Here is a 263,196-nt window from a genome sequence, read left to right on the forward strand (position 1 = left end):
CAACTTGGTCCCATGCCACAGACAGTAAACAGGATAGAAACTCATTTTCCTTACTATAGCACAGTGCTCAGCCATACAATATGCACAAGATCTGAATTGGGTTACATGATAACCTGTGTCCATTTTCAATGGAGAGCAGAACGTCATATCCCTTAATGCTGTGTAGTTATTAACTGAATTTATACAAATGCGAAATATTTTGAAAAGTAGAATAGCAAATGATTTTTATAGCTCATCTTCCAGAAAATATATATATAAACATGTGTATATATATATATTGTTTAGGACAACTGAAATATTTGAGAATTTAGTCAATTTGAGCAGTTTGTCAAAAAGTGAGAAAATTGCTGGGATTGTCAAAAGTTTCCAGTTTTTAGTTTTTAAGCAGTATTTTCCTTTCAAATAAACTAACTGAAGAGGGTCAAATGCCAGAGAATCCTAGAACGGTGGGCATGGAAGACTCCTTATGACTGAATTATGTGAGCTTGATCTGAACAAAATCGACTATGAGACACTTAGGGTAGCTTGCAGTGTGCCCGGTATGATGGACTTGTAGGTTCTGACTCACATACTGTTGTACTGCTCTGTGCTGCACGCTGAGGATGGGTGCCCTCTTTTCCCAGAGGCCACAGCTGCCCCAGCTCCCTGCAAACATGCTGGTGGCACAGAGCAGATGTAACACTTGCCTTGAAGAACAGCTCCAGAGTGAGCCAGAAGAGCCCATCTCAAAGGCTGGAGGTTTCTGCTGTGGGAAGAAATGTATGTTTTTCTTGGCCAGACTGCCCCCTCCAGCCCCCTGAAATGGTTTGAGACCTTTCTATCTGTTGTTAAAGCCACAGGACACAGCAGCAGGTCAGAGAAGGAAACCTGAAAACCTGTCAGCCTCCTCAGTGCAATCACTCCTCTGGCCCTCCAGGCCTTGTTCACAAACCCATTTGAGCAAGGAAGGCCCCTGTGGGCTCCGGGGGGCTCTGGGCCTGGCTGAGGCCAGATGCAGCAACTCAGCTTTCTGTCCAGGCACTGGAGCAGCAAGAGAGAAAAATGAGTGGGAAACTGAATTTCCTCTGCTGAAAGATTAAAAAAAAATAAATCCTCTAAATCAGGACAGAAACTGTTAGAAAATTACTTCCTCCTCCTTCCCCCCCCCCCCCCCCCCCCCCCCCCCACACACACTGCCTCTTCATAGGAGGCGAAACATGGAGGGAGCAGTAAAAAATGTTTAATTTTAAGTGATCCCAAATGAATTTTTTGGCTTGTCATGCAGGCTGCGAGCCAGTCCAGGATGAATGACAGTGACCCAGGCCAAGGTGAACAGACTGCCAGGGGCCACAGACAGAGGCAGGGAAAAAGCCACTTGCAAACATCGCTCCCCAGCACACTGTCAGGAACAGCTCCGTCTACAAGCACAGCTAACTCGTCTCAAGAACTGGCAGAACTGAAGAAGTCCCACAAAGTATTTTGGATCTGTCAAATCAGCCATTACCAAAGAAAAAATATGATGTGCTGGGTAATTTTTCCCCAACTCTAGCTGCATGATATAGTTAATCAGACAGAGGGGCGGTCATTATTACCATGGGAAATTATTTTTGCCATATTACACATGAAACACAGTACGGACTAGTAGGATGAGCTCTGGAGACTTTGTCCCGCACACTGCTATACACCTGGAGCGCTAAAACATGAATACTTGAGCAGTGGGATAGCACTAATTCCTGTAGAGAGAATGTGGGCACAGATCCCACAAGTTATGCCTGAAAAAGAGCTGATTAAGGATGCCAAGTTTTGTCCGTGTGTAAATTTACAGTTGGTGGCATTTCCACTGTAAGTGCCATTGTCAAGATTTTAGGATTGGATTGCAAAAAAAAAAAATGCATTTGACTGAAACTTGCCATTCAACTTCTCATCATTGCAGTAAAATACCATACTGTACCAAGAATGAAAAGAGAGAGAGAGAGAGAGAAAACAACAACATTTAGCAGGTTTTAAAATTATGCAGATATTTTTAATGGCTTGGAGTATTCAGACACTCACTCATATGTCAGAAAACAGATTTGATTTATAGGAATGACATTTGGCAGAGCAATTAATCCATACTATGTTCTAATCATGTTTGGTACTAGGAGAGGAAAAAAAAAGTCAAACTTAGGTTTAAAGCTGACTGTGCCAGGAATTATTTTCAAGAAGGCTCAGAAGGGTTTTTAGTAAGCTCAAGGACAAAATCTGGTCTTTTATTCCTTCCCTACTCCACCACCCACCATGAGAATGAAGATTGCATCCCATTTCCTAGTTGAAACTCAACAATTCAATCTTCTTGTCTCCACTGGGATTGAAATGGGAGTCTGGACCTCTTTGGTTGCTAAGCAGAAAAAGGCTCTTTCCCACGTTATTCCTCAACCTCAATGAGACTGCCTAAATGAAATCTAAGGAGGGAAAATATGGATAGTTCCTCAAAAAAATGCTGGGTTTCATCAGGCAGAGCAGGGATTTGCCTTTGTGTGACTGCCCTTTGGCCTGATTTGGGGCAGAGCTCTTGTTTTTACTAGAATAAAACTTCCACTTGTCTCCGTTTTGTCCCCAAGTTTTCCATCTCAGAAATGTTTCCTGAGATGCCACTGTACAGCTTCTCATCCAGCACTGCTTAGATCTTCACTGCCGGAGCATTTACAGTTGCCTGGGGCTTCTCATGCCCAGAGAGCATTGCCACTGCTCCAGTACCTGTGGCAGCTTGCATTAAGGCAGAGGCCCAGGACCAAAGCCGCAGCTTCCCTCCCGTGGACTGAGCGGGATCTTCTTGTTTCAGGCTCTGGGACCCTGTGTCCCTGAGAGGGGTGTTCTGCTGGGACCCGACATGCTTCCTCACTGCTCACTTCACCAGCAGATCTTCTGAGTGCCTGTGCTCTCCTCTCGGTATGCCCATGGCTACCGACACCTTCCTTTTGCTGGGATGGTTTTGTACGAGTATCGCCTCTGTTGCCTTTATTCCCATCCCTGACATTGATTTCTGCAGGGAGGAGACAAAACCTTGTGTTTATCATCCAGCTTGACAGACATGACCCTTAAGAAAAGCTTCTCTGACAAATCCATTAGAGATTACAAGAGCAAGCACTGCATGGTAGCTTTTATACTTACAGACTTTGCAGAAAATGCAAGTTAGCTCACGCAGTGACTGCACCATGTCTAACACAACGCTAGTGCCAGTTTTGCCAGAAGAAATCTTTCCTAGAGCCTATTTTGTCTCAAATCTCTCAGAATTAAAGCTGACAGCTGTTCCACAAAACACCAACGCTAGACACATAGCTGAGTTTGTACCATGGACTGCTCACCACTAGTGGCTCACCAACAAATGAAAAAAAAAAAATCTACACTTCATGTGATTATTCTGTTCTTCTTGGTTGGTTGGTGTTTTGAATTATTATTTTAAAAACCATACCTCTTCTTTCCACTAACTCTATTACCTTTTCTTCATACCCCAACTCCTGCTTAATTCATTCACAGATGAAAACATATTCCTCTACACTCCTTCCAGAATAGCTTTAAAAAGCCAAAGTTACACTTTTAAGGCAAATAAATAATTATTTCAGCAGACTGGTTTTAACACCTGCTACGAAGATTGCAAAACCACTCACATTCTACCTATAACTCAATTTTCTCACACTCATAACTCAGAAAATATTTGCCTCTGGGTTTAATAGCTTCCATATTCTTTTCTGTCTGAAGATGTATCGTTAAATATTATTACTACTGGAGGTATGTTTGGGCAACGTCTTTCAGCCGTACTTGAATTAAAGGGAGAGAGAAGAAAAATTCTGACCAGATGCACTATTTTTGGAAGATGGCTACAAAAAAACAGCTGATGACCTAAGCTAGCTTCTGCTGAAAATTATACCTCTAGGAAAGAGGAAGGTAGGAGAGAAAAGTTCAGAGACACTGAGGAGTGACTTTGGGGTCTGCTGTAGGAGCCATGGACTCCTGCAGCAGCCAAGCAAGGCCTCAGCCCCCCATAAGTTTGCTCTGCCCCGAGCCAGCCATCCCAGCCCACCAGGGAGTGCATGGGAAGCCTGTGCAGGGGGAATGTAGTGCCCTCAGGGAAAGGGGGTGTACACCAGCACCCATCAAACAATCAAAATACAGTACAGTCAAACATCAGCGTTAGGAACTGGAGCGAAAAAAAACCAGAGGCAAAGCCATTGATCTTGTGACTTTTTCTGCCCATAAATATGCCAGTGGAGTGTCCCTCAAAACCCATGCATGAAATCCCTCACTGCCATAGCTGAGAGACTCCTACATTTTGCCATGATGCATTCACCCTGCACTGCCTCACCCCTGCTGGGCAGCAGGGAGGCAGTGACAGGACAGGCAGCAAAGCTCGTTCACTCCCAGGGCTGCCCAAGCTCTACCCCACACCAGGAGCATCCATACAAACACCCCGGACCTACACCCCTTGGGTCACAAGCTGGCTGGGCTGGCCTGGGGCAGGGGAGCAGGGCCACAGTCTCCCTGGTGCGAAGATTGATGGTTTGTGTCCAGTCTTTCTGCTGGAAAAACTCCTGCCCATCCAGCTGTTGCTCCCTGAGTTCTGGGGCAGCCCCGCGCTCGCTTTGCCCCTTCCCCACAGCCAGCCCTCATTTGAGCACCGACTGATCTCCGTACGGTGCTGCGAACTGCTCCACTTCTGCTTTGCAAAGCCAGCGGGCGGATGGGTTACCCAAGGCATGAATTCACAGATTACTTACAGTGCAAACATTCTGACAAAAAAAAAAAAAAGCCATAAAACAAAAATAGGGAATAATATCCAAATGTGGCATTTCAGGCGGAGTATCTCAGGCTATTGCCCTCCCACACAAGTTCTTAGCTGAAACTGGAGCAAATAAAGACCCCAAACCTCACATCCTTCCACATGCAAGTATCTTGAGGTCTGATCCAGTGCTCAGCTGAGTCAAGAGAAAGACTTCTGTTTGCTTCGTTAGGCCACAGTAAGTATGCTCTGCCTGAACTTGGAGTCTGATTCATGCATTTTCACATCTAACGTGATATTTTGCTATGCAAACTTTCAATTATACCTGCCTGAAATCTCCTAGATTTGATAGTAATTGGTGCTTTTTCCTTGTACTGACAGAGACAGACAGCATCTGAGTAGTCATTATCTCCCGCAGAAGTACACAAACTGGTAAGTGTTTCAGGTTTGATGTTACAACTGCTCACTGTCACCTTGGTATCTGCTGCTGCCAGTTATTCCCTCTGCAAACTCTTTGTCAGAGCACTTACGTTTTTGCTGGAGAGCTTTCAAGTTCTCTTTGCGAGTTGAAATCCACATCACACACACGCACACAGGCATGCACACAGTCTGCTTTAAATATCATAAACAAATGATACCACGAGCCTTTGCAAAGCATCTTAAAGAGCTGTTTTCTTCCACAGGATAACGTATGTGGATTTTTCTGAGGAAGCCTTACATTTTGATTTTTTATTTTTTTTTTTAATAATAGGAAATAGGTGTTTCCTCAGTGCCTGAATTTTGAAGTCTGGAGTGCGGATTCTTCAATAGATGTGGCAGCATGTGGGTATTCTCTCCCGTTTTAGAACTCAAGTTGCTATAACAACCCACAGCATCTGCTCAATACGGTACCTAAGTGTCTTTTTTTTTTTTCCCCTTCCTTTCCTTTCGGGTCTCCTATTCTTCTGAAGTAGTCAAGTGCTTTGCTTTGGTTTTTATTTAAGGAGCTAGCTTATGCTCTGATGTCTATATGCAGAATGACCTGAAAGAAAACAAAACCTGTGCTGAAAAGATCACAAGTTTTAGAGAGTATCTGGCCAAGTGGGATGAGTTCTGTGCTCAGCCCAGTTCCTGACAAAGTCAAGATTCACCAGTTCTGTGACATGAAATTGAAATTAAGTGCTACAGCATGTGGCAGTGTGGGTTTCTCTGATGAATGATGGACAAATAATGGACACTATCAGGGAGCCACTGACAGAACAAGAACCAAGAGATGGACAATCTGGTCTTGCCTCTAACTGGCTTTGTATAATTATTTTGTTTCCTACTTAACAACCACTTTCCTCTCCACTTTTTAATCTCTTTGATTTTTAATGAAATGGATTGATTTTTTTTTTTCCAGAGGGGAAAAAAAAGAGAACATTCTTCATTCGTACCAGAACAGCAATACCACACAGGCATTGTAGTTTGGATATCCCACCCTCCTATGTGGGTTAGCTGCCCAGGTTTCTTGCTTCATCATTCAGCACTCCTTGTGAAAGAGGAGCTGTCACTGCTGGAGACCCCGGCTGCAGTGGCAGTGCATCATGGAAAGAGCAGAGCAGCTGCTATGTCCTACATACAGAAGAGAATGGAAATGCAGCTGTGGATCCCGGGAAGTGGACAGGATGCTGGCCTTAATGGAAATATTTCTGGTTTAGGATAAAACATTTTTATCTGAGTTTTAAAAAATGCTTAGTATTTTCTATCCATGTAAGTCTCTTTCATTAGAATTTGCTTTGCACTTAAAATGCTTTCCAAAAAAGCATTTGGATTTTCTGATCAGCTCAGCTCTGAAATGCTGCTACAACCAGCAGTGCTGGGCATAGGCAGGTTTGTCCAGGCCCCGTCACAATGGCTTGTCAGAAACCAGGAAGGGAGATGACATTTCTTGGAGGCTTCAGGCCACGCACACTTAATCCCTCAGGAGGGATGGAGCAATGTTCATGATAATGCGCAGCACAACCAACTCTGCCATTTGCAGCTATGCACACAGATAACTTGTAAATAACTGAGGATCCAGCTGCCCTGTCCTGACACCTGTACCTTTGTGTTTCCCTGCACCTAGATACAGAGCAATATCTGGACCTACTGAGGAGAGCCAGACATTGGCTAGGCATCCTTCACCTCATATATGGACTTTCAGGGCCAACTTTAAGTCATCCAGTGCCATGAAAGCTCCCATGAGGGGCAAGCAACCTGGTTTCCCATTTGTCTCAGGAAGCACAAGATAATTTTCTCAGAAATCACACCTTTATCCTTCAAAGCTTCTGTGTATATTTGGTAACTTTTACATATGTCATTTCTGTACGACAGCCACAGCTCCCACCTGGAGTTTTGCAACATTGTCCACATGTTACCTTTCCTGAAGGATATAAATGTGTTACTGATACTATTTTCGTACTACAGAGAGAAAGTGAGAGGAAAAGAAAGCAGAAGGAATGAAGTTGCGTGCCAACTGTGGCTCACCTTGTGCTGCAGAAACGGAAGGCAGAAGATCCTCCTTTCCCTCTTACCTTGCAAACACACAGAGATGGGGTCTCTCTCCCCGGGCACGGGGACAAACACCACCCCGAGCCAGTGACCTTGCTGCTGTCTGCCTGCCGAGATGTGTGTGCTGTCCCTCCTTGCCCGCAGCTGGTCGCAGCAGCCTCAGACTAGGCAGCCCTGGGGTGGTGACACTCCAGTGACAGAGGACTAGTCTTGTTCTGCCTCTTCAGCGTAGAGGTAGGCACGCTGCCCTTCCTGCACAGATAGGGACAAACGCTGCCCCTCAGCATGGTCTCCATCCCTGTGGAAGTACAGAAGCACAAAAGCAATTATAGCTATTGCAGAGATCGTGCAAACTGAAGTAAACGTGGGCAGGGGGGCCCCAGGGAAGATTTCAGTGTTCAGATAAGGGTCACATTTAAGAGCCTGTACAGTGTGAGGCCCAGAATAACAGAACTGGGCTACGAAGCAAAACCATCTCCAACATGCATACACACGGCTCTGTTACAGGACAACGACACCCTGCTAATCTCCTTCAGCTTTCCCTGCGTTGCTGTAAGTCAGCACAGGTTAGCCTTGCTGTGCTGATTTACACCAGCTGAGGACCTGGTGTTCAGTATAAAGAACATGCGATTAAACCATTACACCACTAACCTAATTAAAGAACCTTAACACGCCATTAACCCATGAAGACATTCCCAAAGACTGGTTATTGGAATCTCAAGATTCCCATTCAGTGGAAGACAGGTTCCTACCTAGTGGGAAACGCAGCCACACACTGGTTGCTAGTGTGATGAAAAGATCTTATCTGAATATTTTAAGTAGACAAATCTATTTATCTTTGCTTTACTAAGAGCTTTTCTTACTGATTTGGGCAGGAAAGAAGCTGTGTAAGCACCTGCTCATTCAGCACTTTTTCTAAAACCCAGGATTAACTGGATGCTACTCCAAAATCTGAGCAGGAGAAAATACAGCTACAGTCAGATTTTATTATTACTAATGCTCTGAATAAAGTAACAGGGCTTCAATTCCCAGGTAGAGGTCATAAACAAAATAAATATTAAGATATCTTTCATTGTAGATGTGGTAGTTTTGATCACAAATGGTTAAAACTCCTTATGAGAAGTCCAGTAAATTTTGTCTTGAAATCTACCTTTTAAAGTTTTATTTTAAACTCCACTACTAGATATTCATTCTTGTTTTGCCACGGTTTGAGTCCTGACAAGTCCGTCAATTTCCTGGTCGCATCTCTGCATTGATATTTAGAAACCAAACCTCCAAAATGACAGTTGCCTTCTTTGTATCGCGGTGACCTAAAATCCTGGTAACAAATGTCCCGATCAGTACAGCTGCTCTCTAAATTAGGATCCAGAATGGGGGATCTGTCCCACTGGAGATTTCGGGAGGTCACACTGGGTGCAGGGAAAAGCATTCTGTCTGATGATTAGGCAAAATTACAAATACACTTACACACCAGGTACCATTTTTAGCTCTTTGCAGTAGGGTTCAGTGGCATTACAGCCTGGACTCCTCCATATGTGTAATCAGGACAGACAGCTTGTTAAGTAATTCTTCTGCAATCCAGCAAGGAGAACAGAAGAGATTGCCTGTGCTCCTTGGGTAGGTTGGGACCAAATGCAGACCAAGAGATGTTTAAAAGTATTTTCATTAGGCAGCATTTCCAGCTGTACCAATAACACTGTTCAAAATGGAAAGCAATTCTCTCCCTGGCACCATTTCAGAAGATTTATAATGCATTATTCTAATTACTGCCTGATGAATAATCCTGGAATGCTAGCTGGGAAGTTTGCAGTGCATATTACCACCACGCTGGTATACTGTACTTGTTGTGATGTCTAGTATCTCTAGGTTAGAAATGAGTGAAAGCATCCTTTGCCACTGATGGAGACACAGCCCTCTAGCACACAAGCTGAAGGTCCACACATCAGTGTGCCACAGCTACAGGCCCAAGGTCATTTTTGTGCTCAATCAGTCTAGACCAGTTGCCAAATATGTCTTCTGATTACTCCGGATCATTTTGGATGATGATTTCATTGAGTCTTTCCAGAAATTCATAGAACTCCTCCAGATTACATTAACTCCTTGCAGTGCTGTGTTACAACGATTGCCTGATCACACAAAAGTCAGAGTCTCCTTTATCAAGGCCACAAGTAGATCCGTATCTGCTTCTAGCAATTCAAACTCCTTCAGAGGTCTGATTAATTCCTTCTTTTCGCTTTCCCAAGCTCCTGGCAGTGCCTGGGATCTCCCTGTTCCCAAACACCACCAAGAACTTCATCCTCATCACATCACAGCCCTGCTTTGGCAGTCCAGGGGGTGCAGGTATGAATGCTTTGGCTGGTATTCATGGTATTCAATAAACTTAACCCCCCCCTTCTCTCTCTCTCTCTCTCTCTCTCTCTCTTTTTTTTTCTCTTTTAAGAAATAGCTATTTGACATAAACATCTTTGTTTGGCATATCACTAGGAGATCTGCTGCTAATTATAATGCTGAACCCAGATGCTGGTGGAGGAAATTAATCTACGTCCTGCGTAGCTTGTTGGGCTTGTTTTAGTAGGTTTGCCAAATATTTAGTGAAACCCTCATATGACTTTTATTATCTGGAGATAGATATTAAAGGGCCAAATACTGTTCTCATTCTCACTGGTGTAAATCTAGACAGCTCCATGGAGGGAAATAAATATAGTTACATTACTATGGATTTACATGACGTTAGTCAAGATTTACAGTACTGTAAATCCTCAAGAGGGGAACTAGGAAGCTAAACCACAAATACTTTATCATCTAAACCTGGTCTCTTGTCTCAACAGCTGAAAAAGTTTCAGTCCTGAGCAAAATGCCAGTATTCAGCATTTAGTTTACTACACTGAAATATAGAAATAACTATTTTTTTTTTTCTTTTCAAGTTGGCCTACACTTGTGGAATAAGTGACGTCGAAACAACTCTGTTCAGAAAGACAAAAGCGTTTAATGACAAAACACTTCAAGCTCCAAGCTGTTCCTGGGGCCAAAGAGCCTGGTTTTCCTCTCTGATGTACCTGCTGCTCCCACAGCACCCCATAACACCCCATAACACATCAGCAGCAGGGGAAGGCCATCGGCAGGGAAGCTGTCTGCACAGAAAGGGTGAGCCCAGGGTGAATGCTGGTCTCCCAGACCTGAAGTCCCAGGAGTAACAGGTGAGCTCGCCTGGGCCCAAGGGATGCTCCCGCTCCCCCAAAGCAAAGCATTGCAGTAGGAAAAATGTTCCAACCAACTAAAGAAGAAAATACATGTTCTGGCTGCAGAAAAATCCACTTTTTCTGTGCAGAAAGCATTAGCTTTTGTTACTGTCCCCTTTCCCCACCCATGTGTACTACATCGTAGTTTCCTGTTGCACAACTGGGAGGGAGGGAACCACCAAAATAACTGGTATTTCCCACGTAGAAATGGAAGCTTTTGACAAATGGAAGCTTTTGACTCTAAGCTTCAAACTAACTTAAGGAAGAAAAAAGAAAAAGAGAAAAGAGAAAAAGAAGAAAACAGAAAAGAAATAAATAGAAGAGCGAACCTTTAAACCAAATATCCCTGACGTCAGTGTTCCCCAAACTGAAGCAAATCTATGTTGTGAAAAGTGTATTTTCCGTGAGAAATAAAACTGACAGAAAATTTCCCACCCTGCTCTCAGACAAAGCTTAGTAAGCCAGAAGAGCATCCCTGTATGCCAGCTGACATTTAAGGCAGCAGTATCATTTGAGCAATACAGACCTAAAGGCAGGAAATTTCCTAAGGAAAAAAAAAAATCCTGCTGAGAGATGATAACATCTGGTACAATGACAGGTTATTAACCCCAGCTGGTCATCAGTGGTAGGAAATGCCATAGCCCTCACCTGGAGTGGTGACTATAGGAAGAAAATAGGCATTTATATTATATTTATTTTTGGATGTGGTCTACCTTGACTTCAGTAAGGCTTTAGACAACGTTCCCCACAGCATTCTCCTCAAGAAACTGGCTGTTCTTGGCTTGGACTGGTGCACGCTTCGTTGGGTTAGAAACTGGCTGGATAGCTGGGCCTGAAGAGTTGTGGTGAATGGAGTCAAATCCAGCTGGAGGCTGGTCACTAGTGGCGTTCCCCAGGGCTCAGTACTGGGGCCAGTCCTCTTTAATAGCTTCATCGATGATCTGGATGAGGGGATTGAGTGCACCCTCAGTAAGTTTGCAGACAACACCACTTTAGGTGCGTGTGTCGATCTGCTCGAGGGCAGGAAGGCTCTGCAGGAGGATCTGGATAGGCTGCACCGATGGGCTGAGGCCAACTGCATGAAGTTCAACAAGGCCAAGTGCCGGGTCCTGCACCTGGGGCGCAATAACCCCAAGCAGAGCTACAGGCTGGGAGATGAGTGGTTAGAAAGCTGCCAGGCAGAGAAGGACCTGGGAGTGATGGTTGATAGTTGGCTGAATATGAGCCAGCAGTGTGCTCAGGTGGCCAAGAAGGCCAACAGCATCCTGGCTTGCATAAGAAGCAGTGTGGCCAGCAGGGCGAGGGAAGTGATTGTCCCCCTGTACTCGGCTCTGGTGAGGCCGCACCTCGAGTACTGTGCTCAGTTTTGGACCTCTCGCTACAAGAAGGACATCGAGGTGCTTGAGCGGGTCCAGAGAAGGGTGACGAAGCTGGTGAGGGGCCTGGAGAACAAGTCCTACGAGGAGCGGCTGAGGGAGCTGGGCTTGTTCAGCCTGGAGAAAGAGGCTCATGGACGACCTTATTGCTCTCTACAGATACCTTAAAGGAGGCTGTAGTGAGGTGGGGGTTGGCCTGTTCTCCAACATGCCTGGTGACAGGACGAGGGGGAATGGGCTAAAGTTGTGCCAGGGGAGGTTTAGGTTGGATCTTAGGAAGAACTTCTTTACCGAAAGGGTTGTGAGGCATTGGAACGGGCTGCCCAGGGAAGTGGTGGAGTCACCATCCCTGGAGGTCTTTAAGAGACGTTTAGGTGTAGAGCTTAGGGATATGGTTTAGTGAAGGACTTGTTAGTATTAGGTCAGAGGTTGGAGTCGATGATCTTGAGGTCTCTTCCGACCTAGAAATTCTGTGATTCTGTGATAAAGTAATGATATACATTTGTAATTTAAATAGATACTCTCTGCTACTCTCTGTGGAGCTGTTTGCCACCCGCATTTGCTCTGCATTTTGCCCACACTACACAGGTTTAATTTTCAAGTGTCTTTTCCAAGCCAGGAGGGGCAAAAGTAATTTAATACTGTAGCAGGCAGGTTAAGTATCCTTCCATGCGGCAGCAAACACTTATCCTTTTTGACAGACGTGTCTGAACAGCAGAGGGTATGTTCACCTTTGATGTGGGTTTGGAAAGCTCCAGTGCTTTGTGTACTCTTTTGGGCTAAAGCAAATACAGCATAATTTGCCTTTCTGCAGCATGGGTCCAACTCAAGCTAGAATTTGGCAAACCAAAACAATGCTAATAAAGCCTGAGTGAAGGAAAACCGAATATTCATGATTTGCATGGCAGGATCTCCTACACTCCTTTGGACGTTACAGTGAAAACAGGACCTTAGACTTGCAGCACCCTGCTAAAAGCCCTGCTACACACCGCAGGTCCCCAGGATCAGGCAGGAGTACGTAGTTACCTGCATCGACCTGTCCATCTGGAGCTGCCCTGTGGGCTTCAGAGTGCTAGCGAAGCAGGCTGGTGGGGCCTTCCTCAGAGGAAGAGGAAGAGCAGGCCAAGCCAGCCTGGGAAGAGCAGCCTCTTCCCGCTTCAGCTGCCTGGGGATGGAGGAACGACGGGGAAACCCTGCTCAGCTTCCCCCCAGATGAGAAAGGATGTCAGGCACTTCACTGCCATGCTGCCACACTGGGTGATAGACCACGTAAATACACCTGATACTTAAAATATACGGAGGGAGCAGTCAGGAGAACTGGAAAACCACCAGAGACACTGCTACCTTACTGCTTGCTCTCTTGGGTACTGGGACGGTGTCGGACATGCTCGTGGAACCAGGAAAACTGAAAAGAATCAGAGACAAATACCAACACATTTCATCTCAACTGAAGGGCCCCAGAGCTCTGCTTCACCTGACAGGGGCTGGGCTGGGGGCAGAGGCTGGGGTCTCCAGCCCCGTCGGCCCACCCAGGGCCTACAGGGCTGCCCACGGGGTGTGACATGCAGCCCAGCCAGAACCCCCCATAACATAAACAGAGCAGGGTACAGAGCATCTTACCCAAAACAACTCCATCTGATCAGTCAGCTAGATTTAGGGTGAATCAAGCAAAAAATAACAGCTTCTGTTTGCTTGAACAAACCAAGTCAGAAATTATGGCCATAGTGATCTGAAACATTTAGATATTTCTCATGATAAACTTACAAAATTCAGGCAAAGTCAACATTTCTTCCTTTTGGCAGAAATTACATTTACCATCATAAAAGTCTTACGAGTGGAAGATTTCCAGTAGGCATTTTCTACCAAACAGACGCACTTACCAAAGACTATTTTAACTTAATTGTCCGATTTTCCAAGCTGTGGCAGAGACCTTTTTAAATTTTTGCCCATCTGACTAACAACTGCCTTTACAAACCAGGCAAAAATATTTCCTAGATACTGTACATACCACATCTGACAAATGGCACAACTTATGGAAAGGGAAAGAAAACTGCATCCCGCTGAAATTCTTGCAAAATTGTGATAAAACATCAACATTGGGCCCTGGTTGTGGAAAATACCCCCATTTAAGAGACCCTGAAGCACATGCACATCTGACTGTAAAGCAATGGGAAAGAAGCGCACGTTCAAAGTACTAGATTGAAAGCTGATCTGAAGAACTTCATTAAAAAAAAAAAAAAAAAAAAAAGAAAGAAACAGTTCGCTCACCAGTTCTGTCTGAGTAAGGTTTGCTCTATCTGTGAGAGCTCAAGCAGCTTCCTGGGTGCATTAGTGCATCAAAGGGTGCAGAAAACCATCGTGGTGCTTTGCCTGTGCCCCAGCCTGGGGCAGAGAAGCCCCGGGCTATTCTGAACATTCACAAATGGAGTTAGGGTATAGAGGCTACACTTTACAAACCAGTCCAGCTCCCAGCCTGGAGAGAGAGGCAGAGCTGGAGACTGTACAATTTCTTTCTAAATTGCGACAGGATTTCCAGAATCCCAGAAATCACAGCAGAAATTTGGTTGCCCTACATTTGAGGAACCTAACTTCAGGTGGGCAACCTGCTCTGACAGATTTTGCATTACCATGCCAAACTGTACTTGCTAACGCTTCACATCAAAGCGCAGGTGCACGCATACATGTGCGAGTGGCAAACCAGGACTCTGAGCCCTGATCCAGTTGGAGCTGGATCCAAGGAAGCATGGGACACTGCCAGGGTTCGAACATGAGGCTTGGCTCCGGAAAGGATGGGAACCACTAGACGACACACTTCTTTGGCACAGGTGGAGCCCAACCCCAGAGATCTGGAAGACGACCAAGTACCGACAAGCCACTGCAGCCGGCGTTCAACAGAGCTTCACACAAGCGTCCTCCCGTAACCTTCTTGCTTTACAACCATTTGCACAGCGAAACAGCGGTAGCAAACTGCAATCTGAAGAAGAGTGAAATTTTCAGACATCAGTGGGACATGCGGCCCTGCAGAATAATTCTACCTAAATGTAAATTTTGTCCGATTATCTTCTGGCATACTTCTGACTGTCATCCAGCCCGCAATGACTGCTATCAGTGTAGTAAGCTAATAGAGCTGAAATGTTAACTAAGATTATTGATAGTGCCCTGTATCTAGTCCATTATAATCTCTGCCTAGAGATTGTGGAGTTCATAATAGCTAGCAATAAAATATTTTTGTCCATAAAGGAGGAAGATAATCACTACACGTCAACTTTGCTCAAAAACACTCAACAGCTTAAAAATTCTAAATATACTAACCTTGTTCCGACTAATACAGCATTATTGCTTCACAAAGAGTTCCTTGCACTGTCCTTTTAGTTACAAATTATGTTTTTTCAAGGACAACTTAATACAGAGTCGTTTAAATTGCTGGCATTTATATCTCTAATAAACTGCAGCCCGATAATCACAGACTATAAAGGATTATTTTTTCTCTTACATTATCACAGAGCAGCTGTAAAAGTACAAAATCCACAGAACTGTGTGTACCCAGTCCTAATGACAAACACAGAGCCTCATCCTTCTGGCCTGAGCAAAACCTGGTAGGCTGTCCTCCTGGAAAAAAAAAAAAAAAAAAAGACTAAGATGGTTGTTCCCCTCAAATATTTACTCATACATCTTCACTTCTCAAATCAGATGCCAGGCTCCTGCTGCTTCTTCATTTTCAGGAGTACATTTTTTTTTTCAGGAGTACATTTTTCTTTTTTTTTTTTTTTCGCTTTAACTCTTCTGGCGCCCTGCACGAACAGGAACACCTGGTGCAGCCACCAGGTTTACACCAGGAAGGGGCTGGCAGAAGAGCTGCCACTTCTGTTTTACAAGAGTGATTCGGGCGTTGGCACTTTAATACATGGAGGGCCTCTTTTACTTCCTCCCCAGGACATGTTTTACTGACCTATTTATTATGCCTTCATTTCACTTAGGGTGAACAGAAACACCCTGTTTGTATTCGCTTTTATACACAGATCCACCAAAAGCACGGGAACTAAAGTTACCTGATCCTGCGGGGACACAAGGGCGGACCTCACTGAGTTTACCCTGTGCCCAGCTATGCCAGGGATCCTCCTCCAAACATCAGTGTAAATGCCATAAACTCTGCGCTGGGCAGTTGGATGAAAACCTACCAGTGCAATGTGCTTTCTCCACCCTGTTTCCATTTACCTTGAGAGCCAGCCATTAAATCCATCTTCCCCATACCTCTGTAAGGTTCTCCTTTGTCCTCCCTTTCTTGGGTGCCCTTTTCCCCTTTCTCTTTCTGTTGGCTAAATTCAAGCCAAGAGATGAGTTTTGAAGAGGAAAAAATCAGAAGAAAAATATGTCCTGGGCCAAAACAGAGCCAGGACAGGTCTGTCAGCAAGCAGGGCACACGCTCCTGCTGACACAGAGAGAATGGGATCGCTGGCAGGGCACCAAGGGGAGCAGGGGCTGCCCAGAGCGCTGCGTCCCACAGGTTGAGATGGCCTCTCTCTGCTAACAGACTTTCCTGGCCTTTCCCTTTTCAAAGGGCAGGGAAAAGAGAGGCCCATGTACAAGCAGTATAAATAAATAAATACAAACAGAGGCATAATTAGACTGTCTTTGCAGCAACACAAAGGACAGCGCAAACACAAGTCTTCAGTAATAAATGACATTTTGGGTCTTGAACAGATTATAAGTGGTATGGAACTGGAAGTCAACATTTTCCTTTCATCCACTAGTTCGTATTTCCCTTACCAAGGAGCCCCTTCCCGCAACTGATCCCAGTCACCTACCCAATAGTGGGGACAAACAAACTGGCCTCCAGGTCTTCAGCTCTGCGAGGGGGCAGCTGAATGCAAGGTCTCAGGGACAGGTTGGACCCAGCCAAGGCACTTCAGGGACACTGAGGACACTTGCAATCCTGGGTGCCTTCGCCACAAAACTTTCTGCAGGATCGAGAGCTCTGGGATGGATCCTCAGCCGTCTTGAAAGCCAATAGCTATGGGCTCTTTCATTGCATTCCTGTTACCAGTGGTTTTACCTTCCTCCACAGCAAAGCCAGAGGCTGTTAGTTTTGTTTTCTCTTTGTATCAGTTGATGCCACTATAGCTTTACTCAGTCCCAATTTCCTCTGCCCCCCAAGAAAACTATGCCAAGCACAGCTCCACAGGCTACTCGTGGTCTTTATAGCAGCCCAAAGCAGGTGGAAATCACTTGAGGACCAGGATAGGGTTTGCTACCTGCGTGCTGCACTGTCCTTCCGCCAGAGGCAGTGCAACACCTGCTCTGTCCCACTCCCCTGCCAATAGGGATGTCTGTAAAATTGTCAGCAAGGCGCATTTATTGCAACTCTGAGGGAACCAAGGATTCATTACATGCCTTATCAGATGTCAAAGACATTTTGCATGGTCCTGCAAAGGAAATTTCTGCAATAAGGTTAAAAAAAAAAAAAAAAAAAGTCCCTGCCAAATATTTCAGAGGAATTACGTTTATAGATTGAGACTGATTCCCTGCTCTTCTTGGAGCTACAGCTATAGTCAGCGTAAGCCAAAGCAGAACCAGGTTCTTGTTTATTTTAAAGTCCTGCACTGCTAAACCACTAAATAGGTGAGACAAATGGGTGGAAAAGCTACTAGGAGCAAACAAATAATTCTGGCTACCTGGTAGTGAGGAAAGACAGAGGGGAAAAGGAAAAAAAAAAAAAAAAGACATCAACTGATCACGTTAAATGGATTAGTTTAAGAATGCAAAAGCTTGTCATACATTTTTAATTATAAGGTAAGTTTAAGAATAAAAGACACAATTATAGGTGAAAAAACACCTTGCCTGAAGACTAAATGTGTAGTTCTACATCCTTCATCCTTCCAAGAGAAACATTTCTAAGGTGGAATATATACATAAAATACCATCAGAAACTCAATTACCACTTGGAAAAAAAAATTACATTAAAAAATAAATAAATAAACTTCTGACCCACAGAGCATTCCCTTCCTAAAAATGTGCTCTAGGTGTGAAAAGTCACTTGGCAAACCAATTCCAGTTGGACAAAGACTGTGCTGGAGCAGAAACATTCTCCAGACAAACAAAAACAAAAACAAAAACAAAAAACCCAGACCAATCTGCAGAGCTCCGCAGGTAGAGCAATCCTGCCCACTTGCAGCATCTCTCTGTGGGCCTTCACAGATGGAGCAAGCAACACATCACAACATGCTCCCTCTGCCAGTAATGTCAGGCCTGTTAGTTAGCCTTCACCTTGCCAAGTTCCAGATCTCATTTCTGCTTTGCTTACACTGGTGTCAACGGACACAAGTGAAGAGCTCCCTTCTCCCCAGTGTGACTCCCTGGCTTCCTGGGCTACCCAGGCAAACAGGACGGAAAGGTTACCTGGTTTCCACAGCAGTCAAAAGCTCTTCCACCAGTGCCTACAGCTCTGGGCTGTTGGTGCTATTTTCAACAGTTTCTTTTGATCCTCAGAATTTTGTAATTTTAAAGTCTGGCCTCAAGGGGGAGATGCCAGAGTTAAGGATCTTCACTGTTACGATGCGCACAGGCTGATCAGTCTTAAAATTCTGGTCGTCCCCAGTTGCATTGCCAAGAAAATCCTTCTACTGTTTCCCTGTGCCTTTGAGCTGTGCTTTCAGCAGCAGCTCACAGCAAGTGACCTTCTGCCAGCTGGAACCTGACCACTGCTCCTGAAATACACATCCATGTCACTGAGCTCGTCCCAGTCAATTCCACAAACCAAATCCCAAACCCATCATTGTCAATGGGAGCACGGAGCTGATCCTGTTGCCTGGATCGCCTGGATCAGATCTTTGCATCAAGCACAACCTCATTAGGGGAATGCAAAATGCTTTCCAAGACGGCATACTTGGTTTCCATTAATTTACAGAGCATTTTTATGGACATAGACCATGAAGTAATCTTCAGCTTGATTTTCCAGTTTGGGTAGAAGTAAATGGGGAGATACTCTTTGGTATCTCCCCAGCACAGGCATCAACCCAAACTCTTCTGAGCTAAATTCCCTGAACATTGCTTCTTCTGGCAGCAGGCTCCCCATCACACTTGGCTTTCCCATTGGGATAAGCTTGGTTACATGCACTTCAAGCCATCTACCCTACATGGCAATATATTTATCATGTTTACAAAACAGAAAATATCTGTAGCATTCACTCGTGGATGTTTCCGTACTCCACATTTCCAGCCAAAGATCATGCACCGTAAGAATGATTTGAGGAGCCTGAGATAATATGGAACAGCCCTAGCTCAAGCTGAAGTCAAAACCCTACAAACAGTTTTCAGATACATTTACCAAAGCAGGACACATTAGGTCAGCAATGCACTGAGAATACTACTGCATGCAGTTTTGGTGTTGAAGGTGAGAAGAAGACAAGACTTGCAGTTTCTGGACATGCAGGAAGGTAGGTCTGCAGATGATGAACCATGGTCAAGCAGCTGAAAACAAAGCCTTGCACATATCCAGGAGCTTTGGTCCCAGCACAACAACCCTGCATCAGAAGAATACATTCACGACACAGGATGGGACGCCAGCAAGTCAGCAGCCCATCTCAGACCTCCCAGTTGGGTGGGGCTCAGTGACTGAGTCCGGTTCATGCTTGATTTCATCTTTTATCAGAAGCTGGCTCCTATTATTAATATCCTGTCCCTATTTACCACAGCAAATATATACTCCTTCTCTTCAAACTATGGCCACATGGAAAGATCTGTGGTCAAATGTTCTTTCCAAAGAAAAAGAGGGTTCTTCTCAAGTGTCTTACAGTTACAAACAAATGTATCATCTCCTGCACTTCTGTATAAAGTCCCTTTCCTTTAACGGTACGTCTGTGCTCTAACCATGTCTTGTATTCTTACGCTTCTTTTCTCACATCTCCCTAAGCAAATACCTGAAGGGTTTGTATATTTGTGCTTTAAACACAGTCTGGCTTCCCTGCATTCCGTATCACAAAAAATCCAAGTATCATATCTAGCTCTGGCATAACACACGAGTTTGGTGGGGAGGAGATTGGCAGGTAAATCAAGGGTTTAACACTCTGAAGCTTTTCCAGCACCATAGTTTTCTCAAAACCACCCCAAAAGGGAAGCAGCTGGGGCTGCCGGCAGCACCAAACTTTGCTAGAGGAGCCACGCTGCAGCAGGGTAAGGCCAGCAGGAGCAGGGAGGTGGCCACTGCCCAGCCAGCCCCAGCACCGTGCTGCTCCCCAGCCCGGGCATGCTCCTGCACATACTGCATCTCCTCACACCCAACACAGTGACAGGCAAAGCCATGCAATGGGAAGTCTCATCTCAGTGCCATTTGTCCACTAGAGCTCTACGTATTTATTAACGGGACACCTGGAATAAACAATTGAACGCTGTGATCCAGTTTCTACTGGCTCAAACAGGAGCTTGAGGATAATGAGATACAGGCAGCAAACTCTCCAGCTGTAAGGGAGATTTATAAAGCAAAAGACAATTTGGTTGAACGAGGCTGAGTTGTCAGACATTTGCAAAATGCTAAGCTCACCTAAAGGCAGAAAGAACTCCAGAAAGTATCAAAAAAGTTACACAGGAAAAGAGAGAGAATAAAATAAATTCCCCTAATGTACCACAAATATCAACCACCACACACTACCTACAAACCATATGTTTTTCCCATCTGTTCTGTTATCTTCAACTAAATTTATAGTATTTGGGCTATCGGAAGAATTGTCAAGCCTGAGCTGGGCAGGATTATAAAACCTAGGTGTTATTACACTTTAAAAGACGTTTTCCCCTCCCCCTACCACACCAGGCACAAGATTATCCATTTCTCTTGCTGTCTCTTGGCTCTGGTACTACAGAGGATGCTACACTTAGTCCGACCTACAGTAAGTGACAGGACATCCCCAGATCCCCCCAAACAGCACACTTCTTCTAACTTTCTATTTTTTTCCTCTCTCTTCCCTGTCCTTCTTGGTAGGTAGGTCACAGGAGGAGTCATGGCAGCTGGGACTGCAGGGCTGCTTCCTGCTCTGCCAGGAATCAGCAAAGCCCAGGTAAGCTAGCAGGGAGCCCCTAGCGCTCTCCCAGTGAGGACCAGCTCTCCTGGGGCAGGGGGCAGGACTTCCACTCAAATTCTCCAGCTGCTGGGACTGAGCAGGCTGTAGATCTGTGCTGTGTTAATGCAATGGCAGTGCAGGTAAAGTACCAGAGCAGGAGAGCAATGGGGCTTCAAAACATAGGGAAAGTGGGGGTCTCCTTGGAAGGAAACAATGAGCGTCCATAAGGGATTGGCAGCAGCATGAGATGAAAAAGGCACCTCCCCTCCCTGCTGCCCACATGCATCGTAAGCCAGGGAGCACACTGGGCTGCTTTTTCTCCAGCACAGAGCCTCTTTCCACAGCCTGCATGCTACTGCCACCAAGGAATCCGAGAGCTTTCAGGTGGTCTAAGGAAAGCACATTTAAACACAGCCTGACTGGCTCACAGCCTACCCCTTCACTGCTAATCCTACAGCCAGCCTGGTGGGAAGAGCTCAGCACACTGGATACTTAAGCTGCTTAAAAATAAAAGCCTAGTTTTGGGGGCCAAATTTCTAAGAGGTGCTCTCCATTCTGTGCTTCTGTCCCTGGCACATTAGCTCTCTCCTGCATGTGCAGTGACAGTGCTTTTAAGTGTGCACAGATAGTGGGAGAGCGCTTGGAAAAGCCCAGCCCTGACTGTCAAGTCAAATAACAGCCCTTCACAATGAACCCTACCCCCTCTGTGCACAAGGCTCTCCGGTTTGGGCACCGCTTGCAGTAGCTGTCTGCCTCTCAGCACCTCCATCCTGCAAGCAATGTGACTTTCACAGCTCCAAAGGTCTCCTAGGAAGCCCACAAATCAGTCCAGCAGGGAAGATCCCGGTTTGCTTTTTCACTTGCGAAGAACGAGGGTAAACGTAACAATTTTCCGCCCAGAAGGCCTTTAAGGAGCGTGCAGAGCTCCGGTAGGTGTCTCATTACCGCCGAGCCGCGGAGCACATGCTGCTGCTCCCCTGCTGCACGGCCCACCTGCCCCTGCCATGCAGCCCTCAGCTGCGTTGCCCCAACCTGCCGACGGCCGGGTGATGGTTCCCCGCTGTACGCCCGGTGCTGCCTCCGGGATGCTTGCTCGTTTGCTTAAAGATCTGGGCTTTGAAACGTGCTAAAGCTCAGCACTGAGCCTTGGGAGAGCCCAGCTCCCCTCTGCCTTTCAGCAGTAGGCACGGAGGGCGTGCTGGCACGGCACCATCTCCCTCCTGGCTTGCAGGGCGGATGGCAGATTGCAAAGCAATTTTCCTCCAGTCCCTCTGTATTCACGGCTTTCACCTGTCGCAACCAGCAGCCATTCCAAGCCTGCCAGTGTCACAGAAGAGGCAGACGAGTTCAGAAAGGAATGAGAAGTGCTGCTTCACTCGTACAAACACTGCAGTGCACAACAGGACCACAGCTACCAATTCAACCTATGCCAAGAAACGTTTAAGATTTTTTCAGTAAAGGGAAGGGCTTGCATCAGGGACTCCCATGTACAGAAAAGAGGGAGCAGGCTACAAAGGCAGTCCCCTCACTTGAATATTATGAGAAGGGAAGGGAGCCTAGGCCAGGTGCAGAGCCAAACACCCCGGAGTGCCCTGGAGTGCAGTAATCTGGGCTTTCCCCTGGCAAGCCAGCAACATGGGTACAAAGCCTTCTGCTAGCCACTATTTCCCTGGCTTTTATTACAACTAGAGCTGTGGAAACAATGAAGTTTTGGGTTCAGTGGCCAAGTAGAAATATTAACAAATTAAATGTTGTAATAAATGGGAGCAGACCTGAGAGTCCTCTTGATACAAAAAATGTTTATGGTTATTTAACCCTTTCACCAATATCACCTAAGCTTATTAAAAAATAAATAAGGACATAACTCTTCCAAAATATTGTCTTCCCTTTTCTTCAGACAGAACTGAAAAGTATTAAGTCATAAATTTGAGATTTTAAGTTTGAACTATCCCTGCAGAAGAAGTGCCCAGGTCTACATTACAAATGCCCCAATTTGAAATGCTTTGGGAAGTGCAAAGTGCTTCATTTAAATACAGGTATAGCTATATGGATGTGATGTGACATACCTCAACTCTTATAGCCAAAACTTTTCATCATATGTTATTCAAATTAACAGTTGACTTTGATTGCTCCAAAATTACATTCTGGGGCAAATGAAACCTTTAGGCAAGTTGTCTGTCTTTCCATGGTTGTATAGTGAATATTGTATTCAATACTGTCTAATGAACATAAGTTCACAAAAACAGTTCTACTCTTCAAACTTTCCTAAGATCTAACTGGCAGGTTTGGTTCTTTTCTTCCTATTTGTATCCCCTGTAACAGCCCTAAACACCAGACCAGACTCCATCCTTTGTAATTCCTGTGTAAGGCTGAAGAAGGGCAGTCATGCAAACAACAGATCAGATTCCTAAGAGAGGAAGAATTCTGGCCATCTTGACCCAAGTAAGAGCACAGGGGGTCAACAAATATATTTTTGCTTTTGTAGAACAAACAAATCAGATCTGGAACTGACACATGTGCATCCAGGAGCCCCACAGTGCCATTTGGAGACAGTGGCTTTTGGAGAAGAGCAGGCCATTGAAGCTGCCCATGTTCAGAGGACACCAAAATTTTATTTCAAAGTTAATCAATGGATTAACTTTGAAGCATTGAAGAAGCAGGTCCCCTGGCACATTCATTCACCGCTGCGTTGAGGAGCATGCGCACACACGTGTGCTGCACACACGTCCGTGCACTCCTCTCTTCCCTTGAAGCCTGCTGCATCCCACAGTGACTGCGGGTATGGTGTGCTCTGGTGTTGCAAGGCAGGACAGTTGGGCTGTGATCAACCAGCCAGCCAGAAAGAACACCACCTCTGGGGATGCACAGTTTTGTCTTTTCCCACATTGAATGGGGCATTAACTTCAAAGTCTATGATCCTTTAAATCTTTAACAATAATTAATAGGAGAAAGATGACTAATATTTGTGTTTGCCCTTAAACTTGCTCTTAGGGGAGAGAATAAAAGCTGAAAGAAAGTGACGTTTTGTGCAAACAAAGTCAACAATATTAGTTATTCCTGAATTTGTCTTAACTCCAGCGTTAATGCTTTACTTGGCCTTGTGCTCCCAAATGGCATTTAGCACTTCAGCTCCTAGAGCACAAAGCGTTTCACTGCATGGCTTTCAACCCCTGTGCTAACTGGAACAGCCTGAGGGCTGCAGCAGTGCCTGCCAGCTGCCATGGGCTCCCACAGCCCCAGGGGCCTCTCACAGGCCAAGGGAAGCTCCCACTGCCCAGCCCCTGATCCCAGGCCTTGGGCTCTTGGCCTCCAGGTTGCCCCGGAGCTGGGCTACGGGACCCTGCAGGGAAAAAACACACCACGTGGGCTGACGCTTCCCAAGCCCAAGGAAGACTCGTGTTGTTATCTCTAGGGGTTAACTTCAGCATGGGCCTCAGTGGGTCAATCTTCTACCTCAGAAGGTACGTTTTTGTCAGACATTGAAGCGTGAAGGTGTTTTTTTCAGCCAAGATCAATGTATTCGTCTATTCTGACAAGTGAATATGCTGTATCGTTTTAAGGGGACTCCATGTTCACATCATCTCCAAGATGCCACCTCAGGAAGAACTGTTTAACATTAGGAAGCTGCTCTGTCACACCACCCAGAGATCTGGCAGGCAGAGCCAGGGGTCTCCCATCTTGCGTGGAAGGGCCACGCCACGAGAGGTGCACAAGCAGGGTTCCCAGAGACTGAACCCCCAGAGGAGATGCACCAGCTCTGCAGCTTCTCTGTCAGCTCTACCACTTTTCTTTCCGTGGGCTGTTTAGAGCTGACAGTTTCTCCTAAGCTCTACGACTTTCATTGCAAACAGACACAAGGCCCTTTTGAGACAATTCCACACTCACCAGGTCCTGGCATCGCTTTATGCTCACCAGCTGGCTAAGCCAGGGCAGCGCACCCCAAGCACATTCAGTCCTGAGCCAGATACGGCAGGCAGGGAGAATTTGCTCCTCTGCAGAGATCATGGGGAAGACAGGCAACACAGGAATGTCCACAACTACTCAGTGCCTCTCAGGAATGCCCTGTGGTAAGGAGATTTTCCCATATCGAGCTCTGCTGAGCACTATGCACCAACAGCACAACCTGAAGTCACCCCAAAATAAGGGAAGCCTGGCCAGAAGGCACAGATCAAGCAATTGCATTCCCTGTTTACCCTGGTCCCCACCCAAACTTGCTAGTGTATTCAGGAACAGAATGAGGCTCAGAACCTAGAAAATGGCTGGATAAGTGCTGGAGTCCAGCCCAAATTTTCAGGACCTCAATTTTCTATGGCATTTTGAAGCCCACAAATTCCTTGTTAATCTTGCCTTGTTTCAAACATCACTTTACGTCAGGTTGTCATTTAAAAGCTATTGAAATGAATGTAGGGAAAGAAAAATCCCAGCAGATTTTGTCTGACCACTTCAGATTGCTACTGGTCAAAAATAGGGCAAAACTGAGCTGGGAAATGGATGTCCCTTACTTAGGAGAGTTCACTGCGAGGGCCTGATCCAAACGCCACTAAGTTAAACGGGGGTCCTTGTGTTGGGTTCTTAACAAGTTTCAGATGCTCAGCCATTTCCATCAGTCGTTTGCAGAGATGGGAATGAACTTCAAAGGGTTTGGTGCAGAACTGAACTTCCAAGACTTAGGATCTGAACAACCTGGGACTTGCAGGTATGTTTCCAATCATCTGCAGATGCAGCCTGCAATGAAAGGAAACAGATCCCGAAAGGTTCTGCATTTCGCAGAGAGAAAGGTCAGAAAAAAACGTTTTGTTTGCAGGAGATGGTCAGTTCATTCTTCCACTGATTCTTATCGAACCCTCACACAAGCCAGCTGTGAACCACAAAGACGGGAGCCAAACTACTGGAATTTAATGGCTCATTCTCCAAAATGTATTGGCTCATAAACATACACTGTGTTCTCATTCACTGCTAATTTGCTTTAACAATAAACTTATTGTGACTTGTATTCCCACTTCAAAGAGAGTTTTTATGTGGCAAATGGGAGGGGCATAAGTGGGAGTTTTCCTCTGGTGAATAAAGCAAAGATACAGTAAGGTGAGGAAAAGAAAAAAAAAGAAAAAAAAAAAAAGCTTAGTAATTATCCTCCACAGGGTGTAAGGCTATAAAATGGCAGTACCTCAAATTATTTGCAGATATCTCCACATTTGCAAGGAATAAAATCTTTCAGAGGATAACACACCTGTGCCATGGGTAATTGCCCTTGCTTGCAAATTAGAGCTGGCCCAACAGATGTTTATTCCACCACACACAGACAGGCGAAGCAGTAGGAAAGGCTTTGCCTCTTCACAGAAGTGGAAAATGATTAAACCCACCACCAAGCAGCAGGAACCAGCTTTGCTTGTACCTTTTCCTGCAGCGGCTGCTTCACAGCAGAGAGCTGGCCCTCCCTTGGCAGGATCTAAAATGTTGGGTAGACCCATGTGGCGCCAGGAGTTGGACTTGATGATCCTTTCAGGTCCCTTCCAACTCGGGATGTTCTATGATTCTAGGATACATGCAGATGCGAGCCAGCCCAGAGGCTGCCTGGGAAGTGGGCAAGACCTTGGAGAGAACAAAGAAGTAAAGCTGTGTCAGCCGGATGGTGCCAACAGCCAGGGACACCTCCTGCAAACAGTTTAGGGATTGCTGGAAGGAACGAGGTCAGCCTGGTTGCCACCCCATGTGTCACCTGCCTGGAAAAATGCTAAAATATTTTTTCGTGAAAAAGATCAGTATCGTTTTGTTCAAAGCAAAATGTTTGGGGAAACACATCAATTATGATAAAACTAATGGGGAGAATAGTGAGAACATTTCTTTGCCATCACCCCATAACTCTTAATGCGACAGTAAATATTTACATTGACTCTTCATAGCCACACATTTCGTATTTAATACGACTATTCAATTAACATCAAATCCAACAAAACCATGTCTAGGGAGATAATCAACATTCTCCTGAATTTACTTCACCTAAGATGTTAAGAATTTATTTTTTCAGTCTAATTACGAATCGATTTTAGTTTTTAAACACTTAGATTTCTTACTAGCCAGGAACTTTGTCTCCTCACCACCAACAGCCCATGCTCAGAGTCGTTCCCTGCAGTCACTGGTACACCTCCACCTTCCTGCTCCTCTGCTACAGTAAGAAGTAGAAGCCACCAAACAAGAGTGTGGTGGCAGCTAGAAGTACACGGCCTCCAAGTTGTGTTAGACCCCCCATTTCTGATGCACCTCTTATCTGCACTTCACTCATTGTGCTTGCTCTGCAGCTGAAGCGCCTACTTGCAAATTTGACTTCTTGAAGTTGGGAGCTTCTTGCTGTGTCCCGCAGCTGTACAGATGTGTCATTAGAGAAGTCTGCCTGAAGAAAATGTTCCAAAATTTTTGCAGATCTGCCATCTTCTACCTTTCCCAAGCATGACATTCATTTATATTTATATACACACACACACCTCATATATCCATGTCATTTAGCCCAGCAAAATACTTCTGGGATTTTGTATCTGTTTCCAGCCTTAATGGTGGACACACAGAAAGGTGTTTGATCAAGGGCACTACAAATATACTCAGAGTAAATACTTGACAATTGGTCAGTAAAGGCAGCCACATTCTCTTTCCTACAAACCCATCACACTTTGCTCCTCTTCCTTGCCTTTGAATTGAGTCAAAGCAACTAAACTTCTGAAAAGCCAAGTGCATTTTCCTTCATCACTCAAACCACATGGTTTCTCACGTGCACAAGACTCACTTTCCAATCCAAAATGCTCTACCTGACCCTGCTCTGCAAATGGAGGTTGGACTAGATGGTCTCCAGATGTCCCTTCCAGCCTGAACTGCTCCCCACCACAATAACCAGTTTAGGCAAAAAAGCTGAACAACAAAAATAACATACAAAGGAACAAACTCTGTTCTTCTTACTTCGTTCATGCCCTGCTAATGCACCTTTTTTCAGAGTACCCTCTAGTACTTTATATCATCCAAGCCTGATGCATATCTATCAGCTGGAAGCAACTGGGAGCATTGCCAAAATATTTAGCCAGAGTCTTGCAGTATTTGTCAAGCATCTTGCAGAACCAGCTGTAAGTCAGGTGAAAGTGGGAGAATTTTAACTTGCATTTGATTAAAGTACAGACTTGTACATTGTCCCAGTTACAGGGGGGAAAGAGTGCTTAACACAGAAGCCCACTGCATCCTGAACAAACAGAAGTCAGGAGGGTGTTTCTGAGGCTTGTATGCTAAGGTCTCAACATTTTTAAGACTCAGTTCTGGTGCACCTGAGTTGTAGTTTTCTAGTAGCCAGGCTTGAGCATATTGATATTATTAACTGAGAATAGTTTTGAACATTATGATATAATATTAGTAACCTTACAGCTGTAATTTTTGTACATTGCATACAGTACAAGTAACAAAAGATTTCAACTGGATAAGGAAATCTAGGAGTTAAAGTAGGCTGAAGAGGATGTAGCTAACTGTCTGGTGGTTGCGGGGTAATCTGAGCAGTTTTTCTGCTCTCACTTCATCGAAGGACTGTGACTATGCTGGAAGCCCACAACACTGTTGTCCTTAGAGGGGAATTCTGACCAAATTGCACGTACACAATGGTTTTGTATCTGCTCTGGCCATACTGACTCAAATCTGACAACTGCCTTCCAAATTTTTCCAAAGCTTAACTTCTTTGCCTCTAATGACATTCTATACAGGGGAGGAATAAAAAGCAGGTCTTTTGTTTTACCTGTTTTAGAGCACAGGTACTTCTATGCTACCTTAGAGGCTTCTGAGACTGACAAGAAGAAGTCACCTGCAAGCAGTAGGGCTGCCAGGGAATTTTAAGCAGTCAGGATGTCAATTTATCTTGTGAATTTGTCTGCAATGGTCCACACAGATTATGAAACGGTACAGTGTGATTGTTTTCCTTATCTGCACTTCTTACTAATTATGACAAGCCACAAGGAAACAAGGCTTGATGCATCTGATGTTATTGTCACAATTTTTATGTTTTCTTAAGAAGATAGAGATAATCAAATTGAAAGCTAAAAAAAAAATAAAAATAAAAATAAAAAAAATACAGCTATTTGAACTAATTCCCCAACCAAAAAATGGGTGTGCCTTATTTTCACAGTTAGCAATGACAGGAGAACTGCTTTAACTTGGAATCGCCATTCTAATCAATGGTTTCCCTAGAAGTATATTTTGCTTCTGAGAACACAGAGTGCCTGTTTGTGGCATAAGTGCGTTAACAGTGCTACCCAACTGACCTGTGGTCCATACTGCAGAATTGCAGAATTTCTCTGCTTTCTGTTTCCCTCACCAGTCTCAAAAGCCTGGACACCAGCGCTACAAGTGCTGCAATGAGCATCTTCTCCTCTCCCCAACTCCTGCACACAGTTAGCAAAATAAGACACTACTGCACATTTAATGTGGTGGAATTATATAGCCCATGGATTAACTGCTAGCATCATGCCTCTAGCACATCACAGGAACTGGTACTATTAGCAGCAGGGGCGGAGCAGCTACTAACTGGGGAGGAAATAAATAAATAAATAAATAAATAAAGGTGCTCAGCCAGGGAATGGATCTAGCTGGTTCTCTCCTCTGAAGCACTGCAGTCCTCAGTGACAGACAGACAGATGTGGTACCTAGTTCTGATCTTTGTCAGCTTTTTCCCCTTCCACCGCATCCCTTTTCTTCCTCCACTCACCATGCCTAAATTGCAGGAGTTGACATCACATCACACTACAGCAACGCTTCTTCCAAAACCGCTGCAAGGGTTTGAGAAGATTTTTTGAGCAAGTGAGCGAAAGAAAGAAGTCAGAGAAAGGGTTGCACTTCTTTGTTCTCATACAGGGAGGCACTCACTGGTCCCCTTTTCCCCTGGGTTAGGGTTTGTGCATGCAGGACGATAAGGACCCTGCTGTCTCCTTGGTCTGTTCCCTTTTTCTTACTGGTGTTTCTCTGCTTTGGTGCAAGAGAGACAAGCATTCCTCTTGGATAACCCCCTGCTTAAGCTGTTCTGTAATAACCATAATCAAACAGGCTTTAGCACAGCAAAGCTCCCCTGACTCGAGGCACTGGCTGTGCTGTTACACCTGCACTTCCCACCAGGTGCTGGCCAGTCAGCTCTGGCCACCAGCACACAGCCACTCACCCCCTGCTAGCACCCACTTTCAACTCACAGTCGCTCTTCCCTACACCATATTCACAAGTGAAAGATGCTGAGGTGCTAGGCAGTGGGGGGGTGTAGGAGCACAACTGTAACACACTCAACAGCTGAGCCAAAACTCCAGGGTAAAGGTATGAACCAAAAGCAGTCATCGCCACTGACTGACATAATTAGCTTCCAGGTTCAGATCTAATGATTAAGACTACAAAGAAAGGTGTTTTAATGGTGGAGCAACTCCACTTTTTCTAACACGTTTCCTGATAGCACAGTAAGCTTTACGTAGCAGTAACGTTACCAATATGGGAAATAGGTGCCTGTGCTAGGAAAGATCCAGCAGCAAAGACAAATGTTGTCTGCCATTTAACAAGACAAGCTGTCTACAAGAGGAGAGCTGTTTGATGTACTATTAGGAACATTCATTTGCTGCATCTTTAAACTGTGGCACACCACATCAGAAGACACCTCAGCCTACCTGGGCCTTTCGTGTCAAGTCCTCAGCCTCCTAGTTAATGAATTACTTAATAGCTCATAAAGTGTCCCTAGGCTCCCTGGAACTGTAACCATGCCCATGCAGCAAACCACGCGTTGTTGGCAGCTACAAGTATTTTTCCTATCAAAAGAGAAGAGAAATTGTGCTAAAGATCCCATAAATAAATAAATAAATAAAGTCTTTATTCTTTTTTTTTTTTTTTTCCTCCATAAAACAAAAAGAGGGGCATCCTGCCTGCACGTTAGGCCCTTCTTGACTGCTCTTTCATTTGGTCATTAAAATGTGGAAGGAAAATAAAACTCTGTCAGCATCCTAGAACACTTTAACTCAAGCTTTACATAGGGATCCTTCTACCGAGCAGAACCAAGACAGTCTCTGCTTCCCCAGGTACTAGACACAGCCATTGGCAGCTCACACAGACCACAGCAGGAGGCAAAAGCTAAGCTTGGATTCCTCCGGATCAAAGGGCACAATCCATTGGCACCATAACCCCAGCTAAAGTGTCTGGATGGACTTTGAAATATGCCAGAAAACATGAAAGTTTGCAAATTAACTTTTATGTTACATCCTACTTAGGTTGCGCAGAGTGCATTAAATGCTAACACAATGTGGCAGAGCGCACCCCATGAAGGACATGCAGCGTTAACATCTGTACTTACAGGGTCACTGGCAGTAACAAGTGGTTATCCAAGTGACTGATGACCCAAGCCTCTAGCACAAAGGTTGCTACTTCTTTTGTATTTTTGGCTATGTCCAATTGCAAATATGTGTGTTTCTTTCCTCACATACAAACCGTCATTTAGAAATCTATTAATATAGAGTATATGATCAATAGTAGAATACACAGCAGTAAGGAACTATAAAAAAATGAATGAAAAAGAAGCTCAAACTATCTAGCACGTTCTCTCATGGGATTATTGTTCTAACGTGGAAAGTTTTTATTCCAAGAGAGAGATTTGGTCTAAATGAATATTTTGTAAGTATTGACTTACAGATATGCAATGCATGCCCAAGCTAATACATCAAGTGCTGAATGAAATCTCAGCAGTGAACGCAGTGCACTTACAGGAAGGCTTTCCAGACAACTGTGATTTCAACAATTACATTTAGATCTATAAAACACTTCAGGAGTTAACATCCCTTTGCACTGCATCCTTCCTCTATTCCATAGGTTCAGCTCTTCATGCAAAGCACACACTACAAACAACACGTGCTCATGAGCAAGTAGCTGACACATGAGCATACATTCTTTGAACACGCATACTATAGCTGTGCGTGCCAGTACGTAACTTGTACTTTAGTGTTCTTTAACTTTCTGGGCAGTTCCAACAAGAAAGCTAAACACCTTTTTCACTAAAGATCTCTCCCTCTCCCCAGCTTCCTGGAAGATTAGGGGAGGTGGGTGGTGGTGGTGTATTTTTGCTGCCAAACCGTAGCATGTTCACAGCTGTGGGGGTATTAACGTGGCTTTTCCGTTCTTCATTTGTTTCCATAAAAGCAAGCGATGTTGACCCAAGATTAATGAAAAGCAGCGTCACCTCACCCACGTTAGTATGCATGGCAGTGCTGCTCAAGCTGCAGAGGCCTCCAGGGCTAGGCACTGCAGCATGATGCCAGCAATGACATCATCCCAGGCGATCCTTTGCAACAGCCTCGGGTTTGCACTGGGCTGAGCAGATCTGGACGAGTGCCAGCATATGATCGGGCAGAGCTGTCCAGGAGCAAGGCAGAGCGGTGTCCCACTGCAGGCTCACGGGAGCACAGCATCTCTCGTCTCTGCAAACAGCCCCGGACACCGAGCACGGCCGCTTGGAGAAGCACAAGCCTCTGGTACAGCTCCTGGGAGTCACTGTCTGCTGTTTCTGGCGTCTGTGCAGGACTCACACTGCTCAGTTCCTTTTACCCCATGGAGACTAGGACTGTCTAGAGAGAACTGGTTGCTCACTGACCTCCAGTTCTGCACCTACGACTTCATACTCCTGTGAACCCAGGCCAAGCTGTGGCTGTGCAGACCTCACTCTTCATCCTGCATGTCTGCAGAGTATTAGGGACAACTGAGCAGGAGGAGGTCTGCGAAGTCTCTCCAGCTAGGGTGGCATTTGCCATGGGAAGCAGCAGGTTGACTTTAAAACCACCAGGATACATTTAACCAACTTGACAGAACAGGAAGAAAGAACAAGAAAATAAACTCAAGGCAAATTGCATTTGATCTGGAAATTATTAATATCTGAAACAATAAAGACAGACCCCCTGAATACCATTTGCATAGAATCCCTTCTCAGAGCCAAACCACACTTTAAAGGACTTCATCTCGAAAGAGCACTGCCGAATTGAAACAGAACTACTACCATGAGTAGAGGGTTGTGGAGCCAAAAGATGTCAGATTGAACACGAAACAGAATTTGCATTCTTTTGTGTGCTCCATAAATATTAACAACTTGACACCCCATAATGAAAGCAAAACGCACTTAAGCACGGGCAGAAAAACCAAACTAGCCAACCATTCTTCTCTCAGGATTACAATTGGAAATTAGTTGCCGAGGTCAGAGTTTTCCAGCACCACTGTAGGTTGGGATTAACTCCATGGACATTGTGAGGGAACAACAACATGAGAATCTGGCCTTGCTTGGAGCAAGAGGACTGCAGTCCCCATGAAGTAGCCGACCCATCCTTCCAGCCCTTCTCTGGATGGAATCAGCTGGCAAATCCTTAAATCAGCCAGCTAGCTAAGGGGCCACATGCAGCCCGGGGTTACAGCATCCGGCAGGCCCACTGAGCGCCCTCCTGAAGCAACCCAACACCTGCTGTGGCCCAAAGGCACAGCACCACTGCCTCACACCTAGCAGGTGTGCTGACAGAGTTTGTGGGCCACACAAAGTGATGTGGAGGGCACAACAGCCAAGGCTTGTTGCAATGCACCGCTCCAAGTTCAGAATTTGCCTGCCAGCTCTCACTCTGCTCATTTATCCGACAGAAGGAGCCATGTGTCTCTTGTGTCTTTAGGAAAAAAGAAGCAATGGCACCCAAACTCTTCATTTAAATCCCAGAAGAAGGTTTGTGATTTCTTTCCCTTGCACATCAAACAAAATAGGGCATTATCTTCTCGGCAAAGCCTTTAACTTTCCGGGACACACACCAAAAAAGAATGACTATCTGTAAGGGGGGGAAGCATGAAGGTAGACTGCAGCTGCTTTGTTTGGGTTTAACTTGGAACATGCACAAAGCATGGGATGTTCTGAATTCTGTGTTTTGTTCCAAGCATCTCTCAGCAAAACTTTTCTATATATCCCTTGGAGAGAGCTGAGGAGGGTGAGGAATTGCCTCTGTGTGTGGAAAGCAGTGGGGAATAAAAATAGGGTAATATTTGGTTTTGATTATTTCCCCCCTCCCCAAAACCGATGAAGGCTTTTGCACACACTATCAGGAAAGAAACATTTATAAATATTATCTTATTGCCTAACGGAGTGTAAATCAGTTCTTGCACTGAGCAGAAGGGCACAAGTCACTAAATTATAGCTCCACAGTGCCTTGCTGTTCCTCTTAAAATAAATAAAGAAGAAGAACAGTACTACAGTTGCATTTACCAAGGCCTTCGCATATTTTCTTTCACCAATTCCAGAGCCAGCTTCAGGAACTGAAAGAATCCAAGGGGCAATGGTGCATCAGGCAATAAAAGTATTCCCCAACGAATCACAAATATTTCAACTTTAGACTCCTTCATACTTCGCAAGTCCCCAAGGAGCCTTTTGAATGCTTGCCCTTTCCTTACCACAGTGTTTCACTTGCTGTGTCCAAGGCAGGAGGTGAACTAACCTCTCTGAAGGACCTGGACAGCATGATGAATAATAGCTTGGCTCCAGCTTTATCGAAAGCTCCTTTCCGATGGCGAGGGTATGCACGAGTGCTTTGCCTGCAAGCTCCAGCTGCAGGGATCAGGGCCTGCCTGAGCTGGTACACTTCCACATCTTCCTCCAGTGCAGGGGGAAGGCTCTGTGCAGCCTCTTACTGAAACAGCTTCCTCGCGATTTATCATTGTATGGGAATGGGGAAGTCTTAGGTACACTGCTGAACCTCCCTACTATTCATTATAGAAACACCACAGGAGAGACAGTCCCAACCTCAAAGACACACAGAAGACAAAAAATCCTGTTGTTTCTAGTACTGAGTGAAGTCTATTTAAAGTCAGGGGAACCTGGCAAGCAGTTCTGTGCATAGACATTTCAGCAATGAGTCCCAAAAAGTTATGTGGGGAGCCAGCCACTGCCATCGCCCTGGCTCTTTCCTCAGCTCATCCTACCCCACAGGTGTGCCCTCTGTGCAAGGCCCAGACCCTCGGAAGAGAAGCCAGCAAAGTCCTACCATCTCCGACTGAGACAAATTGTATTTTAGTGCTCTGGTAAATACAAACTGTGGCTGTACCTTCCTCAAGGAAGAGTTGAGCTCTCCAGTGCTCCTAATCTCTAAATTGTTTGGGTAATTTCATTTGACTTTACTGATAAATCAGGAATGCATTTTGTTGAATCATTTACTGATTGCCCATTTCATTCCTTTTGAAGTATTCCCAGAAAGGTGAGGGAAGGACAGGGACGTTTTCTTCTATATTGTCTTTCCCCCACCTGCAACGATTAAGATTATTTGATTTTAGGTCTTGTTCAAGTTCCCTCTCCCAGTGAGGGAGGGTAATTGCTCACTCTCAGTCTCCTGCTGCCCACCACCTCCTTTTCTACTCCCCCCAGCAGCTGCTTAAGGAGGGCATGCCGGAGCAGCTGCCGTAAGAGCATTTGGGGGAGCAGTGACCCTGGCAGGTAACTCACACCAGAGGCACACAAAATACCTCTCACACCATCACCCTTTCGAAACTCCCACCACAACACAGCTCTGAGCTTCTCTGGTCACCTGCACAAATTACTTCCCGAGTTTTTACCAGTGCTGGGAGGTGCCTCACCAGGCCCACCTACATTTAAAACAAAAGAAAACAAACAAACAAACAAAAGCTATACAGGATCCTGCCAAGGTCTCAGATGTACATTACTGCCCAGCCAGCAACACGTTCAGGTGGGGAGCTCCTGGCGTAACCCTAGCCAGTGGGATCCAACAGCATGTCCTGCCTGCCCATCAGGTGCCAGAGCCCACCTAGCAGAAGAGAACCAGGAGCACATAGCTGAGCACAACGTGGGCACGCAGGGAGAGCAGAGCCCTGGGCACGGCTCAAGCAGCTGGCAGCACCTGAAACCAGGTGAAGCAGGTGGGGGTGGGATCCTGCAATCCCAGCACCAAGCTGCACTCAGCCCTTCTGCACGCTGCAGGGCCTGGACAAGTCTGGCAGTCCACTGGAAGCACCTGGCAGCCCATGGGCAAGCGGCCTGGCTGGAGAAGTGCAAGGATTTACAGCAGCCCTGGGGCTGGCCAGGCCCCACACTCATCAGAGAGCACCAGCTGGCGGAGAGAGACCGCAGCACTGCCTGAGCTTAAATCAAACATCCCACTTGAGCCCAGCTCAGGTTTTTACTTCTTCCCAGGCTCTCGGCGTGCCCAGTCTGGCTGCAGCACTGGGGCAGGAACAGGGGAACCCCAACACACGTGCAGCCTGGTCCTGTGGTGAGCATCACAGGGCCCGGCTCGGGAGGATATCCCCAGCTCCTGTGCATGTGCTTAAAATTGCCAAGTACCAATGGACTGTATTAGTACTGCCCCCAAAGGATGTGTTAAACATGCATCCCTGAACTGGCCCTAGACAATCTCAGCTTTGTAGCAAAGGAAGTTTGAGTAAATCAAATTTTTAAAAATTACAAAATCTTTTAAATAGACATGAAATGAAATTCTGCTGTTGAACCTTTTGATACATACTAAAAGCAACACTTTTTTTTTTTTTTTTAAGACAATTTTGCTAGTTTAATTTAAACCAGCCAGGAAAACAAAGGATTTAGCTGGAGTACAGTTAATGATTCCAATAAAAAGAACTAGCTGTTTACATGATTGACACTCAGACTTTTCCTGGCCCCTTTCAGCTGTCCCTACAACACATTGTTAAGTTAACACTTAATAACACCAGATTAATATATAACAGAGAGATGTGTACAGCAGCCTCATTTGCTCTATTTAGCAAGTTTATTAAATTCTGTTTTTCTCCCTTAGAGAACTGTAAATAAGCCAATGTTCACCTTTGAGAATGAAAGTCTAAAGTGCAACTTAATATGAGCAAATCACCTGGCAAGTCATTTGTGACCCACAATTTTAAGTCACATTAAAAGTACCTGTTCTGCTAAACGGGGGGTCTGAGGCCCAGCGCAGCATGAAGCTGAGGGGCATGGTTGTTGCCCACTCCCCCCACCTCTCCGGGTCTGTGAACCTGACCAGGAGCAGGGCTGGTCCCTCACAAAGTGTCCATGAACTGAAGAAAACAGTACCTGCAAGCCTTGGCTTCCCAATGAATTTGGCTGTGTGAGCTGGCACTTGGAGCAACCTCTCTCCAGGCAGCTTGTGGTGATGTCTGGTGGACACAATGTGCCACGGAGCACTTGGATGTAGTGAAATGGCTATGACTTGCTAAGTGCTACAGCACAGGCATCCCAATGGATGCATGCATCCCCATGGACAATGGGCAACTCTAAAACTATGATAATGCTAATTAGACTAATAATAAGACTAATAAAATAACAACCTTCTCTTTCTCTGCAGAGGATGTGGGTAGCAGAAAATTCTAAAAGAGTTTGAAGCAGGGATTTTGTAAAAGATTCCTAAAGGAGACCACAGCTCAGTCTTCACAGAATTGAAGGGGTTGGAAGGGACCTCAGATATCATCAGGTCCAACCCCCTACCAAAGCAGGTTCCTTAGAGCAGGCTGCCCAGGTAGGCGTCCAGACGGGCCTTGAATATCTCCAGAGAAGGAGACCCCACAACCTCCCTGGGCAGCCTCTCCCAGTGCTCCGTCACCCTCGCCATGAAGAAATTCTTTCCCATGTTAGTGCGGAACTGCCAGGACTCTATCTTGGGGCCATTGCCCCTTGTCCTGTCTCTGCAAACCACTGAAAAGAGGTTGGCCAAATCCCTCTGTCTCCCACACCTCAGGTATTTATACACATTGATGAGATCCCCGCTCAGTCTTCTTTTCTCCAGCCCGAACAGGTCCAGGTCTCTCAGCCTTTCCTCACAGGGAAGATGCTCCAGGCCCCGGATCATCTTTGTGGTCCTCCACTGGACTCTTTCCAGGAGATCCCTGTCTTTTTTGTACCGGGGAGCCCAGAACTGGACACGGGACTCCAGGTGAGGCCTGAGCAGGGCAGAGCAGAGGGGGAGAATCACCTCCCTTGACCTGGCCATGCTCCTTTTAATGCATGCCAGGATCCCACTTGCCCTCTTGGCCACCAGGGCACAGTGCTGGCTCATGGCCAACCTGTTGTCCACCAGGACCCCCAGGTCCTTCTCCTCAGAGCTCCTCTCCAGCAGGTCATCCCCCAGCCTGTAAAGATACGTGCAGTTGTTCCTTTCCAGGTGCAGGACTCTACACTTGCTCTTATTAAACCTCACTTGGTTTCTTCCTGCCCATCTCTCCAGCCTGTCCAGGTCTCACTGAATGGCAGCACAGCCTTCTGGCATGTCAGCCACTCCTCCCAGCTCTGTGTCATCAGCGTACTTGCTGAAGGCAGACACTATTCCCTCATCAAGGTCACCAATGAAGATGTTGAACAAGACCGAACCCAGCACCGACCCCTGGGGAACACCGCTAGTCACAGGCCTCCAGCCAGACTCTGCTCTGCCGATCACCACCCTCTGAGCTCGGCCAGTCAGCCAGTTCTCAACCCACCTTACTGTCCACTCCTCTATCCCACATTTCCTCAGCTTTGCTAGCAGGATGTCATGGGAGACAACATCAAAAGCCTTGCTAGAGTCAAGGTAGATGACATCCACTGCTCTCCCCCCATCTACCCAGCTGGTGATGCACTAGGACCCTTGACACAGGAGGGAGGACTTGCCTTCATAACTGGAACATCTTAGCTCACCAGCAGGGCCCACATAGGCAGCCAGGCACCCAGCAGGAGGATTCACAGCACAACCCTGGAGTCCTTGTGCTGGAGGGAGCACTGGGGTAGATCTGTCATCCACACACAGGGCTAGACTGTATCAGCATGCCAGACAGAGTTGTAGATGAGACCTCACCAAACGCCCTTCTGTTTGTTACTAGACTTTCATCCATCTCCTCAGGCTGTGCTGACTTCCCACATGCTCTCCCCAAAGCAGGCAGGCTGCAGGAGTTGGGTGCTGCTGCACCTGAGCTGCAGATGTGGCCCCCAGCCAACGTGCCTGCCTGTTAAACATGCTGCAGCCGATGGGGAGCACCCTGCTCTGAGCAAGGGCAGCTGCTTCCCTTGCTCAGTGGAAGCTTTTGTTAAACTAACTAGGGAACAGCTATGACTTTAGATTCACAGCTTAATATGGGTCTTCAGGGGTAAAAGTAAGATTACAGTTTAGTACAATCTGCACATTATTTTTTCTCCTGGTAAGTTTCCCATGTGCTCTGTCCCTAAGATTTAAGCCTATGTTAAAAGAACAGGAAAAAATCAAATCCCCAAACAAGCATAGAAGGAGGGAATTCATTCTGGCTAGTACTTCAGCAGAGATACAGTTCTTTTATTAACAGCAGGTGAAATACCTTTGAATGTATGAAAGAACTATGAACAAAGCTACAAAAAGTCTAGGTGTGAGTAGCAGTGAGAAAGCAGAACTCCTGCCAGCACACTTCTGACAGTGTTGACTTACAAGTGCTGGGGTGAATGTCTCAGCTCCTCTGCTTGGGTCCAAATTCTTTGAAAGGAGCTTTTGATTCCAAAGCATTTAAATGCCAAAAGCAGAGCTTAGATTTGTACCTTGACTCCTACAGAACACAGGCACCTTCAGACATGAAGTTTAGTCCAGGTCCAGCTGTACTAAGCACGCACTTAACCAGTTGTTCAAAGTATAATGTAACAAATTACAGCAATTCAACAGCAATTGAGCATGTATTTTTTACACAATTTTCTAATAAACACAAATGAAGATATAATTTCTAGACACATCTTTTCTTTCTACATCAGTAACATATTTGCACTACATTCTAAATTAGGTGAATTGATACAGCTGCAACATTACTGGAGCTCTCCTGTCTTGTCCTGAGGTTTGGCCAGAAGAACCTGAAACTTTCCTGTGGAAGGAAGGGCACAGAAAGCTGCCGTGCATTTTACTTACAGGTGACTGTCTTACAAACGGCAAGTGCAGCTGAGCACCCCCTGACATGCAACTACCCACATCACAGGAATACAGAACACTTCTAGGCCTGATTCTCCACCGCCAAGTTGCAGTTGGCAAAGACAGGGAATGTCTACAACAGGCAATTCAGCTTAGGGCGGATACCCAGGGTCACTGGGGATCTGAAGCAGCACTGCCACACCAGCAGGGCTCTCTGCCCAGGCTAATTAGTTGGTCTACACAGAACTAAGACAGCTCAGCTGTTCCCAGGGCTAGTGCCTGCTTGCAGCTAGCTCCAGCTAGCTGCCCTGGACGTCTGTTCAAATGCCAGGCTCCCAGCTTGGCCACAGGTCACCTGTACTGCACCTAGCATGCAGGAAGAAAAAGCATAGAGAAGCCAAGCTTTTCACAACCGTGTACTCTCCCATCAGAGAGCTCCACCAGCACAACAGGTCAGCAAACAGGCTGCTGTGCCAAAGCTGAGCGCTGGTACCAACAGAAAGCACCAGTCACTCCAGGAAACTCACCTCTGCTGTCTCCATCTTCCCAGGGGATGCCAGTGCCAGCTTGCAGGAGCAGGGGGCTCTGCAGCCCCCCAACCCCCAGATGCCAAGGGGGGCCCAGGTGGTCCCACTCTGCCAAGCCCCAGCAGCTTGGCTGCCAGCAGGGCATGCAAGAGTGGCAGTGGAGGGCACAGCAGTGACCCCAGGGCTGATGGTATGGTGAGGGGCTGTGCCAGAGGGACAGGGAGGCAGCCACAGCAAAGCTCATCTGTGAAAAGGAGGAGCTGCCTCTGCAGGCTTACAGCATGCACCTCAGTGGGGAGCTCAGAGAGGAAGATGAGTCTGAATGGCATTAAAAGAGCATTGTTAAAGATAAACAGGTAATCACAGTGCTGTTTCCAAAGCAGGCCTTTTTAAACTTATTATTAATTCCCTTGAAAGACATTGGTATGTAGCTACGGCATCTATGGATAAATCTGACAGAGCCTCATCACCTATTCAAGAATTCGTGCATGTAAACTAAACAATCTCAATTAGACTGTGGAAATCATTGCCACAGGATATTGCAAAACCAAAGAGTCTTTAAAAGTACTGAAGCAAACTTATGAATATTAGTTCCCTTCGTAGGCACTAGACATAACACCCTTCATACAAACTTCGGTTCACGTCCTTCAAGGTCTGGACACACCAGGGAAAGGACTGCAGCAGCAACAGACTAGTTAGATTTACAGCTTATGTACCCTGTACTCCTCTATGCCAAATTTTGTCTCAGTGTCATCACTGACACAGTCTCATTGTGGTCATGGTTTCTCCTCTTAGGAATTTTTAATAGGATTTTGTTTTTCCAATTTCTTCAATATGACTTTTTTTTTTTTTTTGCCAATTACAAAAGTGAAATTTTTAAGGTTTGTTGGGAAAAAAACAAACGCACACACACACATAAAAAAAAAAAAAAAAAACAACACCAAGGGGAGAGGAAGTTTAACAGTTTTGAAAGTTTTTAAAATGACTATTTTGGAAGACATAAAGCACCAACTTCTATAATAAAGGAAAAATCCCAACCATACATTTCTTTTTTTTTTTTTTTTATTATTACCAAAGAATTTTAATTTTATATCTCAAATAATCTTTAATAGAATAAGATGTACATATACTTCGAATACCAAACAATTATGCCACCTGTAACACTTACAAAAGCCTGCCTGGCACGTGGGCTTTGCAGCACATGAGGGGCAGCACCTGGCTCTGGGTGCACACTTGCCTCATCTAGCACAGCCCCCATCTTACAGCCCCCACAATGTCCCTGCCTACTCACCCCTCCTCAGTATAGGCCTGCTGTAGCTGAGCTGTCCCAGGTGGAGCATCTCAAGGGGCCTGGCAGCCCCCAGAAGCATCCCCACAGGGGGTTCGGTTTAGCCATTCCTTCCCTTTGCTGGGGCTAACACTGAAAGTTACCTCCGCTTCTCTACACACAGCACTTACATTGCGATTCAGCTCTCTAGAAACCATTACACACAGCACGTAATTTAACAGGGATGCTGTAGATTTAATAAGACACTGATTATATACAATTTCAAAAGACATCCAACTACAACACTGATATGGGGTGGATCACAGGGCTGCAAAGTTGCAGAGACATTCATTCCCTAATCAATTGGCATTTAGCATTACAGCTCTCTGGCCTACAGGATCTCCGTCAAGTGCATAATTGGTAGCTTTAATTAAAGGGCTACCCACAGCTTCATAAAGAGCTAGAGACCAAGGGCCTGCAGCAACTGAGAAGAGATGAGGTTGGTCACGTTCTTATTACCCTGCGATCTACCACCAGCGGCGGTCACGTGCTAATTACAGAGCTCTTGCAACAGCACGCCGGGCAGTTTTCCAGACTGATATCTCCACTGCAATCAGCGCCAAACTGCAGTTTATCAGGCTCTGACTATTAACTTTGTCCTTGCTGGAGAGGTTTCTACACCTCACCCCCAGCTCTCAGAAATGGTATTTTATTGTATTTCAGGGACTTAATACGTCTAATATTGATGAAGTTGTTGCTCCTCCTAGATCCCCACGTTAAGGAACAACATCCAGGGCAATTATCATCATGTCCAGGCAAGATGAGCGAGGACACCCATCCTGGCAGTATTAGCACACCGCAGATAGTCATGATGTCCACAGCACCTGAATTCAGGGTGTTGGAGCTGAGACCAAAAAAAAAATAGTGAAAATTATATATAACAGCTGCTGATACACAAATATAGCTGAATATCTAGGTCTGAAGTTTCTCCCCATTCTTGGTTTTCAGCTCTGATCCACACAACTGTAGGTACTTTTGAGCTGCTTCTAAAAGGAACCACTAAGGATCCTCTCAGGAAAGCAAAACATGCCAAATTTCAGTTGGGAGCCACAGCTCTGCAGAAAGAGGATAAAAGCCACTACTCTGTATTAATAATGAAGGGAGCTGAGTCTGGATAATCAGGGGTCACATCGAACATTACTATTTCTAAAACTAGTGTTTTTATGGCAGATGTACTAAGAGCCTGTAGTTCTGAGCACTGTACATTTGGAGACATATGGGTTTAGATTTTAAGCAGTTGTTGAACAAAGTTAATCTCATTCTGGACCTAAGAAATGAATATAAGCAAGACTCTTTCATATCAGAAATCCTTCACATGTTTGTTATTACACGAGTCCTCCAAAATATTTTCTAGCAGAAATACTTGGCACAGCAAGAAAAGTTCTAATGCAGTTGTTCAGTTAAAAAAAAAAAATAGAGTTAAGGCCAAAGGGCTAGTGATGCAGTCATATCCCAGAATATAACCCGAGACTCAGACAAACAAGTAGTGGGAGGACCATTTATACTTAGCGACTAGGTTGTCAGCGTGAAAACCTCAAGTGGGTTGTAAGTGTAGGGTTGTCTGTCTTTGTTTTTTTATATTTGCTGATTCAGCTATGACAATCAAGGGATGGTGTTGTTCAATTTAACTAAGCAGACTAAATCGTATTTATTCTTCAGTTGTTTTGCTTTATCTCAATCTGATAACTAGGCCTCATAAGAAGCACTGGCGTTTTCTTTAACAATCATTGTCTCCGAATATGATCTTGTTCATCTTCAACACCCTTGAAACCAGAAGTGCCTAACCAAAAGAGAATCCAACTATGACCATTAAAGCTACAAACCCACTGCATGCCATGCAAAGCCAGCACTAGAGGCATTTGCTCTGCAGGACGGGCTGGAATGCTAGTGTCAGTTGGCAAATGCATTTCCAAACAGTTCAGTAATTATTTTCTCTTCCTTTATTTATTTTAAAGTGTCCATTAAAGGACAAAACACTTCGCACCATGTTTTCCTTCCAACCCTGCTGCAGGTTACATGTTGACCTTGCCCACAGTTATTGGTCACTCCTTATCAGAAGCAGCTCCTCTTCCTTCTTCCCCTTCCTTCAGAAAACCTCGCCCTCAAGTGGTTTTGGTGCCATTTTCAGAGGGCTAGTTCAAGAAAGTAAGGGGTAGATTCATTTATTTAAAAAGAGGTCTAACGCTATTTTGAAGGTTCAAAGAATATCCCAAGTTGGAAGGGACCCACAAGGATCCCTGAGTCCAACTCCCAGGTCCCCAAAGTTCATACGGAGTCAGAAGCAACATCGCTTTTCTAACATATGCTCCTAACCATTAGTGGTGGGAATTTCAAAGCACACTTAGCCTTGGATTTTCTTCTTTTCCCACTGATTCAGCAGTGAGAATTCCCTTGACTTTAATGGGAATTGAGTTTGGTAAGTCCCGTGAAAGCCTCACTCAAAGTAGAGCAATTAAGGAGTTAAAGGGAACCCAAGTAGTCTCCTGGATCTCAAGATTAAAAGCAGTATGTGTCTCTTCATCTTGCTCTACCCCCTGTTTGCCAGTTTATCACAAGCACTGCCTGGGCATCTCAGACAGAGCTGGCCTCTCCACAGCACACAGACACAGTTAGGGCCGACAGAAGTTGGTTTCTCTGCCTCAGCCCTCCTGCTCTCCAAAAGGCTCTCTCACCTTCCTACACAGTATGAAAAAATAATAATAACAAGGCTCTGTTTTGATAGAGACAAAATGGTTGTTCAAATAGTTCTGCTCATTTCACAAAGATGCGTGATAATGTTTCACATATGGCTCCGTGCCTTTTAATAACAGAAATTGAACACACATTTCGAGACACAAGTTTTGTTGATAGGCTGCTGATAGTCCAGAGTAACTGTTTGCCTTTTGGTTTTAATTATTCTAAAGACAGCCCAGGGATTATTTACCCAGAGCTAATGGGTTTATGGGCTCTTTAAGGAGCAAGATAAGCCTACAGATGTGACAGTGAATGACATGGGGGTCAGAGCTACCACAGGGGCCTGTGCTCTGGAGGATGAGAAGGTGGTAGGGAAGGGCTTGTGCTGCAGCCTCAGGCCTCTGAACAATTAGCACATGGCCGTTAAGATAGTCTTGCTCTGTGTAAACATCCCTGTTTTCCCCGGAGGGGACTCTGATCTCCAGAGCACAGTCCACAGCCCCACAGCTTGGTCCAGGCTTCCCAGAAACATACACGAGGATGGGGCTGGACCACTCGCACTAGAAAGCTCACCTGAGGATCCAACTAACTGCTTCTGCATGGAAGGGCATCCCTCAGGGCCTGGTGTTTGTTCACCACCCACCTGTGCTGGCCAGGTCTGCCACACAGCCATCAGCAGCCCACAGCTGTCCTGCTGTCCCCATTGCAGCACTGGCCCTTCCTCAGGCCAGCCCCGGGCCTGGTTGGGCAGGGATGGATGCAGAGCAGCCAGAACAGGACAGGCTGTGACTGCTTGCACCAGCCATAATGACAACACTTGGGCTGTGAAGCAAGGTTTGGGTTGTCCAGACCAAGATGGTGCCAATGCTGTGGCACCAACTGCAGTAGGAGCCATAGGGAGGAGGGCCTGTAGTACAGGGGAACATGGCTGGGCCTCCCCACAGCATGGGGACCATCCATCCCTTGGGATGGCTGGGACCATCCCAATCTTCCCAGTCGTAGCGTTCTTGCTCTTTTACCTGGATAACAAATTTTGAGTACTTTAAGCTATTTTAGGATGTTTCAGGTCCAACTCTTACTGCACACTGGTGTAGCACAAAGTCACTGAAGTTATTCCTGGATAACACCACTAAAAGGTGGGTAGGAATCTGGCCCCTTTAATACAGGCTGTGTTATACAGTGTCAAGTATTATCTGTTTTAGAACACTGCCTGCTACTTATTCTAGCCAATGACTCATATTTTAGGGATTAAACATAACCAAGTTACTGTATAAACTCTGGAAACATCTTGAAGGCAAAGATGACTTTATCCAGAACATCAAAAGTACAGGGGAAAAAAACAAAAAAACAAAAACAAACAAAAAAAAAAAACAACACTGGAAGCTCTGAGAGGTAGAAGCCAAGATTATCTTAGATTTCAAAATTAATTGCAGATTTGAAGTGCCTAAAAATGCAACAGGTTGATCCTTCCTGCACTTGGAGAAAGCAGGAGACCAGTAGCTTCATAGACCAACACAAGCACCCCTCCCATCAGGGGCAGAAGGAGCTGCAAAGAAATCCTTTCAGCTCATATGGACCTTGAGGAAGAATGAGTCAGGCCTGCCACATCAGAAGTTTCTCCTTCCTTCAAGAGACTCTATCAATTTTGCAGAGGTTTTCAGCCCATTATCACATTACAGGTAGACAGTTGTCATAAAGCATTAGATCTAAGCGAGGCTGACAGCATAACTGCAGGCTAGCTCCAGGCTTGGCAGTCTGCACAGCACCTGCAGGCGCAGAACCAGAGTGTGCTCCATCAAGAGACAGGCTGGTGTAATCTGCTGTGAATCACTTTGAATTGCTGCCCTTAATTGACAGTGCACTCAAGACCCGGTCTGTTATACAGACAAAAACCTCCAAGTACATGCATGTACACACACACTCTTGCCAGGAACCTGCTTGCCCTCAGATGAGCAATTGTTTGAGACCTAGTGGCTTTTTTAATTATTATTATTTTATTTTTTAAAAAGTTACACATTTTGCTCTGCTCCTTCATTACTGCAGACTCGCCATCCTCACAGGAATAAGCAAGAGCAATGTTTCTCCTGAGAACTGTTCAGGTTTCAGGGCTGGGAGCAACCAATGTTCTGCTACCCTGGGGAAAGGAAGGGGCCACACACACTTCAGATAGGATTTTTGTTTTGACAGAAGACAAAACCGTGGAGAATTGCTATGGGACAGCAACCAACTCCCATGGGACCTACAGGGCAAAGTGGTGGACCCTTTCCCTCACCAGGTATACCAGCATCCTGATATGTCATGCAGGTTTCAGAGCACCTCTTCTTAAACAGTACCTGAGAGAAAACACATCTAGATGACACAGAAGTCATGACTGACAACTTCACGCTCTACCATGAGCCTAATCCCGCTCCCTCCAAGCCAGTTAGCATTTACTAGGGATGCAAATAGGCAGGTGTCCAAACCTCCTTTGTCAGGTGATGAGGATCCCTCCTTTACTAGTGCTGCCTCAGATCACCTCCTAAGCAAGCTCCCACCTCTCTATACCCCAAACTAAGCTTCAAGCTTTTCTTTGGCTTCAAGGTTTGTTTTTCTGTTCTTTAAAATTTGGTCATCAATCATTTAGGCCTGAGTTCTTATTTATGTTGTGCAGAAAAGAAGCATTGAGAAACTGAAACTGAAAGTGCTTAAATGCCCAGCCCCTGTGCTGACAGCAGAGGCTGTAGAGAAGCCAGAAAACAAAGGAAATTCAGAAAACAAAGGAAATGGCCCTCCAGCATTCTCAGGTTTTTAATTCAAGTTTCAAAAAAAGTTTGCTGACAAGACTAAGGGTCAACATTGAGAGCATGCTTGGGGAGTATTCTGGCTGTTGAGACAAGTCCCTTCCCTGCCACAGATGCAGTTGTTTGCTTCCTGGTGAGAGGAAAAGCCATAAAGAGATCACGGGGCCGAAGAAGTGGTTTCCATGACCAGACAAACCCTTCTCTTTATTCTATTAAAGTCTGCAGGGCCCAGACTACAGTACCTGACCAGACTGACAGCAGCCAGCTCAGAGCCACGGGATCCACCCAGGGCTGGACGCTGCACTCCAATGGGCTCTGCCTTTCTCAGCAGCCCCTGGGACCAGCCCAACCTCTTCGGCATTTGTCTAGCCCCACAGGATCATTTCAAGGGCTGATTTGTAAGGGGGACCACCAGCAACAAACGTCAGATCTGGTTTAGGACTTGGTTTAAAAGCATTTAGATAGAAGAATAATTGCACAGGGATGTGGTTTACTCTGGAGAAATAAAGGCTATGTTTAAATGTTTGAAATTCCTGGTGACTAATAATTGCAACCTCTGCCTCAATAAAATGCACAAATAATGTTATTGAAACATTTCCAATCAAAAGGTATTATTTTTGGTTTAAAACAGATGCAGTAGTCAGTATTTAAAAGGAAGACGTCTGGGCAGGCTTACCTCTATTTCAAGGGAAGAGAAAACTACTGGAACATTGGTTTAGTCCCTTTTTCTCTGTTTTTACAGCCTTTGTACTACAACATTACAACCTTCATGCAGTTCCTCTGTTGCTTTTTGTAACCAAGTGGAGAGTAGCTCTGTGATCATGCACTGAAGAAGTTTCATTGCATGAAAGTGTGTTTAAAAGCCTGGCCCGGTAAGCCATCACATCCCTGGAGAAGCACTACTGCTGCAGGAGCTGAGCCTCCTCAGTACCACACTGAGTCATCCCAACTGGCACCAGCATTGCTCCAAGCATGGTTACTGCACCAGTCTAGCAGGCACCAAATAGATTTACGAACCTAAGAGTCCCCTGCCAATTTTGACTTAGAGGTTCGCAGGGCTATGTGAAACGGACCACAGGCTTATAGCTTAGCTGCTGTATTTTCAGTGGCATCTTGATACTTAAAGATGCATTCAGGCACCTACTAGTAACTGTGGAAAGATATGAAGCTCCAGGTGGGCACTTTACTAGCTTAAGTGCTTAAATACCAAGTGCTTAGTACTATCACTTCTGAAAACAGAACTCAGGATCCCCAGCACTATCTGAATTTTGCCTTTTGCTCTCTGCTGACGTGCATTGCTCACATGAGTAAAGTCAGATGTACCTCACAGAAGCTGGCAGAAATTGGGCCAGTGATTCATGATTCATGTACCTATAGGATTAGTTATAATTTGTGTCTTCAAGTAAGACAATAACTTTATCATGCTATCACACTCCATGGATGCAATATCAGCACATAAGGAAAACATTTATTACTATAAATATTCGGGCACTTGATAGTTATCCAAAAATATAAAATCAGGTTAATCATTCTATCCTACAATCCCTGGCAAGAGATTTGAACTCAGGTTTTTCTGGCTCAGCTTAAGGTTTTACATATATGATCATTTCCGCCAGCTGGCAGCACTAAAATCTTAGGCTGAAGTAGTTTTCCAGCAGCCAAATCTATCTGCACAGTAACATTACAGAGCTTAGCTTTTTGCAAGCCATATATTACCTAAAGATATCCTCCTATTGCACAGGGCTATGAAAGTTTACGTAGTACAGGTAGAAGAATTACTTTTCTTTTCAGAGTTAATCATTAACATCTCTCAGAGAAATAAACAACTGAAGCTATTGTGTTATTTCCAAAGGTTGCCCAGGGCAAATGAAATACTAATTTCATTAGCTGTCATACATAATTCAAGGGCGGCTATACTGTCCCTGCATGCATGTAAAATGGTTTCCAAAACTAAGCTGAAAGAGGAAATCTCTAAAGAATGCATAGCTACCCATCACAGTGAAGGCATGGGAGAACAAGCTAATAAACTTTTCTTTTTTTAAAAAAAAAACACTCAGGAACATCAGCACTAGTGCTTGCTCAACTTCCAGTAACGTGGGACTCCAGCCTGGGACTCATCAGCTCTCCTATAATTCAATGGGACACTAGTGTCTGGCCACGTAGCTATCTCCTGCTAGGTGTCACAGAAGTGAAGAGGTTTAAACCTCCAGTTTTGTCTCTTTTTACCAGGAGGTCTGTATATTCCTCGCTTCCTTCAAGAGAAGCTGCTGGGCTTTTTGCAGACACAGGACCCTGACTGGTGAAGTTACAGCAAACACAGGCCTGCCCTGCCCTCCTGTCAGCCCACCCACATCACCATCCACGTGCATAGGATGAGGACACTGCTGCCAAACGCCCAGAGGCTGGCCAGACCAGCCAGGCTGGGGCTCCAAAGCCTTGTCCCAGCTCTATGTAATGCTCAGGTCTGGGGACAGGACAGATACTTGCCAAGAAACAGAGTCAGAGCCAAAAAAGCCCTGATGGACCAGCACCAGTGCAGAAGCAGCTCAGGCACCCCTGCAGCGAGCTTCTGGAATTGGGAGGCTGATGTGGGTCAGTCCATGGCTGCTGCCCTGCGTGCAGCTAAAACCTCCAGCGGGAGGCTCTCTGCAGAGGTTCTGCAACACATCTGCGCCCCAGCCTTCAGCACATCCCACAGTGGATGTACTTCCCAGGGTACTGCATCACCCATTAGCTTATGGCCAACTGCCTGGAAACAAAAGCTAGGGGGATCTTGTTATAAAAGGGGATTACAAAGAAGGGCAGCAACTGTAAGTGAACACTCACTGCAGGTGTTCCCCTGGGATGGGAATCACCCCAATCACATAGAACTGCTCAAGTGTTTGGCGCTAAAACAAAGTGAAATTATTTTTTTTGGAGTGTTGTTGACCCAACATCCCTGGATGCCCCATCTCTGAGTCACGTGCAAGGCTCAAGTAGGTGGAGCACATGCAAGGTTTCCACAACATCTGAAGTAGGGCCTTATGTTATCACCTTTACTGGGAAGCCTCAGTAACTCAGATAACCTGTGCAAGGAGGTTCAGGTTCCCCCCTCCCAGCCTTCACCTCCTTCACAGCTTACATGCTCATCATCATCATCATCATCATCATTATTATTATTATTACCACCACCACCACCACCTCCCACACTTGACCAGGAAGCACCCAGGCTCCTCCTCCTGCATCTGGATGTTTTCAGGATGAACCCACTGACCTGCTCCTCTCCTGTAGCTGTTATCCTCCACCAGGCCATCAGAAGGCTTTGCACAGCCCATCTCCTTGGCAGGCTTCACTAGGCCAGCATGGGTCCAAAAGCTGTGCAACTCCTGGCCTGGGAGGCCACTGGAACACAGCTCTTTCTCTTGTCTTGCAGAGCGCATACTCCTTGTCTCCAAAGTGCTTCATTACCTGTTAATTAACAGAGAGCCTTCTTAATCCCTGGCAGCACAGCAGTGTGACAGCCTCAGATGGGCTGGGTGGTCCCGACCCATCACATCACCCCCTCCCCAAGACACCTTGGGACGTTTAAGCAAGTGATCCCATCCTGCATACCCACCTGGGTCAGGCTGCACAGCTGAGTGAACCCCTCTCAGGGCTGCTGGCAGCTGCCCCAGCCCTCCTGCTAGGTGCTGCTTCCACAAAACACTTCCACCCCATGGTTCAAGCAACTTGCCTTTCCCTGGGCATCTTATGGCCGTGCTTTGAGCAACAGGGACAAAATCACCATCGCGGTGTATTGTGAGTTCCTTGGCTCAGGTGGGAAGGCTGGAGCACCAACAAGATGTTGCAGTAGTTGATACATTCATTTACATGGCCACATGCAGCATATACTGCATTTCACTCCGTGCATCTATTTGCAAGACAATATGCTCTACTTATCCACAGAACCTTAACAAACATTGCATCGGGGGGAAAAAAGAAAAAAGGAAAAAAAAAAAAACAATTTGCAGAGGGTGAGTGCCTGTTAATCATAAGCTAAAGGGGAAAGGAAAAATTTTAAGTGAGATATAAAGGGAGGAAGTGACTCAGTGGGTGGGAGGGAGGGGACAAGCGTTCCAGACAGATGGGACATGAATAACTTTTCCATCTCCCCCTCTCTTCTCTCCCAAGTCTTGAAGAAACTGCTGTGTTGAAATAGTCAGTCATTAACTATTTGATGAGGTTTTAAAATCTGAACTGAATTCTCTGGATGTAACCAACTATTATTACAGGGTCTGCATCACAGCAATGCAAGTGTTGGAGCCCTTTGGCAAGCCATAGCGGTGAAGGCAGGACCGAGCATTTGGCAGGAAAAGCCACTAAATGGCGTCAGCTGCTCCACTCCACTCAGCCCTGGTAATGCTGAAGGCATCAGAGCCATAGCACCGGGAGAGCCTGCAGGCTGCCCACGACCAGCACCAGGCGTCCATCAGTGCTGCCAGAACAGCCAGGGAGCTCAGCCCATCGTGTGCTCAGCCCGCGGAGACACAGGCCTCCAGTGAAGATCACTCAGGAGGAAACGTCTGTGGTCCTCCAAAACCCCTCTCATTCTGGCTGTCTTCCTGTGGTCCAGGTCCTGGGGCAGATTCTTCCCCCGAACAGCATCCACCTCTTCAGAGGGCAGGGGCACGGGCAAAAATGCCCTCTGGTGCCAGGGCAAGGGCAGGGGTAGGACGAGAGCTCTCCTCAGTTCCTGCACTGCCAAGCCCACCTTATGCTACAGAAACAGGCTCTGAGAAAACCTGAATGAAGCATTTCCTTTCCTGAATGCCAAAGGCTAATTGACCAGCATGAGACCTGCTGAACTTGGTGGAACCAGGGCAGATATAATCACTCAGGAGAGCCAAAAACCAATTAACTGAATGGCTTCAGCTGCTTTGATATCTGCTTCTTTATTCAAAAGCAAAAATAAGATCAATTTCTTAATATGCTCTGTAATATCTGCTATTCCTTCCCTCTCATTATTATTATTAGCATTGCATCAGTGTTTTGTGCATGTAATGAAAGAGTACAACAAGGGCTGGCGTGGCCTGTCTGGTAGAGATAGAGTGGGCAAAGTCTCAAGCCAAACAGTGAGCTATATGTATAGGTATATAAAACAGGAAGGCTGGACAAACCCTCCTTAGCACAGACCTGAGGGGATTCTTAATGCAAGGTAAGAGCCCACCCCTGCTGATCACTTTTATCTCTTGCTTGCACAAGGAAAAGACAAAAAAAATCCTGCTTTACACTCACCCGGCATGGCTGTGGCAAGGCTTGGCCTGCCCAGCACGACCACAAGGGCCTCCCACGGGCTCCCCCCAGCCCTGAGAGCTCTGATGGTTGCTGCTGGCAGGCAGAGGCCAGCGGGCACCTCAAATCCCATTGAATTGCCCGGCAGTTCCCCGATGTGTTTTGCTTTTGAAATTGCAGGTTCCTTCTCCCTCTGCAGCTACATCACTAACTGAAACAACGTTCCCTTTGTCAGAAAGACATCAGCACTCTTTGCAGTCTTCTCTCCTACAGCCTAGCAAGAAATAGTACAGCATCGTACAAATCCTTCCCCTCCTCCCAATTCCTCCTTTTCTCCTCCCCTGAAATTAGGGCCACTTAGAGATACTGATCTCACCCATGAAGATACAAACAGCAGCATCTACATTTTTCAGCATCTCCCACGTATACCATCACGTGTTAACAGACAGCCTTCTGGTGAACGTGCAGGCTTCCCTTTTGGATGCGTGACTCTGTACGGCCCTGAGAAAGATTCCTCCAAAACAGCAGCAGCAAGACCGTGTTCATTTCTCTCATTATGCATTTTAGCTGAGAGCGTTTTACCAGACTGCAAAATAAGCAAATCATTGCAGAATAGGTCCTTGAAGAAGAAACTGAGAACTACAAGGACAGGGATGATGCTGGAAGCCTTTTTTTTTTAAGGAGCTGTAGATGGGTAATTGTCCAAGACAGACTGGCTTGTTGACTTTCTCACAGCAAAAGGCAGAGGGATGTTTAATTGATTTTAGCCTGTAACTAAACATATACTTCTTTCAATATAATGAACAGCAATGCTACAATACTGCTCTCCTAATGTAAATTGATCCATTACAGATGACTGTTTAGATCAATGTGTGATGTCTTCATTGGAAATAAAACTGTTTGCTCAAGATCGCTATAAAGACAATGGGCACTGATAGATGATATTTATATGACAAGGAATGGTGCTTAAAAAGGATATTGCCAAGACCGTGTCCATCAATTATGAAGCCAACATCCACCCAACAGCCATGCACACATTTTTAGAGGCAACATGACAGCAAGAAAGATCCCAATGCCTTTGAGATTAAACACAAAAGGAACTAGAACAGCCAAGGGTCTCTTCAAAGCCAAAGACATGCCTGTAACTGTACACAGTGACAGAAGTCAGCCAAAGAAACAAAAACACCCACTAAAATTTCACATGCCAAATCCCCGTGAGTCTTGCAAGGTTATGAGAGCAGGTGCTCCCCAAGTGCTTTTTTTGAGCACTCCCAAGCGGCCCAGGTGTATCAAGGTGGGTAAGGGATGATTAAAAGGACAACATTTAAGGCACGAGGCCTATTTATTGTCTCTGTAGCATGACACTTTGGTGGCAAATGTCCCCAAGCCAGGGCAAAACTGAGGGCTGCGCAGGTTGGCACAGGTGTGCTTATTGCTGCCAGTGCTGTAATCCTGCTCGTTTTCCCGCACGGAAACTGCTGGAAAAAAAAACTATTTCCAGCCTCAGACAGAGAGGTGTGAGCAGCCACAGTCCCTGGCCAGGGTAAGCAGCGCCAATGCTCAGGTAGGGCTGAACGATGCCATTTGCCCAGATATGCTATACTACAGATACGCACAGCCTGAGTTTTGTCATCTCCGTGCGTTGAGGGAGAAGTTACTCCCACTACCTTCCACATCAGTTGTGATTAACACATTTCCCCTGCTAGTAGCTATTATCATGGCCTTTCATTACCTCACTCACACAGGGCATTTTGTTTTCTCCCTCATGTGCCAAAGAGGTTTTCTAAGAGCCAGAGACAGACTTGCCTTCCTGCTGGATCCTGTCCCAGCCATTCACTACTGGGGCAGCTGCAAGCACTTCTAGGGATGGGCTCTGCCTTTGAAGCACGCTGCCAGGGCCCATCGGAGCACTCAGTAGGACAGGGCCAGGGTACGCCATCGCCCTGCCCAGGGGCAGCATAGGGCACCATGACGACCTAAAATGGCCACCAGGGGTGACAAAATGGCCGCCACAGCATCTACCTCCCACCCCGCTCCCTACTTCCATGGCTCCTCGATGAAGAGTGCAGCAGCGGGGCAGGGCAGCGTGAGGGGCTGAGGGCACTGCCAAGGCACCAGCTGTGCCTGGCCTTGCCTTGGCCGAGAGCGATCCCGACGTGAGTGACAGCCCTGCAGCTGGGTGACTCTCCAGGAGTGCTGGGTGAAGGTGCCAACCGGCTGGGCACAGCCATAGCGCGGCAGGGCTCGCAGGAGGTGCGGCTGCTGTCTATGAATGTGATGGGTGGCCCAGAGGTCAGGAGGGGACACTGGGTGTGGAAAAGTAAATGAAAGGACAATGTTGACACAGAACAAATAATGCTAAATAACTTGTGAAAATAGCGCCATTAAGGGAGTGATATTCCGCAACAGCCTTTAAATACAAATAGGGGAGAAAAATAGCCTTTAAATACAAACAGAGGAGACTCCTTCAGCTTGTGAAACTGATGGCTGAAGCCAGTGGCAGAGGACTGTGTTTGCTGGCCCCATTCTACTCCCCTTTACTTGCAAGAGTTCCCTTCATGTCAGTGAGACCCATCGGCTCCATCTTGTTCTTCCCTGGAGGGGAAGCACATGCTGGACACTTCTGGGCATCCCTGGTGAGAAGTAGCTGAGATGGTGATAAGCATTGGATGCACTTTCACCTCATGGTAAAGAAATCCTAACCCACCCTGTGCCACTCTCATATCTCGTTTGGTGAGAATTTGCTACTGAATGCAACAACTGTTGATTAAGGTTGGTCACAAAAGTAAAGTTCCTTTCTGAGAACATTTCATCAGAGTTCTTGACCCCATTAAGTTGTCTCTCAGACTTACTGAGATTAAATGCTACACATACGTAGCATATTTGCAGAGTGAAACTATAACGAACAGTGATAGGTAATGTCTCAGTAGCAGCAAGTAGCCTTTTCATCAAAAGAACCCCCTCCTCCTGTTAAAAGGAATAGAAGGGTGAACTCTGTCATCAGCAGAAGTGGATTTTTCCTTGAAATAGTCACAGCTAGCTTCAGTTGAGCACTAAGGCCTCAAGTCAGAAAAACAAACAAACAAACAAACAAACAAACAAACAAAAAACACCCTTCAATACCTGGGACTTTTACACAGAAGATAAAAGCCTAACCAAAAAAATAAAGACTGGAAGGGAAAGCCAGACAAATTCCCATTAGAATATGGTACAGATTTAGCAGGGAGGAAAACCACCATTCAAACTGACTACTGAGGGCAGCAGTAGATTTTCTAGTTCTTGAGGTCTTCAAATCAAGACCAGACCCCCTACTGAAGAGTAAGTTATGCCATTCCTCTTAGGAGGAAGTAAATGTAGTGCCTGAGCAACCAACATGGGACAGAGGGGATGTGCTGTGCCTTGCCTTGCGGACAGGGCTGGGGACCAGGACCCAACAGAGGTAAGCTGCTCAGCAGTGGAGCAGCCTTCCACACTCTGGCATAGCAGTGAGGCTTTATCCTTTCCCCACTGCCTTATTTCTTCTGGCTCCAGTGAACCACACCTACTAGTCAAGCAAGTCCAGCATTTGGCCATCAGTAATCACTGTTTTCGGGAGGGGGGGAAGTCAGCACAAAACTGTTTGAACTGCTGCTGTCACTACCTCACCCAGATCATCTTTTTGACTGAGGTAGGGCTGACTCACCCACAGCACACTCTCTGGTTGGCAAGCTCCCCGCTGTCTGCACTGCAGCCAAGGCATGAGCATGCAGGTTTCCTGCTATTGCAGTGAGATGGGGCTTTCACACTTCTGAGCTGTCTGTATATGAGCAAAAAGATGGACATGTGACAGGGGCACCAGAGCCACCCTTTCCAGCCTTCTTTGAACTTGCGCAAAGGTTTCAAGGGTGGCCTGCATTTGCTGCTCCCTGTTGGCTTTGTCACATTGCCTGCTCTCCAACTCTCAGGCTGCCAGCATCTCTCCCCTGGATGACTTGGCTTGTGTTATTTTGTGTTAAAACTGGTATGTTTTTTTAATGGCTATAAATAAGTTAAAACTGCATCTTTAATTAATCACTGCATTTCATAGTGTAAGTGGAGTTTTTTTGTAATGACTCGTTTATGATTTTAAGATGCCATTTGCTCACTGTCAAATATATCTAGCTTTTATCCTTGCATGTTTAACAGGTTGGGGATAGAAACAAAATTTCATCAATGGAGGATTCTAATCCGTTTAATCTAGTGCAAATAATTGGTTACTAAGTGGGAAGAGATTGAATAGCTACTTTTATCTAAGCAACAATGAACTTCAGGCAATAGACAGTATGTTCATAATCTTAAAAACATTTTAAACTAATCTTAAAATGTTTATTTTTCACTCACACAGGTTTGAAATTGGAAATACATATGTCCGGATGACTAAAACATGAAAAACAGATAGGAGCAGCAGCATGTAAAGTATAGAGAAGTAGAAGCATTAATAGAAATATTTCTGCTATAGTAGCTATTAAATGATTTTTTTTACGGTTTGGAAGAAGAACCCATATGTTTAAAGGATTTTTCCCCCCAATTAAAATAATATTTAGAGAAAGACACACACACACACAGAGTGCATGAATAAAATTGTCTATCAGCAAAGTGAGAGTTGCTAATCCTTTTGTTTCTTGCCCCACTGGAAAGCAGAAAAGGGCACCTAATCCAACACCATTGACATCTTCACAGTGCCTGCCTGGGGCACGGGCATTTTCAAAGGCTGGTTCATTCTCTCTGCCACCTCTCACACCCACTGAGGCCTGTGGAAACCCACCCTAACCTTCCTGCCTCACACACTGGGACTTCGCCAGCAGTTCAGAACAAAAGTAGCTCACCAGTGCCAGGCTCACGGTGTTCTGCAGTATGGACATTAGCTGGTACAAACAGGCCGCATCTCTGGCAAGGAGATGTTTTGTTAAATCTGCCTTTTCCTGCTTAGTAGACCCTTTCAGATGTAGGGAGAACAGCTGTGCATTCCAGCACGCTGCACGTGGCCAAATGCAGTTGTGCACAGCTTCTGAGTGCTGAGCCATTCCCTGAGTGGACAGACATTTGATTTTATTTGGTCTCAAATTTAATTCAAGTGATGAGCAGGTGGCTAGATACCAAAAGATGTGGTTATTAACACCTTCCTCCCCCCATTATTTGTTTCTCAATGGAGCAAACAGATACTTTATATAGGATGTAAATGTGCCTTAAGAAGAACTGCATTGCAACTACAGCAAAATATAAAATACTTTTTAAAATTGCTTTACCTCAATTCCTAGACAACTCAACTCTGATGTGCAGTGTATGCTCTGTCTGCTAGGATTGAATCCATGCAGTCACCACTTTGTTAGCTTAAGAATTTTGAGCAGTTTTTTCCATTTATCTGTATTCTTCCCAAAATCATTTCACACATTTCTCAGATACATCAATCCTTCCGGCATTCCTCTAGACACTCAGTAGGATGCCTTGCTATAAATATAATAAAGCCTTTTATTATGTCCATTAACCATGGACATGTGTGCTCCAAGAGTTTCCTGACACGCAGTCATTTGTGGCTTTTTAATTATAAACAGAAAATTTCTACCAGCAAGAGACAGCAGACTGGAAGTGGATCTTTATGGGTGTTTTTTGAGCGTGTTCTTCAACAGGCTGACAGCACCCACACCCTCTTTGAGATCCCATAGGAGACTCTCTGCGTGTGTATATACATGTACATAAGAATCAAGTAACACGGCCAGTTGACCTTGCGTGATAGGAATTTGTCAACGGTGCTGACCCACGTGGGCTCACGGAGGTCTTTCAAATGCCAATAATAGCACTTTTTCCAATATGCAAATGTTTCTTCCCTCCCATTTTGCAGACCTCATTCCTCTTGAACTCAGGGGAGAAAAAAAAAAAAAAAAAAAAAAAAGCCCCGTAAATTACTTGACAAATTAAGTCATTTATTGAATGCGTTTTATTTCAACAACCAAAAAATTCTAACAGCCTAACAATGCACATAAGTTAAAAATTAATTATCACTTAGTGATAACAAAGATAAAGTTGATTTACATGGAAAAAAAGAACATTTACAATATGTTAATCCTTATTCACATTGTTGATACCGCAATAAAACACAATTCATTTTTTTTTTATTTCACAAAAAAAAAGGCGGAAAATTGTGCTTTGTTAAGAGGCACTACAAGAAAAGTTTCTTTCTCCAAATAGATATTATATGATGGATATTGAATAAATAGACATATATGCATTGTAATTCGCAAAGTTCTGGCAAGACCACAGGCTAAAATGCCCACAGATTCACTTAGAACCACTGCAAAATTGGCAGTGAAATTTAAAATAAAAAGGCAAGACTCAGCATTGAAAAAATACCTAATAAAATTTTTGGTTGAAGTGTAAAAGATACTAAATGTTGATGCCATCATCAGATGAACAACCTAACAAAGCTTGGCAAAATTCAGTTTCCTTTCAAATGTATGGAGTGATTTCAGCTACAGGATAAGAAGACAGTTTTGAAAGAGTAGCTCTGAGAGAAACATAAAGCAGCAACCATTGAAACGCTGATTAAAGCTGCAGCATACTACAGAAATAAAGGATGAAGACCAAAAGGGGTGTTAAGTAAGCAACCCACCATCATCTTCCAAAGGTGTATGAAATTTATGCAGAGATACTCTTATGTTTCAAACATTAGTTTTGAAAAAAACCCTTAAAAATTCCAGAGGTTACTGAGCAGCTAGAATTAGCTTGTATTGCAACGCCTTCTCCCTGTATATTGTCTGTTCTGAGTAAATATCTACACATAGAGGTTTGTTTTTAATTTTTAACTCCTACCTTTTATACCTTTCAAATATATAAATAGTATTAACAGTTATATTACATTGCCTGGTGTAGTAAACAGAAAATAACTTTCAAAGTGATATTGCATGAGGTCTTTGTCAAGGTTACATGAAAACCCCTGTGAAGGAAAAAAAAAATCAACCTAGAAACCTTGTTGGTACAGTTATGATTGCAATTTGAACAGGCATCTGAAATCAATCCAGCTGCAACAGTAGCAAAGGTGAGGTCTCTTCTTAGAAATCCTTGCACAGAAGTGAAAAGTAAATACTACTTGGTGTCTCTGGCGACAAGATGCTTCAAAACAGGTGGAAACTATAGTAGATTGCAGCTTTAGTGCTCACACCATTGAAGAGTCAGTCAGTATTAGTTCTGCTTTATGTAACGTAGTTGCTAGTTAGGTAGCTGCAAAACCCTTTGACAAGTGGGTAACTGGTTGTGAAGGGCCTCGTGCCCCCGCAGCAGGGAGGCTGGAAAGCACTCATGCCTCGGGTGCTCTGCGCTGGAGGTGGGCTGCAGCTTGGGAGACCCGTGGCTGAAAACACTTCATTTCACTGGCACAAATGCGCGACACAGAGGAAGCCCAGCTAAAATAGAAACACGGGGAAGCTGGAGAAGAGGGTGAATGGGAAATCACCAATGCAAACCCTTTCTCTCTCAGCAATTTACCTGGACAGGATTGTTGGGATTGTGGTATTCCATGTCCCAATGTAACTTTACACTTGTGTGTGTGTGTGTGTTTCACCTTAGTAAAAACAAAAAGCAACGAGAAGGAAGCTTATAAATTTTAAGATCTGAAACAGAGAACAGGTAAATAAAATCCACAGTAAAATGTGGTTCATAGTATGAATTCCATACATCAAATCTCAACACATTATTTTTCTTCTCTTTCTATAAAGACCTCATTAGCGGACAAGTCTTCTATGCACTGAATTACAGTTTTAGTCATTCTTACTCCCATGAAAATTCATCTGTTCACTACAGAAAGGACTGTGGAGAGTGGAACATGCTGTATCCTTTTAAGTGTGCATTTTGTTTAAAGTACTTTAACTTACTAGTTTTCTTTTTAAGGTGCCCTGATTTGTTTTTCCATTTTCTCTCATTTTTCCTCTTTTTTTGGCAGTGTTGATTTACGTCTTTAAATACATACCTCAAAAATTATCCATCAAGTTGCCAGATAGGAAGCCATATAATAATAATAATAAAAAAAATAATCAGGGATAAACATAGAAAATAAATAGAAATTCAAAAATAGTCACCACACCCTGAGAGCAGGCGGCAGTTTATCAAAAAGCCAAAGCAACTCATTGTGAAGTGGTTTTAATACATAAACAAGTCTCATCTTTAAAGAACTCATTTCACAGTCTATACTTTCAGGCTGCAAAGTTCCGTCCCATGCAATTTTAATATATATATATTTTATGTAAATATATATATACACACACAAAGTTGTAAATTTTCCTTCATTGATTTCATAGGACTTTTTCTTCCCATTTACTTGCTAGATGTCCCTTTCATAAGTGCAAGATTAATGAAGGCATAATCCTATGTGATTACAATGATTACTTCAGTCACATGTAGGAAGTGTAACACTCAAGTGTCTGTGTCAAGGCGATGTCTGATTGGGCAATGCTGAATTCATTCAGTTTGCACATGGATCATGCGCAACAGAAACAAACAAAAAGTAAAAAGAAAAAAATAAATCCTTGGATCAATGTATTGCTTTCTGTTTTCCTATCTCACATTATCTCTGGTCGATGTCCACTGGAGCTGCCTTGTTTTTGTCGGGGTTCTCTTCCTCGGGCTCCACTTTGTACATTTCCTCAGAACCCTCCTCGCTGTCATTCTCCTCCGACTCCGTCAGCAGCTCCTCATCCTTGTACTCTGCCACGTCAACCACTGTTCCCAAATGTTCTTTTAGCTTCCCGTGGTGCTTTACATGGTAACGTTGGTTCTGGAAGAATTTGATGATGGTGTGTTTGGGGAGATCCAGCTGAGCAGACAGGGTATGAATGGCTTCCTGATCCGGGTAGAGACCTACATCGTGGATAAAGCTTTGAAGGATACCTAGAGCTTCCAAGGATATCTTGGTACGGGATCTTGGCTTTTTGGCACAACTGTCCTCAGCGGGTGGAGGAGGAGCCTCTTCTCTAGGTGGGGAATTCTCCTTTGCAGGCTGGGACTGCTGTCTGTGCAGCACCTATAAGATTAAATAGACAAATATTTCATGTACACAGTGACCCCCTTGGTGCTTGAGATACTACATGGGGTCTAACTTGTATTTATGAAGAAAAGTACTAATCATTTCCCACTAGCTTTCTTACCGTTAACACAGCTGTACCAGTAACTACAGGCTGAAAGGAGAAAGCAATATAAAAGACAAACAATGTAGGCAAAAATAGACATACAAATACAAAGTAAATAATAAATACAAAACCTAGGTAATAAAAAGAAATAGAGCCAAAACCAAAATTAAGTCAAAATGTGTTGTAGTCTCTTTGTCACAACTGGCCAGTTGTCCCATCTCTGACAAGTCATTGTCCCTCTTTGCTCCTCTTCTGCCCCTTCATTGTTTCCTCTTGTCTTTTTAGGCTAGAGACACCATTTCTACAATATGACAAGTACCATACAGACCTAATCAAATGCGAGACTGTGAGGCGCAACTTTATTGTGAATAATGATTTGTCATTAAAAATCCATCACCGCTCTTTTATGGAAAAAAAAATAATATATATATTAATAGAAGTCCAGAGATTTGATAAGATTTCCGTCTATCAAGAGTGACATCACAGACAGATCAGTGTTTGTTGTTGTTTTTAATCAAATCTGGCTTAAATGCACCTCTTGTAAAGATTTCTCTGTTTTACATCTGTATTAATTTCACTAGTTGAAGAGTTCAAATAATTATATCCCTCCACTCTGAGAAAGCCTCTGGGCAAACATTTTCCAGTCTTGTAACAGATTTTCACCAGCAGTATCTCCTTTTCGGAAAGTTTAAAGAAAGCACATGTAGCTCTTAATCTTCCTAACAGCCACTTAAAATGGCTAAGAAAGGGCCTTATGCAGCCCTTTTTTCAGGAAAACAAAACAAAACAAAAACACTTGCTCTAAACTGCTAGAAATACAGAGGAACTACATATGCTTTCTTTAAAACCAAATCTATACAAGAGAGATTACCAGCAAAAGTCCCCTACAGGATTGAAGACTCTATTTGCCCAGAGGTTTCGTCAGATGCAGGGAAATAATTATTAGAACTCAACACTACAGAGCTAACAAAATCAATATGGATAAATATTTTCTTCCACAAGTAAGAGTGAATTCTGGCTCTTCACCCAAAGAAGAAAATGCTTTTGCTGCAAACCATACCATCAAGAAAATCAACCCTACATTAAAGCTCTCTAAAGGGGAGAGAAAAAAAAAAATAATGGAAATTTGTTGAGACCTAGCACTGAATTTTACACACATACTGAACCCCTAGTAAAACTGTACTCTATCAGAGTTATTCATGCAAGAGGAAGTTCACTGTGGAATACGTGCAAATAAATAAAATGTCTCTGTGCTAAAGAGCCTTTTATTCATTTTCTTCACCAAATGCTGCTGTCATAATACTTTATGATACTAGCAATCTCCACATCACAGTTTTTGAAGAGAATATGAAAGTCCCCAACAGCTGCCCACTGCCTAAGTTTGGCCGCAGAGCCGGACCTGGAGGAGATGCTGCGAAAACAACACGACTCGCAGCCCAGAAGAGGGATTATGTTCCTCCTGCCTGTGCCTTGTGGCAGCAGGAGGCACTTGGCAGGCAAAAAATGTCTCCAGCTGATGCTCAACACCAGTATGAGAGACATGGTGTTTCCATGAACAGCAGGTACAGGCGAGAGCGCACGTGTGTGGAGTCAACTGCATGTCCTGATGACTGCAGCACAAGCCACTGCTGCGGCCACGGAGCAGCGCTCATCCAAGCGGCAGAACACATCCAAACGAGGACGCAGCTCCCGGCAGCTCCACAGTCACATAAAAGCAGGTGCTGCCAGCAGTGCCAGGCAGGTCTGAACAACTATGAGGATGTGCTGCTGAGCAGAACTGCAGCTGTGTTCCAGTGTCCATGGATTCACGTGCCTCCCAAGCACATAACCACTCCAGGTGTAACGAAATGGAGCTAAGCAAGCTGCACTGGGGGAGAGGAGGAACTCAAATGGAAATGCCGGGTATTCTGTTTTATGGTTTACTACATCTCATGTAATAAAAGAGCAGAATGTTCCAATGAACTGAATGGCTCGGTTGCTCTTTGAGCATTTCTTTTTTGTCCATGGATTGTTTTCAAGGAGAAAGAGTGACGATTTCGACTAGAGGCATTACAGATGAGGGTGAGATCTGTACCAGCATCAGCAGGGAGCATTGAATGCAGCAGAGCTGGGCTCGCTGACACTAGCTGAGGACCCAGCCCCATAAATTTGTACCACAGCCGCGACCTACATTATCTCCAATGTTGAGCCCTCTGGTCCTATCTCCTGACACCATAAGGCCGAGAGCAGCCAAAAAGAAAAGGATTTAACACCGTGAACTGCCAGTGAATTTACAGCCAGTGTCATATGAAAAACCTCATGTAGCATTGCTGATCAGGAGCTGAATTCAAGTAGCAGCTAACACAGATAGAAACACATCCAGAAAGAGTGTGAATTACTCAGTTCATTCTTGTTGGAGTTGAAAGTCATTTTTTTTTCCCCTTTCAGTTGACAAATAGCATGAGAAATGATCCAGCCTGAAAAATGTTACAAGACTTCCAATCAAATATAATGATGAAAAAAAATCCAAAAATCAGCAGCAGTAAAATGTTTAATTTGAAGGAGATGAAGAGATGCCTACAGCATCTATAAAGCAATCAACCAAAGAGGGCCGAGAGCAGGAGGGAAAGAATAATTTTACTTAACCCTTCCTTCTCTGGAGTGACCTCTCTAGCCTTTTCCAAAGAGAAAAATACATAATGCAGAGGATATCAATGTAAAAAAAAAATAGAAAAAGAAAAAAAATAGTAAAAGAAAAAAAAAGGTGGCTTATTTGCCTTACTGTTTTCTTAAATAACACGGAACTCTGAAGCTACTCTTGCACCACATAAATCTCATGTTTTCACTGACTTCTATGGGCTTGCTCCAGATTTCTAATGGCACTAACAATGGATTTCAATGATAAGACATTATCCATATACACACACACAGATGTATAAACGCACAGACCTTCCTTCAGATTTAGGCTGTGACTAGTTTTGTACTTCTTTTCAATAATATGGGCCATTTAGTACAAAAGTGCATACTTTTCTATGCAAAATAGATCAACGGTTGAGGCACATGATATAATATGAAATCCAAATTACCTTTATGTTAAATGTTTGCTTTCAACTGCATTTGTAAAATGCACTGATTTAGTCAATTTGCTTCTTTCATGTCTGGCTCTGCATGCCACATCCCCATGAAGGAAACTGACCATTTTTGGTGGTTTCAGATTTTCAGATTTTGGGGCCATTATTACATTCTTAAATCCACAAGTCAAATTTCCACTGACTTCACACACTGTTGTACACACCCTGCCATACACTCTGTATTTTGGGTCAGCGCTGTTCTGGTGCTCTACTGCAAAAAAAAGGAAACCCCGTTGATTCTTTTGTGCTTAGAGTACAGGCTGTAGCACATTTACCAGTGCAGCTAAAGCCTCCCAAATTATGGTCTGAACCTACCACTAAGCACCCTGCATATAGTGGGGCTTCAAAGAGAAGGTACAAAAATGATGGCCAGATGCAGCTTTCCTTTTCCCAAGGATAGCTGGCACGGGGCTCACAAGGGGCACACATCGGCGTAGGCTCCCCCTGTCCCCTTTCCCACTCACCTCTCCCACCTCTGTGCCTTCCCCAGCGCAGCCCCAGGGCTGCCTTCTCCTCATCCCACTCTGCTGCCAAGTTCAGCTCACCCATCTGTTCCGCTCACTGAAAAATCCTTCATGGGCTCCTGCCATCCCACCTCTGCTTTCTGTCCACCCGTGCCCTTCCCCATTGCTCCCTGGCCACAGGTGGGGCAGCCTCCTGCTCCCCAGCCACCACCATCTGGAGCTGACTTCCCCCGCCCTTCCCTCCCAACCCCCCCCCCTCCTCACCATCTCCCCATCTACTTTTGAATCAAATGTGAAGATATAGATTTCCTTCCATGCCCACAGGACTTATTTTTTCCATCCCTTCCAGAGATTTCATTTTTAAACTCTACAGGCATCACTGCGTTCTCAGCGTTTCAGAACAGAGCGGGTATGAAAGATGTTGCTATATGAAGTTTCATTCAGGTAGATTTTAACCTCATAGACAAACTCATTTTTTCAAACAAATTAACCAGCCCTGGCAGAAAACTTGCAAGAAAACTAATATGATGGAAGTTGACTTTAAAAGATAAAATGACTGGTCTTAAATCACACTGTACTGAAATATGATTTGAAGGCCACAATGAAAACCAGCTGGAAGCCATGTGTAAAATATAATAGTACATGCCTACAGGGAAGGAAGTGAGATATTGAATGATTAAGTTTAGGAGAGTATATAATGTAGTGTATCATTATGGCAGTGATCGGGATTACTTGTAATAAGCTAAGGGTTTGTGGTCTTTCTAGAATCCAAAGCCAAGTATTATTGGGGGGAAGGGATCACCGCACGGCTTCGCATGTATCCACTCCCCATGTCTGCAACAGAAACCTGACTTCAGCAGCCTGAGACAGCCATGTTCTGCAGAAAAGAGGTGAGTGAACCCAAACTGAACAAACACCACGTCATCGAAGTCTCTTTTCTGCCCTGTATTTAATTCTGGCTGGATTCACTATCCCACTGGTGTTCACTTACATCTTCACCCACTTTCTAGCTCAACCCAGACGTGAACAAGGTGAGACACTAAAGGGGGCCAAGCAGGATGCTGGAGCAGGGCGCACACACGCCTTCATGCACCCTCAGCCAGCAAGGCACCAGCTAATGACACTCACTCCATGAAATGCCACGTTTTGTTGCCTGTGCAGCCGTTGCAGCAGATTAGAAACAGGAACTGCATTTCTACACGGTAACCCCAAATTCTTTTTTTTTCGTGCTGCGTTTCTCTTGTTCCTTTTGCAGACAGGATTAGCCATGTGAGCTCCTTTCCAACAGGTTTTGCTGAGATGATGAGGTGTCCCTTAGTATTAAAAACATCAAAAATGTAAAATTCTTGGAAGATGAGATTGTGCTTTAGCAACAGACACTGCACTTCAGGCTACCTTTTCATCTTCCCTCCACATGTACATCACTCTCACAGCCAACCATGACACTGTTATATCACACCAAAAGACTTTCATGCCAAAGAGAGTACGGTTTTAGCCAGCTTAAGGAGCCCGAAATAAGGGCCAGAAAGAATGCCCACACTGCAAAACATGGGTTCAGTACATCTTTTTGGTACATCTAGCACCAGCCACCCTATACATCCCTTACAAGCATACACAACTAGTCAGCAGGATTTGCCACCAATTGGACTCAGAGCAAAAACGGCTTCACTACGTATTTGGCCGTGCAAGCAAGCCCTTTGGAAAAGCTCCTTCCCAATGACTTGCTACAGTCACAGAGAGTGTAGGGGACGAGCCAAAACAAGGTGTCCAGCTACACTTTGCTGAGACCTGCAGATGGAATTTGCAACACTTTACCTTTGCAAGCCGAGAGCTCCAAGGCAGCTCTGTGAGTCCCTGGCCATCATGCTAAGAGTTTACTTAAGAGACAACCTCCATCACCTTTCAAAGAAACCTTACACTAGAAGGATGTACTGTCTGTCCCTCAGAGCAGATTTTACAGAAATAATCTGTGGGAGATTATCTATTCAAACAAACAACCTTACACCCGTTACCCCCAGTCTTTGGCAGTTTATCTTCCTATACGAAAATGTGCAAGAACAGAACAGAACAAACTGCTGCAATAAACAAGGTTACACCCTGACAGCCTCCCAGGCCGGGGGTCACACTGACAAGAGCATTAATTAGATACAATCACTGTGCCAAGACACTTTAGAGGTTTACTAGGAATGTCTGTACAAGAAACTGTAGCAGAAGTTACAACTTGCACCTGTGTTCATTTCTTTCCTTTAAAAAATGTGGTTGTTAGACTACTTTTTTTTTTTTTTTTTTTTTTCCCTTGCAAAAATATATTAATTTAGGTAAACGTTGCAACACTAGTCTGAGCCCCAAATGAAGTATTTTCGTTGGGCTCGTTCTCACAGTGGTGATTTCACACCTTGACATCATAAAGCTGTGTTAAAGACTGTGGTTTAGTTTCCTTGCTTTTCTTGGATTATACAGTATCCTAAGGTCAAAACTCAGGAAAATCCAAAACTGTTATTAAAAAAGAAAAAGTATCTATGAAGTGATGACAAATTGCAGACTACAGGTGTTAGATTACATTTTGACTTCAGGCAGGTTTAATATACTTTAGTTTCCTTTTACAATTGCCCGTAGCAGGTACTGTTATCAGTAAGGGATTTGAAAAAATATATATGGTACTCAATAAAAGAAGACCGTGTCAAAAGAAATCAATATGAGCGTGCAAAATGGTAGGAAGTCTGACATGGATAAATATGTTCACTTTCATCTAACTTCAGTCCGAGCTTCTTTTAATTTTGTAACTCAAATACTAACAACACATCCTGTGCATTTTCCAATGCAGTTTAGTAATTGCTTCACAAGGGTAAACACCATTATTACAGATAATTATAATACATGCTTGTGATATGATGTGTCTCATCTCATGCAAGCCGGACCAAATCTTTACGAGCTGTTGGCTAGAACAGCTTGTAACCCAGGTGCCCTGGGTCCTCTTTAGCTGCAGAGACAAAGCATTCACACAGTAAAAAAAAAAATTAAAAAATCCCTGAATATTCAGGTCTTTCCTGTCACTGTTCATCTGCTACTGACCACCACTGGAGTCAGAATATTGGATCAGACAAACCCTATGTCCTAAATCTCCCAGCTCTGAGGTACAATTCTTTCTCTGAGACATGCAAAAAGGGGAATAAGGAGGAAATCTGAAGAAAGAAATGAGTGCCACAGGGAATTCAAACTCAAAGGCAAGTTTGTCTTCCAGACTGGAATGTGAGCTGGTTGAAGCGATTCATTTCAACATCTTTGGAGCACACTCTCCACATGCTTCTCTTTGCTTTACGGCGGTCGTGTTGCTTAAGGGCAGGAAGTACAGTGATCTGAAAACATGGCAAGCACTGAACAAATACCCTGTCTCTGAAATAGTGCAACCCTGCAATTCTCCTCTGGGATCAAACTATCAAAAACGGTCAAAAAGAGTCAAAAGAGATAACAAAGAAATGAAAATTTGAAAAAATAGCTCAACTTTCAGTCGTGCATCGCATTTGCCACCACACAAAAATGACAGCATAAGCATTTGCACAATGCAATTAATCTTGACTTACAGGCGGGAGGGAAGGTGTCTGCTCCCTGCATCCCCCCCACACACACACTGCTCCCTTTAATGCTACCAGGAGCTTAGCATGCATCAAAGAGCAAATACACCACAAAACATTTTTAAGAGCTATCATCACTGGAGATAAAACATAAATTACAGCCTGATTACAATGCGCTGCTAAGAGGCTGAATGTGCAGCATAGCTCACAGTGATGACCAGATAACTTTTGGACAGGTCTTCAGGTTACTGTAAAACATCTGTGCGTAGGAATCTGTTCTCATCTTTGCTTTTCTTTCCCGGAGCTGTGGAGCTGCTGTCTGCACAGTTGTTTGAAGAATGTTTACAAATCAGCTTGACAAAGAGAAAAAAAAATTCTGCCATCACTTGACCGCAATCATGATCTTATTCTTCAGTAATGCGTGGTTTATTTCCCTTTCCTGATCTCTGCTAATAGACAGCACGTGCCTACACAATAGCCACTATTTTGTCTGTATAATGTTAAAAAAATAAATCACAAAACTCTGACAATGCAGAGCAATGTCCCGGTGTTTCCTGGGGTAACTGTTCTCTCTCGAACGCTAACACAACTCTTCCCACAAAAACACAGGCACAACTTTAATTGCTGTGCAAGTGCCTGAGAACTGGCTGATTTTATGGGCTAGCATAAATGAGCTCATGCTGATGAACGTTAGTGGATTAGCTCTGCATTTCCCATCTTTGGCTGGTTTAAGCCAGATTCTTAGCTTTACTGCATAGTAACTGTGCAGTAGTGAATATCCATCCCTTTCTCAAGTATCTAGCTGCAGCCCGGAAGTGTTGTAAACAAATAGTATTTAGCCCACAGGTGGAGCCAGCACATACCTACTGTATAAATACGCAACCGGACGGCTTCAGTCCGGCTTCTGCTGGCACAAGCCAGGGTGCTGGTGACAGAGAGGCCAATGTGTCCAGGAAGCGTTGCACAACGCCTCTGCAGACTCTCTCCTGAAGGCATCAGTGATGGATGGCTCCATTGTCTGGGAATGGGGCATGGCCAGCACAGCTGGCACGGGGGCTGGCTTGCTGCATCCCCCAGCAGGCAGGCAGGACTCTGCTGGCCTTAAATAAGCCAGCAGAACTTCTCTTGCAGTAGCAAGGCCTCATCACCCCACAAGAGAAAACGCAACAGCCCCATAAAGGTTTGCAATGCTCTTCTACATGGTGACCCTAACTGGCGTCCCACCCAAGAGGGACTTTGAATGCAAGTGTATGTGCACTGAGGGCCCCAGACCCTTCCAGCTAACCCTTATCTTCTTCAGAACACAACTGCGAGCTTTGTGGGCCTCTGACTTGGCACTTCCCTGCTTTCTCTTGCAGCCCAAGCAAGGCTCACTGGGGTGCTACTGCATGCAGAGCCCAGCTTGGCAGCCTCCAAATGGAGCCTAAGCTTGGTGCAGCAGAAGGGAGGGTCTGCCAAAAATTTCAGATTGATCTTGAATTTCCCTGTCCCAACCCTGCTAATCCTAACGAAGAGCTGGCACAATGCCACAGGAACTAAGGAAGTAACAAAAGGCTTTTTGGTTTGCTTTACTTCAGACAAAATACTTTGGTATCCTCTGCATTTTCTTTTTTAATTAACACTACACATGTTCTCCTTTTCATCTGAAAAATCAGAGGAGCATTTGCAGGTAGTCTGAGCGAGATCTTCTCTAAGAAGCCCCAATTTACAGCAATCCTTAGGGTCAATCTCTAAACCCCTAACTGTGGTGGCATGAATGGCGCCACTATAATCATGCTGTTTCCAGTTACTCAGATCGGGAGTAGGCACTGAATTATTTCAGGAAGGATATGTTTGGATTAGACACTGGGTTCTGGAGGGACAGTTAATTATTTGTCCCATCAAACTGTTTTAGGTCCTCGCAGATGGCTATTTGGGGTTCCAGGAATACCCGACTGTACTGTTAATTTTTACAATGGGGGCAGTTACAAGTCAGGAGAACCTGACTGTTATGGTTAGTGAAAATAATAGATTTGTGCTGATAAAACACTACTCAGCATGTTTTTTGCTTTCTAGACTTAACCACCAATGTACTTAATAACAGGACTTGAGCAAACTATACTGTGTGAATCAAACACATAAAAGTATAAATATTCCTTTTTTTAGAAAGTAAGTCTTAAAAAGTGCATTATAATCAACTACCATGGTAAAAGGCAAAATACCCAGCATTACCACACATGCAACGGGCGTAATGTGCTTTATTATACCCTTAGCTTGAAACTGGGTAAATAAAAATCAAATGACCAAAGTACACTCTGCCCCATAGATTAGGGCACTGAGGACAGGAGGCCTTGGAGAATTAGATCTGAAATTCTTTGTCTTCCTGATAACACTCTGCTAAAGGTGGGTACGTCTAGGAGAGTGAGGAAGCTGTGCTGGCATAACTGCTTCTGACAGCTCGCTACTCTGACCTGTGCCTATATTTTGTGGGTTATGGATGCTGGAAGAAAAAAGGTTTTATGGAAAGTCTCCTACCAGCAGCACCTGCAGTTTATCTTCACAGTACTAGAAAATATATGCAGTTGGAAAATAAAAGGTACTTGTTCATTTTTAACAAAATAGTTTACTATATAGCCAGCAAGGTTGTAATAGGACAAAACAGAAAAACACATTGTGTTGTAGCCATCTCTGGCTTTTCCATTGCCTGCTGGGGAGAGCTCTGCTGACAGCCCAGCCCTTGCTTGGCTACACACACCTAATTGTGGCGGAAAGATCAAACTTAACACAAGCCTGCATCTTGTATAGGTCTGTGTGTAAGGAGCCCCAGCCTTTTGCTAGAAATGCAAAACGCCATTCTTCTCTTCATTAAGATTAGAATTATGTAGCATTTTTCAGTCAAAAATCTTGTTTCAAACATTTTGACTGAGTGACATCAAAGTATTGCTTAAATAAAGTCTACTTTTCTGAGACATTTGCCTGGGGAAGGGGGAAATATTCTGACAAAGTTCAAGCAGTCATTTCGGCATTTTTCATGAAAGAGCAAAATCTGGCAGCTTTTATTCAGAGTAACTTTTGCCCTTCAAATTCTTCCTTTCTATTTTCCTTTAAAGTGTTATGTTGCTCTAAACTGCTACAAACCTTTTTTTTTTTTTTTTTTTCCTATTTTAACTGAAAATAACAATTTTAAAAGCACCAACATATTTTTTTCTTTCAATATTTCAAAAATGTCAGCAACCTCTTAAACTTAGCTCAAGCACTTACATAGTTCTGGGCTGTACCACCCAAGTACCAGAGGCTCACAGCCATCTACCTACCTATGAACTTTGCGGTCACAATTACAAAGGGCAGTACTGATGGGAAGGAATGAAATGTAACACAGTTTATAAAGGGAACTGGATGTGAATCTTTCATATCTCAAAATCCAATACAGCTTACAGTTTTTATTGCATGTGGGAGTAATTTCATCTATGGAATTAGCAGCTTGGTCAGTAAGTCTGATAAAAGCCATAAAGTACCTTTGAATATACTCTGGCTGGAGTCTTCTCAGCACAAAGAGTGCACGTTACAGCTGATGGCCAAAGGAACACACATTTATGTGGGAACTCATCCTTAGTTTTGGTCCATCTCACCATATTTTGTTCCATTCTCTCCAGAAGGAACGGATCAAATCCTTTCTCATCATTCAAACACCCCAGGAAAAGGTGTCAGCAAGACTATTCCCCCTCACTTTTCCGACACTCTTGAATCCAAGAAATTTACAACCTACCTCAGTCTGGGAACCAGACTGGACTCAAATGAATCCCAAATAGAGCAATATGGCATTCTGAAGCCTGATCTCATCTAAACCAGGGGATAGCAGCAGGAATATTACTCCAAGTCAGCAATGCTTCCCCAGTGCTAATCAGACCATTAAAAGCCATAAGCAGTTTGTTCTGTGCCGATGGACAAAGACAACCACAGAAATGAATGAAACCCAGGGCAAAATTAGAGATTAAAAGTAATAATACTCCTTTCAGCAAACCACAGTCTGAATGCATGATAAGTGGCTAAAAGACAAAATCACTGCAAGATCTAGAGACAATAAAATGTCTCCTGACTAAATGAAACGTAAATTAAACCAGGTCTGGTAAAAAAGCATTTCCTTCATGGGGCTGTACTTGCTGCCACTGGCAAACCCAAACCCCTCTGCTGCCAACAAGGGCTGCTGCAGTTGACCCTCCCTCATCTCACTTCAGGAAAACACACACACTTGAAGTCAAGAGTTGGAGGGAAATGAAGAAAAACCCAAACACAGCATACTTGCTAGGAAAGATTATCATGTAGGCTCTCTCCCCAAATAAGCAGATGGTTTCCAGCTAGCCAGGGTCAGGGACTGCCCATGCAGTTTCCTGCCTGCTTGCCTTTGTAGCTTATCTAGATCTCATCAAGATACGTAGTCTGAAAAAATTAGAATGGCTAAGTGGAGAAATTAGGGTAACCAACTACAAAGGAGCCTTGTTTTGCACTTGCACAGAGAACCTGGGGAATGTGAGCCCATGGCTCACCTGCAGTGGTGCCAGCCCTCTCCTGGGGCTGTGGCACAGCTCACCTGCACAGGTCAGGCCAGGTCTCCTAACACCGCCGTGCACACCCAGCCACCAAGCTGTGCCAAGCTCTACCCAAAACACTGGGAAACAGCTCAGCTGCTTTGAAAATGCCCCTGCCATCAGTTTACCAACCTGCCTGCCTTAACTGTGGTGTTCATGTCTGCTGGCAGTCCAGCTCCGTGCTGGGTACAGCCAGGGCTGAGAGGGCAGCCAACCTGGCCCCACTGGCCCCAGCCCCAGGCCGTGGGGTGCCACCTGCGTGCCACCAGCCTCACCAGGCAGCAGGGAGCTCCTACCAGAGCCTGGCATGGCCCCTGCACACTCCTGTGGGGATGTGGTGAGCCAGGCACTGGGACTGCGACGGCCCTGGCACCACTGCTGCCTCCCACCATGCTCTCAGCACTCAGAGGGGTTGCACACACGCAACGTGCAGCCACGTGTACTGTGTAGCTCCACGCAGACGCTGGCTCTTGCGATGCCGTGCATGGGAGCAAAGCAAAAATCCAACCAGGAACGTATGTATAAGCTACCATATGGAAAGGGCATTCTCAAATTAAACCCTGAAAACCAGATGAGATCTGAGCAAAGGACAGTTTCACTTAAAGGAAATCTCTGAGGTCAACCAGCAATTAACTGAAAGGTTCTGATTGAATACACTATTGACTGCTCTCACATCAGACAGCTTCCTGTTTATTATACCTTATGGGCTGTCTAGGTGCCAAGACATTAAACTGTCAATAATCTATTAATACTAAACAGCTCCTCCTTCCTTACTCCTCCATGCACATACTCTTAGGCCACAAAAGTGCACAAAAAAAAAAGATGCAGATTTTTGAAGTGAGATGGGAATGAGGCTTTTTAGGATATTTCTTTGCTTGGTTCCAGCTTCAATGTACAGCAACATTCATAAACAATATAACGTGCAGCCTATAGCTACATGGAAAAAATTGTGTTAAAAAAGATCAGACATGATTGAGACCATATACTGAAATCTGGCTTTCTTTTCCAAGCCATCTTTAAACAGTCTAAGTTAAATTTAATTAACAATTTACAACAAGGAGAGAGAAGTTATTTGAAGAGAGGCCTACAGGTCCTTAACATTCAGTGTCTGGGAAACAGTTGTATATAAAGAAAAAAAAAGTTTTAATGAATTTAATAGAGAAAAGCACTTTAATTAAATGCTGTCAAAGAGGATTGTATTAATGACTGCACACAAAGGAATTTAAAGCAAGCCAAGTATATTTAGCAAATAGGAAGTAGGCTTTCAGAGGCTGCAACTATTTATGTTTCTGCCATTGCAATGCATCTAGATCACATTGCCAATTGAAAGCAGTTATGCTATTAGATATGATTTTATTTATTATGGATTATTAAAATTTCAAACACTGCAGGGAATACATTTATCTCACTCCTATAATGAAATAACGAAGATATTTCCTGCTTGTTGAGTACAAGGAAAAAATAGACGAGGAAATAAATAATAAATAATAATAATAACTTAGCACTTAACTAGTGAAGTGTTGTCCAGACAGATCTTTTTATGAATTTTAGTGTGTCTCTTTCTTTCTGCTACAACTGGATGGATTTGCAGTTGCCACCACAATCCTTCTCAGCACAGCACAGAATAGGAGTGAGCTATTCCTCCTCGCAGGCACAAACCTATTGTATCCAGTGGTAGTATACTTCTGCAGTCTCTTGCATGTTTCAAGTCTAAAAATTACTAAAACCCCAAAAAGTAAAAAAGAAAACTGGGTCGCCAAGCTTTTTGCAAGCAAGATTGAGGAGACCAGGGTTTTCCAAACCTAACCAAGAGATTTAGCCACATCATTCTGCTAAAAACCTGTACAAACTATAGATCTGCATTAAGCTTTTTTTTGCAGAATGTGCTTTCTTTCCTCAACACCCATGTGATGGGATTTGTCCTCTCTGTCCATGTGCCTTGGATCATATGGGCATGGTCTAATTAAAGAATAACCCAAACCATAAATTTGAGAAAAAGCAACCAGGAATTTCAAGGATGTCAACATTATTTTGCTCTATGACAGTACAAATAGCATAAAACTAAAACTGGTCCGAACTGGAAACCGAGGAATGTTTTTTGACATGAAGTTAATGAGATGGCTGGGTCTATACTAGCCAGGGTAAGTTCTGTGATTTACCACATCCTTTTTGCCACATGTACTGATAGGAGGTTTATGATTTTACATGTTTCAAACTTCCGAATGCTCCATGAGAGGCACCTTATATGTGCTTGTACTCACTGGTTTCTGGACACCGAGACCTTTTGAAATTAGGTACTGCAATTTGAGTTGGTCCTAAATTACTGGCCCGTGGCTTTAAAATGTATTTATTTGTATTTAAGCACACATTTTTGTATGTTCTAATTCAAAACATGAAGAAGTGAGCAGAACTGGAGAAAAAGACACTGGAAAGGAGGCATAAGGGGGCACCTACTTCCTTTCATGTGAGTAGCATCATAAATAGAGAAATTAAATTTTCTAAATACATTATCTGATTTTTGTTTAAGACTTTTATTAAAGTCATGTGTGATGTGTGTTCAGAATGTAGCCTTTGTTGTTCCACAGCTAGGGATCTTGCAAACAGCTTCGCTTTGTCTGTGCCAAGATATTTTGGAATATTCTTTGAAACACTGTAAGCATAGATGACTGTGAGAAAAAATATGTGCTACTGTACTTCTGGATACTTGATGTGTGAGAATAGTGCATACACACAGAAACATTTCCTGTTTCAATCTGTAATTCCTATAAAAGTCCATACAAACATGGAACAACATGCATACACAGAGGAGAGGAGAGGAGAGGAGAGGAGAGGAGAGGAGAGGAGAGGAGAGGAGAGGAGAGGAGAGGAGAGGAGAGGAGAGGAGAGGAGAGGAGAGGAGAGGAGAGGAGAGGAGAGGAGAGGAGAGGAGAGGAGAGGAGAGGAGAGGAGAGGAGAGGAGAGGAGAGGAGAGGAGAGGAGAGGAGAGGAGAGGAGAGGAGAGGAGAGGAGAGGAGAGGAGAGGAGAGGAGAGGAGAGGAGAGGAGAGGAGAGGAGAGGAGAGGAGAGGAGAGGAGAGGAGAGGAGAGGAGAGGAGAGGAGAGGAGAGGAGAGGAGAGGAGAGGAGAGGAGAGGAGAGGAGAGGAGAGGAGAGGAGAGGAGAGGAGAGGAGAGGAGAGGAGAGGAGAGGAGAGGAGAGGAGAGGAGAGGAGAGGAGAGGAGAGGAGAGGAGAGGAGAGGAGAGGAGAGGAGAGGAGAGGAGAGGAGAGGAGAGGAGAGGAGAGGAGAGGAGAGGAGAGGAGAGGAGAGGAGAGGAGAGGAGAGGAGAGGAGAGGAGAGGAGAGGAGAGGAGAGGAGAGGAGAGGAGAGGAGAGGAGAGGAGAGGAGAGGAGAGGAGAGGAGAGGAGAGGAGAGGAGAGGAGAGGAGAGGAGAGGAGAGGAGAGGAGAGGAGAGGAGAGGAGAGGAGAGGAGAGGAGAGGAGAGGAGAGGAGAGGAGAGGAGAGGAGAGGAGAGGAGAGGAGAGGAGAGGAGAGGAGAGGAGAGGAGAGGAGAGGAGAGGAGAGGAGAGGAGAGGAGAGGAGAGGAGAGGAGAGGAGAGGAGAGGAGAGGAGAGGAGAGGAGAGGAGAGGAGAGGAGAGGAGAGGAGAGGAGAGGAGAGGAGAGGAGAGGAGAGGAGAGGAGAGGAGAGGAGAGGAGAGGAGAGGAGAGGAGAGGAGAGGAGAGGAGAGGAGAGGAGAGGAGAGGAGAGGAGAGGAGAGGAGAGGAGAGGAGAGGAGAGGAGAGGAGAGGAGAGGAGAGGAGAGGAGAGGAGAGGAGAGGAGAGGAGAGGAGAGGAGAGGAGAGGAGACATCTGCACCAACAAACTTCTGAAAAGACTGGCCCAGGGCAGGGAGACCAAGCATCTATTTCCTTCTCTGTCACAGCCTAACTCCCAGCACTGCCCAGAAGCTGCACAGTTTCCTAGGGGGATGCTGTGCAACATGGGAGGAAGAGCAGCTTGCTCACTCTCTGAGATCTTTGAGGGACAAACAGTGCAATGTACTGTGACAGCACAATACAATATTATTTCCCTCCCCATGTAATTTTTGTAATTGCCTATCTGTACACAAAGGCCAGCTGCAATGATCTGGGGCTCTAACTTTATTCTAAGACTTCTGTATGGAGCATGAGAATAAAACGCTGCCTACAACCAATAGCCTATAAACACACAGCTCTAAAGCCTGACATTACCATTTATATACAAATGCGAGGAACAGAGAACATTCAGGGAACGCTAAAATGAAACAAAAAAGAGCAATGTTTTTAACTGCAAAATTTTCCAACATAAGTGGAATGGAGGCTCATCCAGCCTCAAGATTTGCCTGCTGACAGCCAGCACAAGCTTCAAAGGTTACATGAATTTAAAGAGCTTTATTTAGTAATCTTGCTCTGGATGTTTGCTCATCCTCAACCTACCATGACTCTTTACAACACTGGCAGCTTAGCATTTATAACAAGGCCAGCACTGGAAGAAACAAGGGCTAAATCTGATCAAATTGTGTGTGAAAGGCAAAAGGGTGAGACGGCAGGGGCCAGAGCAACAGTGATGTAATTTGCTAAAAAGACGACCTGTCAGAGCAACATCAATGTAAAACCACCACCCTGCTGATTCCTGCCAAGTCTCCACAGTACTAAATCCACACATTCAGATTTGAAACGGATTTCTGCCTTGAGCAACCCTCTGTAGGAGCTAGGGGAGCAGGAGCAGAACTACTCCGGGGCAGCCCTGCACAAACGCCAGCCAGGCAGACAGCTCCCTCCTTCCCGAGTCCCACCTCACTCCTGTCCCTGCTCTCAGTTGATCCTGCACCAAATGAAAGCTGTCTGGGAGCAGGTGGCACAGAGGTGGCCTCACAGCTCCAGGAGTCTGAACAAATACCAAAAGCTGCACAGTCTTTTAATATACTGATGACTGCTATGCAGAAGACAACTTTGGCAGAATAAAAATTGCCACCTCAGAAAAAAACGACAACTACAAAAAACACTATGTAGTTGATCTCCCATTTCTAGGATTAAATAGAATAATAAACTAAATTAATTTCAGAGCAGAAGCAGTATTGCTTTAATTTGAATGCAGTCCTCACTATCATTATAAGGGGAATCACAGGCTTAAAGTTAATCAGCAGCACTTTTCAGCCACATTAGATATCCACACTAAACAGAAACAGCTGAAAATGCGCAGTAGGTAGTTTTGGCTATAGCAGTCAAAGCTTGGTGGCTTTCCACTGCAATTGGAATAACTATCAATCATAAGAAACTCTATTGAATACCTCAGAGCCTAATATAAGTGGTTCATTGTCATACACATGTTCCTGTTGCCTTTGTCAACACTTGTGCAAGGCTCCTGAGCTACCACAGCCTGTCAAGAAAATGGTGGGCACCAGAAGGTGCAACTAGCAGGTGCGCATTGGGATGGAAAAGCAGAGCATGAAACCCCAGCTTTTGCTACCAAACACTGCATATCTGACTCCTGGACATGGGTACTGGAGCCATCCAAGAGAGCAGTCCAGAGACAGCAGACATTGGAAAGGTTTACACATACTGCTTGCTGCTGGGAGGTGGCCACATCTTCTAAATGGCCCAATGCATCTACTCAGCTTAGACGGTAAGCACCGAGTCAAACAGAGAGCTAAGCATGGTTTGGGAAATTAGTTTTTGCCTGAGTTTCACAGACAACCCCGTCATGTCTTCCAGTGTATGAAATCTACTGCTGTAGTACACACAACCATGGTGAAAACTCACTGCGTGTATCATCCTATAGATTATTAAACCCACTATGTTCCTCTGTGGAATAACACAGCTTGTTTCACTCATCATCCGTGACTGCCCAAGTATTATTAATTAATATTATTTTTTAAGAAAATAAATGTTAAGCCTCGGTGTTTTCCCCATCTGCATGCTATGTATTCTACGACCCATGAACTCTAAGATGTTGTTTAGAATAAGATATTTCATTAGGAAGCACCACTGTGGTGTTCATTCCCTTTTTTATTACTTCTAGAAAGAGAATATGAAATTAGTTTCATTGGATTGCCATCGTCACTTGCCTTGACCCATTTTTACTAAGGATCTGTGTTCTACTGTTTTGTATTTCATTGTCATTTCTAAAATATTTGTTCCCTTCCATCCCTCACAAAATGACAAAATTAGTCTTTCATTTACTTCTGCGGTGTGTTATTTTCCGCATATTTAAAGAAAGACCACAATGTTTGCAGTGAACACACAATACAAAAGACCTATCCTGCAGCTTTCTGCTATGCCTTCTTTTATTTACTAATGTTCCCTCATGATTTATGATCTGAACTATTATGAATTGCCGGATTTGTCTAAATCAAAGCTCCTGAGGGAAAAAAAAAAAAAAGAAGGTGGAGGGATGTCATTTTTAAAGAGTTTCAAAAGTAACAGAGTATCAGAAAGTATGGGAAAGCCATTCCTGTTTCTTTAAAGTCAACATTTGATTCCTTTTAAATCAATACGTACCTACGAGCTTCTATCTGACGGTTTATGCAGCAAATGAAACGCAAGGCTTCCCTGCTTTCCGAATAGTAGGTACTTTAAGACATGGGGTCTCATTACTCCGGAGAAATGGCTTACCCACCTTAACACTCCAGAGACAACATCTTGATTCATCATTTTCCCAGCTGAGTCAGGTTTCTCTGTCCCAGCAATTAACAATGAATTAGCACTATATTAAAGTGCCAGGCAAGACGGTTATTCTCCGGGGTGGTCACCTTGGACACAGCAGACGAGTACTGGGAGAAGGGAGGGAAATTAGATTTACTGTGTCCCAGCATGTCTGTAACAAACACCAAAATCCCTTGGCTAGCAGCAGGAAGGGGTCTGCAGGCACCTCGCAGTGCTAACACACCAGAAAGGTTCAATGCCAGCAAATAGCCTGGAAACAATGGGATTTAGCAAGGGATGGAAAGTACAACAGGGTAACTAACCCTTGCCTTTGCAGAGCAGGAAACTAAACACAGAAGCGTGAGGACTGCTTGCTGCAAAGGAACTGCTTTACACGCAGTCCGTCTGGCAGAGCTGCATAAGAAGAGCCAGGCCAGACAGAAGTTCAGCCAGGATCCCACATGTGATGGTGGGAACAGGACAAAAATATAAAAAAGCTTTCCAGAATACCCTCCCATCCTCTAGAAACCCACAACTTGAGCATTCTGTAAATCAAAGGTGGACTCCTCATGCTATTGAGCTAGGCACAAGCTTGCAGGTCTCCTTAGTCCCATAGCAGCACTTGGTGATTACAACACACTGAACAGAACAGGAAAGAGAAACAGCTACTTAGTGCACACCTGAATGTCCTTAAAAGCCAAGCGCATGGCTGTGGCGAGCTATGCCTGTGTGCACAGCAATATGTAGGTGTAGGCTGGATGCTTTGCAACCGGCATGCAAAGGAAAATCCGTGCCCCAGCACATCCACATGGTCACACCCGATGCTGCCAGTAAATACAGCCATGTCACAGAGCTCCACAGGGCTCAGCTTTTATGACTCTTCAGCACAATAACAAATAAATCAAGTGTGCAGGGAAGAATTCCTTGTGCACTGAGCTTCCACTATAGATATTTTTCATTTCAGAAACAGGAAAATAAATATTTAATTAAATGGCTTAATATATGGCTGACAGGAAAAATCTAATGGAAGACAAAATATATATATATATATATGTTTCTTTGTAAAGCACCAAGCCTAAAACTAAACAGGGCAAGCGATACAGAGCAGAGGGCAAGAACCTGCCACACCAGAAACAACAATCCTTTAAACACCAAGATCCGCGTTCAGTCCAGCTGATCTTCTGCAGCAATACAATAACTGCCCTGCTGCACACACCTTGCCTCTACAGTACAGAAACCATACCCGGCTTTGGGGTGATTCCCTCACTGAAGGTATACCCAAGCCCAAAATCAACACATGAACTACACAAAGCTCATCACAGTGAAATATTTGCCATTTCTAAGAGCCTGTATCTGGAAAAGTCTGGAGTTGATCTACTTGATATCTTTAGCCTGGCTATGCCTCTTGTGATGATAGCTGGGAGTTTCTTCCAAGTCCTTCAGCCTGACAGAGGGATGTTCCCAGCTTAGAGAGGGCTCAGTTGGGGCGGCAGGGAGCTCTGGCAGCAGCATGAGGCAGCCTGATTTCAGGCTCTCCCAGTCTCATAGTTTGAGGAGCACAAGATTCAAGCATCAGGTTCAAATTACGGCACACATGTCAAAACCTTCAGAACAGAGAGAAAGAAGAGGGTGGGCAGAGAGAGAAAGCAGAGGTAAGAGACTCCTGCCTGCTTCAGAAGTACAGGACTACACCTGCTCTTATTTACGGTGCTGCTACTCGGGGCTTCTTCAAAGGATTGTCATCTTGACATCAAGGCTGCAGGTAAGGGCTTCATTTACAGTGCATTTTTCACTAGCAAAGTCTGCAAAGCGAAGTAGGTCAGTGGCTGCAGCTCTTGGATGTTTCCATCCCCTGCTAAAATGCAGCCAGGCACCACAGCAGACGTTCTGCACCCGCCACTGCTTTGAGAAGGAAATTAGAGCTGCTTTCCCACTTGACACTACAGAGGGAATTTTAGACAGGCAGAATGTAATTACTCAGCCTGGAGTTTGGCCAGGAGTTGAGCCCAAGACCCCTACTCTTATGCAAAGTGTCACAAAATCTCCAGTGACTCTAAGTGTGAGGACCTCAGTTTTACGTCTCTTGCTGCTGTCATTGATTCTTCATGGCTAATTACCTAATAGTGACCCTTGCACCAAAGCCAAAAAACAAACCTTGCTGCCCAAAACAATCCAAGTCCCAGAGACTGAAAATTACACAAAAGTTGCTTGGTGCGGGGTATCATTTGACAGTAGGGAGCAGGTGGAGAGCAAGCCTCCTGTGTCTTGCACTGGTAGCATTCCTTGCAGAAGCCTACTGGGGTTTTTGGATGGGCAAACATAGCTCTAAAATGCAGCACCCCCAAAACACAAGCCTACTGTATCAACTGTATATCAGGGTCTCTAGAGTTTTGATGTATGTAGTTGCCAGCTGGTTCCATTTATTTTTCTTCATTTTTCATATTTTGACTGTAATAAATAATTAATCCATGGCTTTGTAACTTGCTGACAAATACAAATGCATCACATTCCAACGCAGTGTAATGTGTCACTCAGAAGAGCCGACCTGCACTGCACAGAAAAGTGATGTGCAGAAGACTTTGGAAAGTAGGCTAATCATCAAGGTCACCAGCAAGAGCTCAAGGAAACTTTTTCTTCAAACTGTCCCTTAGAGGATAATCCTACTTGGTGTGGGCACCAGAACTGGGTTAATTTGTTCAAAATCTACACAAATCTAGTCATCTTCCCACATGTTAGCTCAACCCTTTACCCTTTTGTAGCTTCTTGCCTCCAAGATCTCACAAACTTTTGGGAACATAGAAGCCAAAACTTGCAACATTAATTACTTAACAACACTTCGTCTATTTTACCACTCTGATGATCTGAACCCCAAGAACCACATTTTTTTCTTCCAGGCAAAGACGGAATGGAGAGCAAGGAGGAAGTCAGTAGCAGAAGAGACAAAGGAGACTGAACGAGGCAATAATTAATCTGGGTGAGAAAAAAGTGTTTCAGAAGGGGCAGGGCTACAAGACAGAACCCCACCTCCACCACCACCTTTGGAAAAAGGTGATTAGATTGTTGGCAGCAGTACTAGCAGCAGCAGAACAAGAGCAGAGACAAAGAAAAGAGGCTGAATGCCAAGGTTCACAGCAAGAGTAACAAAGCAGTGCAAGCTGTGATCAAACAACAATGTGGAGAGGGAAGGTGGGAGAAGGAACTGTGAGATTATCAGAGAGAAACACAGTATGGATGACTGAGAATGGCCATGCAATGGGATCAGGCAAGTGGCACTGAGGCACAGTGACAATTCAAGAGGATGTTGTGCCACAGAATGTGTCACCTCAGATTTTTGGATTGAACACACATATCCCCTCTCAGTTGTCCAACCTCTGCCCCTGGAGTTCTCTTGAGCTTCATGAACTGTCCCACATTCATCCTCCCTCCATCCATCCTCCCTCCTCACTGTTGTCATTTATCAACCTTTTGTCCTCCTTCCACAGTAGCTGTTCTGTATGTAATGCCAAATCTGTGCTCTTCCGTAACACTCCCTTACTTTCTGCCCCATTCTCTGAAGTACCACCAAAGAATACTGGTAACCTAAATAATAGCTGCATAAAACAAGCAGAAGAATAAAAAGCTTCTTCATAACTTCTAGCCACCATGCTGCTCCCAGAGCCAGCCCAAACAACCATCAACCTCTCTAGAAGGTTCCTCCCACTACTGGCCTGGTCTCTTCCTCTACTGTGTGCTGGTCTCACTTACTTCATGACACTTGCCATCAGCTGGAAGACCTCTGAGGTAGAATAGCACTGTTCATTTTTGTTAATTTTTAAAACAACGCCTAACAGAGAGACTTCAGATTAAGAGCTACTCCAGTGTTTGGTGCCATGACCAAAGTACAAGTAACACTTCACAATCTCTCTTCCCACCATGAAACCAGTAAACGTTTTAAATTACGGGATCACAAAAAATGCAGAGGATCTCTTAAGTTTCCAAGACCAGCTCTCACTTCAGACCAGTCCTGAGCCTCTCTTGACCACCATGACATGTTCAGTTTTGTGATATCCCTCAGTAGTTATTAGGGATGTGCATACAGCTGATACAGAAACTAGAGGAAATATGCCTGCTGTTGCCTGTTGGTCACAGTCAGAAAGCGGGCATTGGGGTGCTCGTGCTCTGTGAGAAGGAACAGTTGAAGAAACCCCACTCCTATTCTCCCTAACTGCACACTTCTCATGGTATTGCTGAGGAACATATTTGTACTCCTCCAAATGTTGGCAGCTTTAGGCAACTAAACTGTTTCAACCACAACACAACTACTGACACTAAGGGAGCTCCAAAATATCGCTACCACTGACCTTAATGTTGTTGCTGGCATAGACTGTCACATGTCCTTTCTTGAGCCACCAACATGACCATGCACACACTCTCAACACACATGCTGCAATGTACACACAGTGAACTCAGGACTTGAGAACTGTGGCTTGCATGCAGTCCTACAGACAGATGAAAATCAGCATGTCCTAACTCGCACGTCAGAGGGAAGCTGGAAGGAGTTGCTTCTCTCTACTCCTGACAGCTGTTACCCACAAAAACTCCTTGAGAGGATGTTAGCACTCTGACCTGCACGGGCTCAGGAGTGAGCTGGACAACATGCTGCATACGCTCGCTGTGATGGTGTCTGGACTCCTCCTCATAGATCACATCCCTCTCATGCTGAGGAAGGTTCAAGAAGCGGCGAATGGTGCAGAGGTTCTCCCAGAGGGTGCGGTTTTCTGGACTTGGGTTTTCTTTCCAGCGAAGCAGCTCACAGAGCCAGCCCTGCAACAGGAGGGTCAGCAGAGTTAATTCACTGAGGAACCAGATGTGAGTGAAACGTCAGCTAGCCTTAAAGCTCTGTGCTGCGAGTTTTACTGTTAATCTCACACAGAAACCTCCCCTATCCTCAGCTGCCCTTTGGTCTTAACAAATGCAGGATACATTAAACTTTCTACAATGTAAAGAAACATTCAAAGAAACAACCAACAGAGTTTAACAGGAACTGGGAAGCACAGTATCTTGACTGCTGTTGTAATATCACCTCACATACAAAATGATCAAATATCTTTTTTTTTTTTTTTTCCTATAAAACCCAGAGTTGAAATAAAGGTGCATCTCTACTTCTTCCATTTCAGAGTCCCCTTATGTCATCATCTGAGCATGAGCATGGGAGATGTAACCTCTAACACTTGGCTAACAATCCTCATGCAAAGGTTTGCAGCTGCAGGACCAGGAATTCAACCACCACTGAAAGTGTTTGAAAGAAGACATTATCAAGTAAAGCCCTTTGATGCACTGTTGCTATATGTGACTCCCCCACCTCTGAGCCCCACTAAAACTTGACAGCTTTAAATAATCAAATAATGGCCACTAAATATAGAAGATTCAGCCTCACAGGAAGGGAATCCTCTAGTATTAACAGGAAAGAAGCAAACAGGGCTCTCCAGAAGTTACTATATAAATCCAGAGAGAGGTAATTCTAAAGCCAGCTACCAATCCTAATAACTGAGCTTAATCCTGCTACATTACTTTACAGTTAACTTGAAATGCCATCAAAAAGTTAACACTGTACTCTCCAGAGGGGCTGAGAGCTCAGATCACTGCAGGAGGAAGCACCAGCACTTCAGGAGAAGGAAACCATCCTAAAAACAAAGCCAGGCAGAGAGCAAAATGGCAGCAGCAATAAGATGAGAACAGCCCCACATGTGCTGAGCGTGTGTGGAGGTGACCTGGGCTCCCCAGCAGTTACCCAGGGACAGGGGCTGTTGCTGCACCTGCGAGGGGGACGCAGCCAGCCCATCCTGCCTGCCAGCAGCCAGTGCTGCTTGGAGCTGGGGACAGCAATCCCTCTCCTGTGCCTGTGTGCAAGGAGACGCAATGCAAATGACAGAAAACGAGAAGATAATGCCGAGGATGCTGTCAACGCGCCTTACTGACTCCTGTCAAAATATTTTACCTAGTAGCTCTATAACCCATCATTTTCGAGCTGCAACTCAGCATTTTGACATCATTTTGACAGGCACCTTACAATACCTAAAAGATAACTTGATCAATGTTAAAATTGTACAGTACAAGAAGTAGCCAAAACTGTGTTTTTCCAAACACCGATGAGAGCAAGCTGAACAGACAGGTTCATTACAGGCTCATGCGGTGTTTTTTCGGTACTGCTTTTTTGTATCACAACTTGTAAGCCATTGACAACTTCTAACATGCACTATAAGCCCCATATATAATATCATAAGCCGTTGTTTGTCTCACTCTCCACTGTGTCTTCTGACCACCCCCCCAAAAAAGGCAAGATTTGATTATCTCCGCTGCATCAGCCAAGACAGCAACACCAGCTGTTCTCATTGTGCAGCCTCTTCCTCGCGGCCTACATGTTAATAACCTGATCATTCCATTTTCTCCTTCAACTGCCGGCTGCAACACAGCGAAGAGACAAAAACCCAGGCCCATCTGCAGCAGCTGTAGGCACTGAACTGTGAAGCCACTAGGGATTTATAAACTAATCTGTAACACAACACTGCCTTGTTTTTACAAGTGAGAGGCCACATTTGTGCAGACCTGATCTTTTCTTGCAATAAACTAGGAGGGCTGGGGGGATGGGGGGGACAAGGATGAAAACAAGATATCTAATCATTTACTTAGGGAAAAAAATCTATATTTTTCAAAGTATTTTGACTGGTATTTGGGTAATCTCTCAGCCAGGTGATGTCCGCAGTTTAATTTGGTTTGACCATATCCCTTGCCCTCAGTTCTCCTCAATCCCCTTTCTCCACTCAGAAATTCCCCAAGACTTTCTTTTAGAGAAGACAGGAAAAATCTCCCAGCTCCACTGTATGTTCTCAGGTGGTTCTCCATACAAAGGAAAAAAAATTCGAGATGGAAAATAAAACATCCGTGGAAAAAACAAGCTCCTGTTTCTCCCTGCTTTTCAGTGATCTGAGGAAGTCTCCAACCAAACCCTTTCAGACGTTTCAAGCAGGTATGTTTAACATCTCCCAAGGGATGCCGCAGCATGGAGACCAATCATTTAACAGCAAATAGAAACAACACCCCGCATCTGGTGGAGCTGAGCCCAGTGCAGGGCAGGCCTGTGGGAGAACAGCTCCGGGTCTCTCCCGAGGGCTAAGGGGCACCTGGCTCTGGCAGAGCCCGGGGACAGTTCGGCCGGGCCACCTCTGCTTCCCAAAGCTGGCCCAGCTAGCCCAACAGCGACGGCTGCATTTTGATTTATCTGTCCCGTTATAATCAGCGCTCATTACAATCACTTAGAGAAACACTACAGGCCTCATTATGGACTACGCACTCACTGCCATTAGTCTTTAAGAAGGGTAGTGCTCAATTTGCCTGGCAACATGCGAGGTCCTGACCTTGGAGCTATTAGGGAAAAGATTAGACTGTAGTGTGACCATGTGTGCAGACATGAGCAAACCAAATTAATTTCTGGCAAAGGGAGGCACCAGGCAAAGACCCTGTCATCCTGAGGACACCTGAGAACTTCTCAATTCCCCAAAGGAGATAGGCTAATGGCACGTTTAAAGGAGCCTGGTTCTGAAGGTGAAGCACATCCACGGTATTTAGAGAGATATTAATCCAGTTTCCCTACAAAGTATTTGCTTGGCTGATCAGATTAAGGGATCTAGCCTTCAACAGCACACCCCCACCACAGCAGGCCCCAAGAAATCTGTGATACTTCACAGCCTCAGACATATTGCACCATGTGTACCCAGCTGCTACAATAATTAGCTTATGAATGTATCAGCTGGTTCTGTGATTTTTATAAATAATAACTAACCTACAGAGCAGAAAGATTTTCATGAGCCTAATATTAGCAAGAAATTGCAAGGTGCGCCTAACTCTGAATTGTCATTGTGCTAAATGCCCTGTCTCCTCTCACATTTTACGTGACTGGATCTCCCCCAATACCATTTATAAATATTTATTTTTGAATCAGCAATGGCAATGTTATTTGTGGCAGCTTTCTTCACAACAGCTATCATTCACTCACCCCCACACATACACACGCGTGCCCACCGTGTGCATGTGTACACTTATCTGCATCAAATCTGACCTTTCACTGCTCTTTTCCTACCCTTCCCTTTATTTATTTGAGCACCCATTCTCTCACCCATCCATTCGAGACCCTACCTACCCATGTACAGGGGTACTTATTAGGCAATAGCTAGGGCTAGTGTGCGAGAAAATACAGCCCTGCAGCTTACTCACACATTCTTTATGACTGCCTTCCCCATGTACAGATGAAAAGTCTGCATTGGATTTTTTAAATTATTTATTTAAATAATCTTAGCATGCCATCCAAGAAAGTTTTACAGTACCAGGCAAAAAAAAAAAAAAGTGTAAATGTCAAATAAAACAGTGACAGATGACAGTATTCTCTATTGAATAGCACCGTTTCTTCGTGCATGTTCAATGAGAACTCATGAATTATTAATACGCAAATCTCCTTTTTCTGTTAAAAAAATCAACTTAGGGTTTTTTGGTTGCATTTTTTTTTTCTTTTATTTATTTCTTTGGGTCTGTGTATGTTACACAGAGCTTTCCAGGAGAATTACTTCGTTTAAGAAATGCTAACATACAGAAATTCTTGGAGCTACAGCCATTCACAGTGAATTTTCACCTATAGCTGCATTTATTGGCACAAAGAAGGAAAAGTGAAGAACGACACAGTATTTCGCCACCTTTTCCCTCACTCATCCACAACATCTGAGCTAATTTCATTACAAGTAAATCCAACTTCTGTGAACATATTCTAAAAATCTAACAACATACCCTTCCCCGGAGCCGTGATACCCTGTTTCTGATCCTGCCTCCCCTGCACATCGCAAGTCTCACTCCACAGCACAACCAGCCCCCTCGAATGCCACAGAGTTACCGGGAGAGTTTCAGATGTCAGCCTGAATATGGGTGGCAGAATCTGGCCCTTAATGTCGGCTTCTAAGGTTCTTAAATGGGAATGTCTTCTATTAGAAATAAGAAGAGGAAAAACAGTACAATTAAAGGACGCTTTTGGCTCTACAGCCAGGCACACCCAGCGCTTGTGGTTACGAGGAATTCTGCTCAGAACTTCCTTCATTTCACCCCAAAACTTGTGGAGGCATCAAGAATCCAGCCCAATTTAGATCGTTAAAGAGAACTGCAGAGAAGTGCTGGCCTCTATTTTTGTTGTTCTCATGAGACAACATAAACATTTTCTAAGCATTTTATTTGATAAAACAAATAATATCATATTAATGTCCTATTTTTAACCTCTCTCTCTGTCTCCTAATCAAATACATTTCCACATATCTAGGCAAACAACAACAAAAATCTGCAGGAAGCCAGCCATTCCCATTGTGCTTTTATGCTGTTAAAGAAACAGTGTGCTTACTACACCAAGGCATTAGCCTTGGCACACTCAAACCCCCTCGAGGGACAGTTAGCTGGTGCAGCAATCACAGACATATTCTCTGTCACTTATTCCTGAGCCCTTTTTAGCAGCTTGACCCTTTCACTTTTGCTCAGCTTACCCTAGAGCAGGGGAGGCTGCTCCAGCAGCCAGAGTTACCAGGCTGCACCAAGCTCAGGTTTTCCAGTCTCAAAGAAGGTAGGCACAAATACCTTAACTTCCCTAGCTGCTTCCTTGATTCGACTCAGAATCAACCAAGGGCCAAATTTCTGATCAAAGGACAAGAAAGCATGTAGGAAATGTTTGGGCTAAGTTATGCTGGGGCTACAGGCCAGTACTCAGGCTTCTAGCAGCATCTCTACCAAAAGACACTGCAGAAAGAAGCAGCTGGGTATCTGTGGTGGCTCACCCACAAGCAGCTCGTCTCCTTGAGCTGGACTGCGAGACACTTCCAGCCTGGTTAAAATTGTAACTGAAATGACCTTGTGCTTCCCTATATTCACATTGAAATTATTATTATTATTATTAATAATAATAATAATACAGTTATTTTTCTGTCCTGACATTTTCTAGGGTCTCCAGTGAAAGCATGAGTAGGCAAACGAGGAGTTTTTAGTAAGAGTGATTCAGGAATAAATCTCAAAAATAAATGTAAAAGGCCATTTCCTCACCCACATAATCAGTGCAGAAAATGTCAACATATGTGACAAGAGGAAAAAAAGCAGCAATGATTGATGCAAGTCTTGGAAGACCAGGAAAGAAATGATGTGCTATCCAGAGAAAGCTCCCCTTCTACATGGGATCACAGGGAGTCCTCTGGTCAAACTTTCTTGGCCTCTCTTCCTTCTGATCAGTTTGGGACTCTGCAGTGCGAAATGAGCCAGATAATATTCAGCTCTTGTTCCTTAGTCGCCAAACTCTCTTTCCACGAATCCAATAAGTGTCTATTAAAATAAATAAACCCCATAATGATTCAAGATAACCTAATCAAGAAAGCTGAAATGGATAAAAGACTAACTGTAATGGAGAGTTCTGTCATGGCTTCAATGAATTCTTGATGAGGGCCAGGGGAGGGGGACTAAACCTGAGAAGCTTTACTGAGAGCATTTTGGTACAGTTCAAGGTTAATCGCTTGATAGCCTGAGTTTTCTGAAACAGTCAGTACTTTTCCTCCTCCAAAAATTTAAAGCAAAATGCAAAAGCACTGGAAAACGCCACAATTCCATTACGGCTAGTTTCTCACTAGCCCTGTAAAACAAGAAATAATACAAAAAATGAATGAAGTACATGAACCCTGGCACATCTTAGATGGAAACACCAAGTCTGCTTACATCTCTTAGCCTCATAAGGAAGGATGCTGTGCACTGAGAATATTTCCTGCATGCCAAATTCAAACAAGCTCCTCTCCGTGCTGGAGAGGCAGTGCAGGCTCGTGGTTCAGGCAAGCAGCCTGCCACCAGCACCCAAGTCTGCCAAAGGCTTCCTGAGCAAAACCCCAGCTCCACAGCTGCCCCTGCTTCGCTCATTTGCTGAGAGAGGTGCTGCTGCAGATGCAGGTCAGCTAATGTCAAAGGTACTTAAGAGAAATTTTAAGCTTAGTTAAGGAGAGAAATGCCTTTCTATATTTCCTGCATATGTAAAAAGAACATCAAAATGTCAGTACAACAGATAACCTCCAGCTATAGAGATTCACAAGCATCATAAAGGCACTGAGACGCTACAGCAGGAAGAAAGGCCATATATACATACATTATATGCACTATGCACCTTCACAACCAGCTGTGTTTTCTAGCTGTTGTTCATTGTCACTGGAATCTAATTAGTTTAAGGGCACAGAAAATGCCTATTCTAAGCTAAAAGGGGGAGAGAAGGCATCCCATCGTAAGAAATAAGGGAACATAAATTGTGAAGGAAAGACAGTGAAGGACAAGACCTGCCTGAGGGTGACTGCTCATCCCTCTCACAGTACCTCTGGTTTCTTCTTGGAGCAGGGGCAATGTGACAATGGCCACAGTGCTGACAACCATGTAGAGTGGGCTCCCACTGCGGGGCTAACACCTGTCCTTGGCCAGAGACAATCTTTGTGGTGTGGCATGGATCTCAAAATGAAAAGTCAGGGGAATTGACACAATGATTTCTATCCACAGCCCTGCATTTCTCTGACCGTGAAGGGGCTCAACTGAAGGGCTTTCCTGCCCTAACCCTCACCGCCAGTCAAGTTTCTTCATTTGTTCATTTTTAAATGACACAAAGACATGACCCAGAGACTGAGCTTTGCCAGCTTAACGTTCTTTCAAATGTTGTTCAGAAAGAGCTCTCTCTTGCTTTACTGTGTTGTAACTGGAAAAAAAATCCAGTCCCTTGGGGAAGAATTTGAGTTTCAAGGGTTTGCTTTTTGTTTTCACTGGACTGGTGATGCTGGAGGTCAAACCATTCCATCTACCCTAGCCTGGGGCAGATGCCCAGCAGCCTGTGCCTCTCTTCTTCAGGCTGCTCCAGCCTGATTAAGGAAGAACACTTGCCTGCGTGAACTGTAGGAAGTTTGGTTTCCTATGTTCATACAATTTTTGCCTTCCCTCAGACTGTCAGCAAGGGGTCCAGTTACCTATGCCCACTATGTATTTTGATAGCGACTGTTTATTATGAACAGAACTATATTCCTGAACTTGTTTTACATAGCCTAAGAAAAAACATCTGCTGAGCACAACACAGCCACTTGCTAGGACTCCCACTAGCAGAGGTCAGAGGGATGACACTGCTGCACAGTGTTACAGAAGCGCTGGCACAAGGTCTTGGGGGAAAAAGTTTTCCCCAAAGTTGACTTGTAGAGAAGCTGCAGAACTGGACATGGAAACCAGCTTTCCTGACAGTTCAAACCTGCAGCATTGCTAGGTCAAAGTCTCTACCTGTCCTACTGCTCCATTCTGGAGACATGCAGGCCATCCAAACCTCTGTGAAAAGGCATGCTGGAAACTCCCAATGAATTAAATATAACCAGGAGATTCGGAAGTGCAGATTGCAGGCTAAATCCTGGTATTCCCACCACATTCAGAACCACTCCCAATGTGATAAAACAAGTCTCAGGTTTAATCATTTAAAGGACAAAGGGCACTAGCAGGCAGCATCCTGAGAGAAATACGCTATCCAGGGGGTACATCACTTACAGCTGGCAACTAAAATAGGGTAACACTTTTGGAGGGCACTAAACACCTCAGCTCCTACTGCCTTCAGAAGGACAAAGGAATGCACAGCGCTTCACAAACAAGACAAAAAATATCTACATATGTTGCAAGGACTAAAATGTGTATTAATGGAAATGTGACAAGTCAATGTCTAAAATGAATGGCTTGAGATCTTTATGAATCCATACCACCACGGTACTTCTGTGAGGTCCTGTTCCTTACATTTATGTTGCCTTGTGAGCTCCACAGTTTGTATTCTCAGATTCTACCAGCTGCCCTTCCCTTTACTTGCTGAACTGATAATCTGCCATGATTTAAGACTAAAGATGGCTACTTTTTAAATTAGAGGTCAATTAACTCCACTAGTAGATGATGCTGCTTGCAATAACTGTTCTCAGTGGGTACCACTCTTCCTGTACAAAGACAGAAGATGAAATGAGGCCTCCATTGGCTCTGGTTGCTCTCTCGGGTACATGACATACAGCCCTGCATATAAAATGTCAAAACAGCCCTGTCGGAGATTCACTGGCTGCTAAAACTGTGAAGATCGCACAGCACCGTGGATTGCTGTTGACAGAAGAGCAGTGCCCAACATAACACATGCCTTGTTAGCAAACTGGAAGCCTCTCAGTAGTCTGGGGTGAGGGAATAATAGAAGAAGCCAAAGCAATGCAAGCCAGGCCTGCGGAGAACAGCAAGTGAACGAACCTTGGCGGAAAGTCCAAGCAAACCCTCAGAGTAGCTCTTTTTCCCCCCTCTTTCAAACTCTCTTTCGTCTGTAAATATGGGTAGTTTTCAATGAGCACTTCCCACCGCATAACTCAGCTGCTGAAATCAGCAGCATTGTTACCAGAATAGCCTGTAACTGGCACAGCAGGCCTGTACGAAGCAATGGGAAAGCCCCACCACTAAATTTTAGGCAAGCTAGACCTAAGGTGACACCGACCACCCCACTGTGCCACCACACACCCCTCTGCGATCAGCTGTGTCTTTACTTTTTGCATTCCCCCTGGCCACAGGGCCCTCCAGCCAGCCGTGGGACACCCAACCAGGCTGGGGGTGGGCGCGCAGGTGGGCTTTGGGCAGGGGGGGACAGTGTATTGCTATGGTTGGTGACTACAGCTTCTTTGTCCCTGCCTTCCAGTGCCCTCACAAACCACTTTCATGCTCCAACAGAGAGCTATGACATCTCAGCATGGCAAATGCTGGGTCATCCCAGGGAGCCAGTATTGCTTTGGCAGGGCTGTGAAACAAAGGAAACATTAGCCTGAGAAACGCTTCTTTATTCGCCTCTGCTGAAGAAACAGAACCTTTATGGGCAGTGACTTTGCTTTAAACAATAACATTTGTGGATCCTGTTCTTAACCTTCTGCATCTGGCTTTCAAAATCTGCCCTGCTCTTTTTCCACGTGAAAGACTATGGAGCTTATTTTTGTTTTGGTGCTGATGTGCAACGCTGCCAGAGAAGCTCACTCAAGCTGGCACAGACTGAAGCTGGTGAGCCACCCAAATTATTGTTGGGTGGTTCAGTCCCTCTCTATTTCAAGAAGCCTCTGGGTATAATGACAGGAAGCTTGCAGGCAATTTTAAGCCAAACCTCAGAGAAGCTGGCATTCAGTCTGTGTTACACACTCCTTATTAAAAGCTGTCCAGTCCGGATTCTGGGTGGAACTTTGATATCTGCATGGAGTAAAGAATAAGGGGCACGTTTGCAAAATCAATTGTGCAGTTTTTATATTTACTGCACGTTTACCACATATGTCATTTATTACACAGTGGAAAACCGTTAAATGCACAGTAGTTGTGCCAAGTGGCATTATGCTTTTAACAGCTTTATTCGTTTAACAGCTCCAGTTCTCATTATATTTTGCCATGTGGTACATGAGATTTTTATGCATTTAACAGTTTAAGAGGGTTCCATGGTATTTTCCTTTTATGTATTTAATACTGTGCCTGGGATTTTGTTGGGGGGCAAAGGGGTTGTGGACTGTAACCCCTGTGCCCTGACAAGAGAAAGCAAGAGAAAACAACAGCAACAAAAAAAATTAAATGAGAAAGGAAAAATGGATTAGACCTCCATGTGCCAGGGTGCAAATACCTGTAACAAGGACAAGGCTCTTCCCTGTGCTTTGGTAGCCTTTGATGCTTTGCTTATATGCCTTTCAACTTCTTATTTTACATCAACTTTAATCACTACAATATTGTTTTCCTGCACAGAGGGAAATTGGATATTTCTGGATATTTCTATCCTCTCACAGACACATTTGTGCATTTTTGTGTCCATACTGATACCCTCTCCTAGCACAACAGAGTATATTTATCCAGGATCAGAAACAGCTCTTTTCACACAGAGCAAACAATTCCTTCCAGTGGTCTCCGATCCATTTGCTGCCCTTCCTATAAGAAAAGTCTGTCTTCCTTTCTACATAATCCATTATTGTATAATATATTTTTTTAAACAGTTGGATGAAATTTTTAAATTACTGGATTCTCTTCAACAATTTCACCCCGGAGTAGGTTCACCCACATGTATTTTTTACACCCAAGGTGAAACTTAATCTAGGAGAATACACCGCAGTGCCCTCTCATCCTTTTTTGTAAAAATGATTGGATCTGATGTGAATTATTCACATGGCAATACCATATGCAGCACATACAAGAGGAAAAAAAAAAAAAAAAAAAAAAGGAAACACCTGCCTAATATGCAGTTTCCCATTGCCTTCCTTCAGTTAATTACTTAAGAAAACAGTTTCTTTACCTGTCAAATGACAATGATACCGTTATTTTGGAAGGTCCCTGTCCCACCAATAGGAGTGTAAGTTATATACCACAAGAGGGAAAAGACATACGCATTTCTACAAAAGGAGGGAAAAAGCCTGGCTGTGAGCTGGTCCTTTTCCCAGCCTATTTTAAAAGGGAAAAGGAAACCACTTACGTAGGCAAACACCAAAAAAACGACAGGTTCCCCAGTATTTTTACTGGTGGGAGGAGGATATGGGTCTAGTTCCAACCCTAAAGTTTGCTTTAAAAACAAAATCCCCAAAAGCCCCGCAATAACAAAATTCCTTCTACCACTCACCTGACTTTTATTGGCAGCCACTTTGGCAAACAGAGCTTGAGATACCTTGGCCCTTTTCATCTCCTGTTGGATCTCGTCATAAATGGCAGCTGTGATGTTGACGTTGGCGCCGTCCGCCTTAATGGGGAGGTCTGTTGTTGGTGTCGAGGTTTTGGCCTACCAAGAGACCATGAAAATAATAATTTAAAAAGTGCTGCTTTCAGCCCAGCCATCTGTGCAGAAATTATCAAAGGATTTCAGTCAGCTGATGCCAAACTGCATTAGCTACAGAGGGACACTTCCTGTCCATTATTCTAATCAGGTTAATTGTGATTGGAAATAATTGCAGTGCATTCCTATAGGACATGCAAGGCCCTGTCAACTCTCCCCCTCTCCCTCTCCCAGCATGTTTATTGAACAGCTCAACAACACGATAGGTAGCTGGGGTGCTTGGCTGCAGGCAGTTGCTGAAGTTTTTGCTCTGCCAGCTAGCTGCTACAGCACAGACACCAGCCTCTACCTTCTTCCCCCCTCTCTAAAAGTGGCCTACACCTTGGAGGAAGAGCCAATTCTCCCAGAAAAAATGAGTAAATGGGTAGAGGTCTCTAAATAATAAATTATTACTCAATTTAATGCACTCCCTCAAGTCTCCCTCATCCTTTATTAAAACTATATGTATGTCATTTGAGTATGTATGGTTTCCCAGCCTTATCATCATTATGCTGGCCAGAAAGTCACCTAATTTCACCTAGGAAATCAGTGGAAATTAAAAAAAAAAAATCATTTCATAAAGCTAGGCTTTGGCATGCCTTTGATGTGCTGCCCTCATTCTCCTAAACTCATATTGAGATTTTGTGTATTCCACTGCACTCCTTTTAATTGAATGATTTCCCATCAGCTTCTGTGACAAATGAAGGACAATAAAGGATGCTGCCAGTACTTTCCCCAGGCTGGACTACCCCTACAAGGCTGCTATCAGTACAATTCTGCAGGCTCCTACAAGATTTTTATTTTAAAGCCCCTTCACCATGGCCATCCTCAGATGATGGAGGCTGGCAAGGGAGTGAGGGCAGCACGATGCTTCCTGAACACTCGCACCAGCAGCCCCTTGGAGTGACAGATCTCATTTGCTTTCCTGAGGTCAAAGAGAAGGGATGCTGGGGCTGATCCCTGAACTCTTACATCTTTTAGGGGAAATATATGGGTTACTGACATAAAATCCCTGTTTTCTCCTGAGACATAAAGGTCTTAGGAAACAAACCAAGCTAAGCTGCAAAGCCCATACATCCAGACAGATACAAATCTCCCATAAACTTCGATGATGTTCAGCTAATTGGCCCAATTACAGATCTTTTCAGCTGGCTTCTGTTTTTGCACCAGAGTTGAAGGCTGCTAGAGTACATCTAACATTAATTTTTAACGAGGCAGACATGCCCAAATGCCTATTTGTTAATGAGAAGGTTAAGTAGGCAAAACCAAGCCTTCTGAACTTCTTTTATTTTGCTCTCCTCCAAATCTTCCTATCCCTAACATCGTTTCTGCACCAAGGCCCCTGTTAATAATGGAGACAAAATCCAATCAAGACAACAATATAGACCAATCGCTCTTCCTACTGCTTCCTGATCAAGCTTCCATCAACCTACATCTCCTCTCTTGCCGAAGCCAGTCTGAAGGGGGTCAGGAGCAGCCAGCATCGGATGCAGCAGCTCACTGAGCACAACCACACAGCGCTATGTTGCGCAGTGCCCAACTGAACATGTGCCCCTGGCTCTGCAAGTGCCCCCCTTCTGCCTTAAGCCTGCCCTGGCTCATTCCCTGCTTGTTTTGAGACAGCAGTGCTGGCAGCACAGGACCCATGTAGAAAGGGACCAAGACTGGTTCTGCCTCTGCTAGGGACAGCTGGGGCAGGCCAGAGCCTCCTGCACCCCCGGCACCACAGGAGGCCAGGGCCCGACTTGGCCACAGGCCCTGAGCGGGTACAGCCTGATGGATGGACCAACCGGGATCTTCACAGACAGATAGAGAGAGGGCAATTGTGGGAAACATAGGAAAACAACAAATAGATCATGGGAAGGCAGAATACTGTCCAAATCTGTCAGGATTCATTTACTGGAGCTTAATTTTACCGAAGGCATTGCAGGGCTTTGAACAGTATAAAAAAAGCCTTCCCAGTTGATGAAGCCTTTGGCTAGCTCAGCAGCTGAGGTCACCACAGCCCCAAAGGTCGTTACGGAGGTCTGAGATTCTGAGAAGAACAAAATTAGCATGTAAAAGAAAGTTTTAAAATACAGCTTCATCCTGCATGGGTCCGCTATGCTGCTAGCTCTGCAGCCAGAAGTCAGAAACCAGCCTGCCCTACACGCCCTGAAAGCCGGGCCATTTCTTATTTAATCACCAAAACAGGTAGGAAAGTATCACAGCTACCACAGCAGAGTGCTTTATGCTAGAGGCCTAGACTCAAAACTGGTCTTGATATTAACTAGAAGTTTGCCATTATTGAAATGTCTCATTGGAAATGGTGAAAGAAAAACGGAAAAAAAAAGGTTTTGTAATCACAATGCCAGAGTGCTGAAATCTCAGCAGTAACTGTTCATCTTCCGCAGTGAGGAGAGAGCTGGCTACATGTATGCATTAACCTTTAAAAGCTCAGAACCCCTTCCCCAAAGTACTTGCATCACTTGCTGCATCAATCTGCTGCTCTCACCTCCACGCTTGTCCTGGACAGCATCTGCCTGTGCCTGGGGAGAACCCGGGAGGGGGCTTCAGGGCTGGCTCTGAGTAGCGGAGAGTTGAGCTGAGTTATGCCACGTGCTCATGCACCTACCTCTACAGCTGCCCTAGCACTTACTGATATGCTACCCAGCACACTGAAAAATCATTCCCAGAAGTATTGCCTCAAGAGATTGGTATCTATGGAAACCATACTTCCAAATGCCATTAAATCAACTTCTCCAGCACTGTAACATAACTCTTGGAAGGCCAGTACAGTTCCTCTTTACCAATAATCACCACTACCTCCAAAGCACTGTTCTCTGGGGTATACAACATACTCTCCTTGGATGGTGATTCTTCAGGGAATCGCTGCGCTGTGCATGAACAGGGTATTTGTCTCATCAGGACTAATACCGGGCATATGGGGAAGCACAGTATCCATGCTGCTTGCCCAGGAGCTGGGAAGCAGCCTCATTTGCAGAGGTGTCCAAGTTGTCAAAACAGCACCTGTGCTGACTAGTGCTGGCCCTCAGAGGACTGGGGAAATTTTATCCAGTGGGCACAAGAGAAGTACTGGGTACACAAAGGTTTCTGTGTCGCTTTTCGTGATTAAAAATCTCACAATATTCCACCGGATTCTCCAAGAATATAAGGCAAGGATGGGCTGCTTTATACTTTTAGAGCATGGTTTTCTAACAATGCTTAGCTCTTAAAAAGGAAAGTAAATTCTCCCTTATTTTAAAGCTGTGGTGAACATGGGAAAAAAATGTTATTTTGACAAAGAAAAGAGCTGGAGTGCCTGATTTGACAGAGATTGGATTTTTATTTTCACCGGACTGCATCTAAGCTGTCCATTTCTTTCTGTTTTGTTGTTTGTTTTGTTGTTTTTTGTTGTAGCAGGAATAAACTAATCTTTTCTTGTAAATATAAATGCATAAAGAGGATACACTACTTAGATGCTAAAATAGTTCTCCTTTTTTTTTTTTTTTTTCCACAGTGTTGTGGTTTAACCCGTCTGGCAGCTAAATACCACACAGCCATTCGCTCACCCTCCCTTCTCCCTCTCTGGGATGGGGGAGAAAAACGGGAAAGTGAAGCCTGTGAGTTGAGATAAAGACAGTTTATTAAGACAGGAAAATAATAATAACAATAATAATAACAATAATTATGATAATAATACTACTACTAATAATAATGTGTACGAAACAAGTGATGCAAAATGCAACTGATCACCATCAGTGATGGATCACCATGCAAGTGATCACCATCAGTAGGCTGGACCGATGCCCAGCCTATCCCCAAGCAGCCGTCCCCCCACCCCAGCCAGCCACCCCTATATATTGTTCAGCAGGACCCCAGATGGCATGGAATAACCCTTTGGCCAGCTTGGGTCAGCTGTCCTAGGTCTGTCCCCTCCCAGCTCCTGCTGCACCCCCAGCCTGCCCATTGGCAGGACAGAGTGAGGAGCTGAAATGTCCTTGGCTTGGTGTAAGCACTGCTCTGCAACAACCAAAACATCAGCATGTTATCAGCACTCTTCTCATCCTAATCCAAAACATAGCACCCTACCAGCTACTAGGAGGAAAATTAACTCTGTCCTAACTGAAACCAGTACACACAGAAAGGTAACCAAAAAAAAAAAAAACAAAAACAAGAAACAGTTATACAACAATGAATTTTGCATACAAAAATTCGTCATCAAATTCAGATTGGCAGAATATGCTTGCTTTCAGTGAAAACAGTTCTTTATATCATGTATAGTGGTGAAGTGCACCCAAACCAGGGTTAAACAGAACGTGCTCAACAGTTTCTACAAAATCAGCACACCTTCCATAAGGATGATTAGTTTGCATTCAACCCCCCACTCCAACACGCTGACTTCTTTTTAGCAGCTGTGGCTCCAGAATTCAGTATGCAAAATGCTCAGTAATACTATTACAAGAATGGTCAAAACATGCACAGCCCGAGTGAGCACTCAGAGGCTTTGCAGACTACCTGATTGTGGAAGCACCAAAGCAGGAGGGTTTTTCAGGCCCGTTTATGAAAGATCAAGAGAAGTGCTAGAGCTGAGCTGTCATGTTTGCACAGCTAGAAATTTCAAACTCAAGTCAGACAAATATCATGACAAGAGCTGACCATTGTCCCTGTGCAAGCACCCTCTCTTTTTTAGAGTATACCTCTGGGACTGCAAGCAGCCAGGTAGAAGGGTAGATACCCCATAACAGTGTATTATGTGGAGATTTTTTCTTAGTGCAACCTATTCAGGGAAGTGGGTGGCGACAGCACTTTAATAAACACACATAGTTAAATCAGTGAGGTGACTTAACTGGTTTGAAACTGTAAAGCATCATCTCGTGTCCCAGCGCCCTGCTCATCTCTACTTTCAGTACTTCAAATAATTACTAGTGTAAACCTCTAACTCTAGGACCATCATTTCCTATGCAGAATACAGAATGCACTGATTTCTAGCAAAGGCTATCTAACCCACTATCAACTCCTGTTCACTACACACATTTTATTGCAACATATATAAAACTCTTCATAAGCCCAAAAATTTCCTGTGTTCTGCAGAACCTAACAGACAAACCACTAAGACTAAAAATTATGTAAGTAGTCTTTCCATAATGCAGTCTGCAGCAGGCATTTAGTGAACATATACGAACAGCCTATATGTAAAGCCCACATGCACCCTTGCAAGTATTAATGTCACATATATTATTCTTTGTGTTTATGGCATTGATCAAAGCTAGAATCATTACTACACCTTGCTGAAATCCAACAAACATCTCTGAAGAGCCACTACAAAACCTTACCAAAGGATTTCCACAACTCACCTGGCTGAAGGGAACAACAGACAGAGGAAGGGCAGAGAGGAATACTTTCCCTGAACTAATCAAAAGGACCACACAACAAACAGGTAACGAGGAATCACATCTTACCTGGGGGGTTCTGGAGGAGCTTGGGCTGCTGGCTGCTGAAGACACCATGCTCACGTTGGGGTTCATACTCCTTTCTCTCTCATCCTGATAGATACGATCACGCTCTGAGTCAGGCAAGTTGAGGAAATTCTGCATCGCTCTCAAGTTTACCAGCAGGGACTGGGAAGCAGTCCTAGGGTCTTCTTCCTTACGCAGGATCTCAGACAACAAGCCCTGGTTAAAAAAAAAAAAAAAAAAAAAAAAAAAAAAAAAAAAAAAAGGCCAGTCGTGTTGTTGTTGGTTTTTTAAAATTTGTTTAGCGTAACCAGCTGGGTAGCAATATTGGGAACCTACATCAGAATCTCATGGTCTCTCCCAGAGGGGATATTCTGTGTTTGTCTTCTAGGGGCTGGCGTTTATTCTGGGACAGTCCTATTCTGGCACTGTAATAAGCATGTGAGCATGGAGATGCTAGATATGAAGGCAGGTACACCAAGTAGAAGAAATTACAGTTACCACCAGGTGCTTGCTGCAAATATTTTAGGAGCTGTTATATGTCTCTGTCTCTCTCTCTCCCTCTCTCTCTGCTTTTACTTGATGCTGGGAACACTTGGCAGTTTTGTTCATCTTTGACAAATCTGCCAAGCTTGGTAAATTTAGTTCCGACATTTAAGCAGTGCAGGAGGTTTATAAAGAAAAATGTTTGGCTGGGGTTAGATGTTACAGTCCGTTCATTTTGGTTTGGACAGTTGTTTCTGAGAGGAGAAAAATGGAACAAATAATAAAGCCTCAGATTCTAGCTTTAGTGATTTAACCCATTCTTTCACGTCTCATTTTAAAATACCCCAGGTTTCAAGTTGCAACAATGAATGAACACCATATTCACATAGTTTTAACAAAAAGCATTATGCCAGGAGGTAACAAGTACAGTACTTCCAAAAAACAAAAATTAAAAAAAATAAAAATAAAAAAAGAGTTGGAAAGATTAGACTACTATTAAAAGAGGCTTAAATCTAATGACAGGATTAAAATTATGCATAACTGTAAGCATTCAGTAGTTCCACAGCTTATCTAGAAGTTAAGGCACAATACACAAGCCTAGATCAGGGCTGACAGAAACCACCAGAGTGGAGCGCATTCAACCAGCTTCTCTGAGGCACCCCGCTACATTCCCCACTTTACAAAGGGCTATTTCACTCCAAGAAGCAGTAACAGTCACTTCCTGAGCTCTGTGTGTTTACATGTGCTCGTGTACAACGAAGCAGAGAGGGATAATTTCTCCTGCCTGCCACAAGCCTGAGTGCTTCAGAACAGCGGCCAGTGTCCAACTCCATGCAGCCGCCCAGTAATGACCAAATGCCAGCGTTTTTACTATTTATTGATCTTATTGACTACAATTCCTGACAAAACAGACGGGCAAACGTGTGTCTGTATCTGCTTTATCTGTTACCTGCTTTTAAACATCTACATTGGAACACGTATGTACAAGCTCTATTTCAGCAATGTTTACGCCAGAAGTGCTCCAAACAAGCTCCACAGACAACCAGCAGGTAGGTTGCACACAGCTTCATTTTTTCAGTTCCTAATCTACAAAATAAAGAGATGGATTCCTGCTTCTATTCTCCTGTTGTTATCAGAACAGTTACTAGATGGACTGAAGTGGGAACTGAGCCACAGTGGGACCCTCTGACCAGAAATTGGAGGAGAAGGCTGGAGAGAAGCCAGCTAGTGAAACAGGCCCAGGCCAGGAAAAAGCTTAAAGAAGGTGCGGTGCTGGGCAGGCCCTGGCCTTGCTTCTGTGACTGTCTGCAGCAGCCGTGGCATGGCCGCATGCTCATACCCAGCTTCTTCCTCAGAGTTCACCACCCTACAGAGAAGCTGGGGACACTGTAAAAAAATTCCAAATTTACCAGGCTCCCACACTGAGGGAAATTAACAGAAACAGGATATCTCAGAAGCCTGAACCCGTGACTTGAAGCATTCCAAGATCAATACAGAATGTCCCTATTAGAATGTCCTCTTAAAGTCAATGGAAAATTCTCCAAAGGCAGTAAATAAATATCACTTCCACAGACTCTCTAAATTCTTAAATTTCTGTGTCTTTTAAAGGATAGTTGATTTATTTATTTATGTATTTATTTATTTATTTATTTTTAAGAAAAGATATGCATCCAAAAATGAATGGATTTAGTTTGAAAGACAGGTACCTGAAAACTACTGGAATTGACTCTAAGGCAGCTTTTTCTGCCCCCACCTTAGCCTGCTTAAACCTATAGTCCAATTTCAAAAATGGAGAGCAAAAACATATGTGAAAGCATGCCAGCAATTACTTTTCAGTGTAGTCATTCCCTCCCTATGCAAATCAGGGACGTACAGGTACAAGTGGGTTGGTAATGGCACTAAGAGGTATGTATGTGGCTGCCTGAAATACCAACTCTGGGCCTTGGAAGCTCTGCCTCATCACCCGAAGCGGTATATCATGGGAGAGATTTGGGGCTTTGGAGCCCTAGCTTGTGCCTCTTACTTCTAAAAGGATCTCACCCCTTTTTTAGGGATGTAGCAGTATTTCACACTGCTGCTCAATCAATCACCAGGCATGCTGGTGTATTACCATAAACTACCCTGGGTAAATGGGCTTGGAAATAAGCAGCAGTGATGGGACAACTGCCTCACAAATACCTGGAAAGAGGAAAAAGCCATGCAGAAGGGGAATTGGCAAAGAGTACTGACACCTCAGGTGACCAGTCCTGCACAGTAGCCAGGGAGCCTCACCTGCTAAGCAGGCACCCAGCCCAGCAGAGCAGCCAGCTCCTTCCCCCAAACTGCTAGGCTTGTGCTGCACCAGAGGCAGCTGCTCACAGAGGGGCCGAGCCCTGCACCCCGATGCCCGTTCCAGGCCCCCAAGTGGGAGGTCTGGCTGCGCAGAGCTGGTCTGCAGCTCAGCTGTAGTAGGCCGAGTGCTTTGGCAGCTCTGGAGCCATGCAAACAGCAGGACAGATAATAAGAAAACTGACTCAGAAGGAAAAATTGCATGTCCTCCTGCAACTAAAGATAACGCTGGTAAACAACAGTGGTTAGATAAATGAGCGATGGGGTAGAACAATAAAATAAAGTATCCTGAGAGCAATAACGTTTACAATAATATAATTCTGAGCTACTGAAGTATACACAAACTAACCAGTGAGCAACATTATAAAATAGATATTAAATAATCTGTTCAGCCTTTTTGTCACCTGCAACAAATTAGGCTTTCAATATGCAAAACATCTTCCTTCCAGAAAAACAAATGATCATGATTTCATTTAATTGTAATTTAATGAGGCATAATTTATTTTTTAAAGTGATATACACCAGGTGTGTGGTGAGGAAACTGGCCCAGCCAGACAAGCCCTACTGTTTCTATTTTTGAGAAAACCCTAAAGCCAGCCAGAGACTGTTTTCATTTCTGCAAATTATGTTTCTGCTTGAGGGAGTGAGGGAGGGAAACCCACAGCATTCGTACATTTGTTATAAAATTCCATTGGCTCATTCCGACTTACTTACATCTCACATATTTAAATAAATAAATAAATAAAATAGTAATTTGCAAAGCAACCAACTCTGTAAACCTGAAAGAAGATCCTCAGGGACTCGAAAGTCTCAAACTGATTTTAAATGACCAAACAGATCTCTTCTACTGAACACTGCTTTCAGGAAACACTTTTGGATAGGTAGCTTAATAATAATCTTTCCTTTTCCATTCTTGGACATGATTTTTAAGCCAGTTACTGAAGAGGCAATGTACAAGTTTAATAGTAGCACAGGCTCTGCTCACAAATGAGCTGTGCTATGCATGCACCCCCAGACAAGGACCCTGCTCAGGCACAGCTTGGTTTATACTTGGAACTTGCACCATTTTTAAAATTGCACACTGGATCCATAATTAACTTTAAAAAAATAATAACCAGAGGTGGAGAAAGCAGCCAAATTCCAATCAAAATAAAAAAGTATTTGGAGCTATTTAAGGTAGGAGCAATTTTGACAGTGTTTTTTCCAACTAGCTGAAATCTAGTCTTTCAAAAACAAGCCAGCAAAGTCACTGTCTTGAGGGTTTGCTCTGCACTCATTCTATGAAACCCCATTTGTGAACATATTTTATTTTTACTACCTACAGAATTTCCAGGACAAACAACCCAAACTTCTTGGGCATGGAATCTTTTTTAAGCAGCTTCTAAAAGATAATGCACTACAATGTAGAGTAAATGTTATTCAGACTGACTCCCAGAACCAAAGGACTGACTAAACAGCCTTTGAGGCCAACACAAAGGCTTGACCAAAGGCAAGTGAAGTTTTTCTGCCATCTTCCCAAAGGGCTTTGGTTCAGGCTTGTAAAGGCGTAAATGAGATCTCAGTGGGACAGCAGACTGCACTACCAGTGACCGAATGAAGGACAGTTTTGCAACAAGGCTTTTCAAAAGTAGTCTGGATTGGGGTGAAGAGGTTATGCTGGAGTGTCGCCCAGACCCTGATGTCCTGGGGACAGGGAGGATAAGGGCCATCAGGCAGCAGGAGACTCACAAGCGCTGGCCAGGACCTCACGCCTGTCAGGTTTGGTGACTCAGACAGGAGCTGCACTTCCCCTCATCCAGACCTCAGCAATGTGTCCATGAGAGCAGATACAACTTTAAAAAGGTTCAAAACAGGCTTTGGGCAATTGAAACGCTGGCCAAGGCAAAAACTTGAATAAACACAACTCACGTGCTAAACCTCAGTTTGTATGTTCTGTGTAAGGAGATTACATATATATATATATATTATATATATATGAAAGACTAAAAAAGCATAAACACTTTTTTCATACTTTCGGTTTATTTGTGCCTCTCCATACTTCAGCTACTGCCAAGAGCAACAGAGAAAATGCTGAAATACTAGAAAAATATTGCTCCTGCAGTACTTAAGGCCCAAGCAGTACTTGTAACTGGCCATCTCAATAAAAAAGCTGTTCTGCTTCCCCTCGAGTTTAGATGAGACTCTGATCGGGACCAGAAAACATAGGTATTTATTCAAATTCAAAATCTGAGTCTTAAAGATCAGTGATACAAGCCTATCCCCTCTCAGTATCCCTGTTCAGCATGAAAGGTCTGTTTCTAGCATGGGAAGGCAGCACTTGGGGAACCATTGGTTAGCTGCTCATTCCTAGTGAACTACACTGAATTCTTACCTTCAGCATACAAACCCAAATTGATTTTGCCAGACTGAAATGACTGCTTATATTTAAAATTGCCTGCAGAAAGCTTGAGGAGGCAGGTCAGCCTGCAGAGCTCTGCAGCACATGCACTAACTTCTCATCACCCTTCATGGAAACAAAGCGACTGCACCTGCTGCATTTTTCTCATGTCAGGTTAGGGTTTTACGCCATGACATCTCTGCCTCTTGGCATTAACTACATGTTCAAACTTCAAGACCTCCAATATTGTCTTATGGGCTGAACAAGATACACTGACCAATTTTTAAAAACTTTCTCTTTGATCAATTGTTAAAAAACTTCTCTTTGTCTCTAAGTATACAGCACTGAGGAATAAACTCTATATGAAGGCTTCTTACGACTCCAGCTCATTTTCACCTACTGCTTTACTTCCACTCCCTTGCATCTCTTCCTAATTTCAGCTAGGACATGAAGCAGAAGTGCTAGAAGTCTCTTAGAAATGCTTATTCTGGCAATGTGTCCACTCCAATTTTGTTCAGCAAAATTAGTTTAGATAGTCATTGGAAATTTTTGAGTGGTTAGCCAAACCAAGCACCTTCATATCCATCCTGTCACAGTTTCCATTTAAGCAGAACTCTGCACCCTGTTCCCTGACCAACTCCTTCTGTCTCAAGAGGCAATGCTCTTGTCCATTTACACGAGCTTCAGAACTCAAAGGACTTTGACAGGTTTTCCATCGGTATAAACAGGAGACCAGCTGTCTTCTAACGCCCTTCAGTGCAGCTGAATACATCACATCAGTCCCTCTTTAAAAAAAAAAAAAAATCTCTTGATCTCTAGATTCACTGCTTATAGACACAGTATGAGCCTCATTCTTAAACTCATTTAACTAATGCTAAAATACGTACATCTCAGGAGAGAGCTGCTTAGGCAGACAGCATTTAGAGGCTGATTTGAATAAAACTTATACAGGGTCCAACAATGACAATTTGATTTTTATTATTAAAAATGAAGTGTTTAAATCCTCAAAGAAAATGCCTTTATTGCATTAGTTTAATAAAGCCTCTTTTTTATTATAGTATCTCTTTTTATTAAGGAAGACAGGATGTGCCTGTAGAGCTGAATGTGGATGCATGGGGAAAACCAGGCAGAGGAAGACCAACCACCTGCAGCCACAAAGTGCCACCATTTATATGACATGCATGTCAAACCTTTGTACTGAAATATGCTGGAAAATGAGCAAGACGCAGAGCTCGTGCACACTGTATAACTGTGCGTTTGCTTCCAAGGCTCAGGACTCCTGTGCATCAGCTGAGCAGGCAGCAGCCGCCTCCTACAAGCACACATTCTGAAAGCCTGACTCACATGCTACTTAAGATCTTTTCATTCAGCCTATTGAATACAATTAAGTTAATTGAAACTGAAATTTGGGGCAGTGCAAAACCCACTGTTGGAACAAATATCCCATGTACAAAAAATCTGCAATTTATTAAATTAAGCACTTCCCTTACAGACTGCCTCCTTTCCTGTGAGTACAACAGAACACTGCTTGTACCACATTACACATAAGAATAAAACAGGCAGGCAGCATGAAACGTTTTCATGCAGTGAGAGAGAGTTTTCTATGGGGGAAAAATATGACAAAAAAATCCCCCTAAAAAACAAAAACAGAACACTCGATAATTGAAAGTCTGCGCACAATGGGACAGGCACCATGGCAATGAATGCAGCATGAATGTCTCACTCGATACCAGGCAGAGCATTAAAGCTGCTCATCTTTCTCTCACTTAAGTCAAAGGAAAATTACTTGCTAAAGGAATTCTATCCAGGATTTGGCTCACGAGCAAGCAGAGATGGAAGAGTTAGCTATTTCAACAAAGCACATTTATAATCTTAAAAATCTTCTTAAGGGATCCAATTCTGTTCCCACTCCAGTTTAGGGGAATTTTGCCAAAGAAAGCAGAACTAGACACAAATGAAGAGCCATCAGCCACTTCCCTCCCTGCCTGCCTCCAAAGACTGCCTTTCAAGCTTCCTCACTGGCTACTGAGCCCCCAGAGCCTCCAGCCCCCCCATACCTGACCGGCAGCATCTTTGCATGAAGGGTAGCACTATTTTCCCTTCCTGTGTCAGAAGCCTGGACTTGCCCCTTGTCACACCACAAGCTAGGGCAGCATCCAAAACTGGGCCTGCATTTCCCTATGCCACAGCCCACCCCTGCAGCCAAGGTAGGGCAGAATCCCTCAAAGAAGGTGGATCAGTTTATTTTATTTCATTATGAGTTTCACTATATCTGATGTTGGTAAGGCAGAGCTTCCCACTCCTTGCACTGTTATCTGCTTTTACCCCAAAAGGCCCCAGCAAAGCACCAGCTAAGCAGGCAGGAGCCAACCTGGGTAAGTGCTGCCTTCCTACATGCAAACTGGAAAGCCAGCTTCCCCACTACTAGCTAGTAAAAGAGGGAATGAGCAGTGCTCTCTGGGAAAAGAGTTACATGCAGCCCAAACATGCTTGTTCCCCCAGCTCTCTTTGTATCTGGCACCACAACTTTTTCATTCAAAAAACCTCAGGTTCATGGATATTCCCAGTTTCTAAGACTGTTCAGTAAAACAAGCACTGGCTATTCGCCCAAACATTTTACTAGTTTTGGCTACTATGTCAAAACATTGGCAAAAAAAAAAAAAAAAAAAAAAAAAGATGCTTTAAAAAATGATATAAACAGAAAACACTCATTCAGTCTATAGGCTTTTCAGTCCACTGGGCACTCCCAATGAGGAGAAAAGCAGTTCCCTGGTCCAGTGATTTAGACTGTCTGGACTCCTACAGCCTGACCATTCATTCGGACTGCAACTCCATGTCCCTCTCTGAGCCTGCAGCAATGAGGAATGCCCAGTAAGCAAGGAGAAGAGGAGAGCAAGTTCATTTTCTTCGTGCAAAGCGGAATTCAATTTAGCTGATTTAAAGCTAAGGATTTTGCAGATCACTTCAATAACTCCATACTTGCTAAAAACAAAACAAAACAAAGAAAAAAAAAAGGGCAAACAACAAGTAGAAAAACAAACAAAAACAACACAACTTTTCAGAGAAGGACAAAGTACACTCAAGAGAGCATTTTCATGCACGTCTTTAAACTAGTCCTCTCTTTCCTCTGTAACCATCAGCACTTGCCCATACCTTGGTGTGTTACAACCTGTGATACAGCGAGTTTGGTGATAACCTTTTGGTTGTAACTTGAATGCTGCACTAGGGGACAAGGCAGCACAAGAGGGAGACAGTACATGGAATATGCCCTGAGGTCTCCCCAAATTCCTGAATGTATTCTTCTCCAGGAGGAAGTCTGTAACCTTAAGTAGCAGCTGTGGTCAGCAACCCCCTTGTCCCACCTTGGGATGTTACCCTGATTTACACAAGATGCACGCTAAAGCCAGGTAGGATTTTTTGGAGAATTCCAGCCATCTCTGACAACACCTTGGTGGTCCACAACCAACAAGGGGCAGCTGTTCGCCCTGCACATTAAATCCTGTTCACCCTCTGCAGCCTGTATCTTGCAGGCATGTACTTCACTCCATTCTTTTCAAAACTTTGGCTGCTTTTAGAAATGCACACAGGACATTTCCAAGCATGAGATGCACCTGCTCTACCCCTAACAGTTTCACTCCTCTAGCTGCTCAGCCCAGAGCTCTATTTCAACAGTCATCACTGGGAAGCGAAATAACTGTGCATTTGCAGTATCAATCAGACTTCCTTTTCCCCCCCCCCCCCCCCAGGATCGAGTGGTTTTACACAGTCAAAAAGTACTGAATTCTTATTGAAAGCAAAGCTTTTGATAATGCCCCTTCTAATAGTAACTTCAGCTTACAGGTTGGCTGCATGTAAGCACTGTTTATGAAGATGCCTTCCATTTTAAGATAAAGATAGCAGGTATGACCACATAACTGTCAAGTGTTTGATGGGCCTCATCCAGCTTTCTGCCTTCCATTCAAATGAATCCACACCCTTGCATCCAGTTTTTCAGACCTGAAGCCAGCCAAGGAAGCCTAGCCTTCCACTTGTGGGTTACTAGTTTCTAGCAGTCCAAATGTAGGGAACAAACTATGTCTACAACCAACATGTTCAAATTGGTGAGCCTGCAAACTTCCAACTTATGGGTTGCAGGCCAGCAGCGCTGCAACTACAGCCAAGGATTTCAGCCATGGAAAACTCAGGTACAGCCAAGTGACATTATTATATGAACAAAAAACTGAACCTCTTTGCCCCAGCCATGCTGCTAACCACCTTCACCATGGCCAGCTTTCTCCACTGCCTCAATTGACCCCTTCCTCTTTGCCTGTACGGGCCAGAGGCCTCCCCAGTTGCTTAGGAAGGAAGGAAATGACCAACTAAGCACAGGGCCAGGAATTCAAGCATCCCTTCTCTTTTGTCCTCTTTGCCTGCCTCTTACATGTCTCAGCAGGGCCTCTGGTCTGCAGCAGAACAGCCCCAGTCCCACTTCTTGGGCTACGCAACCAAACTGATCCATTTGAATAGTGCCTCACTCCAGACCCCAAAAGAGGACCTTACCTGTAGTATAGAGCTGCAGTGCTGCTGGCATCCACTAGTGTGCCTAAAGCCTAAGAGGGTGTCTTACAACAATTGCTGAGCAGATTGTAGATAAGACAAACATGCTAGTGGGCGCAACAATTTAAAATGTTTTGAAGGTACCTGTCATCTCTCTGGGGGGTCTATGAACTCTCTCTCTTCTAACTGTCCTGTCAGTTGAATAAATAAACATTTAGATTCTGTAGTAGGGTGAATTAAAATTGTGACATTGATTCTCTAATGATAATGTAAAAAGAAGGCACACAGGTTAGGTAGCCCATAGGTTAGTTAGCCCGAAGTATTTACTAAAAATCAGCTGTATGCACTTTGAGGGGTTTTTATACTCAGTTTCAAATAAATCTTAAAATGTTCATTTTGGATCCTTGTGTTTGAAAGAAACACTCCTTGTGGCTAGTTCCTAGCCAAACACTCTGTGCAGCTCTCCTGTGCACAGAGCAGGCACTATGCTGCCAGGTGTTCAGTCCCCATTTCAGACTGGGACTGCAATGGGAGCACAGTATTTATGACAAAGACTGAAGCACTTTATTTTCATGTGTGCACACAACAAGATGGCCACAGGCAGAAGGCAATACTGTTGTCTTAAGCTATGATTTTCCAACTTTTAGAAGAAGGTTTGGCTGTCTCACAACCATGCAACTCCACCTCTTTATCTTCCAGCCCGCCTTCCCCCCTTCCCATACACACATGCACACATACATGTGTCAGCCATTTGTTCCGATGGATTTAGCCTAGTTTGGACCAAAGCTTCCTCTACTTCATTTAACAGATTTGCTCAGATGGAAGGTCTCGGGGGAGAAATAATGTTAGTAAGGGGTGGGGGGGGGAATGGGTTCAGCATTGAGTATGTAGGTCATTGGACTTTAAAATAAATTAGAGACTAGTTTATCTATTAAACAAGCCTCACAGTACATATTTCATGAAGCTATACTTAATTATAGGCTAATGTGCACTCCAGGGCTACCGTGAAGAAGGATTAAGCAGTGGCCCATAATGCAGTGATTAATACAATTATTAGCTGGCTGGAACATGGCATCTATTCTTTGATGTCATCACGAGAAACGATAGATCTCTGTTAAGGTTGGAACTTGCAGTGAAAGGCAACAAACCCAAACATTTCCAGAGAGAAATGCACACATCTCTGCACCTCCTGAGCATAGGACCCAACAAGAGGAATGCAATGAGGTGAGAGCAGACCTGAACTTCCACTTCAAGTGCTTTGTACAGAATTTGCTTCTCCATCATGGGTGTTTAGGAACATCCCACAACTTCTGAGTGTCTGAGTTCACACTGTCTGAGCTGTCTGAGTGCACTGACTGTCTGAGCACCTCTTCATACTACTTGGGGCGACAGCCTCTGACCTGAAGGGAGATTGATTTGAGTTGGAATTAGAAGCTGAGAACAATAAGGCGTAAATATGTACCTACACTCTTCTGCTACAGTGATGTTTCATTGGGCAAGCGCTATACCTAAGATCCATCGCTCTTTTATATTAAGGCCCTGTAGACTAATGAAGCATATCCCTGAGACGAGTAACTCTTTTTGTATGTTTAAGAATTGCCTGTTCTGGAATCGCTGCCATGGACTGTATAGTACATCTTACTATTTATAAGAAAAGACTAAGAAGTAAGTAATTTATTTCCTTTTATATAAAATTACGTATGTCTGATAAATTACAGTGAAGTGATCAATTTTTATTTTTTAAGAAAAGCTTCATCGGCTACTGCAACCTAAGGCAAATGTCAGTGAAAGGATAGGGGGACTGACACAACCACTGACACTTGCACCTTGAATTACAGACTCTACTTTATATACCGACCTCAAGTGTAAACTGGTTGGAGAACAGAGCATCAACATCCTATTTCCTGTTGCAGTTCTGTCCAGGAATGGTGCTTTGGCACCTTCTCAAAGGACATTACCTTGGGATGACTACTCAATGCTGCTCAGGTCTCTTTTCCCAGTGACTGAGCTCAGTCTGAACAGCTACACACCTGGCGAAGTACAGTACTGTGAAGAGACATTGGCTCAGATCCCAGCAGCAGCACAGCACTCTCCACAGCAGTGCACAGGACAATGGCCTGGAGTTCCTGCACTGGTTTGGTCAGCACTATCTTGCAGGTTTCTGCATTGCCCTGTACTGTGTGGTGTAGACATGTCCCAGATCAAAATTTCAGCCTGAAACTGAAGGCAGCTGAACAGAGGTCTACTCTCAAAAGGCAAGGTGATATTTGAAACTTATACCAAGAACATATCTACTCTGCTATCAGGTTAGGTACACAAGGAATGTCCCATAACAGTTCATTCCAGAAATTATCTTCCATGCTAGTCTATCAACCCATCTCCTTAATGTTGATTTTCAAGTGTTTGTATATTCAATATTAAGAAGGTTCAGGCATAGGTTTCCATAACTAAAGCAAAATCATAGCAGTATTTGCCCTCTTTCTTCTATATAACTGGAACGCAGATATGATCAGACAGAAGATGTGGGACTCGGCTGAAAGAGGAATGCATATGGGTGGAGAGAGAGCTTAGTCAAGAGCTCAGTTACAGTGCACATTACTCTTTGAAGAAACTGAAATTCAGTGAAACTTGGTGTTCTTTGAAAATGCCATTAGGTTTGCCTGACCCACAGACATGCTGCCAGTAGCCACTGAAGTTGGGAACAAAGCACATTTCTCCCAAAGTCCTGTTTAATCTGAAAAAAACACTGGATACATGGGTACTGCAGTAAAGTAAGAACAAACAAAACATACTGCATCTGCTTTAGTCCAGATTTCAGATTGTCTGAGCGTGGCACAATCTCAATCACAGCTCCTATTGAACACCACAGGCAGATGAAATGCTGTGCCACCGCTAGGAAAAGACCAGTGGTCTCTTATAAATACCCATCTTTTCGCTTGCTATCTTGGGAAGTCAAATGCAATGTTCAGTCAGGGATATGCAAGGGTTGGGGTTTCCTAGACACACAGAATCAAAACCTTGCCTCATTTTAAATACTATAGCAGAACTGTTGATTTAACACACAAGTTGTACGACAGCTTCCTCATTTGGGGATGAACTTTTGGTTTAATGGCAGACTTGGGTATTACCAATCCAGCTGTCCCCATCTGGCTAAAGCAGAGCTTCATGTTCAATGACAGTGGCAAAACCCACCCCAGCTGTTACTGCTGACCTCTCACTCAAGTTCAGAATGTGACATTCTGTCAATACCATCTACCTTGATTATGCTGGGCTTTATATACAACGGGTTATGATCCCAGAGGGATGAAAAGCTTTTTCAAATTAAAAGCAGCATTTTAAAGAGGAAATACTCATACATTCCTATGTAGTTTTCATTTGATATCCTCAAGGCTAACCCCAGAACTCAAAGTCATGTTGATTGAACATGAATGTTTTTTCTGAGTGCAGCCATCTTAGGAATTTAATGGAAAAAGGGAAGTAATAAAAACGTGTTCCATACTTTAATTAGTTCCCTCATAACATGGGATTTCCAAAATGGCAGTGCCAAAGAAAATCATTAATCCAGAAGAACATACAAAGGCATTGTATGGGGCAAGAGACAGACTCCAGGAAACATACCCACGTGGCCTGTCTTGTCTTGCTGGTGAAGCTTATCTCAAAAGATCACTTCTGATTGCACAAAAGAAAATTGGATCAATATTTAAATATGAAGCCACTTTCTATTTCTTTAGCCTTATAGTGTTTCACAAATTAGAGACCATTCTTCATGTGTTTTGAATGGTATCTGGCAGTAGGTTAAATGTAAACAGCCTGTCTTTCTGTACTTGCATTCACCCAAGGTACTCCAGGTGCTAGGCTTAAGCTGATGCTGTCATGTGATTATTTCAACATCTGAATTCCACTATTTGAGTGTGAAAACCTGTGTCAGATGGGTCTGCAGCAAATGGCAGACATCTTTTCCAGCAGTCAGTTTTCTCTTACACAGCCAGCCAGCACCAAGACTGTCTATAGGCCTATGCACACTCGTCTTAGTCATTTCTTGTGGCAGTAGCCTCTAGTACAAGTTGTGTCATCAGTAGTGGTTACCACAGAAAGGAACTGAGAAAGTGACATCAGCCGTCACTGCTGACATCCACAGTCCCTTGGAGCAGATGTGGAAGTTCATAACCAAGGACAGGAACTCAGGGAAGAACTCACACCAGCAGAATTATGGCTAGAGAGCAAAGCTCAGGTAGCAGTACTGCGGTAACCAAATGCAAACAAACAGCTGTTCCACGAAGAAACAGCCTTGCTCAGTGATGACAATGAGACTGGGGGAAAAATGGCAGGTGGTTGGACTTGTTTCTGTGGTACACCTCCTGCCTTGATCTGCAGCAACCATGCAGCCCCACAAGAGTCACAACTTTGCCCCCTCGGAACTTCTTGATTATAAAATAGAAATGGATACCTGTGTGCGGTTGAATGCTACTCTTGCAAAGACAGCTTGAGACACACTGGCTCTCTTCAGCTCATCTCTGACTTGCTGGTAAATATCTGGAGAGACTTCCACCGATGAATTTGATGGTTCTGGTTTGACAGCTCTAGGAATGGGTGGATGGTTCAAGAACTGCTGGTTGATAGCTTGGGGGTGCTGGTGAGCCAATAGCCGGCTGACGGCAATCTGTTGGTTTATCAGATGGGCCATTGCTATCTGCTGCCTCACCAGTTGCGGACTGAGCTGAGGAGACAGGAGCCCAGGGTTTATCATTGTCTGCATCGTTGGCACTTGGTTTCGGATTGGAGTACTGTGGTGAATTTGGCCATGAGGAGACTGTTCATTAGTTTTTCCCAAGGTTGCCAGCTGGTTGATATTTGGTAAGTGCATGGGACGTTGACCAAGAACACAATAGTCTGAAAGGTTTTCTCTTTCCACTCTTTCCACTGTTAAAAGAGAAAAATTAGTTTGCTGTCATTTCAGTTGGCACTTACAAGATGACCATTTGGGTAAGGTTTACTGCAGGCACATGACAGCACCTGCTTTAGTTTGCAAATCTGTACTTGCATAAAAGATTCACAAAAACATAAGCAAAAGCAGTACAAAGTAAGAGCAACAATAAGATTCTTTTGTACTTCTCAGGTTTCACCCACTGCTTTGGAAGCCTCCTTACCAAACTGGTAGCAGGTTCTTCCAGCCTCCTTTCCTAAAAAAAAGAACTTAGGCATTTGCACTCACGCTGTCACTAGCTTTTGAATCTTTCATTAAATTGAATAACTATTAAAAGGGGTGAGTGTTTCAGAATCACTGTCATCTAGGTGAAGGAAAGAAACCTAAATTAGTATCCACCCACACCAATCCAATGGAAAACAGAGCATTCCCTGCATAGCTCATGGCACTACTTTTCATTGCAAACTCAGCAGCTATATCTTTTCCAACATAATCTCTACCTTGCATCAAGTGTGGATAAAGTTATCAGGTATCATCAATTCACCTGGATGCACTACAGCAGAATTGAATTGCTCGTGTGAAAGCATTCTACAAAACCATGCATGTCTTTGATTCAGACATGAGAAGATTTTAGAGCAATTGTTCTTGTATCCAGAGTCTCACCACTCTAAGTCTGTCTGGAAAACTGTGCATGAATGCCCATGTTACAGAAAACAGATTCTGATGGCAACCTTTTTGCTGGTTTATAGTGCTATTTTATAGTTTCACAGTCTTCAAATAACATTGCTTAGTCCAACAAAGATCCACTAATCTTAAATGCCACCATACTACAAAGAAAGAACAAAACACTACAAACCAAATGCATGTACTGCAATTATATGTGCAGGTATGTCCCTTTTAAATACCTGAGATCAGCAATACTGCAATATTTTTTCATGTAACTGCAAAATTAAGTGCAGATATTGCAAAACTAAATTTCCTCTAAAAACAAAACAACAAAAAAAATTGAAATAGGAAGTCAGTTTTAAAAGTATGTAAGTAAAACTATTAGTTAGATAACTTTAAGTAATCAGAAGCCATTTTACAGTAGGTTGCAGATTCCATGAGCTTCACTACATGGAATTGGGTAGGTGTTTATCTATCCATCTGATATAAACGTGTCCTGGGCCCCAGTGTCACACAACTAGCAAACTACTACCTCATTTGTATGTTGCCCTCACCAAAAAACAAGACAGAATTTATTTCATAAATGCCATAATGCTGTTACATCTTGTATAATGATTAACAACTGTATAAGTCTTTGAACTCTTTTTTAAAAAACTTAATCTATATAAAGCTTTAAATATTTACACAGTTAATACTCAGGTTAACAGTTTACTGATGATTTTATCTGTTTCCTTCTAAATAGAAAGACAGCTCTTTTCACCTTCCAGAGTTAATCTCAGACCAAGAGGGCTGAATTCTCACTAGGGAGGGAGTCATGCCCAGAACACACACAAACACTCACCACTTCTATCTTTAGAGATGTTCCAGAACATCACAAGTATTGAATTTTAAAACTAAGTGGATTAGTACCAAAGATTTTTGTTTTATGTTAAGAAATTTTAACTCCCTCTGTCTATTATTTTAAAGAAAAAATACACAAAACCTTTAACCTTCAATTAAATATTTGCTTAAAAACCAAATCCTTTAGAATACATTTCTAATAAAATTCTTCCATCTTTTCACAAAAGCCAGTGTTTCAACCCAAGTGATTTTTAAGTGCTTATTTGTGCGGGATATTACAACTATGAAAAGCAATGAATACTTGCAATATACAAGCACTATTGTAAATAACTGGCCATTTTGATACATTACACACAGCCTGCTAGAGACATAATACAGTATTTCAATTTGCTGAAAATACTGAAAATCCCTGTTCAAATGCTGCTCCCCATTATGCCAGCACTTCTCCCTGACAGCTAGTTTCACAAGGCTCTAGACTGCTATTCTCTGACTTTAGGAACAAACAAGAGATCAACGTGAGCAGTATTAACACCAGGGACAGAGCCCTGATACAGAGATGGCATATGCAGGCAGGCGTGTGGGGAAGAGGGGCTGCTTTGTCACAGCTCAAGACCATGTTCTGTGTCATGGCCCATTTAGAGCGCATGTGGCCATATGATCACCTGAGCCTCTCTGCGGTGAGCCTGTACCTGAGTAATACCATTAAATACACACAGTTGCCAGCAAAACCAAACATAGTTACTCCAAAGGTGCAGTAGCTACTTCAGAATCAGGAATTAATCTCATGGAAATACAATAAAGATGTTGCTCAGTGCACATGAAATAATTGGAGCACTTTTCTAAAAGGAAATACAACAAGAACTACTTTCAGTCTCCATTTACACCCTTGGAGATCTAGAGAGTCCTTCCATGAGAAGCTTCAGGAGAGCTGAAACAATTTTTCAACTATTTTGCAGTTTAAGAAATATACCAAGAATAAGTCACTGAAACCAACAAATTACTACTTGTTAGAACACAAAAACAGTAACTAAGTGTTTTTGAAAACTTGGTGAGAAATAAATATAAATAACATTCACTTTCTGGGCTGAACCACATTTGCCAAGTTTCCACCCACTCCTGACATCAGTGCCAAGTTATAAACCCCTATAAAAATAAAGTTTAAGATGAAAAGGCTGCCAGGCTGTTAATTTGTGCAGTGCTACTTGCAATTACATTACACAGAGACATCACCTGACTTGCTTCCATAGGTGTATTTTTCCCTTATTATCAGTTCCCTTTTTCGATCACATTAGGCTATAGAACCACGCATATATTACCAATAAACAAACCGGATTCTAGTCACTTCAACCACTTCAATAATAAAAGGTTACCATTAACAGTTACGCTGGATGGAAAAAATGTGCATTACTCAACTCCTCAAGCCTCTTTCCTTCTCCAGCCCACTTGCAATATTAGATTCCCTGTTGTTCGCTGGTAACTACAGACTGATGGGGGCTCTGCGGGGCCTGGACAGGGGCAAGCCTGAGACAGTGCTGAGATGGAGGCTGGCACTGTCCTGAGAAGCAGGTCAGCTTGCCGGCAATGATCTAAGAAAAAAAGGCAAACAGGAGCCACAAAGCTGTTGTGACACTGATGTTCTGCCTCAGATCCTCCTGAGCTGTTTTTTTTCCTTTTGTGTCCTCCATTTTCCATGTCCCTACCCCATTACAGTCTCTCTCTTTTCCTTCCCGTGTCTTCTATTGCTCCACTGTAACAGGGGGTACATTTACAGCCCACGTAATCCTTTACGAACTTGAATACATTGATGTACAAAACAGTGAAGACAGAGGAGCAAGTCTTTAAACTGTGAAGGATGGGGCACCATGGACATGTGAAGTCTACGTTCAAGTACTGCTAAGAAAGCTCCCCTGCTAGCAATGCCTGTGCTAGTTCCACAAAAGCTAGTCAAGGAGGCTGTTACCTACCTCCCATCTGTGGTGTGACCAAAGCAAAAGACTTTGCATTTTCTCCCTGCATCGTGCTGCCTGGTATACAATTCTTCAGCATTTTCCCCTGAGAGCTCTTTTAAACCAAGTACAACCGTACCTTTGTATTTCAGAAGCCACTCTCCTGAAGCCATACCCCAGGTAGGCAGATGCAAGGTGTCTGGATAACAGGTACCATGCCTGAGCTCAGCAAGCAGCTCACAGAGTGCTCCAGGATGGTGCCTACCCTTCCTTTTGCCACAACATGTCACTGCCCCTGCAACAGCTGGAGACCGACATAATCCCCAGAATGGGAGCAGCAAGTTGTCGTGTTTTAATGTTCCTTTCTCTTCTCATAATGATTACCACGTGCGTCAATGTATTTTGACTTCATACTGAGTTAGAAACTTCCTGGATACAGCACAAAAGCAACCCAATGCAGCCTTCCCCTGTGTGATGCTCTTAACCTCTACCCAAATCTTCCTTACACAAACAGCTGATGCAGTCCCCAGCACAATAGCTTGGGGTGGTCCACATGCAACTTTCCATTTGAAATGAAACTAGCTCAAGAGATTTAAAATAAGATTTATTTCTCCACCTTCCCTTCCCCTCACCCTTTATTTTCACCAAGCTGTTAATAGGAACATTCTGACAAAGAGCCTGTGGGGTATTTAGGGCTTAGGAACGGCACTGAACTGACGGACGGCACTGGAAACCGAATTCCTTAGCACACACAATAATGGATGCAGCTGGGAGAGCAAGAGCTTAACATGTCTCCCAGCACCGCACTCCAGTGGTGTCATAGAGGACCCTCTAGCACCCATCACCCAGCGAGTCCCAGACTTTTCAGTACTATGGGCACACAGGCACTTTGCCCCAAACAGAACGGGAAGAGGCTGGTAAAGAAACATTTTGCAATACGTTACTAGCCGGCAGAACTGCCATGCTTCAATTGTGAGAGGATGTCACCACCCCAGGGTTGTTCTCCAGTGCAATGGCTTCAGAGCTTGCTTCTTTGTTTTATTATTTAAAACCTGGTGATCATAAAAGCCATTACCAGCAGCGGTAATGGCCAAACCAAGCTGGCCTGGGCCAGCACAGCTCTGTTTGTGAGTTTCACTATGCCCAGCACCAAACTTTAGATAGAAAGGTTCCCACAACTTCTCATGGCTTAGCACCACCCTACTCACCAGGGCAAGATCTGAACCTGGGGGATAAAGCACTCTGCAACACCACACCACCCTCCGACTCGGAGAGACGGGGCGGCTTCACCACTCCAACAAGGTGCCCTCTTCCTTATGGTACACAATTATGAACTACTACTTGGTAAATAACAGAGCCACTCAGGAGCACAGGAGGTGCCTTTAAAGTGGTAATTCTGTATCTTTTCATCTGTAATTAGGATAACTGCTTATTTCTTTTAATCACAGCCCACTTAACCACTTCAGTGTAGAGGGCTGGTCTGGGGAGTCTCATTTTCATTCGACATCCAATCTTCATATTTACCCAAAGTCATTCACTGGCTTCCTTTACTGTCTGACCTCTGGCTGGGTGTTTGTTCTTGCAGTCAAGACTGGATAAAATGTAGGTTGACTGGAGAGGTACGCTTGATAGGAAATTGTAACTTTTAAAACCCTTCCCTTCCTCTACTCCTGCAGGACAGCAAATAACCTCAAAATAGCTACAGAGCACATACAGAAATTGTTTGGCCGCTGGCTGTGGGTAGCAAAGGCCTTTATCCAAGCCAAATGGAAAACAGACAGGAAAGGCCATTGTCTGTTCTCTGTTGTGTTGCAAATCACTCAGTTCCCACCAAAGCAAAAGTCACTATTTTTGTATTTTGGAAGAATCATCATAAAAGTAGGCCTTTGATTAGCATCAGTGTTGGGGAAACTGAGCAGAGTGAAGTAATATTGTTGCCTATCTCTGTGCAGCTGACTTTCTCTTGTCCTTGAGACGAGATCCACATCATCCCTTGGGACCCGCAGACACTAACATGCTTTCTGTCAATTCTGCTTAAACATAGGAAGTCATATTCTTCTGACGGGCTGTTCCTGGACTGCATTGCTTCCAAAGCCGCTTCTCAGAAAGGAAGAATATAATCCATTAATTAATTTTAGATTATTTCTGGGTTACTGTATAGGCTAAGGAGGGCATAAAGCAGTATGAACTCCATTCTTCATGTGGCAGAGAAAAGCATTACACTGAAGACGCTTTGGAGACCACAAAGTCTAATGTATAAATATTGGTCGTGTAAAATGGAAAAGGAGAATTAGGGGAAACATTACTCAGAACTGACAGAAATGACATGGCATACTGGTTTAGATGGACTAATTGTCTCATCTGATATAAAATTATCTTGCTCCCTGTCAAAGTACTGTGATGGAAGTCTGTCCCGCTATTTAAGTACTAACCTTTCATGGACACCTCAAGAAGGAGGTGCAAATTGCCTAGAAAACCCAGACAACTGTGCAGTCCCTCTGGGAGATAAGTACACATCCCTTCCTGACTCATAATATCAGAGATGATGAAAGGAATGAGACAGAACACAAACATCATTAAGACAGACACATAAACCCTTCAGATACTAGGAATGAACAGAATTCAACGCTGTTGTAGTGGCAGAATAGATTATGTATACTATGAAATCCACATGATGAGAGACAGTCACATCGCAGCTTTCACACCAGGAAAGCTTATGACTGTGTCTAAGCTTCAGATCTTCCTCCCTTTCCAATCTAATCCCTACTAGTTCTTACTTTCAACAAAATTTCATTTTGAAATAACATGTTGTTTGTTCAAAATAGTTTTTACATATCAAGGAAAAATTATTTTGAAATTCTAGAGATTTAAAAAAAAGTATTTGCTTTTAAAAATGAAGAAGACCGTTCTATATTCACTAAGAAAACAAAAGTGGCTGGACAGAAGTCGCAGCCTCAGCGCACAACCGGTCCTCACTGAGAATAACACCGTGCTTGGAACAGGAGACATTTTAAAACCATTAAGTTGAGAGAGTGAGGTTACCTGAGCAGTGTCAGTTGGTATCCCTGAATTAAAAAGAAAAAAAAAAAGAAATAAAATCAAGTAGTCATAAGAAACTTCTGCATGGCAGGGACAAAATAGAGGGGACGAATGGCTGGGCAGTTTTTCTACAGAAATGCTTCCAACCTCTATTGTACTGACATATGTTCCCTGCAGCAGCAATGGCTGCAGCTCCAGCCACATGCATGCACATGAGATGGCATTCAGATAATTGACATATCCTCCTGCCGTGACACATCTACTATTAAGAGTGAGAGCCACTGATCCAAAAAAGCCACAAGAAATTAAAGACATTTTGCAAAGCTGAAATTTATACATGCATTTACTTTAGAGAAAAGTTAAGCTTAAGAAGAAGAAAAAAAAAAAAAAGCATCTCTTTTAATTCTCTTTATACAGAGGAATAGCCAAGAGAGCCACAATTCATAGAGCTCCTGGAACACACTGCAGTGGGTAAATTGTTTTTTAACAATATGCACACACAAATCCCCCAAACTGGTACTTAACATCAGGGACAAGACTGGAATACAAAATTCTAATGCGGGTGGAGAAACCAGTAGTCAACTCTAACTCCTGCTGAAATGTGCCAAGTTTAAGCTTTTATTTAGAGAGAGGTTCTACTTTTTCCTCATGTCCAATGCAAATCAAGGAACTTTTCTCCCTATAAAACAGCACAGCAGTCTACAGACTGTAAGAATGTACTCGAGTCAGAAACAATCTTTAGGTCCTTTTTGTGATCGAGACGCTGAAATGCTTGCCTGTGAATTATTCTATTTTCTTACCATTTTCTGTAAGAAAGTGAGGAAAGTGCTATTTTTAGTGAAATAAACAGTCAGGAATATAAAAGCAAGCAAAGCAAAAATTACAGTAATATCAAGAGCCACACAGCTGACCTAAATGACCCTATCTGGTTTAGTGCCAGAGCTGCAACTAATATCCAAATAGCACATGAAATTATCTCCTCTTAAAAAAAATAACATTTCTGCCTCAACTGGTTAGTTAAAAAGGTTAAAGGTCAAGATCTCTCTGTATATGTATACACATACATATATACACACACACACACATAAGTAAAAACGCCTATTAACATACACATATGCATGTATCAATAAATAGGTTGTTTTTAAAGGTTAAACACATTGCATGATAATAATCTGGTGTGTCTTTTCGTGGGGCTTCTGCAACATCTGCTTCAGAGGAACAATTCAAAACTATTCATCAAAGCACATAATGAATATTTTCACCAGACTCACACTGGCATTATCACCACGCCACAATCCTAGGCTCCTTCAGCCTAGAAACAACAAAGCTGGGAACCCGTCTGAACCCTATTTCTAACCTCTCTTAACCTAGAATGGCGTCTAGAACAGAGTAAAAGAAAAGCACATTGCTCTGTCTATCCCTTATGGGAAGTAAGCAAACATACTTTCAAGAATGAAACAGCACACAACAACAATCAGTAATACTGGAAAAAACAAAGAGCAGCCAAAGCAGATTCTCTATTTAAGGAAGCTATAAAAGCTTATTCTTATGGAAGCTGGTTCCAGATCTATTGAAATAGAAATAACTGAGCCCTCCTCCTTTAAACAGAAGAGACTCATCATTCCACAAAAACTTTGAGACAGCCACAGTCTCAAAACTCACATCCACTGAAAGCTATATTTTGACAGCCACTGATGGCAGGAGCAAGAAAATGAACTGTTCTTAATACGCAGACAAAGAAAATATGTCTTTTTATTTTTAAGTTCACAGTATTTTTATTTCTGCCCTCTGCCTTCCTAACTTCCTCCCACCAAGCTAAGCTGTGTCATCAGGCAAAAAGAAAAGATTCACACAAGTTAAGAGTTTCAGTTGTGAAAGAATTCTGATACAGTGATAGTCCTTCTGATAAAAATAGAATGCATGACACTTGGGAAGTGAAATATCTATTGAGAAATAGAGCTAAAAAATATTTGAAATGCTATGAACCCAAAATACTGGGCAATGAGTAGGTAACTGGTACAAGTTTTATCCCTCGACAGTGACCTGAGTTGCATGGCAAAGTTCTGGCATAGTTCTCTCCATATAGAACTGTGTGTATACAGTTACTTACAAGGTCTTATTTTTATTTGCATATCTATTTGTTAATCTAATGAAGAACTAGTGCAAGCCTTTTAAACATCGTATAAACACGCACGAAAGGTTTGGTGGCACTCTGGCTCTGACAATGGTTTTCCGACTGTCCATGGTCATGTCATTACTCTCCTTTCTGCCCCAAATTCTCCACCTGTAAAATGGAGGTAATGATAGTGGAAAGCATTTTTTTTTTGACAGACACTGAACCACCGCTGGGTGTAAAGCTTACATTTTATTATTGTTTTCCTTCTAAGAAAGATTAAGCCAGTTATTCAAATCCTGAATTTCAACAGTGTCAAATACCTTCTCCCAGCTTTAGGAAGTTCGGCATCTTGAGAAACCAAAGGCATGGTTTTCAGATTGAGAGGACCATCCCTGTAGGACTGGGCAGCAGGAAGACAGCTTGAGAATCAGTGGACTAAGCCACTGCTGTACACTTATCATTACAGTAATAGTATTTAGCCTTTATTAAAAAAGGTGAAGTGTGATTCTTCATTCAAGTAGGTTTAAACATACCTAAGCCCTGTTGTGTACGCAACTGTGTACCAAAAGGTCATGCATCCCTCAAAAAGATGAAAAAAAAAAAAAAAAGAAAAAAGAAAAGAAAGTTAAAAAAAAAAAAAGGCTTTACACAGTAATATTACATTTATTCATGGTGTATATTCTGAACAATGCAGACTAGACAGCTTAATTACCGCCCCAAATGATTACACAGGTCCACAGGGGGAAGAGAAAGTTCACGGAAGAACTGTAAGCTTCTTGTTTCCCAACTTCTATATATTTTTCCATTAGAACTGTGTAAATGTAATCTCTTTTTCAAATACACGTGTATTCCAAGCAGACTGAAAAGAGTGGACATGCTGTTAGAAATTCACTCATGTCCTTGCACGTATACCCAGTGGTAGGCTCTGAGCCAGGAGGAGACAAAAAAGTCTCCATTCTCACACCAGCAAATTGCAGGATCTGTCTGTATACTAACTCTCGTGCCACTGAGTAAACTGTGAACGTCTTAAAACCTTAAGGGGCTGGGGTGGGAGAAAAAATTCAAGCAGAATTTTATTCCAGCGTGGTCTTGTCACAAGACAAAATTACCATGCTGAGCTGAACTAACCGAAAACTTTTTTTTAAATTACAAGCATAAATAGTTTAGCTGTCTTTTCGGTGAGTTCAACAGAATGCACACTGAGAATGTTTACTTGAGATTTCATACAATTCCATTTGTATATAGTTTTTACATCTGTTGCTAATGATATCAAATTATTGATTGTTCACTTTCTTATATTTATTTAAACATTAACTATGTACTCTGCAACCTGATGCTTTGCTTTTTTTTTTTCCAGAGAACTTTTTATTTTTGCATGGCTTCAGTTGTAATTACTTTGATCTTCCAGAGTGTATAATTACTTTAGTGTTTATTTATTTCTATGAGAAAGGAAAAAAGTTTGACCTAGGAGATCTATATGTGGCAATTTGTAACAGAATCACATAGCTTATGTTTAGGAAATCATGGTTTTGATTAAGAAGCAACCATTTAGTTCCCACTGTTTTATTAAAACTGACATTAGCAGATAATAGGAAACACATTTAACACTGTAGGCTGCATTTAGTTTGTAACGTCAATAAAGTTATTTTGAAGCTCCTTCCTATTTTGCACTTACCACAGCTCATGTGAATTGTTTTTTGCTTTTACTTTCTAATAAACCAGCTCTAGACTTACACATGGATATGGGTGCTGGTCTCAGTGACTCTAAATTAGTTTTATCTAATCTATCCAGATTATCCAAAAGTGAATTGTTGCATCATCTATGCACCATTACAGAAAAATTAAGGTTTTGTTTTGTTTTTATTAAAGGAATATGTGATAACTGAAGCACGTAAGTCACTGATTTTGCATACTAACTGAGCTGCCCTGTAGAAATATCTGGCTATGGAGAAGAAACAAAACATCTTGAAAAGAGAGATGATGAGAAATTGAAACTGCCCAAAGAAGTGCAGAAGCCTTCCTGTTGCCAGGGGGTCTAGATTACTGCCGTGAAGATCCATGGCTGTTTTTTCTTCATGCACCAATCTACCTGCTATAGATGCTTTGTTTTCTCTTCCACTCATATGGCTGATGAATCAACACGACTTGAACTGCTTTATAGCAGCTTGTGTTTACTTCACACATACCTTAACCTTCCTTTTTCTCCTCCTACTAACACACACACACACACGCACACACACACACACATTTCCAAACAACAACGACTGGCTGTGTCTCTTTGCAGAGACTCTGCACATATGCAGAGTTATCTGGTAAACTCTTCAGGTTTGGATCCTTGACCTCTTGATTGAGGTCTCATTCTGCTTTTACAGCACTTAACAATTTAACTGTGCACTTACTAAGTAAAATAAAATAAAATAAAATAAAATAAAATAAAATAAAATAAAATAAAATAAAATAAAATAAAATAAAATAAAATAAAATAAAATAAAATAAAATAAAATAAAATAAAATAAAATAAAATAAAATAAAATAAAATAAAATGTAAGAGCGTAAGGAATTCAATGCTCTAAGAATGGAAGAAAGTGTAAGCCAGCAGTGTGCTAGAAACACTCAGAAGCTGTAGTGGCATCTCTACAGTTAAGAACACTACAGTTAAGAGCTTCCAGTGCCTCTGCAACTGGCATTACACCCTTGCCCAGTTTGGAAAAAAAGAAAAAAAGGAAAAAAAAGGAAAGAAAGAAAAAAGCCCATTTCTGTTCTCCTAGAATGGCAAGTAAAAGCGAACGGTGATGACCTTGAAGCTGTTTGATTCCTTTGATTGTTTCTTAACCAAGAGGATATGTTAGAGCACTTCAAATAAAATTCTTTTATTAAGAGATGCCATTTAGAGAAAATAAACACTTCTGCATAACACAACAGCAATTTAGAGAGAGAAGAAACTATACAGTTTATCTGGCACCAGGGTAACCATGAACTAAAATTTCCAATCAACATTTTTACTTCTAGCCTAAACCATTTTAACAGGTGAAAAGCAACACCTCCATTTCCTCATCTACATTGTTATCCCACTTCTGCCTGAACAATATTCCTTCCATCTCCAGGTAATTTTACTATAAAACATTCCTTTTATTTTTTGCCTAGTGAAAATCTATCACTACACAACCAAAGCCTGGGAATCCTACAGGTATGTGTCACGTGAGCCAGATGGATATCAGAGGAAAGACACATGCCTCAGAACTTATTCTGATATTTTACGCAATTATGTTTCACGTGTTCCTAATTTGAGAAGCAGACTCTTTATGGTATTGTTACGCTGATTTCTGCTCTAACCTATGGAAACTACAGCTAACTTTCCTATCTCATGTATGACAGCTTTTTATGAGAAAAAGACTGTAGACTATTTTTGAAAGATGCTGATCTTCACGTATCTAAAAATATAATGGCTTCTCAAGAAGAACAGGACGTTACTGTATTTCTGCACAAGGCCTGTGAATCGTGTTATTATTTTCCTGGCCACTGAAAGGATCACAGACAGAAACAACAAAAATAGACATTACCTTCAGACAATGAACCCTTCCCTTCAGTGGTGTAACAGAGAGAAAAACTTAAGAAACAAAGGAACAAAAAAACTACCACAGGGTAACGCTAATCTCCAGGGGTGACGGTCATTTGTAAAATGAGGAGGCAATTAGTACTGTAGAAAAGCTTTTGACTATTGCTAAACTTGTGCTAAAATGACATGTGTTTTAAAACAAAAAACAAACAACAACAAAAAAGTCCAGTACACACACACACACACAAGTCCCTTCCCAAAGGAAAGGATGAATAAAAGAACAAACTACACGTGACGGATGCACGTCACATCACTTTGGGTACTACTGGAAGGTGATCACACATTTCAATGGTGAGAGCAGTATGAACATATGTAGAATAATTTTTACCACCTCAGGCATTTTACTGCCAACAAACTAATACAATTTCGTTGTAGAAATAATTTAAACAATGGACTATTTTCATCTTAACTTCAGTGGGTGCAGCAGCATACATTATTTAGTAATGTCTCCTAACAATTGGGTACTAAATGCTCCACTGTTATCCAGATTCTACATGACAAAATATGGCAGGAATGCCAGAATGCTTAGCAGTATTTAAAACAGAGAGAAAGGACACATGAAAGACAAGGTTTTAAGGTTTCATGAATATAATGCAACTAAGGTAATTTACACAGCAATCTAACTTTTTAATTCTGAGCTACTAGAACACTTCTTTTTTTCAAAACATTTTAGTTTAATTCAAAACACAGTTGATCTTTCAGCACAACTAAATGGGATATTAGAAGCATGTATTAAGAGGCCTATGTCTTCACGCTAGCCTTGTTTGTAAAGTATCAGATTAAATTTCAAATGTGCTCTGACTGTGTCCTATTTGTAGACAAATTCACTAATATTATTAAAGCTTATTATCACTTTTACTTAAAGCAAATAATCACAAACTGTCAGCAGAAGGTAAAGAACTTAGAAAGTTAGAAAAAATCAATTTACCTTTAATCTTCTTGTACTTTTTGTACCATCTCCCAAACTCCTGGCACTTGGTTGCTGAAACATTGGCATAGTATGTACTATTTACAATGGATGAAATCATACTCTGGAAATACAGAAAAAAAGACAAAAGTGATTTTAAAATATCTTGCATAATCAGAATTTTTTCCAGGGTAAGTGAATGACATGCAAGTGCATTGCATGTCATCCATTTTTGCCTTTAAAACCAAAAAGCAGTGTCTGACGAGTACACAAAATTGGTTTTATTCTCCATTGTAAATCCCCAAACATAATTACTCTGGTTCACTTATAAAGCAAAAAAGATGCAGTACCAACCTTGACTGAAACCTGCAGCACCAGCTGGAGGTGGGGACAGTTCTACTTTAATTTGTACTTGCGATTTTACAACATCTAAACTTTGGCTGCATAGCAAAAGTTGGTGCCATGCTGGTGAACACACACTCACTGCACCCGGGTGAGAACAAATATGATTTAGGCACCAGATCCTAAAGGTAAGATTAGATGCTTCAGCATGCATAATCCAAATAACACTTTTCAGATGTCTCTGTTCTGCTTCCAAATGCAACAAGACCACACAGCCAAGAACGAGGGAACATCCGTGCTACTCACTACGGAACAATAGTTAGGCAAATAAGTTAAATTAATGTAATTTATAGAAACATGTGATTAGCCCTTGTGTGAAAAATCACCCATAAGAGAAATTAACAGTGCTATTCAGGGTGAAAGTAACTACGCATACTATAATAGAGAACAGCCAGAAACCACAACAAAGATGAACAAAACTGAAGTATCACTTGCTTAACCACTGCCACTCTCTCTGCTCTTTGTGAATTCCCTTTAAGTGACTCTCATTGCAAGCCAACTGGAAGCAAAGAGGAACAGAGCTGTTCTGTAGCACCTGATACCCATAAAATGGATACTTTATATGTGGGATGTTTCTGCCCATAGGGTGAGAAAGACTCTGGTTACTGGCAGTTTTTCTTTTTTTCTTTTTTTTTTTTTTCCTTCCTTCTTCCATTCTGAAAAGGAGGCATCTTTTTAGAAACAACATTTTGCTTTTCCCTCCTTACCTCTTCCAGGGTCAAATCATTCCCAGCTTGTATACAAGCTCAAGCAAGGAAATGCAATCTAACACCACTAACACACAGGAGCCAAAGCACCTTCTCCAGAAATCAGTTTTCTTCTGTCTTCCTTCTTCACTTAATAACAAAGCTCAGAAAAAAACACTGGCACATTGCACGACCTTTGTGCACAGAGATGAGATAACTAGCATAACCTCATGACTAAAACAAGCTATTTACCGTAGGTTCAAGCTCTGGCCCACAGGCTCCTGCAGGCTCTCTTGAGCAAAATGGAATCTACACCATCTCTGTAAAGCTACGAAGCTTACATGTTGGCTTCCTCAATTTTAACAATGTTTTAAAAACATAAACATCCCCTCTTCCCTCCCAGATTTATCCATCCTTATAACAATTCACTGCAGTGTCATGCAACTCCAGTTGCTCCTCAGTCCTGAGCCTGGGGGACTTAAAACACAAAGTGAGCAAAACTGAGAGACTTAAGTTTACTGATTGGTGCAGGCTGGTATTATTCTTCAACACGTAATTTCACTTTTAGTAAAGAGGATCTTGTGCCTTTGCACTTTAACTTTTCCACTTAAAAGCTGCTCTGGTGCAGTGCAGTAGATCTGGAAGGCTATAAAGTCAGAGCCTTTTTAAGTGGCAACTTCAATTTCTAAAACCGAGATTCAATTTTCTAATTAAAATCAATATTTTGAGACATAAACCTAGCATTGTGGTAGTCAGCAACAATTCCTTCCCCATAAATCCTCCCTTGTTCTGAATCACTTTAATAAGCAGTAGTATTCTGAAAGCATGGTACAGTGCTAGCCTCTGCTAAGGAAGGATTTTGAACAAAGTTGAGCTAACTTCCTTTTTTTTTTAATGTCACTTTAGTTACATTTCCAGTCACTTAGGGAAACATAACAACCTGGCTTTGCGGGTATTCTTCCCCAAATCCTCTAGCTCTACAAAAAATTGACATTACTGAAAATGTAGGGCTATTAAGTATCATGGAATATATTAACCCATTAACCTTTATTTGAGAAAGCAAAGCTTAAGCTAAATAGTAAATTTAAGCAGTAAATCAACCACTGGCAAAAAATCTCAGGACAGATTCTGTTCAGCCGTTTGACAATACAGCAGAGGGAAGAACCGTAACAACTTTTACACTACTAAAAAAAAACAACAAACAACCCTCATTATTAAATTAAAAGGGATCCTAGGGGTATTTTTGTCAGTAATCTTGATGAGTATACAAAAAGGGAATACATATCCAGAAGAGAGTGGCAAAAACAAACAAACACTACTCACTAATTGCAAATTTCTAAATAGTGCATATCTTTCCTGTAAAAATCCTTAATAAAGGAATAGATTATATGAAGCAGCCGATATGTTTGGTAGGTGTGTCGCCAAGACTGCCATGTCAAAGGAGAACTTCTGGGACTTGAACCTGAGAAATATCCACATAAAGAAAATTTGGTGCAGTAAGTTCAAGGAGAAAAATATGTTCACATCCCAAAAAATCTTGCTCCAGCAAGGAAACAAAATACATGGTCAGCATTGAAATGCGTTATATAGTATACAGGAAAGACAGAGGTCTCTATGCAAAGATGGAAATGCTGAAGTAATTGGATTTCCTTCTGCCACACACACTCCCCCAACCTACCCTCTGTCCTCTCAGCTTGGTTAACTGGGATTTATTTGTTTGAACAGCAGCCTTATGCTAAGGGTAGCTAAGCTGCAGCCACATAATACACCTAGCAGAGAAAAAAAAAAAAAAATTTAAATCAAAGTGAATGATTACATTTCCCATTAGTGGCAATCAGCCCATCTGGGCTGCATGGAGAGCTCATGCACTGAGAAGCAGAGGCGGAGCACCGTTGTGGGTGGAAGCGAAAGCTCCCCATGCTGCCCCTTTCCACTTCTGTACTTGAGGCACTGTGAACACATTAATAAGCAGCAGCATTTACTCTGCAGTTCGACTCCTAAGAGACCACTCTGCAATTTGCTGCTGTCAATAATATATTAACCACAAGGGGGTTGTAATGACATTTCACATTTGGCACGATATTTTTCTAAAACTGATTTGGGAGAAGGAATTGTATTAGAGGCATATTCAGATGATGGTAATAGACAGTTCCTATACAACCTTCCATTGTATCTTTTGCATTTTTTGAGCCAAAACAAAAAGAGACTAAAACTTTTTATAGCAATAATAATAATAAATGCTGAATTCTTGCAGTCCTGGTTCAGGGGTTAGTCACTGCTCAAGGTGACCTACAGCTGTGCTTAGAAGTCAGCAAGTTTAATTTTCTATCTCTATTTAGCTTTGACCACTAAATAACTACTAGGGCAAGGATTCTTGCTGCTACAGTCCTGCCACCAGTAATCTTGTTAATATCTGTCATACTGAGGTTATGGGAAGAGCAAACCAACTACAGCATTTCTACCTGGTAGGCTTTTAAACTCAAGTGGGAGGAACAAGACTTAGACAACAAATGAATTCTGCATATGAAATGATGCATAGTTTAGTTATACTGCATATTGAAGAAGACTGGGCAGAGACAACCATACACTGCAATCATCATTAGCTGACCAGATTCCACAGATAATTCTATTTAAAGAAATTACACTTAAACTGTGTGAAAAGAAAAATACTTCCGTATTCAACACACTTATGCTCTGTGCATATCTCGAGTCGCTGCTACTGCTTTAGTAAGTAAGGCAACTTACGCAGCTTTTCCTTAACCAGCCTTTCCATTTGTTTTAGATTTGCAGACCTAACATGACTAAGGAAGGTGAGGAACATTTTCTGCTGGAAAGCAATTCCTGCCTATTGCAGAGACCTAAATTCTGCTCTGTAACTCACCTCTGTACCCCCATGCTTTCCCTGGAGTTGTAATCATAAGACAGTGAGGAAAATTTGTGTTGGTTACAGATAGAAAGAATTCTCTTGGTTCACAGAGGCTTTGGATCATGAACTGCAGGATGAGCGTACAGGCAGTTGGCAGATGGCATACAGGCAAGACAGGCAGTTGGATGCAATGGATTTTTAGCAAGCAGGACTTACTGATGTTTTGACTTTTAAAAGATACAACAAACAGATTAACGTAAGATTCTAATTAAGTTTTTAGAAGGTAATATACGTTTTGGTCCTGGCAAAGTTGCTTGGTCTGAGTGATGAAATGTTTTTCTGTTTTTGTGCGAAGCAAGGAGGCTTCAGTCATTAAAACTTTTTGAACCTCTGGTTATGACAATCTGCAGTACAAATAGAGCTCATGATATCTGTAGGAACCTGTCTGTCTTAGACATGACATTACTGTCATTTATAAAGCAGTCATCGAGAACGAGACTATGAGGTTTTGTTCTTTTTTAAAACTAATTACATCTATGTTTTTATTGCTGTTCTTTAGAAATTGAGGTACAACTGTTAAAAAGGCATACTTTTTATCTTAGTTGGAAGCTGATGAGAGCTACCTGTGGATTAGTAGGGGAGGCAGGTCCTAGTGGGAAGAAGCTACTCTGAGCTCACCCTTGACAATTGTCAGTCCTATTGAAAAAGCTTCAGAAAAATATCTAGATGAAAACCCTCAGAATAGTTGAATATAGATCAACTAATTCTTAGTTTCCACCTGACAACCCACTAATAAGACCTGGTATACAAATAATATTTTTCATATTAATTAGAATTTTTCCTTTCTAAGGAAAACAAGAAAATGATTCAATATTCATGGAATTGTTTCCCCCTTTACTAAGCCCTTTACTGAACAAATACAAACGTTGGATCTTGGAAATCTGTCTTTCCCTAAGCCTGCTAAAAACACTGACCTGTGAGAGAGGGCATTCTTTGGCTAATGTGCTCTGATTCATCTCTTTGAGCAGTTCCTTTAAGGCATTGCGAACTGTGGCGTGGTTCCACTGCTCTGCTGGCAAGTCTTCCAACTTTGAACAACTGTCAAAACAGAAAGCAGAAAGTAGATAGAAACATCATCTTCACAGATGCTTACTCTTTGTGTACAAGAGCCATAGACCTCTAAGCAGTGAGCACAACTTTATTGTTTCCTGCTTAGCCAGCTCATCAAGGTATTTCTCTCCTCTTTCCCCTCCCCTCCAAGCCCAGCTCCCAGATGTGAAGTTCAACCAAAAGAATGATATAGTACGTGGCAGGAATAGCAGTTAATCCTACTATGATACTGTGTGGCATAACCATTTCCTCTGGGACGGACCTCATAGAGAGCAAAGAAACTCTGTAAAGCAAGCCACAGAACTGGCTGGATAAAGCCATCCTCTCCAAACAAAGATACTCCTGCTGGGATAGAAAAATAAACATATATGCAGCACTGCCACTAACAAAATCACTGCAAAATAAGGGTCCTCACTGCGTGGAGCAGTAGGTCTGAAAAATGAATTTCATTGTATACAGGTTTTTATACTGCCCTCATCACTAAAGTATCTGAGAGCCCTTCAGAAATGCATTAAGCCATATGCCCAACATCTGTCACATGCAGTTCATTCTCACTTTCATTTTACAAGAATTGCACATGTAGTAAACCTTATGTCTTTGTGTGATTTGTGCCTCTTCTAGTTTAACAAGCTCATGGTCTCTGTCTACATACAGGGGGACAGACCAAAAAACATCAAACATCAACATCAAAAAGTTGGGGGAAGCTTGTCATTGCCATTGATGCCTGAGAGACTTAATGCATGCTCTCCAGTCAACTGAGGTGGTTCTGCTTTGTGCCTATAAAGACAGGCTTTACCCTCAGAGCTGAAAAGTTCAGTTGTGCTTGAGAAGTTCAAGTAGTCAATGACTATCTTTATCTCAAACTCATGGGCTACCTTTTATTTACTCTGCGTCTTCAAGCATTTGGAAGATAAAGAATGAGACCTTCATCTTGGGTCGACAACCTCTGTCCTCCAACAGGACAGTAGACTAGGTGGGCTCCTGGTAGCTCATACTTCTGAGGAGATGAGTTACCGCACTCCAGTTTTACAGCAGGTACAGACGTCTAGATGCTTTCACAACTATGCTGCAGAGATGCAGCCTAGGTGAGAGACAGTAACAGCATATAAAACCAAGGAAAGGCCTGTAAATGAGAACTGGAAACCCCAAACCCCATCAGAGATAACAGGAAAAAAATGTTGTTAGTTGTGAGCTTGTCATTAGTCAGTGAGGAAGCAGCTAGTTTCAAATTCCAAACCGAACTGAACAGTTTATGTACCTGCCACCACAGGATGCTGACACAATTCACAATGGAACCTTATTTTGTTCTGGTTGAGCTTCCAGGAGCTGTATGCAAATTATTCCAGACTGTCTGTTATTTTCACTTTTCCCCTGAAATCTCCTGGTCAGAAAGCTACAACTGACCATGCAATGTAGGCTTATAAGCACTCCTAGGGAGTGCCATGCACTCCCAGGGACCTGCAACATCTCCTTGCACAGGCACCAGTTGCTGTTTGAGAACTCTTCTGAAGAGCAACAGAGGGGTGGGGTGGGCAGGAGTTTTAGAAGGGAGAGCAAGTATGTGTAAGAACATCAGGAGGTTTTGCTTTGCTAGTCAGAACTAGCATTTGGGGAAGGAAAATATTTTCCAAAGGCCAAACAGATCTGCAGTAGCAGATTCCTTCTTCATCTTCCTGCTCTTCCACTGGGAAGACCACTGGAGAACAAAGGAAAGTCAAGAAGCTCCTCCCCTCCCCCATCTCAGCTACTGGCAGGAGAAGACCTTGCTTCTCACAATGTAACCCCTGGAAAAAGGCAAGGTGTTTATTTTCTGTATAAATTAAGGCCTCAATAACCCATTAAATCAGGGATTGTAGCAAACTCTGCCTTTAAAGCCCTGTACCTCTACTTGACTTTCTGTTTCTCTCTCTGCTACCATATTGCTGCTTCAGAAAACCTAAAATATCAGTTGGAACATGCACCGATCAGCTGTCAGCTGACCTACCCTTCTCTTCATTTTTCTTTCCCTTTCATCAAAAGACCAGAAATTAATGAAGACAGGATGTGCTAATCTCTATAGTAATACTGTAATCGACAGAGCAGCTCAGAGAATAGACAAGGACAGATGTTCAGAAACACCCACCTTTGTAATTGGATTTTCAATGTCACAACATGATAGACATCTTGTAGCATGTCAGCTACTGTCGCATCTGGTGCATCAGTCACATAACTGAGAGGGAGGGGATTCCACCTCCCAAGCTTGATTATTCCTGAAAAGAAAACAAAACATTCATACTTTACATTTTGCCGTCTGTTTACTAACCCCTTTGATATGCTTGTTTGTTCAGGAGATTCAAGATCTGCCTTGAGGTTGTCGTGGTTTAACACTTCATACATAAAGGGGAAATTGGTTATTGCAATCTTGCTCAAAAAGATGTTGTGTACTGAATCCTGAAGCAAACTATGGGAAACAGTAAGAATAGACTTTAAATTCTTAGCAGAGACTGCTGACATGTTCCTGGCTCTTAAATTACTTCAAGGAAGCACAGGATGCTTCCTCCCATCACATCTTTCATCATCCTACTAAAGTCTGCTTTTCTAAGTTAGAAGAAGCTTTAAATACTCTGTGGTCCTCTGCAGTCTCCAAAACCCTTCTGTAAATAAATGAATTGGTTTTGACTTGAACAGGAAAATTCCTATGTGTGGGCTTTCAGCACAGTTACAATCTAATCATGGTATGATTGCCAGTGGATAACACTGGAAAGCTATGAAGTAGGAAGAGTTCACTCCCAGCTGCAAGTTGCACTATGCAGACAGTTGCTTTTCTTTGCAACAAGCAACTGCAGGCTGCTGACCACAGATCCAAAATAGCAGGGGGGAGGAGGGATGTTTTAAATCCTGTTTCTACTTCTGCTCATTCTTCAATAGGGATCTTCTTCTAGGGTTTGTCACAAAGGCTATAAACTGGGGTGGTAAACCATTTGGGGGCAGAGGTATTATTTCTGTTTAGACAATTGCAGAGGGCCCACCCCCACCAAAAACAATGACTAACACCCAGGAATGACTTCCAGGAAGACACCAAACAAAAAAAGCCACAGTGCTACCTTACATGAAAACAGAGCGGCTCAGCCCTGCTCTGCAGTACATTACACGTTACAACTATCACTTTTATTTCCTCTTTCACCATGTTGCCATTGCCCCACTGCTCTGCTCACATAAATTTTCTTAGCACAGCCCTACAAGGCACATATTACCTTGTCTCACATTTAAACCAACGACTTTTGAGGTCTGCTTATATATTCTCTGATCTTCCCAAAGAGTATCTGCAAGCCCTATTATAAGAAATACATTAATACATGAGAAAAACACTTCCTCTGTGATAACAGCAGCTCCAAGACACCTTTTTGGTTATCTGGAAGGATCCTATGATGCTAAGAAATGTCAGCCCTCTCCTCCTCACATTCTACTCTCAGCTCTGGAACTAATCCAGAGCTTGAAATAAACGGCAAAGGCCTTTTATCCTTATCTTTAAAGTACAATTGTAAAATAAATAACACGTCTGAAACAGTAAAACAAAGCTTCTTGCACAGATACAACAGGACGCAACATGGTGAGCACGTGAAATTCTTGCTGTGGACTATTTTTTGTCTCATTCCTACACAGGTTGAAGAGGAAATAATTATAGCACAACTCCTTTTCAGTAGCACTTAAATGCTTGCATTTACCATGGACATACTGATTTGCAAGGTATTCTATCACCACATATTGAGAGAAGCTAGAAGAGACCTAATTCGTCTTCAGTGGTACAAAATTTCACTGCAACATGCTAGTACAGACGGGCTAATGTTTCAAGAGCAGATTAGAAAGCTTTTGGCAAGGGGAGATCTTGTCCAAATGAAATAAAAAGTTAGCTAGTATTGCTTGATATCCAATGCTTGAAAATGGGACATAAACAGAACAAAAACATTTAAATGATGCACTGTTTCACTATTAAGATTTAACAATCTGGTGCTGAATATGCTGCAGTATAAATAGTGCCTGGACTCAGATCCAGTAGAGTAACACACAGCACTCATTCACAGTACCGTATGTCTCCAGTGCTGGCTCCTTGAGTCATACTCCACTTGCCAAGAAAAGCTGTTTTTCTTAAGGGGATAGTTTACTTAATGTTATCTCTGGTGACAACAAGAAATGCATATAGTACAGCATATATTAGTCATGAAATGAGCATCAAGGGTCCACTGAGTGAAATACATGCTGGGAAAACACAGTTTAGCTGCTGACTTTCTTCACCCCCTTCTGCTATATAATAATTTAGAGCAAAATCACCTAAAAAACCAAAAATCTATACCAGCTTCACAGAACACTTGGCTTCCTATGTTTAACCACGCCAAGTTTTCATGTAATTGAAAAAATAAGCATCATATGTGCCCCATAAGTCACATCTAAATTGGTAATATTTTACAAGAGGCTTTATTTTTCATTCAATTAAGGAAAGCGCTCAGAGAGCATACCATCTGCAACTGTTCAGCCCTGGCAATGCTGGTGAGAGACAAAGAGACAGTAGGGGGGCACTGAAGTTACCAAAGGTGTCCCCAAACTAGAAAGTACAAAGAAAAAAAAATACAAAAAAATACTATGCAAATTGTTTCACAGGAAATGTCTGCTACTACTGGAAGTTAGGTAGGCTCCCCCGCCCCCTTTTTTTTTTTTTTTAATCCTCCTCTACAACTGGAGAGGAAATTGTTTTGGCTGGATTTAGACAAACACAGGTGTTACCATAATGCTCCGCGCCTCTGCATGTTAACACCTGCTGCAAGTCCTTTACTCTGTGTTACAGCACTGCTGATGTACGCTATTTTTTCAGCCAGTGTGATACGACATATAAATTTTTTTCCAGAACACATTAAGCTGGTCCAAACGATAGCCAGAAGCCATGGTTTCCATCCAGCTCCTCAGCACACTTCGCAGGTGGTTCATTTCATGGCTCCAGCATTGTATTTAGGGCAACTCTTGGGCTGCATTTGGGAAGATGATGCCAGCTTGTAGAGCAAATCCATTCTCAGCACGCTACAAGGCATAGCTCTGAATGTAAAATCTGAGCAGAATAAAATATTCCCCCCAAGGAGGTCCCTTCCCATCCAGGACTGCTGGGTGTTGCTAATGCAACAGCATCCCCAAGATGGGAACAGCCTGGTAGCAAGGAGTCCCTTCCACATACAATTTTTTATGGCTCCACTCACTGACTCCAAGTGGCACAGTTCTGAGTTTTGATGAAATCACTTTAACTGGCTAGACCAAGCATTTATCCTACTGTGACCTGAGACTTAGAACTGAGGACAGAAATCAGCAAAACACCGTATTTTAGTAATGAATACACTACTGCTCAAGGAGTATTACTCTTCTGACAGCTTCAGACCTTCAGATTAGACTGCTCAGGAAATCTGAAAGCACACCCATCATGAATTCACAGAGCTATCATGTTAATGAGTCTCATTGTCTTTCTTGTATCAATGACCTTTTGGGACTCCTCCTGGAACAGTTTTTTTGGAAGGGAAGTTCAACAGATTTCAAAGCTTACACGGTCAAGAAATGGCTGTACACAACAACAGCTCTCAGAAACTCATAAAGGAATGGTTGAATGTAGCCCAGGCCAGCTAGTCAATTAAATACGATAAAGAGACCAAGCAGTCTTCTCAAAAGAAATATTTTACAAGGCATTTTCTACCCATGCTGACTGTTGTTTCTTTAACAGCATGTCCTGCTACAGACAGGTCTTTTATTAAATTTAAGCATCAGCAATGTGTTCACTTGCCATTGAAGACATACTTGTTGCTGTTTGCTTTACTAAAATGCAGACAGGGAAAAAGGACAGCAGCCTAATTCTAAATTTGTGCAACTCCCTTTACCCACAAGAATGCCATAACAGACTAGAAGCAAAATTCTCAAGGGTCTCAAGCTCAAGCCTCAAATTCATACACAACTGCTGCAATTCACTGCTGCTCTTCCACTTTGGCCAACGATTTACCATTGTGCCAGAATGCTTTCAATTTAATTTAAAATGCAGCTACTTTGGAGAAGAAAGTCATAACTGTGCATGTGAGAGCAATGCAACACGTTGAAGAAAAGGCTTGACCAACTACATCACAACTGACTTCTATGCCTAGCAAAACTTGTCACAGGATCTTTATGACCTTTATTTTTAAAGTTTCACCTAAAAGAGTGATGAATCCAAAGCACTTGGATTACTCCTAGGACTTCATGTTAATGAGATGTGAATGGAGTGGCTGCAAAGTTGGAGCTAAAGCACACTTCTAGAATAACAATGTTAGGAGCATTTAATAATCATAACACGGCATAAAAACACAAAAAGGCAAAAAGCTCCAGCTAAGTTGGCAAGCCCCTTTCATTATTATGTACCTTATATCATCCCAGAAAATTATTTACCTAAAAGGGCTAGAAGCCTCATTTGTCTTTCCAAAAAAAGTCTGCCATACAGTAGAGCAGTTCACAGAATATCTGGGAGGTTAGCATACTGCATATTATAGCCTAACTATAACATTTCTTGGTGATAAAGAGCATGAAGTCTGGGTCCTGAATCTCCCGGTCTCCTGTCCTGCCAACTTCATCTGGATAGCCCTACAGGAACTACTGAAGCATCTCACAAAAGTCTGGACACTTTTTAATAGAGACTATTGTAAAAGCAAACACAAAATAGGGCATTTTCCAAACTCCTTTCTGTAGCTAAACAGAATACACCGGAACACATCTCAGGTTCTTCATGTCTTCCTTCACAAACTATCCCATCCCCACCATAGTTAGATTCCTGATTTCACTTTTCCTAAACTGTGAGCATACCTAAATTACATCCTAAGTGGATACTTGCAGGTAAATGACACAGGAGTAATGCAGTTTATGTAAAATGTTAATCTGCTAGGGCTAAAATTAAGTCACTGGATCAAATTAAGGACATTTTCAAAATTCATATTAGCATCACCACCCCCACCTCAACATTCTTCTGGAGACAGCAACAAAATTAATTGTCAACATTTGCCCAAATATGTATAGAGAGGGAAAGGGAAGAAATTTTGTGCTCATTGGCTAAAGGGGAAAAGAGGGATTGCAGAGAATACCAATTCTTTACCAAGCATTGGTAAAAAAGTACTTGGCAACAGTAAGCTGACAAACCATTTGAATCCCTGATGCAGAATACCAAAACTTTTCTTTTACTACAACATAAGTATAAATGTAACCTGCCGAGACTCGTATGGATGAAGTGTTAAATCAGACAATTGCTCTCCTTGTGGATGGATGGGCACACTCAGGTTGTAAAATACAGAACTGCAAAGCTCATTTCTTAGACTCCAGCTCCATGTTCACTGGTCAGCACTCTTTGGTGGCAAAAGTTACATCCAGCCCTGGCAAGAACATGTGTCTGTGAAACCAGACACAGCAAACAACATGGTATTTATGTGAATTTAAGAATGGTTTAGGCAGTGCCCAATCCAGCATAAGATCTCCTGAGTTATATTTGCCACTTCAAAGTGCTCTGAGCAAATCTGAATCGGCAGAGTTATACCAGACCAACGCTGTGCCTTGTGTGGCTGCGGCCATTCCTGAGCCACACTAGGTGGCCAGGAGTTCAGTTTCCTGCATTACAGGATCACAGCCTGAACACATCTGACTGCAAACACAAGGCTGGGTGAAGAACACAACCATCTGCTGCCATTCCATGAGTTCAACCAAACTGCCTTGCTTAACCACCTGACTTTTTAACAGAGTTTTTATCAACACAACAGACACCCAGAAGAAACTACAGCTTGGCATTAGTGCCCAAACACTTTTGATTCATTTTACAACTCCAAATGAAAGACGTCAATGAAACACTCAATAAAATCCCCACCTCAAGGATAATCAAGCTGTTTATCCATCAACCACTACTGACAGGATCCCCTTGCAAAACGGGTAGGCTCTTGCGACGCTGATTGCATTTGTTTAGCCTCTTCAGGTTCATCTTGTCCCTATACGATAGCATGTAATTTTCCTTTGTTCAGCTGTGTTTTGTTAGAGAAATTAAAAACTGCCTGTCCCATGCAATAAGTACACAGAATTATTTAACCATAAATCAGTTTGCAGGAAATCACTACCCTGCAATGCATAATAACTCAGCCTGTGTTTCTAACCTGTGCCCTGGCTGTAGTATATCATCAAACTGTAACAACATCAAGCCATAATTTGTAGTTATTATTGTTAATCCAGCAAAGGGAATGACTTTTCAAGCAGAAAGGAGAAAAAAGGAAACAGGAACAATAATAAAAAAAATAATAAAAAATAAAAATAATAATAATTTTGTATTACATGATTATATTATTAAGCTGCCTTTTCTAGACCATATTGCAAATTTTAAAATATTACAGCCAACATGCTTACCATTATAAGAGTGCCCATATTACTCTGTTGAATTTCAATCAGTGACATATTGGGGTAATAGATGGGAAAAATAATCAGCATAATCCTCCTTTGCACTTCTAAAGCGCCTTTCATCAGAGGACCCCAAAGCACTTTAAAAAACATTTATTAATTAAGCCTTGTAACATCCTTGTGAGGTAGGTTGTATTATGCCAATTGACATATCAGTGATTTAGTGATTGAAGGCACACAATGAGCATAATCCTATGTTTATGCCAATACAAAAGAAACCCCCTCCTTCCTCATTTCAGACTGTAATAAATAATTCAGTGAGAGAACAGGAATAAACTATGTGATTACACTGTGATGTACACATCCACAAGTCAACGGGAACACCCACACTCCCTGAATGACTAATTCTCCATCCCAGCTGATCAGACTCGTGCAACTTTAGGGCTCTGCACAGAAGGGTGACCTTCACCCAAGGGAAAGGCAAGACTGAGCCACCTGAAGCTCTGGCAGTGCAAGGCTGCTTATACGGCTGTTGCTGGAGATGTTTTCTATTGCTGTTTTTGAAATGGCATCATACACGTAAACTACATGTATAAAAGTGAGTTTACAGAATTAATTTTTGTGGTACAACAACACATCTATTGGTTGGTCTGTCTAAATACTCTCACCTAGCCCTTCTGGCTTTCAGATCTGCATTAATATGCAGATGTTAATATAGGTTATACACTTATATGATTATATATTAAAATGTTTATAGAAACATGGATGTGAGTAACTGTCAACAGAAAGATTGCTAGTATGACAAGGTTTAATTGCTGAACTTTAGAATGTTTTCACAAATTAAAATTGCTTTGATATATGAAGCTTGGTTAGAGTTTTTAATTTTTTGAATGTTAGTGTTGTCCATTCCTTTCCTCTAGCATGACTATACTCAAGTATTAGACTTAACATATACCAAACAGCCTTGTAATTCTACATATCAAGTTTACATTTTACTGTATAAAGATTGTGCCTCATGTAATAGATGCTGTTTCACATTTGGGAAATGTTATGTTAGGACTCTGACTTTTATTAGATTAATTTAATATAGGTACTAACTTACTAGACTAAATTAATAAAGATCTTCTTAAAAAAAAAGGGGGGGGGTGGGAGAACAGCATGAACCCGCAAATTAAATAAAAATTTCTGAAGCTTGTTATTTTGGAAGTCTTTATTTAATTTTCCAACCCACTATTCTGTTTGAAAAACAGCCAATAACTGGTAAGGAAAAACAACATAAAAAAAAAAAAAGTTGATGTTATTTACTTCAGGGGATTATTTTTTAAATTGTTATATAATAGATGATGAATACTTCAAATACACAGAAGGTTAAGGAACCAAAAGAGGTTAAAAAATATTACCAAAATTGTATTTATTTATTTTTTGTTACTCTGTATGTTTTTTAAAACTCTCATTTCCATTGAGGAAAAACATTTAGCCCTGCATAACATCTCTCTTTTGGCATTTTGAGAATAAGTCTGCACTTACCCTCGATAGCAAGATGTAATACATGAATAAAGAGAAGTAATACCTGAATAAAGAAAGAGAATTCCTCATTCTCCATCTTTCATCTGAGAAAGGGAACCAAACCTCTGTATCACTTCCATAGTATAAAAAATAAGTCTTTTCAGTTATCAAATCTCATGAAAGAAAGGCTACTGTGTCTAGGATATTAAACAGCTCCTGATAGCTGCTTCATAACAAGTAACCCCAGAGCTCAGCTTTACCCTCCACCGTTACACTTCCTCAGCAGTATTATTCAGTAGCCCCAGTGCCTGTAGGGTTGCAGCACTCATTCCTTCACTAACATAATCTCCACATAATGCTCAATGGACAGCACTCGCTCCATTTTTGCACGTAATTATTGCCTTTGGGGCAACCTCTGCTCTTACTTACACTAAGATCTTTTGCAGCTCAAACCTGGGAACACTTGAACTTGCTCAGCTCCACAGGAGCAAAGGCTATGCCTCCTGCCAGGGAGCAGTGGTTGCTGAATGCCAGCAAAACACCTACAGACCAGCAGTGTCGTGACTCAGCCTACTCCCTGGCCAAAGAGCTTTCTTTAGCTGCTCCCATGCATGGAGGTTTGCTTTGGCATCTAAAAACCACCACGGTTCCTTTGGCTTTGGAGCAGCTGCCTCTTGCTGAGTCTGTCCCAGCCTCCTTGGAAAAACACTGGCTGCTTCTCTGCCATCCTGCCTGGCACCGGGACCACAGCTCCTGTCTGTAATTCAGAGTGCCCCAGAGAGCCAATGCAGACAGATCCTGCCGGTGGGGACTTGTAATGTGCTTCCACCTCAGTCTTGCAGGATGAAAATTGGAGCTTTAGTGATTCTGTCTCAGTTACTAAGAAAAACATGAATGCAAGCATCCTTAACAGCTGGTGCTTTTCTCCATTGCACATTATGTTTCTTTAACAGCCACAAAGGGTACCTGGATCATCTAGTCCAAAATTCTGGACTCAGTGACTGTATAGCCACCTCATGACCTACAAGAGCCTGCACACGTGTAAAAGGACCAGAACTTTTACACAAGAGGTTTGCTTTTGAACCTTTTTCATCAGCCTCCTGCCAGCACAACACACTGACAAAATCTGCCTCACAGCACCGTGACCAAGGAGAACAAAGCACCTGGGCAGACAGCCTTTGAGGCTGTCCTTGGTCATCTCTCCAGAAGCCTTCCTTGGATCTTATATTGTGATGTTTTCAAATGGAGAAGAGAGGGAGAGGCAGAAAAATGTTTTCCTTCTTTGAGGAAAAATCCTGTATCTGTTTTTAAAAAGATGCAAGAGGTCCCAGACTTCAATTCACACAGCTTCAATGCTCCCCTATAATCTTCACATGGCAAGACAGCCCACTGAGCAGGAAAAAAAAGCACAATAACATGGCATTGCAACAGAATACATAAAACACATTTTAAAGGTTATAAAAGAGCATTGCTAATAGGACATTCTAGAGGCTAATAGGCTTAGAATTAAGCCTCCAGACATTGTTTGGCCTTGAATGAATCTGAATATCCTGCTTACTCACAGTAACACTGCTACAGAGAGCACAGAAATCTGGCTCAGACTGTAGACATACAGTAGCCAACCATCTCTGTGTTGAGTCAACTACAAGTAGATTTGAAAATTCATGGGTCTCAAGACCAAAGAAAAATAAGGACACACAGCATGCTATGCTGCATGAACAAACCCCCTAAACCAAATGCAGGTTCATATTTTGGCCTATACAGTTTAATCTCTTTAGTTTAAGATTTGTGTCTTTGGGGTTTTCCTTACACTGCATACAAAACTACCAGAATGGTTTTTCACTAAATTACTACTTTTGTTTTGCCTTCTGTCTTTTCTTTCCTCCCCCCACACATTCAGTCCTTGACTTCCACAAAAAAATACAACTTGAACAACTGAAGAACTGGTAGGACAACATCTAACTAGCAGGGTGGAAAAGCATGAATTGCTAAGGCAAGAAAGGGGTTGGAGATTTCACTGAAAACCCTAAAGAACAGTTGCTTCTGCTAATTACTTCAACACGAATACAATATGTAAAGACATGGTTGCTGTTACCTCTGCAGTCTGACTCAACTCTTTTGCTCTCTGAAGTTGCATTATTGTAAAAGCATATCCAGACCTATACAAGACCTTACAACGTCTGTAGGCTTAATTCTAGTATTGCCAATGACATTCAGCTAGGAACTAGATCCACCATGAAGCAGTTAACAAATGAAGTGAGACTTGTATTCTAGTACTTGTTATATGCATTTAAAAAAATCTATATGTAAATGTGCATGCATACATATATTTAAAATATGCAATATACCAGAGACTGAAGGTTTGAGGATCTTTAGGCAAAGGACTTCGTCATAGCTCACAAAGGGGTAAGAAGCAAATGATCGAATCTTACCCTTCCTTTATAAATTGATCTACTAGAGAGAGAGAGAGTAGTATCTTTTAAGTTGCAATATTTATTTTCAAAACACATTTTAACAATCCTAGTCCCTAGTTGGGGCAGCACTATAAGTTCAGGTCATGACATTAAATTCAATACAAATCCTTCCTTCGCTGACATCCACTTCACTCAGTAACCTGATTCTTGGCTTCCTCATCTCCCTGTTCTATTCCAAGGAAGAGCAGGACAATTCTGCATTTCTGACAAATCTAAATAAAGCTTAGCTGGTTACCGAACTATGCTATATTTCCTATCAACAGAAAACAAAAAACAAAACAAAACAAAAAAAAAGGCTGTAGTTTACCACTAGCGGAGATGACTCAGAACAAGCAGGAATCTTACCAGACTCAAAAAATATCAGTTTCCTCTTGTAGTGTTCATGAGCCCACACTATGCTGAGATGAACCCAGATTTGTTTTCTTAGCCCACATCTTCCTAGAACTGAGTCTATTTCCTTACAAAGCCACTGGGTCCTTTTTGGATCTTGTTTGCATTTCCATCCTCACATTAGTTTGTGCACAAAAGACCACTAGAACAAATTCATTATTTTAAATAATTTTTGTGCACATGAAAAAGATTGGAAAGAGTAATTCACCTTTCCAATCTGGAGGTTTGCAGCATGTGTAAATCATGCTTTGAAGCATTTCCAGAAGTCTACTGCTTCTTTACGTAGCAGCTAAGATTCTTAGGTAATCACAGGGTTTAAAAGATGTGGAGTTTAAGGGACACCACCAGATGCTGCAAGTCTCAATAAAGGCTAAAGTATTGGTGGCATTGCCAACACGCTCATGAGATAGCAAAGAGATGTAGGTATCTCCTGAGATACATCCACACACTTTATCACAAAATAACTAATTTGCAGAGTTCCTCTTGCAATAAGGGTACCAGTCAGTGTGACCAGGCACGATTGTGGTCTAGACATAAAAGGCCAGCACTACACTGTTAAAATTGTAATATAGGAGAATAGTAGTTTAAATATTAAATAAAATTGATAAGTAATGGATGAATCCGTAAGATTGTATGGGAAATGGCTTTCTTTAAACACACTTTTCAATACTAAACATGTTGCTTACATGAAATTTGAGAAGTTGTCCAATCAAATCATGCTGAAAATGAAGTTCTAACCCATCTTTACAAACATAAGTGATTTTATTGCTGGTGGCCCAAAACATTGGCCTCTGTGTTACCTTCTCTCCCTTTGCTGAGGTAACATTTTTTACTGCATGTTTAAAGAAAAGAACTGAAGATCTGGAAGACCATAATCTGGAAATGCATAAAGAACACTGTTAACTGACAGAAACTAAGGTAACAATTTGTAAAGGAAATTCACTGCTTTCAGGCTGTGGCAGCATAAACTCTTAACGAACAGCCATGAAATGAAGGTGCCAAAGTCAAGAAACCAAGGCCTCAAGCCAGCTTTTATACAGGTATATAGAATATGAAAGGCTTCATATTGCATGAACTGCATCTTGTACACACTGTACTTAAATAAGAGGAATGTCATATCTGAAGAATCTTTTGAGTAACTTTTATAATGAAGGAAAATATTAGCAAATATCACAAAATGTCAGCACTCAAACCTTAGAGAGATCTTGTCAGAATCACAAAATCATGCTATTATCACGGCTGAGGGGTTTTCTGCCAATAGTAGAACAGGAATTTGCAGAGCCAAAATCTTGCAACAGGTAGATTTGACAGGCTGATAGGCAATGAGGATGCACACTGTTTCTAGGCCTCAGGGAGATAGCAAAAGCCTCCACTAATAACTGTCCCAGCTAGAAAATTGTGTCTTGGCATTGTTGACAGCCCTTTAGGCCTCCTATACAAAGCAAATTACTTTCATTTTTAGATTACAAATATATTAATTGATTTTATTTCCTGCTAAAACAGAGCTCAGATTAGTCACAATCCATAAGACTCCCTTGTGGCAAGCAGTTCTGCTGGTCAGTTCCTGCTCGCCTGCCCACCCCAGGCCACATCACTGTTGCCTTCGTCCTCCCACCACGCCACGCTGCTACGTCTCAGAATGATGGCAGCCACCTTCGAGCTCTACAGGAAGACCAGACCGCAAACCTTTAATATCCCCTCCTCCTACCTATAAGGCAACACTTGCCCTCAGTTTAGCTTGAGTCATGACCTTTCTTCCCATCTTCTTCCCACGCACTTTACCCCAAAAAAACGGAGGAAGAAGAGATCATTAGAGACTGCCGTGGTTTTGGCCTACTGGGACGAGTGAGGGATGCCTTCTCCTCAAGGGACGTTTTTGCCATGACTGAGGGTACCTGCCTCAAGGCTCACTCAGCCTGTACAGAGAAGACCAGCCCAGAACGCACAACAGTGAGAGCCTCCAGGGCACAGGGCAGCTTCCCATGGAGATCAAAAAGGAGCGATGCGGGCAGGCATGATGACATCTGCCAGTCACATTTACACCTCAGCGTAAGCTGTCCACACTGTGCACATATGGGCTACACATTTAACCAGTTGGGTGCACAGACCCTTCTCTCCCTGCAGTCAAGAAGACAAAAAAAATGATTTTTCCACTAAAATTATCCACTTTACTGCCATAGCTTTTTTTTTTTTTTTTTCATACACTCTCTTCTGGATCAGTTTTATGTATACATTATTAAATACTTGATGGAATAACTATTTATCTAGAACATGTCTAATGCCTTTTAAGTGGCTGCAAGTATTATATACGTGTACATAGCCACTCAAAGGGAGAGAACAGAGCAGTAAGTTTAAATCACACTCCTCTTACTGATTTTCACAGCAGAAGTAGTAAAGTATTTGTAGGGAGCCAACACCATAAAACAGAAAGTAAATTTAAAGGGAAAAAAAGTGTTTACTTTAAGGGACTAATACTAACACTTTTCCCCTTTTCTGTGAATAAACATATGTATATTTCTATTAATTTTGGACACAATATAATTGATACATTCAAATGTATATCCATTTAGATATGTGTACATAGCATGTTGGCATAACTAAGAAATGAAAAAAAAAAAAAAAGTTTAAAAGTTTGTAAATTAGATTTTTTTTTCTTTCTTTCTCTGAGTAATGCCAGAAAATGCCTTAACATTTTGTCTTGAGGTTTGAACATAAGTAGTCATTTTCTGACAATATTTGGAAGAGAAGTTTTCAACTATACCAAGCCGGTAAAGCCATTATTTCCATTGCAGAAAATTACCTCTAATCCTTCTGCTTCTCAAACCACCCCCAAAAGACAACATTTTTTTCTGAATATTCCCTGTGTAATATAGATCTGTAGATTGTGGAAGTAACAGATATTTTGTTACAGTGGACAATAATCTGGATAGAGGAAGGGAGTCAGTTCACGAAACTGCAACTTGCGTAACTGTTTTTGCTTCCATGAAAAACTGATCATTTCCTGACAGACAAAGCATTACATTCAAAGAGAATGTAAGTATTTTATTCTTTTATTATTTAGCCCTATCCTTACTCCCTCCCTATTGCTCTATGCCTTTTTTATTTGAAAAACTGTTTTTAAAGAAGATACATTTTAAAGGAGGAATTCTGTCTCAAAGAGGAAAAAGCTGAAACAGGAAAAAATCAAGACCAGATCACCTTGAAATAACATATTTTTAAATCTCATGCTCTATGCCTCCTCTGCTGCTTAACTTTCTCTCCCAGCAAAAGCACTCAGTGTATTTGATAAGACTATTAATATCTTTGTTCAGTCCCCCAGCACCAGCCCTCCATGGATGGCTTTTAGGTGGATTTGTTACTTGTCAGAGCAGCAGCACTGCCCCGGTGGGTGAGTTCTCCAGGTGAGGGCTCAGCCCTCACGCATCCAAGTTCATCACTTGCCACGTTGCTAATGAGACAAGTGCAGCCCAACATGAGGTTAATTGTCAGAAGCAATAATCTAAATTAAACTGGCCAACATTCAAGTAAAAGGTACCTTATAAAATATCCTTTCCAAATGAAAGCAATCTCAGGAGTTTGTATGCCTACTCAATGTAGAATTTCAAGCTTATAAAAAAAAAAAAAAAAAAAGCACAAAACCTTCCTCTTCCTCTCTAAGGAGCCAAAGTAATTATTTTTAATACAGGGACATATGTTAGACAAAAGTATTAAGGAGGGGGTTTCGTTCCACTCCAAGTCTCCACGGAATTTTCCCTTATGTGATCACACATCTGAGCTCAGATCTTAACCCAACCAATGAAGATTTTTGAAATTAAGGTTATTAGCTGATGAGAAATCCTTTTAAAAATAAGCCCAAAACAGGGAAGGTCTGGTGTGGCGCTCCCACCATTGAGAATTGTCATTAAAACGATACAGGAAAAAAAGCAAATGTTCACAAAAACATTTGATAAAAGGCCCAAGCCAACTCAAAGCTCACTCCATTTTGGCTGGGACTCTGGGCTCACGACATCTTCAGCCTGCCAAAAGAAATACAACCACCCGTTTCTTCCTGATGCTTTCACCCAGGGAGAGACCTGTTCCTTTGCTTTCCCCTGCCACGATAATCACATGCCTGCTATGATTTGATTTGGGTTCATATCACAGCCTGCCTTTGAAACAATTATTATTTTGTTAATTGTCAGAAGAAAAGGACTTAAGTGGCACCTCAAACTGACATAGTAACCAATAGCTTCCAGATAATTGTTATGTGCTGTAATTAAAATAATGCACGCTGAGAAGAAAAATTTAAAAATACCTCAGGGTACAATAGTTTAGGATATAATACCACATAGGGAATCTGTATAATTTTGGTTGTAACCACACAGGAAAAATGTAGAATTTAAGTTAGAAATTATTCACTTACCATGCAGTTAGTACAAAAAAGTGTATACATCTAGTAAGAATGAATGTTATGGGTGTAGTTACAGTGTTTTATGCATGTGTTTACCCATAAGGAATGACTGCAACATGTACGGAAAAGTAGTTTTTAATTAACCTTTTTTATACTTTTAAGATTATTTGATTCTTTGTCATTTTTATGAAGATGATAAATGCTGATAAGTGGATACAAAGATACTTTTCAAAACACTCAGTCATCTATATCTAATCTCTGCACTAGTGACAGTCAGAATACCCAGGTATTCAAAATACATGAATTTTAGCCTCAAACATGAGATTATTTTAACATGGATAAATACAGTGAAAAACCTCTCAACTGAAAAACAATAAATAATAATTCTACCCAAAACACCATGAAATCCAGTGGATTCAAAAATGTTAAATGAGAAAAATCTTGGCTCAGCCTTTAATGAGATTCCACAAGAAATGCCTTTCTTTTTTTAACACAGGGTTGAACTCTTGAATCACTACAAATGCCTAGTCTAAGAGGTAGCTGGCAACTGCAGTGGCATGAAAAGCAACTTGAACTAGACTTTGCCAGTTCCAGATGAGGATGTTAACTTGAGCTACCTATAAACATTCTTAGGTTTCTCTCTCCCTCTTTTTTTTTTTTTTTTTTTTTAATCCCATTTGGGAATTTGCTGGTTCCCCCCTACCGAAACATCAGACTCGATCCAAAATGCAAAAGCTTTGTTATGTTACATTACATTCCTTGGATGCATTGCACAGTCTACTCAGGAAAGCCTACTCAGTCTACTCAGGACAGCCTACTCAGGAATGTAAGGAAAATGTGCAAAATGACACTCTTCGTGCACTAAAATGAACTCTGGAAGTTTGGCAGAAGCACATATTTAACTTTGCTCATAAGCACAACCAACTGAATCACGCTGTACTAGTAGCACCAGCCAAAGATGAATTCTCAAAGACAAACAGGCTGTGGCAAAACTGAGAAGATCCAAGAGTTCCTGAAGAGTTCCCTTCATGTAGGTATTAAGTCTGGGCTACTGCCATGCTCTTGCTGCCCAATTCTTAATGTGCACACAAAAGCAAACAGCAATATTGGCGTAACGAGTCACTGACCTGTGCCCACATTCTGCCAGACAGATGTTGGCTATACCACTGCCTGGATCAACTGAGCAAAGACCAAAGACACTTGGAGAACACCAAGCATCTGCCCCACCTGAAATAAGGACTTCACTCACTAGATCAACTGAGTAAGGCTCAAGCTAACATATTTACAAAGTCCATCTTACATTTCTTTTTATACATAGTAGTTTGATCTCTTTGTCCTTTAAAATCTGAATTTCTCTTTTAGATTGGTGAAGCAGGCATTTTAGCCTTCATTTCTCCCCAGATTTATCAAAGGACCATAATATAGTTCCACTCAAAATACAAAGAAATGCTCTAATGAATAGCTATTATATATGTAAAGATATAGAACTGCCTATTTTCAGCATTAAAAGCAAAACGTATTTCCAAGCAATTTGTTTAATCAGACTAAAAATATGCTAGACCACAACCAGTTTTTATTTTTTGTTTATCTTCTTTCTTTATCCTTGTACTGGGCATTTGAAGGATGAAACTACAACCTTAAGGTTAGAAGTGTTAAGTGTCTAGTCAAGATGTAAGGAAAAAATCAGGCAAGCAATGTAAAAGTAGCTTTGGCCTGCTTTTTTCTTTTTCTTGCAAATGAAGAAATTTACCATAGAAGCCTATTACCTTCCTGATGCTTTGCACCTCCAGCAGCCAAATAAGAAAACACCCATTAGATGGCTGTAGGGTTGCTCTCTGGAAGAAGCCTAATATTTTCTGTCCCAATCCAAAAACATTAATCCCAGCTGGGCAAGCTACCAAGCAGCTACTTGGGCCAGCTTGATGAGGTCGTAGTTATTTACTTCTGTCAGCTTAAGCCCAAATTGTAAGTGCTCATTCAGTCTTCCTACTGTTATAACTACTAAGCATGCAGGATGATGACCACTTTTGCAGGGCTGAGCTGCTGCTTACCAGTAGTTAGAACTAAATAAAATCAGAAAAACACATTTGGAAAACCAAACACACTTTCAAAAATTACACTCTGCTTCAAGACCTAGCACAGTAATAGACTGTCAAAGGAACAGCTATTTCCCTGGCAAGATAGTACAATAATGCAATTACTGCCATTTAATTAATTTATATTCTCAAAATCTGTCTCCTTACAATTTCTAAGTATTTCACTTGAGCATCAAGATAGGATTTTCTGCTCCTGTTTAACATGACAACCCCTACAACAAATGGCAGTTGTCTGTAAAAAGAGGGGGCTCTCTGAGCACACATGCATGGTTGGGTTTGGTGTGGTTTGTTTTAAAGCAGATCAGAGTGCAAGGGACCTTTTCTACCATGTGGGACTAAACGCCAAGAAATCTCACTTCGAGGACTGCCACGCTCCTCTGTGAAATAAAATGACACTGCTGTTAAGTCTGGATGTAATTACAGATATGAAAGGATGCCTGCAAAACTATGCTTGTATCTTTCTTGCTCTTCATCCTATGCTATAGATGTATTTGCCATACAGCTGTTAACATCCTGAACAAGTAACATGCAGCAGACTTAACATTTCCTTTCACTTTAAGCACTAGCATGCAGCGGTGGCTGTTAAGGCACGCTTACCAGTAAAGAATGAGACCTTTGTCTGCCTCTAGTGCGGGCAGAGCTCTCCCCTGCCTGCCCCTGCAGCCCTGGGCAAGAGCTATGCCGGGAAGCCTTGACCTCCGGCCCGACAAGGACACTTAGTAGGGCTAAGGGTAATCCTGACTCCTCCTTGCTCATTCAATTTCTTGAGCCGTTTGAAGCAATCATTACCAACTCAGCTACATTTTGTGGTCATATTATAAAATGAATCATTGTTCAACAGTCCAAGATTGCTAAACTCATTTTATGTGTGGTTTAGAGTAGAGTCACTGGTTGCTCAGACCCCTCCAAGTTGTACTCCCTCCAGCCTAGTCGCAGCAGGGAAAGCACTCCTCCTTGGCACTGTTCCAGATTTAGGATGGTGTAACAGGGCAGAATTTGGCCTCTAGTACTTGTTCTCACAAGCTCCCCAAGAGCCAGCCAAGATTTTTTTCACTTCCTTCTGAAGGGATTTGACCTCAGAGAGGCTCTAGCTTTTGTGCAGTCTTAACACAGAGACTGCTGGGAATTCAAGTGTCTACCTGGGCCTGCGAGGTGCTCACATTACACCCTCCCAGGCGTAACTTCACCCTATGTGTTCCTATACGCACTATTTCTGTTTTAAGAGAGCCCATGGAATATTTTATGTTGGGATTTGGTAGGAGTGAATGAATGCTCCATTATTCATTCTGTTGGTACTGCAGTGGTGGCTCTCAAGTTTTACAATGCAACACATTGCTGTAATGACATCATATGACATCATAAATCTCCCATGATTTCTAAAGCCTCTGATGAATGGTCACACACAACCACTGTGTTAATAAATGGGAAAAAAAAAAAAAAAAGAAAAAAGAAAGAAGAAAAAAAAAAGAAAAAAAGGTGAATCAAAGAATAATCTTGTGCATTTCAAGTTAGATGTCTACAGGCAAGTACTAAACCCCCTACGCTTTACAAAGAAAACACTTTACCTTCAGTCCTAAAGTAAAGAAGAAGGCACCATCTTATTTTACGGACACTGTTAGACAGGGTATCCAACTTTCACATTAAAATCTCATATAGACAGCTCCTCCACAAAAATGTATGAATCTTAATTTCAGTATTTCTTAATTTCAATAATTCTAACAAGTTCTCTGAAGAAAAAAAAAAAAAAGGTATTGTATTTCCTTTATTACCTCCAAGTGTTTATGATATTTCAACCACAAATACTGCAAAAAATATAACAAGTATTTTCTCTTGCTTTTAAAACTACATACATATTAGCCAAGCTGAAGACCAACTTCTCAGTCCTTTTCAAAAAGGCAGATGTTTGCCATCCTCACCGTCAGTCAAACACACACATCTCAAGCAAAACCATAAGCCCGCTGTAAGACTCCCAGCCTCAGGCTTCATGCATCTCTCTACTTTATGCAGTTTCTTCTTCCTATGCTCTCAAGAAAGGTACTTGAAACAAGGTCAAATCTTATATTTACTGAAATAAACACATCTCCCCACTTTCAGCCTCAGCACTCCCACAATTCTGTCCTCTGAGGACACAGGTAATCTTTCTCTTTGCATTGTTAGGAGGATTCCTATGAGTAATTTCTATTTTGTTGTCCCATTCTAAATGTATTCACATCTATTTGGGTATTCATGTAAGCAAGCAAGAACCTAAACCCAAGCTTGTAGGATGTATTACAAAAAATAATCAAGATACTCTGAAGATCATTAGACAAAAATATCCTGCAGACTGATTGCTTTCATATAACAAAAAATGTTCTCCCAAAAAACGGCTTTGGCCTATCCCACAAGTAGCTAAGTAACCTGCCCCAGAATAGTTGCATCAAGGTTTTTTGTTTGTTTGTTTTTTGTTTTCCTTACACAGCTGAAAAATTATGTGAACAGAACATCCCAAACAAGCTCTTTGCAAGAATCAACAGTAGCTACTGTTTTTATAGATAAAAATATCTGAAGCTGTGTTACCTATGCTGTAATCAAACTGCCTCTTAACAGACTAGTTACTTCTTCGCATAAAACAAGTTCTGAAATGTAGCTTGAGATATATCTAGAAATAAAAATCATGTTTCAACCTCTGCCCTCAGCTGCATCAGTGGGAATTGAAACTCCACTGACTTCAGAAGCATTCAACTTTTTTTACACTGCTGTAACTTAAAACACAGTGTTTTTTTTTGTAAAGAATCCTTTGTTGAAGTACAGCACAAAAAATTAACACTAGCAGGATTGTGTGCACTTCTCCCAAAGAAGCATAGCCCCAAATGAATTATCATCCTTGACTCCTCTCAGCTCAAAAAGATATGCTTATGGTGTGCACTTCAGCATCTTTCTACCTTTCCCATTTCCACATTGTCTAAATAGCCAATCACAGAATCACAGAATTTCTAGGTCGGAAGAGACCTCAAGATCATCGAGTCCAACGTCTGACCTAACACTAACAGTCCCCACTAAACCATATCCCTAAGCTCTACATCTAAACGTCTTTTGAAGACTTCCAGGGATGGTGACTCCACCACTTCCCTGGGCAGCCTGTTCCAATGCCTCACAACCCTCTTGGTAAAGAAGTTCTTCCTAATGTCCAACCTAAACCTCCCCTGGCACAACTTAAGCCCATTCCCCCTCGTCCTGTCACCAGACACATGGGAGAACAGGCCAACCCCCACCTCACTACAGCCTCCTTTAAGATATCTGTAGAGAGCGATAGGGTTGCCCATGAGCCTCCTCTTCTCCAGGCTGAACAAGCCCAGCTCCTTCAGCCGCTCCTCATAGGACTTGTTCTCCAGGCCCCTCACCAGCTTCGTCGCCCTTCTCTGGACAACGGTTTATAGGAAACCTATTGAACAGCCCTGCTATTTTATAACCTTTACTATGCTATAGTAGCTCCATTAAGGCCCCTTCAGCCCCAGTTTCAAACCCTCTGATGTTATGCCAGAACATCAGTAACATGCAAAACTGTTCATGTAGTTTCAGGCAAATATCTAATCTGCTATTTTTGCAAGCTCAAATTGCTGTGCTGCTGTTAATGGAAAAATAAGATGTTACTCAGTACTGAGATCCTCTTTTTTTTCTGGGAAGAACAAGAAAACATTTGAATTGTCCTATAATATTCAGTGGTTTGCTGAGCATGACTATGGTCCAGCCACATGCCATAGTGTATATATAGCCTTACAAGTTTATAACGTACTGAGGTTTCTGCTTAATTGAAATCTGCTACTGGGTTTTAATATCTAGCTTCTCTCATTTTGCCCATCTCCACACATCCCCCACCAGCACTCAGTGCCAAAGGCTTAAAAGTAATGAAAGGGTCACAGGAGGCCCCAGTCATGTTTGAAACTAACACACACCCATGCACAATCACACCATCACATGCCTGCACACCCGTGAAGTAATGTGCTTCATATAGCATATCCTAAAGTCACCAAGCATTTTCTTGCTTTGTTCCCAGCAAATTAAAATACTTGCATTCTTTTCTATTCCGTGTTCTTATGCCAAAGATGGGATCATGCTAACAAGCTTCTGAAAGAATCCTCTAAGATTTTCTTACATTTACAAATTAAATTTTTAAAGAAAAGCTGAGGTTACCCTTATCAAGAACCCCAGAAGCATAGGGAGAAGAATGAAAATGTCAAGAATTAACAATACTAGGTATTATAATCCCACACAGTGTTAATTTTGTTCCAGAATAGCATGTAGAAGTCTATCCCACCCATCAGATGAGTTACTATATTTCTACCAGCATTTTGGCACCTCCTTCTGTACAAACATAACCTTTTTTCTATAAAGCATGTTATAGAAATGGCTTAAATCCAGCAAGTATAGAAATAATGGGGTATTTTGCTTCTAGATACAAACTCATCGCTCCTTAAATCAGACAGCATCTTTGTACCCCTAAATACTACATCACACAACTAGCTGTGTATAAAATGACATTCAGTAGGTGTGCGAGTTCAGGGAAACAATAACCAGCCTTAGGCAACAAGGAACTACAAGCAACAATTGCAACACAAGACGTAACTCAATGGCCCAACAACCCAAGCCAAAATTAGAACCTGTTCCACCTTTTGTCCCGCAAAGCTACAAACTGCATCTCCTAACAACTACAGGAAAATAACTGCCTGTTCTGTACAAGACAAATGTTATGTAGACGCACAAAGTTATTTTGTCATAAGCCAATTTAAATTTAAAAGTACACAGACTAGGGGCTGCCTATCTGCTGGAGTATACACATGCTACGGCTACGTTGCTGCAAATGCTGATTTAGCTGCAAGTCTTGCCATATAGCCCATAGGGTGTTTTAATAGTTCTGACACAGTGCAGTTACCAGCAGCTTGCATCCATACCCAGTTCCTGGATACATGGCCAGATAAAATCTAGACAAAAAGCTAAGTACTCAAAGGAAAACAAAGTACTGTCTATTAATTGCATGGGAGTTAGCACTGCCATCGTGTAATCCTTGCTGAAAACATGACTTTTTTTTTTTCAAATTTATTGTGATCTGTTAAAAGTCATTCCATTTAAACAGCATTGCACAATTTCCAGACAACTGAATCTGTGAAAAAAGCCTTATGGCTTTGTGCCAGGTCTTTCCACATTATTATGGTGCAAAGGCTATATAAATTTATCTCCTTCTAATTCTGGATTTTTTCAGTGTTTTTTTTTTTTTTTTGTCTGTGTTATTTTGTTTTGTTTTGTTTTGTTTTTTTTTGTTTTTTCCCCCCATCTTTAGCTAAGATTTCTCCATCTCCTGCACATTTACATACAAAACCACAGTTTAGGCATAAGAGATGCACCTAAGAGAAGGATTCAGGAGAAAATGTGAAGATGTCTGACGGCAATTTTGTTGTGCCTCTCCTTCAAAAAAATCCACGCTGTGACCACTTTGGTACTACAGCTGTACCTGAACCTCTATCCCAACTTTGCTTCGATAAGGAGATGGAAAACTGTGGGACAGGGGAGTTGCTACACCTCAGTGAGATGGTGCAAGCACTTACCACAGTACCAAAAAATCAAGCAGCTGCCCCTCACAGAGCCCTGACATTGCGATTGCAAACAGCCTGGGAACACTTACTTTCTTGGCAGTCTCTCCTTTTTTTCTTTTTCCTTTCCCACCTTACTGCACAGACAGATAACATATTTATAAAGCGTAGAAGTTCCTTAAAAAAAATATTTTTTACTACAGAGCTACAGAAAGGTGAGGAAAAAAAATCATGTTTTTATGATAATAAAAATATGCCTTAGCCTTGTTATTCAAATCAACCTTGATTATGAGACAAATATTTTTTTTAAAGTGTAATGCACAGATCACCATAAACGTTGCAGTTTTCCTCTCATATTATTCAACCTAGACCACAGAAGATCTCAGTTAAAAAATACTGCATTTCTTTCCTACTTCCTTTTATAAAGTCAGACACTACCCTTTTGGCACCTCTCTAAAAAAAAAAAAATCAGAAACACACACATTGGGATTTTGATGATTTGGCACTGTCCTTTTTGAATCTGGGAATCACAATCGGCTTTACAGAAGCAGCTTTCTATCAGTAAACTTCATGATAAAAGTACTCCTGGACAAAGAAATAAAGGAACGTCTCTCTTATACAGTATCAAACTTATCCTGGTGATAAATTTATTAATTCAACCCTTGAAAGGTCAGTAGAATATGATTTTTTTCTGTTATGAGTAAAATACTCCAAATCTAAAGAATTTAATAGGGTTTGATCCAACCTGGCTAAAGAGAAGTTTAGTAGCATTCTAACAGCCTTGGCACACACAGCAATAACGTTCAGTACAAAATGGTAAATTCACTATAGAACATTTTAAACTTCTAATGACAGAATAAAATTCCATTGAGAGTAGTTACAAAAGACAAATTTTAACCACTGCCAGTTTCTACTAAATTCTGCCATAAGGGTAATACTCAATTCATAAAGCAGTATGCCACTTTTTGCTGGCAAATAGCCAATTGTGTCAGAAAAATACATCCTGATCGTATTTTATGGGACAGAGAAGCCAGTGGGACTCATTCAAGATTCCTACAAAGTTCTCAGGGGTGAAAGGAAACGTAACTCTGCAGCACCACATCTCCCCAGGTTATGTGGCACCAATGGGACCATGGCAGGACCTGCATTTCCCTTTTCATTGCAGAAGTGCCCAGCTCCAGCACACCGTCCTTCACAGCAGTCACACTTCCTGACTATAGATCAGCCTGTTAATGATTCACCTCCATGCTCTAGACTGGGGTATCTTTTACTTAGCTGGAAACTACTGCTATTGATGCAGCAAATCATATTTTTTCAGAGATAAAACATTCTTTTTAAATCAACAGGTCCTTCCTCAGATAACAAAACAAAAGTTCTACATCTATCTTTGATCCAAGAAGCAGATTTCATTGTTTCTATGAATGTATATAAAATGTATTTCCTTTTGAACAGATTTGTCCCATTCAGCATGGGGTTTGATTTTATGGGTGGGGCTGGTTTTTGTTGATTTGGGTTTCTTTGTTTCATGGCAATTAGTTGTAAAACACCTTAAGATGCATTGCTAGAATGACTGCTTTTCAAAGAGCACTTTGTATCTTATTGTAAAATATTCAGACATGCAACACAAACAAATGGTGTCTGTAATAAAAATAGTGCCATATATCTTCATTTGTACTAGAACAAATCAGTTTTATTTGTTCATTCTGCATTTTAGTGTCACAGGTCTCTTAGAAAAGATAATTTACAACTCCTTCTGCAATTAGATATGAAATTAAGTCATCTTACTCTGCAGAAGAATTTATAATAAAGAGAACAGGTTCAACCAGTTCCACTGAAAATATTTTGATAGTGTCAAAAAAGACAGCATAAAAATCTTTAGTGTTTTAACAAATTAACACTTGCCTTTTGGGTAAAGTACTGTACATGCTGTTAATCTTTTAATTAGGTTCTCAATTTCACATACGCATTTATGATAGGGGTTTTTTTAGTGATCAAAAAATGCAAATGCATGGTGTTGCTATGCTCTTTTAGCAGACATCTCAGAAAAAAATAACTAGCATGTGTAGCCCTCTATTTAAAAGCTTGACGATAAAATATTAATAAATCTTTGAGAATATTACCAATGAAATGCCATTCCATGTTCTTTTAAGCAAATACAGCTTACAGATACAAAAAAAAACCAACACTCGTTCTCCACACTCAAGCCACAGAAAAAGAAAGTTTTATGTTCGTAATGCATGCAGTTTTTAGACCCATCATCAGCATTTAAAAATATGTAATAGATGCTATCTATATAAGTGGATACATAAACAGTGACGTTTGAAACATATTCTATGGAAGCATTTCATAAAATGCCAATTTTCTCATACTGAGTGCTGTACAATTCTGCCTGAATATCTCCTTCCAGGATCTTGAAAAGATTTGGTATTATCTATAGCTCATTAGCTGATATGTTTCTTTCCTCAAGCATTTGGTCCGTTCTCAGTTTCAACACAAAATAAACACTTTTTCCCCCACAGACTATTTCATAGATTCTTTAGCTGGTGCTGAAAAAAAACTACTCAGAAAGGCAGACAAATTGCCATCAGTTAACAATCCCTATGCCAAGGGACGTTTTTAGCATGGAGCTGTCACTGCAAAAGCAGGAACTATCTACTAGCTATCCCACATAATGATTTTTGTTAGAAAAAGGAAAAAGGCCAAAATGTGGCTAAGCAGCAAATATATTATAAAAACAAAATATGAAAGCAATTTAGCTAAGAATCCTGACTGGCACACATTCCCTTTTTAGCTTGCTTGTTTGAATTTAACTCTTTATTGTAACTGTGGAACCAGCCAGGTGAAGTTGAAGATGCTGCATGTACACAATTAAGGAGTGAAGACATTAAAATACAGACCCCAGACCCCAGGATTACTATTGCTTCATTCTTTAATTGACAGATACTTCATGCTAGAAAACTCATTTTCTATTGGAATGAAGTTGGAAGTAAATTTATCCACAGACATCCAGTGAAAAATATCTTAAGTTCATCTAATTCAATTTGACGCAATGCCTTTTTTTTTAAATCACACCTGTATAAACTTTTTTTTTTTTTTTCTTTTCCCTGGATAAACCAAAAGTATTTATGGACTGGAAGACAAAGCATGAGTGATCCCTTCATAAGCCCTGCATTAGCAGGGAAAGGGAGAGAGACCCACCCTGACCAGCCAAGTAGCTCAGTGGGCAGGAGGAGGGCATAAAAACCAGCTTCTCTCATCCACAGCTTGCATTGGAGCCTTAATCAGTTACTTTCTGAATGGGTTTCTATGCTAACTGGCAAAAGGAGGTCACCAACAAAATTGTCTTTTGCTTATCCTTTTTCATTCTGTATATTTAGCTGGATCCCTTCTGCTATGCTCATATGTGGTGGTGAGCAACACTCTGAATTGACCCCTTGTTGTCCATGCCAGAAGGATCTTTCCTAAAGAGATGATCAGAAACACAGAGCAAGTTCATGCTTAGCTTGTGGGTGTAGTTGAAGGGGACTGAAGTACTGCTTTGGTACACCATGAGCTTGAAAGGGACCCCACAGCCGGAAAATTTGCTCCCCACATGCTCAAACCAATTCTTCACATGTGCAGGGAGACCCAGACCAGAGCACCCTCATGACAAAGGGACCTGGGGCAGAACAGCCAGCAGAAAGAGCTGTGCTTTATCCAGAGCAGCACACCCCTTATAAACACTGCACAGGGGAACCTCTGAAGTCCTAATAGTTGGGATGTACTTCCCAAAAAGCAGATATCAATGTGGTGGATGAGCCCTGCCTTCGCTAGGGTCAAGCACAGAAGCAGCTGGAGCTGGGCCCAGCTTTGTGCTCTATGGGCAGCTGTGGCAAAAAAGCATACTCTCATGCTATGGGGTTAAAATGCTGCTGCCTTTATCTAGAGCAAGGACTGGAAAACATCTCAGCAGACAAGAATATCCAAAAAGAAAAATCAAACGGAAAAAAAAGCTACCCTAACTTGTGTGAAGCCTCACCAGGCTCTGCTCTCTTCATATGCTACTGAACGTTTAAAATATATTTAGCTTGTTAGCTACCAGGCTGCTAAATGCCCTTCATTTTCCTTCTCTTGACAGGGAAAGACCAAGTCTAACCTAACTTACTCCCATTTCTAAACATAACTCTGCTTATCAGATTCACGCAAGAAAGACAATTTTTTGTTGTTTTCAATTTAAAATTAATAAACACCATTTCCCAATTTTCCTCAAAAAATACCAGTGGTTCATGGGTTTGCAGGCTTAGCTGAGAGGTTGGGAAGGGGCCAAGAAAAATCAGAATTTTTGGTCTAAGTCTTAATCAAGCACATGCAGGCTTCTCAATGTGAGCTTGATTTTTATTTCAACCCAAATTATTATAAGGGTTTCTGTGACAGGAAAAAAAAATAAAATAAAATAAAAAATAAAAAAAGGAAGCCTGTGGCTCAACATCCCCAGCATTTCTTCACTGGCCTATAAAACTACCAGAACACAGGAAAATATATCCTTGAAGAGCACGACGCTTGAAGAAACTCCTGTCCTGCCCGGTTAGCTTTTTGCACACAGCCTGCAGCACACACCGAATGGGAAGCACTACAGGCTACAGCACTCATAAAACAGAAGCACGGATTTACTGTTACGGCCATAGCGGTATTTCTAAGAAACAAATGGAAAGAGAGGAACAAAATGCGTAATATCTATCTGTAACACAGTCTGAGGCTTATCAGTTAGGAGCACGGAGCAACCAAATGACACGCACTCAGCTGCCACGAGCTCGTCAGAGCCCGAAGCTGTCACCAAGGCACCAAGGCACATTGCATTTCAAAGCGCTGGGCCTAGCTCTCTCCTCCCAGGCATGAGAAGTCTTGGGCAGGCAGGGAGCAAACGAAGACAGGGTGTTTTCCTGTGACAGCCCAAGCCTGTTCTGTCCCCTCCACTCTCCTCTTTTCATCCCTGCCTCCTCCCGATTACAAGCCGTGTTTTGCTCAGTCACAAACTGCAAATGAGACAGAAAGCAGCCGTCAGAAGTGCTGAGCTGTTCAGGGCTACGTTTGGTTACTCTCCTTTAAGCTGTTCAAACACCAATAAATTACCCATTTACTTATACTACCCAGATGTTTGCCATCTAGAAAAATAGATTATTATTTGTAGAAGGTTTTGTTCCATCACAAGAATCCCGTAAATAATATATTGGGATCAGAAAGCCAATACCACCTGACAACTTTTACACACATCAGCACTAAGCGGGTGGCAGGGAGGAAAAGGACAGAGACACATTTCTCTACTGCTACCTGAAAGTAAAGAACTTCCATCATGAGCTTATCAAAGAGTGAAGGATTCACTGTAATTCACAATGCTGGGATAATGAAGTAACTTATAATAGCATTATGGATGGGGAACAAGGGTGACAACCTGGAAGGTGAGCTATTACTGGATTTTGAACTTCTGTTTTCATATATACATATATGTGTGTGTGTGTGTTATTTTACATATGTATATTATATATGTATTCATATTGTAGATATAAATTACAAATATAATACCTATTTCATTTCTTTATATAAAAGTAAAACATGAAATGTTTTACTTTATGTTTTACTCAGTTTATTATACATCTGATTATGACATCCTAACATTTCTTCGTAGGTCAACTTTTCCACAAAAAATTCACCTTAGTTTTAGTAAACCTTAAATATATGCAGCCTCAACCTCTCTCTCTTCTTTAATATATTACTTAAGATTTCTTAAGAGTTCCAAGGAACATTTAGAGACAACTCTTGGGCTGTTACTGAAAAGGCAGAAGATGCTGAACCTTTAACAAGTGCCTTTCAAACCCTGTGTCCATTACGTACTCAAACACCTATCAAAAAACAAAGCAAGAAAAGGTTTTCAGCATTCTCATTAAATTCTGACTTTCTCTTCAGGTTCCTGTAATTGAGTTTCATTCATATTTGTCATCAAGTTTTGTAGGGTAGACAGAACAGTGATTTGCTGGTAAATGTCTGTATACAGGGAGGGAAATAAATATTTGAGCAGTACTCAGCTCACTTTCTTTAAACATCAGGGAGAAAGACAAAGGATACAACTCCAGCAATGTACAATTCAAGGAGCTGCTTTTACAAGGAGTGCTCCGATATGGATGGCTGAGTATCACTGCAAGAAATCCAGTCTGCTTAGCAATCCCAGACAAAGTTGTCATTAAATTTAATGTCTGAGTTTACTGCAAGACGTACGTTAGAACTGTAGCCCCCATGCTTACTACTCTTAAATGATTTGATTTGGGCCCTTCATAATTTTACCACCAAAGCTGGAAAGGAGAAAGAAGAGTTTACCTGTAAGTGCCCCAAACAGAAGCAAGGTCAGCAACAGGGGATTACTAAATGTAAAGAGCTGTTAATTAAAAATGGAGTAAGACTGTTATGGTGAAAAGAGTTCTGAAGTGAGCTGGGTTGTTTTCATCAGTTTAGAAGGATGATCATGTTCTGCAGCAAAAGAGTCTGAGTGGAGAGAAATACATCAAGTCTACATGACCGACAGCTGTTAAGTGAGACCAGTATGCTATCTCTACACAAATGAAAAACAAAAAGTTGTGTTAAAGTGATAGAGCTAGGAAATGACCCAACATTTGATTTGTTGATCATCACATTCCCTTGTTACTTAAGTCACCATGTCATCAATGTCTCTTCTACTAATTAAAGCCAGTATAATATTGACTAGAAGGTGTTTGGTCCCATGGACAGGGAGCATTGGCTCAGACATACAAATGGCACTGGACACTTGGCTAAGGAGTCAGAAGACCCTGAATAATAGCATCCTTGTAATTTATTGCACGTTATTTACAGGAAGAAACATGACCCCATGTTTCCTCTCATTTCTCTCTCGCTGCAGCACACTGCAAGGAGTGCTCACGTTCATGTTCCAGAGCAGAGCATGCTGCAGAAGCAGCACCAAACTCTTCTAGCCAAGTCTGTTTTAAAACTTCCCATAGCTGCAAACAACAACAAAGCCTCAGAGGTGAGGCAGCAGGAGAATGTTAGTTGGTCCTAAGATACAACTCTGGGGCGCACAACATCAGGGCCAAGGCACCCCATCAGCTGCTCTGGCCAGGCACTACCCAGCATCAACCAAATTCTACCCTTTCCTACTTGGCTGTGCAGGGCTGATAGGGCTGATGCTGCCTGACCTCAGCTTGCCAAGTCATGACCCCCACATAGCATCACCCTTCTACGTGTTCAGCTACTGCCACTCTGCATAGCTCTGTACAGCCCCCAGGCTTCTCCGTTTTCAGGCAGTGTGCAGCACTAGAAGAAAGGGGGCATCATGAAGAAAGGCCTCCAAGGCATTAACACAAGGCACTGCCTCTTGCAGCAGCTCTGCTCGTGGTGATACATTGCTTAAGAAGCAAGGGTTGGCAACCTCTGCAGTGACAGAGATGGGAAAGATCTAATATTTCTCTTGCTCTGTGTTAACTCCCCTCAGCTGTTTTCTCACCCGTCCTTTCTGCTCCACTTGGCATCCCAGCACCATTTCACTTTTTTGTACACCCCTCTCCTTGTGGTGGCCTCTCTTCCCAGCCCCTGCTCAGCCAGGTCCTTGTCAAAGTGCTTTGCTCCTGAGAAGTAGATCCCAGCCAGTAACATCACACTGCAGCAACATTCAAGATGTGCATCCCAGGCAACTGTCTCACCAATGCCCAGCTAAAGCTACCCACAAAAACACAAGCCTGCAAACAGCAAACAGGGCAGGCACTCCACACTGCCCTGTCCAGCAAAAGCACCTTGGAGAAGGCTAAGCCTGTTTTGATGACCCATTCACCTTTGTGAGGCTTTGTAGAAAACATGCACCAGTTCTGTGTACACTTACAACAGCTAGCAAGGAATCAGTAAAAAATATACATACATATATATATATATACATACACCCACAAGAAACCCCGCTATTTTCTTTTTCATATGGATTCTAATAAATTGATAGAATTTGCCAAATGTGTCAAATTAGCACTGCTCTTCCTCCACCCCATAGCAGGGAGGGAGTCAGCTTTCAAAGCAGGTCCCAAAGCGGCAAGACTGCACACAAAGTACTCCAGTTGCAGCTACTTTCATATTACTTGGGTCACAGTACTTGGTCCCTACCATTTGTCCCCTCTTGCACAGCCCATTTAGAGTACCCTGACCATAAAATAAAATAAAATGAAATGAAATGAAATAAATAAAATAAAATAAAATAAAATAAAATAAAATAAAATAAAATAAAATAAAATAAAATAAAATAAAATAAAATAAAATAAAATAAAATAAAATAAAATAAAATAAAATAAAATAAAATAAAATAAAATAAAATAAAATAAAATAAAATAAAATAAAATAAAAATTATTAAATTACACATGAAACAGGTGCCAGGTGCCCTTTTAAAGCATGACTCTTTTCCTCTCTGGAAGTCACACGTCACTCATTCCCTAGTGTCAGATGTAGACTCAAGTGATGGAAGAAAAATACATAAATGTTTATTAAACCTTTGTTGCCATTCACACCACCAACTTTCACACCCCAATGCCAAGCTGTTAACGAATTCCCATTCTGTTCCAGAAGAATTTTCACAGCTCCTGTCAGAAAAGGGAAGTTTCACGAGGCTAGTGTTCGCTGGAAAAGTCTCTGCACTTGCCACCATCAACAAAAAATGTTTGCAACCAGCTGTTGGTGTATCAATTGTGTCCTGCCCAAATTGTATGGGAATAAAGAGCTTCTTCCACTGAGACATGAGGCCACATTCACGTCCATCTCCCACTATAGATTTGTCTCAAGACTCCCCCAATTTACCTAATGACCAGAACAGACAATTAGGCATGACAAGCCAAGTGACCGTGAGCCAGTGGGTGATCCAGGCCAGGTACCAGCTGTGTGTGCAGGGTGCAGGTTGAATGCCCAGCCACGGCACCACCTCCCTGGGGAGCTCCACAGCTTTAGGCTGCTACACAGGCAGGCAGCCCCACAGCAGAACCCCTGGGGCACATACCCTCCCCCAGCTGCCCCCGTGCCACATTTTCTTTCTGGCCCCCAGACTCTGCTGTACAGCTGGTGGGTGTGAGATGGGACAAGTAACACACCACTTGATTGAAACTCAGCAGGTCTATGCAAGTGCCATGGTGAACTGCAGCAAGGGTGATGTGAAATTGCACAGCAGTTTTCGCGCTGCTACAATTCTGTTTTCCCCCTACAAGTAGCTCTTATCTGACACTGGAGACCCTGTTCAAAAGGGAGCATGCAAACTCAAAAAGTTTCCCATGAGATGAAGTGAACACTGGTACTCCTCTCTGACAGTCAGCCAAAGCAAGAGGAAGGAAAAAATTACACATTTTTCTAACTCAAAAGGTGGCAACTATTACACACTACATTACTGCCTAAACAGCCTTTACAAAACAAAAAGGTTTGACATGCTCACATTTACTTTGTCCCTAGAGAAAACGAGGACACCTACTCATGCCAATACTCTGCAGACTGTGCTGCTCAAAGCTTTACCGTTTTGAGAAATGCACCTGAAGATCTTCAGCTTCTCATGCAGATCCTGTAATTCAGCTGATCATAAAGCATAGAGAAGAACTAAGTGGCTGTTTATCAATGTATATTGCCAAATGAAATCAATCCCAAGCACTAGAACAGAAGCAGACTCTTCCTATAACCAGAATGAACAGAGCAAATAGCCTTATATTTTTCCCCCTTTTTAATACCAAAAAATTTTGTTCCCAGATAAATCCTTTTATCAACGATTTGGCAGCATGCTTCAGTCAACACTGGTTGACAGATTATAGCCCAATATTTTATAAATTTTCACATGAGACTAAACAATCTCAGAGACCTATTAGCACTCTGTCTCTGCCTGGACCTCATCTCAGCCTGCTGACAGCTAGCACAGGAATAAGCTATTACAGAACATGCTGCACACTTCGGCTTCAGATGTTATAACCAGCATGCCCTACAGTATTTGTGCAGGATGTATAATAGACTTTGGAGAACTAGTCCTTCAGTGTGAATGTAAATACTCTGACCATGTAAGAGATTTGGTAGCTGACAGACCTCTGAGGTATTTTCTGTCCTTTCTAAATATTATAACATTTGATGTTTTCTAGTGGAAGGTAATTGCTTCCTTAAAGACAAAAATGGCATTGTCTTTTAGATTAATTGTTTCAATTAGAGGTTCAACTTTTATTTTCTAGATGAGTTATTTGAGCAACACACCAAGTGACAGATTAGTATCCGAGCCTGATGACTGTCAAAGCCTGTAGTTTAAAAACGCAGCGGCCGTTTCCTCCCCGCACAGTGACTAATTCCCTTTGTGAGTCAATCTGTCTCTACTCTTTGGTATTCTCACCACAGAGAGATGCTGCAAAAGCAAGGTTCCCCAAGTGAGATGCTCAGCCAGTGTGGATCACTGCACTGAGTGGCATGCCTTCCTGGAGCAGGTTTCTTCCAAAGCCCACTCCCCTTTGTAAATGCCAAGATACAAATCTTGGCCACCGAATGCAGCGTGTTCCACATGTTAGCCCACAACATGTTGAGCAACTGTGCTAACTGAGATGGATAGCGCTGTCAAACAGGAAACTGGCTCACCAGGATGAAAACAGTGGGAAACGCTGACCTTTTACATTCAAAAATAAAAAATGAAAAATAAAAAAAAATTATCCCTAAAATGACATGAAATGTTTCCTATTAAAAAATGGAACTACCTTCTCATATAGCGTTTAGTACCGTATTGTGCAAATTAGCACATTGGCGCTGTGCATGAGCTCTGCCTGTAAGCAGATCCTGAGCCTCTCTCACAGAGCAGAAAGGCTGACAGAGGAAATGAATCATTATCACCCTGCTTGGAAAGAAGTTTGTACAAGGAGTGCTGTGCTATTAACTACTGCCTGGAACTCCTGGATTCAACACAACCACTGCTCACTCTGTTTGCACGTTCAAATTCCTAGCTATACAAAATGACTAAAATCAACAGTTAAAATCCTTATCCCCAGGCAAAGCTACTACTGAACTATTCTAAACACACACAGGTTCTATTGATGACATGAAGATGAAAGTTACAGTTTTCTCATCAAAAAGAAAAAGCAATTAAATAATCTGCTTAGGATAAGAAAGTCTCTAGAAATGCAAAGTTCTTTTTGGAAAGATTTCTCCTAACCCACCACCTCCTGCCTGTTTCCCTCAAGATCAGGGTTTGGGGTTTGTTTTCTGCATGCTGATAATTTGGGTATAAAGAGGAAAGCTTTTTTTATTTTAAGATTTCACCACTTCTGGAGAATCTTCTCTAAATGAAAGGGACTGTAGGGCTTTGCAAAGGACCTTGCAGCAGTATAGCAGGTAAGCAGAAACAGAGAAATGAGTCTGCACATTTAATACTACAGCTATTGGCCATAAATACACCACTATATACATGTATAACACCATTATATACATTATATCATTTTAAAAAATGAAACATTATAATACACTTTTTTAAGTGGCCCTGATACAAAGAGAAATACCAGATGCCACCTAGCCGGACACCTAGAGGGTCTACCCAGCTCTTCTGTGCTGACTTCCTTGAAGCAGCAACCTGGCTCGAGATACAGAACAAATGTGTCATAAATATGCTGACTGATCATTATCACCGTATTTCACACTTCAGCAAGATCCAGCTAATGCTTTCTAGGCAGGCTAACAAGGTAGGGGTTGTTGTACACCTAGTTTAAGATTAAGCAATCAGTACAATTTAGTAAAACAATTTCAAGATTTGCCACCAAATTTCTTGTTTTCTCCTTGTATTGAACAACCTCTGGTGCTCTCTTCTGCCAGTACAAAGAAGGGGGAAAAGAACTTTATTGAATACCTTGTGCCTGAGCTGCAGAGCTGTGGGAATACCCCAGAGCCAGGAGCGCTGTCTCCACCAGCTGGCTAAAGAGCACATCTTTGCGAACCAGAACGAACTCAGCATGTTCTTCTCGATTATCATATTCAAGAGAGGTGTCTGACTGCTCCACCACACAAAAGACTGGAATCATCAAACCTAGGCGGAAAAAAAATAAGTTATTAAGAGAGGAACAAGAAATGTGTCATACATCTCTGATTAAAGCTTTAAATTAAAACACCTCCTAGAAGGCTCATCTTAAGCGGATATCTGCCTTTCTTCCCCGTGGGATAGCTTTTGTTTTCTTTCCAAGGGGAATACTTAAGTCTCATCACTTGACTCATTTAAAAACCACACTAGAAGCTCCAGAGAATACAATTCAGGAAAAGAATCACAGTCAGTATGAGGACAAACAAGATTTCCTAATGAGACCTTTTCAACATTGCAGAAGTTTTCTAGAGTTCCGTCAATGTCTTATTCTTGCAGGTCAGAGTTTCTCCACACTCGGCCATATGAAAACCTGACACACAAATACTGCTCTCTTGCTTTTCTATGATGCAGTGAATGTCATGGAGATATCAACAGAGGTTAGTACCAGATGCACTTCTAGGATGAGTTAGTTTATTTGCACTTTTCCAGACCTTGGCCACCCATGTCATTGTGCAAAGAAAACAACCTTGCTTAGATTTTGCTGAAACAGGATCATGTTCTGGTGTTGGTAGCTGATGGCCTGGCAGACCCAAAGAGGCCAGTGGCTGTTTTCCCACTGCATGCACAAAGAGACTGAGAACAGCTCTCTTAGAAAGAGGATCAAGGATGAGGAGGAACCACAGAAGTGGAAAACACAAGGGATGGTCTGGATTCAATTTTGTTCTGTTTTATTGTAAACTTACTTTTGTGGTTACAGGATCAAGGCATCTATGGCAATAAATTGTGGGGCACAAACTTAAAGGGATCCAGTACTACAGACAGTAAAGAAACAAGCCAATCTGCAGGAGATGGCCTTATAGTACTCTAAGTGCATTCATGGAGGGAAGACACAAGGAAGGAATGTGCAAAACACCTACTGAGCTGGAACACCCGTTTCCATCACTCTCTATAGGGCAGGTAGGGTGTGGCATTACCCCCAATAACAGAAATTCATTAATTTGATGCAATCTGTTAGCCCCTACATAAATTACAAAATACTGGGGTAAAGAGAAATCTCAGCTTAAAGCAGTTTCAAAACGTGCTATCTAGTGCTCACAGTACTGACAGAAAGTTTACCTCTTGCTCCTGTTCTTCATAAAGAACTAGAAACATTTCTAGTTCTAGTTCTATTAGCTACTAGAAACGTTTCTAGTAGCTAATAACTATGAAAATAATTATTATGAAAGTATTTAAAAGGCTAGATACAAATCACTGTATTCCTGGACTGGGCACTTCTTTAAGGGAAAGTGAGGAGAAAGTCACGTTTCCTATCTCCTTCTGTACAAAGTCAGTTAAATATCTTCAAGATCTTCTACTATTAGCAGTTTAAGTATCTACAAACCAGCAGTTAAATACTCCTTCAGAAGAGCTGCCCTGCCCTGAAAAAGACAGTCATACCTGTAGCACCTGCTAAGGGACTTGAATCCTCCTGTCTTGAATTTGCAGAGACTTGATATCCTAAAAATGTATTTTAGATACATGTTGATCATTTGCTTGCCCTAGCTGCCATGGAGTAGCTCGCTGTCTGAGATTTGAACTGCACACCAGCAGGATATCCAGTTGATGGGTTTTAGTTCTCTGTTACATCCTTTAGCAACGGGTAGGTATATTACAGCATCATATTGATGCTGCTTCCTCTTTAGTGCTTGCTTTTGGGCTATTCCGATGCATTTTGCAAATTCAAGCAGCCAAATCTTAACGTACTCAGTCAAGAACATAAGGTAAAAAAAAAATCTCTGGGTGCTTTCCTGAAAAGAGTGCAAGGCTGATCCTGTTCTCACTGAAGTCAACAACAAAATTGTTATTCCTTTCAAAGGTTAAAAAATGAATTCTGTTTGTCCATAAATGATTTAACTATTTCAAATGAAACTTAACCTCTACAAGCGACAAACTTGCCCTCCTGTCAAACATACAGTCTGTCACAGCACTTCTGATGAGGCTATTAATGTCTCAACAGAAAGAGTAAGGTAATTGGCCAAATGCTACGGCTGTGATATCAGTTGTGTAAATTGCATTTTGGCAAGACGGCATACGTGGGTGAATGCAAACTAATGAGAGGGATGCCACTGGATCTTTTATGCTCTTGCTGCATGCTTTCCTTGTCACAGAACAGTCTTCCCACCTTTTTAACACAGAGGTTGTACCTATTCTTGGCACAAATTATGCCCATTGGTTACTGTCTCCATACAAACAGGACCTCAAATGCTAGAATTGACCTTGTCCACAGTACCATAGGAGGGATGCCACGACAGACCCACAGGAGCCTTGCCCGTGATGATTTTCTAAACGGCCCCTTCCTGCTGCCCATGCTTGCAGGAACCCTGCTACAGAAACAGCTTTTTCAAAAACATCTCTGAGCTCAATGACCCAGTGTAACTGACAATAAGCTGTTATGAGTACCTTGAAAACAGAGAGCAAAGGGCAGGTTACCACATCTGCCACTGCTAACACATTCTGATGCCTCTCACTGTAGCATATGCAGTCTTAATACCACTACTTTACTAAAAAGTGATAGTAATCCAACTTCTTCCAAATAAATCTCAATCCAAAGTTCTCTCTGCTTCTCCCTCTATTTTGTACTGAGAGAGTTAAGCTATAACATCTCTGATGTATTCATTACCTTCAACTTCTGTTTCCCGATGTCATCTGGATATAAATTACCATACTTCCAGTACATTACAATCAAAAGAAAAAACACCTGCAGCCAAAACCAACAATCTCTTTACACACCAACATGCATAATGCCTTGCTCCTAGATGCATCTATTGCACCTCTACAGGGCCCTTACAGACAAGGGACTCAAGTTAGTCAGTGCTCATCAGCATCCCAGATGAACAATTTATAGCAATACCCAGAGAGCAGTATACTAAGCATCCAGCGTGAAGTCTTGCATGCAGTAAGAAAAGGAAATTTACTCATAAATCCTGAAACCCCTCAGCTCTTTTCCCTGATGCCTGATCAGCCAGAACTAGTCATCCTCCCTCTCCCATGCATACAGACAAAAAAGGCGCAGAACTTCTGTGCATTTTGCTCTCCCAGCTTTAGAGAGATGCTTCAGTGAATAATGCGGTATAATTCATGGTGGATGACATACGGCACTGATTTTCACACATGGAGAAAACAAGGGGTAATCTGAGGGCTAAAAAGGAAACATTTTGTTTCCTTAAAGGAGGAACACCATGCCGAAATGAAAACAAAACATTAATAATGATCATAAATTATCCAAAAGACTTTTTCTCCTTGATGTTAATTCATTTAGCTGGCTTATAAACATTTTTTCAGTGCTTCTGACAGTGCTTTGACCACACATAGATAGCATCTATGTAAAAAGTTAAGGGAACATAAAACGAGATCCATGTAAAGGCTTTTATAAAAACATCTACACGCTGCAAGAATTCCCTGTATTCCACTGATGAGAACAGGGACAAAGTATTCCCAGAAGAACTGAACGGTGAGTGGTGACTGGTACCTCCGTATAACACATATTTTTAAAGCAGATCAGAGATGGAAGCTAAGCTCTGCTATTGCTTTCATTGAAAATACACAATGTACAGAGAAGGCTTTGTAAACTTAGTTGCCTTTTTTTTTTTTTTTTCTGAGACTCTTCTAAGTGGCAGAGAAATCAAGAAGAAATTAAATATGTACTAAAGAGACCTGTGCCCAAACGCACATTTTCTCCTCCTTGCTGGTTTCACTCTATAGTTTTATTTTACTGGGGAGTAATTCATTCTTAAAAATGAAGGAAAAAGGAAACAGGTACTTTGTTCAAGAAGTGAAAAGTCTGACAATCTGCTGTGTAAAACGTTAATTTAAAAAAAAAGCTTGCAGCCCGTTATAGGTATTATCAAACTGAAGACAAGCAGCCCCCAGAAAACAATTTAGGCTACAAGATTTACAAGCAGAAGCTGTTAATTTCCAATAGCCAACTAGAAAGACAAGACAGGACAGATATTTAACAAGTAGTGCACTAGCAATTTTGCTCATTTTCAAATGATACTTTGTCCAGTGCACACTTCAGAGCAAGTAATAAATGTGATGTTATTAGCGCTCAACTTCTACACATCACCCAGTACCACACAGTCACCCCACGCTTGGCACCTAAACCAAAAAAGAAGACACTGTGGAAAGCTGCAGAGGAGGTTAAACGATTGCAGCCACCCAGCTCTCCTGCCCATTCAATCAGAAGCAGTGCTTGCTCGTCCTAGTAAGTATGAGGATCAACCAATGAGAAGAGGCACCAATAAAATTTGTGTCTTTTTAGATTAAAATCAGTTTTCATCAGCCCAAGTTTTGAGCCCCATCTAGGTGTTATTTAATTTAATCTAATTTGAACAATTTCCAAACATCAGCTTGATTAATTTCAACAGCACAGTGTTATGGAAAGATTTACTATACAGGGGTTGTCTAGCAGGGAATTAATAAAGAAGCCAGTTCTTAGCCCTGAGTAACATGAGGTTTTAAGACTTCCCAGATTTCTAGTGGGAATACTTCATAGCACAAACATGTTTTCTTCTGGGAGTGAAACCCACCAAAATTATTAAAAACTGAGATCAAATGGTGGTGTCAAACCCAAAGGAAATCATTCTAGAGTGGAGAGATTTTTATCAAATGAAGAAAATGGAAAATAAAGTTTTTGTTGTTGCTGTTGCGCTTTGGGTTTTTGGTTGTTGTTGTTATTGTTGTTGTTTTTTGTTGTGTTGTTTTTGTGTTGTGTTTTTTTTTTTTTTTAACAGAACACAGACATACACACAGTGCAATCTCTCTCAAAGACAAAGCAAATTTCTATTGTTGGGAGTTTAGAAACCAGGACATTTATTTGAAAAATTCATAAACTACTGAAAACTCTTCATTACTGCGTGCAGAAAACATTTTCCCTAGCAGAGACTGTAGTATGGGTCATTCTCAGAGATAGTCTTTTCAATAGGAAAAAAAAATCAAAACTAAGACAAGGTAAGCAATATCCACAAATGTTTATTTGGACACACACCTCCACATCCAGTGTAAAAAAAATAAAAAAAAAAAAAGCAAAACCATAAAGGACACTAAGATGACTAAAAAATTAATCTACCTGCTAAAAGCACATTGTTCCCCATCTCTGACTGTCCAATGCATCTGAAGTTTGTACTTGATCTGCAGTGAGACTCAGTGCTGAATGCCTTCGAAATACTGAGTTACTAGCAATCTCAGCTGGACTTCAAAGTATAAGAGCCTTGCCCTGCGACACAGGCTCTGCAGCTCGGTTAGCAAAGTGTGGGTCATCTTGAGGAAATTATCTGGATAAAGATTCCATACGTTTAACAATAAAACATGCTTACACAACTGAGAATAACCACAGGAAGCAATCAAACTACACACAGTCCTCAAAACTAATCTGCTTCTGTTTTTTCTTCAGGAGAGAGCACTTCACTCTACAAAGGCGGGGGCAGTAAAGCAATCGATTTATTTATTTCTGTTTGCACCACAATAGAGCTGACTTTAAATATACTGATTTGGTATTTAACTCTCTTCCCCTTTCTTTTAAATGAATTGGAAAAATGAACATAAATTGAGAAAGCAGCATCCACCTGGCACGGAGAGGTTTACCTGTTCTCCTCCTCACATCCCGCACCTCTAACTGAAGAGGCAAAAGAAATTAATTTTCACAGCTTTGGGTTATTCAGAAACACCTGAACAAATTCAGAAACACCTGATCAAAAAAAAATGTCCATATCATATCTTACTACAACATAAATTCAGAGCTTCTATTCTGAAAAACTGACCACCAACACCAAGAAAAAAGAAAAAAAAGAAAAAAAAAAAAAAAAAGATTGAAGCTTCCTGGTGCCAATTCTTCAAAACTGCAATCACTTCAGGATTTACAGCTTACAGAGATTAAAATCTAGTGTGTATGTCAGTATTCGTGAGTTATATATTCAAGACTCGCCTAGCCGCATATAATGAGAAAAGAAAAATTTATAATGAGAAAAGATCAACTGCATTCCATTTTTTTCCAAGAGGAAGGAAACCAACATGTACTCAAAAAAATAGTTTTGTCATTCTGAAGTCAACGCCACTTTTATTTAAATCACAGCACAGCTCGAGCTGGTGGTAATGCGAGATCTTACCCAGAAAATCCCATGGAGTCCAATTAGGGCCTTTAGATCCAGGATACACAGTGACAGGCTGAGTAGGCAGAACCATCCCATTCCCACACTGACACACACATCTGACTATTCACACTCAGGAAGGATCAGGCTTGAAGCAGATCCTGGGTTCAGCCTGTGCCTGTGCAGTTCAGCAAAGAGGTAGATGAGACAGAGGTCACACGTTTCAGCAAGGGTTAGTCACGTCCATTAGGGTTCACTTTCAAGCCACCCCATAAATTTTAAATGTAATTAAATTGGACAGAATATAAGCTGTTGGCACTTAACTTACTTACAATAAATGTGTGGTTTGGGTAAATGGACTGTGTTTCACCATTTTACACATCAAGCACCAACGTACAACAGTTTCATTATGAGGCTGGGCATTCTTCCACTGTAAATTTTTTTTTTTTACTGGGGACTGGAAGAATTACTTTGCAGTTGTTTGTCACTAACCACTTGGAAACATGTGAAGAAAGCTGTATGTACGCAGCGACAGGAGGCCAGTGGGAAATCTGTACATCAAATATCAGAGACTGCACCAGCATCTTCACAACTGTACAATCCTATACCCCCCCCAAAAAAAAACAAGCAAACAAACAAACAAAAAAAAAAAACAGTACCAAGCACCTCGTTACAATAAAAAAAAATTGTTTAGAAACAAGAACCTTACTTTCTGCTAATCCTCTGCTCTCCAATGTGTTCTAGACAAAACATGAGCTATCTAATTTTGTACACAACCAGTAATGTGATGCTGTTAAACTCCTACTCTTCAATGGTTTATAAGCCTGTTGCAAATAATTTGTTCCAGGATGCAATTTGGTAAAGAAGAGCTCAGTCCACAGATGATTTTAATACAATGTTTGTCAAAGAAACAAACAAAAAATCATGTTAAATAATATTACATTGTAGAAGTTTTCTTCTTAGGAGGGCCAGAGGAAATAAACTAAGGACAACATCTTTCTCCTCCTCCCCTGTTATTTTTTCTGGCTTTAAATATTCAATAGATCTGTAGGCAGGAAATGCATTTCTACATATTATATTTTAGCCAATGGTGAATGCAAACCACAAGATATTATTTACATCCTTCTTCAGCTTCCAGTCCTTTCTGTGGCTTCAGTCTCCCAACCATCACAACCATCCCAGCTCTAAGAAAATTTTATAAAGAAGTCACTAACATCTCTGCAGATGTCCCCTGCTTCTGACAGCTTAACTAGCCAAAGAATCCTTCTCCTAGCTGAAATAACAACTTTACTGTTTAACACAAAATATTCCAGGCCACTATTCCACCACAGAAACATATTATGAATCTCATAACTTGATTTGATAATACTCGAGTTTCTCAAAAAACTATATAAAAGAAAAGCAGTATTAAGAGCATGTGTTTAGACTAACAAGAAATGAGAAAGAAAGAGGGATATGGGATATTTACCTCTAGTGCAGCCCCTCCTGCTGCGTGTCTGGGACAGAAGTGGCACTCAAGGGAGACGAGGCATTTTGTTAGTGACAGTGGCTCAGCTGTTCCTGGTGACTAACTGCCTTTACTCAACTAGTTACCCTAACTCAGCCTCAACTCCAGCTCTGTCACACTGTTTGGGTCTAAAGGGCAAGGAAGAGAGTGGACGCTTGAGTTTTGAGCACGGCCTCCCTGCTGCTACCTGGTTAGCCCAGGCAAAGCCGTGTGCAGGCAGTCAGGAGGCAGAGGCAATTAAACAGAAGAACAAAGGCACCTAAACGAGTGACAAGGGAGAGCGACAGCCCATACCTCAAAATACGGTTTTACAGGAGCCCGAGACCGAAGAAGGCACAAACAACTGTTGCCGTGATTCTAGCTGAAAGCAACATTTCCCTGCCAGCCCCCCCGATACGCAGAAACACTTGTGCCAGTACCAGCCCCATGCCCGTGTTGGGATCTGTACACAGGCTGTCCAATTCACAGCGAAAGGCAACCATGAAGACACTATAGCTACATTTTCCCTAAATAAAAGAGCTCAGTTGTTTCAACCTGTCTCCCAGTTAAAAAGAAGAAAAAATACCCTGCAGCAGTACTTTATAATATGAACTAATGGAAAATATACTCATTTCACTCAAAACCAGTGAAGGAAACTCTTTCAAATTAAACTAGCATATTTTTTTTAAAATCATCTTAAGCCATTAATTTCCTATAAGTTTTAGGTTTTGGTTTCTGTAACTTAAAAACAAGTTTAGGGTTCAGGAGGGTTTCTTGGTTTGGGGGACTGCTTTCTGTTGTTTTTCTCTCAACTACGTAACAAAAATTGCCTAAGGGGCTAAGACTTTCTATGCCAAGTTCCACCCAGAATTAATTTTAATCACCAACATTTTTAAACCCTGAAAACTGGAACCACTAATAAGCCCTTAACTTTGGTGGTGCTAGCAGATGACACCATATTATGTAATTTTAAGGCAAAAAAAAACATCTTCCAGTAGAAGCATTTTAATGAAGGTTCTATTAACTAGTCTCCTGGTACTGGGATAAGTCCCCTGGAATGTAATAGAAAAGCTTTCGTAGCAGGTTTGAGGTTTTATTTCTGGAGAAGAGCTGCATAGCACGCTCAAGCCTGCTTTGGGACCTCCACTGGGACCCACCAGCAACCTCTTTTCTCCTTCACCTCCATTCCTCTGTGAACCACCCGTTGGCAAGAAAAAGAAGAAACTGTATCATCCTCCTTCATGTTACCAGCTAAGTAGCCTTTACTTACAAATTTATCCTCCACACCCCTGGAGAGAGAACATTTTTTGAGCGGCATTCCCAAATTCCTCCTTTTTTAAAGAGCTTTTTTAAAGATAATGGGCTGTGGAGGAAGCATTCCATGTTTTCAGAAAGAAGAGATCACACATTTGACAACTTTCCATTTGAAACATTATTCTCCTGGCACACCTAACAGCCAGAAGGTCACATCAACCTCCCGTTTTTTAATAAATACCACATCTTTGTCAATCAAGTCACAAGGTCAAGGAACGAGAATCAATAGGTGCATTCCCTTTCTCAAGTACACACAGAACACTTACTCTGTTTAGCCAGTATGCTACATTTTGGGGAGAAAGTGCAAAGGACCTGGTCAGGCCAACCTACTATGTGTGGATTCACGGGTTAAGAGCCAGCAATCCATGCTTTGGGGCTCACAGGCTGAATTGCTACAGCACTGCGTACGCTGAGCTGCACTGGAGAATCAAATACTCCTGCTAGTGCAAAGGCATGTGCTTGCTCGGAGGTGTCAGCCAAAGAGAGCGGATTACATCTGCTCTCCAAAGACTGAACTGGCTCCCAGTTCATTTCCGGATGCCACTCCAAATGTTGATTTATGAAGCTGCATGGCACCTGACTGGAGCCAAGGCTGCTGCAGCGAGGATCTCTTTCCACGTATGTACAGCAGAAAGGACACTTCTGCTTGCAGCTCTGGGACTCAGCTTTGGAGAAAATGGAGAGGCAGGTTCCCTAATCCTTGGACCTTCACCTGCAATGAGGTCCTATTTCAAGGGCAACATGGCTTACACATGCTGCCTGGCACAGGGCCTTTCCATCTGTAGGGCTTCAGTGAAAGACAGTTTGGGAGACAGCTAAAGGGTTACCCAGGAGTCTGTCCCAGCTAGCAATAATCTAATAAATTTAGTACTTCTACTGGCACCCATGTCCACAGATTTGGAGAAGCAAAAAATCGGAAGAAATCCGAGCATTTTTCTTCCCCCGTCAAGTAGCACAGCACTTTATTTTGAAGGAGGATTTTATTTATTTATTTTTCCACTATTTTCCACCTGTCCATGGCATTCTCTGAACTCATCTATTTGGCAGGTCAGTATTACACTGTGTTCATACTAATATAATCAGGAAGGCTTGAACCAATGACAAAAACATTACATTCATTATTAAGCCAAACCCAGGCACCCAGATAATGTTTTACTGTCAAGCAATATGCCTACTTACTGCGCACTTGCTCACAGCAGCCTGTATGAAGTCTACCATCCAGAGCTTGAGCAACAAACTCAAGTTAAAAAAAAAAAAAAAGGAAAAAAAAAAAAAAAAGCTCATACTTCTGTTACTCTGCATTTTCTCCAAGTCTAAAAATTGGTAGAGTGTATGACAGGTCCACCTCATTTTTCTTAATGATGTTTTTATTATTCTTTCACTCAATTAAAGCAGAAATGGATATTGCATCTTCTGACTGTATAATTGTTATTGTAATCTGTTTTCGATCACTGCTTGGGAAATGGGTCCAAAACAACATAAACTATCCACAGCCTCAGAATACAAGTCATTTTCTTTTACTACGATACTTAAAGAGACATCTATCATGTTGTTCTGCTAGCATGTTTGTATTATGGCAAAAAAAGTTATTTGTAAGTTGCGAAAAGACATTATGAAAATCACCTTTTACTCCAAAGTATTGTATAACTCATCATTTATAACTACATTTCTTAATAACCATTCAAAATAATAAGGCTGGAAATTGTGCACATCTAATTTTAATATATAAATAATAGGAATGCATATAAACCAAAATATGCTCAAAATATGAATTTATATTACTTTGGAAAAATAGTCTGGTTATAGTTTTGAAAATGACATGCTTCATTTCCAATATATGCCTGTCAGCTAAATTTATGACAAAACACTCTGTGAGTTTAGATTACTAAGATGGTAAATAGTTATATTTGAGTTTCCTCACTTATCTGAAGTTTCAGTGCAAATGTAGACCAAGTCAGCAACTTCTAGAGGGTGAAGTGCCCGCCATACATAAGCAAAGGCCGACTCATCTTGTTGCACCTCAACAAAATACAAATAGAAAATCTTAAAAAGGGAGACAGAAAAAAGAAGGAAACCTTGTGGCTGTAATGCAGTGATACAAGGCAAGGTTCTAATACACAAAACACTCCCCTCAGACATTTCTTACCAGATTTAGTACTTTTGAGAAGGTTTACTGGCAGTGTCTTTTCATCTCACTGAGTGTCTTTGGGGAATAAATAAGAAGGGAGCATATATCAGTAGGAGACATTTCTACTGCACTGGGAAAATGCGGTGGGTGTATGGTTATCTCACGAGACGCCTCAGCTTCATACAAAACAGTCTGACAGGTTATTTTTATTAAGCTTTTTCTGAGCCTTTTTACCTTGCTGGCACTGCTACTAACAATGCATAGTTGTACTGAGACTGTTCAATATTGCATGCCTGTCTGATACAAGGACACCAGGTAAAGCAAAATGACTGACAAGGTTTAAACTATTAGGCAGGTAATTTCCTATTTAGAAAACAAGTCATATACTTAAGCATTTATCTAGAGCTACCTGTCTCTTTTTTTCAAATTCTTTCTGTTTCCTTCATACAGCTTCTACAAATGATGGCAGTCTTATTTCATTTTTCCGAACATGTCTGCATGTAACACCAATGATCATTTAGCATTTGACAGGAAATACAAAACATATCTTGGATTCAGACGTGCAATTTCTGCCCTGGCATTTGGATTACAATACCAGCAATGCAGGGCTCCCACTCAGTCTTTTAAGCAACCCTGTAAATAATTTGGGTAGTCTTATTCCACGCAGAAAAGATTCCTGGAGGGTTTTAAATAAATCCGTGATATTAGCAACATCGGTGTTAACATCTTTAAAACTCAGAGAAAATCACATTTCAAAACAAAACAAAAGCTGTTCAAGCATTGTTTGTAAGGGCTTTACAATATCAGCAGCCTTAAATACAAATATATTGCAAAAAGATAAATGCTGACATTTTGGTAAATTTGTAAATCTTCAGGGGATACCAGCAGAGCTTGCACAGGTCAAAAACAAACTTAAAATACTAGTTTACATTAAAAAAAATAATCTCTAAAATAAAGAAAATAAAATTGGCAATACTACATGACATATTCTTCCCACACTAAAACTTGGATGAATGCATATGAAGATAGGAGACAAAGTACACGTAACAGCTGCAATACATGCTTTTGTACAAAGTGTAGGGATGAAAAAAAAAAATCCTAATTGTAGAACTGCAACAGTATCGACAACATCACTTGCTGGCAGAAAACGTATTGCACATTAAAGCAGTTAACACGCTGTGAATGGCCACAAGACCCTCAGCTAGATGGGCTAACAATTCTTCCCAAATTAAATGGCAAAGTGGGTATTTTGTGTTTCGTACCACTAATCAACTTGAACTCATTTGTATGTCAGCCAAGAGCAGGTACGTCGCCGCTGAGCGTTCTGCAACAAGTACTACGCTTGGTGGGCGACAATTCTTTTTAGTATGGCTAGAGGCTAGGAAATGTTTCTCAGAAGCCATCAACGACTCAGCTGCCTTTTGTCTGTTGTGACTGTTTCTCAGATCTGCGTTAGTGACACATGTCATCATGTGGATCAATGCACATGACCCAGCACATTCGATACAGTAGGAACCAATTACCCCAGGACAATTTTTCCAGAGGTAGACAGGGCATCGATTCATCGTTCAACACACTGGGCTGGTTAGAAAGCTGCCGTGTGCTTCAAAAGACGATGCTTGGTCAGTGGTTACTGAGCCTGCATCAGGCACAGGTTATCTTGAACAAACCCCAGCCGTATCAATTCAAAGGGAGCTGGGAATAACTCATACCTTGGAAAACTGTGCCTTTAATCCAGAACACAGCAGTACTTACTAATTTAGCTAAATTATGATGAGGGACAGTAATTAAAGGCCTAGCTTATCTATGCTTTGCAATTTGGGATTCAAAACAATCTTAAGTTTTAGAGATTTTCGGTTATTTTGAGAAGTTTAAAAATAGGATTTAAAAGCAGGTTGAGGACTGCTCGATCACACACATAAAAAGAATTTTCCTAAACAGGGCACGCAGCTGTTTGGCGAATGCAAGTACATGGCTGCAGTAAAGCTGTCCGCAGCCTATACCACCACAGATGCCGTGCTGCCTTACCATCTCCCGTGTCACCGCGAGTGACAAAACCAATTTTGTGCCCCTTTTCTTCTCCGTGCCAGACAGACAGCTTCAAGGAAAACAGTAATAATGGAAATCAACCGCAAAAATAAATACTCAGACTAGCATCCTAACAAAGAGCATTAAACTCAAATACTTTTTGTGTTATTTTAAGGTATCATCTGAAAACCTGTGCTACAAACCAGTAACTGTAAGGGTGACAGTAGTCTGTTGAAATGACAACTTGATTAAAATTACGCTACGCCAGGTACCTTCTATTTTTAAATCTAGACAAAGTATTTTGCACAGTAAAATTTAAACAGAATATAAATTCTCTCCAAAAATAATCATTTAGGAAAGGAAATGAATCTTTACACCTCACATTCAAGTGTTTATTCTTAACACTAAAAGTTTAATACTGTTTTTCTTTCCTCAATGTCCAAATCCTTCATCTAAATTTGGAATGAGAAAGATTTTGCTAACTAATTTCTCAAAACTATGTTTCCTCACTGTCATCTTGGTCATTTTTAATATGATTTTGCCATCTTCTTCAGGCATAAAGAGAATCCTGGGCAGTCACTGAATCACCCTAGCAGGAGTTTTCAAATAAGTGTCCTATAAATAATTGATGATAAATCTACTCTGACTATCCCAGTGACACTAAGAAAAGGCAGGACCAAATTTATAAATGGAAGGGGGAGAAGAATTCAAATTGACTTTTTCAAAGATGTTGCTTTTTTTTTTTCTTTCCTTTGGCTCATGATGAGAGCAACAGCATCTAGCTAACTAACGCAGCTATGTGTCCGGGGTGGGGAGGAAGTGGGGAGATGACTCTAAATACTTAGGAACTGTTGCGGGAAAAAATAAAATCTTGCTACAGCTAATCTTAAATCCTGAATTCAAAATTGTCAGTGGCTTTCTTCAGATGCAACTTAGAGTTCCAAAATTACTCTAAACATCAAATTATGCCTAGGTCACTGAATGGGTGGATACCCTATATTCTGTTTAATGTGTATGTTCAATTGCACATATATTTTAACCAACTGTGTCTTTATTTTAATAACAGGCCAACTACCGAATACACATAAAGAAAGGCTATTTTTCTACCTCAGCAAAAATACAGATGATACACTACATGACCCTCCAGGAGCGATTGCTCTGTTTATTCTATTTATGTGACATAATCTGATTGGAAAAGGGGGAGGGGAGAATCATCAAAAAGACAAGAAACTCATTTTTAAGCATTGGTCATGGAAAAGAAATCCCTGTCTTTCTTTTCTTAAGGTTCACATTAAACTAAAAGTCTCCTCCTCGTTACACGTCAGAAACGCGTAAAATGATTGCATTTCCTCATAATTCCTACTTAATTATACCGCAACAAAGGACAACATTTTCCAACTATGCTCCAACAGATAACACATAAAACATGTTCACGCACTGCTGGTTCCCACACTAACAGGGATTCACGGCTTCCGTGCCTCTGCACCTCCACACGTTCAGTTTTTTCAAATAGCTGTGGACTTCTTCCAGGCAGTAAGAATATACTCTTCATCTAGGTAGGAAGACTGCCACAATCTTAACCTTTCGATTTGCTCAATTTGTAAGGACAACTGGAACATGCTCCCTTCCTCCCTTCTGGATCACATTCAGAGCTTAATGCCACCTAACCAGTTAGAAGAGAGGAGCAGATTTGATCAAGCTTTACTCTGCCGGCTGCACACAAGTGGATTTTTCTCTCCACTAAAGTACGTTAAATCCTTGTAAAAAGTACAAGAGGTAGCGAAAACCCTACGGCATTTTTGCAGAAATAGTTACAAAGGATTTTGACAAACTCTTTAACTGTCCTTGGTCAATGTTTTTGTTGCCCCAGAGAGATACCAGACCAGGTTTCTCACTCCACCTAAGCAGCCAAGGCTCTGATACATCAGATCTTGAAGAGGCTCACCGCAATTAGCAGCAGCACTCCAAAGAGTCGCTGCGTCCACATTTCCAATGCCTCTGACTCCATACAAGCACAGGAACCGCAGCTACAGATTAACATCCCAGTTACGGAGTTTGATTTGAATTGTCTGGAAGTTTTCTCTTCCATTAATATTTTGTAAAGCAAATCACAAATTGTAGCAGATAAATGAATAAGAATGTATTACTATCAAACTGCATGAAACTAATCTAACCATCAAATTTTTTGCAATAATTTCCTGCTCAAAATCCAAACGTGTTCCTTGGCTGTATGTCAGTTCTACACTTTATTCCAGCAAACCAAACCTCAGAGCACCTCTGTCTCTATGCTGACATATGAAGTTGCATTCAGAGGCTTTGAATGCTTATTTTCTATGCTCTTCCTAACAAATGAATACGTATACACGTACACTCACACACAAACAGGTTCATGAATTGCAATCAACAAATTTGCAAATCTAAGTTTCCTAGCCATTAATCATCATTTTTTTTTTTTTTTTTTTTTTTCCTTTTAAATCCTTATGGAGTGAATTACTAACTGAGAGAAAAAGCCAATTCTAGTAAGTGAATGTTACCCAACAGGGACATAAAGCTGTCAACACCATGGTGCTCTTGCTTGCTCTAAACTCTCTCCCAGGCTTCATATGTTTTTTAAAGTGATATTAGCCTTTTTTTTTCTTCTTCTTCTTCTTTTTTTTTTTTTTTTTTTTTTTTTCCCAGGGACCTTTATAAAACCTGCCTCTCTTGAACATCCGAGCACTTGTGCTTTACTACATACAACTTTTAAAACAGAATGGTTGGTAACTGCTGAAACATTTTAGAAAGCACTGGGTTAGTCAGGGCTAACCAGAATTGGACTCTAAACACGTTGGACTTACACTAACAACATTGTAAACAGCACCAAAACTTTTAAATCCCCTATTAAACCGCAACCTTTAAGAGCCCATTTATCTTTTTTGTGATGTTCACTAGTTTATTATAGCTGCTGTAATGGCCCTTTGCATTAAGTACATTCAGTTTAGGAACAAAAAAAAAAAAAAGAGAGAGAGAGAAAGAGGGAGAGAAAGAGGGAGAAAGAGAGGGAGAGAGAGACGGAGAGAGGGGGAGAGAGGGAGAGAGAGAAAGAGAGAAGGAGAAAGAGAGAAGGAGAAAGAGAGAAGGAGAAAGAGAGAAGGAGAAAGAGAGAAGGAGAAAGAGAGAAAGAAGGAAGGAAGGAGTAGGAGGGCCACAAAGACAAAATTTCTCATGAGAACAACTGATTTTCTGCCTGTGCTAAAAAAGCTTATTCTTGTATCTTTTTTCACTCAAAGATCTAGAGAAACAGCTACAAACATCTACAGCAGTATAATATTTCTCTTTTTCTCAGAAAGTCCCTGTAAAAATAATTGTTGCAATCACTGTAATTATAAAAGTTGTTACCAAAGGTCATCAATCCCATCATAGCACCAGTTAGCTGAGAGCTTATTTTTCTATGCTCAGGGATTTTGTGCAGAGAAACACAGTATTATGCCAGAAAGACACTCGACAAGGAGGAAGGAATTTCAGCATTTGCATATCTAAGGCCCAACATGAGATGGAAAAGAAAGAAAAGAAAAAAATAGATATATATTAGCATCTGTCTGCTAAAATCTTCAGATTTCATCAAAATCTTCAGATACACATTTCAGGATAAAAAATAAAACAAAATCCAAATTAAAATGATCTCTAGTTTCAATAAAGTATTTCATTTTTTTCCTCAGTCTAGTTCACATTCAATTAATATAAGCACTTCTTCTTGAGCTTGAAAGATAAGAATAATCTGAAAAATTGACAACTAAAGCTTTAGATGTCATTTCACTACATCTTTCAATAGTTTCCTTTTTATCAAATATCAGGAATAGCACTAAAAGGACTTTTATTAATATGCATTTGAAGAGAAGTCCTACGGTAGATTGCCAGTATATTAAAAGTAAGTCTTTCTGCAAATGTCTACAGCTGCATTTCACAATTCAACAGAAAAAATTACTAATGCCGCGGCATTCACTACAAAGATGCAGACATCCAGAAATACCCAGTACACTGCGATCTGCGTGCAGAAAAAGATCACTTGGTCACACAGGTTCTTAAAGATCAAACTTCAAAAAGAGCAAAGGAAAAATATCTGGAAATCAGCTATGTCGATTTATCCTGAGAGCATTTCCAAGAGGGTAAAAAAAAAAAAAAAATCAATTTTAAACAGCACCATTATCTTATTAAAAAAAAAATCTGCCTTAACTAATTTAGTATTGAGTATTACAAAACCTAGGTAAGTATTCAGACAAGAATAATTTTCTTCTTGCTTTCAGTATCAATAAGGAGTAATGTATAAACTTTATTATGAATTGCTTAAAGAGGTTCAGACTGTTTAAAAAACACCAGCTAGGAAAAAATACGTACTCTTGCATTTCCTATGTCCCCACACTTTTACACTCTATTCTACACCGATGTTATAAATGAGCCAAAGAGTAATGAATGAAAACGTAAGCTCTTCAAAGTTTGCTTTCAGAAATGAGTCTTTCTCATAAGTGTAAGAAATCTCCTAGAACCTAACAGGCCAGTTTCAATCTGAAGCACCAATATATTCATAAAACCTCGTGAATTTCTCTTGGCTAACACAGTGGCTACTAGCAGGCAACATACATATTCCAAAACATTTAAAAACATTCCTTTAAAGCGTATTTCAATAAATCCCCCAAGCAAAAAGATTTATCTCTAACATTCCCTTTAAAATCAAGCAGCCGTAATGCCTCGGTCTCTCAAAAGGCATCTAAAACTACATATATTACTACTTTGTCACTTTTTAAATTATGAACTCGTTGATTTTTACAGTTATTCAATAAATTATTTTTCCATCAACTTGTAAGCGGATTAGTGCTACAAGTCTTTGTTTGCAAAGCTGTTTCTTCTTTTTCTGTACATTAGAAGAAAACAGTTAAGAGGTTTAAAAACAGACGTACAGTGATCCAAGAAACATAAAAAACTCGTGAGATCTCTTACCCTTCATTAGGTACACAAATGAATCCTACGTCTCTAAAATAAAAGAAAATAAAATCTGCAGCCCCTTAGCAAACTTCGGCAATTAGAAAGCCTATTGAGCCAAAGAGGTCTAAAACAAGCATCTAATGGAAAATCGCTAAATAAACCTCACATAATAGAGTCATGTGACGACCATATCAAAGTATCACTTGAAATGTCATTTACACAAACTCTTTGTGTATAAACAACTACATTTGTGTACTACCTCTCCGCGCCTTGGTAAATACAACTACAGGCAGAAGCTTTTTTAAAAAGGGTGAAGTTAATCGTGGCCTGCCCTGCGCTATTTTCCTCGTAACATCGGTCTGATTTCAAGAGTTTTAAAGATACTTTTCCTAACGCGAGGCTTCGCTGCATTAAATGGACCAGCACCAGAGTTCGGCTGGAAAAAAAGCGAGCGTTTAGGAGAAGTTCCCAGGAAGTCTGCCCGCTTGGGAGAAGGGAAAGAAAAGCAACCACGTGCGTTCCCTGAACTTGCTCTAAGCACGCTCTGAGTACAAAATCGCCCAGCAACTCGATGGCAAAGGGAGCCTCAAAGTTAAAGCGTCACAGAGAGTGCGGGACTGCTGCACAACCAGCGCTCGAGAATTGTGCGGAAAGAGCTGAACCTCGCGTGTGCTTTGCCCCATCCCCTCTTCCAACGAGACAACCGCTGCGGAGCGCTATGAGCGGCCGAAAGAAACCCGCGACCGCCGCCGCTCCGCGGGTCCCCGCTGCGGGAGCCGCGTCCCCGACCTCCCCCCGCCCGCGGGACCGGGCTGCGGGCGCTAAGGCGGCGGCGATGCCCTCGCCGAGCGCCGGGCCGGGGTCCCCACGGGGCTGCCGGCAGCCTGCGGCGAGCCTCCCGCAAACCGCCGCCCGCCGGGCCGGGAGCGCGGCCGCTCGGTTACCTCCCACGGGCTTGCTGACGGCGCCGTTGGGCCTCCCGCGGGTGCCCATGGGGCTGCCGTTCTGCTCCAGCCTCGCCACCTTCCCGGGGGGGGGGGCCTTGACATCGGGGCTGCCGCTGCCTCTGTCGGGGCTGTCCCGCAGGCAGGGGCTTTCACTCCTCCGCTCCATGCTCGGAGACGCGGCTCCCGCTGGCAGGTCGCAGTAGAAGGAGCAGGGACCTAGGGGAGAGAAGCGAGGGGCGCTTCAGCGGCCGCCGGCCCGCTCGGGGTCCCGCTCGCCCGCCGCCGCCCCCCCCGGCCCCGCTCGCCCTCCCGGCTCCCCGCGGCGCTCCCCGGCGGGACGGGGCCGGGCTCGGCCACGCGCTGCGGCCCCGTTGAAGGCGAGCGGGCGCCCGCGGCTCGTCCCCTCGCCGCCGTGCCTCTCCTCACCCGCCCGGCCGGGTCCCGCCGCCCGGCCCCAGCCCACCGCCCCGGCGCCCATCGTGCCCGGCAGCCGCAGCCGGGCTCCAGGCAGCCGCCGGCCGCCCAGCCAGGTGCTGCCCCACCCGCCGGGGCCGCGGGGAAGCGGCTGCCAGCCCGGGCGGCCCCTCTCGCACGGCCCCCCCCGCGCCGGGGCCAGCTGTGCGGCCGGCGGAGCAGCCGGCTGCCGGCGAGGAAGCCTCTAGCGGGAGCCGCCGCCGTACTTACTGCTTAGAGCCTGTCTGTAAGTTGGCTGAGTTGGGCTCTGTCCATGGATCAGAAGTAGAGAATCCAGGGTGGAAAGTTTTCTCGGTGCCTCCTCTCGCGCCGCTTGCTTCCCTCCTAGTCCTGCCCCCACCCCCAGCCCCCTGCTTGCCCTCGTCCCGGGGTGCCGAGGCGGCGGGGGCCGGCACCCCTTGGCGGAGGGTCCCGGTGGCGAGCGGTGCCCGGCGGAGCGGAGCGGCGAGGAGCGGGCAGGGGCGAGGGGGCGGGGGGCCGCCGGCTCCGGCGCGGAGGAGAGGGGCAGAGGGAGCCGGCTCCTCGCACCTCCGGCAGAGAAAGGCGCTACCGGGGGAGACGGGGGCAGGAGGCTGCGCCGCTCCCCCAGAGGCCGCTCTCCCGGGCTCCGCGGCGGAGGCGGGTGCCTGGCGGCGCGGGGAAGCGGCGGCGGCGGCCCCCGATGTGTCACTTTCAATCTCTCCCTCCCCTGCCGGCACCAGCAGCGGCAGGAGGGCCTCGCCACAGAGAGCGGAGAAACGATTATTAGTTGCGTTGAGTCATCGAGGCAAAGGGAGTCCTTTTTGGGGTTGTCCTCGCTTTCGGATTTGGTGTGTGTGCGCGCGCGTGTGTGCGTGCCTGCCTGTCTGGCTGCGCGGCGCTCCCGTCCCAGGGCTGTGCATCCCAAACATCACCACCCCTCCTCGCCTCCGACACCCCTCCCCCTCCCCGCCCCCCCGCCAAACTAAAGTCGCCGGGCTGAGCTCGGGATCGGGCGCAGGAGACGGCTCGGCAGCAACCCCCCCCCCCCCCACCCTCCCCAGCCTCCCCTCCCTGCGCTGCCCGAGCCGCCGCCGCTCCGGCCGGCACCGCTGCGCACCGGGGGGGGGGGGGAGGCAGGGACCCACCTGGCAGGAAATTAAAGCCCGAGAAATAAAGCGCACATCGCGGCCGCGGAAAGCGAGCGCGGGGCCGCACGAAGGGAGGAAGGTGGAGGAAAGGAGGGAGGGAGGGAGGGAAGGAGGGAGCGGGGCTGGAGGGGTGGGGAAGGGGAAGAGCGGCGGGACGAGACGAGACGGCGGGGACAGGAGGAGACCCGGGGCAGAAGTGCACAAGGACGGGGGCAGCCGGGCTGGGGGTGGGCCGAGGGGGGAGGAGTGGAGGAGGGGCTGGGGGAAGAAGGAGAAGAAAGAGAGGGGGGAAAAGGAAAAGAAAAAAGAAAAAAAAAAAAAAAAGAGAGAGAGAAGCAGAACCGGGGGAAGCCGGAGAAACGGGACCGACCGGGGAAGAGCAAAGCTGCCACCGGCATCCAGTCCGGGCGCTAGGCTCGGTCCCACGCAGCCGGCGCGGCCTCGCTCTCTCCCCCCGCAGCCTCCCCCCGGCGGCTGCAACTTTTGGGGGCTGCCCCCCGAGGCCCGGGCGCGCTCCGTCCGGGGGCCCCGGGGTACCGGGAGCGGCCCGGCCCCGGGCAGGGCCCCGCCGCCGCCCTCCTCGCCGCGCCCGGCTGCGGGCAGCTGCCGGGCCGGGCCTGAATAATTGATGGCGGGGACGGGAGGAGGCGAGGGCAGGCGGGGGGGAGCCGCTGCCGCCGCTGAATTATTTAACGGCGGAGCTGCGGACAGGGCTCGGCGGCGCGGGGACGGGCGCTAAGGGGAAGGCTCCGGCGGGGAAGCCTCGGGGCGGCCCCGGGGCGGGCAGCGCCCGGCTGAACGCCGCTCCCCCGGGTGCAAGGTGCAGCCGCGCCGCGCCCCGGGGCCGGCGGCGGAGCGGGCGCTGCCCGACGGGGCCATGCCCGAGGGCGCGCCCCGGCGGCCCGCAGCGCCCCCTGCCCGGCCCGGGGCGCGCCGGGGAACGAGCCGGCACCCGGCGCCCCGCTCCGCCGAGCCCTCCCCGCTCCGCCACCGGGCTCCCGGCAGCGGAACGAGCCCCGCGTTAAGGTGGAGCGAGGAGACGGCCCAGCCGGGGGGGGCTGGCGGCCGGCCGGGGGGCGGCGGCCCGTGGGGGCGCGGTGGCGGAGCGGCCGCCATCTCCGGCCGCCGCGCCACCCCGCTCCGGCGGCCGCCTCCCCGCTCGCTGCCCGCCGGGCGCCGACTTCCCCGCCGGGCCCCCTTAAGAGATCTGCCTTTGACGGTGGCGCCGGAGGGTCAAAAAAAAAAAAAAAAAAAAAAAAAAAGAGAGAGGGGCCGGGGGGGGAGCACACCGGAGAACCCCCCCCCCCTGCTCGCCCCGGCGGGTCGCGGGTGGCGGGGAGGCGGCGGCACTGCCCTGCCCGCAGCCAGCCGGCCCGTGGCTGCTGCGGGTCGGGGACAGGGACGGGGACAGGGATAGGGACAGGGGCAGGGACAGGGACAGGGGCAGGGACAGGTCCCCCCGCAGCTCAGCCGCCCCTTCCCTCCGAGCGGCGGTGCCGGCCCGCCGAGCCCCCTGGAAGCGCTGCCGGGAGAAGCGGCGGATCCCCGGGCAGGGTAAGAGAAACCGTTCTCCTCCACGGCCCCCCCGGGCTGCGGCGGCAGCCTCCCTGCGTGCCCCCGGCAGGCAGCGCCGAGCGCGGCTCCCTCCCCACAGCCGGGAAGGAAGGGGCACGGGGAGCCGGCCCGGCCAGGTGCCGCCCGCGGCCCGGGGCAGGAGGCAGCGCAGGGAGGTGGCAGCCGAGTCCCGAAGGATGAACTTCGGGGGGCCGGGAACGGGGGCGAGGGGAGCGGGAGGCCGGGGGCGCGGGGCCGGGGCTCCTCGGGAGCTGGAGGAGCGGAGCCGGCGCTGGGAGCGCGCCCGGTGCCGAGGAGCGGAGGAGGAGGGAGCGCGGCGGCTGCCGCCAGCCAGCCGCCTTCCTGCCGGGCCCTCCGAAAAGAAGCCCGAAAGTTTGGAGAACCTCCCGTTTTTCTTTGAAATAACCTCACCTAAGTACACCCTCCTCCTTTTTTTCCTTTTTTATTATTTTTTTTTTTTCTCCCCCCCTTTTTATAAAATCTCAAAGAGCTATGTAACAGGAAGGGAACGTTTTTCACCAGCTATCGAATAATTGAATAATGTTTTGTTCTTACCTGTGATGTTGAACTACGAATTCCCGCGGTTCAATGGCCGGAAAGTTAGAAGAATTGGTGATTTAGGACTTCGGTACTTCTGGAAAAAAAAATGCCAATGGTTTAGACAGGATCTTCCCTGTCTGATTCGTTACTATTATTATATCTGATGATGTGGATGGATGGAGAGATTCAATCCAAGCCCATTAATGAGATATTTTATAAACACCACCGTCTGAAGATCTTCATTTACATTTTGTCAATGATCGTTTCCTTAACAGCGGAGACGTGTGGCAAAAGCACGATTACAGGACTTTAGTAAAGCTCCTGTAAGAGTACAACTGGCTTGTTAATCGATTAATATTTTATTAAGTGTAAATATTTTATAAAGTTTTTAGGAAAACTATCGATTCTAAATTATTAAACTCCTCAGAAGAGCATTTAAATAATGCATACAATTAAATACATTTAAATATATATGTAGAAATTACTTTATTTGCAATGAATCCTCTGCACCTTTATGTCGTGTTTGCATTTTTCCCCACCGGCAGCCAGTTTTTTATTTGTGCGTTCACGGGAATCCTAGGATCGCTAATTATGTGTATATTCCTTTTATTTATAAAATGAACATTTCTATAAAACTCTCTTTTCACTTTGCAATCAGGAGCGGCAACCATTTGAACACGTCGACACAGAAGCGAAGGGTTTTGTTACTAAAACCGAGGGGAAACTGAACCGATCGCGTAGACATTTTGCTGGTTGGTAAATTGTTTTGTTAACATCGTTTAATTTGGACAGATTTTATGATACAAAATGCTTATTTTTCTTTAACATGTTTTTCCCAATAAAAGTTTTTTCTTTCTGTTTCGAATAATAGATATTTTTTTCTTCCTCCCGTGTATGATTTTCACATGTTGTCCTTATTTCCACTGGAAAAAAAAAAAGGGCGATTACTTCCCATTGCTTTCTCCAACCCGTCCCCCGATCTCGTTAGAAAAAGAATCGGATTTTTAATTGTTATTAATAACCTCTTTTTCTCTTTCTAACACAAACTCCAGTGCGAGAATTTTCCGCTCCCACACGCGCTGGTGAGAGCAGGAGCGGGTGCGCTTCGAGCTTCCAGCGCTCCCCGGTACCGAAGTTTATGGACGCCTCAAGTGGTTGATTGCCAAAAAAAAAAAAAAAAAAAAAAAATCTGAACAAAACAAACGAACAAAAACACCTCCTTGGCAAGGTTTGTTTTTCATTAACTACCACTTTTGAAGCCATCGCGGCTGTGTTCCTGCGCAGGCTTCCCTAAGCGGCCGGCGGTGTGGGGCCGGGCGCTCCCTCGGCTCTGCCGCCCGCGATGCCGCGGGGCTGCCTCGGGCCCGGGGCCGCCCTGGCCCGGCCGCAGTGCCTGCAGCGGGACCCACCGGAGCGCTCTGCCCTCGGGCTCCCGGGCGCGCTCCTCGCCTCCTGCTTTTCCCCCTTCCTCCTCCTGCTTCCCCTAGGCCACGGGGACCGCAGCGGGCACCGCCGGGGGGCTGCGGCAGGGCAGGACGCTGCTCTCCTGCCGGGCCTCCGGGCTCTCCCTTCCCGCTGGCCGCCGTCTCGGCGGGTCCCGGGCCAGCCGCCGCTCCTCGGGGCAGGGGCCGGGGCCGGGGCCGCCCCGCACCACCCGCCCGGCGCCTTCCCCTTCGCACAGCGCCATCGCGCGGGAGGCGGCGCCGGCGCAGCCCGAGACGGCAGCGGCTTCCCAGCCGCCGGCGGCACCCGCGGCCCGGTGCGGCCGGGCAGGGCGAGCGGCACCTGCCGCGGCACCGCCGGCCCCTCCCGGGCGCTGCGGGCCGCTCCGGCCCCGCTGCCCTCCGCGGGAGGGTCGCGCTGGTGCCCTGGGCCCGGCAGCGTCGCTCCTCCCTGCCGCCTCGCCCGGCGCGCCGCATGCCGTCGAGGCTCTCCCGGGCCGCTCCCCTCCGGCAGGCCCCCGCTGTCGGACAGCCCGGCCCCGCGCACAGCCTTTAGCCGTGGGCCGGCGGGATGGCGGCCGCGACGTCGCCGTTTCCCGGCCGCTGCCCGAGCCCCAGCGGCCGGCAGCAGCGGGGTCCCCGGGCAGCCCTCGCGGGAGCCGGCGGAGGCGGGCGCGGCGGCTCTGCCTCCCCTGCGAGCCGCCCCCGGGGTCCGCACGTCTCGTTTGTAACGTGCCGGTTAGCAAAGGACAAGGAAAACACCACCAGCACAGAAACGAAAGCGTCTTTAAGACGGCCGGGCTCCCAATAAGCGCTTTCGGGAGGGCACGCTATCTCTGCAGCCCTTACCCTCGCCTTCTGAGGTTTTAGTAGTGAGTGTCTGCCACTAAGGTCAGTACACAGAGAAGGAGCAGCGGACCGAGGAGGAAATCTCGGTCTGCAGGAGGGCAGCGCTCGCCGAAAGCTGTCTCCCGGCCGGCAGCGCAGGGCAGGGCCGGGGGGCGCCCCGCGGGGGCCGAGCGGTCGCTGCTCGGGTGCCCCGGCGCTGCCTCCCTGCCCTGCGGCCCCGCGGCCAGCTGCGGCTCCCCGCCGCTCCTGGCACTCGGCTCCCCCCCCTGCCCGTCCTGTCCCGTCCCCCTGGCCGCCGGTTTGCGTTTTTCCGCAATCACACGCTCGCACGGCGAGCCGCAAGGGATTTCCTCCGCCAGATTTCACGCTCATCGACCCGCCTCACCCTAGCGGGCTTGCGTGACTCTTCGGTTTCGGACGTTTTTTTGCTCAAAGAAATCTGTTTATACGCTTTAAACTGTCGGGAGCAGAGAGGCAGCCCGAACTGCCCGTGCCCCGCGGCTCTTCTTCCAACGAACAACTCACAGCCAGAAACGAAGGAAGAGTTTCGCCTCCTCCGTTGCGAGTAAAGAATACCCCCCAGACCCGAGAAAGAAACTCCCACCAAGTGCTGAGGCGCTCCCCTCCGCCCGGGCACTCTTTTGGCTGCTGCAGCCCAAGGCCCCTGAGCTCCGGCGCCCCGGGCCGGGCAGCTCCGGCAGCTCCCAGCGGCCGCAACGAAAGCGGGAGGGGGCAGCCGGCCCCCGCCGCCCGGCGTCGCCCCGGGGCTAGCCCGGCACCTGCCTGTGCCCCCCGGAGGTGGCGGAGGGGCGCGGGGTGCCGGGGAGGAGCCTCCGCTCCCGGCCCGCTCTCGCCTCTCGCCGCGCTCTTGGTCGAGGTGGGGGCGAGCGCCGGCGGAGCCCAGCCGGGCTTGCCGAGCGTGGAGCGCCGCAAACTTGCACCCCGGGGCACGAATCGTTTTAATTGCAACGATTTAACGTAAATTAGCGCTACGGCAGCCCGGCTCCCAGCCCAGAGCACGGCATCGCCCTCCCACGTCGGGCACCGCCGCCTCCCAAGCCCCGCGGCGTCCCGGCGGCCAGGGGCGGGCGGCAGCGCCGGGAGGACGGAGCCGCTTCGGAGCGGCGGCCCCAGGAGCGCCCCGCGCTCAGCGTGGAGTGCCGGGCGTTGCGGTGCTCCGGCGCCTGAACTCCTTGCGGAACCGGCGCCGTTTTTCACTCAAATCCCAATTTGGCCCCGTGGCAGATAGGCCGAGCTTTTCGCGTGAGCCGCCCCGGCGAGCCACGCCGGCGGCAGAGCGCTCCCAGCCCGGCTCGGCGGCTCCCGGCAGCTCCTTCCCCGCAGCGCAAAATGGTGCCCGGGAGCAGTGCCGTGCCGTGCCGTGCCCCCACCTCCCCGGCCCTGCTCCCCTCTGGGGTGGCCGAGCTGCAAGGCTGGGGCTGGGGCTTTATAGTTTTCTGTGCAAATAACTGAAGGCTGTGGATCTGCCCTGAGAAAGAGGGCAGACGCGGCAGGGAATTTCGAGTGAAGATAAACAACAGGGGTTTTATTGAACTGTAAAGGCTGCAAATCTCGTTGAACAGATCGAGGAAAAGCACCCTCGCGCACAAGAGCAGCAAACACGCCACAGCCCAGCTCCAGCAAATGTCAGGCAGCTCGGTGCCTTCCCAAGCCGCGCCACGAAGCGGGGTCGTCCCTGTCCTCGTGGAAATCACCGCAGCTGGAAAGCTGCAAGCGGCACACGGGGTAACGCTCAGGTGTTGAAGGCTTTCACAAGCCCCGTACTGTTACCGACAGAGCGCTCTCCGCAGAGGACACACAGATTGGGCCCCGGGGGAGGAAGAGGCCAAACCCCGTTGCCTTTCCTCCTGCGAACAACCCTGTGGTCTTTTCTCCTGACTTCAGGACTTCACCTCCCTATATGCGCAGGCACTTGCAAAGAGATCTCGGGGTCAGGGATTGTATTTGGCTCGCGATGGGACCCCCCAGGTCTGGGGCTGCCCGGCCTCTCCCGGCGGGTTCAAGGGAGACCCAAAGTCCCGGAGCGCCCCGCTCCCGGCTGTCCAGCGCGGCGGGACGAGGCAGACGCCTCCGGGCAGATTCTGGCCGGCCGGGGACCTGGAGGCACGGCCCGGAGCCCGCCTGCCCCCTGCTCCTGCCCGCCGGGCTCCGCGGAGCTGGCCTCGCTCGGCCTCCCCGGCCTCCGAGGGCGCCGTGCCCGCACCTCGGCGGGCGCGCATCAACCCGCCGCCGGCCCCGAGCGGTGTGAGGAGCGGGACAGGGCGAGTGTTGGGGCCCCGTTGTCGGGGCCGGATCCTCGGGAGAGCGCTCGAAGCGCCGAGCGGCCGGCGGCGGCTGCGTGCGCGGGGGGCGCAGACGGGGAGCGCGGCGGCCCCCGGCAGCCCGCGCCGGAGCTCCCGTGACAAATTTCAGCTTTGGGAAGGAACCGTTTAGCGGCATCCGCCATTTGAAATCCCATTACAAACCAAGACCAGACGCGGTGCTCGTCTGCTCCCCGTCACGGAATCACTCGACTAAATCAGGACGTAACCAGCGGGTCTGTCCCAGCGGGGCTGACAGCTCTCGCTTGCTCTGCGCCGCGAAGCGCTGCGCTCCTGCCCCGGGAAGCGCCTCTCGGGGCTGGTGGGATGCCGCAGTTATTTCCTCCCGGCCAGGCTTTCGGGGGAGCCGGGGCACCCCCGGCCCTCGGCCCAACGGCCCCCAGCGCCCCTGGCAGCGCTCGGTCCCACGCCGCCGCAGCCTCCCCACCTCTGAGAGCCGAAACGCTCCGAGACCTCTGCGCTTCGTCAACACGGTGGAGTATTTGACATTCACAATTACCTGTAAATATTCTGGCCATTTTCTGTACGAGACGCTTTTTTTTTTTTTTTTTTTTAATCCTTAAGCCTGGTAAGTCTCTCCCGGGAGACAAAGTGTAACAGTGCCGGCACCCAGCGCGGCAGGCGGCGAGAGGAGCGCTCCGCTCCCGTGCGCCTTCACATCCCTCCCCCAGCACTCGAGCGCCCGGAGCGGGAGTGCTGAATGCTCTGCTGTACCGTGCCCCTCGCTCCCTACCCTAAAACGCAACAACTGAAAACTTGATTTAAAGCGCTAATATCAGAGAGAGATCTCGAATTAGTGACAGAACAGGAGGTGCCTGTTACTAAACCATCGTACAAAATAAATCGGTTCACATGCGGGCAGATTAGGTGCCAGATTTTCTAACGATTTCAGATTTGCAACGGCAGTTTAAAAAAGAAAGATGAGATCTGAGCTGGTCACTCAACTCCGACATCTCGCAACCGGTCTCTATTTTTTACTTTAACCTCTCCCTTCCCTACCCATCACATCATAAAAATTAGCAGCGTGGAATTACCTGTCTGCTTCTCTGAGCCTCCTTCAAGTAAAGAAGGTAAAAGTCACTTCACCTATTAGCTTGTATAAGTAATAAAGAGGTGGTAACTCGGAGCTACTACATTTTGAATATTGTGTCACATGCTTTAGCATAAACAAGGGTGTTATAGCCCTCGCGATTACTGGATCAATTCATCTCTGCAACAACTTGTGGCGCTTTCAGTTCTGTGCAGATATTTATTCTGTCCCTGGCCACAGCTCTGCACATCCCGACTCGAACAGCAGCAGTCCCTCGGTTTCTGTGGCGTCTCTGCGCACAATTGCCAAGGGGAAAGGCGGTTTGTCAGCACCTTGCCCCTCTGCACCAGCCTGTTTTGAACCAGATCCGAGGGGATGATTGGGGCTGCAGTTGAGGTTCCGCATCCCCGCAGCGCGGGTAGCAGCCCGAAGTGGCAGCGGCTGCCCGGGCGCGCACTGTGCGAGCGGCTCCACTCTCCCCTCGCACAACGGGGAGGGATTTGCTCAATTTCAGCAAAGTGTTCTTTTGGTGGTGGTGGTTTTTGTTGTTGTTTGTTTGTTTTGTTTTGTTTGTTTTGGTTTTGTTTTCAGCCCCACACCTTTTACTAATGCGTTTGCTGGAGAGGTTGTCCAAAAGTGCGGCCACCCTGGCAGGCAGCTGCGGCGGCTTTTCACAGCGCTGCCCCGCTCCGGCCCGGGGAGGAGTGTGTGCCCGGCCGGGAGAGGAGCGCCCACCTCGGAGGTTTTCTCCGAGCCCCCCGCGTCCCGGCGGCTCCCTGCTCTATCCTCCCTTTTGCTCTGCTCCGCACCCAGTCTGAGCTCGCCCACCCGTCGAGTAGGAAAGAGACGGGGCCCTTCCCCAGGCTGCCCCGGGATGGGGACAGGAGGCTGTCGTTTCTGCCACTTCCAACCTCGGCGACTGCCCTCGCCACCGGCACAGCGCCGCTGCCCGCAGGGCCCGGAGCAGGGCAGGGCGCAGGTGCCGCGGGCCGGGGCGACGCCAGCGACGCGCTGGACGGGGCTGGGCGGTGGCTCCTTGTCCCCAGCAATGCCCCGAGCGCAGGGATGTCTCGGGCACGGGAAGAGCGCCCGACGCAGCCCGAGTGCTCAGGGCAGGGCACGGGCAGCAGCAGAACCCTTTCCAGAGCCGCCCGGGCCTGGCAGAGGCCGGCGGGCAGCGCTCAGAGCCCGGGGAGGAGGCAGCCCTGTGCCATCTCCCTCTTCCTGGCGCTCCGCAGACGAAGACGGCCGAGCTGAAGCACCGCCAGGCCGGCGGCCCGAGCCTGACAAACGCCCGGGGCCCTCCCCTTCTTGCAGCATGCCCCCGGGGCACGATCCCTTCCCCGGTCGCCGTTCCCGGAGTCCGTCGGTTCTCCGAAGGGGAATCCCGACGGTGCAAGCAGCAGAACTAACGCCGTCCTTCGCTCGCACTCCTCCTCCTCACACCCCTCGGCTCCCTCCGGCAGGTGAGGGGGCTATTCCGTGAGCCTCCAAACGGAAAACCTGTCTGGGCCAGCTTTTCACCGCTGGACATTTTCCCCAGGGCTGCTCCACCGGCCATGCCCGCAGCAGCAGCTGCTCCTGCCAGCTGGCAGCGGGGCGGGAGCGCCCCCGGCCTCACCCCCTCACCCGGCCCCGGGAGCCTGGAGGGGAGCAGCGGCCACCGGCGCCCGGAGCCGAGGGCACAGCGGGGGCTCCGCGCCGGCAGGGCGGGGACGGGGACGGGAGCCCGGCCGCTCGCAGGCTTCCCAAGCCCCGCCGACGCAGAGCCTCGGCCCCCCGGGCTCAGCCCCGGCCAGGCCGGGAAGCGCCGAGCAGGGCAGCGGGGCGGGGACGGGAAAGGAAAGGAAGAGAAGGGGGGTGACGAGGAAGGGAACTCAGTAAATCACTTTCTTGCTCGCCACCTCGGTTACACAGACGGCCCCGCTGCTCGGGGCCCGCCGGCAGCCCGCTCCCCCGCATCTACACCGCAAGAGCCCAGGGAGGCGCCCGGCCCCTTCTGCTGCGGCCTCGGGTGCCTCGCAGCTTGGAAAAGGAAAGGAGAGGAAGTCTGAGGTTTGTTTTGTTTTGTTTTTGTATTTTCGATTAAGACTAAGTACCCCGCGCAGTGTAGCGGCCCCTCCCTTGTGACAGTTTCCTTATTGCTGCCCTGCCAGTTTACTCACTGCAGCTAAGACAGGCTTCCCGACCCTTTGCAAAACTTAGAAACAACAGTTAATAAAGAAGCAAAATGGGAGGTAGACTCGATGGGAAGCGAGGCACGGGAAGTAGCTGTGCAACTGCCAGGCTGGATTGCTTTTTCATTTATTTATGACTGATGGATAATGCACAAGCCGTTACACCAAATTTTTAAAGAATAGGGCCCAATCCCAAACTCGGGCTGCAGCTGGCCATCTGAGTGGATGAGGACAGCAGGATGTGGCCCAGAGCTGGTGGAGGAGTGACTTTTCTCTTGGGGATGGCAGTGGGGGCCACAAGCCCTCCTCCTTCCCCACACTGTACAACCACGGGTTTCCCAGTGGAGGGTCTGAGGAGAGCTGGGCTCTGTGTCCTCCCCGAGGCCTCCTTGGAGCAAAGACTCCTATTTTAATTTTATTTTTATCTTTATACTCCATAAAGGGGCATAAAAGGGGCAGAGCATACAAAGGGCTTTTGAAGGGATTCTGAATCTTTTTGGTGCCTGACACTGCAACCAATTAAAGCCATGCAAGTGCACAATAATTAATATTTCCCTTTGAGATAATTTCTACTAATGCCTACAAACAGTGCCAGTGACTGTTTTCTTTTGCAATCCAGTTTCCTACAAATCAAGCTATGCACAGTTCTGGCATACCCACAGCTCCCTCTACAAGCTTGCAGCTGATGGTTAAACAAGCCATGGTTCAAAAGTAGCTAGGGAGACCTGCACAGCCAGAAGAAGGCAGAAATTTCCCATCAGAGGTGAGCAAGCCGGAGATGGGGGGAGCAGGGCAATCCTGCCGGTAGTCCCCCAGTGTGATCTGCCTCAAAACAAACCTATCTTACTAGACAGGAGAGGATCAGCAGAGGAAGAAAGCTTATATAAACACTCCACCTGCAGGAAAGAAACTCCTAGCTCAGTGAGCCACAAGACACAAACCCAACAGAAACCACACGTCACTGTTCCCGCTGTTCGCAGAACTTGCGGGTCCAAGATACAAGACGGAAGAGTTGATTATCTGTGATTATAAGAGCTACCGGACGATACCCTGTGAAATGTCACAGGTGTAATAGTATTCAGGGTCCAATCTCAATGCCACCAATTTACATCCTCCACAATTCAATTCCCAACATAAGTTTGAGAGCAATAAGAACCTTATTATTATTATTCTTTAATTTCTTGCCTTAAAGACTGCTAATAGGACAGTATGAAAAGATTTGTTCCCTTCCCTTTCAGTGGTTCCTGTTCATATATATATATAGTATAAACGGTAAAACAAAATTACTGGTACCATGGCATACTGTTCTCTCTATATGCTCATAAGATCTCTGCTCTAGAAATTGCACCAGCATTTCCTAAAGGTTCCTGGGTAATGAATGCTTTTATGCGGTTTCTATTGTGTTTGCTATTGCTCCTAGAAGACCAGAGTTATTGGAAGATACATTTGGCTTTCCTTACTGCTTTGTAAAAGGTTTTGTGTTTTGTTTTTCAAACAATTAAAAATAGCTTGTCCTTTAAGAGATGTCTTTTTCAAAGCACGAGCAAGAGCACAAGCAGGGGAAACAATCTTTGAAAGAAAAATTACTTTGGACAAGTTTTGAATTTCAAACATAGTCTTTGTTTATATTTGACTGACAGAATGCCTCTCAAATATTCTTTGAAAGGTGATTACATTAGGCAGGGGCTATTTTAGCAATTTCACATCTCTTAGCACCATTGTATACAGGGATCTGTCCACCCACTTCCCTCACTACAGTCACAGTTCCTTGAGCCTTTATTCAGCTATCTTTCATCACTTCTAGAGTCATGCAAACTTTTTCTTCTCATGCAAATGAAGGCAAGTTTCTCTCCACCACAAGTCTTTTCTAGGACTTCTGGTGGGCTGCAGAATCTCTTTTGGCCTGCTGATACCCTGTTTGGAGTTTTGCTGTAATACTTTACTCAGAGCTGTATATAAGATGTTTTTCTGGTTTAACAAAATTTTCAAGATGATAAAAAACAATATTTCAAACCACAACAAAAAGTTGAAAATTTGAATGTTTCATAACTTTTTTTTTTCTTTCTTTTTTTTGGGGGGTAGGGGTAGGGATAGTTTGTACTGCAAATCCTTTCTGGATCACATATCTTTCCTTCTCTATCCTATTTTTCTTGTCATTTAGGAACAAAGACCACACATCGCCTCCTGCAAAGGCACCACACAGCCATGACAAAGTGGCACGTTTAGTTATTCCTATCATCAGCTCAGGTGTTGAAAGCTCCAGTAACCACCCGAGTTTTGGGGTGCCATGAAAGCTCTCATTGTTCATTTTCTGCAGAGTCTTATCAGCACCACACTTTGATGTTCCTGCTACCTTTGTGCATCTCTACTACAATCAAAACTACAATTATTGACACAACTGAAAGGTTTTAAATACTTTTTTTTTCCCCTAAATATTTTTAACATATGCATATCAAGGCACATTTTGTGCCAGCTAACAGCAGATTTATCAATAATAATAAATATCTAGCAGTTTTAGGAACGCTCCTGGGCCCCTGAACATGCGCCTGTGCCACCAAAGATTTAGACCAATTCTTGGCATGATGTTGGCCCAAGCCAACTAGCATTCCCTGAAACAGCTCTTGGACATGTCTCAAGAGTTAGCCTGGGCCATGCTTCAACCCTAAAAGGCAGTTACTTGAAGCCAGTGCAACAGTATTGATGGAGACTGCTGTGGTCAAGTTAGCCTCAGTATCACGACTGCTCTGTCCAGTACAGTTGCTGTGTCTGACAGTTCTACATAAGATGGAGTAAGAAGGGCCGAACATCAGCTCATACTTTTGAACCCCAGGTCCTGCACACTGCTGTAAAAATGTACAGTATTGTGTAATGCATATAAACCGGATGAATACGGAAGAAAACCAGCTACTCAGCGTTGCTGTGGTGTGCCTCTGTACAGTTGTAGAAAAGCAAATTAAATCAGAATGTTCTTTGTCGTGTGATCAATATTTAATTCTCTATGTCATTATGACATCTGTCCCTTCCCATGTACAGCACAGTGGCAATCTATGGTTGTAACATTTTAGTAACAACATTATCTCCTGACAAATCTACTTCTTTAGCAATTTTCATCTAGGTTAGAACACAGGTAGAGCCCCCAGACTTCTTTCCCAAACAGGAAAAAAGGCCACCTTGGTCATCACTTCTCAGTCATTGCTCTCATTAAACAGATAATCCCCAACAACCAAATAATCAGATCTTTTTCATAAACCAATCCATTCAAAGATTAGCTCCATTTAAAAATCTATTATTTCCCCTGGATAACATTCTAAATCTCATTCTTCTAAGTGTAAACTCCCAGTTTAACTCAAATCAACAAGAAAACTTCCATTTGTCTTCAACAGCCTCAGGATTTCATCTCACGTACTTAGTCACAGCCTCTACAAGAGTTGAAAAGAGGGCAGTTCCATTAAAATACTTTGAAAAATAATATTTAGGATTTGTAGTGACATTTTTTCACAATCATTTCCCCAGAGAGTATAAGTGAAGATAACCTTATGAAGCTAGCTCAGTCACAACACTATGAGCATAAAAGAAAAAAGAGAGAAGACAGGCTTTTGTCTTTTTTTTTTTTTTCTTTTGCCTTACGTTCTCTTCATGTTTTTAGTGGTGACAGCAAGTCAGTGCTCATATACAGAAGAGAAAGGTAAAGAAACCTTCAGTGGAAGGAGAAATTGCACTTACTGACAACACAGTGAAGCACAGCAGACCAGAAGCAAAGTTAAACATGACATACAACATCTGAACAGTGATGCAGGTACAGCGTCCTGATCGCACTTCCAGTTGCCAACAGCAAAGGCTGGCCTAACAGAAGAGACAGGTAGTGTACGTTTTCAAGACCTGAGTGCAAGTGCTGGTGGAACTTCGCTAAGGGTCCTTATCAGTCAGTGAACTCACTGAACTAGATTAGTAACTGGCAGTCTAGTTTGTTTTATGATCTACTGGAAGGTTTTCAGAAGCTGCTAGGGAAAGAGGGGGTGGAAATAAGAGGTGTAACAGGTAAAAACTCAGACACTGAAAGATGCAGATTCTCAGAAAAGAAAGAGGATTTGCTAAAGACTATGAACAGTACAGAAGACAATGTTTTTCTTCCAAGGTTATACAAGCAGATGAAATACAATCAACACATACAAGTCCAGACCTGTTCCTCCACTGCCCAGAACAAAGCCACTGAAGAGAATAAGCACCATCCCAAATCCAGCCCTCAGATACCAAGAATGACCCAGACTCTGCAGCGGTGTGAAACATTATATCTATCCCACACGCTAAGAGCCAGAATGGTCTGGGACTTGTTTTGCTGGATGTGGTTTTAGGCTTAGTAGAGCTGAAGCTACATAACAAGTAACAGAACTTGTCCTCTGGGATGTAGTATTGCCATCTGACAACTTCCACGTGAGTAGTTACTTACTCCTATTAATGTTTGGTAGAGCTCAAGAATCATTAGCTCCTGTTTTGAAGAGATGGTGTAATGGTTAGTGCACAGCCTGGCTACTCAGAGGCTTGGGCTACACACTTGGTTTTGCTCCAGTTCTCTGTTTACAGAGAGATCTCTTGGGTGGGATTTTCAGAAACATTATTGACACAGAAACACAAGTCTGATTAATCTTCTACCAGACTCAGCCTTTTAAGTCAAAAAGAACAACTAAGAATCTCTTCTTCTCAAGTCACTTCTTGTTTTCCACATCTGGAAACGGAAACCAATCTGACCCACTAGACAATCTTACAGACATCTATATGGATATATTTGCTGACAATTGTAAAGGTTTTTTTGTTTGTTTGTTTTAAAACCACTGGACTTGCCAAAAACAGCTCTTGATATTTCCTCAAGTACGGGGAAGTCAAGTGCCTGCAGAACCATCACACTGCTGTTCCACACAAAAGCAGGCTCAAGAAAGACAAGGATCTTGTCCTGCTGCTCCACAGCTTCTCACCCTCTGCATGCACTGAGCATCATTTTGCGCAAGGCAGCAGTGAGACAAGGAGCTGAATGACTGCCCAAGGCTTCACAGCTGGTCCCTGGCAGGTTCCCCAGTCATTCCTGATTCCCCGTGCTGTGCATTCTTCCAGACCAATCCCAATTTCCCAATCTGGGAAAACATTTCCAAAATGCAAAGCAAAATCCAGACTCTCAGATTTTCATTTGGTTTTGGATGATCAGCAAACTTTCCATATTTAGAATCATTTTGAACTGTCTCTTGGGACACAAATATTTGGATTACACATTTTGTCAGGTCTCTTTTAATAGTAACATCTAGAAATTCCCTGGGAAAAATAGTATGTGCTTATTATCTCTTATTATCACTTAGTATCTTCTTTCACACATTTAAAATATTTTAAAATTTCATTTGGCTCATCACCTGGTCTGAATCAATAATCAAGTCAATGTAAGAAAGAAGCTCCAGAGTCAGGGCTTAATTTTACATGTATAAAAATCAATGGTAAAAGTCCCATTTCTACAGTTGCATCCGGAGTATGTTTCTGTACTGTTACACAAGTAACTATGCTAAAATGTGCTAACCCTTTGCTATTCAATCACCATTCACCGATTTACTGAAGGTTTATCTACAATAAATACAGTCATATATCTTTCCTTTTCTACACTGACAATTCTTGTTGTAGAGAATGTTCAGATATTGAATACACCTCCAGATGATTCCCTTCTTATCTATTGTGTGTTCGAAGAAGCCTGGGATTTGTGCAGCCTGACAGAAATTAAAACAATCTTGTTAAAGTCAACTAAAATTTGCAATAACGCAAAACCAGAAGTTTTTCCCCAACTTTCTGTCTTCTGTTGTTCTTTGGGTTACTCCACGAGGCCTCCTCAACTCATATCACAAGTCTTTCCTATCTCAGAAAACTACTTTTGCTGTTACTAACTCAAAGGAGCTAATGAACTGTCAGTGTCATCATATCAACAAAGCCACCCAGCCCCTTATGCAAATGTAAAATTAGTAGCTAGTAGCAAGATATAAGGAAATATTTTAGGCAAACTTTGCCAGGTTAGCACACCTACTGCTGTGTTTTTTCATCCACCTACTGCTGTGTTTTTTCATCCAGGCCATAAATTCCAAGAACACCGCTCATTGTCAGTGTGACAAAAATGAGTAATCAGATAATCAGATAACCCTGATTAGATTCAAGCAGCCTGTCAAAAAACAAAACAAAACAAAACAAAACAAAAAAAGACACTACCATTGAAAAATCTTTGTCTCTAAATTGGCGAGACATGGATGTGATGGATGGACCACTCGCTGGCTAAGGAATTGGCTCGGTGGCTAAGGAATTGGCTGGATGGTCGCACCCAAAGAGTTGTGATCAATGGCTCAATGCACGTGTGGAGATCAGTAATGAGTGATGTTCTTCAGAGGTCAGTACTGGGACCAGCACTTTGTCAGTGACATAGTGGGATTGAGTGCACCCTCACAGAGTTTGCTGATGACACCAAGCTGTGCAGGATGGTCGACACAGTGGAGAGAAGGGATGCCATCCAGAGGGACCTGGACAGGCTTGAGAGGTGGGTCTATGCAAATCTCATGAGGTTCAACAAAGCCAAGTGCAAAGTCATGCACCTGGGTCAGGGTAATCCCAAGCACAAACACAGGCTGGGAGGAGAATGGATTGAGAGCAGCCCTGAGGAGAAGGACCTGGAGGTGTTGGTTGCTGTTAAGATCAACAGGAGACACCAGTGAGCACTTGCAGCCCAGAAGGTCGAGGAGGGGGGGGATTCTTCCCCTCTGCTCTTGTAAGGCTCCACCTGGAGCCCTGTGTTCAGTTCTGGGGCCCCCAACACAAGACATGGACCTATTACAGAAGATCCAGAAGAGAGCCACAAGGATGATCAGAGGGCTGGAGCACCTCTCCTATGAAGATAGGCTGAGGGAGTTGGGGTTGTTCAGCCCCAGCAGAAGAGAAAGCTCCAGGAAAACCTCATTTCAGCCTTCCAGTACCTAAAGGGGGCCTACAGAAAAGCTGGGGAGAGACTCTTCAACAGGGAGTGCAGCAACAGGACAAGGAATAATGTTTTTAAACTAAAAAAGGGTAGATTTAGATTGGATAGTAGGAAGAAATTCTTCACTCAGAGGGTAGTGAGGCCCTTTAACAGGTTTCCCAGAGAGGCTGTGGATGCCCCATCCCTGGAAGTGTTCAAGGCCAGGCTGGGTGGGGCTTTGGGCAACCTGGTCTGGTGGAAGTTGTCCCTGCCCATGGCAGGGGGGTTGAAATTAGATGATCTTTAAGGCCCCTTCCAATTCAAACCATCCTACGATTCTACAAAAAAAGCTTCAACCTTAGCAGTATCTACAGAAAGATGAATAACATTCAGCTTTAAATAAATTCAGAAAGCTTGTAGCTGTGTAGTCCTCTGGGATTCAGTGACTATGGATGGCCTGGATGACTTCAGCTTAAGAACAAGACCTCCAAAGAATGGCTCTGATAGACACGCAGGGTTTTATGTTCCTGTGATATCCAGTAGGGTAGCAAATGAAGCCACTCACCTGCAGTTCAGAGCTGCTTCATTGAGATACCTACCTCAAAGACATAAACACTTTTCATTTTTGTGCCACTGGCCACAAGTCCTGGCTAGCTCATCAGCACTTGCTAGTTGCCAGATGATGTTGACCTTGACATTAGATGAATGCTATTGTTTTAGGTGAGTTATTCTCTTGCAAATCCTGTTGCCTTAGGGTTTAGAGACAGTCTGTTTAAACAAGTGGCTATAATTAATTGTTCAAAATGATTTTTAGGAATTTGGATTTTTTTTTTTTTTCCTGACAGTGCATTAGTAATAAACATTGTACAAAAATAAGGCAATTGCATGCTGTTTGGAGTATTTGAGATTAAAAAAACATGCTCTAGCTCATTGTAATGTTTCTGTAGGCTGGCATTCTTTGTGAGAAATTTATTTCTTGTAACTGTTTTGGTTTTATGTTAGTTGTATATGTTAAGAACAACATCCACTAAAGTAGTCTCATGTGAAAAATGGAAATCTACTTACCTTAAGAAAGTAAAACCAATTGTGCATTTAATTTCTAATTTCATATGAATTGCACGCCACATTTCTGTCTCATCTCCCTTTCATTCTCTATGGGTATTTAGCAAATATTTGGAAGTTAGTGGGAAAAGTTCAGAATTGTCAGCCAAGAGAGTTATGCAACCATTAAAAAATAATTAGTGACATTCAGCGGATGAGGATGCTAGAAAGTACTGCTCTGACAAGCAGCAGTATGAAGAACCTGGAAGAGAACCAGGAGAAAAAGTACACATAGAGAACCCATTACTCAGCATGTATATTCAATATACTATATTTGTGAATTTGTAAACAAGCAGCCTGAATCTAGCATTCAGTTAAAGAATTTCTTGAAAAGAGAAGATAGCAAGCTGCAGCGTGAAGGTCAGGAGCCATCAAGTTTCCATACATTTCCTGCTGTAAATAGCAACTATGGGGAAAGCAAAGAGATCTTTGCACCACCTGCATTTTTGCACAGCACCATTCCATCCCCCAACAGCAGATAAGGTATCTGGGGACAAGGACCCTTGCATTCTAGACACAACTGTTTCTTCACAACATTTTCCAGACAACACTTTTAATTCTGTTTTGTTTGTCTGTTTTTTTTTTGTTTTGTTTTGTTTTGTTTTTTTTCACTTAAATAAATTAAAAAGCAAGTGATTTAAAAACAAGGCTAATAGCTCCAAATGGGAAAAAAAAAATTACCCTTTGATTTCAATGGAATAAATTAGGTTAACCTTTCCAGATTTTTTTTTTCTCTAACTAGAACGTGGTTTTTTCTTCTTGATAGATTGTTTGTTCATGATTTACGAAGTGTATTACTTTCAACAAGCAGTCGAGGCTAACCAGGGCTGAGCTTAAATGCAGTCTTTAGGCCGAGAGGCAGGGGGTGTAAGTGGAGGCCCAAGGTGAGGCTGCTGAGGCCATGAAGGCCTGTTAGTAGACTCTGGCCTTGATAATTATTCACCTAGCTATAAACTGTGGGGGAGAAAAAAAAGAAAAAAAAAAAGGAGTAAAATTAAATACGATGTTTTGCTGCACCTTAGACCAGGTGTGGAGCACTTATGCATATTTTTCTGGGTGCAAAGGCAATATATAATCTACCTTTAGCCCCAGTGTCAATAATTCTAAACTGAATTATTTTTTTCTGGTAATGCAAGCACTAGAACTTCATCCTAATAGAGAGAATTTGTAAATGCTTGGGGTACTGAGACAGACTTTGGTTAGTGGGGCATGATGCCCGCTGCAATACCAAAAATTTGAGAAGAAATCCTGTATTACTAAACTCATGCAAGATTTGCCATTGCTTTCAGTAGAGCCAGGATCTTGCCTCAGGCAAAAGCAAAACTGCAGAGGTTACAATATACACTCTTCCATTCCAGCTCTCAAGAACAAGACCTGAATGGCAGATGTATTATTATTTATTGATATGCAAACTTGCACAAACATTATAATTTCAGATGATAGCTGAGTGCTAGCTGAAAAACCATATTTGAGGAGCTTTTTCAAACTTATTTTACCCTGAGTAAGCTGTGATTTCGACTTTGAACAGTGAGAACTGTTCTCTTCAGATACACTAAACATGTACAAGTTTCAGTTGGCAAAATCTGGTCATTGTTACACAGGAAACTTTACCTGATCCTGTATGATTTTTTTTTAATCCCAAAATAAGTGTTTACTGGTTTCTTTATATGGAAAACCAACTATTTCTGAAAAAATGTCTAAAAGAGCATAACTCTATCACAGGATACAGGGTTACATAACATAGGAACTGTGGGATAACTAAAAGAAAAATCAAATAACATCAACAGAAACTGATTTAATTCACTGCTGAAACTACCTGCAAAACATAATTCTATATTTCATTCTTCCTTTCTGTAAGATGGAAAATCGGTTTACACATTTTGTTGGCTAGCACCTGGCAACAGTCTTGCCAACAGCAGCACCAGTCAGCTTGGGACACACAACATGGTCAGGGTTCCACGGTCTTGTCCTGTTCCCTTCCACTTCTGAGTTTAGACTGCTTTGTGTTCATCCTAGAACAGCTGGCCAATTGTTAACCGTAATGCTACCTCTTGCTGCCTTTGAAAGAGCATGATTAACCCTGACAGTTGGCTCTCGTGTACTTATATTTTGAGGAAAACAAAAGCTAGGTCTTACAAATGCTCTCAGAAAGCAGTATTCTTCTGTTTCAAGCAGGAAGGAGGGGAACTGAGTCAACTAATAATTTTAAAGGATGGATGAATGTCCTTATCTCATGGTCATATATCCCCTTAAGTTCATAGATGTAAATGCCATTGACAGCAACATCCTCTGGAGTACCAGTACAGAAGAATTAGAAGGTCATTGAAACAGATGACTGATGACTTTTCCAATTCTCTTTCACTTTTTTTTTTTTTTTTTAATCAGCATCTGTTCTCCCCCATGTACACACATATAAAGGCCTCTAGCTCTAACAGTCTCTCTAGGCACATTGCTATGATGGGGATGGAGAAGATCCTTTCTTTGGAGAAAAGGACATCGAGACCAAAACCTCCTCTTGCTTTCAAGTGCTGTGAACTGCTGCAGTTATTTGGCACAGCCTGACAGCTGGCTTAGCTGGCTCATCACACTTCACAGGTGAAAAGCTAATGGCTTAAAAGAAAGAATAGAGTCCACAATTTGCAAAGCACCTCTGGGTCTTTTCAATATATTGTGTACATCATTTGTACACACGTGTTTGTGAGTGACAAGGGGGAGGAAGGTCTGGGAGAGATATAGAACAAGTAAGAATATAATTAAACCCAAAAACTAATAAGAAGAAAGATCTATAGGTAGGTAATATCACCTTGTGGTTTTGCAAGTTATTTTTAAGTACTGTATAAAATCAGTAAGAATTTGATTGTGGTATTCACAGTTGTGATACTAATCACTGGGCTCAGTTACAACACAAATCTGGCCTCAGGTTTATATTGACTGAACATCTATTCAATCAATAAAAAAACATAACCCATTCCTTTATTTCATATAGTCCCACAGTCTGTCGTCCCTTACACTACATCTGAATTGAAGTTAAGCATTGCAGCTTATCTTGTTCACTTCAAGGATGGCTTAATGAACAAAAGATGTAGCTGTATCTCGTTTTTTACACTGTGAGCTGAGCCAACTGGTGCTGCTGTACAGGTGTGGCAAGGAGAGAAGCTGAATGAGAAATCCTTCTGATGGAGATCATGACAGCATTTTGCTGGCTGAAACTTGCAATGACAAGGGGTGGTGGGAAACTGAGGATCAATAAGGAATATTTGCATAGCAGCAGGGACTCACAGCCTGTGACTTCGGGGCCTCTGGATCAGGAATTTACCACCTGGATTGCTTTGGATTGGATGACAAGGCCCGGAGTTAGGACCTATTCTCAAGAGACCTAACATATGGAAAAAAGGTTTTAACGAATTCAGTGAGCAGTGTTCGTTGTTAACTTTCACTCCATCTCACAGAAAGAGCTTTTGTTGTCCTATAAAATTAACACACATACAAAAAGCAGAGAATGTTTTTTACAAAAAATACCTGATCTGAACAAAAGGAAAAAAAAAAAAAAGACAAAAAAGACAAAGACAAATAGAATAAACACTCTTTCTCTATTGTAGATATAACTTATAATTAATTATCTGCAGGTCAGTGTCTTGTGCACCTCGTGAAATTAAATTAAGATGGGTAAAATACAGTGAATGAGAGGCATAATGGCCCTACTTCCCTGTGGAGATGCATACGTGCATGTGTGTGCACCCACACACAGGAATAGTGAGGGAGCAGAAGTGAGGGCTGGGAGAACTGCTGCTGGGCAGGACTTATCTTTGTCCTCCTTACTCTTACCAAAATTCCAGGTCTTAGCAACAACCAGACTCTTTGGGATATCCCTCTAATCCTACACTGGGAGTCACAAACTTGAAGTTCTGATATGAAAAGAAATGATGGAGATAGAACCAGGGCAGGTTTCAGCTCAAAGATCGGGCTCTACAAACGAGAAGGCAGTAATGTCTTCTATCAGGAGCTTGGGCAGTTCAGCAAACCTTTTTAGGAGATATTACTAAAAGTAAGTGAAAAGTAAATGATGAATTATATCTTCAGAAACATCCTTATGACATCTGCCATTCAGTACCTATCTACATTATTAACTAAGCTGGTCCTAAAATTTTAATCAATTTAAAAACTATAAACCAGTTTCATTCTGTGTTTGACAGAGAAAACAATTTATTAAAGAAGAAGAAAAAAAAGCTCTAACAACATAATGCAGGAGATGTTTCAGAGGTTAATTCCACCTCACTTTCAGAATATTTTCTTTTGCAGGTTTTACATGTATCTCAGATTCCACTGACTATGCCTTCAATTCTGGAAAATACAATAGGGCAAACAAGGTAGACGAGCAGCATCTGTGTTTCCTTTCAGAGTTAAGATACATGGGCCATATCCCTACAGAAACAAACAAACAGTAGAATACTGAATAACCATTTCTTTATGGGAGCACTGCCTATATAGCACTGATGAAGCCCGACATTTCACATCACAAAAACAAGGATATATTCAGAAGGAAAGTATTTTAGAGACCGTTGTTGACTCTGCTCTGGAATGTCTGTGTGTAGCAAAGCAAATGATTGCCCTGAGGGGATTGTCCCACTGCTCATAAAAAATGTCACAGCCCAGCCTTGTCCCATCTCTACTGTGCTGTCTTAAGGCAACATCAGAGCAATCCATTTGGAGAAGCCTGTGCTGCAAATACCGATGTTCGAAATATTACGCAGAAGAGTGGCATTTTTTTTACCTGCAAAAAGTAGTCAGGACAGATCTCTGAAAGAGCAGATTCAGATCTGGTCTTTGTCTGAAGTGAAAGATTGAAGAAAACAGAAAAATAAAAGAGGAAATGGTGTGCATGTTTGCACATACCCACATGACCCACACAGATTCCCCTAGAATGGCAATGGCTAACTCTGCCCTATCCTGCCCACACAACATCCTTACTGGACTTAGGGAGATCTGAGGTCTGGCACAAGACATATTTCTTCTAGCAAGGGTGGCCTACGATGTGGCAGCGTTCAGGCATGTTCGAATTGACCCGTGGTCCCTACATGTATGTCACAAAAACCCAGTGGATCTAAAGTATATGAGCAAAATAATTTGGGGTCTGTGATGTCTCCTCACTTCCAGCAAGCTCTGGAGTTCAAGGCTTCCTCTTGGAACATAGTGCAGGATATGTTTACAAATTTAGCACATCTGAAAATGAGAAAAACACCGAAACTGTACAGCACTCCCAGGGTGACACATGAGAGGCCAAATCCTCCCCAGGCCTGCCTCTGTAGAGCAGAATACTTTAAACGGGATACTGGAGGAACACTCCAGGAAGGGGCCCTGACAGCACCTTCCAAGACTGGACTATCTATTGTTGAAAGCACCCCACCCCATATAAGCTGCTGGTTTCTTTTGCTGTAACCTTTCACCAGCCCTGCATGCATACTGGGATACTGAAAAACTCCATGGGCCTGTGAAGCTTTCTTGTTTATAATGACAACAACATTACAAGCCAGCCATGCCCACAGCTATCAGAGGAACAGTCCACTACAGCATAAACACTATTCTAATATTTTCAATTAAATGCTTGCTATGACTTCAAGGTGGCTGCCAGGAAGCTTTGAGAGGTGGCAAGAACAAGGCAATAGTCACAGGTCAAAATATCTGTCAGGCAGATTGTAAGGGATTCTTTGTTTTATACCCTTGGACTTGCATTCTTTTTCTGTTTTCTTCCCATAGGAGATAATGCTGCCCATGAATCTCTCTCAGTCATCCCTTCAGAATTTTACACTGCTCTTCTCTGGACATTTCCTTGTTGCTTAGTCCACTTAGATGTTAGATAGATTAAGTGGAATATGGTATACAATATGGGCTTTTGCTTTTGACACACTGGAGATAAGCCTATACCCTTTGCCCTGATTCACTCTTTCAACATGCTTCTTACAAACAGGTGAATCTGTCCAGATTTGTCACAGGGCAGTGCAGATGTGAATCTTCAACTTAAAACTTTTCGATCCAGCAGTCTAAAACCTAGGGGAATAAAGGGATCATTTTACACACTCCCAAATTCTTAGGACCCTTTTTGTATAGCCTGAAATCCCTATTTGTCTCTCAATTTCTGAGCAAGAGGATGATCCTCCCTGTAGAAAAAGAAAATGGACAGAAATTGAAACAATGGACACTGACAAGCACACTATCATTATAGGTATTTATGTGCTGAGTATCAAATTGACAGTACCTTCATTTGTAACTTTTGCTCATCTCTTCACTCTTACTAAATGAGCTCAGAAGCCAGAGGAGATTTGAGAGTGACAGAGGGTAATTACACACTCTAGGAGAAGATATTTTTCATGATGCATTTAGAACATAACAACCTACTGAAAAAAAAAAAAAAAAAAAAAGGCAGAAAGAATGTGGGTATTTCAATTCAGCTATGTTGCTGTCCTCAGAGAGCAGACTCCATGAAAAACCTACTTCTCACTTTGATTCTAAATAAATGTACAAAGATTGCAAAGATTACACAATGTTTTTCCCTTAAATACTCAACCCTGCTTAATGTTGCCATTTTTTAAAATCCTGTTTTAAATAATACGTTTGTGTTGTTGATCAAGAATCTTAATTACATTTTTTGAGTGGTTTATCTGTTTACTCTTTGAACACCCGTCTGTACAGGAATTTATCTAGTTGAGCTGTGACATGGCTCTGAGTATTTTATTGGATTTAGAATCAAAAAGCTAATTTTTTTATAACACTGAAGTCAGCACTAGAAAACAGGTATATCAAGCATGAGAATCAGCAACAATGGATGAGAAAAGGTGTGGGGGGAAACTTGCATTGTTCTATCCATATCACTACCTGAAATTAGTTGATCCCCTTTTCACTAGCTCCAGTTTAATGAGGAAGGTATCAGAAACTACTTCAGTAAAGACAGAATATTGTTATTCCTGGTCCTTTGCAGTGAGGTCCCTCCAATGGCAACTAGATCACTCACCTTTAGTTTGAGGCTTTCATTTCACTTGCTGAGCAAGGTTTTACTTCTCAAAGGAATCCTGCAGTTCCGTACAGCCAGAGAACTATCATTATCTGGTTATTGCTTTTTCACACAGAGGTTCAAGTCATTTATCTATTCCTCCATGCATCATGCCTGCAGCCTAGCCAGAACTCACAGGAAAATACACGTCATTCTGCCTGAAAATGCTGCCCAGAAAGCACACAAGTCCCTGACCAAGGGTAATTTCACTTTTTGTGTTGTGCTATCTTGATCAAAAGCTTATTGCTTTTGTTTCAGCGTATAATGTGTCTGCAAAAGCAACATACAACAGCCTGAAAAATACCCACATTTGCCTCACAACATTAGGAAAAAAGATAGCAGACTCAACACTGACTTCCTAAATTAGTTCAAAAAGTACCTAAGCACCCCCAGATGAGTGTCATTTTATAACCCTCCAAATGCCACATACTATAAGCCTAATAAAAGACATTCTCTGTAAACCTCCACTACCTCCATTTCGTATAACAGAATGTGGTGCTAAGGCTCCATCATAAGCAGCAATCTTGACATGGTACCAATGACCACGAGAAGATGGTATCTGTTTACCTAGCAAAGATATTTAGCACTTGTGATTTGAAATACTCTCACCTTGTGCAGGGTCTAAAGAGCTAATGATATGACCGAATTCAAGGAATAATCAGAACTATCCTTCCGATAGTAATTTTTTCTTCTACAAAACATTTCCCCAACAATTTTTAAAGGAGATATAAAAAACCTGAACATTTCCAAAAGGAAAAAGACTGACTTCTGAGAGGACTTGCGATCAGAGTCTGTACGGGTACTGGCACACATGAGTTAACTGCATGCTCCCATTTTCAGAGTGAGGCCAAAAGGACCATGTTCTCAGTCTTTTCCTTGTTATTGCTAATCCACCACAAATGCAATAGTTCATCTTTTCCTATCTCCTCATCTTCAGAACTGTCTAACCCAACCTGATACTGGTGGCAAACTAACTTAATAAGATGGTGTATATGTATTTCTGGATTGAGATAAAGAAAAATGTTAAAAGCATTTATTGTGTTGAAATTTTCTATGCCAATTTTCTGCTAAAAAGGAGAGATTCAAAAGGTCAGGGCTTTTGCAGTACAGAGTTAGCGGTATATTAGTTACAGTAATTCAGCCTGAAAATTCCAGGAGAAACAAACACAATGGAATGCCATGAATTACAGGAGGAGACCACAGCTTTAATCAGCTCTTGGGAAAAGAAAAACATGCATTTGGTTATTGACAGTTGATAAACTGAATTATGAGGTTTGAAGAAAGTAGGACAAAGAAGGAGTTATGAGATTTTTTTTAAGTAAGCAAGTTTTTGTTTTCTTATTTTGTGTGTGTGTGTGATTACAGACTTCTTTTTCTTGTTTGTTTGTTTGTTTCTGTTTATTACACCAATACTCTTTCAAGACTGTTATCACTATTCCTGGCATTCAGTTTTTAAAAGGCTGGGGATAGTATGTCTTGAAATAAAATTCAGGAAGCAGAGGAAAGATGCTGAGAGGAGTGTGATTGATTCAGTGAAACTGTACCAATTACACAAAGCTCTTAAACCCCAACCTCGAAAATCTGACTGCTGCCTTTAAAAGACAACACAGTCAAGGCTTCAAAGTCAGCTCACTGGCTCTGAAAGCCTTCAATTTCCACAATTCCATCACTGGGGACTTGCCACTGAATACTCCTCTTTGTACAAAATTCTGCTCCAAAATTTAATTCTTTATGTAAAAATGAAGATCAGCCATAACAGGGTATGCCCATTCCCCCTCTTTCTCCACATCATCATTATCATTATATTAAGCAATGCTAAAGTAACCACTGAAAATAAAGGCAATGCATTAATTAATGTACCATTTGAATTTGCATAGAGCCTAAAACAAGGACTTGGAGCAGCATAAAGTGTCCCATTCATTTTTAAGGTTTGATTATTCTAACACTCTAAAGCTGGCATGCTGATGTTACAATAAATTGCTGTTGATTGTATCAGAGAATTTCATAATATTGTACAGCCACCTTTGACTGTCTAGGTTAAAATGTGAGAGGTGTAAAGGCAGTAAGCAAAACCAAACATATTAATAGTTTGCTTGATTGTTCATTTAATCTCATGATTTTGAAGCCGATTTGGTGATTTTTTTTTTCTCTTTTTGAGTTTGGCTATCATTTCCAAATGTTTCATTAACAATGGCTTGGACAGAAGAATTAGAAATTCGCACACAATACCAGAAGACAAGTTCCTGAATGCCAGAAAGTGAAACAAATAAGAAAATACAGCCAAATGCAGAAACAGCACAAAGAATAAATGAAGAAAAAGAGTCAATTTGACCATTTTTGTTGGTATCATCTTACAGTAATTAATACCACAGGACAGACATTTTTGATTTAAATACGATTTCTTTACTTGACATTGCCTTGCAGAATACCAGTGTATGACAGCTGTCAGATTTTCTCCTCCAAGTTATGCTGCCACAGTTTCCTAACAAGTAATTGCCCTCACAAACACATACTGAAATAACCTGGGACAAAGAGTTTTGCCATGTTCCTTTTGTAAGACATTTGAGTCAGAGGTTAAAGAAATCACTGCTCCAGAGGCTCTTAAACATGTCATTGTCATAATATAAAAACTGACTTACTAACTTAGATTATTTGGAGAGTTAAGTGCTTGTGTTATTGCAAATTAAACTAATTAGTATCATTTCCTGACAGCTGCAGTGAGCGATAGCAATTCCATGATTTTTTTTTCTTCAGCCGCTCATACGGGATGAAGAGAAGAGTGGAGACAGCTTTGTGATTTAATGGAATGGGATCAGTTTATCATAGTAAGGGCACATCGTTCCATTCTTAGCACAGCTCTGCTGTTTCCTCTGCTCCCTCCCAGTTCATCAGCTATTATTGCACTATTAACTTATTACATGGAAGCCAGGAGTAGACAGATGGAAGTTGTTGGGAACTTTGCAAATAGACAGACAAAAAACTGTGCTTGAATTTGCATGCAGTACTTCCCTCTTTTGGAACTGTTGTAGATTATATTCACCATCCTTTTAACCAAAATTGTAGCTGCCAGTAGAAGATACAAGAATTTCAATACCACAACCGGTTTAATTATTATAAAGGCAGCTTCACAAACTAGCACTGATTGGAGTCTCTAGATTATATGAATAATTGCTTTAAAGGGGAAAGTTACAGTATGTAATTGACAGGCATTTAGCAAATCACTCACATTTATCGAGTGTGGAAAATATGTACCAATCACGGTGGTAAAACCATTGTGCTTACTTCTACCCAGAATTTCCATAAGATTACGTGAGGAACAATAGCAGACAGTCCCAACAAGCTGTTATAAAAAGTCGTACTGAAAACTAAAGGTAATCTGATCGGTAAGGAAAAGTCTAAGATTTCTTTAGATGAGCCAGAATGAAATAAAACTCTTGTCCATCTCCCACTTCACAGAAGCCCACACAAATGGATGAAATTACTCTGAATTCAATTATTCTGGAATTCTAACTTTCTAGAGACCATTGGGTCGCGCTTGAACTTTTTCATTAGATCTCTTTGGTTAGATTTGCGCTCTACTTATATTACTAAACTGGCTCCAAAGGTTTGCTCTATCTTGGAGTCATTGGACTAGCCTGTAGTTTTGTGGTTCACAGACTGGATTAATGTTTTCAGCTACTAATTAATTGCTGATCACCAGCATGGAAATTGAATTATCTATAATCATATTAAAATATGCTTTTTGTCCCCATCCTCCATGAATCGTTTCGCTTAGAAAGCCTTGATGGATGGAAAGAAATGCATATTTTGAGATGATACCAATACTTTAGTAAAAGGCTGAAAGTCAGGGAAACGAATCCTTTTCCTCACTGCTGAGCAGAAATTAACTTACAATGCTATCCATCTAATGTCTCAGTATGGTCTCTGTTAGCACAGCATCCAAGCACCTTCTACTTTTTAGGTATTTATTTTCGTAACACCCCACAAAAAGAGGAATTACTATTCTTTCTAATGATCATTTGTCAAAAGAAGTAAAGAATAAAAAGACTGAAAATCCTCCAGGGCAGCACTGAAACTGTGTTGTGAAATGGGGAATTAAACTTGCTTCCTCCATGTGCCACATTTGTATTTCTAACCACATCATTTTTCATGTCTATAATCAAGGTGGTGGTAGCAGACAAAGTCCATCAAGGGAGAACTGGCTATGGGTCCAGTTTCCAGTCCTTGGTTTCTGGTTTCAGAGACACCACATATTCTGAACCAGCAAGTATTCTCCATGGACAAGTACATGTTTCCTCCACAACCTCTTCCTAAGCATCATAACACTTCCAGTTATTATTTTTTCCAACAGGATTGATACCCATCACCCATTTTTTCCTTATGTTTTACAATGATAAAGGTCTACATTAAAGCTGAGCCAATCTAGCAGGTCTCCATTGCTGAAAGGGAAAAATATTGCTTCCCCTCCACCCATCTGTCTCCTCTCTGCCACTGCTCTTGTCCACACAGCCTGCTCTCCTCCTTGCTGAGCTAATTCACTATGCTGACTCAGTAGAAAACTCTTTGCTATTTTTTTTTCCCTTTACAAAAATCATTTCCAATTACCCTGTCACACAGTCCAACTCTTCTGTTGAGACAGTATGTTTGTTGCCATGAGATCTTCTGCCTTGGGGTCTCCAAGAAGTTGAACAGTTAGTGAATACGTTTGAGCTACTCTGGAAACTGTGTTTCATGCCCTGCTCTGCTGATCTCTGAAATGGTCCCAGTTCGTTTTGCAAAACAGATCTAGCCACATTGGCCAGCACACAAATAAACCTTAGCAGAAGCAGAATAATTTACAACTGCCCAGCAGAGAGCATCAGGAGAGTCAGCTAATTGTTTCTCGATTCATCTTTTTCTCTCTCAGTGGAATTTCCCCTCACATTGCAAAACAGATCACATATTTTAGAAACACCTTGCGTGGCTTAGAGTTTACTTTCAAACTGGCAGTCCTAAGTTTATCACAAGCCATTGGAAATGGATCACGCTGAGTCCAGAAAACACAAATACACCCCAGGATGGCTCAAGGTTTAACAAACAGCTGTGTATAATAAAATTTTAAAAACATGCTCACAAGCCAAACTCCGATTAGTGCTGTCTAACTGCCCAGATCTAAACAAAAACTTGAGACAGTGAAGAGGAAGGAAAGATCTGATCTTTTGACATTAATGCTTTGACCACAGACTTAGACATCATTTCCAAAATGACGTGAACACTTTTTCCATACTGCCAGCATCAAGCTAATCTGCTTTCTTAATTTTAGTATTATAATCAAATTCCCTTCTTTTCCAAATATGTTACACCTGCATTAACCACACAGTAATGTTATGTGTTACTTCACAGTATTCTTACCCTTCCTATATAAATACACAGCACAAAGTTTTGTGGATTTCAGTTTTTACACCCTGCAGCTCTCACCCTTACCACCTCCTCCAGCAGTCAGGCTTTGTGAAATGACTGATGCAGTTTCTTGGCTAACTCTTACAATAGCACCAGCCATCCCTGCACCTTTGATGCTTCACTTCAAGTCCAAATATAACCAATTTTATAGAACTTGATGCCAATTTTTCCAAAAGGTCCCTCTCAGCTTACATTCCTCTGGCTACTCAGGAGGCAGCTCCTCCTCAGTTTGTGATGCACCTAATTATACACGTGAAGAGCTCGTACCAGATTGAAATACCAAATCAAAATCTTCTTTTCTAAAATTTGATTTCACAGTATCATCTGTTAGGCCACTCTAGTGCGTGAGACAGAACCCCCTGCTCTCACTCATTTTTCAGTCATTCATTAGAGGGTATGATTTCAAACAAGACCAAATAGGTCCTTCAGAGGAATTCCCTTGAAAGACAAGAAAATTTTGCTGTTACGCAAAACCCTAATACATAGATGGCTTCACTAATTTTTTTCTTGGGCAACAGGAACTTTTTTGTGGCCTTAATGATAGGATTGATTAAAAAATAGCAGCAGCCTTAAGTGCAATTACATCTCTACCTCAATATTTATCCTCACTTATGAGCAAACTTCTAATGCAAGTGAAGAATTATTTTAGGTAAAAGGTGGAATTATGCGGTACAGGTGGCTGAAAAGCTGGAGGATGCTCCTGCTCTGAGTTGCATCTATGATAGGATGTCTTTTTCTATGTCTTCTTCCAGTGCCTGTCATAACAACATAAGTATAACCTGATCTCTGGGAATATGATTCTATTTTAAACTTCCTATCATCAAAGTTTATTCAAGGTGAAGTGACACATCCCTGCAACAATTATTAAGGCAATCTCAGTAACAGAGTCTCTCCATCACAAGCTTTCTCATGAATGAAACAGTGACAACAGCTGGGAAATTTGAGCAAGAACCTCCTGCTGTAGGGAAAGCCTACACAACTCTGGCATTTTGCTTTCTGTGTCCTCATGGATCCTAAGAACTGTGCCTGTGTGTCTAATTTGTTTTAGTGATCTACCACCTTGTGCTAAGTTCTCTACCAGGGCCAACAGTGGTGTGTTTTAGTGTGGCTGTGGCTAGCAAAATCACCTCAGTGTTCACAGACAGCAGATAAGAAGTTAACATTAAAATCACAGAATCACGGAATCACAGAATTTCTAGGTTGGAAGAGACCTCAAGATCATCAAGTCCAGCCTCTGACCTAACACTAACAAGTCCTCCACTAAACCATATCCCTAAGCTCTACATCTAAACGTCTCTTAAAGACCTCCAGGGATGGTGACTCAACCACTTCCCTGGGCAGCCCGTTCCAGTGCCTAACAACCGTTTCGGTAAAGAAGTTCTTCCTAACATCTAACCTAAAGCTCCCCTGGCGCAACTTAAGCCTGTTCCCCCTCGTCCTGTCACCAGGCATGTGGGAGAACAGACCAACCCCCACCTCGCTACAGCCTCCTTTAAGGTATCTGTAGAGAGCTATAAGGTTGCCCCTGAGCCTCCTCTTCTCCAGGCTGAACAAGCCCAGCTCCCTCAGCCGCTCCTCGTAGGACTTGTTCTCCAGACCCCTCACCAGCTTCATCGCCCTTCTCTGGACCCGCTCAAGTACCTCGATGTCCTTCTGGTAGTGAGAGGTCCAAAACTGAACACGGTACTCGAGGTGCGGCCTCACCAGAGCCGAGTACAGGGGGGACAATCACTTCCCTAGCCCTGCTGGCCACACTGCTTCTTATAACTCAGTCATTGCTGATATGTATTTGGTACAATACTTTTACAATGTGTTCCAGAAGCAGGTGCAGTCTGATTCTAATTTCAGTCCAAATTTCTTCATACAGTTTTTATGAACTACAGCTCATATCATTCTAGATGTCCAAAGTGTTTACGAGTTTTAAAAAGCAAGTCCTATTTCAGTATGATACATTGTCAAAAAGCACTCAAAATGACTAGTGATTTTGAGTATCTGATCTGGTATATCTGAAAGATGACTGATTCTACTAAGTTCTGAGTATCCATCATCTGAGAGGCAAAATTGTTTAACACGTCTCAGGACTGTCCTGCAATCTTATTTCCAAAAGTTCTCGAGTATTAGTGACATGATAGCCTAGATGAAGGCAAGCACCAAAAGCATGCAAAAATTATCTTGGCTCCTGGAAGTATTTAGACAGAAAAATCCTTCCTAGGTTTTAGAAGGGGGATAATCTCAAGACCATAGTCTGAAAATGATTGAAGCAGTAAGATCTGGTGAACACAATGTTTCTTTATGGATTGGAAAAAATAAACAGAATTGGGTTTCCTTACCAGAAGCACATTGCCATTTCTGTATTATAAGATAAATTAACCTAAAGAAGTCAGCTATTGACTTCTCAAGTTACAAGAGTTACCACAATAAGAAAACAAAGCTCATGCTGCTGATCTATTCCAGGGGTTATGGCCAGTCCTGTCTGGAACGATAGCCACAGCAGAACCCACACACTGCAGCAAGGATATGCTGCTAAAGAAAATACTGCTCAGCAGAACTTGTCAGGATCCAGTGGCAGACATCCCTGAGATATATAGTTCCCTCTTGACAAATATTGGCTATTATTCAATTAACACATATTTAAACTGAGAAGACAGGCTATTGGCAAGAGGCCTCTGCATTGTGCAGTTAAACAGATAAAATAGTTGTTTGCCTTGCTACACAAAAATACTCAGCAGTACAAGTGTGTGCCCTTCCCAGCTGACAGCTTCCTTACACCAGGGTGCTACTCAAGCATCTACAGTATTGAATGCTTCACCCCAATATGGAATAGGACTTGCACAGGCGTGACACATCTGTGTAGAAGCTTGCATGCTGCATTAATACATACCAAGAGCCATAAAGCTTCATGCTGTCAGCTGTAGAAAACACCATCTACTCTTGGTTTTCCTGCCAGCAGTCAATACTGCACTTTTAGAGAGTCAGATGGGATTTTGTCAGAGACCTTTCGTCTGAAACTAAGAGAAGAGCCTGCACCAAAAGCTCACCCAGTACAGCTAGCCTAGTACTCCTTCCTCTCACTTTCACATCATCACAACAGCTTAAAAAGCACTGCTAGCACACACTAAAAATGCATGTTAACATTCAAGAAAAGGAAGAAGATAAGAAAGGAAAAAGAAAGTCACAGCAGTGAAGCTGCTGCCTGTTCCCGATCCCAGTCAGTAATTTAGAAATAATAAACAAACACTTGACCAAAGAATTGCAGTGTGGTTGTATCATCCTCAGCGAGCACCTCGGTGCCAAAGGCTCCCTTAATGTCTGTTCCGCAAAGCTTTCAGAATGCCTTCTTGGAGAATGTGTTCCCATTACCTGCCATATAAATCTTCCTTTCTGAAAGATATTCATTTAACATCCCTGATTCCAGTCAAGAATAGGTCTTTCTCATTCACTTCTTATTCCATGTATCTTCAAACGGCTAGTTTTATTTGGACATTGCAGATAGCAGAGTATTCCCCAAACTCTGCAACCTTAGATTCAGTATCCTCTTCTCAGTCCCAGGGTAAAGAGCCACTCCTGCAGATGTCCTTTCAAACCCATAGTCACATACCCTCTCCACTCCTCCCTCAGGTACGAGATGTTGAGAGATGTTGACGAACCAGAGCAAAATCTCCAGGCCCCTGCTCTGGCCACCCCTTGTTCTTTACCACTGTACTGGTTTCCCATGACCACGGGAGTGCTGACAGAAAGCAGCCTTCCCGGCCAGGTCAGGTTAGGGTCTTTTACACCCTTCACTGTCAAACCAAACACTTTAAGAGACTGAGGTGATTGGATGTAGAACTGCATATGAATGTGTTGTTCAATCCATCAAACCTCTCACACATATTTGCAGGTTTGGATTGATTCCTGTTATATTTAAACTAGGTATCCACTTCCTAAAACTTCTAAAACATTTCACTGCTAACTAGCTTGCAACTTGATAATATAATGGACAAGTAATACTACAATGCCTCTTGCTGAGGCAATTGGCTCTGGGGCAGAGGCGTTCTACAGTGGAGTGGGGGATCGGGACAGGCATGGCTTTTTTTCCAGCATCAAGGCCACTTGAGGCAGCCGAGGGAGCCACCAGGGCCCAGCAGCCCTCATGAGGGAGGCTGATGAGGTGTAGGCAGAGCCAGCAGTGCCCCTCTAGGCTGACATTCAAAAGCAGCCGGTAGGGAGCACGAGCAACCAGGAGCGCCGCCAACAGGATGGGCAAACGGCGTGGCGCATCAGTTCGCGCAGGCAGAGAGGGCAGAGCAATCCCCCCGCCCATAAGAACAAATCCTCTAATGGCTGTCTTCCACTAGCTAGGCTGCAATGGTCTACACCAGGCAGAACCTGGTCTACACCCTAGGAAGTCTGTATCCACCCAGACTGACTGACCGCTAAACAATGCGGCAGTTCAGGTCTCTGGATGCAGGGAGTGCCTGAGCCTGTTGCTGCCCTCTGAGGGCAGTGAAGACACCGTGTGTGTGAGGTGCGAGCAGGTGGATGACCTGGTCAGCTTGGTGGCAGAGCTCAAGGAGGAGGCGGAAAGGTTGAGGGCCATCAGGGAGTGTGAGCAGGAGATAGACTGGTGGAGCAACTCCCTGCAGGGCCTGAACGAGAGGTACCGGGGTGAGACACCCCAAATGGGGGTGGACCCCCTGCCCTGTCGCCGTCGGGCAGAGGGAGGGGACCTGGGAGTTGAGGAGGAACGGAGACAGGTCCCTGCTCGACCTTGCAAGCAATGACCTCCCTACCAGCCCCACCTTCCCAGACGCCCTTACATAACAGATTTGAGGCCCTGGATCTTGAGAGACCCGTGGGTGAGGTTGAGGTAGAAAGTGTACCCAGGAGGATGCCTAAGGTGAGGAAGTCGACTCCACGCCTCAAGACTGCCTCCACCAAGAAAGAAAGAAGGGTGATTGTTGTGGGCAACTCCCTTCTCAGGGGAACAGAGGGCCCTCTTTGTCGGCCTGACCCTACCCGATAGGGAAGTCTGGTGCCTCCCTGGGGCCAGGGTCAGGGATGTTGCCAGAAAGCTTCCCAGCCTGGTTTGCCCCTCTAATCACTATCCTCTTTTGATAGTCCAGGCTGGCAGTGATGACACTGAAGAGAGAAGCCTGAAGACTGTCAAATGGGATTTTAGGGGACTGGGGTGGTTAGCGGATGGAGTGGGGGCACAGGTGGTGTTTTCGTCTATCCCTACAGTGGCAGGGAGGGATACAGACAGGACACGGAAAGGCCACCTGATAAACACGTGGCTCAGAGGCTGGTGCCAACACAGAAATTTTGTGGGTTTTTTTGACCATGGGGCGCTTTACTCGGTGCCCAGCCTGATGGCTGCAGACAGGTCCCACTTATCTCTAAGGGGAAAACGGATCCTAGCCCAGGAGCTGGCAGGGCTCATTGGCAGGGCTTTAAACTAGGTAAGAAGGGGGACAGGGCTGAAACAAGGCTTGTTGGAGGTGTGCCAAGGGGAATAATGGCTAGGCCAGAGGAGAAGGCAATGGCCCAGTTGAAGTGCATCTACACTAATGCACGCAGCATGGGCAACAAACAGGAGGAGCTGGAAGCCATCGTGCAGCAGGCAGGCTACGACTTGGTTGCCATCACGGGAACATGGTGGGACCACTCTCATGACTGGAGTGCTGCAATGTCTGGCTATAAGCTCTTCAGAAGGGACAGGCAGCACAACAGGGGTGGTGCTGTGGCACTCTATATCAGAGAGTGTTTTGATGTCGTGGAACTTGAGGCTGGGAACAGTAAGGTTGAGTCCCTATGGGTTAGGATCAGCGGGAAGGCCAACAAGGCTAGCATCCTGGTGGGGGTCTGTTATAGACCACCAAACCAGGATGAGGAGACGGATGAGGAATTCTACAGGCAGCTGGCACAAGTTGTGAAATCATCGGCGCTTGTTCTTGTGGGGGACTTCAGCTTCCCTGACATATCCTGGAAGCACAACACAGCCCAGAGAAAGCAGTCTAGGAGGTTTCTGGAGAGCGTGGAAGATAGCTTCCTGATGCAGCTGGTTAATGAGCCTACCCAGGGAGGTGCCCCGCTAGACCTTCTGTTCACAGAGAAGGACTGATGGAAGATGTGGTAGTTGGGAGCTGTCTTGGGCAGAGTGACCACGAAATGGTGGAGTTCTCTATTATTGGTGAAGTCAGGAGGGGGATCAGTAAAACCGCAGTCTTAGACTTCTGGAGTGCTGACTTTGAGCTGTTCAGGACACTGGTTGGTAGAGTCCCTTGGGAGGTGGTTCTGAATGGCAGAGGAGTCCAGGAAGGCTGGGCACTCTTCAAGAACGAAATCTTAATGGCTCAGGAGCGGTCCATCCCCACGTGCCCAAAGACAAGCCGATGCGGAAGAAGACCAGCCTGGCTGAACAGAGAGTTGTGGCTTGAGCTTAGGAGAAAAAAGAGAGTTTATAATCTTTGGAAAAGAGGGCGGGCTACTCAGGAGGACTATAAGGACGTTGCAAGGCTGTGCAGGGACAAAATTAGAAAGGCAAAAGCTCATTTGGAGCTCAAACTTGCTACTGCCATTAAAGATAACAAAAAATGTTTTTATAAATACATCAACACAAAAAGAAGGACCAAGCAGAATCTCCATCCTTTACTAGATGCGGGGGGAAACCTAGTTACAAGAGACGAGGAAAAGGCTGAGGTGCTTAATGCCTTCTTTGCTTCAGTCTTTAGTGGCAAGAACAGTTGTTCTCTGGATATCCAGTACCCTGAGCTGGTGGAAGGGGATGGGGAGCAGAATGTGGCCCTCATAATCCACGAGGAAAGGGTTGGCGACCTGCTACAGCACTTGGATGTGCGCAAGTCGATGGGGCTGTATGGGATCCACCTGAGGGTGCTGAGAGAACTGGTGGAGGAGATGGCCAAGCCGCTATCCATCATTTATCGGCAGTCCTGGCTATCAGTTGACTGACAGCGAGCAAACGTGACGCCCACCTACGAGAAGGGTCAGAGGGTAGACCCAGGGAACTATGGGCCTGTCAGTTTGACCTCAGTGCCAGGGAAGCTCATGGAGCAGATTATCTTGAGTGTCATCACGTGGCACTTGCAGGGCAAGCAGGCGATCAGGCCCAGTCCACATGGGTTTGTGAAAGGCAGGTCCTGCCTGACGAACCTGATCTCCTTCTATGATAAAGTGACGCGCTGGGAGGACGAGGGAAAGGCTGTGGATGTGGTCTACCTTGACTTCAGCAAGGCTTTTGACACCGTTGCCCACAGCATTCTCCTCAAGAAACTGGCTGCTCTTGGCTTGGACTGGTGCACGCTTCGTTGGGTTAGAAACTGGCTGGATAGCCGGGCCCAAAGAGTTGTGGTGAATGGAGTCAAATCCAGCTGGAGGCCAGTCACTAGTGGCGTTCCCCAGGGCTCAGTACTGGGGCCAGTCCTCTTTAATATCTTTATCGATGATCTGGATGAGGGCATTGAGTGCACCCTCAGTAAGTTTGCAGACAACACCAACTAAGGTGCGTGTGTCGATCTGCTCGAGGGCAGGAAGGCTCTGCAGGAGGATCTGGATAGGCTGGACCAATGGGCTGAGGCCAAGTGTATGAAGTTCAACAAAACCAAGTGCCGGGTCCTGCGCCTGGGGCACAACAACCCCAAGCAGAGATACAGGGTAGGAGATGAGTGGTTGGAAAGCTGCCAGGCAGAGAAGGACCTGGGAGTGATGGTTGATTGTTGGCTGAATATGAGCCAGCAGTGTGCTCAGGTGGCCAAGAAGGCCAACAGCATCCTGGCTTGCATAAGAAGCAGTGTGGCCAGCAGGGCTAGGGAGGTGATTGTCCCCCTGTACTCGGCTCTGGTGAGGCCGCACCTCGAGTACTGTGCTCAGTTTTGGACCTCTCGCTACAAGAAGGACATCGAGGTGCTTGAGAGAGTCCAGAGAAGGGCGACGAAGCTGGTGAGGGGTCTGGAGAACAAGTCTTATGAGGAGCGGCTGAGGGAGCTGGGCTTGTTCAGCCTGGAGAAGAGGAGGCTCATGGGCGAGCTTATTGCTCTCTACAGGTACCTTAAAGGAGGCTGTAGAGAGGTGGGGGTTGGCCTGTTCTCCCACATGCCTGGTGACAGGACGAGGGGGAACGGGCTAAAGTTGCGCCAGGGGAGCTTTAGGCTGGATGTTAGGAAGAACTTCTTTATCGAAAGGGTTGTGAGGCATTGGAACGGGCTGCCCAGGGAAGTGGTTGAGTCACCATCCCTGGAGGTCTTTAAGAGACGTTTAGATATAGAGCTTAGGGATATGGCTTAGTGGAGGACTTGTTAGTGTTAGGTATGAGTTTGGACTAGATGATCTTGGAGGTCTCTTCCAACCTAGATGATTCTGTGGTTCTGTGAAAATCTACACCCTCCTAATCTCTGGATTTAAATAAATACATTTGACCTGTACGTAGAACACAGAAGGGCACATATACTGGAGGCCTTGGTTCCTACATATTGGGCTCAGTATGATCCCATCTAACACGAGATCCTAAAAATATGAACCTGTATTCATCTGTTGCATAAGAACTAAAGACTCTGGACTTGAAAGCAACATCTGCTTTTGCTTAAATAGAAGACATGCGGGTTTTGAAGGCAGGAGATCAAGTGCTAGTTATCATCAGTATCAGTGAATACATGTGTATTTCTAAAATCATTAGCCACTTGTTTAAGCACACAAGCCCAGAAGGGCTGCAACTCATAGTCAAATAAATCTTCTGTACAGGAACATTTTCTACTTCATTAATCCATGTGTCCCTTGCCTTAACTAGCCACTATCTAGTCAAATGGAAGAACTTCTATGGCTCCTTCACAATAAAGAGTTTTGTTCAAAACCTCTAAAAAATAAACGCATGTTATTTTATTTAGAAAACTTGGTTCTGTACACCTACTTTTCCCATACATGCTACTCTTCAGAATGAGAACCCTTATGTGCAGAGGCTACTTTTCTATGCTACAGTTAGTGAAAAATCCAGAGAATCAAAAATTCTGATTTTCCAACAAGCTCAATCAAGCAAAATCATTATAAATTCTATTCTGATTCTAAATAAAATAAAATAAAATAAAATAAAATAAAATAAAATAAAATAAAATAAAATAAAATAAAATAATCTCCAAACAACTTTCACTCTGGAGAAAAGACAAACATACTGATTCATTTATTTCAAAGATCTATAAGCTTAAATATTGGAATTAAAAGAATCAGAAAACAGATTTTAGCTAGATTTCTGACTGTTTCTCTACCTGCTAGAACCTGAATTTCCTTATTTATAGAGTTCCAGGTTTTTGTATCAGGTGGCTACTTTGTTTCCTTCCATTCAGTGCTCTAATACTTAAATACCATTCTTGTATTTTAAAAGAAAATGAGACAAAGTGGTGAGAAGGGCAAGTATTTATGAACTAGCTGGGCTGTGATTATTAGCTGTTCATTTGGCTTTCGTGTTAGTTACCTTCTACTTACAGGACTTTAATTTGCTGTTTTAATGATATGAATAAGAATAAATGATCTGAGAAGATGAATGGACTAGAAAAATACAGGTAGGGATATTTTCTTGATCCTATTCCTGCTGCAGTCAGGCAAAATTCATTAATCAGTTGTTCTCATAGTGTCTCAAGACAGCAGAAATAGAAGACAATCTGCATATATAATATAGGAGAAATTCAATTTATTTTGAAAGTGAAAGCTCTAAGATAGTACCTCTTCACACTACTCTATGCGAGTTGGTAGGGAAGTCATGTTCAAATAGCCAACTTAGAAAATGGTAGGTTATTTTTTGAAGAACAACAATAATAGTAACTATTCACAAGATGCAATCATGCAAACTGTGAATAAAACAATGCTAGTCCTGGATTAGTGAGACTTGACTCCAGTTAAGATTGCTCTTTTCTGCAGCAGAAAGCATTTCTTTCTGTATCTTACTGTTTCAATGGCACTATGCCTAAGGCAGACACAGTCCAGGTCAGTGAGGAGGGCTTGCTGCTGCTGCAGTGCATCGCAGTTTGGTAGCGCAACAGCATGATACATTGTAATGCAGATTACTGTGATTTGCCACTGTGTGATTCACAGATATGATTGCATCTCATTTCAGAACTAAGTGGAACCGTCTGTTCCTTTGTATTCATTCAAAAGCTATGCAATGACACTCAAATCGCAGCTGCCTTTACTACCTAAAACATGAAAGGAAGGCAGCTTGTGTCCCAGCAGTAACTTCGCTCTTTGTGCCCCAAATTCAGTGGTCCACCTGCTCTGCTGTGCACAGCAGTTCCCTTATTCTCCCACAGATATGATGAGCACTGATAGGATTTGTTTCAATACAAGAGCCCATGCTCTCCCTTTCTCTGTCGGGCAGTTCCAGATTCCAAGTCTCTGCCTCCAGCCAATTCTATAACAACACAGGCTTTGGGGAGGTGTATGAAATCTCCTGGTAACTTGAAAAGCCTCAGAGCCTACACATAACTTTTTCCTTTAATCTTAAACTTAAATAATAGGACAGTCGTATTCACAGGTACCATTATTGCCTGTGTAACAGCAAAGACTCAGATGAAATGAGGTTCCCTCCTACTGAATGCCTTGTATTCCCATAGGAATAGACAATCCCTGCTGTCAAACCTCATAACTTAAAAACTTAAGATAAAGAAAAGGAGTCTTATAACTGGGTCTTTTTAGATGGGAACAGAGATTAAATGATTTCTCCAGGTCACTTAGGAATTCTGAAGGGGAACAAAATGAACACAGATCTTCTCAGTCCTAGCCTGGGTTCTGTTTAACTGACTGAAAGCAGCTAAACCAGCTTAATGTTAGATTTCTGTTACCTTTATTCAAACTAATCAAAGTGCTTATTTAAGACTATATATTTTCTGCTGTCTGAAATACCTCTCTGCCACCTTACTTTGTTGAGTTTTAATAAATTTGGTGGCAACAGTGATGGGATTTACCCCTTCCTAGAATAGCACAGGGCTCAATCCCAAGAACCCATGGATCTGTGACCAATGTTTCAAAGACAGTGTGCAGGATCTTCTGTTCCCATCACCACCACCTGAAGCTCTGCAGGAGTGTGTGGCTTCCCTGGATTGATGTCTGATTGCTTCCAAGGGGAACAAATGCCGTGTATGATTTGACTACTCCCTCATGCAAGTCTCTCACCAAGAGAAAGCTCAGTAAGAGGTGGGAGGGAGGGGAGGTTGCTGCAGAGGATAGGAAGAGCAGCACAATATCAGTAATTACATATCTAAATATAGCAGTGCTTGAAACAATGAAAACAGACAGAATAACATCCACCAGTACTCATTTCCCTCTCCCAGAACATCTTTCCCTGGGAATACGAGTCACCTGGAATTAGTGCTAGGTCTGCACTGCTGTTACAGAAATGGTTGTTGCTGGAATGCACAAGATGCTACAATATGTAATTTCTTATTATTTTATAATGAATAAGAAGTACTCATTTTAAAAATGAACCAAACAGCCCAAAACTTAAAAGACTGGAGTTTTTTGTGCCACTGCCAGACTAGCTTCAACTTTTCCTGGTGACACATCAGTCAGAAAGAATTCTCAAAACTTAGCATACTGATGCAGACCTGCATGATGATCATTAAAAATCTACAGGCTAGACAACCTAATTGAAGAACTGGCATATATGTATAAGCCAGCCCCAGCTCCCATCCAGCAGAGGCCAGCCAGCCATGGGAACCTGTGAGTCATAGACATGCAGTACACACACTGGAGCGAGCAATGTGGTATGTACAGTTCAAAGCCGTACCTGTGCATTTGTGAACAATGTATGCCTGAGACCTCTGTCCCATGAGTTGGACAGCTAAAGTTTTCATTACTGTTTGTTCATCATCATGAAGCAACAACCTCTGACGGCACAACCCAAGAAATAACAGTTTCCTCTCCACATCAGAGTCCTCTGATATTAGAGCCTTGCAAAATGGGACATCAACTGCTATCCCAGAGCTATTAAAAAATGAACCCAAATCAAACCCCAAAATCTTCTCTTCACTATACAACTGCAAATATTTTGGTCCCACATGTCAAACAAGCTTAGTTTTGACAGTCTTCTAAAGTTTCCGCTGACTTGGCAATCAACACCTCTGTCTCACAAGCTTCTTAATGTCCTGAAATTCCACAGCTGAGCACAAGAAATGATTTAATGAGGGACGATGGACTAATTCATTTCACATATCTCTTTAGGGGAATGACAGCAATGAAATGGTTTAAAGTTAATAGTCTTTGCATGTCTTTCTTTTGAAAGATGCTTTGTATCAAATGCCATGAATTCATGCTACTCTGCCACCAGTGAGGCTTTTGCAATGTTGCAGTGGTAGTGAACAACATATAATAACTTGTGGTGTACTGTCATGTACATTTAATTTGATGTTGAACACATTTCCAGCAAGGAAAAGACAGAGATGTTTTCTAGGTTATGAAGTACTTTTGTATCACTACATTGATATTGCAAGTATTCCATGTTTTCCAGCAGGAGGCTGCAATGTTTGCAACACATGAAATTTTTGTATTATGTTTTTTGGCACTTTCTAGAGGCCCTCATATTCAGCTAATGGCTGTAGCACAACTTCACAAACCCAGAGGCAGCTTGGATTCTAGGAGAGCATTGCCATTCCTCCCAGGGAGTGATTGGAGGTCTGTCAAACCTGCTAGGGGCAATGCAGAAAACTTTCCAGGAACCCACAGAAGTTTTTGTTTTTCTGTAGCTTTTTAACTGTCTGGCAGGGATTTTAAACTGCATCAATCCTAAAAAGGGCAGGCTGGCCCATCCCAGTGCCCTGTGAGGAATGCTCTGAGATCCCAAGAAGACCACAGGTTCACATGCAGACCATGTGCACTGGCAGCAGCAGTCTCTGCTCCCTGCAGATGTTTTAATTTGCCATTTTCAAAGTAGATGTGTCAGAACTAGCAGACTTGGGAGGTGACCACACTTATCTGCCTTAGGGACCAACTGCAGAAGGAATTTGATGAGGAACTTCATGCTTCACTTACTGAAGCAGAGAACATCAGAGATGTTTTCTCACCTCTTTATAGTGGCTGTAATCACTGCCCTTTAGGTGATAAGGCAACTACATAATAGTAATTAGTTAGCAGTGCAAGAATTTTGTCTTAACAAAGTAAGGAAGTCACATGCAAAGACTGTACATGAAAGCGTTTGAGACTTCTGTTCATCAGATGTCATAAGATAAATAATCCTCTTCTGAAATGTTGGTTTCTATTTACAATAATACTGACATTGCATTTATCAACCTAACCCTAAGCCTAAGCCTAAACCTAAGCCTAAACCTAAGCCTAAGCTTAACCCTAACCAACTCTAACCCTAACCCTAACCCTAACCCTAACCCTAACCCTAACCCTAACCCTAACCCTAACCCTAACCCTAACCCTAACCCTAACCCCAACCCTAGCAACAGTACTTACAGCATTTTAGGAAAAGTTCAGTGAACAAAGTGCTGTATATTTGCATCCATATACTAAGCTGAGATACCTGGGTATTCAAAATGCTATTACAATTTTTTTCCACATATCATCTATTGCGTCCTTGAAATACTTTATCCAGAGACTTTGTCAGAGACACAATAGATATAAAGTGTCCCGTATAAATATATATTCTTATTTCTTTATAGATTTTTTTCTTGTAATTAGAAATAATATTTAGCCTATTCTCACATGCATGGCTGCCCCTCAGATAATCTATGCAAAATCTAGGGTAGATGGGACTCTAAAGTAAATTTCCTCCCCATCTTACCTCTGTAAGTATGGAGGCCACACTCCTGTAAAATCACAAGGATTCAGGAAGGGGAATATTTAAATACCCATTTCCAAATATGTAGTATGGCAGGTATGTTGCAGCACACACTTCCATCTTAAATAATTTGGGATGGTACATTCCACAGTTCTTTCCTAGTGGCGCACCTGCCATCCCACTGAAATAAGATGTCGAAAATAGGGAGCATGATGCATGTCCATTCTTGCCTTCATACAGAGTCAGAACAAACCGAATAAGTGTACATTAACCCAGGAGCTGGGAACTGCCTCAGCATCCTGCAAGTTAGACAGCATAACATATTGAACCTATACTGACACATTGACTGAGAGCTCAGTCACCAAACTGTTAAAATCTGCAGGGAACATGAGCACTGAAAGTACATCACATTGTTCTGGGTGAGAAAGGAGACCTAGAAATGCATCTTATTTTAGGATCCTGATCTGCTTGGATTGTTTGAAGCTGCTATCAAGCCTGAATACAAAATATATGAAAAATGGGAGTTTGAGTTGATACTGATGTGATAATCAGTGCAGATTCATCCACAAGACGCTCATCTTCTCCACATTCAGAACTTCTGCAAAAGGATTAACTAGCAAAGCCATACCCACTGATGTTACACGAGTGTAACAATGAGTAATGTTTACAAGTTACAAGCCCTACATGCATACATACAGTTGACAAAGCACCTGTGTTTCAGCCTCACTTCCCATGACGTGCTCTCTTTTTAACTGTTCCCATTCCAAACACAAGTATTCAGAACAATAGGAAATCTTTTATGTTTGGAAAGCTCTCTTACGCTGTCACACTACTTACTAAACTGAATATCCCAGATCACAGCATTGTCTTCTTTTTGCAGTTGGATATCTCAGTGCTAAGTCATAGTAAACCAAGGTAAAATTTTACATAGGAAGTTTCTGAAGTGATTTTGCTGTGTTTCATTTTTGTGGTTGCCTATCTGAAACGTCTTAAATTGGTTTAAATTTCTTCAAACATTTCAAGTTAGGCATAAATCTTGTGACATCCAGAGTCCTTCTCAAGTACATCACACTGTGCATCCACCTATTTCAGATATCTAAATTCCATCTTGGATGAAGCAAGAAAGTTGGAATTTTTAAAAGTAATGTTCACAATGACCAAACAAGCCAAACAGTCAGTCATAGAAAGCAACCTGCAACAACAGAAGGATAGAAAACCTCCAGCCACTTATATGACTCTGGCTAGACATCCTAAACACACATTTGGCTGGCAGTCTGGAAAATGGTAGGTTTGAATGCCAATATTCGCACTTGACACTACACTATATGCATATATGCTTTAACATGATACTTTGCTTGAGTCAGAATTCTACATCTGTAACAATAGCAATGCTTAAACACAGAGGTCCTGGCAGTTGTTTAAGAAATGGAAACTGAGCTACTGATGTGCTATTGGGGTTTTATGGAACTGGCTACATTATGTACAAATATTCCCATTGAAAACGCTGTTTAGTGAATGAGAGATTATCCAGATATACAAACCATCCTTTTTTTTTGTTTGTTTTGATTATCACACATGTGGCTGTTGATGATGTTTATGATGAAATAAAGACTTGCTCTCAGCACAGAGTAACAGAAAAAGCTCAAATATTGAAAATATCTTTTATTATTCATGTAAAATCAATTTTATCATGATTTTCACAGCTACTTTTTACAGGAAACCAAAGCCCTCAATTTATTTTCCTTTTTTCTTCTTGTGAAAAAGTTTTCCCATTACATGCTTATTGTTTTAGAAAATCTGGATTCTTTTTTAAATTACTTTTCTGGAAAAAAAAAATAGAGGAATTTAGCAGAAACAAAAATTCTTATTGATAAACATAGGCTATGCTAGGTTTACAAATATTTTGATAGGAAACTGTTGGGGAAACTGATATCAGAAACAATGATGTGAAAGGGTGTTTAGCCACAGATTTGAAGATGACTCTTAACAAGAGCAGTTTTCTAAGTCTTTGTTAGAAAGAGGGTGAATTCTCTAACTAGACAGTGCCATGACCTGTTGAGCTGATTGCAGCACCTGTCACATAAATTTATGTAACAGAGAATTGGCCTCTGTATTAGACTGTATTAGCAAATACATTCTGAGTACAGAGCCCTGATACTTCACTCACACCTTGGACACTGCATAGCTTTTCATCCTCCCTCCTGCTCCATGCCACTATCTGCCAGAGACAAGGGATGGTGTGTTTCAGTGATCTGATGACTACTCGTGCTTTTCTGATGGGCTATACACCTCAGAAAAGGCTGTGGCTCTGCACTGTATGTCTGCAAGAAAAAAAAAAAAACATCCTAATTACATGGAAGTGTGAGGTGGGAGTTGCTAATCTGCCTCTTGATGTGTGTGACTTGATACGTATGATAATACTCTCTATGGAGGTGAAACAGGGTAAATCAATTGCACTGGAGCCTGATTACAGCAACTAATGGCCTACTTGGGGTAGCTCTATTTTTCCTAATCTACTGATGACTGCAGCAAAGATGCAGTAGGACAGGATCCAGCAAATAATCTGAAGAAGAAAAAGAAAAAGAAAAACACGTTTTTATTCATTACACTCCAACTATTCAGCATTGACCTTTGCTGGGGAGTAGTGCCTCCTTCAAATCTAACACTGCTCAGGCTGTGGTAGATTTCAGGCTGGCCTAAAACCCATCAGGAATAGTTCCCTTCTGTTCCCACAAGCAGCTCCACCAGTAGATGTGGCAGGGGGATGACCATCTCCACCAGAGGAGTGTTGAGCAGCTGTGCTGCCTGCAGCCCACAGAACCTCTCCCCTTTGCATCAAACTCAGCAAAGGATGTTTCCACAGGTAGGAATGGTGCTCGTGCTGAAAACTAAACCACCTCCAACTCACCGCTGCCCAGCTAGTAAGATGAAAGCTAGCTGGGACACTTCAACATGATCTGCATGTTCTACTCTTAAATGTAAACACTGATTTTGTCTTTCCTATACCTAATTTTTGCCATCACATAATTTACTTACTTCACTTCAGTGCTGAATCTGTGTTGTTCCCTTTGCTTTCCTGCAAGCAACATGAAACTGAAAAAGCAAGATTGTGATTTTTGCCAATTGATTCTATCTTCTCTCAGAACAAGGAAACCCCTGCAAGAGAGTCCATGCTTCTGGAAATGAAAATATGCTTACTGAATCAGGAATATAGGAAAAAAAAAAGGCTGTCTTATTTTTGCATGAGTGTTCCCACTGCCCCATGACTCTGTGCCAAACTGAGCCTCTTTCTCCCTAAAACCAAATTAAAGTATCCACACTGGATGGCATGATTTCTTGGTGGTTTTTATATTCAGCCACAAGAAAATTAAGTTACATGCATTTCAGTCAGAGAGTCTTGTTTCAGGTTCAACAAAACTGGGAAGTGATTAATCCTCTTCTAAAATATTCCAGATGAGAGCTGACACTTAAAAAACAAACAAAAACAACAACAACAACAACAACAACAAACCACCAACCCAACAACAATAACTAAAAACCCTCAAATGGTTACTCTCCAGCGAGGCAGTTCTTTGTATAACTGAATTAAACTGTACATGGGACAGTACCTAAAGCAGACAGTTTTTTCAGCACTGATAGTGAAGTTATTTAATTTAAATAAGAATAAAGGAGAAAGTTTAAACTTATCTGTATCCCAAAGACACGGCAGAAACAGACACAGATTTTACTGACCTTTGCTGTTGCACAAAACCCACTGGCAGGCCCATTCACAGAGGCCAAGGCTATGCACACTAACCCTGAGGAACACAGGCCATCAATCTAGAGAATCCTCTTCTTGAGCGCTATATAATACAACATTTTGAAGCGCTCTTGCCTGTACATTCCTACCTCTGGGTTCTACATGCAGTGTGAAAAGAACATACACATATCCACCACGTTCTTTGCAAACAATGAAGTAAATAGTGCATGTCAACAGGGTAGTAGTAGGGAGGATCATGGCTACACAGACTTCTCAGTATGCCTGCCTGTGGCTATCTTGCCACCAGCCCACATTCCTGAGCTTCCTCTGTTGCACAACACTGGGGATATATTTGCAGCTCATAAGGCTATACTTCTGATCCTGACATCTAGCTTGCTATAGCTGTACAACGCTGCATTGTGCCATGTAGACATAACTAACTTTTCTTGTAACACAACCTCAGTCCTAGATGGAGTTGTGGTTTCATTAGCTATGCTGTTGCAACAATCTAATTATGAGGAAAGAACTTAACAGGCCTCCAAAATTACAAAGACTGAAATGCCCCTCACATGTAATACTTGTTCTCAGTCCACTACTGTTGCCTCAGTGCTGTGTGTTAGTATGTTTTCATGCATGCTCCGGACACTTCTGGACAGTAAGAACGTTCAGCCACGTCAGTCAGACAAAGTAGAATTAGAAAACAGATCACCATCTGTATGCTGGAAATATTCTTCACCTTTCCAAAGGTCTCATATACACATTCCACAGGAAAGAAGAGATCTTGAAAAAAGATCTTACTTAAAGAAATTCTCAGCAACTACATTTATATATGTGTATAGACCATACTATTTTATAATCTGGATCTGTTAAAAATGCATAATTGAAATAAACCTCTCATATTTTATTTTTTTTTTTTTCCTAAAGGAAGTAAGAAAGAAAGAAAACACTAACAGTTTGCATTCAAAGCTTTGATATTCGCTTGGCATTCTGCCGATCTTAATGATAGGTCTACAAAGAAACACAGTTACTGTCTTATGTGGGAAAGCATATTTGTGGTTGAGAAAGTGCTGCAAAATTGCAAAGAGAGCTTTGATAATTTTAAACCTCAACATTTTCACCCCAGTTTTTACAGCCAATTCATCTAGTCAAAAGTCATGATTTCTGCTTCTTATTTTTCATTTCATATCCTCTGATTTAATGTTTTAGTTCTGGGCTGACTATTAATTTGTCTGATGAAATGTACCATGGCACAAGTAAGGCTGTATTGCTATGTGAAGTTCAATTACTTCCGCTCATTCCTTGAAAGGGTTCTTGAATCAAAACACTGGCTAGGTTATATTGCATCACTTTTATATTCCCAGCTTTCTTCTAACCCAGTCAGGCCTCCCTCACTATGTAGGTGTCTTTATCAGAGGCACACTTTCTAACAAGTTAGTTTCTCAGCATCAAATTTCTCTCGGGGTTCAGAATTCTGCAGTTTAAGAAACCTCCTGCTTAGCAACTCACACAGATGTTCCTACACTGAACAGTCTTTCAAGTTCCCCAAACTGAACTCTCACTTCTGGTACTGCAAACAAACTATTTGCTACCATGGGAAAAAAAAAATTGTTTTTTGTCTGGTCTATACCTTCTTCTTCATTTAGAGCCTTCTTTGTATCTACCCAAATGCAGGTGTGATGTCTTATTTGGTTTCATTTCATTTCACCGCGGATGATTTCTTCATGGGAGCTAAAGAAAAGGCAGAGTTTCCAGCTCTTAAGTCTTGGGAAGTAAGACCCCAAATGATTTTGTACCTGATTCAATCCCACTGAAGTCCCTGGGAATTGTTCATCTTGATTTCTGTAGGTTTTCCACAGAGTTCTCAATCTACTTTTAAAGATAACGGATTGGGAATTGTATACCCCTTCATTGCTTCATCATTTGAGGCTTACTTATAGAAAAGACAGTAAGGTTAAACTCTTCAATCATAACACCCCCTGTAAGACGGAGAGCTGAGAGCTGATCATGAGTATCTTGATTGTTGTATTTCTAATATCAATGCATGGTGTTACTGTGGTTGTTGTGTTTCCCATCAGAATGCCATTCAATTATAAACACATCATGATGAATTAACTTCCGTTTCCTGGGATTTCCTCAGAACATGTATAATGACAGCTTTTACAACTTCGCTTAACAGACACGGTTTTCTGCTCTCTAACAAAGGCTTTCTCCTGCACTGTGTTAGCTCCTAAATTTAAACAGATATTAAAAAAAAAAAAGAAAGAAAGAAAGAAAAAAAAAATAGATTCTGCACAATTATTTTATTCTTTTCAGCTTTTCATGCTGGGGAAGACTTTTTTATGAAAGGAACAAACCAAATTCTTCTGCTTCTTTTATTTTGAAACCTTGCTTTTCTGCCCTTCTTTGCATGTCATAAAGTAGTGAGTATCGAAAACTTTAGCCCAGCTTTTCCCTTGCCTTCCCATGTCCCCACCACAAACTGAATATTACCTTACTGGCAGCATGAGCGAATATTATACACATCCTGTCCTTCTTCATTTAAACCCTGGTGACCAGTGGAGCAGGGTTAAAATATCTGTTCCAGGCAGGCCAAGGCAGTATAGCCACAAAAGCACTGCTGAGACATCCTGGGGCAAAGTTTTATTCTCTCTCAGGATCTGCTTAAGCTTCTGTATGTGCTGAGCTGAGCCAGACCACATAACTCTGGACAGCTTCCATGCCACGGAGACTTCAAGACTGATTCTCAGAAGACGAGGGTGACTGAGGCAGCCTCTTCTACGCACACAGCATGCACTAGAACCTGGTGAGTTGTTGAGGTAGGTCACTTACAGTCCCTGGAGGATTTGGTCACACTAATAACCTATTTGGAGACTTCAGAAGATATTTCCAATATTCCTCCACATCTTTCTGTAACTGCTTAAGATGCAGTGTTTCCTAAACACCCTAAAAGTGCCCAGCTTGCCACAGCTAGTGGTTAGGTACTGTGCTGAAAACTGCCACCTCTCTATATGAGTACAGTAGAGTAAGGCTTTTATCAGCTGTCCAAAGCATTTTTTTTTTATTTTTTATTTTTTAATATAGGGCTGGGACTGCAAAAAAATATGGAAGTGGGACCTCTGAAAGAAACCCTCCTTTAGGCACCTGGTTAAGAGGAGGCTGGGGACCTGTTTAAGTTAAGAGAGAGTTTTGCAGAGGAAAATAGCTAGATTTTGGAAAATGTGCATGAAGGGGGCTGTGCAGAGAATAGGCTAACAAATGGGGAGGGAGAGAGGTATCTGTTTTTGTTTTTGTTTTTTTCTTTGATGGGAACAGCCATAAAGGCAACCTGGGTATAATGGGAAAAGGTCTTGACACTTACACTGCTACATTATCTCCAGAATATTTCTCATTTCCAACATAAAGAGGGAGAATTTTGGTCAGGAAACTAGTGCTGATCCCTGATATGGGACATGGGAGACAGTAGCTGGCACAAGCCAAACCACCTGTAAGGGAGAAAGAAGGAAAGCAAGAATTTACTTCATCGACTTCGGGGAAAGGAAAACTGCAGCTCTCTTTTTTCTGTTACATGTAGGGACTGTTAAAAGTTGTTTATGCTTCTTTGTCTTAACCCTATCAAAATTTCTTGTCTCAGTTAAGTAGAAACAGGTGCAAAAGAAATCCAGTTGGAAGAGTCCATCAAAACCCTCCAGTTGTGCACCCTTTTCGCCTATGTTAATGTGAAGGATATAACTCTTGATCTAGCAAGGGGATCTATAAAGCTTAGCAGCGAGTACTGCTGCTGTTAAAATGACTTGACTTCTTTGCGATAAGAGCAGTCAAATCCCCATCTCCTTTCTTTACCATTAGGAGCTGCTTTTAAATATACAATACAATCAAGTTCAACTTTGTTTCCTTGAGCAAGAGGAAGTGAGAAGCCAAATGTGACCATTGGTAATCAACAGGCTATACTTCACTTCTATATACCACTACGATTGTTTCCTGGAAAAAATAATTGGAGAGGGAATCCCTGCATAAGCTCTGCACAGCCTTCAAACTAAGGAGCCCACAGACCGTTGGTGGCTCTTCAGGCAATCTGTCATGCCCTTCAGCTGTTATTTGTGATGGATTAAGTTATGAGAAAAATACAACCAGGGTACCCAAATAAGCTCTTTAACCTGGTACTTGGTTGCAAGAAAAAACCCCACATATTATGCTCCCGTATACAAAGTATGCATAGTCTTGCCATAACTCTCCACATCTCCTGGAGAGTACATCTAGAGGCTGGGATTGTGATACAATTTTAATACAGAATTTAATACAGAATCACTACAGTATGATCCCCAATGTAATTAGCAGAGCTCAGACTTAGTTGGGATATTATGGCTTAGATTATTCCTATTAGTTTCCAAATGATCTTGGAACACAAGTATTACATCTGATTTTAATGAAACTTTAGACTCTGTTGTTTTCAGCCAGCTAATGAAATAGTTGAACCTTCCCATGACTTGCTGTAATTATAACAAAGGCTGTGCATTATCATGAACAATGCTAACCTCTTTACAAGATGTAAAATTAATCCTCCAGAACTTGTATACTGATATGTTTGGAAATGTAAACTGAGGAGTGAAAAGAAATCAATGCTACCCTGGTGAAATGGGAACCTACCTGGCACAGAAGCTTTCACACAGTACATTCTGGCAGTGGCTCTTGGTTACATGTAACCTTATGTTAAAAGGAAAAGTCACTTTAAAATCTGTTTTGTTCACGAAAGCCTCAAGCACATACAGAATTTAATCACATTCAGAAGATTATTTTAAAACACTCATGAAAAAACAGAAGTGCGTTATTAAAAAAAAAAAAAATCAAGGTGGATATGTCACCAAGGCCTGGCCTTGAAAGGAATTTCTTGGTTTCAACATGTGAAGAAAGATTGCATTTGTGAGAACTTTCCCCAAGACTCTGGCAAGACACCGTACTTTCAAGACTCATTGGGTGGCTTACTTGCCTGGTGGTCCCAGGACAGTTCTTACTGGACTAATGTTCTTCACACAAAAGCCACGACTGTAATAGGCATTAACTGTAATTGGCATTAACCATTCCCTGCTTTGGCAGCCTCATCCGAAAAAAACAGAAGTTAAATACACAATGTGGGCTGAATTGCCCTTAATGGCCCCTCCACCTCAGGGCTGAGGTCATCAATTGAGGGTAAGGAATTGTATGGCAGTGGAGTCGGGCAGTGAACTGAAATTTCTTCTACTGTCCAGTATCCTGAGAGATTAAAGGGCTAGTGAGCAATAGTCAATGAAGAAACAGAGCACTATCAGATCCTCTTTTGAGAAATGGTGTGTTTTAGTAGCAAGCACCAGGAAAACTGTCTCTGACACTGAGCTGCAAGAAGGTCTTCGTTATCTCTGTGCCTCCTAGGAAACATACACCTGTTTTTAAGTATCATCTCCCTGGCAAAGCATCCATAGCTAGAAAAGGCTGTTTAAATAGTGGCAAAATTTAGTATAAGGTTTCACAAAATGTATAAATCTTTTTCATCTTTTTAAGTTCTGGGGGCAGGGGAGGAGTGGGAAGCATCATCCCGTGCTAAATTACCCAGTTTACAAACCAATACAAATTTGAATGGGTTCACTCCTCACCTCTTTTTTTTTTTTTTTTTTTTTTTTTCCCCAGTGTTCTATTTCATTGCTTGAGGGCAAAGGTATATGTGCAGGATTTTGTCACACTTTAGGGACCACCATGGATCCACACCAAAGGCTGGTAAGCATAGGCACTGATCTATAATAAAATCCTTACTGACAGAAAGAGTCAGGGGCAAATACAACTGAACTAGTTTTGTTCTTGCCAAAGCTTGCATCTATATTGTTTGTGGCTACACCAGTGGCTGATATCCACTCTTAACAATGGCTTGCTTATAAAGTAAGCAAATTATTACAATGGAAAAGTAACCTAATTTGCCTTAAAGTATTTTAAAACCACAGTGACTTTCCTTTTCCTGGTAGGTAGGGAATAACTACATAGTCCAGCAACACCACAGAAGGAGTGCAACCCCATTCTGTCAAAATGCACTGCCCTCTTAAGTCTGAGGACACTTAGCATTAAGGACACCATGAGTGTTTTTCTTTTCAAATTCCCTGACTGACCTTGACTCATCAAAGGGAAACAGAGCTTATTGAACAATCATTTTATTTGCAAAGGGACATAAGTAATATGCTCCATGCTCCCTCCCAACCCCCACAACACTTCTGCTGAAGATTGCTGTGTTTTACTTACTACATGGAGAGCACACTTACGTAGTTATTCCACAGTCCACGGTACATGCATCAAAACTGCTCATATGCAGACAGCAGCGTACAACTGATATTGGGACAGTGCCACAGCTAGCAGGACAATCAAAGCACAGCTTATTTCAATGGAGCTGCAGTTTACAGAAGCTGAGCAGCTGCCCAATTATTGCCAAACATGAAGTGGCAAGTCATCTTGGGAACAAGGTGGGAAAGTGGAACACACATTCTTGTAAGCCCTCTCTACATCCTCATATATTTGCTCTCCTCCCATTTAACTGTGCAGACAAGTCTCCAGGGTCAGGACATCAAGGATCACTGCTGCACATGGGTGTCCTCAGGCATATCTCCATGCAAGCACAGCTTCATCAGTAGCCTGTAGGCCTTGAGAAATTCTGACCCTGAGCCTGGATTTTTCAGGTATTCCAATGGGAACAAACAGGCTGTACTCTCAGTTCTCTTTGCACTGAGATAAACAGCTATATAACCAGATTCAGTGGGATTTTAACCAGTCTTATAACTATGTCCTTTCCTTAAACAAACAAACAAACAAACAACACCACACACCTTACTGGATTCAACAACAGCACAGTTAAGAGCTATTCTGTTGAATGAACTATGAGCATTTGTAAATGCAAGACCCAAATGCTATTATGTACAGAAAGTACAGGTGAATTTCACACAGTCTTGCATCAGAGGTTTCAATATATGCTTTTGCTCAGTCTGCTTATGTCTTCATATACAAGATCATTCAGTTACTGTCTATAAATGTAGTTTGAACACCATTCTGTCTTGACTGCCATGTATTTTCACACAGACACGCATACATACTAACACCCCACTCAATCTGAATTACTATTTTCAAATGCAAGCAAACCAGCCTTTGCTGCTGTTCATTTGTATGGCTGTGTCACTGAGGATCCCAAAGTATGGGATCACTGTTGTTCTGGGCTTCGCACAGGTATAGAACGGAGTAATAACCTGCTTCAGAGAATTTTGAGGACATAGCTACTCACTTTTTAAACTTCACAAGTTCCCAGAGATGCAAGCAACAGAAAGAATTACTGATAAGCCAGTAAAGGTTACCAGTAAGGTATTTAAGCAAGTCTCCTTAGGCTTCCACAGCTGTAAAACTGGTTGTTTCTTCAAGTCAGTTAACCAACTCCTCTTTAAATCAAAATCACCAGCACAACACTGTATGCCAAGCTGGATACCCCTTCACTGATGTGATCCCATTCCCACAATGTCACTCTGTCTGGAAACATGAAAAGGAGTCAATTTGGAATATATAATGTCCTGCTAGTACTGAAATCTTTTTAACAAAAGTATGGAAACTACAAATGTTGTAAAGAGAAAGGAAAAGGGTAGGAGGTAAGACAGAAAGAATTGAGAGGTGAAAACAGCCAGTTATGAAGTAATCCTATACAGGGAGCAGAAAGCAACTTGTAAATACTGTTAATCTATCAGAATTTAGGATTGCCCAAATCATCAAGCTCAGATTTTCCCTTCCATGGTTTTGAGGACATTATGTTCATGAGGATTTATTTAAAGTCTTCCAATCTTTTCTCTCTTACGCAATATATTCAATCTCTCTCTCTCCACAAATAGATGATGGAAGTATGTTTGTTCAAATTTTCCATATAGTCATGTTTGTGCTGAGGTCTGCTATGGAAGAATGTAAAATTTTCACAGAAGTTTCTCAAACCTTAAAATCCCTAAAGAAAAGGATTCATAACCAGAGGACTTGGGTGCCTTTGATACAGTTATTGTAATGATTCCAGCTACAATACCATTTCAGTTCATCACTGAACATGTCATTTACTCTTAGGAAGCTCTCTAATGATGTCACTTAAAAGGTTCTAAATCTGCTTCATAATGCACTAATCTACCCACCAAAACAGAAGAGCTCCAACCTTCAACTAAAGTCACATTCCCTCACTCTTGAATTTTATGGAAATAGCCATACAAACCAATGTGGTACATATAAGATGTATAATGGGTGCTATGGAATAACAGCTTCATGCCTATATTAAAAGAACAAAATACAAATAAACAGCTTCTGACCTGAAGAAAGTACCCTTTCCACCTCTGACCTATTTTGTGGTGTGTTATTTTGATAAATAAACTTTAGAAATAAAAACACTGATTTATAATTTAACAATTCTGTGATAATAAAAGAAAATTTATTTAATAAAAGTAGTGGAAAAGGGCAAGCCTCTCACAACATCCTGCAGACACTTCTTTACATAATTATGGACATTTACAGGGTGAGCTTTATGTGGCAGTGATTGTGATTTCCCTTCTGGTTTTCAGCACGAAAGGGGCTAGCTCTCTGTTGATGCATAGCTTCAACCATACCAAGCATCATGAATGATTCTGGCTGATACTTTCTTTCAGCAATGTAAGCCATCAGTTTCTGCTTTTGACTTCTAGTGCTCATGTGGCTGTGAAGTTCAACTTTAGCAATGGATATTTTCCAATACAAAAGACAAAGGAACAAAATATTGCTATGGGCTTCACTTTTCTCTAGCCAGCAGGTCATTTCAAATGTAATAAAAACTTCTTAATTCAGCTTCTACCATTTTGAAGCATAAACTGAATTATACTTTAAGAAACCTTGCACCAAAAAACTCTCCTGGTGACTTGGTGAGTGGAACAGCAGTAGCATTTCTGTGTTAAGAGAGGTTTCCACTTGTATGAAAAGTACTGCTGAGGGCTGCTGGCAATGAACTCGCTCTGTCTGTCTTTCTCAAGAGCCTGACAAGTCTTTGTTCAAAGAAGTTCTTGTTCTTGACTGGTCAGTCCTACTTTATGGTAAGGAGTGACAGAATAGGTGAGATTGGAAGATACCTTTGTATATCACCTAGTACAACATCACTTCTAAAATCAAGACCAACAGAGCAGGTTGCCTAGTTCCTTTTCCACAGGTGGAAATACCACCTCTTCTATCTTTAGTAAACAAGCCACCAGCATTCCAGAACAAAGGAAGAAAGACTTTGGCAGCCTTTCTTTAAGTGTAAGTCCTCTTTATGAAGCTATAAAGTGGAAAAGTTATTGACTATGCTTTTCCATTCACAGTCTGCAGTAGATGAATACTTTGATGTTCACCCCAAATAAAGAAAGCCACTACTGATAACTGGAACTGTGTAAAAATCAATAAACCTCTTTATGCATAAGACCATGAGACGTATAGGAGTCAAGTAGATAATGCTGAGCACTCAGAGGGCTTTTGATTAGTGTTCTGCTCCCAGTTCGTATCAAGTTACTTGAAAATGTGCTGCACTGTGAAGTGCTATGAGATCCAATGGATACAACACTCCTCAGTCCAATTCAGACATACACTAATTCACAGCAGGTCATGAAGTGTTTTTGAAACTACACTGCACCCCTTAAAACATGATGCATGTACCATTTTTTTTAACCGTGCTTATTATCAGATTATACAAAATTACATGCAGAGAAAATTACACTTCATTACACTTAGTTAATTCAGCATAAACGATGCAAAACTGCTCAGAAAGATAACTCCTAAACAATGCTACAGTTATAATCCAAAAAACCAATCCCGTCCACCTCAAATAAGTATCAAAATAAACCTGGAATAAAATCTGTTATCATGAATGTCGATGTTTTTTTATATCCATTTTATTTGTTTATATCTTATTTATTAGGTTGTTTCACCACAGAGTCATTAAAGTGTGAAAGCACCAAAATTTAATGTTATATAAGAGAATCACAACCGACAGGTAACACCATAATGCAGCATCTGCTGATCAGAACTGACTTCTACGTGACTAGGCTATCTACTTTAAAAGAAAAAGGTTTGTAGACAACAGAGCACCATCAACTATAAACACAGAAGTTACCATTACCAAGGTAAGCAGTTCAAGAAACTCATTTGATAATGAATGCATACATTTATAATTGTTGTACTAACCTTTCATCAAACGTTACTTGGTTTCTAAAAACAATTTGTACAGAACCTCTACTCTTCACATTTTCAATAAACTACAGACAGATATCAGCTAAGTTATGTGCTGGGCCAGCAGCCATGGATGGGAGGAACCTCCTGTGGTCCCTTAAGGTAGGCTTACTAGACATTGGCTAGATGGAGATTTTTTTCCTTTAGCTCTTAGGCATTTCCTTGAGTACTATGAAAGCATATCAAGCTGTCTTGAAAAAAAGACATAGTATTATTGTATGTGGGTTTTCAAGAGATAGAGTAGTTAGAGTTTAAGTTAAATTAAGCAGCTTACAAAAATATGCAATGAAAGTAATGAACAGTAACGTGATCATGTTTAGTGAGCTGCAGAGTGCTTCTGTGTGAATTTCTTCTGTTTTCTTGTGAAAAAGGGTGAGATGTAAAACTACTTCCAACTTCTGCCTAGCCTTCCAGTTGTCCTGAAAATGCTTATGCACAGCCTAAAACTGTGGCTTACTGCAGTTGTGAAATTATTTGAACTTTGCCTTCTGAGAAATGTAGCTGAGTGACAAGCAGGCAGCTTCCCAAAGAGCCCTCTTTAATCGCAGAAGGTCAAATTAAAAAAATATATTTTTATAAAAAGTCCTTCAGTGTCATTTCTTCTGATAGGCGTGCCTAAATTGTGATACCAGTATCACCTTACTGCTGAGAGGAAACAGGAGGCCATAATAATGCAAGCCTGGCAACAGAGCAGATGATGAAATCTTTACCTGTACTCTGTGTAACCTTTTAAGATAGATATGCCAGTTGTGAAACAAGAACACACAAGACCAGTTTCCAGGATTCTCTGATTGATTAGCAATTGATCCTAATTGAAATCAAAGCAGAAAATTATTTTTTCTTTACTTTGTAAGTTTTATTTACAGAACGCTGTCCTTTATTATACCATCTATTACGTACTAGAAATATTAAAGCACATCTTCTGATATCAAGTGGTTGGCAAATATGAGAAAAGAAAAAAATGTAAAATAAATCAGCCATAAAAGTATGAAAAAGAATCTCATAGCCTACCTGCACATTTGCTTTATAAATAGATTCTCTCTCTTTTTTTCTTTCTTTCTTTTCTTTTTTTTTTTTTTTTTTTTTTTTAATTGTGAGATTTCCAATGGTAAATCACAGAATCACAGAATTTCTAGGTCGGAAGAGACCTCAAGATCATCGAGTCCAACCTCTGACCTAACACTAACCAGTCCTCCACTAAACCATATCCCTAAGCTCTACATCTAAACATCTTTTAAAGACCTCCAGGGATGGTGACTCCACCACTTCCCTGGGCAGCCCATTCCAATGCCTCACAACCCTTTCAGTAAAGAAGTTCTTCCTAACATCTAACCTAAAACTCCCCATGCACAACTTTAGCCCATTCCCCCTCGTCCTGTCACCAGGCACGTGGGAGAACAGGCCAACCCCCACCTCGCTACAGCCTCCTTTAAGGTATCTGTAAAGAGCAAATGATGGGTAGCCTGATCGGATAATCTCTTGGTGTTTAGCAGATATTTCTATCATCATATACTTTAAAAAGCTCAAGCTAGTCATCAGTTTTAGCCAGGAAATATTAGTGTTGACTGTACTTTTAATAGATAACTTCATCAAATTAAGGGAGTCAGTTGAGAAGCACATTATAACAACTCCAGGGTTCATCATACAACTTTCTTATGCTAGAAAGCGTTTTAATACCTACATTTAATAAATGTTCACTGTGGCTGGCAAAGAGGGGATATGGATCATACAGTTAATTTGAGAGTTGGATACAATAAATCAAGATATGCTGGCTTAAGGATCTTAGCTAACTACTTGTTTAAAGCAGTGTGCCCAGAAATAGTTAGGTTCATTTATTGGAAAGTTTGAATACAAAATTTCTGGTGACTGAGGTTTGATCTTGAAATGAAGCTCATATTGTCCCATTGCATAACCTTTCTTCAAGACCGGGGTTTTGAAGCAAAATTTCTAAGGACTGTTACACAGTAGGAATGAAATGATTAGACTAGAAAGAAACAGAGGGAGCTAAATACCAGTCGAGACTTAGCAGATGAAGAATTTTCTCTCTTTTCTTATGGGAAAAAATATAAAATATGGGTGACATGAAGCTACTGTGATGATTTTAAAACAGGCTTTCTCTAAGGAATAATGAAAGCTTTTTCAGAAGAGCAGAGAACACATTTAACGAAGGGAAAAGGACAGAAAAGAAGCTATTTTGTTTGGGATCTAGGGATTTAATTTATCCTTTGCAAAAATTTGATCTGCTATTACTATCCTTTGAGCAAGAGAGTTGATTGTACTTTAATATTGACACAGTGTATCTGAATATCATGTGTTTCTGTAATTGATTGCTGACAGCATATTATTGAACTCTATAGTTGCAGAGTTTCTCTGGATTATTGTTTATAAAAACAGCACAGTGTGAAGGAAAAGATTGAATGACATTTCAACCACAAAGACATCGTATGTTGAAGGCCAAATCATACCGATGCTCATTACTGTGAAGATATTCCTCACCACAGTAAATGCAATGCCTAGTGACAAGCAATCACAGGATTAAGTTATGCATAACTAATAGAACGACCAATGATAAAGTGCACTAAAAAGGAGTGCAAAAAAAATTATGGAAAAAATGGCATGGCATTCGTGAAGTCCCACTCCATGTAACCATGTGGGATTTGGCTACCCATACACTGATCAGTGAGACAGCACTTGGCCTTCCTTCAGGTCGTAAGAAGTACTATGCCTTTATAACCACAAAAGCACTAGTGTTCTTTTTCTTTAGAAAAGCACAAGCAAAACCAACACCCATTTATTGTATATTCTTGTAAAAATCCGTGCTGTTTCCCAGGGCACTACAATAAAGCTCTATTGATAAATCAATTAACAGCATTTTCAGGTCAGATTCAGTAAGTCAATGGGAGTTTTGTCTGTGTAAGAAGTGCAAGATCAAGCTGCTCTTTAACATATCTATGTTAGCATCCCAAATGTTTGAAGATCCAAATCGATACCTGGTTCTGCCACAACAGATAAATCCCAGTTACAACTGGAAAATAAACAAAGCTGAACTCAAAGTAAGAGCTAGAACAGCATGCTGACAGTAAGCATAGTGGGTTGATGTATCCCACAATAACAGAAAACAAATACCCCCATTTTGTATCTGATAATTAAATTAAATGTTCTCAACATATTGTCTGCACAACAAATCCATCCAAGCTTTATCACAACAGAGCTGAATTTACAAAACAGTTCAACACCTCCCTTTAATTTTAATACTCTCAGGTCACACAGATAGAATAAACAAGAAACATTGCTACTCTTGCCACTGTGAGTATGAATTCAAGTCCTCCTGAACACTGGTGAGGTTCACTGGGTGAACAGACTCCACCAAAGTGACCAAAACAGCTCAGCCAGGAAGCACTAGCAGTGCTGTCAATCGCTTCAAGAAATGTGATTGCCATCTTAACTTTTAGCACTTTAGGATTCGGGTCCTGCATTAAATTCAAACTCACCTATGCATACAGACAAAGCTCTATATCATACCCTATGTGTTGAGGAAAATAGCAGCTAAATTATATTAAACTGAACATTCTTTGTGACCAATTCTTCAAGGACCATCCTGTGCCTTTGTACAGTGGTTGTGATATATTAGATGCAAATACGTCCAGAGGATGTGACAGTACCATCCTCAGTCTCTCTTTATCTCAGATGAAAGCTTCTGGATCTAGCAGTGTGTATTTTAGTCCTTCATGTTGGCCAAGATACAGATCTTCAGACTTGCATGGTATGCAGAAAGGTCATAAAGGTCCTTTCGTGTATGTGTGTTTCTAGCTGTGCAGTTCCAGAACATGGCATAGAGGTTTACCATGGATAACCCCTTGTGAGGATCATGAAGAGCTTGAACGAGGTGGAACATCCAATACTCTTTTTGTTGCCATGTGGTGGTTGTTCACGAAGAACAGTAACAGCTTGTCTCACGATTCAATGATTTTTCAGACTTTTTGTTGTACTTTCTCCATGACTTTGGCCTGGGACTGAGAGACTGGTTATAATATAATGGATAGCACAGTTTTCTGTATTAAAAGTTATATTTTGAAAGGAATCCTCAGGTAATCAAATTTTCCAACAAGGAAAAAACAGATTCCATCTGCCTACTGAAGGCACTGTGTATTTTGCTGTGTATTGGATTTCATGGTGCTTCTAAGAACCATCTGGAGGATTGCCTAATCTAACCTACCTATGTGTTTTCTAAGAAGGCCCTCTGGTTTTAGGATTTTCAGTTACTGATACTTCCAGTCCAGTTCAACAAAGAATTTTCAGGAAAAGAATTGAGTTCCTAAATCACAGTATTTCTGGGATTAATTCTAAAATATCTCACTTAACTTTTGCCCTAATGGAAACTATTGACATCCTTGATACTATTTCACCAAACATGATTATGACAAGATGACTATTACACATATTTATGCCTATTACGGTGAAACCCCACAGTTCTGGTACAAAATCAAAAAAGTAGTAGAGTAGCTAGAAATTGAACAGGCTTCAGATTTTCTCAATTTATCTTACTGACTAACTCAGGATATGTCTTGCTGTATTTCTTGCACTTGTCACCCTATATACTTTTCTTTTATGATGAAATTATTTACTGGGAAGTACCCAAAGCACTAGTTGTTACATACCAATTCAAAAAAAAATATATATATATACACTGTTTGAGGGGAAAAAAAATGCCAGGCATTGGTGGTCCAAGCTGAGGGCATAAATGCAAAATCAGGAAATACCCTGAGTAACACACCTCACAGAAATTTTCTCTGAGCTACTCTTTTTGCTTACACCAAATAGACTCCAGCTCATGTTTTGGTTAATTTCAATTACAGCACACTGAAAGCCTCAAACAGGTCCTTCCATTAACAGCTTATTGCACAGTATTTTATTATTCACTATCAGGTGGGTGCTCCCAAAAGGGCAAAACAAAGGCTGATTTTATTTTTTTTTTTAATACCTTACTTTTAACTCTACTGCTTTCACATATTAATGCCTCCTTTCTGATAGCACCTTTGAAAGATTTGTAGACTCATCTCCCCAACACACTTAGTTGTTTCTTAGAAAATTTATTACATAGTTGTTAACTTTCAATATGTTTCTAGTAGTCAGTTGGAACTTAATTATAGCAACTATTGAAATAAATCTGACGCTGTAGATTAAATTAACAGCTACTCTTAAGTAAATAACACTTGAGTATTCTATCCCTTTCTCATTCACTAACAACCTTGCAAAACACACTATTTCCTTGCTGTTTGGTCTTATTATATACTGCTCTAGCATTCATTTATTTTATCAGAACCCTAGAATTGTGCAAGTTGGAGAAGACCTCAAGAGGTCTCTAGTCCAACCTCCTGCCCAAAGCAGGCCCAGAAATGATTAAATCAGATTCAGTTGGGGGAGATGTACAACCACCCTCCCCTTTTTCAATCACAAAGCATGGAGCCTTGGTGTGGGTCAGGAATGGGGTGATTAACTGCTGACTGTAGTGAGCATTGTGCCTTTAAGCAGACCGGGTATTCTAATTCTGACCACCGTGGACTAAGGAAGCTGGTGTTATAGAACGATCATTTGGGGTTAACGTATGATATTTGGAACATCTGAAACCTGTTATTTTTCCTAGCTGAGGTTTATCCTGAAGCTTCATAAACTTTCCATTTTAAATTACAGAGCTTCCTTTTTTAACTATAATAAACTTTTATCTTAAAATGGTGTGCGCCTTTTAATCATTCCCAAGTATTTGCTTTAATTAGGTTTTAAAAACCCTGCAGAAGACTGCACTGTTCTTAATTTTGGCTGTGAGAGTTTGTTCTGCATTCTGCTAGCAGCAGTTCCTAATACCCCTGCTGAACTTCAGCCAAACAGAGCATTTGAGGCAAAGCAAGATGGCATGAATTCAAAAAAGACGACTTGGTTTTGTGAAAACATTGGTCCAGTTTCATGGCATTATCCATAATCCATTGATTTAGTAGAATAAAAGAGTTTTCATCTTTCTCAACAGACATGCAGCATGTGGTATTCTTGGAGTGTCAGTATTTTCTTGGTTTTCCCATGCATCATTAAAGATTCAAAGTTCAGAAGTCTTGAGCATCTCCAACACAGCAACAAAAACCTTTGGGACCTATCCCTTGGCAAATCAGGAAGAAGAAAAGGAAAAAAAGGGGTTGGTGGATTTATCCTTGGTTATATTGAAAACAAGAAAACTAAGATTCAAACACAGGTTAAAGGCTAAAGTAACAGACAATTGAGGAACCTGAAGTTGACAGCAAGCACTATCCCAAGTTAAAATCCAATATGCCTTTTTTCTTTGGCATTTCAAATCAAGGTAGTTAACGTAGCTTAACCAGTCTGAGCTAACACACACTACAGCAGTTTTTGCCAGAGCAGAAGAATTTTTCATCTGAGCAATCCAAATAGTTTTGGCCCTTTTCTGTTGTGGCATCATACATATAAGAACTGAGATGGAAGAAAAACTATGGGTGGAGCTAAAATTTGAACACTTCCTTCCTTACTGCACCTTTATGTCACAACAACTGTGCTCTAGCAAGAGGTTTTCCCATACTGGACTAACTGGCCACAGACAGAGGTATTGAGATTGGCATGAAGAGGTGAGAGATTAATGTGTTCTTGTTTATTCTGAGGAGACATTCTAGCAAGGAAAAACTGCTACTGCTTTTTATTTAAGACTCCCTTCCATGGCCAAGGTCACTGGAAAGCATTAACTCCTGCACAGCTATTTTGTAAGGACTTCCTAATTACTCCAGCTGTACAAGCAGAAAAAGGTTCTCCAGCTACACAGATCTTCGAACATGAAAAGAGGAAAAGATTTTTCTCCAGTTCCTTCTGGGAATGTTATAGAAAAAGATGGCAACAGAGTAAGGCCTGTTGGTTCTTGCCTTTCTCCCTCTGAAACTTCATAGGCTTCAAAAACAGACCGGGGACAGGGGTTATCAGTGCTCACACACATGGAGGAGTGAGTAGTTGCTTTGGTTGGGTTATAGTCCTTGGCACTCAAGAAGAGAACATGGAAACCAAAATAACTTAATTTATGGATCAACTTAACATAAGGGTCACAGAGCAATTGTGTTTCCCTTGCAATAAGCTAAAAAAATAAAGATGCTTACAATATAGCTTCTTGCATTTTAGATTGCCCTATATTCAACAGCATGTAGGTATTCTGCATTAGGCTCTTTTTCAGTTAGCATTTGTTCCTGTTTGTGCTCTTAGATGTCAGTTCTGCACAAGAATGATGATGCTAATAAACCTCAGAGACGTACAGTTGCACAGTAACACTTAAGAATTCTGGAACAGGGAATCATTATTAATTAATCTGTCCTTCTAGTCCTAATTTAATCTTAGAACAATAGACTCTGGTTTCCTACCTAAAAAGAGCTAACATAGTCCTTAGATGATCTGACTTAAAGTAGACTTGTAACTGAAGGGTAAAAAACATCCAAGTAAATTACACATTCTGAAAATGCCAACCTTTATTTATTTATTTTGCTTAGCTGGTGACATCAGGACTGAGCATGCTCTCACTTCCACTACTGCAAAGCCCCAGTTTGCACTAGCCTAAGATACAATGAAAGAAACACTGAATTTTAAACAAACTACTATCCTTCGCATGTCAGTGTGGAACTACAGACATACATAAGACTTACTATGTAATTAGGTATCTTGCTAATATGAGACCTAAAATAAAGCTGCATGCTGCTGAAGTCATTGTAGAGTTTTAAACAGATGAGCTGCAAAGTCAAGCCTGGTTACCTTTTCTATTATGCAAATATATGTTTCTCTAGCAGTGTAGTACAGAGACCTGATGTCATTCAGATAATGCTATTTGTAACGGGTACTTGACAAATGGGTGCAGTACCTCACTTTTCTTAACACAGAAAATACAGATTAGTAAGAGTTTTGCCTATGACCAGTACCTTCTAACTAAATTAATCCATGTCAACTGTGCAAAGCTTGAGAAAATCACTGAAAGAATATTACCATCATGTTTTCTTTTGTGGTCTTTTTTTTCTTCTCAAAACTTAGGGCAGCCCTGAGTTGCACAACAGAAAGAAAACAAAGAGAAGATGCTGACAACAGAGTAGAAAGAGGATGCGAGAAGAGTACTTTATTTTTGTTCTATGTCTCTGAGCATTTTCAATGTAAGATTCTCAGCTGCAGAAATTAATTTGTTTTTTTTTTTTCCACCTTATTATCTAAATAAATTTGGATCAACCTTCAAAATACTCTTTCAGGTCTTTCTTTTCTACCAATCTTTCCTGTCAAGAAAATGAAACCAGAGTCAGGTATGTACTACAAAAAGAATTCACAATTTTTTGCATTAAAAGCGTGATGGTTTAGTGGCGTTACAACCTCTTTCTCCTTGCAAACATTTGTAACACTAAAACTATGTTCACAAGAACATTTACAGAAAGGAGCAGGACAGGGAATGCTCAAGTTGTAGAAGTGCCATCAGTTCAGCAGGTACACAGGAAAAAAGGAACCACGCTACATGACTTAAGTGATGAGGTACAGCATAAACTATTTTTAGCAGCTGTCTTCACAAAGAATTCACAAGTGATTCACAGGCCAAAACAAATGCAAAAAAAAAAAAAAAAAAAAAATCAATTGTCAAAGAAGTTCAAGTAACTGACTTTGTAAAACCTGCTCTCATAAACTTCATGGTTGAAGCCACTGCTTGAAGCTATTGACTGCTGTAGCCATTTGTGCAGCTACAACTGAAGCTTGAAAATAAAGGGGTGAAATGTCATTTGCAGAGTCCTCTGGCTGGATGCTGAACAACTCGAAATTATCATAGCCCCAGTAGCTTTAGGGAACTCACAAACTCATCTTGGCTTTCATAGAACCAGGTGATTCAGACCAGCGAATCACCTGGTTGTTGCAGTGGTTAATTTACTGCCAAATTTTGTTGTGCTTTTATGAATAATATATAAGTACCTTGAGTTGCAAGTAGGCACTATGTGTTACAGTGAAATAAACAGAAATAATAAAAGGAATTTGGCACTTGTTCTTTTAGTACCAGGTACTATATAATTATAAGTCACCGGGAAATTCTAAGAGAAGCAATTTGAAACAAATGTCGCTTATACTGATGTTTAATATTTAGACTGCCGGGTCAATAGAAAGAGTTACAGGAGTCATTTATGCTGGCCTAATTGAAGCCTATGAAAAATACATTTATACTCAGTGGTGCTCCCCTTTTTCATCTAATGGGCTTACTGATCTATAGATACACTATTTGATCAGTGCATCTGGCCCCACAGGCTTCACAGTTTGCAAACCACAAGCTACTAATAAGCACCCTGCTGCCTGTTTGTTAAACAGATCAGTGCTGGCAGGCACCCAAAACTCTAGCCTTTGAAACTTGGAGCTTTTTTAACTTGCTCAGCCTATTGTGTGGCAAGAAAGACAATAAACTATGAACCTCATAAATGCTGAGCAATTAAACATAAGTTAGTAATATGGATGTGGTAATAGAGACTGCTTACCTCAACCCAATAGACGTCTTATTTCTTCTTTGTGTCATCTCTACTAGAAGCCAAACAACCGACCATAAGCAGTTTGCATACACACTAATGGTTGAGATTTCCTTGTAAATAAAATGGTGGTGCCTACTAAGGGAAATCCACCATCCAAGTAGCAATATGAATATGCTTTCACGTTCAGCAACAAAAGCATCTACTCATGTCCACAGGCCCCTACTTTTTAGCACAAGGAGACAATTTCTGTAGCAGGTGGAAGTTCAGCTCTGTGATCTGAACACCTCTTTACTTCTCTAGAGAAAAAGCAATTTACTTTTGGAAACACATTTTCAGAAGAAAAAGTTTTCCTTTAAAATGGAAGAGCATAACACCAGCTTGGATAACGACCAGTTCCAAGTTTGTATTTTGAAACGAGCTGTATTCTACTTTTGTCTGTAGCATGCTCCTATGTTCTCTAAACCAGGTGACTTTGGCAGCATGTGGAATACAACCAGACTTCAGTACTTAGGTCCCTGGCCTGGGGAAGAACTTGAAGAAGGACAAGTACCTGTGAAATTAAGGAGTCAGGAACAGCCATGCAAGTTTGGAAAAAAAAAAAACTGTTTCTCTGAGTGCATGTAAAAATATGAACAATCAGAAGAAGGTTGTTTTGGAAGAAGAAAAACTGATGCACAAAAGAGAGGACTTGAACGGCACAATTTTTGCCCTTCATCTGCACAACATCACATGTACACGCATCACATAAGACACTTCCAGTAATGTTCACAGCACCTGGATATACCTGATGTCTGTTTGAGAACTAATTAGAGAAGAATCAGATCTAAACTCTAGGGAAAAAAAAAAAGGGGGGGAGGGGGAGGTAAGGAAAAAAAGGAGGGTGGGAGAGGCACTTCATGACTAGTCATTGCCCCAGCACACAGGGCTGAACTGTTTAGTTCTATGTGAGTCAAATCTGCCTTAGTCCAAGCCATTGCATAGTCTAGTGAAGAAGTAATGTAAAAAATTATCCATAGATACCTCAGGAACTATAAGGCTGCTTTGAGAAAAGCACTCATGGGAAAGGTTAACTCATCCTTCATACATCCTAAGATTCCAAACTTTGCAATAATTGTATCCCATAAAGTTAATTTAACATATGTATTTTGGAGGAACTACTATATGAGAGAAAAAAGTATGAAAAGTTTCCTAATGTCCTTCTAAATAAAATTCATACTTGCCAAAAAGGAAATGAAAGAATGGAATATACAGGAGGGAAGTCTCCCATACCTAACAGCTCCATTTCTAAGTGGAGAAATGAGTAGTTCTCAGCTGAATATTGGCTCACATGCTTCTCCGTGTATCTAAGAATGTTTGCTGTTCTGGAAATATCTTGGAGGGATAAGAAAGATGTGCTATTTGCTAGCATTACTATTTAAAAAAGCACCATATTTACAGATGAACATTCTGCTTTCTCCAGACAGGACTAATACAATGAGCTCTTTGCAAAAAAGTAATTGTTCTTCACTCAGTCCAAGTCTTTTATTGCTGCTGAACAACTGCATTTGCAAAGTACAAAGGCAAACTCAATTCTTAGTCATAGCTACAGGAACTACTAGGTTGATTTTTCTAACTACATCATTAAAATACTTGCAGCATCTGTTTGTAAAGCGTGGCTAAGGAAGAGACAGCTACCACAAGAGACATTTAATAAAAATATTTGTTCTGCCATGTGTTTTTATGTCTTTGTATATGGCATACATGGCTAACTGTACATAGTAAACCTGTCATTCTAGGATGAGTGGCCATTTTGTTTCAATAATGTCACTCTCTGGGGAAGTAAGGGGCACAAACATTAGGTCACAGGTATTTTCTGCTGACATAAACTGAAAATCCCACTAGATGACAAGTTAAAATGAGTTGATCATTTATATATCATCACCAAAGTACGTATCATCTGGAGAGCTCTTGGACTGGAAGGATGATCATGTCTGTGTGCCTTGGCAGAATAGCAGCTTATCACATAACAGCTTCACAGAGATAATTTATTTCACCATTTTGTTTCAAATGCTAACCCAGAGAGGCCCCTGCAGGGATGGTGAGGGTGGTGCACATCCAGGATCACTCCATTTCCAGTGTCTCAGTTTGCAAAGCCAACAGTGCCATTTATGGAGGAGATTTTAGAGTTATATGCAAAGAACTGGACAGAAGCTATCCAACAATTGCAGTTAGTACTAATCTTGGTTGGATCCAAACCTGAAACATAGAGGGGAAAAACAAGCTATTCGGTACTGATCGCCAGAGACCTCATGCCCTTCCAGAAGTATGTGAGATTAGATATTGCTTGATGTTTTCTTTACTGTACTAGCGTCCTTGCTGGAGTCTTACTTTTTTAAAACTAAATTATCTGTACAGCTTTCATATCTCACAAGAAATGATCTATCCATAATGGTAATTGCTTGAATTTTACAATGCTAGCAGTCCAGACGCAAGAGAAAAACAAGTAATCCATTTCCTTATTTGAAAGCCAGAAGCACATAATGTTTATTAATAAAGAGCATGGTTTACATAGATTTTACTATTATTGACCATAAAATTATATATACTATAAGCAAGGGTGAAATTTCTAACTAATTAGCCAGTGAAGATCATATTTAATGGAACATATAAACTTAGGTTCTTTATAAACCTTTAGGGTCTTGTTCATTAAGTCCATACATATGCAGCCTTTCTGCTGAAACAGGATTTTGACACATAATGCAAGGTTAAATAACCCACCTTGAGATGTACAAAATAGAACAGCTTACATATTCCAGTTCTTCTAGCTTGTAAGAAAGGAATTAAGCGAAATATGATGCACCTTCCTCAGCCAGAACTCTAAAACACATCCAGGAAAAAATCTGTAATTACTCAAACACTTCAAAACGAAGCCAGCAGGAGAACAATAATGTTTGCAATGTACATTTTTATCTCCCTGTGTCCTGATTTAGAATATAGCTAGATAACTCTTCTAACTAAAGCTCCCACACTTCTTTTTTTCCAGATCACTTATTGCCACTGTACACACTGACAGTCTTGCTATATTGATGATCTAAGGATCTGGATTTTGCTTTGGAGTCCTCTCAGCAAAACACTTCCGCACATATGTAAGTACCATTGCCATCAGTGACCACATTTATAAGTGCTTTGTTAAATTAAAATCCTGTTACTCTCTTATTGGCTCATTAAATAGGAACAGAACGTTCATGAACATTGCATGGAGCATCACTAGTTGTTGGAAGACAGAGAACGGCTAATCCAGTAGCACTGGACTCCAGTCCTTGTTCAGTCAAAACTTCTAGCGAATTTACTTAAACCTAAAAGTACCACTTAATTAGATGAGTGTTTGCCTGCTTTAGTCCAAATCCTACATCTGGCTCAATCCCTAAACGCAAACCAAAATGTTCTTGAGAACTTTCCTACCAACTCAGATCCTCAGGACCAGTATAAGTGTTGCTACCTGTATTGAAACCTAGTTTGCATTAGCTGTAGCCATAACTTCAGTAGCATTTCGGTTGCACAATGTTTAGGATTTGGTCCTTTTTTCAATTTGTTTCCAATTTTATCTTTTAAAAGACCTGCAACTGCAGGGCTATAGGTATCGTAATCATAGTTCAGGTGCTGTAACCACTACTCTAAGGAATGTGTTACTGTTGCAAGATTACAAAACAAATACCATGTCACAACAGAGACACCATAATACTCCTATAATTTTAAATTCTGGATTTGCTTTGTTTTAATGTCAGAATACAGATCTAAATTCTGGTTTTAACAAACCTAACAATTGCATTTATGTTACCTTTTGGAATCTCTCCCATCTAGACTGAAATCCTTAAAAATTTTTCACCACTTGTTTAGGATGATGCTGCCCTCTTCTGAATATCATGGATAATGACATCCACTTCACAGGAATTTCAAGACACTCAAGAGAGGCAAT

At 42.8% G+C, this 263,196-nt stretch overlaps 1 protein-coding gene and 2 long non-coding RNA genes across 11 annotated transcripts; 1 reads left to right on the forward strand and 2 right to left on the reverse strand.

Annotated features, from left to right (window-relative positions):
• Positions 1-1,214: 1,214 nt before the first annotated feature.
• LOC140002975 (uncharacterized) lies at positions 1,215-50,841 on the reverse strand. 5 transcript variants are annotated; one of them, XR_011810813.1, is made up of 7 exons: positions 50,371-50,645; positions 26,304-26,500; positions 15,355-15,470; positions 14,727-14,835; positions 13,206-13,266; positions 7,270-7,544; positions 1,215-3,001 (listed from the first exon to the last, which is right to left on the reverse strand). It is a non-coding gene; the product is annotated as an uncharacterized lncRNA (long non-coding RNA). The 5 variants fall into 5 exon arrangements; XR_011810814.1 differs by lacking the exon at positions 13,206-13,266 and having other exon boundaries at positions 50,371-50,644; XR_011810812.1 differs by lacking the exons at positions 1,215-3,001; positions 7,270-7,544; positions 13,206-13,266 and adding an exon at positions 50,713-50,841 and having other exon boundaries at positions 13,298-14,835; positions 50,371-50,564.
• Positions 50,842-50,973: 132 nt separating this feature from the next.
• Positions 50,974-58,215, forward strand: LOC119717516 (uncharacterized). Its single transcript, XR_005267208.2, has 3 exons — positions 50,974-51,109; positions 51,368-54,620; positions 56,731-58,215. It is a non-coding gene; the product is annotated as an uncharacterized lncRNA (long non-coding RNA).
• Positions 58,216-58,302: 87 nt separating this feature from the next.
• SATB2 (SATB homeobox 2) lies at positions 58,303-193,729 on the reverse strand. 5 transcript variants are annotated; one of them, XM_027461509.3, is made up of 11 exons: positions 193,598-193,729; positions 189,882-190,100; positions 170,730-170,906; positions 136,156-136,282; positions 133,898-134,021; positions 128,991-129,093; positions 115,363-115,835; positions 101,195-101,407; positions 95,565-95,720; positions 84,479-84,676; positions 58,303-61,395 (listed from the first exon to the last, which is right to left on the reverse strand). In XM_027461509.3, exons 2-11 carry the CDS (start codon positions 190,048-190,050, stop codon positions 60,940-60,942), a joined length of 2,196 nt encoding a protein of 731 aa, XP_027317310.1. In that variant the 5' UTR covers positions 190,051-190,100; positions 193,598-193,729; the 3' UTR covers positions 58,303-60,939. The 5 variants fall into 5 exon arrangements, with proteins under 5 accessions (XP_027317310.1, XP_038038169.1, XP_027317309.1 ...); XM_038182241.2 differs by lacking the exon at positions 193,598-193,729 and adding an exon at positions 191,465-192,125; XM_027461508.3 differs by lacking the exon at positions 193,598-193,729 and adding an exon at positions 190,569-191,237.
• Positions 193,730-263,196: the final 69,467 nt, after the last annotated feature.

Source organism: Anas platyrhynchos, chromosome 7 (assembly GCF_047663525.1).
Source record: "Anas platyrhynchos isolate ZD024472 breed Pekin duck chromosome 7, IASCAAS_PekinDuck_T2T, whole genome shotgun sequence".
Classification (NCBI taxonomy): Eukaryota; Metazoa; Chordata; class Aves; order Anseriformes; family Anatidae; genus Anas; species Anas platyrhynchos.

Bases quoted from the DNA above. Each gene is read 5' to 3' on its own strand.
- SATB2 (XM_027461509.3), bottom strand. From the start codon at position 190,050: ATGGAGCGGAGGAGTGAAAGCCCCTGCCTGCGGGACAGCCCCGACAGA. The intron at 134,022-136,155 runs GTGGGTGTTTCT...CTGTTTTGACAG, and splicing joins TTGAAAATCCAATTACAAAG to TTGTTCAAAGTTGGAAGACT. The intron at 84,677-95,564 runs GTGAGTGGTAGA...CTCCTGTTGCAG, and splicing joins TGGCTGCCAATAAAAGTCAG to GGCTGGCTCTGTGAGCTGCT.